Below are 288,358 nucleotides of genomic sequence, written 5' to 3' on the forward strand. Positions count from 1 at the left end.
TGAAGTTTCCAATATAGGGTCACTTGTGGGGGTTTCTGCTAATTTAGCACCTTGGGGGCTCTGCTAATGGCATCCATAATCTATTCATATGGAATATGCGTTCTAAAAGCCACGTAGCGCTCCTTCCCATGCAATCCCTGCCATGTGCTCAATTAGTAGTGTACAACCACATATGGGGTAACACTACATTCAGTAAAAATTGCATAAAAAATTATGGGCTACATTTTCTCATATTACCCTTTTTGGAAATTATAAATGGTGTGCTAAAACAGTATTTTAGTTTAAAAAGATGCATTTTTTTGCTTTCACATCTAAATACTATATAGTTTTGTGAATGACATGTAGGTTAAAAATGCTCAGTATACCCCTAAATGAATTCCTTGAGGGGACTAGTTTCCAAAATGGTGTCACTTTTGTTTTGTTTTTTTGCTGTTTTGGAATGTCAGGATTTAATAAATGTGACATGGCATTCACAATCTATTTCAGACAAATTTTTGCTAAAAAAAATCAAATAGTGTTCTTGCCTTTCTGAGCCCTGCCATGTGCCCAAACAGCAGTTTTTGACTATGTATAGGTATCATCACATTAAGGAGAAATTGCGCAACAAATTATGAGGTTTGTTCTTCTCATATTATCCATTTAAAAAATTACAAATTTGGGGCTAAAACAACATTTTAGTGGAAAAAACGTAATTTTCGTTTTCTCAACTACATTTTAAAAAGGTGTGTGGCGCATCTAAGTTTAAGATAAGTCTTGTTTCCAAAATGGGGTCATTTGTAAGAGTTTCTGCTATTTTTGTACCTCATGGACTCTGCAATTGAGATTTGGTGTCTGCAATCTATTCCAGACAAATTAACATTTCAAATACCAAATGTCGCTTCTTCTCTTCCGAGCCCTGCATTGTGTCCAAACAGTACTTTTAACGACATGTATTGTCACCCTCAGAAGAAAGTGGGTAAAAAACTGTTGGGTCCACTTTTTGTGTTTCCTCTTGCAAAAGTGAAAAATTTGGGGATAAAGCAACATTTTCGTGAAAAAAAGAATATTTTCAATATGACGACCAAATGTCATCAAATTCTGTGTAGTACTTGTGAGTTCAAAATGCTCACTGTACCCCAGGATAAAATCCTTGAGGAGTATAGTTTCCAAAATGGGATCACTCAGGATTAGTGTTGAGCCACCCCCGTAGTGTTCGGGTTCGGTTCGGTTCGTCGAACACCGGGATGTTCGAGGAACTGTTCGTCGAACTGTTCGTCGAACACCTTAGAACACCGTCGAACACCGTTAAAACCAATGGCAGGCAAACAAAAACACATAGAAACACATAGAAAACACCTGCAAAGGTGTCCAAAAGCTGACAAACTGCTCAGAAGACACTCTCTTTAAAAAAGCCGGCCGGCAAATTCAGCAGCGGCATACACCGGTACCCGACAATTTAGACAAGAAGGATTAGAGCATCACACATAGATTAGATAGATAGAAACATGTCAGTCACACATATAAGAAGCACAGTGACAGTGTTGGTTACTGCACTTGTCATTTAGTGTAAAGGATTTATTAAAAAAAATATTAGTGTTTTCATGCACCGTCTCTTTAAAAAAGCCGGCCGGCAATTCAGCATCTGTACCCGACAATTTAGAACAGAAAGAATAGAGCTTCACACATAGATTAGATAGATAGAAACATGTCAGTCACATATATAATAAGTACAGTGATAGTGTTGCTTACTGTACTTGTCATTTAGTGTAAAGGATTTATTTAAAAAAATAATAGTGTTTTCATGCACTGTCTCTTTAAAAAAGCCGGCCGGCAATTCAGCAGCGGTACCCGACAATTTAGAACAGAAAGATAGAGCATCACACATAGATTAGATAGATAGAAACATGTCAGTCACATATATATGAAGTACAGTGATAGTGTTGGTTACTGTACTTGTCATTTAGTATTAAAATAAAGGATTTATTATTAAAAAAATTGGCGTGGGGTTCCCCTTAATTTTAGGCTCTAGCGGAGGTTAAGCAGACGGCTGGGGCAGATGTTTGAAGCCTGGGAAGGGGGTAATACCCACGGAGCTTCCCAGGCTACTAATATCAGCCCCCAGCTGAATACATAGCTTTTACTAGCTATTAAAATGGGGGACCCCCCAAAAAAAATGACGTGGGGTCCCCCCTAATTTAATAGCTAGCAAAGGCTAGGCAGACAGCTGGGGGCTGATATTAATAGCCCAGGAAGGGAGCCATGAATATTGGCCCCCTCCCAGGCTAGAAACACCAGCCGTCAGCCGCCCCAGAAATGGCGCATTCATAGGATGCGCCAATTCTGGCACTTAGCCTCGCTCTTCCACGCTGCCCTGGTGCGGTGGCAGGGGGTAATAGGGTTGGGGTTGATGTCAGCTTATAATGCCAGCTGACATCAAGCCCAGGTTAGTAATGGAGAGGCGTCTATAAGACACCCCCATTACTAACCCCATAGTCAAAGTTAAAAAAAACACAAACACCCAGAATAAAGTCCTTTAATTGAAATAAAGACACAATCCTTTATTGTTCTAAATTAAACCATACTTACCATCACGCCCATTCCAGCTGAAGCCAACGATCTAATGCAATAAAAGAAAAATAATAAAGCAACCTCATCCTTACCTTTCCATGGTTCCCACGACAGCTTCAGCTCTGCTACATCGAGATGACAGGCTGGACCGCAGCAGAACGCTGCCATCCAGCCTGTCATCCCGCAGACACTGAGAAGCGCAGGCTTGCTTGCGCTGCTCAGCGTCTCTCTGTGACGACATCCAGATGAGCCGAGTTCATGTCCAATGAACTCAGCTCACCTCCTGCACGTCACATGAGCTCACCTCATGCACATCACTGACAGCGTGGGAGAATTCTCCTGCACTCAGCACTTCAGCGTGAGAATTTTCCCACGCTGTCAGTGACGTGCATGAGGTGAGCCGAGTTCATTGGACATGACCTCGGCTCATCTGGATGCTGTCACAGCGAGACAGTGAGGAGCGCAAGCATGCCTGCGCTTCTCAGTGTCTGCGGGATGACAGACTGGATGGCAGCGTTCTGCTGCGGTCCAGCCAGTCATCTCGATGTAGCAGAGCTGAAGCTGTCGTGGGAACCATGGAAAGGTAAGGATGAGGTTGGTTTATTATTTTTCTTTTATTGCAGGAGATCGTTGGCTTCAGCTGGAATGGGTGTGATGGTAAGTATGGTTTAATTTAGAACAATAAAGAATTGTGTCTTTATTTCAATTAAAGGACTTTATTCTGGGTGTTGTGTTTTTTTTTAAATACTTTACTAGAAATTCATGGCGGTCATGTCTAATACTGGCGTGACCCCATGAATTTTGGGCTTAGGGCCAGCTGATAATATCAAGCTGGCCCTAACCCCTTTATTACCCAGTGAGCCACCGCACCAGGGCCCTGGATGAGTTGGGTACAGCGCCAGAAGATGGCGCTTCTATGAACGCGCCATTTTCCGGGGTGGCTGCGGACTGCAATTTGTAGCGGGGGGGGCCCCAGAAAGCTTGGGCCTCCCTGCGCTGCAGATTCCAGCCCCCAGCTGCCTAGTTGTACCTGGCTGGACACAAAAATAGGGCGAAGCCCCACGTACTTTTTTTTTAATTATTTCATGAAATTCATGAAATAATTAACAAAAAAAAGGGCTTCCCTATATTGTTGTGTCCGGCCAGGTACAAATAGGCAGCTGGTGGATGGGGGCAGCCCGTTCCTGCCTGCTGTACCTGGCTGGACACAAATATAGTGCGAAGCCCCACTTCAATTTTTTAAAATTATTTCAGGAAATTCATGAAATAATTTAAAAAAAATTGACGTGGGGCTTCGCACTATATTTGTGTCCAGCCAGGTACAGCAGGCAGGAACGGGCTGCCCCCAACCACCAGCTGCCTATTTGTACCTGGCCGGACACAACAATATAGGGAAGCCCTTTTTTTCTTAATTATTTCATGAAATAATTTAAAGAAAATTGACGTGGGGCTTCGCCCTGTTTTTTTGTCCAGCCAGGTACAACTAGGCAGCTGGGGGCTGGAATCCGCAGCGCAGGGAGGCCCAAGCTTTCTGGGCCACCCCCGCTGCAAATTGCAGTCCGCAGCCACCCCGGAAAATGGCGCGTTCATAGAAGCGCCATCTTCTGGCGCTGTACCCAACTCATCCAGGGCCCTGATGCGGTGGCTCACTGGGTAATAAAGGGGTTAGGGCCAGCTTGGCATTATCAGCTGGCCCTAAGCCCGAAATTCATGGGGTCACGCCAATATTAGACATGACCACCATAAATTTCTAGTAAAGTATTTAAAAAAAACACAACACCCAGAAAAAAGTCCTTTAATTGAAATAAACACACAATTCTTTATTGTTCTAAATTAAGCCATACTTACCATCACGCCCATTCCAGCTGAAGCCAACGATCTCCTGAAGTAAAAGAAAAATAATAAAGCAACATCATCCTTACCTTTCCATGGTTCCCATGACAGCTTCAGCTCTGCTACATCGAGATGACAGGCTGGACCGCAGCAGAACGCTGCCATCCAGCCTGTCATCCCGCAGACACTGAGAAGCGCAGGCTTGCTTGCGCTCCACAGTGTCTCTCTGTGAGGGCATCCAGATGAGCCGAGTTAATGTCCAATGATCTCGGCTCACCTCATGCACGTCACTGACAGCGTGGGAAAATTCTCCTGCACTCAGCGCTTCAGCGTGGGAGAATTCTCACACTGAAGCGCTGAGTGCAGGAGAATTCTCCCACGCTGTCAGTGACGTGCAGGAGGTGAGCTGAGTTCATTGGACATGAGCTCACCTTATGCACGTCACTGACAGCGTGGGAAAATTCTCCTGCACTCAGCGCTTCAGCGTGGGAGAATTCTCACGCTGAAGCGCTGAGTGCAGGAGAATTCTCCCACGCTGTCAGTGACGTGCAGGAGGTGAGCTGAGTTCATTGGACATGAGCTCACCTTATGCACGTCACTGACAGCGTGGGAGAATTCTCCTGCACTCACCGCTTCAGCGTGAGAATTTTCCCACGCTGTCAGTGACGTGCATGAGGTGAGCCGAGTTCATTGGACATGAACTCGGCTCATCTGGATGTCGTCACAGAGAGACGCTGAGCAGCGCAAGCAAGCCTGCGCTTCTCAGTGTCTGCGGGATGACAGGCTGGATGGCAGCGTTCTGCTGCGGTCCAGCCTGTCATCTCGATGTAGCAGAGCTGAAGCTGTCGTGGGAACCATGGAAAGGTAAGGATGAGGTTGCTTTATTATTTTTCTTTTATTGCAGGAGATCGTTGGCTTCAGCTGGAATGGGCGTGACGGTAAGTATGGTTTAATTTAGAACAATAAAGGATTGTGTCTTTATTTCAATTAAAGGACTTTATTCTGGGTGTTTGTGTTTTTTTTAACTTTGACTATGGGGTTAGTAATGGGGGTGTCTTATAGACGCCTCTCCATTACTAACCTGGGCTTGATGTCAGCTGGCATTATAAGCTGACATCAACCCCAACCCTATTACCCCCTGCCACCGCACCAGGGCAGCGTGGAAGAGCGAGGCTAAGTGCCAGAATTGGCGCATCCTATGAATGCGCCATTTCTGGGGCGGCTGACGGCTGGTGTTTCTAGCCTGGGAGGGGGCCAATATTCATGGCTCCCTTCCTGGGCTATTAATATCAGCCCCCAGCTGTCTGCCTAGCCTTTGCTAGCTATTAAATTAGGGGGGACCCCACGTCATTTTTTTTGGGGGGTCCCCCATTTTAATAGCTAGTAAAGGCTATGTATTCAGCTGGGGGCTGATATTAGTAGCCTGGGAAGCTCCGTGGGTATTACCCCCTTCCCAGGCTTCAAACATCTGCCCCAGCCGTCTGCTTAACCTCCGCTAGAGCCTAAAATTAAGGGGAACCCCACGCCAATTTTTTTAATAATAAATCCTTTATTTTAATACTAAATGACAAGTACAGTAACCAACACTATCACTGTACTTCATATATATGTGACTGACATGTTTCTATCTATCTAATCTATGTGTGAAGCTCTATTCTGTCTGTTATAAATTGTCGGGTACCGCTGCTGAATTGCCGGCCGGCTTTTTTAAAGAGACGGTGCATGAAAACACTATTATTTTTTTTGATAAATCCTTTACGCTAAATGACAAGTACAGTAAGCAGCACTTTCACTGTACTTCGTATATATGTGGCTGACATGTTTATATCTATCTAATCTATGTGTGAAGCTCTATTCTTTCGGTTCTAAATTGTCGGGTACAGGTGTATGCCGCTGCTGAATTGCCGGCTTTTCATGTTTCACTGTTGGCACTGTTCCCATCGATTTGGGCAATCACTGTAATGCCACAACCACCATGGCTGTGGCATTACAGTGAGTGGCAGACAATCCCTGCATGATTGGTGCTCTAAATAGCGCCAGACATGCAGGACACGCTTTTGGTGCACGAACAGTTATCGAACATAACCTCGAACAGCCGAATTTTTTGCAAATCGTTCGGGTTCGTCGAACAACTCGAACACCGCCCAAAACAGCTCGAATTTGAGATTGGCGAACAGTTCTAGTCGAACACCGCTCATCTCTACTCAGGATTGGTTGGGGTTTTCTGTAGTTTATGCATCTTAGGGACCCTACAAATGCGAAATGGCCTCCGCAATCTATTTCAGCCAAATTTGTGTTCCAAATTTCAAATGGTGCTCCTTCCCTTCCGAACACTGCCATTTGTTCATATAGAGGTTTCTGACCACATCTGGGGTTTCATCGCGCTCAGTAGAAACTGGGTAACAAATTATGGTGTCCATTTTCTTGTGCTATTCCTTAAAAAAGTGAAAAAATTGGGGCTAAAATAGCATTTAAAGGAAAAATTAATTTTTTTTTTCATTCCACTTTGCATTCATTCTTATGTAGCACCTGAAGGGTTAAAATATTTCCTGACAACAGTTTCAAGTATTTGAGAGGTGTGGTTTTAATATGGTAAGTTTCCAATATATAAGCCCCTTAAAGTCCATTTAAATCTCAATAGGTCCCTAAAGAAACAGGTTTTAGAAATGTCTTGAAAAAATGAGAAATTGCTGTTTAACTTTCAACCATTTTAATATCCTAACGAAATAAAATTACATATGAAAAATGATGCAGATGTAAAGTAGACATATTGGAAATTTTATTCATTAATTAATTTGTACAGCATGAGTAACTTGTTTAAGGATCTAAAAACTGAAAATTTGAAAATTGCTAATTTTTTCTACATTTTTGACAAAATTCCAATATTTTCACAAATAAATGCAAATCATATCGACCTAAATTTACCTCTAACATAAAGGACAATGCATCACGAAAAACAATCTCAGAATCACTGAGATATGTTGAAGCGTTTGAGAGTTATTACCACATGAGTTGACACTGGTCAGATCCTGGTCATGAAGGTCAAAATTGGCTTTGTTACTAAGGGGTTAAACGTGCTGCAGATTTCAGACTATTACTGGTTAAGAATCCATTCGTGATCATTATTGCACCTGCACCAGACAAATTTCCCCAATCTTTTTCTCCTTCTTCCAATTCCGCTGCAAAAATGCTTAAAAACGCTTGGTAGAAGGTCTGCCACATTCCCCAATGATAATCCGCATGTGCTGTGCACATGCTGCGGAAATTTCCGCTGCGGATTATCATTGCGGAAAAATCCGCAGCACTACCAATTATTTTGCGGAAGCGCGGCGTTTTCGCCGCCATTGACTTGCATTGGAACACATGGAATCCGCATCACGGCATCTGTACATGCAGAATCCATGCGTTTCAATGTGCAGATGGTACCCGGGTTTGGAGAAGAGGAGACTCTCCTCCGGACCCAGGTACCATAGAACCTGTAAAAAAAGAATAAAATAAAAAAAAAATTATACTTACCTTCTGATGGCCCCCGATGTCTTTATCAGATGCGTCCTTGCTTGCCGGCAGCTCGCGAAGGTCTGAAAAGGACCTGCCGTGACATCATTTAGTCATGTGATGGGTCACGCGACCGCTGACATCGGCAGGCCATCAGAAGGTAATTATATATTTATTTTTTACCATTCTTTTACGGTCACACTATATAAATCCATGCCAGTTGCATGGATTTATATAGTGTGACCAAGTTGTCAAGCACTTTCCAAGTGATGCTAAAATCACTTGGAAAGCGCTTGTCAACCCGCATGCAGAAATGCATGTGAAGAACGCTTCACATCCGCAAGTCCTTGGCAGGAAAAACACATGTACAATCCGCATGTACAATCCGCATGTACAATCTGCATGCGTTTTTTCTGCCAGGGAGATGCAGAAACGCTCAAAAAAAATCCGGAGCATTTCTGCATCATGGGCACATAGCCTTGCAATAAATGTATGACTCAATATTGAGCACACGTAGCCATCGATACACAGCAGGAGGCCACACGTAGCCATCTATACACAGCAGGAGGCCGCACGTAGCCATCTATGCACAGCGGGAGGCCGCACGTAGCCATCTATACTCAGCGGGAGGCCGCACGGTGCCATCTGTACACAGCGGGAGGCCGCACGATGCCATCTATACACAGCGGGAGGCCGCACGGTGCCATCTATACACAGCAGGAGGCCACACGGCTCCATCTATACACAGCAGGAGACGGCACAGTGCCACCTATACACAGCGGGAGGCCGCACGGCGCCATCTATACACAGCGGGAGGCCACACGGCGCCATCTATACACAGCAGGGGGCCGCACGGCGCCATCTATACACAGCGGGTGGCCGCACGGCACCATCTATACACAGCGGGAGGCCGCACAATGCCATCTATACACAGCAGGGGGCCGCACGATGCCATCTATACACAGCGGGAGGCCGCACGGCGCCATCTCTACACCGCAGGGGGCCACACGGCGCCATCTATACACAGCGGGAGGCCGCACGGCGCCATCTATACACAGCGGGAGGCCGCACGATGCCATTTATACACCGCAGGGGGCCGCACGGCGCCATCTATACACTGCAGGGGGCCGCACGATGCCATCTATACACAGTGGGAGGACGGACGATGCCATCTATACACAGCAGGGGGCCGCACGGCACCATCTATACTCAGCGGGAGGCCGCATGGCGCAATCTATACACAGCGGGAGGTCGCATGGCGCCCCCCCAAGAAACAGCTGGAGGTCGCACGGCGCCATCTATACACAGCGGGAGGCCGCACGGTGCCATCTATTCACAGCAGGAGGCCGCACGGCTCCATCTATGCACAGCAGGAGACTGCACGGTGCCACCTATACACAGCGGGAGGCCACACGGCGCCATCTAAACACAGCGGGAGGCCACACGGCGCCATCTATACACAGCAGGGGGCCGCACGGTGCCATCTATACACAGCGGGTGGCCGCACGGCACCATCTATACACAGCGGGAGGCCGCACGATGCCATCTATACACAGCAGGGGGCCGCACAATGCCATCTATACACAGTGGGAGGCCGCACGGCGCCATCTCATACAGGCATGTGGAGGCCACATATAATACTGAGCCTCATTTTGACTTGTTTTAAGGACATTACATCAAAGTTGGATCAGCCTGTAGTGTGTTTTTCCACTTTAATTATGGGAGTGACTCCAAATCAAGGCCTCCATTGGTTAATAAATTAGATTTCCATTGATGATTTTTGAGTGATTTTGTTGTCAGCACATTCAACTTTGTACAGAACAAAGTATTCAATGAGAATATTTCATTCATTCAGATCTAGGATGTGTTATTTGAGTGTTCCCTTTATTTTTTTTTAGCAATGCATATATAGTAGCCCATTTATAGTCTTCCTCACTTACATGTTAAGCTTGTTAATAAGGCCTGTGAGACCTCTTTGGATCTTCTTTTAAAATATCTGAAGTTCAATAAGCTTTGATATAACATAAAAGGGACATTTTCAGTATGGGTGGACACCCAACAATCAGAAATATAATGGCATATTCTCGTGGTATACTGTCATTTTATGAGAAGGAAATATATCTTTTAGCATACTACTGAGCTCTACCACATGGAAGATCCACTTCTTTGTAAGTGCTGCTATGCTCTAGATTACTTTTGAAAGATACCTGCAGAATGTTTTTGTTTTTGTCTCCTAATGATAGTTTTAGTATAAAAGTAGTAGGAACATCCAGCAGTGTTCTGGTTACTGAGCCATCTGTGCTGTTACTCCAGTCTCTGGGTGGAGTAAGATTTCTGGTGAGGGGCACAGTGTTTTGCGTAATTTGTAAAATGCGCATGACACACTAAGTGACATGTTCTTGTTACTTTGCCATGCCACTTCATTAAGACTAGCATGTATAACGACAGTCTTAATGAATAGGGCCCTTAGTCTTTTTACATCAGTTATATAGTTATATGTTTTCTGCCTTTTTACACATTAATCTTCATTTCTGTAGCAGTTCCAGATTGATGATAATGATGACAAGTTTACTTATGCAGTGCTAGCAAAAACCTACCTGGGGATCACACAGACGATAGACTACTTAACATATTCATGCCTTGCATGTAAAGAAGCTGTAGAATCAGTTGAGATGCATTGGAGTAGAAAAGATAAACCCATATAAAAATGTACTACCCCGCTAAAGCACAATGCTTAAATGTAATGAAGCTGGAGTCTTGGGGGATTGTGGTTCTTTCATTGCAATGTCTTCCCTAATGAACTGATTTAGATTAGAAAATGGATTTAATATTTTATTGAAATTAACCTAGGCCAGAAAAGAGGATTACAATGTCTTTCCATAAATATGGTCATATTACAGTGTGGTAACATGGTACATGAATATAAAGCATTGTTACTATGCCAAGGAGAGCAAGCTCATACTTTCATTTAGCATCACTGTTTTTTGTGTACTTAAATACCAACATGGCGTAGATAAAACTACAGATTCTGAATGTACAAAGTTAAATTATTTCTTAGTATTTATTATCATTACTTCTAGTGGAAACATTGGGGCAGATTCTGGAGAATTCTGGAGTAAAATATCTTATGATGTCACAATATGTTGTGCTACTCAGCAGCTGCGCAAAAATATTACGAGATTTGGCTTTTCCACGCCAGTCCCGGCCAGCTAAGCAATACAAGCATAGCATGGGTGGGATGGGTGAAACTAACTCAAGAAATGTACTCCAGTCTCTGACTGGAGCATATTTCTGGTGGAGGAACATGCCAGTTCAGAGAAGCACCTAATTCATTAAGTAGAGTGTAACTCTTAATGAAGTAGACACATTGTACTCCAGCGAACCCATTCATTAAGACTGGCATGCACAACATGTCTTAATCAATCCACTGCATTATTTTCTATGATAGCAAAGCAACTTTTTAGCATTTAAGTGTTGTAAAATGGTGTTACATTTTCTGTTATACTTCTTAACTCTTGTTTGTTAAGGTGGGCACGGTAAGTGATACAGTTAGGTCCATATATATTGGACAGAGACAACATTTTTCTAATTTTGGTTCTAAACTCCTGGAATCTTTAGTATTATGTCAGAATAGAAAGTGTGAGCAGCCTTTTCTTACATAATTTTATAAGAAAATTTCTGTAAGGCTCCCAGGGTCCATCAAGAGAAATGATTAGAGACAAGCGGATCTGGCAAAATTCAAATTCGCCTGTTTGAATTTGACAGAGATGGGAGAAAATAGAGACATTTTAACTGTGGCTGAAAATTGGAAATAGTGACTTCTAAAGGGAAAGTACTTGGCAATAAGAACCGGAGGGAGAATAAGTGTCACATGAATGACTAATATAATCTGTTCACTAATATAAGGAAGTTACTTAAAATGAGTGTAACATGCACAGAGGTCTGCTAATTAGAGATGAGTGGATCAGGCAAAAATCAAATTTACGTGTTTGCACAGAATTTACTGGGAAATTCCATTTGTAGAGAAGTTATTCTCTGTTAATTGAGTGTCCCTTATTCTACTCTGGGGACTCTCCAGACCCAATAGCATAAGACATGCAAAATGTAAACAATAAGACTTTCATGTCTCACGGCCACATCAGGCAGATCTGGCTTTGAGCTACTTAAAACCACTTTACAGCCTGCTACATATTAGTACGCACCAGGCTGTCACCCCCTGTTCAGCGCGGGCTCCGGCGGTGAGCCCACACTGAACTGGACACATGTCAGCTGATTCTTACAGCTGACATATGCCCGCAAAAGCCGCGGGTGGAATCGCGATCCACCTGCGGCTGTTAACTAGTTAAATGCCGCTGTGAATCTCTGACAGCGGCATTTAACATTGCCTCGCCGGAAGCGCGTAACTTACCCCGCTCATCGGTGACCCCGTCACATGATCGCGGGTCACTGATGGGTGGGCATGACAACCCTGGGTCTGCAGCAGACCCCAGTGGTTGCTATGTGCTGATTGCTATGAGCGCCACTTAGTGGTCGGCGCTCATAGCACAGGAGCATTTCTGCTACATAGAGGTGATCTGCTCATCACCTCTATGTAGCAGAGGCGATCAGACAAGTGCTGCTTCTAGTCTCCTATGGATACTATAGAAGCATGCAAAAAGTGAAATAAAAATGTTTTTAAAAATATTAAAAAAAATTAAAAAAATATAAGTTTAAATCACCCCCTTTCGCCCCATTCAAAATAAAATAATAATAATAAAAAACCATATACACATATTTGGTATCGCCGCATTCAAAATTGCCCGATCTATCAATATAAAAAAAGAATTAATCAGATCGGTAAATGGCGTAATGAGAAAAAAATAGAATTACGTTTTTTGGTCGCCGCAACATTGCAATAAAATGCAATAACGGGCGATAAAAACATCGGATCTACCCCAAAATAGTATCAATAAAAACTTCAGCTCACGTGCAAAAAATAGGCCCTCACCTGGCCCCAGATCCCAAAAAATGGAGACACTACAGGTCTTTGAAAATGGCGCTTTTTTTTTTTAACAAACTTTGGAATTATTTCACCACTTAAATAAAAATGAACCGGTACATGTTTGGTATCTACGAACTCATAATGACCTGGAGAATTAGAATGGCAGGTTTCAGCATTCAGTGAATGTGGTAAAAAAAAAAAAAAAAAAACATCTGTTGTGTGATATTGCACCTTTTTTGCAATTTCACCGCACTTGGAATTTTTTTCCTGTTTTCCCGAACACGATATGGTAAAACCAGTAATGTCTTTCAAAAATACAACTCATCCCGCAAAAAATAAGCCCTCACATGGCCATATTGACAAAAAAATAAAAACGCTATGGCTCTGGGAATATGGGGAGCAAAAAACAAAAATGCAAAAACGGAAAATCCCAGGGTCCTTAAGGAGTTAAAAGAGAAGGAAAGAGATCTATTCTGACCATTGCACCAGCAATCATCTATTTACTTTAGATGATTTCACAAAACAACTTGAAAGGTGGCATGATAAAACCATTACCATTGCTATTTTAAAAACAAATTTTATACCTGTATGCTGAAAGAAGAGAAATTATCTAGTTATTTATGATTGGATTGATAAAAATATGAAACTGCATAAAAACAATTAAAAGGAACAATCTTTAAAATTTTTAAAAGACCCAATATCATCAAAATGTTAAGATCCGCCCCCTTACTTGTGAGATCTGTAAGAGGTTTTACGATCGGAGAAAAAACCCTAATAAATTTTCTATAGTAGTTGGTGAATCATAGAAAACATTGCAATGCTTTAAGGACACGAGGTTGAACCCAGTCAATTATGGCTTGCACCTTCCTAGGTTCCATCTTAAAACCTTCAGCCGATACAATGAACCCTAAGAAAGAAATTTCTTGAACAGAAAAAGTAAACATCTCCAATTTAGCAAACAAAGAGTTCTCTCTCAGCTTTTGTAATACGAAATGAATATGTTCCTGGCGAGAATCCAAATCGTGTGAAAAAAATTAGAATATCATCAAGGTTCACAACAATAAACCTTCCAATAAAATCCGAAAAGATATCATTCATAAAATTTTGAAAAACTGCTGGTGCACTAGTTAACCCGAAAGGAATGACAAGATTTTTAAATAGACCCTCAGACATTAAAAATGCCGTTTTCCACTCATCAACATTCCAAATGCATATCAAATTATAAGCCCCTTTAAAATCATGTTTAGAAAACCATTTAGTACCCATAATCTGATTATATAGGTCGGTAATGAGTGGGGATGTATTTTTAACCATGATTTTGTTTAGTTCACGGAAACTGAGACAAGGACAGAGACCACAAACTTTCTTTTTATCAAAGAAGAACCCAGCCGCTACTGGAAAGGAAGAGGAATCGAAAAGGAAAGGAATGGCCTTTCTGTAAACTTTTGTTCACATAATCCTTCATGGCGGTACATTTAGGCCCAGACAATTTCAATTTATACAGGTGAGTCTTAGGTAATTTAGCATTAGGTAAGATACAGTTGAAACAAGAAGTTTACATACACTAAATAAAAAGACACATATGCATGTTTTTCTCAATATCTGACATGAAATCAGAATAAACCTTTTAGGTCACTTAGGATTACCATAATTTTTAATATTTGCCAAATGCCAGAATAATGAGAAAGAGAGAATGTTTTAAGGCATTTTTATTACTTACTGCAAAGTCAAAAGTTTACATTAGTGATGAACGAATGTGCTCGCCACTACTCGGTACTCGCCCGAGCATCACAGTGCTCGGCGAGTATTTCCGGGTTGCTCGGGCAGGAGCTCAGGTGCCCGCTCAGCATGTTTGGTGCTCTTTAGAGAGCCAATGAACATGCCGGGATTGCTTTCCACGCGCTTTAATGCTGTAGTTATGTTGGTTGTGGCATTACAGTGATTGGAAGGCCGCACAGCATCATCAGGTGTATTTATCACCCGGTGACGCTAGGCTTGTCACAGTCTACCCCGGAAACAGGTAGAGTAGGGAGAGCTGCTGCTTAGTCAGAGTGAGATTTGCTTGTTTATAGTTAGTAAAAGTATTCCACATCATATCTACAACCCCTGGCAAAAATTATGGAATCACCAGGCTTGGAGGATGTTCATTCAGTTGTTTAATGTTGTTGAAAAAAAGCAGATCACAGACATGGCACAAAACTAAAGTAATTTCAAAGGGCAAATTTAGGACTTTAAGAAACACTAAAAGAAATCAAGATTAAAAATGTGGTACTCAGTAAGGGCAATTTTTTTCAGACCAAGAAGAGGGAAAAAATTATGGAATCACTCAATTCTGAGGAAAAAAATATGGAATCACCCTGTAAATTTTCATTTCCAAAACTAACACCTGCATCAAATTAGATCTGCTCGTAAGTCTGCATCTAAAAAGCAGTGATCACACCTTGGAGAGCTGTTGCACCACGTGGACTGACATGAATCGTGACTCCAACATGAGAGATGTCAATTGAAACAAAGGAGAGGATTATCAAACTCTTAAAAGAAGGTAAATCATCACGCAATGTTGCAAAAGATGTTGGTTGTTCACAGTCAGCTGTTTCTAAAATCTGGACCAAATACAAACAACATGGAAAGGTTGTTAAAGGCAAACATACTGGTAGACCAAGGAAGACATCAAAGCGTCAAGACCGGAAACTTAAAGCAACATGTCTCCAAAACAGGAAATTCACAACAAAACAAATGAGGAACGAATGGGAGGAAACTGGAGTCAATGTCTGTGACCGAACTGTAAGAAACCGCCTAAAGAAAATGGGATTTACATACAGAAAAGCTAAACATAAGCCATCATTAACACCTAAACAGAAAAAAAACAAGGTTACAATGGGCTAAGGAAAAGCATTCGTGGACTGTGGATGACTGGATGAAAGTCATATTCAGTGATGAATCGCGAATCTGCATTGGGCAAGGTGATGATGCTGGAACTTTTGTTTGGTGCCGTTCCAATGAGAATTATAAAGATGACTGCATGAAGAGAACATGAAAATTTCCACAGTCATGATGAAATGGGGCTGCATGGCAGGTAAAGGCACTGGGGAGATAGCTGTCATTACATCTTCAATAAATGCCCAAGTTTACATTGATATTTTGAATAGTTTTCTTATCCCATCAATTGAAAGGATGTTTGGGGATGATGACATAATTTTACAAGATGATAATTCATCCTGCCATAGAGCAAAAACTGTTAAAACATTCCTTGAAAGAAGACACATAAGGTCAATGTCATGGCCTGCAAATAGTCCGGATCTCAATCCAGTTGAAAATCTTTGGTGGAAGTTGAAGAAAATGGCCCATGACAAGGCTTCAACCTGCAAAGCTGATCTGGCATCAGCAATCAGAGAAAGTTGGAGCCAGATTGATGAAGAGTACTGTTTGTCACTCATTAAGTCCATGCCTCAGAGATTGCAAGCTGTTATTAAAGCCAGAGGTGGTGCAACAAAATACTAGTGATTAGTGATTAGCGAGCATGCTCGCCACTGCTCAGTACTCGAGATGCTCGGAGCTCGCCGAGTACTTGCGCAATGCTCTGCATGTTTGGCGCTATTTAGAGCACCAATCATGCAGGGATTCTCTGCCTCTCACTGTAATGTCACAGCCATGGTGGTTGTGGCATTACAGTGATTGCCCAAATTGATGGGAACAGTGCTCACAGTGAAACATGAAAAGCCAGCAATTCATCAGCGGCATACATCAGTACCCGACAATTTAGAACAGAAAGAATAGATCATCACACATAGATTAGATAGATAGAAACATGTCAGTCACATATATAATAAGTACAGTGACAGTGTTGGTTACTGTACTTGTTATTTAGTGTTAAAATAAGGGATTTATTAAAAAAAGAAAATAGTGTTTTCATGCACACGTCTCTTTAAAAAAGCAGGCTGGCAATTCAGCAGCGGCAGACATCAGTACCCGACAATTTAGAACAAAAATAATAGAGCATCACACATAGATTAGATAGATAGAAACATGTCAGTCACATATATAATAAGTACAGTGATAGTATTGGTTACTGTACTTGTCATTTAGGATGCGCCAATTCTGACAATTAGCCTCTCTCTTCCCACTGCCCTGTAGCGGTGGCAGTGGGGTAATAGGGCTTGGGTTGATGTCAGCTTATAATGCCAGCTGACATCAAACCCAGGTTAGTAATGGAGAGGCGTCTAAGAGACGCCCGCATTACTAACCCCATAGTGAAAGTTAAAAAAGACACAAACACCCAGAATAAAGTCCTTTAATTGAAATAACGACACAATTATTTAATGTTCTAAATTAAACTCTACTTACCGTCACGCCCATTCCAGCTGAAGCCAACGATCTCCTGCAATAAAAGTAAAATAATAAACCAACCTCATCCTTACCTTTCCATGGTTCCCATGTCAATGTAGCAGAGCTGAAGCAGTCCTGAGAACCATGGAAAGGTAAGGATGAGGTTTATTGCAGGAAACCGTTGGCTTCAGCTGGAATGGGCGTGATGGTAAGTAAAGTTTAATTTAGAACATTAAATAATTGTTTTTTTATTTCAATTAAAGGACTTTATTCTGTGTGTTTGTGTTTTTTTTAACTTGCACTATGGGGTTAGTAATTGGGGCGTCTTATAGACGCCTCTCCCTTACTAACCTGGGCTTGATGTCAGCTGGCATTAAGCTGACATCAACCCCAGCCCTATTACCCCACTGCCACCACTACAGGGCAGTGGGAAGAGCGAGGCTAAGTGCCAGAATTGGCACATCCTATGGATGCGCCATTTCTGGGGCAGCTGACGGCTGGAGTTTATAGCCTGGGAGGGGGCCAATATTCATGGCACTCTTTCTGGGCTATTAATATCAGCCCCCAATTGTCTGCCTAGCCTTTGCTAGTTATTAAAATAGGGAGGACCCAACGTCATTTTTTTTTTGGGTGCCCCATTTTAATAGCTAGTAAAGGCTAGGTATTCAGCTGGGGGCTGATATTAATAGCCTGGGAAGCTCCGTGGGTATTACCCCCTTCCCAGGCTTCAAACATCTGCCTCAGCCATCTGCTTAACCTCCGCTAGAGACTAAAATTACGGGGAACCCCACGCCAATTTTTTTTTAATAAATCCTTACTTTAACACTAAATGACAAGAACAGTAACTAACACTATGACTGTACTTATTATACATGTGACTGACATGTTTCTATCTATCTAATCTATGTGTGATGCTCTATTCTTTCTGTTCTAAATTGTCAGGTACCGATGTATGCCGCTGATGAATAGCCGGCAGGCTTTTTTAAAGAGATGGGTGCATGAAAACACTATTATTTTTTTTTTAATAAATCCTTTATTTTAACACTAAATGACAAGTACAGTAACCAACACTGTCACTGTACTTATTATATATGTGACTGACATATTTCTATCTATCTAATCTATGTGTGATGCTCTATTCTTTCTGTTCTAAATTGTCGGGTACCGGTGTATGCCGCTGATGAATTGCCGGCCGGCTTTATTAAAGAGACGAGTGCATGAAAATCGAAGGGCACTAGTGTGTTCCAAGTGCCCTGCTATGTCTTTCATGCACCCTCCTATATACCCTGCCTGCCTGTCTGCCTATATATTCTATTACATAGAATGCTGATTAGAGTAATGGACAAAATTCACACTAGTGGTCACCACTGATTCAAATAGCTAATGTAAATTGGAAAGGGTATAAGAAAAGGAAAGATGTGTGAATAAAATTTAGCTTTTATTAGTATAACTAAAAACTCTTGTTTTATAAAAATTATTTGTAAATGAATTATCATACATGTAAAGATGTATATAGGGGTACTGCTATATATTGAGCAGTTATAGCCCAAAAGTTCCTATTTTAAATGTGAGGACTCAGAGATAAATTATCCACAGCCAATGTCCCTATAATTGTTGGCTGGGTATTATAAGTTATATATCCCAAGTATCCCAACCCTCTCTGTCAGATAATTTTGTTATTATTGATTCCATATATGGAATACCGTTGAAATGTGAGGGGTGATCATTTGTTCTCCACTAGTGAGCCTCTTGTGGCTTCTTATATTCTCTAAGCTGTTAGTGAATTAGTAAGAGTATTGCATAGGGAGATATAAATGTTATGCTTGTGCGATCTCACTGCTGCAGGTGACATTAAAGCAACAGCTATTATGGCTGAGCTTACATCTAAGAGCCAAGCATTAATCTCATATGGGTAATGTATGCGGTTAATACCGCTGGTCTACTAAATCATGCCCCTAGAGATAAAAGTGCTCTGTCTCTCCCACAGCGTATACTTTCTGACTGTGTGCGAATGGTCTGCTTACAATCACTGTTGTTAATAGTGTTGAGCCACCCCCGTAGTGTTCGAGTTCGGTTCGTCGAACACCCGTGTGTTCGCCGAACTGTTCGTCGAACTGTTCGTCGAACACCTTCGAACACCGTTAAAACCAATGGCAGGCAAACAAAAACACATAGAAACACATAGAAAACACCTTCAAAGGTGTCCAAAAGCTGACAAACTGCTCAGAAGACACAACTAACACATGGAAAAGTGACAAGTACATATAGTCATGCGAAAAGAAAAGAGGTGGAGGAGTAAAAGGAGGGGGAGACACAGATATAGGCATGTCATGCCCTTCTAAAATCCAAAAAGTGAGAAGCAAACACGTTCAGTCCGCTCCTGCCCGTGCCACCTCCGTGTCGCCGGGTTTGTGCCAGAGCCGCGGTGAACCCTGACGGCCAGCCCCCCTCTCCCAATACTGGTACCTGTCCGCTGGTGGGTCGAGCGAGCCCCCCTGTGGTGGAGGCAGCTCTAAGCTTTTTAATTTAAATTGTCTCTCTAATTTGAATGAATACACTTTAAATCCATTTACAAGGATCTATTGGAGGGCAAGTCTCATGCCAGCAGCCACGTAATTCCAGCTCCAGTAGCGTCCACTAAAGCTGCTGCAGTTAAAAAGCTTTTACAAGGATTGAGCTCGGCTGTCCACCGCAAGGCATCCTACTGCCAGTCCCAGCCCCTATGCCTTGGGGTGCCTCCTGATGCTCTTCACTGAGTATCCCGTGGTCCCGAAGCATTTCCTTTGAAAAAATTAAGTGTCCAAACTACAGGTGGTGTAGCTTGCTTAACAGCCGGGATAATCCGCTGACTAGCAGACACTGCTACTAGGCACAAAGTATTTCCTGGGCTAGATGCAGTTAAAAATTTGTAATTAGATACTCTCGTTGGATGCTGAGAAAGCATTCCATAGAGTCTCCTGGCACGCCATATATGATTCTCTTAAAAAGCTTGGGATAGGGGTCTAGGGGACCCTTTTATAGCCAAAATCACGGCGCTGTATCACAATACGTCACCTAGGCTGAAGATAAATGGAACTGTAGCACCCTGAGGGCTCGGTTGCTACAGAGGCATTGCACCTCACCCAGAGGTGTGATATCTCACTCTCAGGTAAGGATGAAGTGTGGATCAGGACCCGACACCTGCATGCATTACACCACATTGCCGTGGGGCAGGGTGACCAATATGCCTCTGAGATGGGCACAACAGTCCCTGTCCCTGGCTGGAGTGGGGGGAGGGAACACTGAGGAAGGGGAACCCTGTAGTGCAGGAGCAGGGAGGAAGCAGTTCCTGGGTGCATTGAGAAGGGAGTATAAAAGGTGGGCACCATCTTAGTTCAGTGCAGAGAAGTCTGAGCAGAAGTGGCAGGGAGAAGGGGCTCTGCATGAGCTCTGCTCCGGAGGCGGGCCTAGTAACAGAGGCCCAGGCCTGGAAGAGGGAGAAGGAAGGAAGAGGAGCGGAGAAGGCTCCAGGAACGAGGAATGAAGGGATCCCAGGGGTGCGGACGGGCGAGTCGCCACCGCACGCCCGAATCCACCTGCGTGGAGGGGTCAGGCCAAAGGGGGAGACCGGTCCTCGAAACTAGTGGAGGCAGGAAACGACCCTCAGCTAGAAACCGGAGGCTGTGACATTTTATGTGGCGCAGCCCCTCGCTACACCCGCTAGGAAGGCACCACATAGGGTCAGGGAAACTGGCGCCAAGTTTACCAAGAGGAGGCCCGAGGCAGCCGGACAGAAGGGTTGGTAAGAAAGGCCAGACAAAGGACACACAAAGGGGGTCCTGTGAAGCGCTCCAAAGTTATCTGGGAGTTGTCTGAGGCCCTCACCTGGTGAGCACAGTACGACGTGGGCAGCCGTTACCTGCAGACGTGGTCTGGATAATAAGAACTGTGAGTAAAGGCCCTGGACTGCATCACTGACTCCGTGTTGTTACTGCTGCTGCCCTGCACCATCACCCCCATCCTCCGCATACACTGCCCTGAGGCTATACTCCTCCCGTGGGGAGTTATGCTACGCTCTGCTGCACCCACAACACCAGCCTCAGCGGTCTGCCCTGGAGCGGCGGTTCACTCTGACCGCAATCCACGGGTGGCGTAGTCGGACATTTAAACATCAAAACCACATAAATAGTTCCGCCACTGGTTTGACCACCCTGAGCCACGGAACCGGATCGCCGCCACGAAGACTACAACCACCAGCATCCACCAAAAAGGGTCCGGCTCCGGGTGTCCCAAGGCCCAGGGGGTGCATCAGAACATTTTCATCACCTTTCACAATCACCAATGGGACAAGGCAGGGATGTCCTCTGTTCCCTCTCTTATACATCCTAGTGACGGAGCACCTGCTCTCATCAATTCGCCATAACCCCAATATTAGGTGGATTGAGGTGGGAGGCACCGAGTACAAGTGCTCTCTATTTTCTGATGATGTCCTAGTATATATCACTCAATCACATATATCCATCCATGCTGTTATGGCTGAAATAGATCACTTTGTTACATGGTCAAATTTTAAAATCAATGCAGCGAAGTCTGAGGCCCTCGATGTCTCCCTCCCCAAATCCATATAGGATTCCATCCAGTCCAACTTTCCCTTTGCCTGGCCCTCACAGGGTATCAAATACTTAGGAATTCCTATTCATAGAGACCTCTCCCATCTATGTTATCTTAATTTTGGGCCCTTTATTGAACAACTCCATACAGACCACGGTTGGCAAGTTAGAACTGTAAGATTCACTACGTGAACCACTGGTGTTTTGTGGAAAAGCACATGTACACTGTGTTCCAAATTATTATGCAAAAAGTGTTTAGGAGTGATAAGGGAAGAATTTGTTTGTCAGTTAAACTCATTGATGGTGATGTGTGTCAGGGCTCTTTATATCACTGTAAGCAATAGCAGACACCTGTGCTAATTAGTTTGGCAGGTGTGTCCAATGAAAGGCAAGACTACTTAAGAAGGCTGTCTCACATTATTAAGCAGCCTACATTTTCTGCCAAAATGGGAAAGAAAAAGGATGTGTCGGCTGCTGAGAAGCAACAAATTGTGGAGTGTTTAGGGCAAGGAATGACTACAATCAGCATTGTGCAATGATCAGGATGAAGTGTCTTGGCAATCAAGAAGTATGTAGCTGATTCACAGTATACACGTGTGCGTGCTGATAAGGGCAAATTGAGGACTCTTTCCTACAGGCAATTACGTCAGGTTAAAAGAGCAGCGGCAAAAAAGCCTTGTCATAGCAGCAGACAAGTTTTTGAAGCTGCTGGTGCCTCCAACGTCCCCCGAACAACAAGATGCAGGGTCCTTCAGAGGTTTGCAGCTGTGCATACGCCATCCTGTCAACCTCCTCTATCCACTTCACACAAGCAGAAATGGCTCCAGTGGGCCAAACATTACATGAAGACTGATTTCAAAACTGTTTTGTTCACGGATGAGTGCCGTGCAGCGCTCGATGGTCCAGATGGATGGAGTGGAGGATGGCTGGTTGATGGACACCCCACGCAAACACGGCTACAGCGCCAACAAGGAGGAGGTGGAGTAATGTTTTGGGCTGGAATCATGAGGAGAGAGATTGTCGGCCCCTTTAGGATCCCTGAAGGCGCTAAAGATGAACTCCATAATGTATGTGGATTTTCTCAAACAGCACTTCCTGCCATGGTTCAAGAAGAAGAACCGTGTATTTCACAGCAAGATCATTTTTTTGCATGATAATGCACCATCTCATGCTGCACATAAAACATCTGCATCTCTGGCTGATATGGGCATAAAAGGGGACAAACTTATGGTGTGACCCCCATGCTCCCCTGACCTCTACCCCATTCAGAACCTCTGGAGCATCATCAAAAGGAGTGTCTATGATGGCGGGAGGCAGTTCACATCTAAGCAACAGCTCTGGGAGGGTATTCTGTCCTCATGCAAAACAATTGAAGCAGAAACCATCCAAAACCTGACAAATTCAATGGACGAGAGAGTTCAGAAGCTCCTTTCGAACAAGGGGTCCTATGTGAAAATGTAACATCACCTAGAATAAAGTTTTGAGTTGAAAACTGTTTGATTTCAGTTTCTAATAACCTGCTAATGCTTATAATTTCAAAAATGACCATTTTTTTGGTCTTTATTAAAATGAAAAGGTTGATTGAAAAGTTTGGGGGATCTAAGAGTGTGGCAACCCAGTAGTCATGATTACTTTGAATTCTGACAATATGAGGGTCATGTTGCAGGTAGTGCAGCAAGAAGGCACTTATGTGTCTTGCGCATCTCGGAGCCCCAAAATTATTTTCCGGGCTAGATGCAGCTAAAAATTATTATTAATTTTAAATCTGGTGGAGCTTAGTATAGATGGCCTAATAGGATCAGTGCTGCACACTGCTACAAAGCCCAAATTATTTTCCAGTCAAGATACAGATAAACATGATTAGTAATTTTAAATCTGGTGGAGCTTATTATAGATGGCCTAATAGAATCAGTGCTGCACACTGCTACAAAGCCCAAATATTTTCCAGCCAAGATACAGATAAACATGATTAGTAATTTGAAAGCTTAAAACGGTTGGTAGGGTGATTTTAACCAATCATCAAGCTTTTACTCTCCCCAGGATGACACAGGGGTACAAAAGTCGTTTCGGATCCATGATTTGTTCATCTTTATGAACGTGAGTCTGTCTACATTATCAGTGGAGAGCCGCGTGCGCTTATCTGTCAGCACACCACCAGCAGCGCTGAACACACGTTCAGACAGAACGCTGGCTGCGGGGCATGACAAGATCTCCAAGGCGTAAGTGGCTAGCTCCGGCCATTTATCCAGATTGGAAGCCCAAAAAGAGCAAGGGTCCAGTGACACAGTCATGGCTTCAATGTTTACTTGGAGATACTCCTGTACCATCGTCTCTAGGCGTTGACTATGTGTCAGACTTCTTGTCTCCTGTGGCCTTGCAAAGGATGGGCTAAAAAAGTGGTGAATTGATTCCGCAAAATTGATGTTACCAGCAGATACTGTGGTTCTGTTTGACTGCTGAACACTTGACGGTCCAACGGTTGGCAAGTTGGAACTGTGAGATTCACTACGTGCACCACTGGTGTTTTGTGGAAAAGCACATGTAAGATTCTGCAACAGTCTCTGCTGATACTCCTGCATGCGTGCATCCCTTTCTATGGCAGGAATAATTTCTGCAAATTTACTTTTGTACCGGGGATCTAACAGTGTGGCAACCCAGTAGTCAGGATTATTTCTAATTCTCACAATTCGAGGGTCATGTTGCAGGTAGTGCAGCAAGAAGGCACTCATGTGTGTTGCGCATTCAGGAGCACCAAGTCCCTGTTGTGTTGGTGGCGAGGTAACAATCATGCTTCCTTACTCTGTTCTCTCCCCCCAACCTCGCACAACAGAAATGTGATCAAGGTCTCCCTCATCTGATGAGTCTTCCATCAGTTCGTCCTCCACTTCTTCCTGGGCTCCTGCACCTTCCTCACTAGTTTGGCTGCTACCATGCGCCCTGGTAAAACCATCTCCCCCACCCTCACATGCCTGCCGCCTTGGTGCTGCCGACCGTCTGGACCTTGCAGATGTTAGCCCTTACGCATACAACTCCTCCTCCTCTACTTCCTCCACCTCCTCTTGTGCCACCACCTGACTCCGAATTCTGTTTAACATGTGCTCCAGCATGTAAATCACCGGAATAGTCATGCTGATAATGGCATCGTCAGCACTAAACATCTTCGTCGCCATTTCAAAACTGTGCAGAAGGGTGCATAGATCCCTGATCTGAGACCACTCCTCCAGCATGATTTGCCCCACCTCTGGATCTCGTTGGCCCAGGCTATACGTCAGAACGTATTGCACCAGGGCTTGTCGGTGCTGCCACAGTCGCTGCAACATGTGCAGAGTTGAATTCCACCGGGTAGGCACATCGCATTTTAGCCGGTGAAGTGGCAGGCCCAACGACTTCTGTAGAGATGTAAGTCGCTGAGCTGCGGGATGCGAACGACGGAAGTGAGCACACAGCGACCGTGCCCTCTGCAGAAGGCCATCTAGTCTGTGATAGTGGGCTAAAAATTGCTGGACAACCAGGTTCAACACGTGAGCCATACAAGGCACGTGTGTGACATTGCCCCGGCGAAGGGCCGCACCCAGGTTTTCAGCATTGTCGCACACGGCCTTCCCTGGTTTCAGGTCCAGTGGAGACAACCATTCATGAAATTGGTTTTCCAGAGCTGACCACAAATCCTCAGCTGTGTGACTCACATTTCCCAGACATTTCAAAGTAAAAACCGCCTGATGACGTTGAGCCCTACTGCCAGCATAGTAAGGAGGTGTGCAGGATCCCTTCTGCGCAGTTAGAAATCTTGTGGCATGACCAGACAGGCTTTGGGTGCAGGTGGAAGACCGAGAGGAGGTTGAGGAGGCAGAAGCAGTGGAGGAACTTTGACATAAAGAGGATTGACGCACAGTTCGTGGGGACGGCAAGACTTGGACAGCAGCCCCTTGTCCTGCTGTCACCATAGTTACCCAGTGCCCAGTCAGCGACATGTAACGCCCCTGTCCATGCCTACTCGTCCAAGTGTCTGTGGTGAAATGCACCCTGTCACACACAGAGTTTCTCAAAGAAGCGGTGATGTTGTGTGCGACATGCTGGTGGAGCACAGGCACACCTTTCTTTGAGAAGTAGTGCCGACTGGGCATCTGGTACTGGGGCACTGCGACGGACATAAGGTCTCGAAAATCCTCTGTGTCCACCAGGCGGAAAGGCAGCATTTCTGTAGCCAAGAGCTTGCAGATGGTGAAATTCAACCTCTTAGCTTTCTCATGGCTAGGAGGAAATGGTCTTTTACTTGTCCACATCTGAGGGACCGAGGACCGGCTATTGTGCTTAGACGGGGTTGATAAGGGTGTCCCCGGCAAACTGCCGGTCTGTGAGGAAGATGCAGGCGGACATGTTAGGTTGCCTTGATCCAAAGGTGGTGCTATTGATGTAGGACAGCGCTCAACACCAGCTGGTGTTACCACCACCAAAGAAAATGATGACCTGCCAATCACGCTGGCTGTTGCGGGTAAAGAGGTGGCAGGTCTGCGCCCCAAAACAGGTGTGACTGCTGTCCCCCCAGTCACAGAGGATGAAGAGGCCGCGGATTCACAAGATATGGCAGACGGCGGTTGGCCCGGCCGGCTAGGCCGCATTGTAGCACACTGAGCTTCCCACTGCAACTTTTGCTTCATGTCCATGTGCCGGTTCATGCATGAAGTACTTAAACTATGTATTTTTTGGCCTCTACTTAGCTTTTGCTGACAAATGTTACAGATAACACGAGCTGGGTCATCTTTATCGATCTGAAAAAATGCCCAGGCTATGCAAGGCTTAGCACCCATGCGACATGAAGAGCCACCACAACTTGTGGTGAGAGGCAGAGTTGTGTTTGAGGATGCAGTTGTTGACGTGCTTCCAGTACTACGTCTCTGTCCAGGAAGGCGCAACCTGACCTCGTCGTCACTAGCATCTTCCTCCACCTCCTCTGCTGACCTCATCTCTTGGCTGACTGTGGGTTGACAGTAAGTGGGATCTCAAACCTCATCATCATCACCCTGTGCGTTATCACACCCGTCGTCCTCAGAGCCAACCTGTTCCTGCCCTGACAAAAAACTAAAGTTGTCGCTCCAATCAGGTATTTGAGTCTCATCATCGTCTTCCTCATTGTCTCCACCAACAGGAGTTACAGTTTGGGAATGAGGGTCTACATTATGGTCTGAACCTTCTGCGTCTGGTCCTGGATCCGACTCATAAAGATTCTGGGCATCAGTGCAGATCATTTCCTCGTCTGGATTCACAGAAGCGCTGGAGTCGACCTCTGATTCCCAGGCTATAGTATGAGTAAACAGCTCTGCAGACTCAACCATCTGTTCTACCTCATACTCAGACGGGCAGCTGGAGATTTGGGAGCTGTGAGGAAGCAAGTGCGATTGGGGTGACACCTTTGAGGACTGGAGTATTTGTGATGTTGAAGTTGATGTGGAGGAGAGCCCACTTAAAGGAGCACTTGATATCCGTTGAAGCACCTGCTGTTTTTGTGCCTCATCTGGAATTTGTAGCGATTGGCGTGGCCGTAAGAAAGGGATCTTATCACATTGTCCGCTAAAAGAAGTAGACATTTTAGTTTGGCTGGAAGATGGTCTTTCTTCTGCAGATGTTACTGTTGCTTTAACATCTAACCCACGGACACAACCTTTTTTTCCCTTCCCAACACGCCTATTCCCCTTTCCACCAGCAGCAGGCCTTTTTCCACTCATTTTGGTGGTTAACTAATTCACAACTCTGGAGTTGTTTGCACAAAAAAACAATGGATGGGAACCGAGCAGAGCTAAGTGGCCAAACTGTTGTATTAGGCCAAAACTATTGGCTGGGTTAGATGCAGAAAAAAATTATATTCAATTTGCAACCTGATGGAGGTCAGTATAGATGTACTAATAGAACAAGTCCCACACACAGCTAGAAGCCCAAATATTTTTTCAGAGGTAGATGCAGAAAAAAATTGTATTCAGTTTGCAACCTGATGGAGGTCAGTATAGATGGACTAATAGAACAAGTCCTACACACAGCTAGAAGCCCAAATATTTTTTCAGAGGTAGATGCAGAAAAAAAATATATTCAGTTTGCAACCTGATGGAGGTCAGTATAGATGGACTAATAGAGAAAGTCCCACACACTGCTAGAAGGCCAAATATTTTTTCAGAGCTAGATGCAGACAAAAAATTATTTTTAATTTGCAACCTGATGGAGGTCAGTATAGATGGACTAATAGAGAAAGTCCCACACACTGCTAGAAGGCCAAATATTTTTTCAGAGCTAGATGCAGAAAAAAATTATGTTCAGTTTGCAACCTGATGGAGGTCAGTATAGATGAACTAATAGAACAAGTCCCACACACAGCTAGAAGCCCAAATATTTTTTGAGAGGTAGATGCAGAAAAAAATTATATTCAGTTTGCAACCTGATGGAGGTCTGTATAGATGGATTAATAGAACAAGTCCCACACACAGCTAGAAGCCCAAATATTTTTTCAGAGGTAGATGCAGAAAAAAATTATATTCAGTTTGCAACCTGATGGAGGTCTGTATAGATGGATTAATAGAACAAGTCCCACACACAGCTAGAAGCCCAATATTTTTTCAGAGGTAGATGCAGAAAAAAAATATATTCAGTTTGCAACCTGATGAAGGTCAGTATAGATGGACTAATAGAGAAAGTCCCACACACTGCTAGAAGGCCAAATATTTTTTCAGAGCTAGATGCAGACAAAAAATTATTTTTAATTTGCAACCTGATGGAGGTCAGTATAGATGGACTAATAGAGAAAGTCCCACACACTGCTAGAAGGCCAAATATTTTTTCAGAGCTAGATGCAGAAAAAAATTATATTCAGTTTGCAACCTGATGGAGGTCAGTATAGATGGACTAATAGAACAAGTCCAACACACAGCTAGAAGCCCAAATATTTTTTCAGAGGTAGATGCAGAAAAAAATTATATTCAGTTTGCAACCTGATGGAGGTCTGTATAGATGGATTAATAGAACAAGTCCCACACACTGCTACAAGCCCAATATTTTTTCAGAGGTAGATGCAGAAAAAAAATATATTCAGTTTGCAACCTGATGGAGGTCAGTATAGATGGACTAATAGAGAAAGTCCCACACACTGCTAGAAGGCCAAATATTTTTTCAGAGCTAGATGCAGACAAAAAATTATTTTTAATTTGCAACCTGATGGAGGTCAGTATAGATGGACTAATAGAGAAAGTCCCACACACTGCTAGAAGGCCAAATATTTTTTCAGAGCTAGATGCAGATATAAATTATTTTTAATTGCAACCTGATGAAGGTCAGTATAGATGGACTAATAGAGAAAGTCCCACACACTGCTAGAAGGCCAAATATTTTTTCAGAGCTAGATGCAGAAAAAAATTATATTCAGTTTGCAACCTGATGGAGGTCAGTATAGATGGACTAATAGAACAAGTCCCACACACAGCTAGAAGGCCAAATATTTTTCAGAGGTTGATGCAGATAAAAATTATTTTTAATTTGCAGCCTGATGGAGGTCAGTATAGATGGACTAATAGAGAAAGTCCCACACACTGCTAGAAGGCCAAATATTTTTTCATAGCTAGATGCAGACAAAAAATTATTTAGAATTTGGAACCTGATGGAGGTCATTATAGATGGACTAATAGAGAAAGTCCCACACACTGCTAGAAGGCCAAATATTTTTTCAGAGCTAGATGCAGAAAAAAATTATATTCAGTTTGCAACCTGATGGAGGTCAGTATAGATGGACTAATAGAACAAGTCCCACACACAGCTAGAAGCCCAAATATTTTTTCAGAGGTAGATGCAGATAAAAATTATTTTGAATTTGCAACCTGATGGAGGTCAGTATAGATGGACTAATAGAGAAAGTCCCACACACTGCTAGAAGGCCAAATATTTTTTCAGAGCTAGATGCAGACAAAAAATTATTTTGAATTTGCAGCGTGATGGAGGTCAGTATAGATGGACTAATAGAACAAGTCCCACACACTGCTAGAAGGCCAAATATTTTTTCAGAGCTAGATGCAGAAAAAAATTATATTCAATTTGCAACCTGATGGAGGTCAGTATAGATAGACTAATAGAATGATGCTATGCCCAGAAGATTTTACTTCACTAGGTGCAGTAAAAAAATTGGTATTCTATACACAGGTGGTATATCTTGCAACACAGGCTACTCCACTGACTAACACACTCTGCAATAAGCCAAAAAGGATTAGCTTTGCTAGATTCAGCCAAATGCTGTGAGAAAAACTTGCACAGCACTGGCACAGACCTGCCTGGCAAAAACTGATAGGAACTGATGTAACCTAGTCCTGAAAAGAACTGCAATTACAATTAGTCTTTACTCCCACAATCTATCTATTTAAGAGCACAGACCTGCCTGATAAAAGTCGTAGGGAATGCTGTAACCTAGTCCTTAAAAGGACTGCAATCACAACTATTCCCTACTCCCAAGCTATCTGTAGATTTGTGCGAAAATTGGCTTGAAATTAACAAGGTATAGCGCACACAGCAACAGCGGTGCCGTCTAACACGCAGCTGCAGCAGTGAGAAAATGGTGGCGACGGGGAAAATGGCTTGGTCTTATATGGCAAGGACATGTGACATACACTGCCAATGACACATGCCCTTGCTTGTGTGAAAAAAAGCACTTCGCTCCGTGTGTGCGCTGCTGATAGGCTGACAGATTGCACCTCCCCACTGTAAATGCGGGAAAGAGAAAAAAAAATGGAGATCTTCATTATTCCTGCAGAGATCCATCCCCTGCCCCTCCCCCCACCCCGCTGTACACTCAAACTGCGTATTAACATTAATTTTCATCATTACTGAGAAAAAAATCCAGTTATGATTTTGGTGCACGAACAGTTATCGAACATAACCTCGAACAGCCAAATTTTTCTCAAATCGTTCGTGTTCGCCGAACGGCTCGAACACCGCCCAAAACAGCTCGAATTTGAGATTGGCGAACAGTTCGAGTCGAACAACGCTCATCTCTAGTTGTTATTTACAGAGATTAAGCATGCAGTTAACCGCCAGTTTGTATCATTAGCTTAAGCATATGGAGGTCAGAGCTCCCTATCTCACCCACAGCGTTCTCACTCAGGTCGCGTGCAGGTTATCTGCACGCGGTCAATGCCGCTTTATATATTAAGCCGGCAGAGTGGAAATTGGAGTGAGATAGCGACGGCACACAGCATGACAGAGAGTGGTATATGGGTATTGGAATATGTCACCACATTAAGAATATAGGATAAACGTCCCTGACGCGCGTTTCGCCGGGGTTACCGGCTTTTTCTAAGGGCCTTTATCCTATATTCTTAAGGTGGTGATGAGCACCCTAGCATTTTAGGGCTCGCTCATCACTACTAGTGATGTATTGGAGTGTTCTTTTGTGTATTTGTTTTTCATGAATTTTTTCCTCAGAATTGAGTGATTCCATAATTTTTTCCCTCTGCTGGGTCTAAAAAAAATTACCCTTACTGAGTACCACATTTTTAATCTTGATTTCTTTTAGTGTCTCTAAAGCCCTAAAGTTGCCATTTGAAATAACTTTAGTTTTGTGCCATGTCTGTGATCTGCTTTTTTTCAACAACATTAAAAAACTGAATGAACATCCTCCGAGCCTGGTGGTTCCATAATTTTTGCAAGGGGTTGTACCTCCATCAGCCGGCGCCTGCAGTCACTGTTAACAGCGAGCGCAGACGCTGCAATTAGTATGCGGCAGTTGTGTCTCATCACCCGATGCCTGTTCTGAAAGTAAAAAAAAATTTTCAATTAATAAATAAATATTAAAATAAAAATAAAAAATACAATATACTCACCTACACCTAATCCCCGATGCCCTTGTCACCTATAAAAAATAAAAAAACACCATATACTCACCTAAACGCCGAATCACCAATGCCCATGTTACCTGTAATAAAGAAAAAATAATAAACCACCATAGTGTCCCACGCAGATCTCATTAATAAAACGGCCACATCAGGAAATGTGACTGCTCTATTCAGCAGCCGGCAATACATCGACAGGAGCATAGCGCTGAGCTGTCGTGGAAGAGTTCACTGGAGTTCAATCAACTGATGAGCTCCAGTGACCTCACTTATGACACCATCGCTGCGTGAAAAAATTATGTGGTGCCATAAGTGAGGTCACCGGAGTTGATCAGCTGATTGAACTCCGGTGAACTCTCTCACGGCAGCTTAGCGCTTTACACTGACACAGGAGCGATTACACTCCTGTGTCCGTGTGTAGCCAGCTGTCTTGTAGAGCAGTCACCTGAAGTGACTGTCCTACAGATGATTCGATCACCGTGGGACACTGTGGATTAAGTCATTAAGTCGGACAGGTGAGGGATATGGTTGTTTTTTATTTTTTTTACAGGTGACAATGACTTCAAGTGGATTGGGTGTTAAGTGTGTATAAGGTTGCATTTTTATTTTCAGTTTTTTACAGGGGACACTGGCTTCAGGGGATTAGGTGTTAGGTGAGAATACTGTGCTTTTTATGTTTAAATAAATATATAAAAAATGGTGTGGGCATTTATTTAAGAAAAAAGATTTTATTCTTGTCGTGTCTTTATTTCCAAACTTTTACTATGAAGTTAGTAATGGGGGGCATCTTATGGACGACTCTCCATTACTAACCTGGGCATCATGTCAGCTGTCAATACAAGGCTGACATGAACACCAACCCTATTACCCCACTTACCACTGCACCAGAGCAAGTGGGAAGAGCGAGGCTAAGTGCCATCTTATTGATGCGCCATATCTGGTTTGGCTTAGGGCTGATGTTATTAGCCTGGGAGGGGGCAAGTATCCATGGCCCCTTCCCTGGCTATTAATATCACCCCACAGCTGTTTGGTTAGCCTTTGCAGGTTAGATTTTATAGGGACACCCCACGTCGATTTTTTTTCTGGGGTCCCCCTGTAATCTAGCCAGTAAACGCTAATCGAACAGCTGTGAGCTGTTATTAATAGCCAGGGAACAATTGGGCCTAATGGCCCCTTTCTAGGCTATTAATATCAGCCCACAGCTGTCTGTTTAGTTTTTGATGGTTAGAATTTATAGATGGACCCTACGTCAATTTTTTTTCTGGGGTCCCCCTGTAAACTATCTATTATCTATCTATGTATTAATCTATTATCTATCCACTTAATAATCTATTATCTATCTAACTAACAGTCAATCTATCTATTTGTCTATCTATCGCTCCTGCGTGAGTGTATAGCGCTAAGCTGCCGTGAGAGAGTTCACCAGAGTTCAATCAGCTGATGAGCTCTGGTGACACCACATAATTTTTTCACGCAGCAGTGGTGAGATAAATAAGGTCACTGGAGTTCATCAGCTGATTGAACTCCAGTGAACTCTCTCGCGGCAGCTCAGCGCTATGCACTGCAGGAGCGATTATGCTTTTGTCAGTGTATCGTCGGCTGCAGAATAGAACAGTCACATCTCCCAATGTGGCTGTTTTATTAATGAGATCTGCATGGGACACTATGGTGGTTTATTATTTTTTCTTTATTACAGGTGACATGGGCATCGGTGATTAGGGGTTTAGGTGAGTATATGGTGTTTTTTTATTTTTTATAGGTGACAAGGGCATTGGGGATTAGGTGTAGGTGAGTATAGGTGAGGTGTAGTGAGTCCCAAGGCAATTGTATCATTTGTAGGACCGTCACATCAGCAGTCACTGATGTGACTACTCTACAAGACAGCTGGCTACACACGATAGTGGTGAGCTGCCATGGGAGAGTTCACCAGTTCAATCAGCTGATGAGCTCCGGCAATCTCTCTGACAGCAGCTCGGCGCTATATACTGCAGGAGCGATTATACTCCTTTCAGTGTATCGCCGGCTGTCGAATAGAGCAGTCACATCTCTTGATGTGGCTGTTCTATTAATGAGATCTGCATGGGACACTCTGTATTACTGGGATTATGGTGGATAGGTGAGGAATATGGTGGTTTATTATTTTTCCTTTATTACAGGTGACATGGACATTGGGGATTAGCCATTAAGCTGAGTAGAGTATATGTTTTTTTTATTTTTTACAGGGGACTAGGGCATCGGGGATTACGTGTAGGTGAGTATAATGCGTTTTTTATTTTTATTTTAATATTTATTTATTAATTTTAACGTTTTTTTTTTTTTTTTTACTTTGGGCACAGGTCCCGGCTGATGAGAGACTATTGCTCTCAAAAGTGGCATCTGCTCTTTCTATTAACAGTGATAGCAGGCATTGGCTGATGGGGGTAGAAATCTCATTTGCCAATGCCTGTGACCCGCTGTAAGCTTTTTACCGTGGGTCACAGTCACAGCTGCAGGATCACGCTGACATCTGGCAGCGTGATCTTGCGGTAACGATGTTACCGCCGATCAGAGACCCTGTTTCCCACACTGTCACACAGATGACAGCGCAGGATACACCCGAACCCGAACAGTAACACAGACTTCCTGAGGAAGTCCATGTACGGGGTCCATGCCCAAACAGTATGTGTTCAGTACGGACCCCGAACTTTACTGTTTGGGTTTGCCCATCTCTACTAGAGAACAAGGCACACATACCACCGAGCTAAAGCAATAGTCTAACCATTGTCAGCGAGCTAAAAAGCCAGGCCATCACCCTGAAAGCGTGACACCTGGAGAAAACCCAGCTGGTCCAGACTGGTTGAGCTGCTGGGCAATTCAATTAATAATACTGACAGCCCAGCATGCCCTTGCATACTATAGGATGGCTGAGCTGTCACTCCTAATACTGACAGCCTGGCATGCCCCCCTATCCATAGGGCGGCTGAGTTGTCACTCACTATGTCCTTAGGACACAGTAAGTGGCGGGATCATAACAAAAGCAACATACTACCCTCTCTTTATAAGAGGTGAAGACACACATCTAAAGAATATTTGATGGTGGTACTATTAAAGGCAAATATGCAAGGAGTGTTGAAACATGAAAAAAAGAGGTTGGGCAGAGAGTAATTCCACAACAGTACACTATATTTCATGATAAAAATGTTATACATTTTGTTCATTTTTAATCTTTCATTCACAAAAATACATCAAAATGCTAACTTGCTGACCACCATTACATTTTCTTATTTTAAGGACAGGGAAAGGGGTTACAAAAAAATATACCTTATAAACTCACTTTTCATAGGACCACCTGTCACATTTTCTTACACTGCCACAGAATCCTTCTTTCTGGTCTTCAGATAGTCAAGTGTTTTCTTCTTTTTCTGAGGCCTGTGATTAGTCTTATACAGTCATGTGAGGGTGATTACGCGCATCACTTCCCCCCATTTGCCCGAATGGGGTGATGTACATCATTGATGGCAATCACAGTCTTTATCCAGTCTATACTTAGTTTTAATTATTCAAAGTGTCATCTTGTCTCCTTATTCTCAAGATTTATCTTACTGGGTTAAGTGTACTCAAAAAATTAATTCCATTTTTACAAAAAAGGGATAAAAAGAACTCCAAAATATAAAAGTGTCATTTTATTCTATTGATTTCTATATTTTATCTTTTCAAGGGAAATCATTCTATGTTCACTGTTTAATTAAACAGCTTCTACCCTGTAGTGATAGATTATAGCTGTATGGTACAAGTCTTGGTGCATAATGTCTGTGCTCTTGTGAAATGTGAAGAACAAGGACATTAGTAATCTCTCATTAGCTTCCGCTTTTGTTGACAAATGTAAATTTTGCCAACAAATTCTCAAGGTGCTGAGAGATAACAAATCTCCTCGTTATTCATGGCTCAGATTATTAGAAACATTATGCAAATAGTTTCCATTCAACATAATGTCACTGACTTGATATTACATTCTTGTTGGCAATGATATGATTTAGAAAAAGAATTTAGTGTAAGGTATCTAATCAATCCCAAGTATCTTGTATCTTATTGCTATGTCATACTTTTGCATTGTTAGCACTGGATAATATATATTTTTGCATGTCATTTTAAACATTTTTTTTCTCTTTAGAATTTTGTCAGCTGGGCAATAGTTTTGGTCTCTGTACAACCTGTGCTGTTCATATAGATATGTGACTACAGCAGTCAATCATTGATTGCAGTAGTGAAGCCATGGTCACTACTGTGACCGCTAATTGGCTCCAGTAGTCACATAGCCATCCTAGTCAAAGGAAATAGACTGATGAGGAACCAGAATACCACAACCAAGGATTGGCAGATGAGTATTAATTTTTTTTTATTTTTAAACCAAGCTGGATAATTTATTTATATGAAAATTAAGGTCTAAGGGGTAACGTTTCTCCTTATGGAAAGTGACATACCAGCTCCAGCACGTCAAGGTAAGGAGGCTTATTCGCCATGCAATGCTCCTCTGGGAAATTTAATATGCAAATTGCCTCTTCAGAGAAAAAGAGGACTTGTACTCTATAGCGCCACCTATTGGAAGCAGCAATCCTACAAGTCACAATCAACCCTTTAACGAGTCATGCAATATTTAGGATTGCTGCTTCCAATATGTTCTAGATATGTGTTGAGCACCTTGAATCCCAAGTGCTTCGCAGAACTTTATAACATTGAGCTGTGAAAATAAAAATTTCACATTTTTCCCACAAAAATGTTTTTTAGCCCCAAATTTTGCATTTTCACAAGGGTAACAGGAGAAATTGCACCATAACATGTTGTGTAATTTCTCATGAGTACGCCCATTCCCAATATGAGAAGGAAAACTACTGTTTGGGTGCACAGCAAGGCTTGAAAGGGAAGCAATTTGAATTTTTTAATGCAAAATTTATTGGAATAATTAGTGGACACCATGTCACTATTAGAGAGCCCCTGATGTGCCTAAACAGTGGAAACCTACCACAAATGACATCATTTTGGAAACTAGACCCCTCAGGGAACTTATCTAGATGTGTGTTGAGCACCTTGAACCCCCAAGTGCTTCACAAAAGTTTATAAAGTAGAGCGTTTTCCAATTGGCTTTTTCCAATTGTCTGAAGGACACTTATTTAAAGGTTTGATAAGTACTATGAATTACAAAGCCTGTGCTGTCTGTTAGTAACAAAATTCTCAGTTAGTCTTAAGATTCATTTAGATGAGTAGATAACCATTTAAGTGATTAATGATACAATGATAATAAATGATCTATATTCAATGGCAGACAATCATCTACATTTACCATTACTTGTGTAAAAAAAATCGATCATGTTCAATTGTTTCATCGCTCCATCAAACTTCGTTCACTGTATTCTGGCAGGGAGATAATTGTTAAAAAATCCCATGATTTCCATTTGCATTGCTCAATCAATGTATAAGTGAGCAACAATATTTTTTTGCCTACATAAATAACTCAATACACGTTGAAGGAGTGTTTTTGACCATATAGTTCAGTCGCATAACCCATTTACATTATGCAGTTATTGTGCATTATGAGTCCTAAGCAATCTAATCTAGATGATGACTGGTTTTCTAAATGGGCCTTTAGGTTGCCCGTACACCTAATTTTTATGTGACCACCACAAATTACAATTTCATTTAAAATTTAATTTTATTCCTTCATTCATTTTTAGACCCCAAATATGTGGTTTGAAACATAATTCAAGGTCCAGATTTTTCTCTTGTGGCGAGGTTTTCCAGTAATATAGTTCTGTATGTATCCTGAGTACCGCTGTCTTTATTAGCTGATATATCAGCCCAGCTTCTCTCCTCTACCTATTTACTTTTCATATAATTTCCTTCTTTTCTACAGTCATGGCTAAAAGTATTGAGAATGAGACATAGTAATTTTTCCAAAGTTTACTGCTTCATCTTTTTTAATGGCAATTTGCATATACTCCTGAATGTCAAAGAGTGATCAGCTTAACAGCAATTACTGTACTTGCAAAGTTAATATTTGCCCAGAAAATGAACTTTAACCCCCAAAACACATTTCAACATCATTGCAGTCCTGCCTTAAAAGGAGCAGCTAACATCGTTTTAGTGATTGATCCATTAACACAGGTGTGGATGTTGATGAGGACAGGGCTGGCGATCAATCAGTCATGATTAAGTAAGAATGACATCACTGGACACTTTAAAAGGAGGCTGGTTCTTGGTATCATTGTTTCTCTTCAGTTAACCATGGTTATCTCTAAAGAAACACGTGCAGCCATCATTGCACTGCACAAAAATGGCCTAACAGGGAAGAGTATCGCAGCTACAAAGATTGCACCTCAGTCCACAATCTATCGCATCATCAAGAACTTCAAGGAGAGAGCTTCCATTGTTGTCAAAAAGGCTCCAGGGCGCCCAAGAAAGACCAGCAAGCGCCAGGACCGTATCTTAAAACTGTTTCAGCTGCGGGATCGGACTACCAGCAGTGCCAAGCTTGCTCAGGAATGGCAGCAGGCTGGTGTGAGTGCTTCTGCACGCACTGTGAGGCGGAGACTCTTTGAGCAAGGGCTGGTTTCAAGGAGAGCAGCAAAGAAGCCACTTCTCTCCAGAAAAAACATCAGGGACCGACTGATATTCTGCAAAAGGTACAGGGAGTGGACTGCTGAGGACTGGGGAAAAGTCATTTTCTCTGATGAATCCCCTTTTCGATAGTTTGGGACATCTGGAAAACAGCTTATTCGGAGAAGAAGAGGTGAGCGCTACCTCCAGTCTTGTCTCATGCCAACTGTAAAGCATCCTGAAACCATTCATGTGTGGGGTTGCTTCTCAGCCAAGGGAATCGGCTCACTCACAGTCTTGCCTAAAAACACAGCCATGAATAAAGAATGGTACCAGAATGTCCTCCAAGAGCAACTTCTCCCAACCGTCCAAGAGCAGTTTGGTGCCCAACAATGCCTTTTCCAGCATGATGGAGCACCTTGCTATAAAGCAAAGGTGATAACTAAATGGCTCATGGAACAAAACATAGAGATTTTGGGTCCATGGCCTGGAAACTCCCCAGATCTTAATCCCATTGAGAACTTGTGGTCAATCATCAAGAGACGGGTGGGCAAACAAAAACCAACAAATTCTGGCAAAATGCAAGCATTGATTATGCAAGAATGGACTGCTATCAGTCAGGATTTGGTCCAAAAGTTGATTGAGAGCATGCCAGGGAGAATTACAGAGGTCTTGAAGAAGAAGGGGCAACACTGCAAATATTGACTTGCTGCATTAACTCATTCTAACTGTCAATATAACCTATTGGTACTCATAATATGATTGCAATTATATTTCTGTATGTGATATAAACATCAGACAGACACTAATAAAAACCAGAGGCCAGCAGATCATGTGAAAATATAATTTTGGTGTTATTCTCAAAACTTTTGGCCATGACTGTATAGACTGTTTTCCCTGCACGCCCTGCTTTCTGCTTTCTACTCTTTCCACTGGTTATCTGTGTACAACCTGCTCCCTGCTCACAAAAAGCAGAGGCAGAGCAGAGAGACCCAACAAAGCCAAAAAAGAGGAGCTTTGATGGCTTTGTAAAATTTTTCAAAAGCACTAAAATACAGTAGATAATGTGGATTTAAAAAAACTCTATAGTGTAAAACTGTAAAAAAGTTTTATCAAAACTATTTAAAAGTTATTGAACCTTGCAATTAGAAAAACAAATAAATAACAATAAATAAAAAGAATGGTCCAGAGTCTTTGAAGAGTAACCATTGTATTAATTTTGATTTAAGAAATCAATGGTACATGTGAAAATATGTAACTTTGTATTATATCTTATCAAAGAAATCTACTTCTGTGTCCACGTCAATATTTTTGGTAGTTTGTGGTAGGTACTGGGTATCATTAATCATGAACATTTGGACTGGGTATTTAGGGTTGACGAATAGATCAACTATAAATCATGTGTAGTTCTACAGATGCCCATCTATATCAGCATTAATATTCATTTTTACCACCCCATAGTAAAAAAATGATATTGAGGTGAAAATCTATGCTGCTATCAAAGTCTTTTGTGTTAACTAGATTAAAACTATCATTCTGTATTATGGATCATTTAGCACAGCAGGACTGGCAACCAATAATAAAGAGTTAATATGGTTTATTAATAAACTTCATGACATTTGTAAATCTAAATAAACAATAAATATCCAGCCCGGCATTGTATTCAGGTACTGTAATTGATTTCCTCCTGGAGTCTTAGCAAGCATAAAAGCCAAACAGTAAATTTTTCATTTGTTCATCTCTGTGGAGCAACTGTTTAGAGTAGATATGTTTGATTAATGGATTTAATTTGTCCTTTTATCCTTCAGACAGTTTTAGTAATATATTGGTTATCACAGGATGGGAAGTAGCCATTTGGTGGGACTACTTATTGTAGTGTATTTCATCAGTGTCAAACATGTATTCCAACTTTCACTTTGCATCTTTAACCTTTGTGGTCTACAAGGATCTTTAATCAATCAGTGTTAAAAATTTCCTTAAAAAGAAAATGGAAAGTCGCAGTCAGCATTTACAAAATCGCGATGTTACTGCACAATTAGACAGAACTTTTTTTAATATACGAAAGACAAGTGCAAATTCACAATTTTAATCTTATTGTATGCATAGGTTTTATTTTTTCTTAATTAACATAAAGACAACATGAAATGAGAAACATGAAGGTAACCAGAATTCGAAATTCTAATTTCTGGACCATAATGCAGAATAAATAAAAGGCTCAAGCCAAATGCAATTTATAGCACTGGTCTTCTTGTTTAGTGGTGACATTGAACTCCCCCAAAGTATTGGTTCCAAGTACTGTATGAACACACGTGAGTGATACAATTACATATACACATGTCTCCATCCAAACTAGATGAATTGGCACTGAAATAAACTTCTCCTAGGCAAAACATTTTTTTGTCCCCACTAGTCATGATTCATCCACGTACAGAATACACATGCACATGGATATTTACATGCATATTCACATTAGGCATACATACACATACAGTACATATTTAAAATATGCATATGCTAACAGACATTGACACATTACACACCCATATACATATTACATACATGGTCCCAAACATATATAAAATATGCACATAACACAAACATATACACATGGATTTTTTTTTTGCTTTCACCTTCCCATGGACCTAGCTATATCCAGATCACTTATATCAATTCCCTAACACTTATACTTATTGGCCACTGTCTTCTGTTCTTGGTGCCGCTCTGGTCCTCTTCTGCTGTTTGTGACCTGCCCGATCGCTCTAGTGTTTGTTTGGTGAGCAGGAAGGTCACTTCTCAATGTAAGTGTATGAGAGTCAAGATGAGGCCAGAACGAGGATCTCATAGACTTACATTGAGAGCTTGTGACTGTTACCTTTGAATTCAGGTCAGTCAGCAGTTGCGGCCACAAGATGACGAAGAAGGACTAGAGCGGTTCCGGGAAGAGTTGAAAATGGCGGCTGATAAGTATAATGCTAGGGGCAGGGAACTTACATTACTGGTACAGCTCTAGCAGCTTTATGAAAAAAACTTTGGAGTGGTGCTTTAAGTACATTAGACGATTTAAAAGGCACATACAGATGGAAGAGAGCTTCTCCCCCCAAATCATTCATAACTCAATTATAATATTAAAAATGAATCTATTAGTGGCAGAAGGTGGAAGCATATCTCAAATTTCCATAATATGTTATGATTTTATCCATAGATCCATATATAAAAAGATGTGAAAAAAAGTTTCAAACGTGAAATAAGGGAGGCTTAGTGGATTTCACAACATATCCAAAAATACAAGTAAACTATTCTTGATAATGTTCGTCATATAAATGGTGAGAACCTTAAAAAGCTAAGTCAAAAGTACAAATATAAAAGACAATTGCAAAGTTTGGAAATGGAAAAGTAATGATTAATAATGAATATTCTTTAGAAATAATGCTGCCTTATAGTTACTAGCTGTAAGGCCATGTGCACATTTTGAGTATTTGGTCAGTGTTTCCCATCAGTATTTGGTCAGTATTTTACATGTGTATTTGTAAGCCAAAGTCAAAAGTGGAACAGTCAGAGGAAAAGTATAAATGTCACCACTTCTGCATTTATCATCCACTCCTGGTTTTGGCTTACAAATACTGAGGAAAAATACTGACCAAATACTGAATGTGTGAGAACATGACCAAAACAGTTTTTTTTTGATGCTTGGAGTCCATCTTGAGACATGAAGGAAACACATAAATTAGAGATGAACAAATTGATTGAGGCAAATCAAATTTTTCTCAATTTTTTTTTAAAAATTCAGATTTTTCTGAATTTGAATATTTTTGTAATTTGCTGATTTATAAAGGGCCGGTAAAAGGGTGGAAAAATTAATACTAACTTTGCCGCTCAATGAACCTGTCATTGCAGCCGTCTATCCAGTTATCTGTACAGCTTCCTCTGGGAACTTCTCTACTGTTCCATTTCTTGACTCTGCGACAGGGTTTCTGGTGCCAATTAGTTCTTTCACATGATAACACGCATTGCCTGAAAATTGCACAACTGGATGTCACGTGTGCTGAAGCACTAAAGAGGGAGCTGCATGGAGGACCAGATGGAGGTTCTGATGGCAGGACAGGTGAGCATCGAGGTATTTTTTTTTCAGCCTACAATTCTCTGGTGGAGTACCAGGTTAAGGGTCATGGTAAACTTACTGACCCTTCTACTGTTTAAATGTGGAGATATTTTGTAACTTCTTACAGGGGTTGACCACTATTGAAAACCCTTCATAACTGACCCAGACAAAATAAAAAAAAATCCACAAGCTCAACTGGTCCAGTGACATTCCAGCTATTTTCGCGCTGTGTCTCCCTGTGTTCACATCACATTGTTACATCATGTGACTGCTTTCAGTATTCCAGAGAGGATGCCCACTCTCATAGAAAGGTACATGCGGCAGCCATTTATTGACCATTGAATGGACACAGCAGTCACATGACATAATGTCACATGACCGCCGGGAGACACAGCACGCTACATGTGTTCTTTAATTTCATCCATGGCTCTCTCGCAGTTAGGAAATAGGTGCCCAGTAGGAAAAAACCCTTTAAAGTGTGGAAAAAGAAGCCAGTACACAGGTAGCAAACCCATACAAACTCCATATAATTGATATATTTGTTTTGATTCGAAACCAAGGCAAATGGATCATATCCAGGTATATAATAAAGAAAAAGAGCAATACAGAAACATCTCTGTAAATGACCACCTCTGTGAAAAGACCAATCCATTATCCAGACCACATGCCCTTGTCCTGTGGTACATTTTCAGTTCCACCATATTTTATTTATACTGAAATACTTGTTTGAGAAAGCCACAACCTAGAAGAACATTTTCAATAGAAATTTAGGTAATCATACCAAAAAGGCTTTATTGTATTTTTGACATATTCTCTTCAGGTAAAAACATTAGATGATATGTTATCCAGGATGAACTGGTAACTTGGTAATAGATTATAGAGAAGGTTTGTATAACTCATTGAAAGACCCCTGTCCTCAATAAAAATGGTACAGAATGCAGTGGACCTAAGTATTGTTATTAGGTGGAAGGACACCTAAGGATAATGCATGAAAATCCTTATTGAGTCTTATTTGCAACTTTGTGTTATGCGACCACAGCAAATAACAATACTAGTGTAGAAATATATATATTCCCTGTCTATCCATCATTCCCACTTATTCTTATTTTCTTTGTAGGTTGCAGATACAAGGCTCCAGCTGTGTTTTGTGACAACCTTTCTGTAAAGCAAATGAGGTTTGAAGATCACAGTTTCTTGCAATCTGTGTTTAAATTGCAATGTACTATTCATTGTGCTGTAGCCCGGTATAAGCAAGGACAGTCCTTGGAGCTCAGTGTTTTTCTGTCATTGTGCCTTTGCTTGCTTATTCTCTCAACATTTAAAGTACATTTAAATTTACATATTTTTGGCCTGTAAGTTTACATTTACATTAAATCTAAATTCCGACTATGATTTGATTGGTGGTTACTAGTGATGAGCAAATTTGCAAATATTTGAATTCAGCATTTTGCTCTTGCCAAGAAATTTTATGTCTTATTCTGGTGCTAAAATAATACTCATATCCAAATTCTTTGTTATCCACTTTGTGCGAATTCAGCAAAATGGCAGCAAGCTGACTGACATTTTGCTGATTTGTGGGTAGCCAGGAAAGGGGTGAAAAAAAAATGCTCACCTTGATATTCACTTGCCCCTCTGCCTTAGCCAACCATATAGTCCTCCACACATCTCCCTTTGGACTCTCTTTCCTTTTCTACAATCTCCACATTTCACTCTGTGCCAATATCTGGAGACAATTAAGCCTCTGACATCATGACATATGCTATGACATCATGACACTTGTCATGACATCACCACAACACAACATGCATCTGCTGAGGCATAGTCAGCTGACTAGGCATTGGGTTCCACATGTTGTGACTTAAGAGGCATCAGCACAAAGTAAAGATGGAAAGAAAGGACATTGTACATAATGAAGACAAAGTGGTTGCAGGAAGCTGCAAAGGGCACGGTGGCAGGAGAAGCAAGTAAAAAGGTTTATTTTTCATCCCTTTCCTCCTGGCCCTCTACAAATTAGCAAATGGTGGCTAGTGGCTGTTTTGTTGACATTCCACAACTGGAATCAAAGAAGAATTTGATTTTTTTTCCCAAATTCGAGACAAATTTAATTACATTCAAACTAATCCATTTATCTCTAGTAGTTATCACATGGGGAGTTGATTGTATAGCAAAAAGCATTAATCTCTTCAGCTCAGAGTGAAGTCTGATCTGAGCATTCGTACTCAAATTGCTGTCACTCACTGGGACAAAGACCTGCCCCCACCAATGACGTACCCTGCTTTGTTTGTCCGATGCCCCAAGATCGGTAGTAGCAGAAACAGAATCATAACAGAAGGATATATGAGCCACAGAGAGATGAATTTGTCAGGGCAGGTAATAAAAGTATATTAGAAAAGTATTAGCTAAGCAGAGTAAGGACTAAGAAAGGTGGTAAAGTTAGTGAAAAATCTCTTTAATAATGGCCTCTAATACCCCACATGTACAGCTCCCCCATACAAAGTATGATGGGCCCACATTTCCCAATAACACAGTATAATGCCCCACAGCTCCCATGCACATAGTTTGATGGACCCACAGCTACCCTATACATAGTATTATGGGCCCACAGCTACCCTATACATAAGTCCACCAAGCAGACCAACGAGTAGCAACCTGAAGGGGCAGAGGGTAAGGTAGACCCAGACTCTGCACTCAGAGGGGCCTTCCGGAGGTATGCTACACTTAATTGCATACAGTTTAGCTCTGTGGTAGAGCAGGGAGAGACGATCTCCCTGCACTACCACTCTCAGCAAAGGCAGAATAATGCAATGGCCAAGGCGCTGGCACACTCACAGAACGTTAGAATCCTGATATGGCGCGATGACATCACCGTGCCGAGACTCAGACCTTTCTGTGCGTGCCCTGGCACCTCGGCCATTGCATCATCCTGCCGTGGCTGAAAGTGGTAGTGGAGGGAGATCGTCTCTCCCTGCTCTACCACAGAGCTAAACTGTATGCAATTAAGTATAGCATACCTCCGGAAAGGCCCCTCTGAGTGCGGAGCCCGGGACGACCATACCCTCTGCCCCCTTCAGGTTGCTACGCTACTGAGCTACGCTACTGAACATGTATGCTACATTCTCAAAGTAATTATAGGTATGGAACGGCAAATGGTAATTCAATATGCTTTGTATTCTATCAGCCAATAACTATTTTAACTCTAGAGCTACATTCACACATCTGTGTGACACTAAATTTAATATTTGGCCAATACTGGCTCAGTGAGGGTGCTACAGTAGTAGTGGAAATCTACCCAAATGTTGAAGAACATAACCTCAAAACTCCATGAGATGCAATCAGAAAATCATATTTGGCTTTAGTGCAGTGCTAGCATATAGCTCCAATATTTATAATGCCAATGTTTCGGTCATCTGTGGACCTTAGTCACGGCCTTAAAACAGCAAAATAAACAGAATTTTGACTATGATATATACAGATTAAAATAAGTAAGATATCAGCGCATAATATATACAGGTTATAGATTAATGATACAATATACACATCATTAAACATGGAGGGTAAATCCTATGTAAAAGCAGAAACAAACATTATATACACATGATATGCATATAATGTGATCTAAGAAATATGATATTAAAAAGGAAAACATGTCCAGAATGTCTTGGATGATGGAGATGATGACATGTCCGAGTGCTGTCTGATTTTTTTCTTGAGCAGAATGAGGACCCATAAAGTAGAATTGATGTATTCACGTACACATCCGTAAGAATCACAGATCTAAGTGAGAGTGAGATCCATGAGACTCCAGTGAGATCCAGAGCATGTTTCATTCTGATCCAATTTGCAGATCAGATGCGACCATTCAAGTCTATGTTGATCTATGAGACACAAATTCAAATTAGAAGGTGAGAAACTTAAGTAAAAATGTGATCTTCCAGGGTTTTTTTATCACCTGGAAGCAAGCAAAGATCTTCAGCGAAAAAAACAAGAGAGAAAAAAACAGAAGCAACAAAGGGACACCTGAGAAATAAATCGGTCCGTTGCTCTAGGATGCTAATACTCACACGGATGTGTGGATCTAGTCTAAGTCTACATAGCGGATTTGAATATCTGTATCAGAAAAAAAGGTTTGAGTACTAAATGATATTATCTTACAGTACAATGTAAAAGAAATAACTAAACTTGGCATACGTAAAATGTACCGGTATGTCATGTGCCGTCTACCTGACTTTGATACGGGCTCGCAATCTGAGCCCACATCTTTCCCAGCCCATAACGGCTGTTTTAATCACCCATCATGTGCCTTTAACAGACGCTGGTGTCAATTTCTGACACTTGTATTTAAGACACGCCAGCAGGGGAGGGCATCTTTCCACCCCCAATTGGCACACCTGTGACAGGATCAAGGGGTTCCGATGGGTTGCTATGACAGCTGGGGGTCTGCTGAAGACCCCCATGCCTGTTATTACAATTGTCCCATGAAAGCCAGCCCATGGCCTTGGTGACTTTCTCTATACATAACAGAGCTAATGCACTGCTATACATATAAAGTGATCAAATGATCGAAGCTTCAAGTATTTAACCCCTTTACCCCACAGGGTGGTTTGCACGTTAACGACCAGGGCAATTTTTAAAATTCTGACCACTGTCAATTTATGAGGTAATTACTCTGAAACGCTTAAACGGATCCCACTGATTCTGAGACTCTTTTGGTGACATATTGTACTTCATGATAGTGGTAAAATTTCTTCGATATCACTTGTGTTTATTTCTGAAAAAATTGGAACTTTGGCGAAAATTTAGAAAATGTAACAACTTTCAAAATTTTTATTTCTATGCCCTTAAATCATAGAGATACGGTATGTTACACAAAATAGTTAATAAATAACATTTCCCACATGTCTACTTTACATCAGCACAATTATGGAACCAAATTTTTTTTATTAGTGCGCTATAAGGGTTAAAAGTTGATCAGCAATTTCTCATTTTTCCAACAAAATTTCCAAAACCATTTTTTTAGGGACTATATCACATTTGAAGTGACTTTGAGGGGCCTTTATGACAGAAAATACCCAAAAGTGACACCATTCTAAAAACTGCACCCCTCAAGGTGCTCAAAACCACATTCAAAAAGTTTATTAACCCTTCACGTGCTTCACAGGAATTTTTGGAATGGGGAAGAAAAAATGAACATTTAACTTTTTTCACAAAAATGTTACTTTAGACCCCAATTTTTTTATTTTTGCAGGGGTAACAGGAAAAAATGGACCTCAAAATTTGTTGTGCAATTTCCCTTGAGCACGCAGATACCCAATACGTGGGGAAAAAACACTGGGCGCACGGCAGGACTCAGAAAGAAAGGAGCGCCATTTGACTTTTTGAATGTAAAATTTGCTTGAATAATTAGTGGAAGCCATGTTGCGTTCAGAGAGCCCCTGATGTGCCTAAAGAGTGGAAACCCACCACAAGTGACAACATTTTGGAAGCTAGACCCATCAGGGAACTTATCTAGATGTATGGTGAGCACCTTGAACCCCCAGGTGCTTCACAGAAGTTTATAACATGGAGCCGTGAAAATAAAATTTTCACATTTTTCCCACAAAAATGTTTTTCAGCCCCAAGTTTTGCATTTTCATAAGGGTAACAGGAGAATTTGCACCATGCAACTTGTTGTGCAATATCTCCTGAGTAAGCCAATACCCTATATGTGGGGGAAAACTACTGCTTAAGTGCACGGCAGGGTTCGGTAGGGAAGGAGCACCATTTGACTATTTGAATGTAAAGTTTGCTTGAATAATTAGCGGATGTGCCCCTGATGTGCATAAACAGTAGAGTTGAGCCACCCCCCGTAGTGTTCGAGTTCGGTTCGTCGAACACCCGTATGTTCGCCGAACTGTTTGTCGAACACCTTCGAACACCGTTAAAACCAACGGCAGGCAAACAAAAACACATAGGAACACATAGAAAACACATAGAAAACACTTCAAAGGTGTCCAAAAGCTGATAAAATGCTCAGAAGACACAACTACCAGATGGAAAAGTGACAAGTACATATAGTCATGCGAAAAGAAAAGAGGTGGAGGAGTAAAAGGAGGGGGAGGCACAGATATAGGCATGTCATGCCCTTCTAAAATCGAAAAAGTGAGAAGCCGACACGGCCAATCCGTTCCTGCCTGTGTGACCTCCGTGTCGCCGGGTTTGTGCCAGAGCTGCGGTGGACCCTGACGGCCAGCCCCCCTCTCCCAATACTGGTGCCTGTCCGCTGGTGGGCCGAGCGAGCCCCACTGCGGTGGAGGCAGGTCTAAGCTTTTTAATTTAAATTGTCTCTCTAATTTGAATGAGTACACTTTAAATCCTTTTACAAGGATCTATTGGAGGGCAAGTCTGATGCCAGCAGCCATGGGAATTCCAGCTCCAGTAGCGTCCACTAAAGCTGCTGCAGTTAAAAAGATTTTATAAGGATCGAGCTTGGCGGTCCACTGCAGGGCGTCCTACTGCCAGTCACAGCCCCTGTGTCTTGGGGTGCCTCCCGATGCTCTTCACTCAGTGTCCCGGGGGCCCGAAGCATTTCCTTTTGAAAAAATTAAGTGTCCAAACTACAGGTGGTGTAGCTTGCTTAACAGCTGGGATAATCCGCTGACTAGCAGACACTGCTACTAGGCACATAGTATTTCCTGGGCTAGATGCAGTTAAAAATTTGTAATTAGATACTCTCCTTGGATGCTGAGAAAGCATTCCATAGATTCTCCTGGCACGCCATATATTATTCTCTTAAAAAGCTTGGGGTAGGGGTCTAGGGGACCCTTTTATAGCCAAAATCACGGCCCTGTATCGCAATACGTCACCTAGGCTGAAGATAAATGGAACATTTTCATCACCTTTCATAATCGCCAATGGGACAAGGCAGGGATGTCCTCTGTCCCCTCTCTTATACATCCTAGTGACGGAGCACCTGCTCTCATCAATTCGCCATAACCCCAATATTAGGTGGATTGAGGTGGGAGGCACCGAGTACAAGTGATCTGCATTTGCTGATGATGTCCTAGTATAAATCACTCAATCACATATATCCATCCCTGCTGTTATGGTTGAAATAGATCACTTTGTTACATGGTCAAATTTTAAAATCAATGCAGTGAAGTCTGAGGCCCTCGATGTCTCCCTCCCCAAATCCATACAGGATTCCATCCAGTCCAACTTTCCCTTTGCCTGGCCGCCCTCACAGGATATCAAATACTTAGGATTTCGTATTCATAGAGACCTCTCCCGTCTATGTTATCTTAATTTTGGGCCCTTTATTGAACAACTCCATACAGACCACGGTTGGCAAGTTAGAACTGTAAGATTCACTACGTGAACCACTGGTGTTTTGTGGAAAAGCACATGTACACTGTGTTCCAAAGTATTATGCAAAAAGTGTTTAGGAGTGATAAGGTAAGAATTTTTTTGTTTGTCAGTTAAACTCATTGATGGTGATGTGTGTCAGGGCTCTTTATATCACTGTAAGCAATTGCAGACACCTGTGCTAATTAGTTTGGCAGGTGTGTCCAATGAAAGGTAAGACTACTTAAGAAGGCTGTCCCACATTATTAAGCAGCCTACATTTTCTGCCAAAATGGGAAATAAAAAGGATGTGTCGGCTGCTGAGAAGCAGCAAATTGTGGAGTGTTTAGGTCAAGGCATGACTACAATCAACATTGCCAAGACACTTCATCCTGATCATCGCACAATCAAGAAGGATGTAGCTGATTCACAGGACACACGTGTGCGTGCTGATAAGGGAAAATTGAGGACTCTTTCCTACAGGCAATTACGTCAGGTTAAAAGAGCAGCGGCAAAAAAGCCTTGTCATAGCAGCAGACAAGTTTTTGAAGCTGCTGGTGCCTCCAACGCCCCCCGAACAGCAAGATGCAGGGTCCTTCAGAGGTTTGCAGCTGTGCGTAAGCCATCCTGTCGACCTCCTCTATCCACTGTACACAAGCAGAAACGGCTCTAGTGGGCCAAACAATACATGAAGACTGACTTCAAAACTGTTTTGTTCACCGATGAGTGCCGTGCAAAGCTCGATGGTCCAGATGGATGGAGTGGAGGATGGCTGGTTGATGGACACCCCATGCAAACACTGCTACGGCGCCAACAAGGAGGAGGTGGAGTAATGTTTTGGGCTGGAATCATGGGGAGAGGGATTGTCGGCCCCTTTAGGATCCCTGAAGGGGTAAAGATGAACTCCATAATGTATGTGGAGTTTCTCAAACAGCACTTCCTGCCATGGTTCAAGAAGAAGAACCGTGTATTCCACAGCAAGATCATTTTCATGCATGATAATGCACCGTCTCATGCTGCACACAACACATCTGCATCTCTGGCTGATATGGGCATAAAAGGGGACAAACTTATGGTGTGACCCCCATGCTCCCCTAACCTCAACCCCATTGAGAATCTCTGGAGCATCATCAGAAGGAGTGTCTATGATGGCGGGAGGCAGTTCACATCTAAGCAACAGCTCTGGGAGGGTATTCTGTCCTCATGCAAAACAATTGAAGCAGAAACCATCCAAAACCTGACAAATTCAATGGACGAGAGAGTTCAGAAGCTCCTTCGAACAAGGGGTCCTATGTGCAAATGTAACATCACCTAGAATAAAGTTTTGAGCTGAAAACTGTTTGATTTCAGTTTCTAATAACCTGCTAATGATTATAATTTCAAAAATGACCATTTTTTTGTTCTTTATTAAAATGAAAAGGTTGATCGAAGAGTGTGGGGGATCTAAGAGTGTGGCAACCCAGTAGTCATGATTATTTCGAATTCTGACAATCTGAGGGTCATGTTGCAGGTAGTGCAGCAAGAAGGCACTCATGTGTCTTGCGCATCTAGGAGCCCCAAAATTATATTCCGGGCTAGAAGCAGCTAAAAATTATTATTAATTTGAAAGCTGGTGGAGATTAGTATAGATGGCCTAATAGAATCAGTACTGCAAACTGCTACAAGGCCAAAATTATTTTACAGGCAAGATACAGATAAACATGATTTTTATTAATAACACTGGTGTGCAAAAAAAAAAAATTTCTGGCATGGACTTTAAGAACAGTTTCAGACTAATTTGAGGGTGCTGAATTCAAATCTGATCTTATAATTTCTCTATCACATCACGTTTTTGCGCTATAGGTATATAGCCCATTTTCAATAATTCCAAGAAAAATATAAGTAGTGTATGAAAAGTGCCAGTTTATACGGTTCACTAAGGTAAATTTAGTTTTCATTTAGTCTCCCAATAAATGTGAGACTATCTTTGTTTTCTTTGAACATGCATAATTCCCATTTGTTATGATAAAAAGTAAAAAAACTGTTTTCAAACACCCTTGTTTTCTGTGCTACTGGGACAGTAGAGCTACAGCAGAGCATTGGGTGAAAACTGAATGGCCTCAGCGACAGAGTTTGGCATCTGGCGATAAAAATGTCATCCATGATCCTCTAGTGGATAGGAAGAACATTGTCTTTCCTCCCTTGCACATAAAACTTGGATTGATGAAGCAGTTCGTCAAAGCTCTCAATCACAGTGGAGAATGCTTTAACTATATATGTTCAACTTTTCCTGGTCTTAGTGAAGAGAAGAAAAAGGCTGTAATATTTGATGTACCTCAAATAAGAACACTTATGAGAGACCCAAACTTTATCACATCAATGAAAGAGACAGAAGAAAGAGCTTGGAATGCATTTTGTAACGTGGTGCAGAATTTTCTAGGGAATAAGAAAGCAGACAACTTTGAAGAGATTGTGGAAGAGCTACTAATGAGTCTGCAAAATCTTGGATGTAGAATGAGTATCAAGATTCACTATTTACACAGCCATTTGGACTTATTTCCAGAGAACCTTATGGAAGTGAGTGAGGAGCAAGGGGAACGTTTTCATCAGAACATTAAAACAATGGAAGAATGGTTTCAAGGCCGGTGGGACTCACATATGATGGCTGACTATTGCTGGAGCTTGATGAGAGACAATCCAGAAGCTGTACATCACAGATCAGCCAAGAAAAGAAAGTTCAAATAACGGCCATTTGCCATTCATCTGTGTGCCATATATATGTGTTTTTATATTTTGTAGTTTAATTTTGTAAGTATATTTGATTTGCTGTACACAGATTTGGAATTTTTGTTATTCCTTGATTAAAAATATACAAAATGTAGTAACGAAAATCATGAGGTTTTTATCAAAAAACTTTCAATAGGAGTAATTTCCATCAAAAATATCTCGAAATCCTGATGTGATAGCCAAAAACGGAGTTCGTATTAGTAATCAGCAGCCAAAATTGACTTAAAATATGATTTAAAACCTTTTGACAGAAAAATTGCGTTGACCAGTGTAATTTTAAATCTGGTGGAGCTTAGTATAGATGGCCTAATAGAATCAGCACTGCAAACTGCTACAAGGCCCAAATTATTTTCCAGCCAAGATACAGATAAACATGATTAGTAATTTTAAATCTGGTGGAGTTTAGTATAGATGGCCTAATAGAATCAGTACTGCAAAATGCTACAAGCTACCACAGTCGCTGCAACATGTGCAGAGTTGTATTCCACCGGGTAGGCACATCGCATTTTAGCCGGGGAAGTGGCAGGCCCAACGACTTCTGTAGAGATGTAAGTCGCTGAGCTGCGGGATGCGAACGGCAGAAGTGAGCACACAGCGACCATGCCCTCTGCAGAAGGCCATCTAGTCCGGGATAATGGCCTAAAAATTGCTGGACAACCAGGTTCAACATGTGAGCCATACAAGGCACGTGTGTGACATTGCCCCGGCGAAGGGCCGCACTGAGGTATGCAGCATTGTCGCACACGGCCTTCCCTGGCTTCAGGTCCAGTGCAGACAACCATTCATGAAACTGGTTCTCCAGAGCTGACCACAACTCCTCAGCTGTGTGACTCACAATTCCCAGACATTTAAAAGTAAAAACCGCCTGATGACGTTGAGCCCTGCTGCCAGCATAGTAAGGAGGTGTGCAGGATCCCTTCTGCGCAGTTAGAAAGCTTGTGGCATGACCAGACAGGCTTTGGGTGCAGGTGGAGGACCGAGAGGAGGTTGAGGAGGCAGAAGCAGTGGAGGAACTTTGAGATAAAGAGGATTGACGCCCAACTCGTGGGGATGGCAAGACTTGGACAGAAGCCCCTTGTCCTGCTGTAACCATAGTTACCCAGTGCCCAGTCAGCGACATGTAACGCCCCTGTCCATGCCTACTTGTCCAAGTGTCTGTGGTGAAATGCACCCTGTCATACATACAGTTTCTCAAAGAAGTGATGATGTTGTGTGCGTCATGCTTGTGGAGTGCAGGCACACCTTTTTTTGAGAAGTAGTGCCGACTGGGCATCTGGTACTGGGGCACTGCAATGGACATAAGGTCTCGAAAATCCTCTGTGTCCACCAGGCGGAAAAGCAGCATTTCTGTAGCCAAGAGCTAGCAGATGGTGAAATTCAACCTCTTAGCTTTCTCATGGCTAGGAGGAAATGGTCTTTTACTTGTCCACATCTGAGGGACCGAGGGCTGGCTGTTGTGCTTAGATGGGGTTGAGAAGGGTGTCCCCGGCAAACTGCCGGTCTGTGAGGAAGATGCAGGCGGACATGTTAGGTTGCCTTGATCCAAAGGTGGTGCTATCGATGTCGGACAGCGCTCAACACCAGCTGGTGTTTCCACCTCCAAAGAAAATGATGACCTGCCAATCACGCTGGCTGTTGCGGGTAAAGAGGTGGCAGGTCTGCATCCCAAAACAGGTGTGACTGCTGTCCCCCCAGTCACAGAGGATGAAGAGGCCGCGGATGCACAAGATATGGCAGACGGTGGTTGTAGCACAGTGAGCTTCCCACTGCAACTTATGCTTCATATCCATGTGCCAGTTCATGCATGAAGTACTCAAACTATGTATTTTTTTGCCTCTACGTAGCTTTTGCTGACAAATGTTATAGATAACACGAGTTGGGGCATCCTTATCGATCTGAAAAAATGCCCAGGCTATGCAAGGCTTAGCACCCATGCGACCTGAAGAGCCACCACGACTTGTGGTCAGAGGCAGAGTTGTGTTTGAGGATGCAGTTGTTGACGTGCTTCCAGTACTACGTCTCTGTCCAGGAAGGCGCAACCTGACCTCATCGTCAATAGCATCCTCTTCCACCTCCTCTGCTGACCTCATCAACTGGCTGACTGTGGGTTGACAGTAAGTGGGATCTCCAACCTCGTCATCATCACCCTGTGTGTTATCACACCCGTCGTCCTCAGAGCCAACCTCTTCCTGCCCTGACAAAAAACTCAAGTTGTCGCTCCAATCAGGTATTTGAGTCTCATCATCATCTTGCTCATTGTCTCCCCCAGCAGGAGTTACAGTTTGGGAACGAGGGCCTACATTATGGTCAGAACCTTCTGCGTCTGTTCTTGGATCCGACTCATAAAGATTCTGGTCATCAGTGCAGCTCATTTCCTCGTCTTGATTCACAGAAGCTCTGGAGCCGACCTCTGATTCCCAGGCTATAGTATGAGTAAACAGCTCTGCAGACTCAATCATCTGTTCTACCCCATACTCAGACGGGCAGCTGGAGACTTGGGAGCTGTGAGGAAGCAAGTGCGATTGGGGTGACACATCTGAGGACAGGAGTATTTGTAATGTTGAAGTTGAGGTGGAGGAGAGCCCACTTAAAGGAGCACTTGATATCCGTTGAAGCACCTGCTGTTTTTGTGCCTCATCTGGAATTTGTAGCGATTGGCGTTGCAGTAAGAAAGGGATCTTATCACATTGTCCGATAAAAGAAGTAGACATCTTTATTTGGCTGGAAGATGGTTTTTCTTCTGCAGATGTTAGTGTTGCTTTAACACCTACCCCACGGACACAACCTTTTTTTTCCCTTCCCAACACGCCTATTCCCCTCTCCACCATCAGCAGGCCTTTTTCCACTCATTTTGGTGGTTAACTAATTGACAACTCTGGAGTTGTTTGCACAAAAAACAATGGATGGGAACCGAGCAGAGCTGAGTGGCCAAACTGTGGTATTAGCCCAAAAGTATTGGCTGGGTTAGATGCAGTAAAACAATTTTATTACATACACAGGTGGTGGAGGTTAGTATAGATGGACTAATAGAACAAGTCCCACACACTGCTACCAGCCCAAATTTTTTTTCAGAGCAAGATGCAGATAAAACTTATTTTTAATTTGCAACCAGGTGGAGGTTAGTATAGATGGACTAATAGAATAAGTCCCACACACTGCTCCAAGCCCAAATATTTTTTCAGTGCTAGATACATATAAAAATTATTTTGAATTTGCAACCTGGTGGAGGTTAGTATAGATGGACTAATAGAACAAGTCCCCACACTGCTACAAGCCCAAATATTTTTTCAGAGCTACATGCAGATGAAAATTATTTTTAATTTGCAACCTGGTGGAGATTAGTACCGATGGACTAATAGAACAAGTCCCACACACTGCTACAAGCCCAAATTGTTTTTCAGAGCTGGATGCAGATAAAAATTATTTTTAATTTGCAACCTGGTGGATGTTAGTATAGATGGACTAATAGAACAAGTCCCACACACTGTTACAAGCCCTAATATTTTTTCAGAGCTAGATGCAGATAAAAATTATTTTGAATTTGCAACCTGGTGGAGGTTAGTATAGATGGACTAATAGAACAAGTCTCACACACTGCTACAAGCCCATATATTTTTTCAGAGCTAGATGCATATTAAAAATTATTTTTAATTTGCAACCTGTTGGAGGTTAGTATAGATGGACTAATAGAACAAGTCTCACACACTGCTACAAGCCCATATATTTTTTCAGAGCTAGATGCATATTAAAAATTATTTTTAATTTGCAACCTGTTGGAGGTTAGTATAGATGGACTAATAGAACAAGTCCCACACACTGCTACAAGCCGAAATATTTTTTAAGCGCTAGATGCAGATAAAATGTATTTTTAATTTGCAACCTGGTGGAGGTTAGAATAGGTGGACTAATAGAACAAGTCCCACACACTGCTACAAGCCCAAATATTTTTTCAGAGCTAGATGCAGATAAAAATTATTTTTAATTTGCAACCTGGTGGAGGTTAGTATAGATGGACTAATGGAGCAAGTCCCACACACTGCTATAAGCCCAAATTGTTTTTCAGAGCTAGATGCAGGTAAAAATTATTTTTAATTTGCAACTTGGTGGAGGTTAGTATAGATGGACTAATAGAACAAGTCCCACACACTGCTACAAGCCCAAATATTTTTTCAGAGCTAGATGCAGATAAAAATTATTTTTAATTTGCAACCTGGTGGAGGATAATATAGATGGACTAAAAGAACAAGTCCCACACACTGCTATAAGCCCAAATATTTTTTCAGAGCTAGATGCAGATAAAAATTATTTTTAATTTGCAACCTGGTGGAGGTTACTATAGATGGACTAATAGAACAAGTCCTACAAACTGCTACAAGCCCAAATATTTTTTCAGAGCTAGATGCAGATAAAAATTATTTTTAATTTGCAACCTGGTGGAGGTTAGTATAGATGGACTAATAGAACAAGTCCCACACACTGCTACAAGCCCAATTTTATTTTCAGAGCTAGATGCAGATAAAAATTATTTTTAATTTGCAACCTGGTGGAGGTTAGTATAACTGGACTAATAGAACAAGTCCCACACACTGCTACAAGCCCAAATATTTTTTCAGAGCTAGATGCAGATAAAATTATTTTTAATTTGCAACCTGGTGGAGGTTAGTAAAGATGGACTAATAGAATGATGCTATGTCCAAAAGGTTTTACTTGGCTAGGTGCAGTAAAAATATTTGTATTCTATGCCACAGCTTGCAACACAGATAGGCTGCTCCACTGACTAACACACACTGCAAGAGACCAAAAAGTATTTGCTTAGCTAGATTTAGCCAAATGCTGTGAAAAAAACTTGCACAGCACTGGCACAGACCTGCCTGGCAAAAAGTGATAGGAACTGATGTAACCTAGCCCTCCAAAGGACTGCAATTACAATTAGTCCCTACTCCCAACCTATCTATTTAAGAGCACAGACCTGCCTGAAAAAAGTTGTAGGAAATTATGTAACCTAGTCCTCAAAAGGACTGCAATCACAACTATTCCCTACTCCCAATCTATCTGTATATTTCAGAGAAAATTGGCTTGAAATGAACACTCAAAGTGTAGCACACACAGCAACAGCGGTGCCGTCTAACACGCAGCAGCAGCAGTGAGAAAATGGTGGCGACGTGGAAAATGACTGGGTCTTATAGGGCTAGGAAATGTGACATACACTGCCAATGACACATGCCCTTGCTTGTGTGAAAAAAAGCAGTTCGCTCCGTGTGTGCACTGCTGATAGGCTGACAGATTGCACCTCCCCAATGTAAATGCGGGAACGAGAAAAAAAAATGGAGATCTTCATTATTTATGCAGAGATCCCTCCCCTGCCCCTCCCCCCGCCCCGCTGTACACTCAAACTGCGTATTAACATTAATTTTCAGCATTACTGAGAAAAAATCCAGTTATGATTTCGGTGCACGAACAGTTATCAAACATAACCTCGAACAGCCGAATTTTTTTCATGTTCGCCGAACGGCTCGAACACCGCCCAAAACTGCTTGAATTTGAGATTGGCGAACAGTTCGAGTCGAACACCGCTCATCTCTAATAAACAGTGGAAAACCCCCACAAGTAACACCATTTTGGAAACTACGACCCCTCAGGGAACTCATCTAGATGTGTGGTGAGCACCCTTAACCCCCAGGTACTTCACAGAAGTTTAAAACATGAAGCCGTGAAAATAAAAAAATCTTATTTTTTCCACAAAATTATCTTTTAGCCCCAAATTTTTTAGTTTCACAAGGATAAGAGGAGAAAACAGAACCTAAAAACTGTTGTGCAATTTCTCCTGAGTATGTCAATACCCCATATGTGGGGAAAATACACTGTTTGGGCGCACGTCAGGGTTCAGAAGGGAAGGAGCACTGTGTGACTTTTTGAATGCAAAATTGGCTGGAATCAAGAGCGGACACCATGTCAAATTTTGGGAGCCCCTGATGTGCCTAAATAGTGGAAACCCCCCACAATTGACTCAATTTTGGAAACTAGATCCCTCAAGGATTTTATCAAGGGGTATAGTGTTAATTTTGAACCCAGAGGTACGACAGAATTTGATAACATTAGGTCATCATATTGAATAAGTTGTCATTAGTCTTGAGCGCAAGTGCTCGCTACTTGAGTTTGCATTGCATACTCGGGTATGCACCATGTATCACGGGTGCTCGAGTGACATTCTCGAGTCCCTGCCCAGCATGTTTCATGTTTGTTAGACAACCAAAAAAAATCATGTGCGGATCGCTCGTGAGAGACAGGCGATCCCAGCAACGTATTTTTAGCCTCGAAGCATATGATGCAGAGACTAGGGCATGTCACTCGAACACCCACTATACTCAGTGCATACACAAACACCCGATGCAAACTCAAGTAGCGAGCACTTGTGCTCAACACTGGTTGCCATATCGTCATCATTTTTTTTCTTTACTTTTGAAAAAATCCCAACCCTGACCCCAACCCTAATACAACCCTAACCCTAACCCTAACCCCAACCCCAACCATAGCCCAACCCTAACCCTAGCCCAACCCTAACCTTAACCCTAACCCCAACTCTAACCCTAGCCTAACCCTAACTCCAACCCTAACCCTAACCCAAACCCTAACCCTAGTCCAACTCTAACCCTACCCCAACCCTAACCCCAACCCTAACCCCAACCCTAACCCCAACCCTAACCCCAACACTAATCCTAACCCCAGCCCCAACCGCAACCCTAACCCCAACCTTAACCCTAGCCCAACCCTAACCCTAGCCCAACCTAAACACCATCCCTAACCCCAACCATAAGCCTAAACCCAACACTAACCCTAACCCCAACCCTAACCCAAGCCCAACCCTAACCCTATCACATATCTAACCCTAAAGTTTATTTTTTAACATCGTTCCTGGTGTGGTATAAGTGATTAGATGACTTTATTCTTCGGGTCGGTACAATTACAGTGATACCAAATTCACAGTTTTTGCATCGCCGTATTTTGAGAGCTATAACTTTCCATATTTTGGCAGACAGAGTCATGTGATGGCTTGTTTATGCGGGACAAGTTGACTTTGTATTGGTACCATTTTCAGGCATGTGACATTTTTTGATCGCTTTCTATTCCGATTTTTGGGAGGCAGAATAAACAAAAACCAGCAATTCCGGAATTGTTTTTATGGTTTTTTTTTTATGCCATTCCGCGTGTGGTAAAATTGATAAGGCAGCTTTATTCTTCAGGTCAGTACGTTTACAGCGGTACTGGATTTATATCGTTTTTTTATGTTTTGGTGCTTTTACACAATAAAAGCTATTTTCTAGGAAAAATAATTTTTTTGTATCGCTTTATTCTGAGAGCTATAACTTTTTTATTCTTCAGATGATGGAGCTGTATGGCAGCTTGTTTTTTGGGGGACAAGATGTCGTTTTCAGCGGTACCATTTTTATTTACATTTGTCTTTTTGATCGCGTGTTATTTCATTTTTTATTTGGCGGTATGATGATAAAGCATTGTTTTTTGCTTTGTTTTTTATTTTATGTTTTTACCGTGTTCACTAAAGGGGTTAACTAGTTAACTAGCAGGACAGTTTTATAGGTCAGGTCGTTCCGGACGCGGCAATACCAAACATGTGTACTTTTATTGGTTTATTTATTTTTTCATAATAAATAAATATTATGGGTTCAATACATTTTTATTTTTCGGGGATTATTTTTTTCATATTTTTTTTTTTATTTTTACAATTTTTTTTTATTTATTTTTTTCACTTTTCTACTTTTTTACTCTTACACTTTGTCCCACTATAGGACTTTCACTTTTTGCAAGCCTGATCGGCTGCATGGCATAGAGAGCAGCAGCTCCCTATGCCATGCAGCCTGTCAGCGCTACACACAGGTGAGACATTACTTTGGTCATGCACTGCGCATGACCAAAGTAACGTCCTGCCTCCTGGTGACCCGGATGTTGTCATGACCCATTTGTGTCAAATTCTGTGCATGCTATCAGCCCAAAATCACCAGGGTATGTGAACTTTTGATCAGGGTCATTTGGATGTTTTTGGTTGTCATTAGGATTTAAAAAGAGAAAACACAGTAGTTTGACAATAAATGGCTTCACCCAACCCATAACCAAAAGTGTAGAAAAAGGTTTTCTGTTATCATTCATATTCTCTGAAACAAGGCCAAGGAAGGAAAAATTCTGCTGGGGTATGTAAACTTTTGGGCACAACTGTAACATACAGCTCTGGCAAAAATTAAGAGACCACTGAACAGTTTTCTGTTGTAAAGCATAGAAAGACTTGTGGAAAGCATGCCAAAACGCATGAAAGCTGTGATTAAAAATCATGGTTAGTCCACCAAATATTGATTTCTGAACTGTTCCTGAGTTAAAACATGAGTAATTTGAGGTCTGAAAGCACTATTTCTTTTTTAGTATTTTGACGCTTTATCATTTGCTGCAAATAAATACAAAATTTTTAGCTTTGAATTTCGGAGACATGTTGTCAGTAGTTTATAGACTAAAACAACAATGTACATTTTACTCAAAAATATACCTATAAAGAGAAAAAGCAGAGAAACTGAAAATTTTGTAGTGGTCTCTTAATTTTTGCCAGAGCTGTATAAAGATTGACATCCACATCTTTAGGATCGCTAAAACATTTTACATTGGAAATGTGGATGTAAAACCTCACACACAAAATAAATATGAGCTAGATGTAATGTAGGATATAATTAGGAGGAAAACCAGCAGTAATTGTCCCATAAGTTATGGTTTAAAGAAGCACTAACATCAATGTTTTTCTACTCTGTCACCAGCAAAACCTCTATTAACCTGCAGATATGGGCTTAATCTGCAGGTTAATAACGTTAATAACCTGCCTGGCGCCGGCACATAGCCGAATGCTGCGGGCAGAAAATTTACTTTTTTTCTCCCCAGAAGAATTTGATTTCAGTTACGGGGGTGGCACCGGCGCTGTTTCAGTCAATGCTCTGAGTATATAGAGCGATGGCTGTAACCGCACCCCGGCCCTGACTGACACTGGCTCTGCATTAGGGCAGGCTGGCAGTCAGTGCGGTTACAGCCGCCGCACTGTATTCTCAGGGTGGTGACTGAACCCGTGCAGGTACTGCCCCCATGACTAAAACCAAATGCTGCTGGGGAGAATAAAATTTATTTTTTCCCCACAGAGTTCGGCTATGTGCATGCATCGGACAGGTTAGTAACGTTATTAACCTGCTGATTAAGCCCATATCTGCAGGTTAATAGCTTTTGCTGGTGACAGGTTTACTTTAAGAGTATGAAAATGTTGATGTTAGTGCTTCTTCAAACCATATCATAGGGGACAATTACTGCTGGTTTTCCTCTTAATTATATATTATTCCTTTTAATATATTGCAATCAACATATTATATAGCACTGTGTATTTACAATTGCTCATTTTGCCATTCTACCAAGATAATTTTTCTCTTTTCTCTGCTCTATGTAGAAACAGGAAGTCTCTTGTCCCTGCATTTATCATTCCCCTCTTCAACTCCTGACCCAGCTGTTCCCTCCTCCCCCTGCTGGGGACTTTTGCAGTGACTTGTGAATCATGCAGAGAAAATTAACCTCCTGTTTCTACATAGAGCTTAGAAGGATTCAGCTAATCAGTTCTTAATCATGTGATGTCATAGACCTAATGGAAAAGAGGAGAATTAGCTGGGTAGGAAGACAAAATGAGCAATTATAAGTACACAGTGCTATATAATTAGATGATTGGAATATATTAAAAGGATCCAAACTTTCATGGGAGGGCTTCTTTTAATGGGAGTGCCTCCAGCAACACGCTTTGTTTCAATAGTTCAGCATGCTAGCTGTTGACAGAACAATCATTAATATATTTATCCCCAGGTAGAGTTTTCTCTGCCGATTCCTAGAATTCTTATTCATGCTGGTAAATGGTGATTGGAAAAGAAATGTAAAGGCATATATTGCTTTTTTAAGAAAAACAAATGAGTAAATTACACCTCAATGACTTTTTAGAAAACCACATACTATGATTACCCATTGTCCAAGCCTTGAATGGATTAAGGGATATGGCCATGGAAAATCTGTAACTTAAAATCGTTATACAGTCTCTTTTAATAAGCAAGGTTGTCAAAGATACGCAATGATGATCAATGCTAGGCAGAACACCTACGTAACATCTAAGTACTGTACCTAATACGGTAAGTATTTTTACATGTAAACTAATTTGTTTCTAAAATATTAGATTCAATTACAAAAATGACAATAGCTTGATGTGTAAATGTTACTAAAATTAATTTGTTAAATACATGTTTGCTTTTTCTCAGATATGATCTTAAATTCCTATGTTATGTATACTAACAGATTTCTCTGAACGCATTCACGACAGATGTCCATAGATTTGGATTTTGTTAGGTTAGTTATATCAAAGGGACACTACTTAATATGCAAAATGCAGAACTAAAACCAATCTTGTAACTCGGCATGACGTCTTCTGTTGCTGAAAATTTAAAGTATCTTACTTTTTTCTCAATTAAGTTAATCTGTGTGGTTGTTTCCCTTAACATATGCTGCCACAGCTATTATATTTCAAATGTGAGAATGCCCATACGTTCTTAGACATGTTGAATAAATGAATTTAATGTACATAAATTACTGCATGTTAAACCATCTTAAATCAGTAATCACCATGGATTTTTGATACTGAATCCACTGAAATTAAATGACCTGGCTTCTATTTTAAAAAGAGATTGTCTTCATGTGAATTTAAGAAAAATATACTTTCTTTAACGATGATAATTATCATTTAACTTTGCCTTACTTGGGATATTGGATTATTTTTTTTTATTAATAATGGCGTTTATGATACTAATGAAGACCTTCATTGTTGACTTCATTGTTGATTTGCTCATAGCTATTCTCCTATTTATTTCTGGTGTCATTGCTGCATCTTGAGTGATCATTGATCTGAGTAAGTTGAAGTCCTTCACAACTTCTAGTTCATCGCTGTCCATCTCAGATGTTTCCCTGTTGTACCTGGCAGTCGTCAATATCTTTGTCTTCCTTGTATTAAGTAGCAGTCCCATGCTCAAACTTTCCATCTTGACACTCCGTAATAAGTCCTTCATTCCATCTAGACTTGTTGATATCAGTGTTGTATCATCTGCATATTTAAGATTGTTGAAAATTCATCCAGCAAATTTGAGTCCGTCTTCTTTTTCGGCAAGTCCAGCTTCCTGAAAATAGGTTTTGCATATAAATTGAAGAGAAATGGAGGCAGGATGTAGGCTTGTCTGACGCCTCACTCTACTTTGAACCAGACATGGCACATTCATGATCTATTTTTTTCTATAGTAACATATGGATGCGAAACTTGTACTTTAAAGAAACAAGAAGAAAAATCAACGTCTTCAAAATGTGGTGCTGGAGAATGATGCTATCAATTTCATGGATGACAAGAAGAAAAACAAATCAATTTTGGAGAAAATCAAGCCAAACATGTCACTCGAAGCAAGAATCACCACGCTACGACTTGCCTACTTTGGACACATCATACGAAGTGAGTAATCACTGGAGAAGGCAACAAGGAGAAATGGAGGACACCACCAGATAAATGGGATCAGCCTGTAGCATGTCAAAACACAACTGAGTAATTTGAAGAAAAGAAACATGCCATAACACAAGGATCATCATAAAAAATAAAAATGCTTAATTGGTACAAAAAAAGCCACACAAAATACCTTAAAACAATTAACGGTCAAAAACACAACACAACAACCCACAACAGAGCTGAGACTTGCCTGTCACTGACCCACACAATATAAAGATAGAGTATAGTACACCTTGTCTTGCCTTATCTCTCCTACCACTATAGGTTTTTAGGACTGCCTTATTCACTTGCATTTTTTTTGTATTGGAAAGATTTGTCATTTTCTGACCATGATTCTGATCCATAATGTGGCTTTCTTGCATATATCTTAATTAGCTATCCAGGTGGTGTTTCAGATACTGTGTTTGATATATTATATGTACTTTTATTCATGTTAGTGATCTGTGAATTTGCTTCCATTAATTGCGTTTCCTAATATGGACTGTATGTGGATATGGATATTTTCAGATATATATTACTACACTATATTAGTCCACTCACTGTCATGGGAGTATTCTAAGTACATATAAGTGACACGAGTGATATATATACAGTACAGACCAAAAGTTTGGACACACCTTCTCATTTAAAATTTTGTCTGTATTTTCATGACTATGAAAATTGTACATTCACACTGAAGGCATCAAAACTATGAATTAACACATGTGGAATTATATACTTAACAAACAAGTGTGAAACAACTGAAAATATGTCTTATATTCTAGGTTCTTCAAAGTAGCCACCTTTTGCTTTGATGACTGCTTTGCGCACTCTTGGCATTCTCTTGATTAGCTTCAAGGGGTAGTCACTGGAAATAGTCTTCCAACAATCTTGAAGGAGTTCCCAGAGATGCTTAGCATTTGTTGGCCCATTTGCCTTCACTCTGCGGTCCAGCTCACCCCAAAGCATCTCGATTGGGTTCATGTCTGGTGACTGTGGAGGCCAGGTCATCTGGTGTAGCACCCCATCACTCTCCTTCTTGGTCAAATAGCCCTTACACAGCCTGGAGGTGTGTTTTGGGGGTCATTGTCCTGTTGAAAAATAAATGATGGTCCAACTAAACGCAAACTGGATGGAATAGTATGCCGCTGCAAGATGCTGTGGAAGCTATGCTGGTTAAGCGGTGTTCGACTCGAACTGTTCGCCAATCTCAAATTCGAGCTGTTTTGGGCAGTGTTCGAGCTGTTCGACGAACCCGAACGATTTGCAAAAAATCCGGCTGTTCGAGGTTAAGTTCGATAACTGTTCGTGCACCAAAATCGTAACTGGATTTTTTCACAGTAATACTGTTAATCAATGTTAATAGACAGTTTCAGTGTAGAGTGGGCGGGGGGAGGGGCAAGGGATGTATCTCTGCAGAAATAATGCCGATCTCCATTTTTTTTTCTTTCCAGCATTTACAGTGGGGAGGTGCAGTCTGTCAGCCTATCAGCAGCGCACACATGCAGCGAAGTGCTTTTTTTTTCACACAAGCAAGGGCATGTGTCATTGGCTGCGTATGTCACATGTCCTTGCCCTATAAGACCCAGCCATTTTCCCCGTCGCCACCATTTTCTCACTGCTACAGCTGAGTGTTAGACGGCACCGCTGCTGCTGTGGGCGCTATACTTTGTAACTGTGTGAATTGCAAGCGAATTTGCTCTTAAATAGACAGATAGGTTTAGGGAGTAGGGACTACTTGGAATTGCAGCCCTTTTGAGGGCTGGGTTACAGCAGTTCCTAGCACTTTTTCCCAGGCAGGTGTTATGAACTGCTACAAGCACTAAGGAAAGAATTGGAAAACTGTCCCTACAATAGGACTAAGCTGATTCCCTACGATGCAGCGGGGGACCTGTTCCTTGTGAACAGACCCGCCTAAGTCCCCGGCTAGTCTGAAAGCAGACCTATAGATAAAAGGGAGGGGTCCCTACAAGAACTAAGGACTGGGATATAGATGGACACCTCCTAGCAGAAATTGTAGCAGAGCAAAGACAAACAAACAAAAAGTACTAGTGGTCCAAAGACCAAGCAAACTACAGAGATAGGTACAAGGCACCTGGCTAGCTTAAGAGTAAAAGAAACACTGAAGTCCAGCAAGGCCAGGAGGGCGGAGCTGGATTAAATAGGCAGAAAGTCATGTGACCAGCAAAATAGAAAAAGAAATAACAGAAGGGTTCTAACAGTACCCCCTCTTCTATGAGGATCCTCCGGATCCTCCAGGCCCAGGTCTATCAGGAAACCTCCGGTGAAACGCTCCGACAAGTCTAGGAGCAGAGACATCATCCACCTTTACCAAAGAGTTATCCTCGGGACCGAAACCTTTCCAAGCGACGAGATACTGCAATCTCCCTTTATGCCATCTAGAATTAAGAATGCGAAAAATTTCATATTCACTGTCTTCCACCACCGGAGGAACAGAGACAGTGGTGTCCCTATCCGAAACATCAGCTTTTTTCAATAAGGAAACATGAAACACCGGATTAATCTTCCAGGAGGTGGGATCCTACCTAACAGCAGATTGGTTAACTACCTGAAGTACCTTAAATGGCCCTACAAATTTCGGGCCCAATTTCTTAGAAGGAATCCTCAACCGCAGATTCTTAGAGGACAACCAAACCATGTTATCAACCGTAAACAAAAACTCTTGACGTTTCCTGTCAAAGTACCTCTTAGATTTTTTGTTAGCCTCTTGAAGATTACAACGTACATCAGTCCAAACTCTCTCCAAATCACCGGAAAAATTCTCCTCCTCCGGCATAGCCGATACCAATTTGGAGAATGACCCAAATTCAACAAAAAAAAGGAGAACACCTAGCAGAAGAGGATGTATGGTTGTTAAGAGCAAATTCAGCAAGTGGCAGAAACTGAGACCACCCCTCTTGATTGTCAGCCACAAAACAACGCAAAAACTGTTCAACATCCTGGTTCTTTCTTTCTGTCTGTCCATTAGACTCACGATGATATTCAGATGAAAATGACAAATGAACTCCCAACCTGTCACAAAAGGCACGCCAAAAACGAGCCACGAACTGAGGTCCCCTATCGGAAACAATGTCGGTAGGAACGCCATGGAGTCTGACAATTTCCTTAACAAAAGCCTTAGCGAGTGTCTTAGCGCAGGGCAGTTTGATGAAAGGAACCAAGTGACACATCTTGCTAAAACGGTCCCTGACCACCCAGATGACAGTGAAACCCTCAGAGGCAGGAAGGTCAGTAATAAAATCCATAGCAAGATGCGTCCAAGGTGCACTAGGAACCTCCAGAGGGCAAAGCAACCCTGCAGCAGGAGCATGTGAAGATTTAGATCTAGCACACACAGTACATTGATGCACTCACTTAATGACTTCCTTCTGCCACCCAGGCCACCAAAAACTGCGACCTACAAGTCTCTTAGTCTCAGAAATTCCTGGATGACCTGCCAACCGGGACTCATGACACTCCACAAACAAATCTCTCCTAAAGTTCCTAGGCACAAACAACCTCCCATGGGGAGTGTTAGACGGGGCATCCTCCTGGGCTTTCAGAATCCCATCTTTCAAAATGGAGTCCAATGCTGCTATCACAACACCTTCCTGTAAAATGCTCTCCTTCTCCTCGGTACCAACCATGGGAGAAAAGCTGCGAGATAAAGCATCAACTTTTACATTCTTGGTACCCGGGATGTAAGTAACAGAAAAATTAAACCGCGAAAAAAAAAGTGCCCACCTAGCCTGATGGGCATTCAAGCGATTGGCAGCATCAAGATAGATCAGATTCTTATGATCAGTGAAAACCTGAATGGGAAATTTAGCACCTTCCAAGAGTTGACGCCAATGTTCAAATGCGAGTTTAATAGCCAGCAATTCCCGATTACCAACATCGTAATTAAGTTCGGTCTCAGAAAAATTTTTTGAAAAAAAAGCACAGGGATGTACTCCATCCTTATTTTCCTGAGACAAAACAGCCCCGACCCCACCAAAGAAGCATCAACCTCGACCAAAAAAGGCTTGGTCTCATCAGGCTGCATAAGGATGGGGGCAGAACTGAACCTCTCCTTGAGATACACAAAAGCTTCAATGGCCTCCGTAGTCCACTGAACTGTATTCGCACCTTTCCTGGTGAGATCGGTCAATGGCTTAACAATTATTGAAAAATTCTTAATGAATTTTGTGTAATAATTGGCGAAACCCAAAAATCTCTGTATCGATTTCAAACCAATAGGCCTAGGCCATTACTGCACCGCCTGAACCTTTACCGGGTCCATCTCAAAGCCCTCGCTGGAGATAATGTAGCCCAAAAAACGAATTCTCTGCACAGCGAACTCACATTTCTCCAGCTTAGCAAAAAGCGAATTGTCACTTACCAACTGCAATACCCCATGTATGCTCTGCCAATGAGACTCCAGATCCGGCGAATAAATCAAAATGTCATCCAAATACACCACCACATTCTTACCGATCAACGGTCTTAGGATGTCATTAATAAGGTTCTGAAAAAACGCTGGTGCATTGGTAAGACCAAAAGGCATAACCAGATTCTCAAAATGACCTGCCGGAGGGTTAAAAGCAGTTTTCCATTCATCACCTTCCTTCATTCGTAACAAATTGTATGCCCCCCGGAGATCAATTTTAGAGAACCACTTGGCCCCCACTAACTGGTTGAACAAGTCAGGAATTAATGGCAGTGGGTAGGAAATGCATACGGTAATTTTATTAATTTCGTGAAAGTCCAGACATGGACGTAAACCGCCGTCCTTTTTTTTTTACAAAAAAAAATCCAACAGCCACAGGAGACTTAGAAGGTCTAATGTGACCGGCGGTCAAGCTTGTCTGTATGTATTCCTCCAAGGCCTTTCTCTCAGGGATAGTCAGATTAAATAAGCGACTCTTGGGAAGAGTAGCTCCAGGGACAAACTCAATAGTGCAATCATAGTCCCTATGAGGAGGCAAAACTTGCGACTCCTCCTCAGAAAAAACCTTCGAAAAATCCTGAATAGGTACAGGTAATTCCCCTCTTTCCACAGCAGCTTTGCGACCGTTACAACATTTGTCATGACACTTAGGACTCCAAGACTTAATTTCATGGGTAGACCAGTCCAGTACAGGATTGTGCAATTTTAACCAAGGTAACCCCAAAACCACTGGAGAAGGCAAGTTATTTAATACCGCCAAATCCAAATTCTCTTGGTGAATACCATTAATGGTGAGGGGAAATTCAAAAACCTTGTGAGTAATACATTTCAAAGGAGAGCCATCAACAGCAACCACAGAAATAGGATATGACAAAAGTTTGGATTCTAATTTAAATTTTTCCAAAAATCCCTTATCAATCACATTGAGTGTAGAACCACAATCCACAAATACCCGAAATTCAATCAACTCCTCCTGAAATGAGGTGCTCCCAGAAAGAAATACTCCCTTTGAGTTTAAACAAGCTATACGGGTGTAACAGACCTTTTTTTTTTCTTTGTTCAAACGAAGCACACAGTTCTTAGTAAAGTGGTCAGATTTACCACAATAAAAACATAATCACTTAGCAAACCTGCGGTCTTTTTCCTGAGAATGGGGTGACATCGCCCCAATCTTCATCGGTTCTCCACCTTCCGAGCAGACCCTCTGAAAACTAGGAGCTGCCATAGCAGTAGATTTCTCTTCATTAATCCTAGCACGCAGTCTCCTGTCCACAGGTATAGCTAATTGCATTGCCTCCTGCAAGGTTCCAGGTGTTGGGAAGGCAATCAGCAGATCCTTAACCCTTTCACCTAGACCAGCAAGAAACAGACATTTTAATGCCGAGTCATCCCATTCCACTTCGGCCGACCATCTTCTGAAGTATGTACAATAATTTTCCACATCACCAGATCCCTGCTTCAAACGTCTTAATTCAGTTTCAGCAGATGAGACTCAATCAGGATGGTCATACAACAACCCCATAGCAGAAAAAAAATCTTCCACTGATCTAAAACACAGATCATTAGGTTGGAGAGAAAAGGCGCATCCCTGTGGTTCTTTGCGCAAAAGTGACATTATAAACCCAATGCGCTGTGATTCATTCCCAGAGGAGCTGGGTCTTAAACGAAAATCTAATAAACAAGCGTTTTTAAAGGAAAAAAAATCTTGATGTTTACCATAAAAATAAATCTGGCAGTCCTACCTTCGGTTCCACAAAATGAGCTCCAGGACAGCTACTCACGTGTTGCTGGAGCTCGGCCACCTCCAAAGACAGTCCCTGTAGGCGATGAGCCAACTCCTGAACCGACACCATGCTCATATCTGGATTTCTTTCCTTAGAGTGTATAATATTTGTTTTGGGCTGGACTTACTGTTATGAACTGCTACAAGCACTAAGGAAAGAATAGGAAAACTGTCCCTACAATAGGACTAAGCTGATTCCCTACGATGCAGCGGGGGACCTGTTCATTGTGAACAGACCCGCCTAAGTCCTCGGCTAGTCTGAACGCAGACCTATAGATAAAAGGGAGGGGTCCCTACAAGAACTAAGGACTGGGATATAGATGGACACCTCCTAGCAGAAATTGTAGCAGAGCAAAGACAAACAAACAAAAACTACTAGTGGTCCAAAGACCAAGCAAACTACAGAGTTAGGTACAAGGCACCTGGCTAGCTTAAGAGTAAAAGAAACACTGAAGTCCAGCAAGGCCAGAAGGGCGGAGCTGGATTAAATAGGCAGAAAGTCATGTGACCAACAAAATAGAAAAAAAAAACAACAGGAGGGTTCTAACAGCAGGTTTGTGCCAGTGCTGTGCAAGTGTTTTTCATAGCATTTGGCTAAATCTAGCTAGGCCAATCCTTTTGAGCCTCTAGCAGTGTGTGTTAGTCAGTGGAGTAGCCTCTCTGTGTTGCAAGCTACACCACCTGTGTATCTAATACCAATTTTTTACTGCACCTAGCCCAGTAAATACTTTTGGGACTGTAGCAGTGTCTGTTACTCATTGAAGTAGCACATCTGTACCAAGCTACACCACCTTTGTATTTAATAACAATTTTTTACTGCATCTAGCCAAGTAAATCCTTTTGGGCCGATAGCAGTGTCTGTTACGAATTGTAGTAGCCCATCTGTACCAAGCTACACCACCTTTGTATTTAATATTTTTTTTACTGCATCAAGCAAAGAAAAACCTTTTGGGCATAGTAGCAGTGTCTGGTAGAAAGTGGAGTAGCCCATCTGTACCAAGCTGCAACACCTTTGTATTAAATAACAATTTTTTACTGCATCTAGCCAAGTAAATACTTTTGGGCCTGTAGCAGTGTCTGTTACTCATTGTAGTAGCCCATCTGTACCAAGCTACACCACCTTTGTATTTAATAACAATTTTTTACTGCATCTAGCCCAGAAAATCCTTTTGGGCCTGTAGCAGTGTTTGTTACTCAATGTAGTAGCCCATCAGTACCAAGCTACACCACCTTTGTATTTAATAACAATTTTTTACTGCATCTAGCCCAGTAAGTACTTTTGGGCCTGTAGCAGTGTCTGTTACTCATTGTAGTAGCCCATCTGTACCAATCTACACCACCTTTGTATTTAATAACAATTTTTTACTGCATCTAGCCAAGTAAAACCTTTTGGGCATAGTAGCAGTGTCTGTTACTCATTGTAGTACCCCATCTGTACCAAGCTACACCACCTTTGCATTTAATAACAATTTTTTACTGTATCTAGCCCAGTAAATCCTTTTGGGCCTTTAGCAGTGTCTGTTACGCATTGTAGTAGCCCATCTGTACCAAGCAACACCACCTTTTTATTTAATAACAATTTTTTACTGCATCTAGCCCAGTAAATACTTTTGGGCCTGTAGCAGTGTCTGTTACTCATTGTAGTAGCCCATCAGTACCAAGCTACACCACCTTGTATTTAATATCAATTTTTTTCTGAACCTTGCCCAGTAAATACTTTTGGGCCTATAGCAGTGTCTTTTACTCATTGTAGTAGCACATCTGTACCAAGCTACACCACCTTTGTATTTAATAACAATTTTTTACTGCATCTAGCCCAGGAAAGTCTTTTGGGCCTGTAGCAGTGTCTGTTACGCATTGTAGTAGCCCATCTGTACCAAGCTACACCACCTTTGTATTTAATCACAATTTCATACTGCATCTAGCCCAGTAAATACTTTTGGGCATAGAAGCAGTGTCTGGTAGACAGGGCAGTAGCCCATCTGTACCAAGCTACACCACCTTTGTATTTAGTTTCAATTTTTTACTGCATCTGGCCCAGTAAATACTTTTGAGCCTGTAGCAGTGTCTGTTACTCATTGTAGTAGCCCATCTGTGCCAAGCTGCACCACCTTTGTATTTAATAACAATTTTTTAATGCATCTAGCCCAGTAAATACTTTTGGGCCTGTAGCAGTGTCTGTTACTCATTGTAGTAGCCCATCTGTACCAAGCTACACCACCTTTATATTTAATCACAATTTCTTGCTGCATCTAGCCCAGTAAATACTTTTGGGCCTGTAGCAGTGTCTGTTACTCATTGTAGTAGCCCATCTGTACCAAGCTACACCACCTTTGTATTTAAAAACAATTTTTTACTGCATCTACCCAAGTAAAATATTTTGGGAATAGTAGCAGTGTTTGGTCGTCAGCGGAGTAGCCCATCTGTACCAAGCTACACCACCTTTTGTATTTAATAACAATTTTTTACTGCATCTAGCCCAGTAAATACTTTTGGGCCTGTAGCAGTGTCTGTTAATCATTGTAGTAGCCCATCTGTACCAAGCTACACCACCTTTGTATTTAATAACAATTTTTTACTGCATCTAGCCAAGTAAAACCTTTTGGGCATAATAGCAGTGTCTGGTAGTCAGTGGAGAAGCCCATCTGTACCAAGCTACACCACCTTTGTATTTAATAACAATTTTTTACTCCATCTAGCCAAGTAAAAGGAGGAGCATATCAGGGGCATCAGCGCAGCGGTGTCTGACTGGAGTAGCATTTAACTGCCAACTACTGAATTGGGGAGATGTGACAAAGAGATTCATCATCAGACAATCCATAAAAGGGTGGAAAAGGGGTCAGCCAAGTCAGGAGTGTAGACGTCCCGTTCCGTGTCACTAAAATTGATTTCTCACATCATATCTCTAACACCTTTAACATGACACTCACAATTTGAAGCAACACTACTGTCTACTGCATTTGCGATCGCCTTCTTCGGGGCGCTATGCCTAACCAAATTAGTCCCTCAATCCAAAATTATCACCAGTGGAGGCTTATTACACCAGGACGTAGTCATAGCCAATAATGCAATACGTCTACGCATACGCAAATCGAAAACGGTTCCAGCGGGCAGGGGCACTTGGGTACTTCTACAACCCACAAACGGTACACTGAGTCTTGTAACAATAGTAAAAATGTATATAACCATCAGATCACAAAGTAATTTCTTCCTATCACACATTGATGGAACGCCATTATCAAGATACCAGTTCCAAGCTGTATTTAATAAATGCCTAACATCGTCAGGGAACCACCCCAAAGATTACAGGACACACTCATTCTGCATAGGCGCGGCCATGGAAGCAGCAAGAGCAGGACTGTCAGAAACGGAAGTTCAGAGAATAGGGAGATGGCGATCCACGTGTTTGGCGAGATACATAAGACCGGACTTGTTATCCTAACGTGGTTTGTTTCTTCTACAGGTGACGCTAAGCCAACAGTGTGGGTGATAGGCCACTCGTATAAATATTGGGCAGAAAAAAGGGCGAAAGTCTGCCCAGGCGGGAGGAAATTAGAGTTTCATAACACATATTTCAACTGGAGAGGTATTAGAGCCCTGCAATGGCCACAGGTACTAATGGAGGTAATCAAGGTAGGGAGAGAGGCAAGAGGTCCGGTCATCTTAGTTATACAGGCCGGGGGAAACGACCTAGGTCATCACAAGAGTGCATAACTAATGGCAATAATGAAACTAGACACTGAGCGCTTCAGAGAACTTTTCACAAAACTAACTATAGTATGGTCAGAGATTGTGCCGATAGCGATATGGCAAGGTGCGCAAGACATCATGGCCATCGAACGGACAAGGCGGGTAATAAATATTCGGATGGCAAAATATAGAAGAGACAGAGGCGGTGTAGTGATACGACACCGACAACTGGAAGGAGAAAAAGCAGGCCTCATACGGCCAACGGTGTTCACTTAATGGATATTGGACTGGACATATTCCTGTCTTGACTCCAGGACGGAGTGGAACAAGCGTTAAGAGTGATGGATGTGGGTCAGAGTCCTGCATACGAGTACGCAGGATCCTCCGTGGCCTGCAAATAGAAAGTACATGTTGAAGAGTTACACTTCTTGGCCAACTTGCCGGTGTGGAGACACAGGGCACAGGGCATGCTGCAACAAGCTGAATTTTTTTAGAAATAAAATGCCTTTCTAATGGAATGAGTATAAAGAGTTAATAAAGCTGTGACCGATCCTCACCTATCCAGTTGTAAGAGTTACATTATTGTATTGTCAAGGAAAGGGGAGCGGTAGGGGGGCTGAGCGTCTGGGTTTGGTTGGGCGTCCCTACAGTCTGCCTAGGCTAGATGCAGTTAAAATTTCTTATTAGATACACAGGCGGTGTAGCTTCCTTCAGAGCTGGGCTACTATGCTGACTAGCAGACATTGAAGCTTTGGAACAGACCTCTGAGTAAACAGCTCTTCAGACTCAACCATCTGTGTTACCCCAAGCCATAGTGTATGTAGTTTCTTACAGTTAAAAGGTGGGGGGGAGCGACCCAACCCACCTGGAATTGACAATGCCAACGTCACGTAAAACACAGCAAGGGGACTCCAAAAAGAGTCTCCATTTTTTCCAAAAATTGTGGCACAGACACCACTTAAGTGGCATCGATTGCCCCAGAGTTGCTTAAAACGGTTGGTGAGGTGATTTTACCCAATCCTCAAGTTTTTATTCTCCCCAGGATGACACAGGGGTAGAAAAGTCCTTGCGGATCCATGATTTGTTCATCTTTATGAAGGTAAGTCTGTCTACATTCTCAGTGGACAGCCGCGTGCGATTACCCCTCAGCACACCACCAGCAGCGCTGAACACACGTTCAGAGAGAATGCTGGCTGCAGGGCATGACCAGATCTCCAAGGTGTGAGTGGCGAGCTCCAGACATTTTTCCAGATTAGAAGCCCAAAATGAGCAAGGGTCCAGTGACACAGTCATGGCTTCGATGTTCACTTGGAGATACTCCTGCACCATCCTCTCTAGGCATTGACTATGTGACAGACTTCTTGTCTCCTGTGGCCTTGCAAAGGATGGTCTAAAAAAGTGGTGAAACAATTCCACAAAATTGCTGTTACCATCAGATACTGTGTTACTGTTACGGTTTGAGAGATGAAGACTCGACAGTCCCACGGTTGGCAAGTTAGAACTGTGAGATTCACTACGTGCACCACTGGTGTTTTGTGGAAAAGCACATGTAAGATTCTGTAACAGCCTGTGCTGAAACTCCTGCATGCGTGAATCCCTTTCTATGGCAGGAATTATTTCGGCAAATTTACTTTTTTACCGGGGATCTAAGAGTGTGGCAACCCAGTAGTCGGGATTACTTCGAATTCTGACAATCCGAGGGTCATGTTGCAGGTAGTGCAGCAAGAAGGCACTCATGTGTCTTGCGCATCCAGGAGGACCAAGTCCTTGTTGTGTTGGTAGCGAGGTAAGAATCATGCTTCCTTCCTCTGCCCTCTCCCCCCAACCTTGCACAGCAGAAATGTGATCAAGGTCTCCCTCATCTGATGAGTCTTCCATGCCCATCGCCAGTTCGTCCTCCACTTCTTCCTCAGCTCCTGCACCTTCCTCAACAGTTTGGCTGCTTCCATGCGCCCTGGATAATCCTTCTCCCCCACCCTCCCATGCCTGCCGCCTTGGTGCTGCCGACCGTCTGGACCTTGGAGATGTTATCCCTTCCGCATAGGACTCCTCCTCTACTTCCTCCACCTCCTCTTTTCCCACCACCTGACTCCGAATTCTGTTTAACATGTGCTCCAGCATGTAAATCACCGGAATAGTCATGCTGATAATGGCATCGTCAGCACTAAACATCTTCGTCGCCATTTCAAAACTGTGCAGAAGGGTGCATAGGTCCCTGATCTGAGACCACTCCTGCAGCGTGATTTGCCCCACCTCTGGATCTCGTTGGCCCAGGCTATACGTCAGAACGTATTGCACCAGGGCTTGTCGGTGCTGCCACAGTCGCTGCAACATGTGCACAGTTGAATTCCACCATGTCAGCACATCGCATTTCAGCCGGTGAAGTGGCAGGCCCAATGACTTCTGTAGAGATGTAAGTCGTTGAGCTGTGGGATGCGAACGGCGGAAGTGAGCACACAGTGACCGTGCCCTCTGCAGAAAGCCATCTAGTCCGGAAGAGTGGGCTAAAAATTGGTTCAACACGCGAGCCATACAAGGCACGTGTGGGACATTGCCCCGGTGAAGGGCCGCACCCAGGTTTGCAGCATTGTCGCACACGGCCTTCCCTGGTTCCAGGTCCAGTGGAGACAACCATTCATGAAACTGGGTCTCCAGAGCTGACCACAACTCCTCAGCTGTGTGACTCACATTTCCCAGACATTTCAAAGTAAACACCGCCTTATGACGTTGAGCCCTGCTGCCAGCATAGTAAGGAGGTGTTCAGGATTCCTTCTGTGCAGTTAAAAAGTGGGTGGCATTACCAGACAGGCTTTGGGTGCAGGTGGAAGACCGAGAGGAGGTTGAGGAGGCAGAAGCAGTGGAGGAACTTCTAGATAAAGAGGATTGATGCACAACTCGTGGGGACGGCAAGACTTGGACAGCAGCCCCTTGTCCTGCTGTCACCATAGTTACCCAGTGCCCAGTCAGTGACTACTCGTCCAAGTGTCTGTGGTGAAATGCACCCTGTAACACACAGAGTTTCTCAAAGAAGCGGTGATGTTGTGTGCGACATGCTGGTGTAGCGCAGGCACACCTTTCTTTGAGAAGTAGTGCCGACTGGGCATCTGGTACTGGGGCACTGCGACGGACATAAGATCTCGAAAATCCTCTGGGTCCACCAGGCGGAAAGGCAGCATTCCTGTAGCCAACATCTAGCAGATGGTAAAATTCAACCTCTTAGCTTTGTCATGGCTAGGAGGAAATGGTCTTTTACTTGTCTACATCTGAGGGACCGAGGGCTGGCTGTTGTGCTTAGACGGGGTTGAGTAGGGTGTCCCCGGCAAACTGCCGGTCTGTGAGGAAGATGCAGGTGGAAAAGTTCAGTTGCCTTGATCCAAAGGTGGTGCTCTCGATGTCGGAGAGCGCTCAACACCAGCTGGTGTTTCCACTTACCAAATGAAATGATGACCTGCCAATCACACTGCCTGTTGCGGGTAAAGAGGTGGCAGGCCTGCGTCCAAAAACATGTGTGACTGCTGTGCCCCCAGTCACAGAGGATGAAGAGGCCGCAGATGCACAAGATGGGGCAGTCGGTGGTTGGCCCGGCCCGCTAGGCCGCATTGTAGCACGGTGAGCTTCCCACTGCAACTTATGCTTCACATCCATGTGACGGTTCATGCATGAAGTACTCAAACTATGGATTTTTTGGCCTCTACTTAGCTTTTGATGACAAATATTACAGATAACACGAGTTGTGTCATCCTTATCGATCTTAAAAAATGCCCAGGCTATGCAAGGCTTAAAGCCCATGCGACCTGAAGAGCCACGACGACTTGTGGTCAGAGACAGAGTTGTGGTTGAGGATGCAGTTGTTGACGTGCTTCCAGTACTATGTCTCTGTCCAGGAAGGTGCAACCTAACCTCGTCGTCAATAGCATCCTCCTCCACCTCCTCTGCTGACCTCATCGACTGGCTGACTGTGGGTTGACAGTAAGTGGGACCTCCAACCTCGTCATCATCACCCTGTGTGTTCTCACACCCGTCGTCCTCAGAGCCAACCTCTTCCTGCCCTGACCGAAAACTCAAGTTGTCGCTCCAATCAGGTATTTGAGTCTCATCATCATCTTCATCATTGTCTCCACCCACAGGAGTTACAGTTTGGGAACGAGGGTCTACATTATGCTCAGAACCTTCTTCATCTGGTCCTGGATCCGACTCATACACTGTGTTCCAAACTATTATGTAAATATGCTCCAGAGCTTCACAATGGGGTTGAGGTCAGGGGAGCATGGGTGCCACACCATAAGTTTGTCCCCTTTTATGCCCATAGCAGCCAGAGATGCAGATGTGTTATGTGCAGCATGAGACGGGGCATTATCATGCATGAAATGATCTCGATGGTCCAGATGGATGGAGTGGAGGATGGCTGGTTTATGGACACCCCATGCAAACACGGCTACGGCGCTAACAAGGAGGAGGTGGAGTAATGTTTTGGGCTGGAATCATGAGGAGAGAGATTGTCGGCCCTTTTAGGATCCCTGAAGGGGTAAAGATGAACTCCATAATGTATGTTGAGTTTCTCAAACAGCACTTCCTTCCATGGTTCAAGAAGAAGAACCGTGCATTCCGCAGCAAGATCATTTTCATGCATGATAATGCCCCGTCTCATGCTGCACATAACACATCTGCATCTCTGGCTGCTATGGGCATAAAAGGGGACAAACTTATGGTGTGGCACCCATGCTCCCCTGACCTCAACCCCATTGTGAACCTCTGGAGCATCATCAAAAGGAGTGTCTATGATGGCGGTAGGCAGTTCACATCTAAGCAACAGCTCTGGGAGGGTATTCTGTCCTCATGCAAAACAATTAAATCAGAAACCGTCCAAAACCTGACAAATTCAATGGACGAGAGAGTTCAGAAGCTCCTTTCGAACAAGCGGTCCTATGTGCAAATGTAACATCACCTAGAATAAAGTTTTCAGTTGAAAACTGTTTGATTTCAGTTTGTAATAACCTGCTAATGCTTATAATTTCAAAAATAACCATTTTTTTGTTCTTTATTAAAATGAAAAGGTTGAAAACTATGCTGTGCATAATAATTTGGAACATGCATTTTGAGTGCAGTTTGAGTTTTATATTTTTTTTAAAATATACTGTTATCATAGGCAGTTTGTAGAAAAACCTTTCAATTGTACTCTAATAGTTATTTGACTGGAAAATTACAATGACTGCAATTCATATAGGTAATTTGGGAAAATCTGAGAAAATATTATTTGCATAATAATTTGGAACACAGTGTAAAGATTCTGGGCATCAGTGCAGATCATTTCCTCGTCTGGATTAACAGAAGCTCTGGAGCAGACCTCCGTTTCCCAGGCTATAGTATGAGTAAACAGCTGTGCAGACTCAACCATCTATGTTACCCCATACTCAGACGGGCAGCTGGAGACTTGGGAGCTGTGAGGGAGCAAGTGCGAATGAGGTGACACCTCTGAAGACTGGAGTTTTTTTGATGTATAAATTGAGGTGGAGGAGAGCCCACTTGAAAGAGCACTTGATACCCGTTGAAGCACCTGCTGTTTGTGCCTCATCTGGAATTTGTAGCGATGGGCGTGTCCGTAAGAAAGGGATCATATCACATTGTCCACAAAAAGAAGTAGACATCTTAGTTTGGCTGGAAGATGGTCTTTCTTCTGCAGATGTTACTCCCCCCCCACCGCGGGGGGGCTCGACCCACCAGCGGACAGGCACCAGTATTGGGAGAGGGGGGCTGGCCGTCAGGGTCCACCGCGGCTCTTGCACAAACCCGGCGACACGGAGGTCGCACGGGCAGGAACAGACTGGCCGTGTCGGCTTTGCACTCCAGCGTAGTCCCTCTGCCCGCTCGCGCCCGTAACCTCAAAGGGATGAGCAAGCGGCTTTTCTTTCCAGGGCTGTTCCCCGTCCAGCAGGAATGTGGGGGAGATCAGGTCAGCCTTCCACTGTACTCCCTTACCTCCCTCGCCCTCTTTCCTACTTCCGTTCTCCATCTAACCCCTCGGCCCTGTGGTGTCCGCTCTCCCTCCAGCTCTCTCCTTCTCACAGGTGGACAACCGCGTGTATTCACACTGTGGCAAATCTTTTGGGCCCAGGCATAAGAAGTTGTCGAGGTAATGGATAATATGTGCCCCCTTAGAAACGTACATTACAACCCATTCGAGGAAGCAACTAAATGCCTCAAATAGTGACCAGGATCTGGACCACCCCATGGGCAAACAGCGATCTATATAGTATGCTCCTTCCCAGAAGCAGCCCAATAGGTGGACACTATTCGGAGGCACAGGTAGTAAGTAACCGGAACGCCGCATCAATGTCTGCTTTGGCCATTAGGGTGACCCTTCCCAACTTCTTGATCCGCCTGATTGCCTTGTCAAAGGATGTACAGTATATACTACTGTACTTGGTTCCGCGTCGATGTTGTCATTTACTGACCTGCTCCTTGGACATGACAAATGGTGGATTAGTCCGAATGTATTGGTTTCCGTTTTTGGCACAACTCACAACGGGGATACCACTACTTCTTGTAAGGAAAGTGTTCTGAATGGAACCGCCATTCTACATAAAGATATTTCATCTTTTAATTTTCTTGTCACGACGTCTGGGTGTTAGTAGGCTGATTTTAGATTTTTACTCCAGTCTTTCTTGATTTTAGAAGGGCATGACATGCCTATATCTGTGTCTCCCCCTCCTTTTACTCCTCCACCTCTTTTCTTTTCGCATGACTATATGTACTTGTAACTTTTCCCTGTGTTAGTTTCATCTTCTGAGCAGTTTGTCAGCTTTTGGACACCTTTGAAGGTATTTTCTATGTGTTTTTGTTTGCCTGCCATTGGTTTTAATGGTGTTCGACGGTGTTCGACGAACAGTTCGACAAACATGCCGGTGTTCGACGAACCGAACCGAACCCGAACACTATGGGAGTGGCTCAACTCTATTCTTTAGCCCAAACAAGTCTCTTCTGCTTGTTGTCTGTCCTTAGCAGTGGTTTCCTAGCAGCTATTTTACCATGAAGGCCTGCTGCACAAAGTCTCCTCTTAACAGTTGTTGAAGAGATGTGTCTGCTGCTATAACTCTGTGTGGCATTGACCTGTTTTTTTAATCTGAGCTGCTGTTAACCTGTGATTTCTGAGGCTGGTGACTCAAAAAACTTATCCTCAGATGCAGAAGTGACTCTTGGTCTTCCTGTCCTGGGGCGGTCATCATGTGAGCCAGTTTCTTTGTAGCGCTTGATGGTTTTTGCAACTGCACTTGGGGACACTTTCAAAGTTTTCCCAATTTTTCTTAAAGTAATGATGGCCACTCGTTTTTCTTTACTTAGCTGCTTTTTTCTTGCCATAATACAAATTCTAACAGTCTATTCTGTAGGACTATCAGCTGTGTATCCACCTGATTTCTGCACAACACAACTGATGGTCCCAACCCCATTTATAAGGCAGGAAATCCCAATTATTAAACCTGACAGGGCACACCTGTGAAGTGAAAACCATTTCCGGTGACTACCTCTTAAAGCTCATCAAGAGAATGCCAAGAGTGTGCAAAGCAGTCATCAAAGCAAAAGGTGGCTACTTTGAAGAACCTAGAATATGAGACATATTTTTAGTTGTTTCACACTTTTTTTTATATAATTACACATGTGTTAATTCATAGCTTTGATGCCTTCAGTGTGAATGTACAATTTTCATAGTCATGAAAATACAGAAAAATCTTTAAATGAGAAGGTGTGTCCAAATTTTTGGTCTGTACTGTGTATATACTGCTCAAAAAATAAAGGGAACATTCAAATCACACATACTAGATCTGAATGAATGAAATATTCTCATTGAATACTTTGTTCTGTACAAAGTTGAATGTGCTGTCAACAAAATAACACAAAAATCATCAATGGAAATCAAATGTATTAACCAATGGAGGCCTGGATTTGGAGTCACCCCCAAAATTAAAGTGGAAAAACACACTACAGGCTGATCCAACTTTGATGTAATGTCCTTAAAACAAGTCAAAATGAGGCTCAGTATTGTGTGTGGCTTGCCTCCACGTGCCTGTATGACCTCCCTACAATGCCTGGGCATGCTCCTGATCAGGTTGCGGATGGTCTCCTGTGGGATCTCCTCCTAGACTTGGACTAAAGCATTCACCAACTCCTGGACAGTCTGTGGTGCAATGTGACGTTGGTGGATGGAGCGAGACATGATGTCCCAGATGTGCTCAATCAGATTCAGGTCTGGGGAATGGGCGGGCCAGTCCATAGCTTCAATGCCTTCATCTTGCAGGAACTACTGACACACTCCAACCACATGTGTTCTGGCATTGTCCTGCATTAGGAGGAACCAAGGGACAACCGCACCAGCATATGGTCTCACAAGGGGTCTGAGGATCTCATCTCGGTACCTAATGGCAGTCAGGCTACCTCTGGCGAGCACACGGAGGGCTGTGCGGCCCTCGAAAGAAATGCTACCCCACACCATTACAGACCCACTGCCAAAGCTGTCATGCTGAAGAATGTTTCAGGCAGCAGATCGCTCTCCACGACGTCTCCAGATTCTGTCACGTCTGTCACATGTGCTCAGTGTGAACCTGCTTTCATCTATGAAGCGCACAGGGCGCCAGTGGCGACTTTGCCAATCCTGGTTTTCCGTTGCAAATACCAAGCGTCCTGCATGGTGTTGGGCTGTGAGCACAACCCCCATCTGTGGACGTCGGGCCCACATGCCACCCTCATGGAGTCGGTTTCTAACCATTTGTGTAGACACATGCACATTTGTGGTCTGCTGGAGGTCATTTTGCAGGGCTCTGGCAGTGCTCCTCCTGTTCCTCCTTGCACAAAGGCGGAGGTAACGGTCCTGCTGCTGGGTTGTTTCCCTCCTACTGCCCCCTCCATGTCTCCTGGTGTACTGGCCTGTCTCCTGGTAGCGCCTCCAGCCTCTGGACACTATGCTGACAGACACAGCAAACCTTCTTGCCACAGCTCGCATTGATGTGCCATCCTGGATGAGCTACACTACCTGAGATACTTGTGTGGGTTTTAGAGTCCGTCTGATGCTACCCCGAGTGTGAAAGCACAACCAACATTCAAAAATGACCAAAACATCAGCCAGAAAGCATTGGTACTGAGATGTGGTCTGTGGTCCCCACCTGCAGAACCACTCCTTTATTGAGGGTGTCTTAATAATTGCCAATAATTTCCATCTATTATCTATTCCATTTGCACAACAGCATGTGAAATTGATTGTCAATCAGTGTTGCTTCCTAAGTGGACAGTTTGATTTCACAGAAGTTTGATTTACTTGGAGTTATATTCTGTTGTTTAAGTGTTTCCTTTATTTTTTTGAGCAGTGTATATATGTATATGTATATATAGGTTTCATTCTGATGATACATACACCAGGTGCTGATGGGTAGTACATCCCTGAAATTGGTTCTATTTTTCCTGTGGTAATATGTTGTACTATATTCTACCTTTTATATAGAGTAGGTCAGTGATAGGCAAGTCTCAGCTCTATTGTGGGTTGTTGTGTCATGTGTTTTGACTTTTAATTGTTTTTAGATATTTTGTGGAGCTCTTTTGTACTGTATTATAGTGATCATTGTGTTATGGCATGTTTCTTTTCTTCTAATTGCTCAATCTCTGGGGAAGGACATCATGGTCGGAAGAAAGGAGCAAGGTGAAGAGGAATACTAGCAACCCGATGGCTTGATACAATCAAGATAATGGTGGAATAGACCCTGGTGGACCTATCTATGTTTGAACAAGATCGATTTTCCTACAGACCATTCATCTATCAAGTCGCCATTGCTCAAGATTGAGCTGAAGGCTGTTAATAATAGTAGTAATAATAATAATAATGACACAAATGAAATTGGTAGCAAAAAGTTTTGCCAAATTTGGTAAAAACTAAGGTTCTGATTCATCAAGACCGGCGATTTTTACACCAGTCGAGAAGAGGAGGCAATCTTGAGTCAGATGCTCCTGATTCTTTAAGGTATGCATGCCTGACAGGTGGTGTGTACCTCAGTGTGCGCCTTGCCACAAATCTTACTCAGGTCCTGGAGTAAGATTTATGGAGTGATGAATTTGATGAACAGGTGGTGCCATGCCCCCATCCAGCACCAGCTTTAGCTTTTCCCACTTTGTTAGAGCTGGGAGAAAATGGCATAAGAATGCCACAAATCTCCAAATATTAATACAGACTCATGTTGTAACAAAATTTAGCAACTCTTTTAAGACTTTTTTTCCCTAGAAATCTGCCATCAAAGCTTTGATGAATCGGTCTCTATGCATTTTAAGAAACCGGATACTCATGAAATTGTCTGGCTGCCTAGATTTCTTTTTACTACCTGACATTTTCTTGCTTGCTTTCTTTTTTTGGAATGACGATACAAATGGGTCTTTAATATGTCAGTCTTTAAACTGTGCAATATTAGGCTAAAATAAGGTAAAAAATAATAAATGTGGCCCTTTTAATATTGGGAAAAAAAGCACAGACTTTAAGAAGCCCACCCATCAAACTTTTCATTCTCTTAATATATTGCAATCATCATGTTATAAGGCGTTGTGCACTTACAATTCCTCATTTTGCCCTTCTGCCCAGTTAATTCTTCTGTTTTTCATTAGGTCTATGACATCACAGGATTAAAAACAGGAGGTCAATTTTCTCTGCATGATTCCCAAGTCACTGCTTAAGTCCCTAAAAGGGGGAAGAGCAGAGCAGCTGGGTCAGGAGTTGAAGAGGGGAATGATAAATGCAGGGACAAGAGACTTCCAGTTTTTACATAGAGCAGAGAAAAAAAAGAATTGACTGGGTAGAAAGGCAAAATGAGCAATTGTAAGTACACAGTGCTATATAATATGATGACTGTAATATATTAACAGTATAAAAACTTTGATGGGAGTGCTTTTTTAATTAACAAAAAAAAATATGTTTGCACATATTTATTAATTTTGGAATATTATTATTCTTTTTGTTCTTGGGCATAAATAAAAAGGTAAAAATAAAACATGAAAGAAAATAAATAAATGCATTCAATACTGGTCTCTCAGGAATGTGTCATGTTAATAAGAACCATGCACTTTAGTAATGGGGAAAATACTGGAAAATGTAAAAAGTTTATTAATTACATTACACTTTATGGCTTGCTTTCTAGAGTGATGTCAAGTAGTCATTGTTAGGAATAAGTATCATATTATGTTTTTCCAAGTTTCTCTGCTTTATAGTCTGTGTATGTTCAGGTCCACAGAGTCTCTGCAGGATTGCAGCACAGATGCTCTCTTGACGCTTTATCTCTTGCTCTGTTCACTTAATACATCTACTGCAGATTTCTAGCTGTAGAATACGCACAGCTAATTAGTGACAACACAGCAAGACATTGTTTCAGAGGACTGTGAAGAGTGACAAGCTATTGAGGCTGAATGAGAGAGATGAGGAAATAGACTACAACTTAGTAGTACACCGTTGGAATATTTATTACGAGACTACAATATTAAACTTTTAATGAAGTTTTACATTAAAATAAGTTATACAAAATGGATTTAAATACTATGACTAAAATAATGTGGCCTATTTACACTCACCAATTGGGCCTTAATTAAAATTATGCGATCTATGCTGTCACATAGAGGCAAAGCTTCTAAAGGGGATGATGACCTCGCTCAGATGGACTTGCACCTAAGGCTTGAGACCACAACAAATATTAAATTGATTCTTCTGGGCTACAATATAGGTACCTAGGTTGATATCAGATTGATGGGGGTCCAAGAAACTACACTTCTACCAGTCAACTGATACCTTCAGCTACATTGAAACAGAAACCAAAGATTTATATCATGTAGTTGCATGTTCTTGCATTCTGGAATTTAGATCACATTCACTTTAATAGGTGGTAAGCAACAATACCTGAGAAGGATTACTACTCAGTGTATGGAAATGTGGTGTTCTGGGTCCATTCACCACGAGCTTTTAGCAACCATTATACATACAGTATATATTTTATTTATTGTATGCAGATGTATTATTATGCTTTATTAATTCATCTTCATAGTTGGGCATTCTCAAATGTAATCTGTCCTTGCAAAATGCTGTAATAATGCTGAAATAATTTGCTAGGAAACAAGGCTAATTCTAACTTTCCTGCTGCCTGAAGTGAAAATGAAATAGTGCAGTTTACACAGTAAAATGTAAATCTGCAGAGTAATAATATAATTCCACCATTGCTGTTTTTATTTCTTTATGGCATTATTTGTATTCTATAAGGGACCAGACAGCATGATTCTCCAGGGTATTACGATTACGATAATGCCAAACTTTTTTTTAGAGGTGAAAAAAATTTCAGATATTTGTAAACAAAAAATTGTTTTCAATTGTTTTCAAGACTTGTAATATTTTACTATTTTGATCATGGAGCTGTGTGAGGGCTTATTTTTTGCATGGCGTAATAAGGTAAATAAGATGTTTTGATTGATTTTTATTGCATTTTTAGGGAGGTAAGATGACAAAAACCACCGCAATTATGACATTTAGATTATATTTTTTTATGGCATGGAATTTACCGTATGGGTTAATGAATTTTATGTTTTCATAGACCAGACTTTTATGGATATGGCGATTATAAAGAAATCTTTTTTTAAAAGCATTTTTTACATGCACTTAGGAGACTTGTACTTGAGATCATCTGATCACTTGTTCTATGTAATGCGATCCCAAATTATTGCAGTAAATAGGACAAATCATTGTCTCCAATGAATCTCAACCTGTGACTCAGCTTCACAGAAGAGCAACAATGACAGTAATGGGGGCATTCGGCAGAACTCAACTGCAATGGTTATCCATTATCACCTTGTGATCGCTCCATTTAAAAGTCATTGTTAGAGATTGACAGCAGCATCTAAATGGTTAACTGCAGCAATCAAGCTCAGTTCTGGACGCTGCTGTTAGTGACAGAAGCAGGCTATGTAATATAGATGCATCTACTGCATGTAGAGAGATCTCCACTTCTGAGCCCACTTCACACGGTCAAGGGCTAAATCACAAATTTCCCCTTAGGGGTAAGAATACTGTTCAAACCCATGAGTAGTGGTCCATCCTTACCTAGTTTATGTCTGCTTTCTAAATAAAGCTAACATAGGTAATTGGGAATAATATGGACCGAGACATATATGGTTTTAAAATAATAAATAGAGGCATACTCCCCTTCCTGCACTCCTATGCATCATGTACAAGCTTTTGTAGAGGACTATGTAGCCCAAGAAGTGCTGTCTCCTCCCTTCAGAAGTCAACAGAAATGTTAACTGGTGACTAAAATCACATGGTTCTCTAATTACATACTCTTTTAGACACCTGAGTAATTCAGACATTCACAGGGTACAGCGGTACTCTTGACTTCTGAATGGAATTGATATCACTTCTTCAACTAGCACAGTCCTCCAGAGTGGCTTGCGCTTGAGTCACTACGGTGAAGAAAGGTGAATATGCCTCTAAAATATTTTCATCTTTGGAATTGATGGTTTGAAATAAATAATAAACAGTGTCTGACAACCATATTAACTTGGCAAAAGACAGCAGTCAAGGAACAATAAAAGAGGCAGCGGGTCCGTATGAAGGAGGGAAACAAAGAAACAACATTACTTAGCAGTAAAGGAGACACTCAGTGGAAGAGCTCCTAGAGGTGGAGAATGCAGAGGGGCAAAATGGGTGGCAAGGGATAAAAATGGGGATTAGAAGAAGATAGTGGGTGGCAGGGGTTCTTGGTGGTAATTAGCAAGACACAGTGGATGGCAGGGGCTCTCAGGGTGGCATAGTCAGAGGGAGACAGTGTTTGACATGAGCTCTTGGGAGGGTAAGAGTCAGAAAGTGTGTGGCATGGGTTCATGGGGTGCGTGGATGAGAGGGAGATAGTGGGTGACATGGTCTTTTTAAAGGTGAGTCCACTGAAAATCTGATTTCACTGAAGTTGTTTGTTTTTAGAGATGAGCGTTGTTCTACTCGAACTGTTCGCCAATCTCAAATTCGAGCTGTTTTGGGCGGTGTTCGAGCCGTTCGGCGAACACGAACAATTTGAGAAAAATTCGGCTGTTCGAGGTTATGTTCGATAACTGTTCGTGCACCAAAATCATAACTGGATTTTTTCTCAGTAATGATGAAAATTAATGTTAATACGCAGTTTGAGTGTACAGCGGGGTGGGGGGAGGGGCAGGGGATGGATCTCTGCAGGAACAATGAAGATCTCCATTTTTTTTTCTCTTTCCCGCATTTACAGTGGGGAGGTGCAATCTGTCAGCCTATCAGCAGCGCACACACGGAGCGAAGTGCTTTTTTTCACACAAGCAAGGGCATGTGTCATTGGCAGTGTATGTCACATGTCCTTGCCCTATAAGACCAAGCCATTTTCCCCGTCGCCACCATTTTCTCACTGCTGCAGCTGCGTGTTAGACGGCACCGCTGTTGCTGTGTGCGCTATACCTTGTTAATTTCAAGCCAATTTTCGCACAAATATACAGATAGCTTGGGAGTAGGGAATAGTTGTGATTGCAGTCCTTTTAAGGACTAGGTTACAGCATTTCCTACGACTTTTATCAGGGAGGTCTGTGCTCTTAAATAGATCGGTTGTGGGAGTAAAGACTGATTGTAATTGCAGTCCTTTTCAGGACTAGGTTACATGAGTTCCTATCAGTTGTTGCCAGGCAGGTCTGTGCCAGTGCTGTGCAAGTTTTTTTCACAGCATTTGGCTGAATCTAGCAAAGCTAATCCTTTTTGGCCTATTGCAGAGTGTGTTAGTCAGTGGAGTAGCCTATCTGTGTTGCAAGATATACCACCTGTGTATAGAATACCAATTTTTTTACTGCACCTAGTGAAGTAAAATCTTTTGGGCATAGCATCATTCTATTAGTCCATCTATACTGACCTCCATCAGGTTGCAAATTAAAACTAATTTTTATCTGCATCTACAGTAAAAATGAAAAAATATTTGGGCTTCTAGCAGTGTGTGGGACTTGTTCTATTAGTCCATCTATACTGACCTCCATCAGGTTGCAAACTGAATATATTTTTTTCTGCATCTACCTCTGAAAAAATATTGGGCTTCTAGCTGTGTGTGGGTCTTGTTCTATTAATCCATCTATACTGACCTCCATCAGGTTGCTAACTGAATATATTTTTTTCTGCATCTACCTCTGAAAAAATATTTGGCCTTCTAGTAGTGTGTCGGACTTTCTCTATTAGTCCATCTATACTGACCTCCATCAGGTTGCAAATTAAAACTAATTTTTATCTGCATCTACAGTACCTCTGAAAAAATATTTGGGCTTCTAGCAGTGTGTGGGACTTGTTCTATTATTCCATCTATACTGACCTCCATCAGGTTGCAAACTGAATATATTTTTTTCTGCATCTACCTCTGAAAAAATATTGGGCTTCTAGCTGTGTGTGGGTCTTGTTCTATTAATCCATCTATACTGACCTCCATCAGGTTGCAAACTGAATATATTTTTTTCTGCATCTACCTCTGAAAAAATATTTGGCCTTCTAGTAGTGTGTCGGACTTTCTCTATTAGTCCATCTATACTGACCTCCATCAGGTTGCAAATTAAAACTAATTTTTATCTGCATCTACAGTACCTCTGAAAAAATATTTGGGCTTCTAGCAGTGTGTGGGACTTGTTCTATTATTCCATCTATACTGACCTCCATCAGGTTGCAAACTGAATATATTTTTTTCTGCATCTACCTCTGAAAAAATATTGGGCTTCTAGCTGTGTGTGGGTCTTGTTCTATTAATCCATCTATACTGACCTCCATCAGGTTGCAAACTGAATATATTTTTTTCCGCATCTACCTCTGAAAAAATATTTGGCCTTCTAGTAGTGTGTCGGACTTTCTCTATTAGTCCATCTATACTGACCTCCATCAGGTTGCAAATTAAAACTAATTTTTATTTGCATCTACAGTACCTCTGAAAAAATATTTGGGCTTCTAACAGTGTGTGGGACTTGTTCTATTAGTCCATCTATACTGACCTCCATCAGGTTGCAAACTGAATATAGTTTTTTCTGCATAAACCTCTGAAAAAATATTGGGCTTCTAGCTGTGTGTGGGTCTTGTTCTATTAATCCATCTATACTGACCTCCATCAGGTTGCAAACTGAATATATTTTTTTCTGCATCTACCTCTGAAAAAATATTTGGCCTTCTAGTAGTGTGTCGGACTTTCTCTATTAGTCCATCTATACTGACCTCCATCAGGTTGCAAACTGAATATAATTTTTTTCTGCATCTAGCTCTGAAAAAATATTTGGCCTTCTAGTAGTGTGTCGGACTTTCTCTATTAGTCCATCTATACTGAACTCCATCAGGTTGCAAATTAAAACTAATTTTTATCTGCATCTACAGTACCTCTGAAAAAATATTTGGGCTTCTAGCAGTGTGTGGGACTTGTTCTATTAGTCCATCTATACTGACCTCCATCAGGTTGCAAACTGAATATATTTTTTTCTGCATCTACCTCTGAAAAAATATTGGGCTTCTAGCTGTGTGTGGGTCTTGTTCTATTAATCCATCTATACTGACCTCCATCAGGTTGCAAACTGAATATAATCTTTTTCTGCATCTAGCTCTGAAAAAAATTTGGCCTTCTAGTAGTGTGTCGGACTTTCTCTATTAGTCCATCTATACTGACCTCCATCAGGTTGCAAATTAAAACTAATTTTTATCTGCATCTACAGTACCTCTGAAAAAATATTTGGGCTTCTAGTTGTGTGTGGGACTTGTTGTATTAGTCCATCTATACTGACCTCCATCAGGTTGCAAACTGAATATATTTTTTTCTGCATCTACCTCTGAAAAAATATTTGGCCTTCTAGTAGTGTGTCGGACTTTCTCTATTAGTCCATCTATACTGACCTCCATCAGGTTGCAAATTAAAAATAATTTTTATCTGCATCTACAGTACCTCTGAAAAAATATTTGGGCTTCTAGCTGTGTGCGGGACTTGTTGTATTAGTCCATCTATACTGACCTCCATCAGGTTGCAAACTGAATATATTTTTTTCTGCATCTACCTCTGAAAAAATATTTGGCCTTCTAGTAGTGTGTCGGACTTTCTCTATTAGTCCATCTATACTGACCTCCATCAGGTTGCAAATTAAAACTAATTTTTATCTGCTTCTACAGTACCTCTGAAAAAATATTTGGGCTTCTAGCAGTGTGTGGGACTTGTTCTATTAGTCCATCTATACTGACCTCCATCAGGTTGCAAACTGAATATATTTTTTTCTGCATCTACCTCTGAAAAAATATTGGGCTTCTAGCTGTGTGTGGGTCTTGTTCTATTAATCCATCTATACTGACCTCCATCAGGTTGCAAACTGAATATATTTTTTTCTGCATCTACCTCTGAAAAAATATTTGGCCTTCTAGTAGTGTGTCGGACTTTCTCTATTAGTCCATCTATACTGACCTCCATCAGGTTGCAAATTAAAACTAATTTTTATCTGCATCTACAGTACCTCTGAAAAAATATTTGGGCTTCTAGCAGTGTGTGGGACTTGTTCTATTAGTCCATCTATACTGACCTCCATCAGGTTGCAAACTGAATATAGTTTTTTCTGCATCTACCTCTGAAAAAATATTGGGCTTCTAGCTGTGTGTGGGTCTTGTTCTATTAATCCATCTATACTGACCTCCATCAGGTTGCAAACTGAATATATTTTTTTCTGCATCTACCTCTGAAAAAATATTTGGCCTTCTAGTAGTGTGTCGGACTTTCTCTATTAGTCCATCTATACTGACCTCCATCAGGTTGCAAACTGAATATAATTTTTTTCTGCATCTAGCTCTGAAAAAATATTTGGCCTTCTAGTAGTGTGTCAGACTTTCTCTATTAGTCCATCTATACTGACCTCCATCAGGTTGCAAATTAAAACTAATTTTTATCTGCATCTACAGTACCTCTGAAAAAATATTTGGGCTTCTAGCTGTGTGCGGGACTTGTTGTATTAGTCCATCTATACTGACCTCCATCAGGTTGCAAACTGAATATATTTTTTTCTGCATCTACCTCTGAAAAAATATTTGGCCTTCTAGTAGTGTGTCGGACTTTCTCTATTAGTCCATCTATACTGACCTCCATCAGGTTGCAAATTAAAACTAATTTTTATCTGCTTCTACAGTACCTCTGAAAAAATATTTGGGCTTCTAGCAGTGTGTGGGACTTGTTCTATTAGTCCATCTATACTGACCTCCATCAGGTTGCAAACTGAATATATTTTTTTCTGCATCTACCTCTGAAAAAATATTGGGCTTCTAGCTGTGTGTGGGTCTTGTTCTATTAATCCATCTATACTGACCTCCATCAGGTTGCAAACTGAATATATTTTTTTCTGCATCTACCTCTGAAAAAATATTTGGCCTTCTAGTAGTGTGTCGGACTTTCTCTATTAGTCCATCTATACTGACCTCCATCAGGTTGCAAATTAAAACTAATTTTTATCTGCATCTACAGTACCTCTGAAAAAATATTTGGGCTTCTAGCAGTGTGTGGGACTTGTTCTATTAGTCCATCTATACTGACCTCCATCAGGTTGCAAACTGAATATAGTTTTTTCTGCATCTACCTCTGAAAAAATATTGGGCTTCTAGCTGTGTGTGGGTCTTGTTCTATTAATCCATCTATACTGACCTCCATCAGGTTGCAAACTGAATATATTTTTTTCTGCATCTACCTCTGAAAAAATATTTGGCCTTCTAGTAGTGTGTCGGACTTTCTCTATTAGTCCATCTATACTGACCTCCATCAGGTTGCAAACTGAATATAATTTTTTTCTGCATCTAGCTCTGAAAAAATATTTGGCCTTCTAGTAGTGTGTCAGACTTTCTCTATTAGTCCATCTATACTGACCTCCATCAGGTTGCAAATTAAAACTAATTTTTATCTGCATCTACAGTACCTCTGAAAAAATATTTGGGCTTCTAGCAGTGTGTGGGACTTGTTCTATTAGTCCATCTATACTGACCTCCATCAGGTTGCAAACTGAATATATTTTTTTCTGCATCTACCTCTGAAAAAATATTGAGCTTCTAGCTGTGTGTGGGTCTTGTTCTATTAATCCATCTATACTGACCTCCATCAGGTTGCAAACTGAATATAATTTTTTTCTGCATCTAGCTCTGAAAAAATATTTGGCCTTCTAGTAGTGTGTCGGACTTTCTCTATTAGTCCATCTATACTGACCTCCATCAGGTTGCAAATTCAAAATATTTTTTTTCTGCATCTAACCCAGCCAATAGTTTTGGCCTAATACCACAGTTTGGCCACTCAGCTCTGCTCGGTTACCATCCATTTTTTTTTTGTGCAAACAACTCCAGAGTTGTGAATTAGTTAACCACCAAAATGAGTGGAAAAAGGCCTGCTGCTGGTGGAAAGGGGAATAGGCGTGTTGGGGAGGGGAAAAAAGGTTGTGTCCGTGGGGTAGGTGTTAAAGCAACAGTAACATCTGCAGAAGAAAGACCATCTTCCAGCCAAACTAAAATGTCTACTTCTTTTAGCGGACAATGTGATAAGATCCCTTTCTTACGGCCACGCCAATCGCTACAAATTCCAGATGAGGCACAAAAACAGCAGGTGCTTCAACGGATATCAAGTGCTCCTTTAAGTGGGCTCTCCTCCACATCAACTTCAACATCACAAATACTCCAGTCCTCAAAGGTGTCACCCAAATCGCACTTGCTTCCTCACAGCTCCCAAATCTCCAGCTGCCCGTCTGAGTATGAGGTAGAACAGATGGTTGAGTCTGCAGAGCTGTTTACTCATACTATAGCCTGGGAATCAGAGGTCGACTCCAGCGCTTCTGTGAATCCAGACGAGGAAATGATCTGCACTGATGCCCAGAATCTTTATGAGTCGGATCCAGGACCAGACGCAGAAGGTTCTGACCATAATGTAGACCCTCATTCCCAAACTGTAACTCCTGTTGGTGGAGACAATGAGGAAGACGATGATAAGACTCAAATACCTGATTGGAGCGACAACTTTAGTTTTTTGTCAGGGCAGGAACAGGTTGGCTCTGAGGACGACGGGTGTGATAACGCACAGGGTGATGATGATGAGGTCGGAGATCCCACTTACTGTCAACCCACAGTCAGCCAAGAGATGAGGTCAGCAGAGGAGGTGGAGGAAGATGCTAGTGACGACGAGGTCAGGTTGCGCCTTCCTGGACAGAGACGTAGTACTGGAAGCACGTCAACAACTGCATCCTCAAACACAACTCTGCCTCTCACCACAAGTCGTGGTGGCTCTTCAGGTCGCATGGGTGCTAAGCCTTGCATAGCCTGGGCATTTTTTCAGATCGATAAAGATGACCCAACTCGTGTTATCTGTAACATTTGTCAGCAAAAGCTAAGTAGAGGCCAAAAAATACATAGTTTGAGTACTTCATGCATGAACCGGCACATGGACATGAAGCATAAGTTGCAGTGGGAAGCTCAGTGTGCTACAATGCGGCCTAGCCGGCCGGGCCAACCACCGTCTGCCATATCTTGTGCATCCGCGGCCTCTTCATCCTCTGTGACTGGGGGGACAGCAGTCACACCTGTTTTGGGGCGCAGACCTGCCACCTCTTTACCCGCAACAGCCAGCGTGATTGGCAGGTCATCATTTTCTTTGGAGGTGGTAACTAGTGTTGAGCCACCCCCGTAGTGTTCGAGTTCGGTTCGGTTCGTCGAACACCCGTGTGTTCGTCGAACTGTTCGTCGAACACCTTCGAACACCGTTAAAACCAATGGCAGGCAAACAAAAACACATAGAAACACATAGAAAACACCTTCAAAGGTGTCCAAAAGCTGACAAACTGCTCAGAAGACACAACTAACACATGGAAAAGTGACAAGTACATATAGTCATGCGAAAAGAAAAGAGGTGGAGGAGTAAAAGGAGGGGGAGACACAGATATAGGCATGTCATGCCCTTCTAAAATCCAAAAAGTGAGAAGCCGAGACGGCCAGTCCGCTCCTGCCCGTGCCACCTCCGTGTCGCCGGGTTTGTGCCAGAGCCGCGGTGAACCCTGACGGCCAGCCCCCCTCTCCCAATACTGGTGCCTGTCCGCTGGTGGGTCGAGAGAGCCCCCCTGTGGTGGAGGCAGCTCTAAGCTTTTTAATTTAAATTGTCCCTCTAATTTGAATGAATACACTTTAAATCCATTTACAAGGATCTATTGGAGGGCAAGTCTCATGCCAGCAGCCGCGTAATTCCAGCTCCAGTATCGTCCACTAAAGCTGCTGCAGTTAAAAAGCTTTTATAAGGATCGAGCTCGGCTGTCCACCGCAAGGCATCCTAGTGCCAGTCCCAGCCCCTATGCCTTGGGGTGCCTCCTGATGCTCTTCACTGAGTATCCCGTGGTCCCGAAGCATTTCCTTTGAAAAAATTAAGTGTCCAAACTACAGGTGGTGTAGCTTGCTTAACAGCCGGGATAATCCGCTGACTAGCAGACACTGCTACTCGGCACAAAGTATTTCCTGGGCTACATGCAGTTAAAAATTTGTAAGTAGATACTCTCGTTGGATGCTGAGAAAGCATTCCATAGAGTCTCCTGGCACGCCATATATGATTCTCTTAAAAAGCTTGGGGTAGGGGTCTAGGGGACCCTTTTATAGCCAAAATCACGGCCCTGTATCACAATACGTCACCTAGGCTGAAGATAAATGGAACTGTAGCACCGAGGGCTCGGTTGCTACAGACGTATTGCACCTCACCCAGAGGTGTGATATCTCACTCTCAGATAAGGATGGAGTGTGGATCAGGACCCGACACCTGCATGCATTACACCACATTGCCGTGGGGCAGGGCGACCAATATGCCCCTGAGATGGGCACGACAGTCCCTGTCCCTGGCTGGAGTGGGGGGAGGGAACACTGAGGAAGGGGAACCCTGCAGTGCAGGAGCAGGGAGGAAGCAGTTCCTGGGTGCATTGAGAAGGGAGTATAAAAGGTGGGCACCATCTTAGTTCAGTGCAGAGAAGTCTGAGCAGAAGTGGCAGGGAGCAGGGGCTCTGCATGAGCTCTGCTCCGGAGGCGGGCCTAGTAACAGAGGCCCAGGCCTGCAAGAGGGAGAAGGAAGGAAGAGGAGCGGAGAAGGCTCCAGGAATGAGGAATGAAGGGATCCCAGGGGTGCGGACGGGCGAGTCGCCACCGCACGCCCGAATCCACCTGCGTGGAGGGGTCAGGCCAAAGGGGGAGACCGGTCCCCGAACTAGTGGAGGCAGGAAACGACCCTCAGCTAGAAACCGGAGGCTCTGACATTTTATGTGGTGCAGCCCCTTGCTCCACCCGCTAGGAAGGCACCACATAGGGTCAGGGAAACTGGCGCCAAGTTTACCAAGAGGAGGCCCGAGGCAGCCGGACAGAAGTGTTGGTAAGAAAGGCCAGACAAAGGACACACAAAGGGGGTCCTGTGAAGCGCTCCAAAGTTGTCTGGGAGTTGTCTGAGCCCCTCACCTGGTGAGCACAGTACGACGTGGGCAGCCGTTACCTGCAGACGTGGTCTGGATAATAAGAACTGTGAGTAAAGGCCCTGAACTGCATCACTGACTCCGTGTCGTTACTGCTGCTGCCCTGCACCATCACCCCCATCCTCCGCATACACTGCCCTGAGGCTATACTCCTCCCGTGGGGAGTTATGCTACGCTCTGCTGCACCCACAACACCAGCCTTAGCGGTCTGCCCTGTAGCGGCGGTTCACTCTGACCGCAATCCACGGGTGGCGTAGTCGGACATTTAAACATCAAAACCACATAAATAGTTCCGCCACTGGTTTGACCGCCCTGAGCCACGGAACCGGATCGCCGCCACGAAGACTACAACCACCAGCATCCACCAAAAAGGGTCCGGCTCCGGGTGTCCCAAGGCCCAGGGGGTGCGTCAAAACATTTTCATCACCTTTCACAATCACCAATGGGACAAGGCAGGGATGTCCTCTGTCCCCTCTCTTATACATCCTAGTGACGGAGCACCTGCTCTCATCAATTCGCCATAACCCCAATATTAGGTGGATTGAGGTGGGAGGCACCGAGTACAAGTGCTCTCTATTTGCTGATGATGTCCTAGTATATATCACTCAATCACATATATCCATCCCTGCTGTTATGGCTGAAATAGATCACTTTGTTACATGGTAAAATTTTAAAATCAATGCAGCGAAGTCTGAGGCCCTCGATGTCTCCCTCCCTAAATCCATATAGGATTCCATCCAGTCCAACTTTCCCTTTGCCTGGCCCTCACAGGGTATCAAATACTTAGGAATTCCTATTCATAGAGACCTCTCCCATCTATGTTATCTTAATTTTGGGCCCTTTATTGAACAATTCCATACAGACCACGGTTGGCAAGTTAGAACTGTAAGATTCACTTCGTGAACCACTGGTGTTTTGTGGAAAAGCACATGTACACCGCGTTCCAAATTATTATGCAAAAAGTGTTTAGGAGTGATAAGGGAAGAATTTGTTTGTTTGTCAGTTAAACTCATTGATGGTGATGTGTGTCAGGGCTCTTTATATCACTGTAAGCAATTGCAGACACCTGTGCTAATTAGTTTGGCAGGTGTGTCCAATGAAAGGCAAGACTACTTAAGAAGGCTCTCTCACATTATTAAGCAGCCTACATTTTCTGCCAAAATGGGAAAGAAAAAGGATGTGTCGGCTGCTGAGAAGCAACAAATTGTGGAGTGTTTAGGTCAAGGCATGACTACAATCAACATTGTGCGATGATCAGGATGAAGTGTCTTGGCAATCAAGAAGTATGTAGCTGATTCACAGTACACACGTGTGCGTGCTGATAAGGGCAAATTGAGGACTCTTTCCTACAGGCAATTACGTCAGGTTGAAAGAGCAGCGGCAAAAAAGCCTTGTCATAGCAGCAGACAAGTTTTTGAAGCTGCTTGTGCCTCCAACGTCCCCCGAACAACAAGATGCAGGGTCCTTCAGAGGTTTGCAGCTGTGCATACGCCATCCTGTCGACCTCCTCTATCCACTTCACACAAGCAGAAACGGCTCCAGTGGGCCAAACATTACATGAAGACTGATTTCAAAACTGTTTTGTTCACGGATGAGTGCCGTGCAGCGCTCGATGGTCCAGATGAATGGAGTGGAGGATGGCTGGTTGATGGACACCCCACGCAAACACGGCTACAGCGCCAACAAGGAGGAGGTGGAGTAATGTTTTGGGCTGGAATCATGGGGAGAGAGATTGTCGGCCCCTTTAGGATCCCTGAAGGCGCTAAAGATGAACTCCATAATGTATGTGGATTTTCTCAAACAGCACTTCCTGCCATGGTTCAAGAAGAAGAACCGTGTATTTCACAGCAAGATCATTTTTCTGCATGATAATGCACCATCTCATGCTGCACATAAAACATCTGCATCTCTGGCTGATATGGGCATAAAAGGGGACAAACTTATGGTGTGAACCCCATGCTCCCCTGACCTCTACCCCATTCAGAACCTTTGGAGCATCATTAAAAGGAGTGTCTATGATGGCGGGAGGCAGTTCACATCTAAGCAACAGCTCTGGGAGGGTATTCTGTCCTCATGCAAAACAATTGAAGCAGAAACCATCCAAAACCTGACAAATTCAATGGACGAGAGAGTTCAGAAGCTCCTTTCGAACAAGGGGTCCTATGTGAAAATGTAACATCACCTAGAATAAAGTTTTGAGTTGAAAACTGTTTGATTTCAGTTTCTAACAACCTACTAATGCTTATAATTTCAAAAATGACCATTTTTTTGGTCTTTATTAAAATGAAAAGGTTGATTGAAAAGTTTGGGGGATCTAAGAGTGTGGCAACCCAGTAGTCATGATTACTTCGAATTCTGACAATATGAGGGTCATGCTGCAGGTAGTGCAGCAAGAAGGCACTTATGTGTCTTGCGCATCTCGGAGCCCCAAAATTATTTTCCGGGCTAGATGCAGCTAAAAATTATTTTTAATTTTAAATCTGGCGAAGCTTATTATAGATGGCCTAATAGGATCAGTGCTGCACACTGCTACAAAGCCCAAATTATTTTCCAGTCAAGATACAGATAAACATGATTAGTAATTTGAAAGCTTAAAATGGTTGGTAGGGTGATTTTAACCAATCATCAAGCTTTTACTCTCCCCAGGATGACACAGGGGTAGAAAAGTCGTTTCGGATCCATGATTTGTTCATCTTTATGAACGTGAGTCTGTCTACATTATCAGTGGAGAGCCGCGTGCGCTTATCTGTCAGCACACCACCAGCAGCGCTGAACACACGTTCAGACAGAACGCTGGCTGCGGGGCATGACAAGATCTCCAAGGCGTAAGTGGCTAGCTCCGGCCATTTATCCAGATTGGAAGCCCAAAAAGAGCAAGGGTCCAGTGACACAGTCGTGGCTTCAATGTTTACTTGGAGATACTCCTGTACCATCGTCTCTAGGCGTTGACTATGTGTCAGACTTCTTGTCTCCTGTGGCCTTGCAAAGGATGGGCTAAAAAAGTGGTGAAATGATTCCGCAAAATTGATGTTACCAGCAGATACTGTGGTTCTGTTACGGTTTGAGTGCTGAACACTTGACGGTCCCACGGTTGGCAAGTTGGAACTGTGAGATTCACTACGTGCACCACTGGTATTTTGTGGAAAAGCACATGTAAGATTCTGCAACAGTCTCTGCTGATACTCCTGCATGCGTGCATCCCTTTCTATGGCAGGAATAATTTCTGCAAATTTACTTTTGTACCGGGGATCTAACAGTGTGGCAACCCAGTAGTCAGGATTATTTCTAATTCTCACAATTCGAGGGTCATGTTGCAGGTAGTGCAGCAAGAAGGCACTCATGTGTGTTGCGCATCCAGGAGCACCAAGTCCCTGTTGTGTTGGTGGCGAGGTAACAATCATGCTTCCTTCCTCTGTCCTCTCCCCCCAACCTCGCACAACAGAAATGTGATCAATGTCTCCCTCATCTGATGAGTCTTCCATCAGTTCGTCCTCCACTTCTTCCTGGGCTCCTGCACCTTCCTCACTAGTTTGGCTGCTACCATGCGCCCTGGTAAAACCATCTCCCCCACCTTCACATGCCTGCCGCCTTGGTGCTGCCGACCGTCTGGACCTTGCAGATGTTAGCCCTTCCGCATACAACTCCTCCTCCTCTATTTCCTCCACCTCCTCTTGTGCCACCACCTGACTCCGAATTCTGTTTAACATGTGCTCCAGCATGTAAATCACCGGAATAGTCATGCTGATAATGGCATCGTCAGCACTAAACATCTTCGTCGCCATTTCAAAACTGTGCAGAAGGGTGCATAGGTCCCTGATCTGAGACCACTCCTCCAGCGTGATTTGCCCCACCTCTGAATCTCGTTGGCCCAGGCTATACGTCAGAACGTATTGCACCAGGGCTTGTCGGTGCTGCCACAGTCGCTGCAACATGTGCAGAGTTGAATTCCACCGGGTAGGCACATCGCATTTTAGCCGGTGAAGTGGCAGGCCCAACGACTTCTGTAGAGATGTAAGTCACTGAGCTGCGGGATGCGAACGGCGGAAGTGAGCACACAGCGACCGTGCCCTCTGCAGAAGGCCATCTAGTCTGGGATAGTGGGCTAAAAATTGCTGGACAACCAGGTTCAACACGTGAGCCATACAAGGCACGTGTGTGACATTGCCCCGGCGAAGGACCGCACCCAGGTTTGCAGCATAGTCGCACACGGCCTTCCCTGGTTTCAGGTCCAGTGGAGACAACCATTCATGAAATTGGTTCTCCAGAGCTGACCACAACTCCTCAGCTGTGTGACTCACATTTCCCAGACATTTCAATGTAAAAACCGCCTGATGACGTTGAGCCCTACTGCCAGCATAGTAAGGAGGTGTGCAGGATCCCTTCTGCGCAGTTAGAAAGCTTGTGGCATGACCAGACAGGCTTTGGGTGCAGGTGGAAGACCGAGAGGAGGTTGAGGAGGCAGAAGCAGTGGAGGAACTTTGACATAAAGAGGATTGACGCACAACTCGTGGGGACGGCAAGACTTGGACAGCAGCCACTTGTCCTGCTGTCACCATAGTTACCCAGTGCCCAGTCAGCGACATGTAACGCCCCTATCCATGCCTACTCGTCCAAGTGTCTGTGGTGAAATGCACCCTGTCACACACAGAGTTTCTCAAAGAAGCGGTGATGTTGTGTGCGACATGCTGGTGGAGCGCAGGCACACCTTTCTTTGAGAAGTAGTGCCGACTGGGCATCTGGTACTGGGGCACTGCGACGGACATAAGGTCTCGAAAATCCTCTGTGTCCACCAGGCGGAAAGGCAGCATTTCTGTAGCCAAGAGCTTGCAGATGGTGAAATTCAACCTCTTAGCTTTCTCATGGCTAGGAGGAAATGGTCTTTTACTTGTCCACATCTGAGGGACTGAGGGCTGGCTATTGTGCTTAGACGGGGTTGATAAGGGTGTCCCCGGCAAACTGCCGGTCTGTGAGGAAGATGCAGGCGGACATGTTAGGTTGCCTTGATCCAAAGGTGGTGCTATCGATGTCGGAGAGCGCTCAACACCAGCTGGTGTTACCACCTCCATAGAAAATGATGACCTGCCAATCACGCTGGCTGTTGCGGGTAAAGAGGTGGCAGGTCTGCGCCCCAAAACAGGTGTGACTGCTGTCCCCCCAGTCACAGAGGATGAAGAGGCCGCGGATGCACAAGATATGGCAGACGGTGGTTGGCCCGGCCGGCTAGGCCGCATTGTAGCACACTGAGCTTCCCACTGCAACTTATGCTTCATGTCCATGTGCCAGTTCATGCATGAAGTACTCAAACTATGTATTTTTTGGCCTCTACTTAGCTTTTGCTGACAAATGTTACAGATAACACGAGTTGGGTCATCTTTATCGATCTGAAAAAATGCCCAGGCTATGCAAGGCTTAGCACCCATGCGACCTGAAGAGCCACCACGACTTGTGGTGAGAGGCAGAGTTGTGTTTGAGGATGCAGTTGTTGACGTGCTTCCAGTACTACGTCTCTGTCCAGGAAGGCGCAACCTGACCTCGTCGTCACTAGCATCTTCCTCCACCTCCTCTGCTGACCTCATCTCTTGGCTGACTATGGGTTGACAGTAAGTGGGATCTCCGACCTCATCATCATCACCCTGTGCGTTATCACACCCGTCGTCCTCAGAGCCAACCTGTTCCTGCCCTGACAAAAAACTAAAGTTGTCGCTCCAATCAGGTATTTGAGTCTTATCATCGTCTTCCTCATTGTCTCCACCAACAGGAGTTACAGTTTGGGAATGAGGGTCTACATTATGGTCAGAACCTTCTGCGTCTGGTCCTGGATCCGACTCATAAAGATTCTGGGCATCAGTGCAGATCATTTCCTCGTCTGGATTCATAGAAGCGCTGGAGTCGACCTCTGATTCCCAGGCTATAGTATGAGTAAACAGCTCTGCAGACTCAACCATCTGTTCTACCTCATACTCAGACGAGCAGCTGGAGATTTGGGAGCTGTGAGGAAGCAAGTGCGATTTGGGTGACACCTTTGAGGACTGGAGTATTTGTGATGTTGAAGTTGATGTGGAGGAGAGCCCACTTAAAGGAGCACTTGATATCCGTTGAAGCACCTGCTGTTTTTGTGCCTCATCTGGAATTTGTAGCGATTGGCGTGGCCGTAAGAAAGGGATCTTATCACATTGTCCGCTAAAAGAAGTAGACATTTTAGTTTGGCTGGAAGATGGTCTTTCTTCTGCACCTACCCCACGGACACAACCTTTTTTCCCCTTCCCAACACGCCTATTCCCCTTTCCACCAGCAGCAGGCCTTTTTCCACTCATTTTGGTGGTTAACTAATTCACAACTCTGGAGTTGTTTGCACAAAAAAACAATGGATGGTAACCGAGCAGAGCTGAGTGGCCAAACTGTGGTATTAGGCCAAAACTATTGGCTGGGTTAGATGCAGAAAAAAATTATTTTTAATTTGCAACCTGATGGAGGTCAGTATAGATGGACTAATAGACCAAGTCCCACACACCGCTAGAAGCCCAAATATTTTTTCAGAGCTAGATGCAGAAAATTTTTTTATTCAATTTGCAACCTGATGGAGGTCAGTATAGATGGACTAATAGACCAAGTCCCACACACTGCTAGAAGCCCAAATATTTTTTCAGAGATAGATGCAGAAAAAAATTATTTTTAATTTGCAACCTGATGGAGGTCAGTATAGATGGACTAATAGACCAAGTCCCACACACCGCTAGAAGCCCAAATATTTTTTCAGAGCTAGATGCAGAAAAAAATTATATTCAATTTGCAACCTGCTGGAGGTCAGTATAGAAGGACTAATAGAACAAGTCCCACACACTGCTAGAAGCCCAAATATTTTTTCAGAGCTAAATGAAGAAAAAATTTATTTTTAATTTGCAACCTGATGGAGGTCAGTATAGATGGACTAATAGACCAAGTCCCACACACTGCTAGAAGCCCAAATATTTTTTCAGAGCTAGATGCAGAAAAAAATTATTTTTAATTTGCAACCTGATGGAGGTCAGTATAGATGGACTAATAGACCAAGTCCCACACACCGCTAGAAGCCCAAATATTTTTTCAGAGCTAGATGCAGAAAAAAATTATATTCAATTTGCAACCTGCTGGAGGTCAGTATAGAAGGACTAATAGAACAAGTCCCACACACTGCTAGAAGCCCAAATATTTTTTCAGAGCTAAATGAAGAAAAAAATTATTTTTAATTTGCAACCTGATGGAGGTCAGTATAGATGGACTAATAGACCAAGTCCCACACACTGCTAGAAGCCCAAATATTTTTTCAGAGCTAGATGCAGAAAAAAATTATTTTTAATTTGCAACCTGATGGAGGTCAGTATAGATGGACTAATAGACCAAGTCCCACACACCGCTAGAAGCCCAAATATTTTTTCAGAGCTAGATGCAGAAATTTTTTTTATTCAATTTGCAACCTGATGGAGGTCAGTATAGATGGACTAATAGACCAAGTCCCACACACTGCTAGAAGCCCAAATATTTTTTCAGAGCTAGATGCAGAAAAAAATTATTTTTAATTTGCAACCTGATGGAGGTCAGTATAGATGGACTAATAGACCAAGTCCCACACACTGCTAGAAGCCCAAATATTTTTTCAGAGCTAGATGCAGAAAAAAATTATTTTTAATTTGCAACCTGATGGAGGTCAGTATAGATGGACTAATAGAACAAGTCCCACACGCTGCTAGAAGCCCAAATATTTTTTCAGAGATAAATGAAGAAAAAAATTATTTTTAATTTGCAACCTGATGGAGGTCAGTATAGATGGACTAATAGACCAAGTCCCACACACTGCTAGAAGCCCAAATATTTTTTCAGAGCTAGATGCAGAAAAAAATTATTTTTAATTTGCAACCTGATGGAGGTCAGTATAGATGGACTAATAGAATGATGCTATGCCCAAAAGATTTTACTTCACTAGATGCAGTAAAAAAATTGGTATTCTATACACAGGTGGTATATCTTGCAACACAGATAGGCTACTCCACTGACTAACAAACTCTGCAATAGGCCAAAAAGGATTAGCTTTGCTAGATTCAGCCAAATGCTGTGAAAAAAACTTGCACAGTACTGGCACAGACCTGCCTGGCAAAAACTGATAGGAACTGATGTAACCTAGTCCTGAAAAGGACTCCAATTACAATTAGTCTTTACTCCCACAATCTATCTATTTAAGAGCACAGACCTGCTTGATAAAAGTCGTAGGAAATGCTGTAACCTAGTCCTTAAAAGGACTGCAATCACAACTATTCCCTACTCCCAAGCTATCTGTATATTTGTGCGAAAATTGGCTTGAAATTAACAAGGTATAGCGCACACAGCAACAGCGGTGCCGTCTAACACGCAGCTGCAGCAGTGAGAAAATGGTGGCGACGGGGAAAATGGCTTGGTCTTATAGGGCAAGGACATGTGACATACACTGCCAATCACACATGCCCTTGCTTGTGTGAAAAAAAGCACTTCGCTCGGTGTGTGCGCTGCTGATAGGCTGACAGATTGCACCTCCCCACTGCAAATGCGGGAAAGAGAAAAAAAAATGGAGATCTTCATTGTTCCTGCAGAGATCCATCCCCTGCCCCTCCCCCCGCCCCGCTGTACACTCAAACTGCGTATTAACATTAATTTTCATCATTACTGAGAAAAAATCCAGTTATGATTTTGGTGCACGAACAGTTATCGAACATAACCTCGAACAGCCGAATTTTTCTCAAATTGTTCGTGTTCGCCTACCGGCTCGAACACCGCCCAAAACAGCTCGAATTTGAGATTGGCGAACAGTTCGACATCGATAGCACCACCTTTGGATGAAGGCAACCTAACATGTTCGCCTGCATCTTCCTCACAGACCGGCAGTTTGCCGGGGACACCCTTATCAACCCCGTCTAAGCACAATAGCCAGCCCTCGGTCCCTCAGATGTGGACAAGTAAAAGACCATTTCCTCCTAGCCATGAGAAAGCTAAGAGGTTGAATTTCACCATCTGCAAGCTATTGGCTACAGAAATGCTGCCTTTCCGCCTGGTGGACACAGAGGATTTTCGAGACATTATGTCCGTCGCAGTGCCCCAGTACCAGATGCCCAGTCGGCACTACTTCTCAAAGAAAGGTGTGCCTGCGCTCCACCAGCATGTCGCACACAACATCACCGCTTCTTTGAGAAACTCTGTGTGTGACAGGGTGCATTTCACCACAGACACTTGGACGAGTAGGCATGGACAGGGGCGTTACATGTCGCTGACTGGGCACTGGGTAACTATGGTGACAGCAGGACAAGGGGCTGCTGTCCAAGTCTTGCCGTCCCCACGAGTTGTGCGTCAATCCTCTTTATGTCAAAGTTCCTCCACTGCTTCTGCCTCCTCAACCTCCTCTCGGTCTTCCACCTGCACCCAAAGCCTGTCTGGTCATGCCACAAGCTTTCTAACTGCGCAGAAGGGATCCTGCACACCTCCTTACTATGCTGGCAGTAGGGCTCAACGTCATCAGGCGGTTTTTACATTGAAATGTCTGGGAAATGTGAGTCACACAGCTGAGGAGTTGTGGTCAGCTCTGGAGAACCAATTTCATGAATGGTTGTCTCCACTGGACCTGAAACCAGGGAAGGCCGTGTGCGACAATGCTGCAAACCTGGGTGCGGCCCTTCGCCGGGGCAATGTCACACACGTGCCTTGTATGGCTCACGTGTTGAACCTGGTTGTCCAGCAATTTTTAGCCCACTATCCCAGACTAGATGGCCTTCTGCAGAGGGCACGGTCGCTGTGTGCTCACTTCCGCCGTTCGCATCCCGCAGCTCAGCGACTTACATCTCTACAGAAGTCGTTGGGCCTGCCACTTCACCGGCTAAAATGCGATGTGCCTACCCGGTGGAATTCAACTCTGCACATGTTGCAGCGACTGTGGCAGCACCGACAAGCCCTGGTGCAATACGTTCTGACGTATAGCCTGGGCCAATGAGATTCAGAGGTGGGGCAAATCACGCTGGAGGAGTGGTCTCAGATCAGGGACCTATGCACCCTTCTGCACAGTTTTGAAATGGCGACGAAGATGTTTAGTGCTGACGATGCCATTATCAGCATGACTATTCCGGTGATTTACATGCTGGAGCACATGTTAAACAGAATTCGGAGTCAGGTGGTGGCACAAGAGGAGGTGGAGGAAGTAGAGGAGGAGGAGTTGTATGCGGAAGGGCTAACATCTGCAAGGTCCAGAAGGTCGGCAGCACCAAGGCGGCAGGCATGTGAGGGTGGGGGAGATGGTTTTACCAGGGCGCATGGTAGCAGCCAAACTAGTGAGGAAGGTGCAGGAGCCCAGGAAGAAGTGGAGGACGAACTGATGGAAGACTCATCAGATGAGGGAGACCTTGATCACATTTCTGTTGTGCGAGGTTGGGGGGAGAGGACAGAGGAAGGAAGCATGATTGTTACCTCGCCACCAACACAACAGGGACTTGGTGCTCCTGGATGCGCAACACACATGAGTGCCTTCTTGCTGCACTACCTGCAACATGACCCTCGAATTGTGAGAATTAGAAATAATCCTGACTACTGGGTTGCCACACTGTTAGATCCCCGGTACAAAAGTAAATTTGCAGAAATTATTCCTGCCATAGAAAGGGATGCACGCATGCAGGAGTATCAGCAGAGACTGTTGCAGAATCTTACATGTGCTTTTCCACAAAATACCAGTGGTGCACGTAGTGAATCTCACAGTTCCAACTTGCCAACCGTGGGACCGTCAAGTGTTCAGCACTCAAACCGTAACAGAACCACAGTATCTGCTGGTAACATCAATTTTGCGGAATCATTTCACCACTTTTTTAGCCCATCCTTTGCAAGGCCACAGGAGACAAGAAGTCTGACACATAGTCAACGCCTAGAGACGATGGTACAGGAGTATCTCCAAGTAAACATTGAAGCCACGACTGTGTCACTGGACCCTTGCTGTTTTTGGGCTTCCAATCTGGATAAATGGCCGGAGCTAGCCACTTACGCCTTGGAGATCTTGTCATGCCTCGCAGCCAGCGTTCTGTCTGAACGTGTGTTCAGCGCTGCTGGTGGTGTGCTGACAGATAAGCGCACGCGGCTCTCCACTGATAATGTAGACAGACTCACGTTCATAAAGATGAACAAATCATGGATCCGAAACGACTTTTCTACCCCTGTGTCATCCTGGGGAGAGTAAAAGCTTGATGATTGGTTAAAATCACCCTACCAAACGTTTTAAGCTTTCAAATTACTAATCATGTTTATCTGTATCTTGACTGGAAAATAATTCGGGCTTTGTAGCAGTGTGCAGCACTGATCCTATTAGGCCATCTATAATAAGCTCCACCAGATTTAAAATTAAAAATAATTTTTAGCTGCATCTAGCCCGGAAAATAATTTTGGGGCTCCGAGATGCGCAAGACACATAAGTGCCTTCTTGCTGCACTACCTGCAGCATGACCCTCATATTGTCAGAATTCGAAGTAATCATGACTACTGGGTTGCCACACTCTTAGATCCCCCAAACTTTTCGATCAACCTTTTCATTTTAATAAAGACCAAAAAAATGGTCATTTTTGAAATTATAAGCATTAGCAGGTTGTTAGAAACTGAAATCAAAGAGTTTTCAACTCAAAACTTTATTCTAGGTGATGTTACATTTTCACATAGGACCCCTTGTTCGAAAGGAGCTTCTGTACTCTCTCGTCCATTGAATTTGTCAGGTTTTGGATGGTTTCTGCTTCAATTGTTTTGCATGAGGACAGAATACCCTCCCAGAGCTGTTGCTTAGATGTGAACTGCCTCCCGCCATCATAGACACTCGTTTTAATGATGCTCCAAAGGTTCTGAATGGGGTAGAGGTCAGGGGAGCATGGGGGTCACACCATAAGTTTGTCCCCTTTTATGCCCATATCAGCCAGAGATGCAGATGTTTTATGTGCAGCATGAGATGGTGCATTATCATGCAGAAAAATGATCTTGCTGTGAAATACACGGTTCTTCTTCTTGAACCATGGCAGGAAGTGCTGTTTGAGAAAATCCACATACATTATGGAGTTCATCTTTAGCGCCTTCAGGGATCCTAAAGGGGCCGACAATCTCTCTCCCCATGATTCCAGCCCAAAACATTACTCCACCTCCTCCTTGTTGGCGCTGTAGCCGTGTTTGCGTGGGGTGTCCATCAACCAGCCATCCTCCACTCCATCCATCTGGACCATCGAGCGCTGCACGGCACTCATCCGTGAACAAAACAGTTTTGAAATCAGTCTTCATGTAATGTTTGGCCCACTGGAGCCGTTTCTGCTTGTGTGAAGTGGATAGAGGAGGTCGACAGGATGGCGTATGCACAGCTGCAAACCTCTGAAGGACCCTGCATCTTGTTGTTCGGGGGACGTTGGAGGCACAAGCAGCTTCAAAAACTTGTCTGCTGCTATGACAAGGCTTTTTTGCCGCTGCTCTTTCAACCTGACGTAATTGCCTGTAGGAAAGAGTCCTCAATTTGCCCTTATCAGCACACACACGTGTGTACTGTGAATCAGCTACATACTTCTTGATTGCCAAGACACTTCATCCTGATCATCGCACAATGTTGATTGTAGTCATGCCTTGACCTAAACACTTTACAATTTGTTGCTTCTCAGCAGCCGACACATCCTTTTTCTTTCCCATTTTGGCAGAAAATGTAGGCTGCTTAATAATGTGAGAGAGCCTTCTTAAGTAGTCTTGCCTTTCATTGGACACACCTGCCAAACTAATTAGCACAGGTGTCTGCAATTGCTTACAGTGATATAAAGAGCCCTGACACACATCACCATCAATGAGTTTAACTGACAAACAAACAAATTCTTCCCTTATCACTCCTAAACACTTTTTGCACAATAATTTGGAACGCGGTGTACATGTGCTTTTCCACAAAACACCAGCGGTTCACGTAGTGAATCTTACAGTTCTAACTTGCCAACCGTGGTCTGTATGGAATTGTTCAATAAAGGGCCCAAAATTAAGATAACATAGATGGGAGAGGTCTCTATGAATAGGAATTCCTAAGTATTTGATACCCTGTGAGGGCCAGGCAAAGGGAAAGTTGGACTGGATGGAATCCTATATGGATTTGGGGAGGGAGACATCGAGGGCCTCAGACTTCGCTGCATTGATTTTAAAATTTTACCATGTAACAAAGTGATCTATTTCAGCCATAACAGCATGGATGGATATATGTGATTGAGTGATATATACTAGGACATCATCAGCAAATAGAGAGCACTTGTACTCGGTGCCTCCCACCTCAATCCACCTAATATTGGGGTTATGGCGAATTGATGAGAGCAGGTGCTCCGTCACTAGGATGTATAAGAGAGGGGACAGAGGACATCCCTGCCTTGTCCCATTGGTGATTGTGAAAGGTGATGAAAATGTTCTGACGCACCCCGTGGGCCTTGGGACACCCGGAGCCGGACCCTTTTTGGTGGATGCTGGTGGTTGTAGTCTTCGTGGCGGCGACCCGGTTCTGTGGCTCAGGGCGGTCAAACCAGTGGCGGAACTATTTATGTGGTTTTGATATTTAAATGTCCGACTACGCCACCCGTGGATTGCGGTCAGAGTGAACCGCCGCTACAGGGCAGACCGCTGAGGCTGGTGTTGTGGGTGCAGCAGAGCGTAGCATAACTCCCCACGGGAGGAGTATAGCCTCAGGGCAGTGTATGCGGAGGATGGGGGTGATGGTGCAGGGCAGCAGCAGTAACGACACGGAGTCAGTGATGCAGTCCAGGGCCTTTACTCACAGTTCTTATTATCCAGACCACGTCTGCAGGTAACGGCTGCCCACGTCGTACTGTGCTCACCAGGTGAGGGGCTCAGACAACTCCCAGATAACTTTGGAGCACTTCACAGGACCCCCTTTGTGTGTCCTTTGTCTGGCCTTTCTTACCAACACTTCTGTCCGGCTGCCTCGGGCCTCCTCTTGGTAAACTTGGCGCCAGTTTCTCTGACCCTATGTGGTGCCTTCCTAGCGGGTGTAGCGAGGGGCTGCGCCACATAAAATGTCAGAGCCTCCGGTTTCTAGCTGAGGGTCGTTTCCTGCCTCCACTAGTTCGGGGACCGGTCTCCCCCTTTGGCCTGACCCCTCCACGCAGGTGGATTCGGGCGTGCGGTGGCGACTCGCCCGTCCGCACCCCTGGGATCCCTTCATTCCTCGTTCCTGGAGCCTTCTCCGCTCCTCTTCCTTCCTTCTCCCTCTTCCAGGCCTGGGCCTCTGTTACTAGGCCCGCCTCCGGAGCAGAGCTCATGCAGAGCCCCTCCTCCCTGCCACTTCTGCTCAGACTTCTCTGCACTGAACTAAGATGGTGCCCACCTTTTATACTCCCTTCTCAATGCACCCAGGAACTGCTTCCTCCCTGCTCCTGCACTACAGGGTTCCCCTTCCTCAGTGTTCCCTCCCCCCACTCCAGCCAGGGACAGGGACTGTCGTGCCCATCTCAGGGGCATATTGGTCGCCCTGCCCCACGGCAATGTGGTGTAATGCATGCAGGTGTCGGGTCCTGATCCACACTCCATCCTTACCTGAGAGTGAGATATCACACCTCTGGGTGAGGTGCAATACGTCTGTAGCAACCGAGCCCTCAGGGTGCTACAGTTCCATTTATCTTCAGCCTAGGTGACGTATTGCGATACAGGGCCGTGATTTTGGCTATAAAAGGGTCCCCTAGACCCCTACCCCAAGCTTTTTAAGAGAATCATATATGGCGTGCCAGGAGACTCTATGGAATGCTTTCTCAGCATCCAACGAGAGTATCTAATTACAAATTTTTAACTGCATCTAGCCCAGGAAATACTTTGTGCCTAGCAGCAGTGTCTGCTAGTCAGCGGATTATCCCGGCTGTTAAGCAAGCTACACCACCTGTAGTTTAGACACTTAATTTTTTCAAAGGAAATGCTTCGGGACCATGGGATACTCAGTGAAGAGCATCAGGAGGCACCCCAAGGCATAGGGGCTGGGACTGGCAGTAGGATGCCTTGCGGTGGACAGCCGAGCTCGATCCTTATAAAAGCTTTTTAACTGCAGCAGCTTTAGTGGACGCTACTGGAGCTGGAATTACGCGGCTGCTGGCATGAGACATGCCCTCCAATAGATCCTTGTAAATGGATTTAAAGTGTATTCATTCAAATTAGAGAGACAATTTAAATTAAAAAGCTTAGAGCTGCCTCCACCACAGGGGGGCTCGCTCGACCCACCAGCGGACAGGCACCAGTATTGGGAGAGGGGGGCTGGCCATCAGGGTTCACCGCGGCTCTGGCACAAACCCGGCGACACGGAGGTGGCACGGGCAGGAGCGGACTGGCCGTGTCGGCTTCTCACTTTTTGGATTTTAGAAGGGCATGACATGCCTATATCTGTGTCTCCCCCTCCTTTTACTCCTCCACCTCTTTTATTTTCGCATGACTATATGTACTTGTCACTTTTCCATGTGTTAGTTGTGTCTTCTGAGCAGTTTGTCAGCTTTTGGACACCTTTGAAGGTGTTTTCTATGTGTTTCTATGTGTTTTTGTTTGCCTGCCATTGGTTTTAACGGTGTTCGAAGGTGTTCGACGAACAGTTCGACGAACAGTTCGGCGAACACACGGGTGTTCGACGAACCGAACCGAACTCGAACACTACGGGGGTGGCTCAACACTATTTGTTTTACTGATCTGTCACGGGTGTGTCATGTGTTACAGACAGTCATCCTGGATCCAGCCATAGAAGATCATTGCACTTGGCTCTGGTGGCACCCTCTTAATTTTTTCATCTCTGTAGTGTAGTGATATCCTTCTCCCTCTAGAGCCTAGCAGTGACCTCCACCTTCTGCTCCTAATTGACAAACCCTTGCTGAATGTTTAAATACCTTCAGTCTCTCCAGAGAGTCACTGGTGATAGCTCTATTTTCCTCTGTCCAGGCCTGAAGTTTTAGTAGTTGGTTCGTGTCTCCTTGGAGTTCCCCGGGAGGATAGTTGGCATGATCTCTCTTCCCAAGCTAAGTGTATTCCCTTGTGTGTTTACCTTTTTGTCTTTAGTTACAGAGGGGGCTGACTAGTGCTTACTCCGTCCCCTCCCTATCTAGGGCCTATCTCTAGGAGCAGGGAGGGATTAGGTTTCCTGCTTGGCGATAGGTGCGAAACATATTTAGGGACGTTAGGGGAGTCAGGGTGTTGTGAGATCTGCCTAGGAGTCTCCACTCCTCATTTCCCTAGTTTGAGCTTCCTCCCCTTCTTCCTGTCGTTGTGTACTTAGTCTTTCCCTCACCTTGCATGACATGATCATAAGGAGGGAGCATCTTCATGAGCTCCATTACTTTCCTGTAAAGTTCCTAAGCAAGCAAGGCAACTGACCTTTTTAGTTTCTCCCTGGGGAGTGGATCAGAACAGACTAATCATACTGCCAGCTCCAGCTTCTGTTTTATAACACCAGCAGGAGGCATTATAGTGATGCTGTCATCTACTGGACAAAATTATCTCTTCTGCAAAACAGAGGGAACTTACTGTAGCTTTTAGAAGCAGCCTATGCCCCCGCTCCTCTTCTCTCACTGCACTCTCCCTTCCCTTGTATATCTGCACCCCACCTGCTAGGAACCAGCGGGTCACAGAGACAGCAGCAAAGTTCCTCTGTTTCAGCCTTTAGTTGCTTCCTGCTTTTAAGAGCAGCATAGCCAAAAAATCATGGGCAATCCACCAGACTGCCCATAAAATTCTACTGTGAGACCGGTACAAGGGGCACTTGTCCACTGCCCCCAGCCCAGCCTGTCCCTACATAATGTTACCCAGGCTGAGTTTTTAGGTTAAGATCTCAGGGAGCAGCATATTACCATCCACTGAGAGATACCTCAGCATGCTACCTGAAATGAGATCTCAATTTGTCTCAAGGCAGAAATGGCCCTGCTAGGAGACATTTTTTGTGACACCTATACAATAGCATTTAGTGATAATTATATTGCCAAAAAAGAGATGCAAGATTTATATCTTTTGAAACGCTTACAATATCTCACCAGAAATCCATTTTTGTATTTGAAGCACTTGAATATCACATATAGCTAGATTCACTAGACAACCTGCAGGATATATTTAATAAAAGGCACATGTTTCAGATGTAGAACACACTTCTGACAGGGAAATTTAGTCTGACATAGTCTTCTAAGTTTTTGTATTTATATTTTTATAACAGAAACTCTGGTAGTTGTAGTATTGTAGACTGTTATTACAAAGCAGTATTCATGTGTATCAAAGAAGGTCTCCTGCTGGGTGACTTTCATAAACAAAATCAAAAGAAGCTAGGACATACTAGTAGAACACCGTGTATTATAATGTCAGTACTTGTCAAGCATTGGCGTATGTCAACAAAACAATATTTTTCTATCTTAATGCAATATGCCAAATTCAGTAATTGAATAATCATCTCACATTCCTCTATGCATTACATAATTATATCAGGTCTACTCAATAATGTTTTCTCTATCCAACTTGCTTCCGTTAACTGTTCAAAAGTACACCTCTTGGAAAAGACAAGGCCACCTAAACATGCAGATGGAGTTTCCTGTGATTGCGTGTAATATTCTATAGTTATCATGCATACTGGTCATTTTCTTTGAGAAGACCATACTTTTAGAAGACCACTTGTTAATGCAATTTTGAATGGCTGTCTCACAGAAATTTCATTGTATATGAAGGTTTCTTAATGACCACAGTAGTGCTAAAGCCTAAGATTATAATACTTTATAACTCAATAAAGGTAGCTAGAGGATTAGTACCACACCATGTAATATTATTAAATAATCCATATTGTATAATTACAGGGGAATTTACATTGAAAATTTTTACTTTATTGAAATCATTTTTATTGTAACTCTTCAGGGTTTTTTTTCTGTGAATATTGATATCATAAATATTCAATTTTTCAAATTTTTTCACACTGACATTTCCTATTTCCAGTTGTTCATTATTCAGCTTTGATGTGACGACTGGGACAGAGTCAGAAGAGGGTGTTAAATTTATAACAGCACTTTTGTACTGTTGGAAAGCAACATTATACACCAGACATATAAGGCTATATTATTATTATTTATTTATATAGCGCCATTGATTCCATGGTGCTGTACATAAGAAGGGGTTACATACCAAATACAGATATCACTTACAGTAAACAAACTAACAATGATAGACTGGTAGAGAGGTGGAAGAGGACTCGGCAGGGTCCTCTATAACCTCTATATGCAACTTTTCCCTAGACTCTGGGGTAGGAGATTTGAACCCCATCTCTTCCTAAAGACTGTGTTAGTTTATTGCCAATCTTTGACTATGCAAATTAACTTTCTTATAAAAGGGTGATTCACTCACTACTTTACCAGGAAAAATTGCTGTAACTTCTAAAAGAGACGATCTATCATTCTTTTGGACTGTACATACCTTGGTTCATGAGAAACTGATGTTTTAAAGCAGGTGTTAAAAATGTTTACTGTTTGCATCCAAGTACGCCTGCACTCAAAGTTCCATTATTGTTGAATGTATTCGCAGGACGTCTGGGGTCATAGCCTGAATTTCTCTGTGTGTTCTCTGAGTGGCTGTAATGTTCACAGCTTGTTACTGTACACCCAAACTTTCAAATGGCCCCAAATTAAAAAATGCAGCGGTGTTAAATTAGGCAATCTTGGTGACCACAATCCTTTGGAGATTACTCTGTCATCAAAGAAGGCTTCAATAAACGGTATGGATGGTGGATTTTGACCTCCAAACATCTTTAGAAACTTACCTTGGCACCTCTTTAAGGACTCCATTTTCCAATAGGTTTTTACAATGAAAATAAGCTCCTCCAAACTGTATCTGTATGTTGTTATCACATGAAGAAGGAATTTGGCAGGAGTGAAATGCAAGCACCACACATAAACTACCAATGCTCAGAAAGGAGTGCAACAAGTCTATCTCATAATGGAGATGACCGGCAGGGCGACAAGTTGGCGAGACCACTCGACGTCAGGATGTTTCTCATCGCTGTCACTGAGGTTCATTGCACTCTCACTTCTCATTAGTCAAAGTATGTACAGTCCAAATTTCACTATGGTACCGTTTCTTTTAGAAGCTACAGCAATTTTTTCGGGTAAAGTAGCGAGTGAATCACCCAGTATATGAAAGTTTCACAATAACCGCAGTAGTGCTAAAACCTAAGATTATAATACTTTATGTCTCAAAAAAGATTGATAGAGGATTAGTAATAATCAAACTACATAATATTATTAAGTAATCCATATAATATAATTAAAAGGGAATTTACAATGAAAAATGTTACTATATTGAAATCATGTTTTTTAGTTTAAAACATTTCAGTTTTTTTTTCTGTGAATATTGATATAATAAATATTCTATTTTTCCAACTTTTTCAAACTCCATATGCTGCATCTTCCTAGATTCTGGGGTAGATTTGAACCCCATCTTTTTTAGAGACTGTATGAGTTAATTATTACCATATCTTTAGCTATGCAAATGAACTAAACAAAAAAACTAGTATCACCAAGTAGAGGTGTATGTCCAACCATTTAACAATGACTTACTGTATAGGGGCGCTACCTCCCTTTATGGCACTTCAGAATTTTCTTTAATTCTACAAGATAGCTATTTTGCATACTTATTTCCCATGGAATTTTGCTAAGACAAACTTTTCAGCTGTTCTTCTTAAAGAGAACCAGTATTGCAAAGCTATTTTAAATAACACTATTAAATTGCCATTGCCACAGCTTACCGCAATACTGACTATATAAACAATGGAGGAAGAATGAAGCCACCTCTGGGGGAATTGTTCAAACAAGTAAAAAATAAACCTTTTAAAAAAAGAATATCATTTTCACTTTTTATAAAATTATTTTCAATCAACTCCTTATTGCTATATGTTGTGCATAGCCTTCATGAGAACATATAAATTTTTTGCACCATGACGGGTATGTATATCAGGCTGAGTGCATGGGGAAACATTCTGTACCAGTGTGATCAGCTGCAGGAGCCCAAATGATTTACAAAGCTCCGCTCTTGCTATGATCCATAGGATTAGTTATTTTATGTATCCTATCAGTTTAATCCCTAATATGCCACTGTTAGTAATCACAACAGCACATGAGAAACAATATTAATCTTTTTACTTGGCACCCTGGATTATGCCTTCCCGTGTTCAGTAGTGAGGAATCTTTCTCAAAACACATAGAGTGCATTAGCCACATGATAGAATAGTCCCAATATATTCTTTTGTGTCTTGATTTAGAATAACTGTATGAACAACATTTGGGGTACTGAAAGGTTTCAAGTATTCTGTTTAACTTTTGTATATTTACTACAGATTGGTGAACACTGACTTTCATGTGATTAGAAACTAAACTAAAGTACAACATGGAGTGCTTTGGTTTAATGTGATAGCAGCATGTGTGAAGTTTGACAGAGGGAGAGCTCTCCCTCAGTCAGTTCATCAACATAACACCTTTACTGTTTAGTCATTGTGTGTCCCTGGTTTGTGCTATGGCAACTGGAGGTATGAAAATAGCCTCAGGGTCTGTTATAAATTACACCCTATGAGATCTCGCGAGAGGCAAGGACTGATAGGCTACTTGTTAGGCAAACATGGACAGGCTAGGTAATCTACTGCAGTCAATAAGTAGTGCAATGTATTAGCTAAGCAATCATAAAATCATATGTTTATATCCCCTTGGGGAACTAATAAATGTTATAGAAACAAATGTTAAAAAATATATATTTTAAGTGTTAAAAAAAGTAAAAGCACCTCCTCACTTCCTCAAAATACCAGTTTTCCCATTTAAAAAATTGTCTAGTCTAGAAAAAATTAGCAATATTTGGTATGCTCTATAACATTATATCATTATTAGTGTTGAGCGAACATGCTCGACACTGCTCGGTACTCGCCCGAGCATCACGCTACTCGGGATGTTCGGCGAGCACCGAGCATTTCCGGGTTACTCGGGCGGGAGCTCGTGTCTCCGCCCTGCATGTTTGGCGCTCTTTACAGAGCCAATGAACATGCAGGGATTGCCAGCCAGTCACTGTAGTGCTGCAGCCATGTTGGTTGTGGGCATTACAGTGATTGGCTGGCCGCACAGCGTCACCTCGAATATTTAAAACCGGGCGCCGCCATCTTGGACACAGTCACTCCGGATTAGACAGTGTGGGGACAGCGCTGCTGATTTAGGGAGAGATATAAACTGCGAAATAGTTAGTGTAGGGTCTGTAAAGGCTGCCAGAACAAACAAACAGTCCTTTTCAGGACTAATATCCATCCCAGATACCAGGCAGGCAGCCTGTATAGGAGACACAGTGGTTATACCAGCAAACACTGCATTACAGTCCTGTGTGCTCCTGTTGGTGAAATTGCTGGACTTAGCACCAGGTGTCGGGGGCCAGGAAAAATCCTTTTTTTTTCATCTAAAACCTCCTTTTTTTTCCTCCTTCACACTGTACAAATACCCGTCTTATTAACCTCTTGGTGTCCCCCCCCCCCCCCAAAAAAAAGCGTGTCTCTGATTTTTCAGACACAAATATAACTGTTGAAAATAGTCTGGTGTAGGCTAGAGAAACAGAAGTGTTGTTTTGCACTTCCACGGTTCAAACCTCTGTATTATCCATTTTGGGCCATTTGTATCTAAAAATAAAAACAGTTTGAGTGTGTCGCTCACTGTTCAGCCGCAAATATCTCTATTTAAAAAAGTCTGGTATACCCCAGTAAACAATAACTGTGGTTTTGCCATCCCACGGTAAAAAATCTCTATTATTCAGCTTTTGGTAGTTTTTTCCGTAAAGAAAAACAGTAGTGTCTCCTGACTGTTGTGACACAAAAATATATCTGTTGAAAATAGTCTTGTGTAGGCCCGACATCCCAGTGTGGTTTCGCAGTTCCACGGGTCAAATCGCTGTACTATCCAGTTTTGGGCCTTTGGTATCTAAAAAAAAAGCAGTTTGAGTGAGTCGCTCACTGTTCAGCCGCAAATATCTCTATTTAAAAAGTGTGGTATACCCCAGTAAACAATAACTGTGGTTTTGCCATCCCACGGTAAAAAATCTCTATTATTCAGCTTTTGGTTGTTTTTTCCGTAAAGAAAAACAGTAGTGTCTCCTGACTGTTGTGACACAAAAATATATCTGTTGAAAATAGTCTTGTGTAGGCCCGACATCCCAGTGTGGTTTCGCAGTTCCACAGGTCAAATCGCTGTACTATCCAGTTTTGGGCCTTTGGTATCTAAAAAAAAAGCAGTTTGAGTGTGTCGCTCACTGTTCAGCCGCAAATATCTCTATTTAAAAAAGTGTGGTATACCCCAGTAAACAATAACTGTGGTTTTGCCATCCCACGGTAAAAAATCTCTATTATTCAGCTTTTGGTAGTTTTTTCCGTAAAGAAAATCAGTAGTGTCTCCTGACTGTTGTGACACAAAAATATATCTGTTGAAAATAGTCTTGTGTAGGCCCGACATCCCAGTGTGGTTTCGCAGTTCCATGGGTCAAATCGCTGTACTATCCAGTTTTGGGCCTTTGGTATCTAAAAAAAAAGCAGTTTGAGTGTGTCGCTCACTGTTCAGCCGCAAATATCTCTATTTAAAAAAGTGTGGTATACCCCAGTAAACAATAACTGTGGTTTTGCCATCCCACGGTAAAAAATCTCTATTATTCAGGTTTTGGTATATTTTCCGTAAAGAAAAACAGTAGTGTCTCCTGACTGTTGTGACACAAAAATATATCTGTTGAAAATAGTCTTGTGTAGGCCCGACATCCCAGTGTGGTTTCGCAGTTCCATGGGTCAAATCGCTGTACTATCCAGTTTTGGGCCCTTGGTATCTAAAAAAAAAGCAGTTTGAGTGTGTCGCTCACTGTTCAGCTGCAAATATCTCTATTTAAAAAAGTGTGGTATACCCCAGTAAATAATAACTGTGGTTTTGCCATCCCACGGTAAAAAATCTCTATTATTCAGCTTTTGGTAGTTTTTTCCGTAAAGAAAAACAGTAGTGTCTCCTGACTGTTGTGACACAAAAATATATCTGTTGAAAATAGTCTTGTGTAGGCCCGACATCCCAGTGTGGTTTCGCAGTTCCATGGGTCAAATCGCTGTACTATCCAGTTTTGGGCCTTTGGTATCTAAAAAAAATGCAGTTTGAGTGTGTCGCTCACTGTTCAGCCGCAAATATCTCTATTTAAAAAAGTGTGGTATACCCCAGTAAACAATAACTGTGGTTTTGCCATCCCACGGTAAAAAATCTCTATTATTCAGCTTTTGGTAGTTTTTTCCATAAAGAAAAACAGTAGTGTCTCCTGACTGTTGTGACGCAAAAATATATCTGTTGAAAATAGTCTTGTGTAGGCCCGACATCCCAGTGTGGTTTCGCTGTTCCATGGGTCAAATCGCTGTACTATCCAGTTTTGGGCCTTTGGTATCTAAAAAAAAAGCAGTTTGAGTGTGTCGCTCACTGTTCAGCCGCAAATATCTCTATTTAAAAAAGTGTGGCATACCCCAGTAAACAATAACTGTGGTTTTCCTCTTCCACGGTTCTAATCTACTCTTTATTACCCTTTTTCCATTGATAGTTCAAGTGTAAGCTATTTTACTTCATTTACAATGGGCAAGGCGCGTGGCAAGGGACGTGAAAGTGGACGTTCTGGTGATGGTTCGTGCAGAGGACGGGGCCGTGGCCAAGGTGAAAATGTGCCACAACCAACAGCCACATCATCTCGCTCCCACTTCTTGACCGAATTACTAGGGAAGCAGAGAACAACACCAGTATTGAGAACTGATCAGTGTGAACAGGTTATTAATTGGATAGCAGATAATAATTCCAGTTACCTGGGCACCACCACCTCCGGTCTGTCTTCCACACGGTCAACTCTTAGTAGCCGTGAGTCTCGACCGCATACTCCTCCTCACCCTGATGCTCCTTCCTCCCACCATGCCGAGTGTCGTCAGACAGCAAGTGATCCCACAGTTGGACACTCTGAAGAGCTGTTCACTGGTCCATTTCCATATTTGGGCCCCTCGCCTGATACGCTTGAAGTGGTGGAAGAGGAGATCCCATGTTGCGATGCCCAAATATTTGAACAGCCACGGCCAGAGGAAGTCGACGTTGGCAATCTGTCACAAGAGGTGGACGATGACGAGACACAATTGCCAGGATGTGAGGAAGAGGATCGTGGTGTGCAAGTGGAAGAGGAGGAGGTGGTGGATGCTCTAGTAACTGACCCAACGTGGAAGGAGGACATGCAGAGTGAGGCCAGCAGCACACAGGGGGAGGGAGGCAGAGTACTCCAACAGGCAGGAAGAAGCAATGTGGTGGCCGCAGACAGAGGGCAGGCAACCGTTCCCCTTAACACCAAGACGAGCGACGTTGCCAGTACAACCGGTAGGTCTACCAGAGTCTGGAATTTTTTTAAAGATTCTGCTGATAACCCCAAAAAGGCCATATGTTCCACCTGCCATGCCAGCATCAGTAGGGGTGACAAAACTACCAGCCTGACCACCACCAGCATGATCAGGCACATGGCAGCAAAGCACCCGACTTTGTGGGGCGAAACCCAGGGTCCACGACCAGTGTCAGCGGGTGTCACCACTGCTTCTTCCACTGTTGTTCGTGCAATAGAACCCACTGTTGTGTGTGCAAGGCAATCCCATGTCCATTCTGCATGTAAAGATTCCCCCTCCTCTCAGTCTTCACTTGTTATGGCAGTTTCTCAAGAAACAGCATCAACGTCCACGTCCACATCCCACCGCAGCATTCAATTGTCCATATCCCAGACCTTTGAATGAAAGCGGAAATTCGCAGCTAACGCCCCACAGGCCACAGTCCTAAATTCGCACATTTCACGACTGCTTGCGTTGGAAATGCTGCCTTTTAGGCTGGTGGAGATGGAATCCTTCCGCAATCTTATGGCGGTGGCCGTCCCTCGGTACTCGGTCCCCAGCCGACACTATTTTGCCCCGTGTGCCATCCCCGCACTACACAAGCACGTGTCCCAAAGCATCTGCCGTGCCCTCAACAACGCAGTTACTGGGAGAGTCCACCTGACAATGGACACGTGGACAAGTGCTTGTGGCCAGGGACGGTACATCTCTCTGACTGCACACTGGGTAAGCATAGTGGAAGCCGGGACCCAGTCGGACCTTGGGATGGAACACATCCTCCCCACACCGAGTATTGCGGGCCCTATGTCAGTCAGAGTTGCCCCCACAGTGTACAGCTCCTGCGCATCCTACTCCTCCTCCTCATGTTCAGCCTCCATCTCAGATATCACCACATCAGTTACAAGCTGGAAGAATTGCAGTACTGCCTCCGCCAAGTGGCAACAGGCTGTGCTGAAACTCATAAGCTTAGGTGATAAACCTCACACTGCTTGTGAGTTGTGGACAGCTGTGAAAGAGCAGGCAGATCTGTGGCTGAGACCGTTGAACCTACATCCCGGCATGGTCGTGTGTGACAATGGCCGTAACCTGGTGGCGGCTCTGAGGCGAGGTGAGATCACACACATACCATGCCTGGCTCATGTGCTTAACCTCGTGGTTCAGCGGTTTCTTAAATCGTACCCAGAGTTTCCAGATCTGCTCGTGAAAGTACGCCGCCTGTCAGCTCATTTTCGCAAGTCGGCTACAGCTTCTGCCGCCCTTGCTGTGTTGCAGCAGCGTTTGCAGCTTCCGGCACACCGACTGGTGTGTGATGTCCCCACATGTTGGAACTCTACCCTCCACATGTTGCAAAGGATTTGTGAGCAGAACAGAGCAATTGTGGAGTACCAGCTGCCACAAGGCTGTTGATATTCAGGTCAGACTCCACACATAAGACCTCAGGAGTGGACCTGGATGTCTGACATATGTACCATCCTGACAAACTTTGAGGAGGCCACCAAGATGGTGAGTGGCGATGACGCCATCATTAGTGTCAGCATCCCACTTGTCTGTCTTTTGCAGCGCTCTCTGCAGAGAATTAAAGAGGAGGCATTGCAGCCAGAGTATGATGAGATGGATCAAGAAGCCGTAGCGGGCGATTACACACAGCCCAGCCTCATCTCACCCCAACGTGCATTGGGGGACAATGAGGGAGAGGAGGAGGAGGAGGAGGAGGAAGAACAGGAGCTGCTATCATGCGTTGTAGACGGTAGTACCTGTACAAGTGTCATACCGTCGGTTCAGCGTGGGTGGCCTGAGGACAGGGGGGAGGAGGAAGAGGAGGAGGAGGAGGAGAGCATGGTCAGTCGTCATCTTGGTGAGGACACGGAAATCTTGCCCGTTACCAGTCTGGCACGCATGGCTGACTTTATGTTACGCTGCCTTAACCGTGACCCTCGCATTGTCAAAATGTTGGGTGACAGTCATTACTGGTTGGTGACACTTGTAGACCCCCGCTACAAGGAGAACTTTCACTCTCTTATTCCTGAGGTGGAGAGGTCTACAAAAATGGGGCAGTACCAGAAGGCCCTTGCTGCAGAACTCTTATAAAAATTCCCATCTGAACACGCTAGCGGCAGAGGTCACAGTTCGTTGCCCAACCAAGGCGTACAGGCGAGAGAGATGCAACTGCAATCCAGCAGAGGCTGGGGAACACTGTCAACGTTCTGGGACAGTTTTCTGACACCTGCCCAGCTTACAGGCCCTGAGGCGTGGGGTACTCTCACAAGGAGTGGAAAGTTTCAAAAGATGGTGAGGGAGTACCTTGTCGACCGTAACAGTGTCCTCTGTGATTCCTCTGTGCCTTTTAATTATTGGGTATCCAAGCTGGACACTTGGAATGAACTCACTCTGTACGCCTTGGAGGTCCTGGCCTGCCCTGCCGCTAGCGTGTTATCGGAGCGTGTTTTTAGTGCCGCTGGGGGAATTACAACTGATAAGTGCACTCGCCTGTCAACTGACAATGCTGACAAGCTGACCCTTATCAAAATGAACAAGGGCTGGATTGGGCCAGACTTCTCATCACCACCAAATGACAGCAGAGTAACATAAAGTCAAATCCACTGTGTTATTTCGGGAGGTGTATTCACATGCACCGCTTCACACCCACACATGGGTATACGCTTCCTCATTTCGGCTGTTTTTTCTTCTTCACCTTATCCTCAGCCTCCACCACCACTATACCACCAGGGTGCCAGCATTGCAAGTTCCTCCGTCCTTATTTTTGGCAGCTTTTGCTTGGAAAGCATAAGCAAATACTATGGGAGACCCACTCCCCAATAATGGGACTTATGTTTGTAATATGCTGTACTGCATGGCTCTTGTAAGGGGCATTGCAAGTTGCTCCATCCTAATTTTTGGCAGCTTTTGCTTGCAAGGCATAAGCAAATACTATGGGACACCCACTCCCCAATAATGGGACTTATGTTTGTAATATGCTGTACTGCATGGCTCTTGTAAGGGGCATTGCAAATTGCTCCGTCCTGATTTTAGGCAGCTTTTGCTTGGAAAGCATAAGCAAATACTATGGGAGACCCACTCCCCAATAATGGGACTTATATTTGTAATATGCTGTACTGCATGGCTCTTGTAAGGGGCATTGCAAGTTGCACCGTCCGAATTTTTGGCAGCTTTTGCTTGCAAGGCATAAGCAAATACTATGGGAGACCCACTCCCCAATAATGGGACTTATGTTTGTAATATGCTGTACTGCATGGCTCTTGTAAGGGGCATTGCAAGTTGCTCCGTCCTAATTTTTGGCAGCTTTTGCTTGCAAGGCATAAGCAAATACTATGGGAGACCCACTCCCCAATAATGGGACTTATGTTTGTAATATGCTGTACTGCATGGCTCTTGTAAGGGGCATTGCAAGTTGCTCCGTCCTAATTTTTGGCAGCTTTTGCTTGCAAGGCATAAGCAAATACTATGGGAGACCCACTCCCCAATAATGGGACTTATGTTTGTAATATGCTGTACTGCATGGCTCTTGTAAGGGGCATTGCAAGTTGCTCCGTCCTAATTTTTGGCAGCTTTTGCTTGGAAAGCATAAGCAAATACTCTGGGAGACCCACTCCCAATAATGGGACTTATGTTTGTAATATGCTGTACTGCATGGCTCTTGTAAGGGGCATTGCAAGTTGCTCCGTCCTAATTTTTGGCAGCTTTTGCTTGCAAGGCATAAGCAAATACTATGGGAGACCCACTCCCCAATAATGGGACTTATGTTTCTAATATGCTGTACTGCATGGCTCTTGTAAGGGGCATTGCAAGTTGCTCCGTCCTAATTTTTGGCAGCTGTAGCTTGCAAGGCATAAGCAAATACTATGGGAGACCCACTCCCCAATAATGGGACTTATGGTTATAATATGCTGTACTGCATGACTCTTGTAAGGGGCATTGCAAGTTGCTCCTTCCTAATTTTTGGCAGCTTTTGCTTGCAAGGCATAAGCAAATACTATGGGACACCCACTCCCCAAGAATGGGACTTATGTTTGTAATATGCTGTACTGCATGGCTCTTGTAAGGGGCATTGCAAGTTGCTCCGTCCTAATTTTTGGCAGCTTTTGCTTGGAAAGCATAAGCAAATACTATGGGAGACCCACTCCCCAATAATGGGACTTATGTTTGTAATATGCTGTACTGCATGGCTCTTGTAAGGGGCATTGCCAGTTGCTCCATCCTAATTTTTGGCAGCTTTTGCTTGCAAGGCATAAGCAAATACTATGGGAGACCCACTCCCCAATAATGGGACTTATGTTTGTAATATGCTGTACTGCATGTGAAGCGCCCCCTGGGCCGTGTGTACACGTGTGTGGGATACCCGGTGTTGGGTCTCTGGGGTCTGTAGTCTCCGTGGCGGTGACCCGGTCCCGTGGCTCAGGCTGGTCAAACCAGTGGCAGTCTTTCTTAGGTTTTGAGGTTAATTGTCCGACTGCGCCACCCGTGGATTGCGGTCAGGGAGTACCACCGCTGCGAGGCAGATCGCTGAGGCTGGTGTTGTGTGCGCAGCAGAGAATGGGATAACTCCCCACGGGAGGAGTATAGCCTCAGGGCAGTGAGTGTTGATGATGGGGGTGATGGTGCACGAGTGGAGCAGGAACGACTCAGAGTCTTTGCTGTGCAGTTCAGGGTCTTTACTGATGATTATAAGGTAGACCATCCCAGGAGTACTGGCTAGCATAAGAAGCCTGGTCAGTCTGTGAGCAAGCAGGAGTTCCCCTGGCCAGGTGGAGTTGTAGGCCTCCCCTTCTGTCTGCACTCTTCCTGGCTACCTTGCTGTAAGCGGGTAGAAGTAGCCCACGTCCCTGAGTGTACCTTGTAGTGCTCACCCGTATGGCTGGTGACTTGGGGCCTTTTGTTAGCCTCCGCTCCACGACGGCGGTGCTGGTCCCTTGCTTGTGACTGAGCCTCCGGGCTTCTATGGCCAGAGGACCTGAAATCCCCTGCCGGCTGGTTTTTGCTGCTGGATATATAAGTCCTCACAGCCTCGGACTCCTGTGTCCGGTTCCTATTGTCTTCTGCCAGGGCGAGCTCTGCTCAGCTTCCAGCCCCTGGTCTTTAGCTCCTAGCTCCTACAGAGCTCCTTGCTGTTACTTTCCCTTGCTCTCACTCTGACTCTGACTGTTCTCTGTTCTCTGACTCACTCAACCCCGCCACAGATCCAGTTTATAAGGGCAGAATTCTCCCCTCCCAGGACTGGGGCAGGAGGATGTTGCATGTTTAAGGGATCCTGACCAGGAAACCTCCCACTTGCTCTCCGACGTAATATCTCTATTACTGTGGTGACCAGACCCCTGGGGTGCCACACATGGCTCTTGTAACGGGCACTGCAGTTCCTCATAATTTTTGGAAAGCCTTCCATTCACTGCTTAGGCCAACAGTGCACAGGAGACCCAGTTGCTATAAATGGAAAAAAAGGTTTAGTTAACGCCCTCTGACCTCCATGTCATTTCCAAGGGGCATTGGAGTGCCTCGAAATTTTTGGTAGGCATTGCACTCACTGTATGCCCAATAACTGTGTAGCCGAACCGCTCCTTTTGTTACAGAAACATATCCTACAAGACATATCTGGTTGACTGGACTGATATTGATGTGAATGGTCCCTGCTCCTCCTGCTCTTTCACCTTTGCCACTACCTCATCCATCATTTATCACCTGAAGCTTTGTTTTAGCGGGAGTCATAGAACTTGGATAGTAGCAGGAAAACATCCAGCAATCCTCAGAGGAGGTAGGATATGCGCCAAAATGCTGACCACCTCAGGCCTAGCCGCTACTACATACATGCGCTTGCATTACAACAAAACAAAGCAGATGCTAACTTCTATCATCCTCATCATGCTCCTCACCTTGGCACTTTCAACTCCCCTGATGGAGAAGCCAGGGCCCACCGGAGGAGTCTGATAGTCCGGTGGGCTCGGCCAATGCTGCCCTAAAGCAGGCCAGGCTAAGAAAAGTGTGGGAAAGGTTACCGGGACAAATAAGGGTGGCTGGGGACTGAGTGTGGACACCTGGCCACCCCCTGGAGGCTGGGGAGCAAGCAGGGACACCCGGCCACCAGGCGGTTGGGGACTGAGTATGGATACCAGGCCGCCGACACAGCCATGGCGTGGTGGCCAGATTCCGCCTCCACATGCCTTAAAGGCCCAATTTAAAGTGCAAGCAAGCAAGCAGTATGGTATTGCAGCCTGGGGGTGGGTGGGTGGCAGGCTGCAACCTTGCGCTTGCATTGCAAGGAATGGGAGAGGTACAATTGAACACTGCCCTGGGACAAGGACTTGAATGGGGATAGTTGCAAGTCTGCAACGACAGGTGCAAGGTGGGAGGCATCTTCGCATGTACCATGAACAGGGGTTTGGCATGCACACACTACAGCGGAATAGGCTCTCCTTCCCACTAAATGCACTGGGGAGGGCACAGGTAATGTTTTGGTATACGCGCTTAATCTTATGTATAAGGCACACCAGGACAAATAGGGGCGGCTGGGGACTGAGTATGGATACCTCGCTGCCGAAGCAGCCATGAAGTAGTGGCCAGCTTCGGCCTCCTCCAAACTAAAAGGCCCCATTTCAAGTGCAAGCTAGTAGTATGGAATTGCAGTCTGGGGGTGGGTGGGTGGCAGGCTGCACACTTACAATTGCATTAAAATGCAAACATAGCAGATGCTAACTTCTGTCATCATCATCATGCTCCTCACCTTGGCACTCTCAACTCCACCGATGGAGAAGTCAAGGCCCACCGGAGGAGTCTGGTTCTGTGGTGGGCTCGTCCAATGCTGCCTAAAGCAGGCCGGGCTAAGGAAAGTGTGTGGGGGGATGTTCCAAGGAGAAATAGGGGCGGCTGGCGACCGTTTATGGACACCCGGCTGCCCCCAGGCGGCTGGGGACCGTGTGAGGACACCCGGCCACCGGGCGGCTGGGGACTGAGTATGGATTCCAGGCCGCCAACACAGCCATGACGTGGTGGCCAGATTCCGCCTCCACATGCCAAAAAGGCCCAATTTCAAGTTCAAGCAAGCAAGCAGTATGGTATTGCAGCCTGGGGGTGGGTGGGTGGCAGCCTGCATACTTGCGCTTGTATTGCAAGGAATGGGGGAGGTACACTTGAACACTGCCCTGGGGCTAGAACTTGCATGGGGATAGTTGCAAGTCTGCATTTTCTGATGCGGCAAGGATAACTTATGATGGGCACACATTAGACAGTGACCTAGGAGTCAGAGATGCTTCCAGGGGTCTTCCCCATGCTGTACCCATGTCTTTTCAGCACTTTATGCATGTGTCACACAGCACATGGCCAGATAAGGTTGTAAAATATTAAAATGACTTTTACCGGTGAATGCATTTGTCATAGTTGAAAGCAATACAAAAGTGCAAAAACGCATAAAAAATGCTACTTGTGAACATAGCCGAAGGTGTGGAGGAGTATTTTTGTTTTTGGTCATTTATTTTAACTTATACACAAGTCTTTTCCCTGGAAAGGATGTTCCTTAATATATTTCACAGGAAAAAAGTTTCACTTTCGTTTTTGAACGTTTTATTGTGAGCCCGTAAAAGTGGCTTAATACCTCTGACCACGTTGTTGACAGCAGTGACCTGGGGGTTAGAAATGCTTCCTGGGGCGATCCCCATGCTGTCCCCATGTCATTTGAGCACTGTCACTATCGTTTTGGGCACTTGTTAGGCTTTTAAAAAACTGCCGGGTTTGCCACCGCAAAAATGCTCGAGTCTCCCATAGACTAACATTGGGCTCGTTGCTCGGGTCGAGCACCCGAGTATCACGGCGAGCTCGGCCCGAGCTTCGAGCACCCGAGCATTTTAGTGCTCGCTCAACACTAGTTCTGACATATAGCCTGGGCCAAAGAGATCCAGAGGTGGGGCAAATCACGCGGCAGGAGTGGTCTCAGATCAGGGACCTATGCACCCTTCTGCACAGTTTTGAAACGGCGACGAAGATGTTTAGTGCTGACGATGCCATTTTCAGCATGACTATTCCGGTGATTTACATGCTGGAGCACATGTTAAACAGAACTCAGAGTCAGGTGGTGGGACAAGAGGAGGTGGAGGAAGTATAGGAGGAGTCATATGCGGAAGGGATAACATCTCCAAGGTCCAGACGGTTGGCAGCACCAAGGCGGCAGGCATGGGAGGGTGTGGGAGAGGGATTAACCAGGGTGCATGGTAGCAGCCAAACTGTTTAGGAAGGTGCAGGAGCCGAGGAAGAAGTGGAGGACGAACAGGCGATGGGCATGGAAGACTCATCAGATGAGGGAGACCTTGATCACATTTCTGTTGTGTGAGGTTGGGGGGAGAGGGCAGAGAAAGGAAGCATGATTCTTACCTCGCTACCAACACAACAAGGACTTGGTCCTCCTAGATGCGCAAGACACATGAGTGCCTTCTTGCTGCACTACCTGCAACATGACCCTCGGACTGTCAGAATTCAAAGTAATCCCGACTACTGGGTTGCCACACTCTTAGATCCCCGGTACAAAAGTAAATTTGCCGAAATAATTCCTGCCATAGAAAGGGATTCACGCATGCAGGAGTAACAGCAGAGGCTGTTTCAGAATCTTACATGTGCTTTTCCACAAAACACTAGTGGTGCACGTAGTGAATCTCACTTTTTTAGACCATCCTTTGCAAGGCCACAGGAGACAAGAAGTCTGACACATAGTCAACGCCTAGAGAGAATGGTACAGGAGTATCTCCAAGTGAACATCGAAGCCATGACTGTGTCACTGGAACCTTGCTCATTTTGGGCTTCTAATCTGGAAAACTGTCCGGAGCTCGCCACTCACGTCTTGGAGATCTTGTCATGTCCTGCAGCCAGCGTTCTCTCTGAATGTGTGTTCAGCGCTGCTGGTGGTGTGCTGACAGATAAGCGCACGCGGCTGTCCACTGAGAATGTAGACAGACTCACGTTCCTAAAGATGATCAAATCATGGATCCGCAAGGACTTTTCTACCCCTGTGTCATCCTGGGGAGACTAAAAGCTTGAGGATTTGGTAAAATCACCTCACCAACCGTTTTAAGCAACTCTGGGGCAATTGATGCCACTTAAGTGGTGTCTGTGCCACAATTTTTGGAAAAAATGGAGACTCTTTTTGGAGTCCCCTTGCTGTGTTTTACGTGACGTTGGCATCATCAATTCCAGGTGGGTTGGGTCGCTCCCCCCCTTTTAACCGTAAGAAACAATATACACTATGGCTTGGGGTAACACAGATGGTTGAGTCTGAAGAGCAGTTTACTCAGAGGTCTGCTCCAAAGCTTCAGTGTCTGCTAGTCAGCGTAGTAGTCCAACTCTGAACAAGGTACACCGCCTGTGTATCTAATAAGAATTTTTAACTGCATCTAGCCTAGGCAGACTGTTGGGACCCCCAACCAAACCCAGACGCTCAGCCCCCCTACCGCCCCCCTTTCCTTGACAATACAATAATGTAACTCTTACAACTGGATGGGTGAGGATCGGTCACAGCTTTCTTAACTCTTTATACTCATTCCATTAGAAAGGCATTTTATTTCTAAAATAATCCAGCTTGTTACAGCATGCCCTGTGTCTCCACACCAGCAAGTTGGCCAACAAGTGTAACTCTCCAACATGTCCTTTCTATTTCCAGGCAACGGAGGATCCTGCATACTCGTATGCAGGACTCTGACCCCCACCCATCACTCTTATTACCTGTTCCACTCCGTCCTGGAGTCCTGACAGGAATATGTCCAGTCCAATATCCATTAAGTGAACACCGTCGGGCCGTATGAGGCCTGCTTTATCTCCTTCCAGTTGTCGGTGTCGTATCACTATACCACCCTGTCTCTTCTAAATTTTGCCATCCGAATATTTATTACCCGCCTTGTCCGTTCGATGGCCGTGATGTCTCTCGCACCTTGCCATACCGCTATCGGCACAATCTCTGACCATACTATAGTTAGTTTTGTGAAAAATTCTCTGAAGCGCTCAGTGTCTAGTTTCATTATTGCCATTAATTATGCGCTCTTGTGATGACCTAGGTCGTTTCCCCCGGCCTGTATAACTAAGATGACCGGACATCTTGCCTCTCTCCCTACCTTGATTACCTCCATTAGTACCTGTGGCCATTGCAGGCCACTAATACCTCTCCAGTTGAAATATGTGTTATGAAACTCTAATTTACTCCCGCCTGGACGGACTTTCGTCCTTTTTTCTGCCCAATATATATACGAGTGGAATATCACCCACACTGTTGGCTTAGCGTCACCTGTAAAAGAAACAAACCACGTTAGGATAACAAGTCCGGTCTTATGTATCTCGCCAAACATGTGGATCGCCATCTCCCTATCCTCTGAACTTCCGTTTCTGACAGTCCTGCTCTTGCTGCTTCCGTGGCCGCGCCTATGCCTAATGAGTGTGTCCCTTAATCTTTGGGGTGGTTCCCTGCCGATGTTAGGCATTTATTAATTATAGCTTGGAACTGGTATCTTGATAATGGCGTTCCATCAATGTGTAATAGTAAGAAATTACTTTGTGATCTGATGGTTATATATGTTTTTACTATTGTTACCCAACTCAGTGTACCGTTTGTGGGTTGTAGAAGTACCCAAGTGCCCCTGCCCGCTGGAACCGTTTTCGATTTGCGCATGCGTAGAACTATTGCATTATTGGCTATGACTACGTCCTGGTGTAATAAGCCTCCACTGGTGGTAATTTTGGATTGAGGGACTAATTCGCTTATGCATAGCGCCCCGAAGAAGGCAATCGCAAATGCAGTAGACAGTAGTGTTGCTTCAAATTGTGAGTGTCATGTTAATGTTGTTAGGGATATGATGTGACAAATCAGTTATAGTGACACGGGACGGGACGTCTACACTCCTGACTTGGCTGACCCCTTTTCCACCTTTTTATGGATTGTCTGATGATGAATCTCTTTGTCACACCTCCCCAATTCAGTAGTTGGAAGTGAAATGCTACTCCGGTCAGACACCGCTGCGCTGACGCCCCTGATATGCCCCTCATCATTAGCTGGTGGAGAAATTCTATGGTGTCTTGTAATCTGGCTTGTTCACATTGGTCAACCCGTCTGCCTGCCACTAGTCGTGTCCACTCTTCCCATGCCTTACCGTATGCTTGCCACATCGACAGGGCAACTGACGCTGTGAATAATGGCATCAACTATTCACCACAAGATCCCATAGGGAGGGTGGGCAACTGTTGCCTGATGGTTGGGCGTTGGGGAGGAGCTCTGTGAAAATCTGCCAATTGAATTGTGATAAAGCGTTAGCAGCAGCGTTAGACCCCTCAGCATTGTGGCAAGCGCGGACCCATACATTGTGTTTTAGGCACAGGAATGCTAGCCGGCGTAGTAGGCCTAGCACTGGGAGAGACGATGATGCCATCTTATTAATTCAGTGCGCTAGGCTGGTGTTTTTTGTTATGAAGCGTATATTTTTGTTAGCCAGGCGCCCACCCCATATTTCTATTGCTACCACTATTGGGAAGAAAAATTATTTTCCGGGCTAGATGCAGCTAAAAATTATTATTAATTTCAAAGCTGGTGGAGCTTGGTATAGATGGCCTAATACAATGAGTACCACACAATGCTACTATGCCCAAAATTATTTTCCGGCCTAGATGCAGCTAAAAAATTATTATTAATTTCAAAACTGGTGGAGCTTGGTATAGATGGCCTAATACAATGAGCACACACACTGCTACTATGCCCAAAATTATTTTCCGGGCTAGATGCAGCTAAAAATTATTATTAATTTCAAAGCTGGTGGAGCTTGGTATAGATGGCCTAATACAATGAGTACCACACACTGCTACTATGCCCAAAATTATTTTCCGGGCTAGATGCAGCTAAAAATTATTATTAATTTCAAAGCTGGTGGAGCTTGGTATAGATGGCCTAATACAATGAGCACACACACTGCTACTATGCCCAAAATTATTTTCCGGGCTAGATGCAGCTAAAAATTATTATTAATTTCAAAGCTGGTGGAGCTTGGTATAGATGGCCTAATACAATGAGTACCACACACTGCTACTATGCCCAAAATTATTTTCCGGGCTAGATGCAGCTAAAAATTATTATTAATTTCAAAACTGGTGGAGCTTGGTATAGATGGCCTAATACAATGAGCACACACACTGCTACTATGCCCAAAATTATTTTCCGGGCTAGATGCAGCTAAAAATTATTATTAATTTCAAAGCTGGTGGAGCTTGGTATAGATGGCCTAATACAATGAGTACCACACACTGCTACTATGCCCAAAATTATTTTCCGGGCTAGATGCAGCTAAAAATTATTATTAATTTCAAAGCTGGTGGAGCTTGGTATAGATGGCCTAATACACTGAGTATCACACACTGCTACTATGCCCAAAATTATTTTCCTGGCAAGATGCAGCTAAAATTATTATTAATTTCAAAGCTACTGGAGCTTAGTAAAGATGGCCTAATAGAATGAGTACCGCGCACTGCTACTATGCCCAAAATAATTTTCCGGGCTAGATGCAGCTAAAAATTATTATTAATTTTAAAGCTGGTGGAGCTTAGTATAGATGGCCTAATAGAATGAGTACCACACACTGCTAATATGCCCAAAAGGTTTTACTTGGCTAGGTGCAGTAAAAAATTTGTATTACATACATAGGTGGTGTAGCTTGCAACACAGATAGGCTACTCCACTGACTAACACACACTGCAAGAGGCCCAAAAGGATTTGCTTAGCTAGATTTAGCCAAATGCTGTGAAAAACACTTGCACAGCACTAAACAGACCTGCCTGACAAAAAGTGATAGGAACTGATGTAACCTAGCCCTCAAAAGGGCTGCAATTACTAGTCACTACTCCCAACCTATCTGTCTATTTAAGAGCACAGACCTGCCTGCTAAAAGTCGTAGGAAATGCTGTAACCTAGCCCTCAAAAGGGCTGCTATTACAACTAGTCCCTACTCCCAAGCTATCTGTCTATTTCAGATAAAATTCGCTTGCAATTCACACAGTTATAATGTATAGCGCGCACACAGCAGCAGCGGTGCCGTCTAACACTCAGCTGCAGCAGTGAGAAAATGGTGGCGACGGGGAAAATGGCTGGGTCTTATAGGGCAAGGACATGTGACATACACAGCCAATGACACATGCCCTTGCTTGTGTGAAAAAAAGCACTTCGCTCCGTGTGTGCGCTGCTGATAGGCTGACAGACTGCACCTCCCCACTGTAAATGCGGGAAAGAGAAAAAAAAATGGAGATCTTCATTATTTCTGCAGAGATCCATTCCATGCCCCTCCCCCCACCCCGCTGTACACTCAAACTGTGTATTAACATTGATTATCAGCATTACTGTGAAAAAATCCAGTTACGATTTTGGTTCACGAACAGTTATCGAACATAACCTCGAACAGCTGGATTTTTTTCAAATCGTTCGGGTCCGTCGAATGGCTCGAACATCGCCCAAAACAGCTCGAATTTGAGATTGGTGAACAGTTCAATTCGAACACCGCTCATCTCTAATTGCGACGGTGGAGGAGCAGACACACACAGTAGCCGCTGCTGCAGCTACCACGTGTGCCCACTGCTGAAGAGTCCCCCCCCTTTACGCCCCCTCCTCTTCAGGCCATCGAGGAAGTTCTGGAGGAGTATCGGAGCGTGAATGTTCTCCATAGGCTCCCAGGACCTCTCTTCGGGACCAAATCCCTTCAACAATGAAGAAATCTTGCCTCTCACCTTCTTCATAGTCAAGAAGTTCTCCACCTCAAAAACATCATCCAAGGCGGTTAGCGTGGGCGTGGTACTAGGATCCTTAAAGAAGGGGCTCAAGATGACCGGCTTCAGCAGAGATACATGGAAAGAATTCGGAATCCGTAATGAAGGAGGCAACTTCAGTTTATAGGAGACCTTGTTGATCCGCTTCAGTACTTTGAAAGGACCTATAAAATTAGGCGCCAACTTGTAAAAGGGAACCTTCAGCTGGATGTACCTGGCCGAGAGCCAGACCTTGTAGCAAGGGCGGAAGCACGGAGGGTCCAGGCACCTCTTGTCCCCTCATACAAGGGGAGGACGCATCTAGAATGGCTTTGGTGTCCTCCCACAACTTTAAAAAATCCTTGGAGAGGACATCTGCTGCAGGATCATGAGAAGGAACCGTCATCGGAAGGGGAACCTCAGGTTGCCGACTGAAAACAATGTAGAAAGGAGACTCTCCTGAGGCTTCACCAACGTGAATATTGTACGAGAACTCAGCCCAGGGAAGTAATTTCACCCAATCATTGTGGTGGGCATTATTATTATTTATTATTATAGCGCCTGTGGTAGGACAACTCGCTTGGCGACTTCCGGAAGTAGACTCAGGATCCCGGGTTTTCTTTGCAGGCTTTATTAACCGAATAAAGCTCTGAACTCCAGCAAAATAAATACAGCCTTATTTGGCTAAACAACAAAACAAAAGATAAAATATAGCACAGTCCATATATGTGTGTGCGGTTCGCCCACACAGGTTATGTCCAGCCTTCAGCTCCCTCCTGAGCTATGGCTGTCCAGTCTGGAGACGTTACCTCTCCAAACACAACTCAAAGAAAACAAAACAGGACTGAACATTTAAATGATCCTCAGCCACACCCTGAGGTGGAGATATGGGGAATGATGTCTCTCTCATCACTATGTCATTCCCCTAAAACCACGCCCTTTAAGTGAGTTAACCCACCAGCATATAACATGCTGGCAGAAAGTCCACTGGTTTCAGTTTACACAAGCTAGCAAACTGTGAAACACATACCTCCCCTCATATACCATACCAGTGACTCTGTCACATGCCATTTATTCCATGGCGCTTTACATGTGAAAGGGATATACATAGCACAAACAATGACAATAAATTTTGAACAATACAAGTCGGCAACAGGACAGGAGGAGCAAGGACCCTGCCTGTGAGGGCTCATAATCTACAAGGGATGGGTGAGGATACAGTAGGTGATGGTAGAGCTGCTCGTGCAGCAGTATAGTAGAGTGAGGGTTACTGCAGTTTGTAGGCTTGTTGGAAGAGGCTGGTCTTCAGGTTGCTTTTGAAGTGTCACAGGTAGTTGCCCAGGACCAGGTTAACATGCTCCACTTGCCCATTGGACTAAGGGTTGTAAGCCGAGGAGAAATCCAAGACGATATCCAGATGCTTACAGAGAGCTCGCCAGAATCTGGAAGTGAACAGCGAAACACGATCAGACACAATGTGACGAGGAAATCCGTGCAGACAGAAAATATTTTTGATAAAGCTGTCAACCAGATTGGGAGCAGACAGAAGAGCAGACAATGGGGTAAAATGCACCATTTTGGAGAAGTGATCTACGACTACCCAGATAACGGTGCAGCCCTCGGATACTGGCAAATCCATAATGAAGTCCATCGCTATGTGCTGCCATGGACCAGACGGCATGGGTTCCGGTAGGAAGTCGTCTGGGGACTTTATTGCGAGCACAAATCAGACAGTCAGAATCATAGGAATGGATCTCGCTCCTCATGGATGGCCACCAGTAGTGGCGAGAAATCAATTGTAGCATTTTCCCTTGTCCCGCATGACCAGCCACCTTGGATGAGCCTTCTCCAAAGGCGAGTAACTCCCGGTCACCGATGGAGTAGTTACGCTCTGGAGCAGAGAAGACCTTAGAGAAGAAACCGCATGACACTCGGTGACCCGACGAAGACTTTTGAGTGAATACAGTCCCAGCCCCTAACGAGGATGCGTCCACCTCTAGGAAGAACTGCTTGTTCAAATCCAGACGATGAAGAATGAGAGCGGTGGAGAAGGAGTGTTTCAGGGAGCGGAAGACCTCCTCAGCCTTAGAGGACTAGTGTTATGTTCTGCTACCAAAGCTAAGGAAAGAGAGGAGATCTGTCCCTACTATAGGACTCAGCTGAATCCCTACGATGTAACAGGGAACCTGATCCTGCGATCAGACCTGCTAAAGTCCTAATCTAGTCTGTACGGAGACCTATAGATGTGGGGAGGGAATCCCTACAAGTACTAAGGACTGGGAGGAATATGGGACACCTCCTAACAGAAATAGTAGCAGACAGACGAACAAACAAAATAGATAGAACATAGAGGTCCGTAGACCAAGCAAACTAACAGAGTTAGATACAGAGCACAGGCTAGCTAGAAAGTAGATATACAATGGAGTCCAGCAAAGCCAGAAGGGCGGAGCAGGATTAAATAGGCCAACAAGGTCATGTGACCAGCAAAGGAAAAAAAACCTAACAGCAAGGTTCTAACAGTACCCCCCCTTCTAAGAGGATCCTCCGGATCCCCTAGGACCAGGCTTATCAGGAAATCTCCTGTGAAACGCTCTGATAAGTCTGGACGCGGAAACATCATCTGACCTCACCCAAGAGTTATCCTCGGGTCCGAAACCTTTCCAGGCCACAAGATACTGCAAACTACCCCTATACCGTCTAGAGTCAAGGATGCGAGAAATTTCATATTCCCCGTCCTCCACCACCGGAGGAACAGAGGCAGAGGCGTCACCATCCGACACAACAGCTTTTTTTAACAGAGAGACATGAAAGACTGGATTAATTCTCCAGGAGGTAGGAACCTCCAACCTAACAGCAGATTGGTTGACAACCTGAAGCACCTTAAAGGGCCCTACAAACTTGGGACCCAATTTCTTAGAAGGAATCCTCAACCGCAGATTCCTAGAGGACAACCAAACCATGTCACCAACAGCGAACAAAACCTCCTGTCGTTTCCTATCAAAGTAGTCTTTAGATTTTCTGTTGGCCTCCTGAAGATTACCACGCACATCCGTCCAAACTCTTTCCAAATCACCGGAAAAATTCTCCTCCTCAGGCACGGCAGATCCCAACTTGGAGAACGACCCAAACGACGGATGTCTCCCAGAACAACAAAAAAAAGGCGAACAACCAGCAGAAGAAGATGTATGATTGTTCAGAGCAAATTCGGCAAGTGGCAGAAACTCCGACCACCCCTCTTGATTGTCTGCCACAAAACAACGCAAGAACTGCTCAACATCCTGGTTTTTCCTTTCTGTCTGGCCATTAGATTCAGGATGATATCCGGACGAAAACGACAAATGAATTCCCAACCTGTCACAAAAGGCACGCCAAAAACGAGCCACGAACTGAGGACCCCTATCAGAAACAATGTCAGTAGGAACGCCATGAAGTCTGACAATTTCCTTGACAAAGGCCTTAGCGAGAGTTTTAGCGCAGGGCAGTTTGACGAAGGGAACCAAGTGACACATCTTGCTAAAACGGTCCACGACCACCCAGATGACAGTAAAACCCTCAGAGGGGGGAAGGTCAGTTATAAAGTCCATAGCCAAATGTGTCCAAGGAGCACTGGGGACCTCCAAAGGACAAAGCAACCCCGCAGCAGGAGTATGTGAGGACTTAGATCTAGCACATATAGTACATTGGCGCACCCACTTAATGACTTCCTTCTGCCATCCAGGCCACCAAAAACTGCGACCCACCAGTCTCTTGGTCTCAGAGATTCCGGGATGACCTGCCAACCGAGATTCGTGACACTCAACAAACAAATCTCTCCTAAAGGTCCCAGACACAAACAACCTCCCATGAGGAGTGTTAGATGGGGCATTCTCCTGAGCTTTAAGAATCTCATCTTCCAAAACGGAGTCTAAAGCAGCTATCACAACACCTTCTTGTAAAATGTTTTCCTCTTTCTCAGCACCGACTATGGGAGAAAAACTGCGAGACAAGGCATCAGCCTTAACATTCTTAGTACCAGGGATGTAAGTAACGGAGAAATTAAACCGCGAGAAAAACAGTGCCCACCTAGCCTGACGGGCATTCAGGCGCTTGGCAGCATCAAGATATATCAGATTTTTATGATCCGTAAGAACCTGAACGGGAAATTCCGCACCTTCCAAGAAGTGGCGCCAGTGTTCAAATGCGAGTTTAATAGCCAATAATTCCCGATTACCAATATCGTAATTCAATTCAGTCTCCGAAAAATTTTTTGAAAAAAAGGCACAGGGATGTAATCCATCCCCGTTATCCTGAGACAATACTGCGCCAACCCCCACAGAGGAAGCATCAACCTCAACCAAAAACGGCCTAGTAACATCAGGCTGCATAAGGATGGGAGCAGAGGTGAACCTCTCCTTGAGATACACAAAAGCTTCAATGGCCTCAGAAGACCACTGAACGGCATCAGCACCTTTCCTGGTGAGATCAGTCAGAGGTTTGACAATACTAGAAAATTTTTTTATGAATTTTCTATAGTAATTGGCGAAACCCAAAAACCTCTGTATCGATTTCAAACCAATAGGCCTAGGCCATTCCTGCACAGCCTGAACCTTAACCGGATCCATCTCAAAACCTTTGCTGGAGATAATGTAGCCCAAAAAACTAATTCTCTGTACAGCGAACTCACATTTCTCCAGCTTAGCAAAAAGCGAATTGTCCATTAATAACTGTAATACCTCACGCACGCTCCGCCAATGAGACTCCAGATCTGGCGAATAAATCAAAATGTCATCCAAATACACAACCACATTTTTACCAATCAAAGGTCTAAGGATGTCATTAATCAGATTCTGAAAAAATGCAGGAGCATTAGTAAGACCAAAAGGCATAACCAGATTCTCAAAATGACCCACAGGAGTGTTAAAAGCAGTCTTCCATTCATCACCCTCCTTCATGCGCAACAGATTGTATGCCCCCTTAAGGTCAATTTTAGAGAACCACTTGGCCCCCAATAACTGGTTAAACAGATCAGGAATCAATGGCAGTGGGTAAGGATTGCGTACCGTAATTTTGTTAATCTCACGAAAATCCAGACAAGGACGTAAACCGCCGTCCTTTTTTTTTACAAAAAAAAATCCAACCGCCACAGGAGACTTAGAGGGCCTAATGTGACCGGCGGCCAAACTTGTCTGTATGTATTCCTCCAAAGCCTTCCTCTCAGGAATAGTAAGGTTAAATAAACGACTTTTAGGAAGAGTCGCTCCAGGGACAAATTCAATAGAACAATCATAGTCTCTATGGGGAGGCAAAACCTGCGATTCCTTCTCAGAAAAAACTCTCCAAAAATCCTGAATAGGAACAGGCAATTCTCCCCTATCCAAAGCTGCAATACGCCCGTTACAACACTTGTCATAACATTTATGGCTCCAGGATTTAATTTCACTGGTAGACCAATCCAGTACAGGATTGTGAAATTTTAACCAGGGCAAACCCAATATTACTGGAGAAGGCAAGTTATTCAACACTACCAAATCCAATTTCTCATGGTGAACACCATTAATAGTGAGAGGAAATTCACTGACCTTGAGAGTAATATTCTTCAAAGGGGAGCCATCCACAGAAACCACAGCAATGGGGGATGATAAAGGTTCAGGTTTTAAATTGAGTTTTTCCACGAATCCCCCATCAATTACATTCAGTGTAGACCCGCAATCAACAAACACCCGAAATTCCATTAATTTTTCCTGAGCAATCGTGGAAGCAGCTAAAAATATACCCTTGGAATTTAAACAGGCAATACGGGCGTGACTGACCATTTTTTTTTCTTTCTTCATACGAAGCTCACAGCCTTTAATCAAATGACCAGATTTTCCGCAATAGAAACACAAGCCTTCCGAAAAACGACGGTCTTTTTCTTGAGAGCGAGGTGCCACCGATCCAATCTCCATCGGTTCACCCCTGTTAGTACACACATTATCATAACCAGAAACTGACATAGCAGAGGATTTGCTCTCATTAACCCTAGCACGCAGTCTTCTATCCACCCGTATAGCTAATTGCATAGCCTGTTGCAAATCCTCAGGTGTAGGATAAGCAATTAGCAGGTCTTTAACCCTTTCACTGAGCCCAGCAAGAAATAGACTTTTCAGAGCAGAATCGTTCCACCCTGTTTGAGTGGACCAACGACGAAAATGAGTACAATATTTTTCTACATTACCTGATCCTTGTTTTAAACATCTCAACTCAGTCTCAGCTGATGCCACACGGTCAGGATCATCATATAATAATCCTAAAGCAGAAAAAAAAACTATCCACTGATCTGAAGCATGTATCACTAGGTTGCAAAGAAAAGGCCCACTCCTGAGGCTCTTTGCGCAAAAGTGACATTATGAACCCTACGCGCTGGGATTCATCCCCAGAGGACTTGGGTCTTAAACGAAAATACAATAAGCAAGCATTTTTAAATGAAAAAAATTCTCGATGTTCACCAAAAAATAAATCCGGCAAACATACCTTAGGCTCCAAGAAATATGCTCCAGGACAGTTACTCACATGCTGACGGAGCTCGGCCACTTCCAGAGAGAGTCCCTGCAGGTGTTTAGCCAAATCCTGAACCGACACCATGATGGAGCAAAAAAAATCTTTCCTTAGAGAATTTGCAGGCTGGACTTACTGTTATGTTCTGCTACCAAAGCTAAGGAAAGAGAGGAGATCTGTCCCTACTATAGGACTCAGCTGAATCCCTACGATGTAACAGGGAACCTGATCCTGCGATCAGACCTGCTAAAGTCCTAATCTAGTCTGTACGGAGACCTATAGATGTGGGGAGGGAATCCCTACAAGTACTAAGGACTGGGAGGAATATGGGACACCTCCTAACAGAAATAGTAGCAGACAGACGAACAAACAAAATAGATAGAACATAGAGGTCCGTAGACCAAGCAAACTAACAGAGTTAGATACAGAGCACAGGCTAGCTAGAAAGTAGATATACAATGGAGTCCAGCAAAGCCAGAAGGGCGGAGCAGGATTAAATAGGCCAACAAGGTCATGTGACCAGCAAAGGAAAAAAAACCTAACAGCAAGGTTCTAACAACTAGTTCTTTGGATCGGCTCCTTTTCAGGTTATGGCAGAGATGGGAGCAGTAAGAGTGGAGAAGTGAGGAATGAATTTTCGATAATAGTTAGCAAAGCCAAGGAATCTCTGAATTGCTTTGACTCCAACGGGCATGGCCATTTAAGAATGGAAGAGACTTTCTCAGGATCCATCCTGAGTCCGGTATCTGAGATCATGTAACCCAAGAAGGGAAGGATGGGCTGTTCAAAAACGCATTTCTCATACTTAGCATAGAGTCGATTCTCCCTAAGACACTGAAGAACTTGCCAAACTGCTCTTCTGTGGGAGGCCAGATCTGGGGAAAATACCAAAATATCGTCCAAATACACAACAACGCAGGAATAAAGCAGGTCTTGAAAGATGTCATTGATGAACTCTTAAAAAACTTCCGGTGCATTACTGAGGCAGAAGGGCATCACTTGGTATTCATAATGCCCGTCCCTGGTGTTGAAGGCCATCTTCCACTCGTCTCCTCGGCACATGCGGATTAGATTGTAGGCGACTCTTAAATCTAATTTAGTGAAGATCCTGGCACCCCTTAATCGATCAAACAACTCAGGGATTAGTGGGATAGGATATTTATTCTTCTCCGTGATCTGGTTGGGACCCCAATAGTCCATACAGGGTTGGAGCGATCCGTCTTTCTTCTTGAAGAAGAAAAACACGGCCCCGGCGGGAGAGGAGGGCTTCTGAATGAACCCCCTGGCCAAATTCTCCTGAATGTATTCTGACATAGTTTGAGTCTCAGCTGGGGACAAAGGGTAAATTTGGCCTTTAGGGGGTGTAGATCCAGGGATCAAGTCGATAGGGCAATCATATGGCCTGTGAGGGGGCAAAGTCTCTGCTTCCTTTTTGTCTAATACATCGGCAAAGGACCAATAGGCGGATGGCAAACCGGGCAGTGACGCTGGAGAAGACAGGGCCTTAGCCTGACATATGGGGGCCAGACAATTCTCATGACAAGAATGTCCCCAGCGGAGCACCTCTCCAGTCCTCCAGTTTAACACAGGTTCGTGCTGTCGTAGCCATGTTAGGCCTAAGAGAAAGGCATGAGACATGTGGGAAAGAACATAGAAGACTATCTTCTCAGTATGAAGCATACCAATATGTACCTCAAGCGGCTCAGTAGCCAGACGAACCATCTCTCAAAGAGTTCTTCCATAGACAGATGTTATTGCCAGAGGGTTTTGGAGCAAACAAACTGGGAATTGGAAGCAATGGAGGATAAACTTTCCTTCTGCCCCGGAATCCAAATATACTTTCTCAATATACTGAGATTCACCGGTTGTCACAGCCACAGTAAGGGTCAGGGGTAGAGAGGTGTCTTTTTCATCTATGGAGGCTTCCCCTACTGACCCTAGACGCTGGAGTTCTCCGGCTTCACTGGACAGGCATGAATGAAGTGACCTATGCCTCCACAGTACAGGCATTGGCCATTAGCGCAGCGATCCCTCTGTAGCTGTTTAGCGAGGGCAAAGCTGTCAACCTGTATGAGTTCAGAAGAAGCCTTGGCAAGGGTCAGCAGAGGAACAAGCGGCCTTTGGAAGGATGGAGCCAGGTGCCGCGATCTTCTCTCACTTACTACCTACCTGGAACGCTCCTAGAAATGAAGGTCTATACGGATGGAGAGGGTGATCAAGTCCTCGATCGTAGTTGGTAGGTCTCGACTGGCTCACTCATCCTTAATATTTCCAGAAAGCCCCTCCCAGAATGTTGCCACCAGCGCCTCATTATTCCAGCCGAGTCCGGATGCCAGAGTGCGAAAGCATACCACGTATTGTCCCACCCATGAGCTGGACTGATGTAAATGGAGAAGAGCGTAAACCGAAGTAGTAGTTCACCCAGGTTCATCGAATACTTTATTAAAAGCCTCCAAGAATGCCGGCAAATTGGAGATGATCGGATCTTCTCTCTCCCAAAATGGATTTAACCATGCCAGGGCCTCGCCTCCAAGGTGCAACATCCGGAATGCCACCTTTGTTCGGTCTTTAAAGAGAGGAGAGAACAAGGCGCAATGGGTGACTCAGTATTGCAATTTGTAGAGGGGTGTGGGGATGGCTACTAACCTTATGAAGTTGTGCACCTCTGCACAACCCCAGTGTAAAGCTCCACAAGCTCCGCTCTGTTGGTGGCTGTCATCTATTTCCAGCGACGTTCACAGATCCTGATCTCTTGGTGGTATATCACGTGGTCAGGTTAGTAGCATGTTATGCCGAGATAGACGCCCAGCTTCACCAACACCCCCGGCAGCGTTCCGGAGGGGTTAAGGCAGCGCAGCTTGGAAAACCAGGGTAGTAATTTTAATTAAATTGCTCCCACAGGTGAAAAAACAATAGATTAAAGGCAGCTCTACCGCACCCCAACAGGGGGAAAAGGACAATCAGTGAATATGAATAGCGGTACCAGAGCGCCAATAACAGGGCAAAAATATTAAAAGGACTGATTTATTAATACACACACAACGCGTTTCGGTGGACACAGCCACCTTCATCAGGTCTGACAGAAAGAAGTTCGAGAAGTTCAAAATGTAACCGGCACTGATTAATGAACCCCTGGCACAGCTTTGGATTGCCGTCACAGTGTGGTGGGGCAGCGAGTCGAGGTCCTGAACCTTGGACAAAGCAAACAGACAGAGAAGGTCCAGAAGATGACATGGCTGCTTGCACATAGGTCAGGGACTGTAACTGCATCGTCAACTTCTCCTGCACGCCTTTCTGTCGACAAAGCTCTTGGTACATGGTCTGATCAGACGAGAACCGGGACCCAGCGGATTCCATGGCCTGAGCAAACTGTCACGGATGTGGTTTGTGAAACCACTGTGCCATGGACCGCGGAGAGTCTGGAAGGGCATGACTAAGCGAGCACCAGACTGTTCGCTAGAGCCTCTGATGGTGAGGTTAGACTTGGCTCCAGATGAACGCCAGGTGCCACTCTAAGACAGACCAACGGATGCGCAGCAGCTTGACCCAGTAGGACAGACTGGATGGTGGAGCAGACTGAGTTCACACCGGAGTGCAGCAGGCAAAGTTTGCACCAGAGTGAAGCAGGCAGAGTTTGCACCAGAGTGCATCAAGCAGAGTTGGCACCAGAGTGCATTAAGCAGAGTTTGTACCAGAGTGCAGCAAGCTGGGTTTGCAGCAAGAACTGGTATGCAACCTTAACAACATAGACTGCAGAGCCAGAAGGTTGCTCAGGCACCTCCCCAGTGGGGAGGAAACAATATATATGTTAATTCCTGTTACGCTCACCCCGGACTGACTGGCGTGAGCGTGATTAGTAATCCCACTGTACCATGAACCGAGGAGTGCCTGGAGGGGCGTATCTAAGTATCAACCCGATCCGACCAAGGTCACACGGCGGCTTAGTCGACTCCGTGGACCAAGGAGGAACCGAGCATAGGAACCAGGTGCGACTCAAGGTCAGACCCCGGTCACAGTTGTTGACCCACATCGCGGAATGCAGGAACAGGCAGGTTAGACTGGCATACAGGCAGGTGGGTATTGGCAAGTACGGCTGGTATGCAGACAGGTGGGTACTGGCAAGTACGGCTGGTATGCAGACATGTGGGTACTGACAAGCATGGCTGGTATGCAGACAGGTGGGCACTGGCAAGCACGGCTGGTATGCAGACAGGGGGGCACTGGCAAGCACGGCTGGTATGCAGACAGGTGGACACTGGCAAGCACGGCTGGTATGCAGACAGGGAGATACTGGCAAGCACAGCTGGAGTGCAGACAGGGAGGTACTAGCAGGTTGGAGCGCAGGCTGGATAGGGTCCAGTACAGACTGGGAGAGAGGTACAGAGCCGCAGATGCGGTAGACAAGCAGATTAAAGTGAAACCACCAGAGCGGAGGACAAGGCAGAGCAGAGAGGAACTGCTGGTGCGGTGAGCAAGCAGAGCGGAGCGAAAACCGCAGGTGCAGTGGGCAAGGCAGAGCAGAGCGGAGCTGCCGGAGTGGTGGACAAGGCAGAGCAGAGAGAAACCACAGGTGCAGTGGACAAGGCAAAGCAGAGCGGAACCACCGGAGCGGTGGGCAAGGCAGAGCAGAGAGAAGCCGCCGGAGTGGTGGGCAAGGCAGAGCAGAGAGAAACTGCCGGAGCGGTGGGCAAGTCAGAGCAGAGAGAAACCGCTGGTGCAGTGAGCAAGGCTGAGCAGAGAGAAACGGCCGGAGCGGTGGGCAAGGCAGAGCAGAGAGAAGTCGCAGGAGCGGTGGGCAAGTCAGAGCAGAGAGAAGCCGCCGAAATGGTGGGTAAGGCAGAGCAGAGGGAAACCGCCGGAGCGGTAGGCAAGTCAGAGCAAAGAGAAACCACCGGAGCGGTGGGCAAGACAGAGCAGAGAGAAACCGCTGGTGCGGTGAGCAAGGCTGAGCAGAGAGAAACGACCGGAGCGGTGGGCAAGGCAGAGCAGAGAGAAGCCGCAGGAGTGGTGGGCAAGTCAGAGCAGAGAGAAGCCGCTGAAGTGGTGGGTAAGGCAGAGCAGAGGGAAGCCGCCGGAGCGGTAGGCAAGTCAGAGCAAAGAGAAACCACCGGAGCGGTGGGCAAGACAGAGCGGAGAGAAACCGCAGGTGCGGTGGACAAGGCAGAGAGGACAAGGCTCTGTTCACATGGAACAGACTGGAAAATACAGGAAGATGGCTAGAACACAGGAGGAAGATATATGGAGGAAGGGAAAAGGGACAAGCAGAACCAGATACACACAAGGTACTTACTATGAAGTAGCGAGTGGACACAAAACTCACAAACAGAAGTACAGAGACAACGAGCTGGAGTAGGTACAGGTTCAGATACTGCAGGAAAAGGGAAGGTACGGACATAGAGACAAACAGGTAACAGGCTAGGATACAGTTCAGACAGGAACTGCTGCTGCAATGAGATACAAGAGCGAGCCTGGGTATACAGTTCCCAGAGTGGCGGAACAGACTAGAAGTCAGAGATAACAGGCCTGGGTATACAGCCCCCAGAGATGGCGGAAACGGACAAGAAGTCACAGATAACAGGTCTGGGTATGCAGCCCCCAGAGATGGCAGAAACAGACTAGAAACAGGACAGGACCTGGCAATTCAGTAGCAAAGACTAACTGAGCGAAGGTGTTGCTCAGGCACCTCCTACTGGTTGGAGGGGGTTTAAATATCCAGTGACTCACAGCGATAGGATGGAGACGCATTAGGGGTGCGCCCACAGCAGCTATAAGAATCAGGAAGTAACCAGGCCGCCGCCCTAAACAGTCAGTCAAGAGACAAGCACATAGCATGAACTGGAGCAAGGTTTGTAGGCTGGACTGACAGGTAAGATTGCGGTCTTGCATAGTGGGAGGTGGTGCACTATGCAAGCACGCCGCCAGGGATCTTACAATTCCCACTGCCATTGGCTGGGGACGTAATAGCAAGTGCACGTGCTGGCCCTTTAAGAGGTGCGCGTGCCCTAAGTACACGGCTGGAAGCCCTGCTGGAAGCAAGCAGAGCTCAGGGGAGGGAAGCACCGACCGCAGGTGAGTGAAGTGACACGCCAGAGACCCTGCCTGTCATAGCAGGGATCCGGCATGGTGCTAACATAAGGCAATTATCCCTGTCTGGATATATGTAATACGGTATCCATACTGCAATAACTCACCCGTACACGCATTTCAGATAAAAGCTAATATTGTAGAATATGGAATCGATTTGAATTGGCCTTCCCATTATTTAGGAGTGGGTCTCCTATACTGTTATTGCATATGCGGTAAGTGCAAGGGCTAACAAACATTAGGACTCACTCCAATACCAATTTGAAGAGACATAGTGTAGGGCCTCAGAAAAATTGTATTAAAAATTATTAAAGAGTGGGTCTCCTAGACTGTTATTGCATATACAGCAAGTTCAAGGGCTGCCAAAAATTAGGACGCACTTCAATACCAATTTGAAGAGGCATAGTGGAGGGACTCAGTAGAAAATTTATTTTCCATTATTAAGGACTGGGTCTCCTACACTGGTAATGCCCAAGCATGGGCTGAAAAACATTTAGGCTATGTGCCCACGATGCAAAAATGCTCCGGATTTTTCCTCAGCGTTTCTGCATCTCCCTGGCAGAAAAAACGCATGCGGATTGGATTTTACATGCATTTTTCCTGCCAGGGAATGTGCTTCATAACTTGGTCACACTATATAAATCCATGCAAACGGCATGGATTTATATAGTGTGACTGTAAAAGAATGGTAAAAAATAAAAAATAAATATTATAATTACCTTTTGATGGCCCCCGGTGTCCTTATCCGATCCGTCCTGGCTTGCCGGCAGCTCGCGGTGGTCTAAAATGACCTGCCATGACGTCATTTGGTCATGTGACGGGTCACGCGACCGCCAACGTCACATGACTAAATGACGTCATGGCAGGTTCTTTTAGACCATCGCGAGCTGCCGGCAAGCCAGGACGGATCGGATAAGGACACCGGGGGCCATCAGAAGGTGAGTATAATGTATATTTTTTATTTTATTCTTTTTTTTACAGGTACTATGGTACCCGCGTCTGGAGGAGAGTCTCCTCTTCTCCAAACCCGGGTACCATTTGCACATTGAACCACATGATATCCGCATGTGCACATGTAGTGATGCAGATATCATGTGGTCTAATGCAAGTCAATGGTGGCGAAAACGCCGCGATTCCGCAAAACAATTGGTAGGGCTGCGGATTCTTCCGCAATGATAACCGCAGCGGAAATTTCCGCAGCATGTGCACAGCACATGCGGATTATCATTGGGGAACATGGCAGACCATCTACCAAGCATTTTTTAAGCATTTCTGCAGCGGAATTACCGCTGCGGAAACGCTTAAAAAACACATAGTGGGCACACAGCCTTACTGATGGGGGATATACATATATATTATATAGAATGTTAGAGTGGATAAGTGTGGATAGTGTGGATATGTTTTGAACACACAACTTAAAGACTTTAAATGGAGTATAATATTTTACAGCTTGCAAAAAATGTCACGGTTATTACCGCAGTAATATTTGATCACAGGTGATGACCAATTTTATTAGGCAGTGGCGGTGTAGCGATGCTATTTGTCAGTGACCAAGTGTGGATATGTTTTGGACACACAACTTGCAGACTTTAAATGGAGTATAATATTTTGCAGCTTGCAAAAAATTTCAGGATTAATACCGCAGTAATATTTGATCATATCTGATGACCAATTTTTGTAGGCAGTGCAGGTATAGCAGTGCTATTTGTCAGCGACCAAGTGTAGATACATTTTGAACACACAACTGGAAGACTTTAAAAGGAGTATAATATTTTGCAGCTTGCAAAAAATGTCACAGTTATTACCGCAGTAATATTTCATCACGTCTGATGAGCAATCTTTTTAAGCAGTGCCGGTAAAGCGATGCTGTTGGTCAGCGACCAAGTGTGGATAAATTTTGAACACACAACTGGCAGACTTTAAAAGGAGTATAATATTTTGCAGCCTGCAAAAAATGTCACGGTTATTACCGCCGTAATATTTGATCACGTCTGATGACCAATTTTTTTAAGGCAGCGCAGATATAGCAATGCTATTGATCAGCGAACAAGTGTGGATATGTTTAGAACACACAACTCGCAGACTTTAAATGGAGTATAATATTTTGCAGCTTACAAAAAATGTCAGGATTAATGCCGCAGTAATATTTGATCACATCTAATGACCAATTTTATTATGCAGTGCCGGTATAGCGATGCTATTGTTCAGCGATTAAGTGTGGTTATGTTTTGAACACACAATTGCCACACTTTAAAAGGAGTATAATATTTGTCAGCTTCCAAAAAAATTCAGGATTAATACTGCAGTAATATTTGACTACCTGAGTGATGGACAAGTTTCTCTGCTTGCACAATACAGCAATGCTATTCAAATCAACCAAATCTGGCTGTATGCTACTAACAAGCAAATGGAGCAGTAAAAATGGTGTATTATTTTGTTTTTCACCAAAATTAGCAGGATTAAGACCGAAAGTATATTATTAGCTCTGATATCTAGGACTATCGATAGGAGTTCCAGCAGCAGACAGAACGTGCAATGGACCCTATTCTGTACTATACTAGCTCTCTACAAACTCTGTCTAACTAGTGCTATCAGCAGGATTAATGTTCATCAGAATGAGCCCTTACAAGGACTTTTAGTGTAGATTAATAATAGCGGTGTCGAATCTCTGTTTAAAATAACCGCCAAGTGTCTTCCTCGCTCAGCTGCAACTCTCCCTACTCTGCCTGTTTGACCGGTAGACTGTGATGAGCAATGGGTCCCAGGTCTTATATAGATCTGATGACACTATGCAGCCCGCCAATCAGGTAATGCCACAAGCAACATGGTTATGACTTTACAGTGACTGTCAGGCGACCCTCGCATGGTAATTGGCTGCCTAATATGCGGAAAAAATGCGGGCGGGGACTCGAGATCCCGCCCAAACATTCAAATATACTCACTGAGCATTGTGATGCTTGCATGAGTAGTGGCACGCATACTCGCTCATCACTAATCATTATCCATTTCTAAAATACAGCCTCTTTTCAACTTCAGCTTTTTTACACATGGATGGTGTTATGTTTTGCATCAAGAATTTGTTGAAATTTCATTGAATCCATTCTCCCCTCTATTCGTGAAATATTTCAAGTGCCATTGGCTACAACACAACCCCAAAGCATGATTGATCCATCCCCATGCTTAGTGATTGGTGAGATGTTCTTTTCCTGAAATTCTGTGCCCTTTTTTCTCCACATATACCTTTGATCATTGTGGCCAAAGAGTTCTATTTCAACCTCATCGGTCCACAGGACGTGTTTATAAAATGCATCAGGCTTGTTTAGATTTTCTTTTGCATACATCTTACTCTGACATTTATGGTGAGGATGTGGAAGACATTTTCTTCTGATGACTCTTCCATGAAGGCCATATTTGTGCAGGTGTCTCTGAACAGTAGAATAATGTACCACAACTCCAGAGTCTGCTAAATCTTTCTGGTTCTGTTTTGGCTTTCTAGCAATCCTATGAGAAGCTGTCACTGAAATTTTGCTTTGTCTTCCAGACCTTATATTGTCCTCCACTGTTCGCGTAAACTGCCATTTCTTAATATGTTGAACTGATGAGAGAGCAACTTGAAAACTCTTTGCTATCTTCTTATTGTCTTCTCCTGCTTTGTGGGCCTCCATCATTTTCATCTTCAGAGTGCTAGGTAGCTGTTTAGAAGAACCCATGGCGGTTGGTTTTTGGCACAAGATTAAAGGAGGCAGGATTTTTATAAAGCTGGGAAATTTGCATCAGCTGGCCTTTCCTAGTGATGATAGTGAACAAACCATAACCCTAACAGACTAATTAAGATCTGAAACCTTAGTCAAAGTTATCTGAGCTCACAAATCTCAAAGGTTGCCCAAACTTTTGCATCGGCCCCTTTTCCTTTTTGTAATTTTAAAATATAAAAAAAATGACAATATACATATATTTTTGGCATTAAATATAAAGGAAATGTGTCATCTCTAGCTTTAGGCCTTTTAGAAATCATTTAATCTTTAACTTGCTTAACTGTTCGCAATAACAGTAATTTTGACCAGGGGTGCTCAAACTTTTACATGCCACTGTATAAATTGTGTATCATTGTAATTGTATCTATCTATACTTTAAAATTACTGTGCACCATTATTAATCCTGCATGTGAATGTTGTAAGAAAGAAATATGGAACATAAATGCTAAAATTGCTTTTCTTTTTGCTCATCCAACCCAAAAAAAATTATAAAAAGAGATCAAAAAATTGTATGTACCAAAAATGAAACCTGTAAAAAAAAATAGATTTTTTTTTCAAAAATAAGCCCTTATTCTAGTCTGGCTATGGAAAATTAATAATGTTATGGATCTTGGAATATGATCAACTCCTGGAAAAAAAAAAAAATTTTGGTGAGCAAATTACTACATTGAGTATCGCCATCATTGTATTGACTTGCAGAGTAAAATATACATGTTAGTTAAACTGAATAAAGAACAGTGCTTATACAATTAAATCCAGAATTACTGTTTCTTTTGTACATTCAACTTCCCAAAAATTGTAATAAAAAGTAATTAAAAAATCCTATGTACCAGAAAAAGGTACCACTGAGACCTAATCTTGTAAAAAAAATTAGCCCTTGGACATTAAATTATAAAACATTTGGCTCTCAGAATATGGTGACACAAAAACAAATGACTTTTTTTAAACAGAGTATTTATTGTACAAAAGTCTTAAAAATAAATAAAACTACATAAATTTGGCATCACCATAAATAATTCTTTGGCACCAAAGCCTGTTTTCACCTCTGTGACTAGGCTAATTTTTTTTAATTCTGACCAATGTCACTTTATGAGGTAATAACTTCAAAAGGCTTCAGCGGATGCCACTGATTCTGAAACAGTTTTTTTATGTCATATTGTACTTCAGGATAGCAGTAAAATTTGTTTGATATAACTTGTGTTTATTTCTGACAATATTGGGAATTTGGCCAAAAATTTTGAAAATTTTGCAATTTTCAAACTTTAAATTTTTATGCCCTTAAACCAGAGAGTTATGTCACACAAAATAGTTAATAAATAACATTTCCCACATGTCTACTTTACACCAGCACAATTTAGAAGTTGATCAGTAATTTCTCATTTTTCCAACAAAATTTACAAAACAATTGTTTTTAGGGACCTCATCACATTTGAAGTGACTTTGAGGGTCCTATATGACAGAAAATACCCAAAATTGACACTATTCTAAAAATTGGACTGCTCAAGGTGCTTAAAACCATATTCAAGATGTTTATTAACCCTTCAGGTCTTTCACACTAATTAATGGAATATGGAAGGAAAAAAATGAAAGTTTTACCATTTCCCACAATGTTACTTTGGCCCCAAATTTTTGATTTTCACAAGAGTAACAGGAGAAAATGCACCATAATATACCGTACAGACCAAAAGTTTGGACACACGTTCTCATTTAAAGATTTTTCTGTATTTTCATGACTTTGAAAATTGTACATTCACACTGAAGGCATCAAAACTATGAATTAACACATGTGGAATTATATGCTTAACAAAAAAGTGTGAAACAACTGAAAATATGTCTTATATTCTAGGTTCTTCAAAGTAGCCACCTTTTGCTTTGATGACTGCTTTGCACACTCTTGGCATTCTCTTGATGAGCTTCAAGAGACAGTCACCTGAAATGGACTTCACTTCACAGGTGTGCCCTGTCAGGTTTAATAAGTGGGATTTCTTGCCTTATAAATGGGGTTGGGACCATCAGTTGTGTTCTGCAGAAGTCTGGTGGATACACAGCTGATAGTCCTACTGAATAGACTGTTAGAATTTGTATTATGGCAAGAAAAAAGCAGCTAAGTAAAGAAAAACGAGTGGCCATCAATACTTTAAGAAATGAAGGTCAGTCAGTCCGAAAAATTGGGCAAACTTTGAAAGTGTCCCCAAGTGGAGTTGCAAAAACCATCAAGTGCTACAAAGAAACTGGCTCACATGAGGACCGCCCCAGGAAAGGAAGACCAAGAGTCACCTCTGCTTCTGAGGATAAGTTTATTCGAGTCACCAGCCTCAGAAATCGCAGGTTAACAGCAGCTCAGATTAGAGACCAGGTCAATGCCACACAGAGTTCTAGCAGCAGACACATCTCTACAACAACTGTTAAGAGGAGACTTTGTGCAGCAGGCCTTCATGGTAAAATAGCTGCAAGGAAACCACTGCTATGGATAAGCAGAAGAGACTTGTTTGGGCTAAAGAACACAAGGAATGGACATTAGACCAGTGGAAATCTGTGCTTTGGTCTGATGAGTCCAAATTTAAGATCTTTGGTTACAATCACCATGTCTTTGTGCAACGCAAAAAAAGGTGAACGGATGGACTCTACAGTCATGGCCAAAAGTTTTGAGAATGATACCAAAATTATATTTTCACATGATCTGCTGGCATCTGGTTTTTATTAGTGTTTGTCTGATGTTTGTATCACATACAGAAATATAATTGTAATCATATTATGAGTACCAAGAGGTTATATTGACAGTTAGAATGAGTTAATGCAGCAAGTCAATATTTGCAGTGTTGCCCCTTCTTCTTCAAGACCTCTGTAATTCTACCTGGCATGCTCTCAATCAACTTTTGGACCAAATCCTGACTGATAGCAGTCCATTCTTGCATAATCAATGCTTGCATTTTGCCAGAATTTGTTGGTTTTTGTTTGTCCACCCGTCTCTTGATGATTGACCACAAGTTCTCAATGGGATTAAGATCTGGGGAATTTCCAGGCCATGGACCCAAAATCTCTGTTTTGTTTCATGAGCCATTTAGTTATCACCTTTGCTTTATGGCAAGGTGCTCCATCATGCTGGAAAAGGCATTGCTGGGCGCCAAACTGCTCTTGGACGCTTGGGAGAAGTTGCTCTTGGAGGACATTCTGGTATCATTCTTTATTCATGGCTGTGTTTTTAGGCAAGAGTGTGAGTGAGCCGATTCCCTTGGCTGAGAAGCAACCCCACACATGAATGGTTTCAGGATGCTTTACAGTTGGCATGAGACAAGACAGGTGGTAGCACTCACCTCTTCTTCTCCGAATAAGCTGTTTTCCAGATGTCCCAAACTATCGAAAAGGGGATTCATCAGAGAAAATGACTTTGCCCCAGTCCTCAGCAGTCCACTCCCTGTACCTTTTGCAGAATATCAGTCTGTCCCTGATGTTTTTTCTGGAGAGAAGTGGCTTCTTTGCTGCCCTTCTTGAAACCAGCCCTTGCTCAAAGAGTCTCCGCCTCACAGTGCGTGCAGAAGCACTCACACCAGCCTGCTGCCATTCCTGAGCAAGCTTGGCACTGCTGGTATTCCGATCCCGCAGCTGAAACAGTTTTAAGATACGGTCCTGGCGCTTGCTGGTCTTTCTTGGGCGCCCTGGAGCCTTTTTGACAACAATGGAAGCTCTCTCCTTGAAGTTCTTGATAATGCGATAGATTGTTGACTGAGGTGCAATCTTTGTAGCTGCGATACTCTTCCCTGTTAGGCCATTTTTGTGCAGTGCAATGATGGGTGCACGTGTTTCTTTAGAGATAACCATGGTTAACTGAAGAGAAACAATGATACCAAGAACCAGCCTCCTTTTAAAGTGTCCAGTGATGTCATTCTTACTTAATCATAACTGATTGATCGCCAGCCCTGTCCTCATCAACACCCACACCTGTGTTAATGGATCAATCACTAAAACGATGTTAGCTGCTCCTTTTAAGGCAGGACTGCAATGATGTTGAAATGTGTTTTGGGGGTTAAAGTTCATTTTCTGGGCAAATATTGACTTTGCAAGTACAGTAATTGCTGTTAATCTGATCACTCTTTGACATTCAGGAGTATATGCAAATTGCCATTACAAAAAATGAAGCATTAAACTTTGGAAAAATTACTATTTGTCTCATTCTCAATACTTTTGGCCATGACTGTACATGCCTGGTTCCCACCGTGAAGCATGGAGGAGGAGGTGTGATGGTGTGGGCATGCTTTGCTTGTGACACTGTTGGGGATTTATTCAAAATTCAAGGCATACTGAACCAGCATGGCTACCACAGCATCTTGCAGCGTCATGCTATTCCATACGGTTTGCATTTAGTTGGACCATCATTTATTTTTCAAGAGGACAATGACCCCAAAACACCTCCAGGATGTGTAAGGGCTATTTGACCAAGAAGGGGAGTGATGGGGTGCTACACCAGATCACCTGGCCTCCACAGTCACCAGACCTGAACCCAATCGAGATGGTTTGGGGTGAGCTGGACCGCAGAGTGAAGGCAAAAAGGCCAACAAGTGCTAAGCATCTCTGGGAACTCCTTCAAGATTGTTGGAAGACCATTTCCGGTGACTACCTCTTGAAGCTCATCAAGAGAATGTCAAGAGTGTGCAAAGCAGTCATCAAAGCAAAAGGTGGCTACTTTGAAGAACCTAGAATATAAGACATATTTTCAGTTGTTTCACACTTTTTTGTTAAGTATATAATTCCACATGTGTTAATTCATAGTTTTGATGCCTTCAGTGTGAATGTACAATTTTCATAGTCATGAAAATACAGAAAAATCTTTAAATGAGAAGGGGTGTCCAAACTTTTGGTCTGGACTGTATGTTATGCGATTTCTCCTGAGTGAAGGAGCAACATTTGACCTCTCGATTGCAAAATTGTCTGGAATCGATAGCGGACACCATGTCACGTTTGCAGGGCCCCTGATGTGCCTAAACAGTGGAAACCCCTCACAAGTGACCCTATTTTGAAAACTGGACCCCTCAAGGAATTTATCTAGATGTATGGTGATCACCTTGAACTTTCAAGGGCTTAACAGAATTTTTTAATGTTGAGCAGTGAAAATAAAAAATCAAATTTTTCCCACAAAAATGTTGTTTTAGCAAAACAATTTTTATTTTCACAAGGGTAACAGGAGAAAATGGAAGCCAAATTGTTTGTGCAATTTCTCCTGAGTATTCTGATATCCCATATGTGGTAGAAAACTACTGGTTGGGTGCACTACAGAGCTCGGAAGGGAAGGAGCACTATTTTCACTGGAATAGGTTGGGGACACCATGTCATATTTGAAGGGCCCCTGACATGTCAAAAGAAAAGAAACCCCCACAAGTGACCCCATTTTGTGAGCTATACCTCTCAAGAAATTCATCTCGGGGAGTAGTCAGTATTTTTAACCCTCAGGCAATTCACAAACTTGTTTAACATTGGACTGAGTAAATTAAATATTACTATTTTTTCCACTAAAATATTACATTCACCTCAAGTTTGAAATTTCCAGAAGGGGTAATAGGAGAAAATGAACAGTACAATTTGTTACACAATTTCTCCTGAGTACACTGATACCCCATAAGTGGTCGAAAACTACTTTTGAGGCAAAGTGCACAACTCACAAGGGAAGGAGAGCCATATTACAGTGCAAATTTTGCTGATATGGTTTGCGGGTGCCATGTCACATTGACAGAGCACCTGAGGTCCCAAAAGAGCAGAAACCCTCCATAATTGACCCCATTTTGCAAACTATACCTCTTAATGAATTTATATTGGGGTGCAGTGATAATATTGACACCACATGTGACTCACAGAATTTTATACCATTGGGCAGTGAAGAAAAAATAATTTCATTTTTACCACAAAAAAATTGTTTAAGTCCTAGATTTTACATTTTCATGCTGGGCAATGGGTAAAAATTGTGCCAAAATGTGTCAGACAATTTATGATGAATGTGGCGATACCCCATATGTGGCTGTACAGTCCTTCTTAGCCACACGGAGAGGCTCGTGAGGGAAGGAGAACTATTTGACTCTTGGGAGAACAAATTATTGTAGAAAAGTTTGTGATCTCCATATATAGAGCCCCTAAGTGCTAGAAGAGCAGAATCCCACCTCAAGTGACCCCATCTTGGAAATTATACCCCTTTTTGGAACTTATCTACAGGTGTAGTGATGATTTTGACTCCATGGGTGTTTTCCAGAAACAAGCAGTAGTGGATGATGCGGAGTGAAAATTGCAAACTGCCGTTGTAGTGACAAGTATGTTGTAGTGACCAGTAAGTTGCAGTGACTAGTGATGAGCAAGCACTAAAATGCTTGGGTACTCGTTGTTCGAGCCGAGCAAATTGGAATGCTCGAGTGCTCGGTCCGAGTAACGAGCCTAATGTAAGTCTATGGGAAACTCGAGCATTTTTCTGGAGCCCCCCGGCGGTCTGCAGAAAGCCTAAAAATTGCCCAAATCGATGGGAACAGTGCTCAAATGGCATGGGAACAGCATGGGGGAGACCCCTAATTTCTGACTCCCTGGTGTCACTGCTGTCAACAATGTTGTCAGAGGTATTACGCCACTTTTACGGACTCACAATAAAACATACAAAAACAAAATCAAAATGGATTTTCCTGGGAAATATGCTAAGGAACATCCTTTCCAGGGTAATAACTTGCATATAAGGCAAAATAAATATACAAAAACAAAAATACTCCTCCACATCTTGGGCTATGTTCACATGTAGCGTTTTTGATGCGTTTTTGCACTTTTGCATTGCTTTCAACCAAGACAAATGCATTCACTGGGAAATGTAATTTTAACATTTTATAACCTTATCTGGCAATGTGGTGTGTGACATGGGAACAGCAAGGGGAAGACCCCTAAGGCTGGAAGCATCTCTGACTCCCAGGGCACTGCCTAAAACTGTGGTCATCTCATCAGACATGATCCTATATTACTGCGGTAATAATACAGACATTTTTGGCAACGTGACAAATCTTAAACTCCATTTAAAAATGGGCAAGGTGTGTGTCAAGGGACTGGGAAGTGGACTTTATGGTGATGGTGTTAGTGCACGCAGAGGCAATGGGCAAGATGAAACTGTGCCTGCTGAGGGAGCACAACAAACACCCACGTCATGTCGAACTATCTTCATGTCCCATTTTATAGGGGGCCACGGAACACCACTATTGAAGCCAGAGTAGTGTGAAAAGGTTGTTTGTTGGATAGCAGATAAAGTTTCCAGTCAGTTTTCCACCACCACCACCCTGTGTTCCACATGATCCAATCTCAGTAGAGGTGAGTCTGGATCACATTATTATTATTACTTTATCGCCATTTATTTCATGTCACTTTACATGTGAAAAAGGGGTATACATCGCAAAAACAATTACAATAATCTTGAACAGAAATGTGACAGCGACTGGTACAGGAGAGGAGAGGACCCTGCCCATGAGGGTCTACAAGGGATGGGTGAGGATACAATAGGTGAGGATAGAGCTGGTCTTGCAGCTGTATGGTGGAGCGAGGTTTACTGCAGGTTGTATGCATGTCGCAAGAGGTGGGTCTTCAGCTTCCTTTTAAAGGTTTTAACAGTAGGCGAGAGTCTGAAATGGTCGGGCAGAGAGTTCTAGAGAAGGGGGGATGCACGGAAGAACTCTTGTATGCGATTGTGGGAAGAGGAGATAAGAGGGGAGTAGAGAAGGAGATCTTGTGAGGATTGGAGGTTGCGTGCAGGTAAGTACCGGGAGACTAGGTCACAGATGTATGGAGGAGACAGGATGTGGATAGCTTTGAGTTCTAAGGTTAGGGTTTTGAACTGGAGTCTCTGGGTAATGGGGAGCCAGTGGAGGGATTGACAGAGAGGACAGGCCAGGGAATTGCGAGGGGACAGGTGGATTAGTCGGGCAACAGAGTTTAGGATGGATTGGAGGAATGCGAGAGTGTTAGAAGGGAGGCCACAGAGCAGGAAGTTGCAGTCGTCGAGAAGGGAGATGATGAGTGCATGCACTGGTGTTTTTGTAGATTCGTGGTTGAGGAATGTGCGGATCTGGGAGATTTTTTTTACTTGGAGTCGGTATCTTCCTCACCCTGATCCTCCTTCCTCCCACCATTCCGAGTGCCCTGAGATAACTGATCCCACTTGGACACTTCATAGAGCCGTTTTGTTCATCTTTCCATTTATAGATTCTGGCCTTTCACTCGGTCCGCTCGGAAGTGGAAAGAGCTTGGATATGTGGTTTGAAGGAGAGCTTAGAGTCCAGGGTTACCCCAAGAGTTGTTCACATTTTCATCGATAAATTTGAGCCTCTCAACCGGAGCCATGGTCACCCGAAGGTGATCGTGGGAAAGTGCAAATACTGTCGCAAGAGGTGGATAATGATGAGACACAATGGACAGAAAGTCAGGAGGAGGACCAGGGTGCGGAAGTAGAAAACGAAGTGGTGGACGATGAAGTTACTAACCCAACCTGGCAAGGGGACATGTAGAGTGAGGACAGCAGCACACAGGGGAAGGGAGGCATAGCACCACAACAGGCAAGAACAATCAGTATGGTGGCCACAGAAACAAGGCAGGCAACTGCTCCCCGGAACACCAACACGACAGAAGTTGCCAGGACAACTGTTAGGTCTTCCCGAGTCTGCTTCTTTTTTAAAGACTGTTTAGATAAGCCCAAAAAGGCAATTTGCAACATCTGCCAGGCCAGCATCATCATGAGGGCCAAAGCTACCAGCCTCACCACCACATGACAGCAAAGCACCTGATTAGCTGGGCCGAACACCAAGGTTCAGAAAAAGTGTCTGCAGGTTACACCAATGCCACTTCCGCTGCTGTGCATTCACGCCAATCCCCTGTCCATGGGTCATGTGAAGATGCCTCCCGCCCTGCACCTGTCGTTGCTTACTTGTAACTATCACCGTCCACATCCTTGTCCCTTTGCAGCGTCCAGTTGTCCCTACCACAGTCCTTGGAATGCAAGAGCAAGTATGCAGCCTGCCACCCACACACCCACAGGCCGCAATGCAAAACTGCCACATTTGTGGACTGCTTGCACTTGAAATGTTGCCTTTTAGGCTCGTGGAGGCGAAAGCTTTCCACAACCTCATGGCGACTGCCGGGTGTCCATACTCGGTTCCCAGCCGCCACTATTTCTCCTGGTATCGTCTCCGCCTTCCACAAGCGTGGGTCCCAGGATATTACCATGCCCTCCCCAGTGCACTTACTGGGAAGGACCGCCTAACCACAAACAAGTGAACAAGTGAATGTGGCCATGGATGGTTCATGTCACTCATGCATTCCACTGGGTTAATATTGTGGAAGTCGGGACCCAGTGGGACCATGTCCTCCCGACGCAGAGGATTGTGGGCCCTGGGTCAATCAGGGTTACCCCTACATTGCACATATCCTGCACCACCTCCTCCCCCTCTTCTTCAGTCTCCATCTCCATCACTTGATTCATTTTTCAGGACATATTCCAGATTATTTACTTAAACTTTGTGTGTGGCAATAACAATAAGCAGGACTGTATGCTTAGGTGACAAACCGCACATCGTTGCAGAGTTGTTGAAAGCTGTATCAGAGAACCTGGTGTCAGCTTTGAAGCTAGGCAAGCCTGGCCCATGTGCTTAACTTAGTGGTTCTGCAGTTTCTCAAAATCTACATAGATCTGCCAGTGCTGTTTGTGAAAGTATGTCACATGTGTGCCCATTTCAGGAAGCCAGCTACAGCTTCTGCCGCCATGGCAGGGCTTCAGCAGCATTTGCAGCTTCCTGCTCACCGACTGGTGTGTGATGTGACTATGTGTTGTGTTATCAACGTTGCAGATGTTTGGAATGATTTTGAGCAGCAGAGAGCAATTTTTGAGTACCAGCTTCAACACGTCCGTCAGCATTCAGATCAGCCTCCGCACATAAGCGCTGATGAGTGGGCATGGAGGTCTGACATCTGTGCCCTCCTTCAAAACTTTGAGGACTCCACCAAGATGGTGAGCAGCGATGATGCCATCATTAGCGTCACCATCCCGCTTCTCTGTCTACTGAAAAGCTTGCTGCTCACAATTAAAGAGGAGGCATTGCAGGCGGAGCAAGGAACTGTACAGGGTGATGCTACCGAGCCCAGCCTCATCTCAGCGCAGATTGGGTGATAATGAGGAGGAGGAGGAAGAGAACATAGACAGTAATACTCTTTGTATGAACAGGGAAGTCTTGTCTGTTGGCAGTCTGCCACACAAGGCCGACTTTATGTTTCCCTGCCTTTACCGTGACCATCGCATTGTGCGCATTTTGGGCATTACAGAAAACTGTCACGGCACGAGAGAATTCTTGGAGACGAAGGTGTGAGGTTATGATTAAGGAGGATGTCTGTCTTAGATCAGTTGCAGAACAGAGGGCACAGGAGGGGTTATACACAGACCAGTGCAGAACTGTGGACAGCTTGGTGGGTGAGAGAGATGAGTTTGTATTGTATTCTGTAGTGATTGTTTAACCTAAACTGTGCAATGACTGGCACAGGGTAGAGGCGTTGGTGAAGCGGCTTGATAGAAATATGACCCTGGCTGCTGCATTGAGAAGGGATTGGAGAGGAGACAGTTTATTTAGAGGGAGACCGATTAGAAGAGAGTTGCACTAGTGAATAAGAGTGACAGTAAGTGTTTTTGCAGTATCAAAGGTGAGAAAAGGTCGACTTCTGGAGAAGTTTTTAAGGTGCAGGTGATATGAGTAAGTGAGTGATTTTCCAAGTTGAATAAAGGAAAGTTGTGTGTCAAATATGACTCCAAGATAGCAGGCGTGCTGAGAGGGAGTTATGGTGGCTGCGCCAAAAGGAAATTTCAAAGTCAGGTATAGGTAGGTTAGTAGAGGGAGGAAACTGAAGGGTTCATTTTTGGAGATATTAAGTTCAGGCTCTTGTTGAAGAATTACAACAAAAAAAATTCCCATCTGACAACACTGGTAGCAGAGGTCACAGTCAGACAGTTCACTGGACAACCAAGGAGTACAAGCGAGGAAGACACAAATCAGATGCGTCCGAGGCAGGAGAACGCTGTAAAAGGTCTGGGACAGTTTTCTCAGACCTTCCCAGCACCCAGGCCCTGATACACGGGGTATTCTGGCAAGGAGGGAAAAGTTTTGGAAGATGCAAGCTGGACATGTGGCAAGAACTGTCTTTCTACGCCTTGGAGGTCCTGGCCGCTAGTGTTTAATCAGAGATAGTTTTTAGTGCCGCCGAGGGCATTATAACTGATACAACTGACAGGCGCATCCGCCTGTCAACTGAAAATTCTGACAGGCTGACTCTTATAAAAATGAACAAGGGCTGAATAGGGCCAGACTTTTCAACACCACCAGATGATAGCATCAAACATAAACTCAAATCCAGTGGTTATTTTTTGGGGGGTCTATTCCCATGCACCCCTTCACACCCAGACATGGGTATACCCTTCAGGAATCGTTCTATTTTATGTCGCCCTCCTCCTTCTCCTCATCCTCCACCACCATATCACCAGGGAGACCGTGATGCAACACCCACATAATTTTTTTAAGGATGTTTCTGATTAGAGACGAGCAAATATTTCAATATTTATTTTGGATTACTATCGCCGTTTTTGCAATATTCGCCAATGTAATTGTCGAATATTCGCCGAACATTGCCAAACGCCATTGGATTCAATGGGTTCCAAAACCAAACGTATACACAACACCTTGAAACGGGACCAAAAGCTGCCAAAACACATCAATTTAAGGGCAGTCACCAGGAAAGTGCCATCAATTGACCCAGAGTACAAGTAGTATAATTATTATTATTCATTATTATAGTACCACTTATTCCATTGCGCTTTACATGTGAAAAGAAGTCACTGACTGGTACAAGAGGAGAAAAAACCCTGCCCATGAGGGCGCACAAACAGACTATAAGTGATAGGTGAGGATACAGTAGGTGAGGGCACAGCTGGTCGTGCAGCGGTATGGTGGAGCGAGGGTTACTGCGGGTTGTAGGCTTGTTGGAAGAGGTGTGTCTTCAGCTTCCTTTTAAAGGTTTCAACAGTAGGCAAGAGTCTGAAATGGTGGTGTACACAGTTCAAGAGTAGAAGGGATGCACAGGAAAAATCTTGTATGTGATTGTGGGAAGAGAAGAGAAGACGGGAGTAGAGAAGGAGATCTTGTGAGGATCGGAGGTTGAGTGCTGGTATGTACCGGGAGACTAGGTCACAGTTATATGGAGCAGACAGGTTGTGGATGGCTTTGCATGTCATGGTTATGGTTTTGAACTGGAGTCTCTGGGTAATGGGGAGCCAGTGAAGGGATCATAGATTGCAATCTTTTAGATTGCTGGAGTCAGTCCACAGTGAAAAAGCAGCCATAGAGTGTCCAGGATCCTTCCCACACACTTTTCTTAGCCAGGGCTGCTAGGGTTTTACGGGCCCACCAGAGAATCCTCCGTTGAGCCCTGGCTTCTCCATCAGGAGAGTTCATGATAGCGCAAACTTTGCAGGTGCTATGGCGCTCTTGAGTGGGGGAAAAGGGTGGACCCTCAAAATCAAATGCTCTGGTGGGCCCAATGTTTTTCATTGACACTGTTTTTCAGTGAGAGTTGTATTTCACCACAGCCATATTCTTTAGCTCAGTGAAAGGACTGACATAGAGGGAAACCGTATCTACTGCGGCTGTCATTTCTCTGCCACCAGGTTCCACCCATTGTCACACGTGACTAGAGATGAGCGGTGTTCGACTAGAACTGTTCGCCAATCTCAAATTCGAGCTGTTTTGGGCGGTGTTCGAGTTGTTCCACGAACCCGAACGATTTGCAAAAAATTCGGCTGTTCGAGGTTATGTTCGATAACTGTTCGTGCACCAAAAGCGTGTCCTGCATGTCTGGCGCTATTTAGAGCACCAATCATGCAGGGATTGTCTGCCACTCACTGTAATGCCACAGCCATGGTGGTTGTGGCATTACAGTGATTGCCCAAATCGATGGGAACAGTGCCAACAGTGAAACATGAAAAGCCGGCAATTCAGCAGCGGCATACACCTGTACCCGACAATTTAGAACCGAAAGAATAGAGCTTCACACATAGATTAGATAGATAGAAACATGTCAGTCACATATATATGAAGTACAGTGACAGTGTTGATTACTGTACTTGTCATTTAGTGTAAAGGATTTATCAAAAAAAATAATAGTGTTTTCATGCACCGTCTCTTTAAGAAAGCCGGCCGGCAATTCAGCAGTGGTACCCGACAATTTATAACAGACAGAATAGAGCTTCACACATAGATTAGATAGATAGAAACATGTCAGTCACATATATATGAAGTACAGTGATAGTGTTGGTTACTGTACTTGTCATTTGTTATGCACACGCCCGGGCTGAGCGGCGTGTGCGTGTGATTGTAGTGATTCCACTGGACCATGAACCGGAGAGTGCCTGGAGGGGCGTGACTAAGTATCTGGCCGATCCGACCAAGATGGCACGACGGCATACGACGCCAGTGCACCAGGGAGAAACCGGGCAGAGGGACCAGGTGCTACTCCAGGTCAAACTCCGGACACGGGGGTTGACCCACACAGGGATTACTGGATCAGGCTGGTTAGGCTGGCGCACAGACTGGAGGGTATAGGCAGGCACGACTGGTATGCAGGCAGGCGGGTAAAGGCAAGCGCAGCTAGAGTGCAGACAGGGAGGCACTAGCAGGTAGGAACACAGGCGGGATAGGACCCAGTACACACTGGGACTCAGGAACAATACAGGTAGAGGGGTACAGGCAAGCACAGCTAGAGTGCAGACAGGGAGGCACTAGCAGGTAGGAACACAGGCGGGATAGGACCCAGTACACACTGGGACTCAGGAACAGGCAGGTTAGGCTGGCACAGACTGGTGGATATAAGCAAACACGGCAGGTATGCAGATGGGTGGATACAGGCGAGTATGCAGGCAGGGAGGTACTGGCCGAAAGGACGGGCTGGAGCACAGAAAGGTTAAGACCCAGTACAGACTGGGTCACAGAACCGCAGATGTGGTAGACAACCACAGCAGAGAGGGAACGCCCGAAGCGGTGGGCAAGAACAGAGCAGGACGGGGCTGCAGGAGCAGCGAGCACAAGCAGGGCAGGACAGGACTGCCGGAGCAGCGGGCAGAAGCAGGGCAGGACAGGACTGCCAGAGCAGCGGGCAGAAGCAGGGCAGGACAGGACTGCCGGAGCAGCGGGCAGAAGCAGGGCAGGACAGGACTGCCGGAGCAGCGGGCAGAAGCAGGGCAGGACAGGACTGCCGGAGCAGCGGGCAGAAGCAGGGCAGGACAGGACTGCCGGAGCAGCGGGCAGAAGCAGGGCAGGACAGGACTGCCGGAGCAGCGGGCAGAAGCAGGGCAGGACAGGACTGCCGGAGCAGCGGGCAGAAGCAGGGCAGGACAGGACTGCCGGAGCAGCGGGCAGAAGCAGGGCAGGACAGGACTGCCGGAGCAGCGGGCAGAAGCAGGGCAGGACAGGACTGCCGGAGCAGCGGGCAGAAGCAGGGCAGGACAGGACTGCCGGAGCAGCGGGCAGAAGCAGGGCAGGACAGGACTGCCGGAGCAGTGGGCAGAAGCAGGGCAGGCTAGAACTGCCGGAGCGGTAAGCAAAGGAGTCAGAGCAGGCTAGGCTGAGTAGGGGGGACAGGGCTCTGTTCACACGGAACAGACAGGAAGGGAAAGGCAGAGCCAGACACCCACAGGGTACTAGCAGAGAAGTAGCGAGTGGACCACAAACTCACAAACGGGAGTACAGAGACAACAAGCAGGAGTTAGGTACGAGTTCAGACTCTGCAGAAAAAGGAAGGGAACGGACATAGAGGCAAAACAGGTAAAGGATAGGAGAGAGTTCAGACTGGAACTGAGTGTACGGAGGAGACCGACACTGCAGCGGAATACAGGAGCGGGTCTGGGAATACGGCCCCCAGAGAGGCAGGACGAACAGGCAAGGTGCGTGTTCAGACAGGACAGACAAGATACAGGAGCAGGTCTAGGTAATCGGCCCCTAGAAGGCAGGAGGAACAGGCTAGGAGCGTGTTCAGACAGGTCAGACAAGATACAGGAACGGGTCTAGGTAATCGGCCCCTAGAAGGCAGGAGGAACAGGCTAGGAGCGTGTTCAGACAGGCCTGGAAATACAGCCTCCAGGATAGGCAGACAAGAGAACACAGAACGGGACCTGGCACCTTCAGAGTGCAAGCACACACTGAATGAAACACTATGCTCAGGCAGGAATAGATGGGAGCAGCTGAGCTATATACCAGGTGACAGACAGCAATAGGCTGAGGACGCACAAGGGGTGTGACCCACAGCAGGTACAAAAAGCAGGAAGTGATCGGGCGCCGCCCTTAAGCAGCAGAAACAGACACAAACAGACAGCATGGAGGGAAGCCAGAGAGACATTCTGGACAGGAGATCAAGTGCGCGCTCTTGCACAGTGGGAGATGGACCACTATGCAAGGACGCCACCAGGTATGTTACAGTACCCCCCCCCTTACGCCCCCTCTTCTTCAGGCCTGCCAGAATCTTCCGCAGGGAATTCGAGGGCCAATTCTTCACTTCGAAGAGATCACTTCCCCTGTCCACCGGAAAAACTGGTCTCCTCTGGGTAGCTAGGATGCTACCTCCCATCCAGCCACCCTTAGCAACAGACGAAACGGGTGGAGTACCAGGAACAGCACACAAGGAAGTCTCTCTCCACATATTTTCAGGTGGCACCCCAGAGGGTACAGGAGACAACTGGAAGTCCTCCACCGGGTTGGAGGGGGACAGAGACTTGGGGGTAATCTCTGCTTCGAGGTACATCTTGTCAAGCTCACAGGAAGAAATAGACGGGTTATCAGGTACATAATGAGGAAAAGTCACTGTCTCTTTGTTTTCTGGTGGTACCCCGGAGGATTCAGGAAACAACTGGAGGTCCTCCGCCGGGTCAGAAGAGTGCAGAGGCTCAGAGAAAACATCTACTTCAGAGTACACTAGGTCGGACTCACTGGACGAAGCAGGCGAGGTATCGGGTACCGAGTATAGGAAAGTCTCTGTCCATTCTCCACCAGGTGGCACCCCGAAGGGTTCTGGAGACAACTGGCGGTCCTCCGCCTGGTCAGAGGGGTGTAGAGACTCACGGGTAACCTCTGCTTCAGAGTACACTAGGTCGGACTCACTGGACGAAGCAAGCGAGGTATCAGATCCAGGATATAGGAAAGTCTCTGTCCATTTACCACCAGGTGGCACCCCGAAGGGTTCTGGAGACAACTGGAGGTCCTCCGCCTGGTCAGAGGAGTGTAGAGACTCGGGGGTAACTACCACTTTGGGGTACCCATTGTCAGGCTCACAGGACGAAGCGGACAAAGTATCGAGTACCGGGTGTAGAGAATTCTCTCTCCATTTGTCATCGAGTGGTATCCCGGAGGATTCAGGAGGCAACAGGGGGTCCTCCGCCAGGTAGTAGAGGTGCACAGACTCTGAGGTAACCACAGCTTTGGAGCATCCTTGGACATGCACACCGGTTAAAGTGGGTGAAGCATCTGATGCCGGGTGCAGGAAGTTCTCCTGTGTGGAGTCTGGATGGGCAGAAGTCTCTTCGGGCAGGAGAACTGGTGCACTACCCACGCACATTACCCGTTGGGGCTTCTCCGGGATACAGGGAGATGAAGCTTCAGTAGGGACTTCAAGGTTGGGGTCAGGAGGTCTCAGGGAGGACAGACCCTGGCGTGACGGCTTGCCTCTACGTCTAGCACGTCTGGACTGCCTCTTGAGGTTGGGAGAAGTATTCCGTAAAGCGTAGTCACCCTGTGAGGATTCTGGGTGGGCAGTAGTCTCATTGGGCTGGAGGACTATTGCGCTACCCACACACATTACCCATTGGGGCTGCTCCGGGATATTGGGAAGTGAAGCTTCAGCAGGAGCCTCCGGGTTAGGATCATCGAAGACCATTAGAAAGGCCACCAGGAAGGCCATCAGGTCCAGGAGGATCGGATCCTGTGTTTCATATAGGGGGTTGATCCATTCCAAGGCATCACCCGCCAGGTAAGACATAATGAATGCCACCTTAACCCGATCGGTGGGAAAACATAGAGGGTAGAACTTGAAGTGTAGCATGCATTGCTCCACAAATGCACGACTTTGTCTAGGATCCCCATAATAACGTAGCGGATCCGCGGGAACGAGAGCAGATAGATCCATCTGGACGGGTGCGTAATTCGCCTGGAACTCAGCTAAAGGAAAAAAAAAAAATTTATTTATTTATTTTAATGCATGTATTCGCTGGAAAACTTCTCAGAGAGCGAAGGCCGTGGGGCTCAACGGGAACCATGGCCTGAGCATGCTGTTATGCACACGCCCGGGCTGAGCGGCGTGTGCGTGTGATTGTAGTGATTCCACTGGACCATGAACCGGAGAGTGCCTGGAGGGGCGTGACTAAGTATCTGGCCGATCCGACCAAGATGGCACGACGGCATACGACGCCAGTGCACCAGGGAGAAACCGGGCAGAGGGACCATGTGCTACTCCAGGTCAAACTCCGGACACGGGGGTTGACCCACACAGGGATTACTGGATCAGGCTGGTTAGGCTGGCGCACAGACTGGAGGGTATAGGCAGGCACGACTGGTATGCAGGCAGGCGGGTAAAGGCAAGCGCAGCTAGAGTGCAGACAGGGAGGCACTAGCAGGTAGGAACACAGGCGGGATAGGACCCAGTACACACTGGGACTCAGGAACAATACAGGTAGAGGGGTACAGGCAAGCACAGCTAGAGTGCAGACAGGGAGGCACTAGCAGGTAGGAACACAGGCGGGATAGGACCCAGTACACACTGGGACTCAGGAACAGGCAGGTTAGGCTGGCACAGACTGGTGGATATAAGCAAACACGGCAGGTATGCAGATGGGTGGATACAGGCGAGTATGCAGGCAGGGAGGTACTGGCCGAAAGGACGGGCTGGAGCACAGAAAGGTTAAGACCCAGTACAGACTGGGTCACAGAACCGCAGATGCGGTAGACAACCACAGCAGAGAGGGAACGCCCGAAGCGGTGGGCAAGAACAGAGCAGGACGGGGCTGCAGGAGCAGCGAGCACAAGCAGGGCAGGACAGGACTGCCGGAGCAGCGGGCAGAAGCAGGGCAGGACAGGACTGCCAGAGCAGCGGGCAGAAGCAGGGCAGGACAGGACTGCCGGAGCAGCGGGCAGAAGCAGGGCAGGACAGGACTGCCGGAGCAGCGGGCAGAAGCAGGGCAGGACAGGACTGCCGGAGCAGCGGGCAGAAGCAGGGCAGGACAGGACTGCCGGAGCAGCGGGCAGAAGCAGGGCAGGACAGGACTGCCGGAGCAGCGGGCAGAAGCAGGGCAGGACAGGACTGCCGGAGCAGCGGGCAGAAGCAGGGCAGGACAGGACTGCCGGAGCAGTGGGCAGAAGCAGGGCAGGCTAGAACCGCCGGAGCGGTAAGCAAAGGAGTCAGAGCAGGCTAGGCTGAGTAGGGGGGACAGGGCTCTGTTCACACGGAACAGACAGGAAGGGAAAGGCAGAGCCAGACACCCACAGGGTACTAGCAGAGAAGTAGCGAGTGGACCACAAACTCACAAACGGGAGTACAGAGACAACAAGCAGGAGTTAGGTACGAGTTCAGACTCTGCAGAAAAAGGAAGGGAACGGACATAGAGGCAAAACAGGTAAAGGATAGGAGAGAGTTCAGACTGGAACTGAGTGTACGGAGGAGACCGACACTGCAGCGGAATACAGGAGCGGGTCTGGGAATACGGCCCCCAGAGAGGCAGGACGAACAGGCAAGGTGCGTGTTCAGACAGGACAGACAAGATACAGGAGCAGGTCTAGGTAATCGGCCCCTAGAAGGCAGGAGGAACAGGCTAGGAGCGTGTTCAGACAGGTCAGACAAGATACAGGAACGGGTCTAGGTAATCGGCCCCTAGAAGGCAGGAGGAACAGGCTAGGAGCGTGTTCAGACAGGCCTGGAAATACAGCCTCCAGGATAGGCAGACAAGAGAACACAGAACGGGACCTGGCACCTTCAGAGTGCAAGCACACACTGAATGAAACACTATGCTCAGGCAGGAATAGATGGGAGCAGCTGAGCTATATACCAGGTGACAGACAGCAATAGGCTGAGGACGCACAAGGGGTGTGACCCACAGCAGGTACAAAAAGCAGGAAGTGATCGGGCGCCGCCCTTAAGCAGCAGAAACAGACACAAACAGACAGCATGGAGGGAAGCCAGAGAGACATTCTGGACAGGAGATCAAGTGCGCGCTCTTGCACAGTGGGAGATGGACCACTATGCAAGGACGCCGCCAGGTATGTTACATCATTTAGTATTAAAATAAAGGATTTATTATTAAAAAAATTGGCGTGGGGTTCCCCTTAATTTTAGGCTCTAGCGGAGGTTAAGCAGACGGCTGGGGCAGATGTTTGAAGCCTGGGAAGGGGGTAATACCCACGGAGCTTCCCAGGCTACTAATATCAGCCCCCAGCTGAATACATAGCCTTTACTAGCTATTAAAATGGGGGACCCCCCAAAAAAAATGACGTGGGGTCCCCCCTAATTTAATAGCTAGCAAAGGCTAGGCAGACAGCTGGGGGCTGATATTAATAGCCCAGGAAGGGAGCCATGAATATTGGCCCCCTCCCAGGCTAGAAACACCAGCCGTCAGCCGCCCCAGAAATGGCGCATTCATAGGATGCGCCAATTCTGGCACTTAGCCTCGCTCTTCCACGCTGCCCTGGTGCGGTGGCAGGGGGTAATAGGGTTGGGGTTGATGTCAGCTTATAATGCCAGCTGACATCAAGCCCAGGTTAGAAATGGAGAGGCGTCTATAAGACACCCCCATTACTAACCCCATAGTCAAAGTTAAAAAAAGCACAAACACCCAGAATAAAGTCCTTTAATTGAAATAAAGACACAATCCTTTATTGTTCTAAATTAAACCATACTTACCGTCACGCCCATTCCAGCTGAAGCCAACGATCTCCTGCAATAAAAGAAAAATAATAAAGCAACCTCATCCTTACCTTTCCATGGTTCCCACGACAGCTTCAGCTCTGCTACATCGAGATGACAGGCTGGACCGCAGCAGAACGCTGCCATCCAGCCTCTCATCCCGCAGACACTGAGAAGCGCAGGCTTGCTTGCGCTGCTCAGCGTCTCTCTGTGACGACATCCAGATGAGCCGAGTTCATGTCCAATGAACTCGGCTCACCTCATGCACGTCACTGACAGCGTGGGAAAATTCTCAAGCTGAAGCGGTGAGTGCAGGAGAATTCTCCCACGCTGTCAGTGACGTGCATAAGGTGAGCTCATGTCCAATGAACTCAGCTCACCTCCTGCACGTCACTGACAGCGTGGGAGAATTCTCCTGCACTCAGCGCTTCAGCGTGAGAATTCTCCCGCTGAAGCGCTGAGTGCAGGAGAATGTTCCCACGCTGTCAGTGACGTGCATAAGGTGAACTCATGTCCAATGAACTCAGCTCACCTCCTGCACGTCACTGACAGCGTGGGAGAATTCTCCTGCACTCAGCGCTTCAGTGTGAGAATTCTCCCACGCTGAAGCGCTGAGTGCAGGAGAATTTTCCCACGCTGTCAGTGACGTGCATGAGGTGAGCCGAGTTCATTGGACATTAACTCGGCTCATCTGGATGCCCTCACAGAGAGACACTGTGGAGCGCAAGCAAGCCTGCGCTTCTCAGTGTCTGCGGGATGACAGGCTGGATGGCAGCGTTCTGCAGCGGTCCAGCCTGTCATCTCGATGTAGCAGAGCTGAAGCTGTCATGGGAACCATGGAAAGGTAAGGATGATGTTGCTTTATTATTTTTCTTTTATTTCAGGAGATCGTTGGCTTCAGCTGGAATGGGCCTGATGGTAAGTATGGTTTAATTTAGAACAATAAAGAATTGTGTGTTTATTTCAATTAAAGGACTTTTTTCTGGGTGTTGTGTTTTTTTTAAATACTTTACTAGAAATTCATGGTGGTCATGTCTAATATTGGCGTGACCCCATGAATTTCGGGCTTAGGGCCAGCTGATAATGCCAAGCTGGCCCTAACCCCTTTATTACCCAGTGAGCCACCGCATCAGGGCCCTGGATGAGTTGGGTACAGCGCCAGAAGATGGCGCTTCTATGAACGCGCCATTTTCCGGGGTGGCTGCGGACTGCAATTTGCAGCGGGGGTGGCCCAGAAAGCTTGGGCCTCCCTGCGCTGCGGATTCCAGCCCCCAGCTGCCTAGTTGTACCTGGCTGGACACAAAAACAGGGCGAAGCCCCACGTCAATTTTCTTTAAATTATTTCATGAAATAATTAAGAAAAAAAGGGCTTCCCTATATTGTTGTGTCCGGCCAGGTACAAATAGGCAGCTGGTGGTTGGGGGCAGCCCGTTCCTGCCTGCTGCACCTGACTGGACACAAATATAGTGCGAAGCCCCACGTCAATTTTTTTTAAATTATTTCATGAATTTCCTGAAATAATTTAAAAAAATTGAAGTGGGGCTTCGCACTATATTTGTGTCCAGCCAGGTACAGCAGGCAGGAACGGGCTGCCCCCATCCACCAACTGCCTATTTGTACCTGGCCGGACACAACAATATAGGGAAGCCCTTTTTTTCTTAATTATTTCATGAATTTCATGAAATAATTAAAAAAAATTGAAGTGGGGCTTCGCACTATATTTGTGTCCAGCCAGGTACAGCAGGCAGGAACGGGCTGCCCCCATCCACCAGCTGCCTATTTATACCTGGCCGGACACAACAATATAGGGAAGCCCTTTTTTTCTTAATTATTTCATGAATTTCATGAAATAATTAAAAAAAATTGAAGTGGGGCTTCGCACTATATTTGTGTCCAGCCAGGTACAGCAGGCAGGAACGGGCTGCCCCCAACCACCAGCTGCCTATTTGTACCTGGCCGGACACAACAATATAGGGAAGGCCTTTTTTTCTTAATTATTTCATGAATTTCATGAAATAATTAAAAAAAAAGTACGTGGGGCTTCGCCCTATTTTTGTGTCCAGCCAGGTACAACTAGGCAGCTGGGGGCTGGAATCTGCAGCGCAGGGAGGCCCAAGCTTTCTGGGCCCCCCCCTCGCTACAAATTGCAGTCCGCAGCCACCCCGGAAAATGGCGCGTTCATAGAAGCGCCATCTTCTGGCGCTGTACCCAACTCATCCAGGGCCCTGGTGCGGTGGCTCACTGGGTAATAAAGGGGTTAGGGCCAGCTTGGTATTATCAGCTGGCCCCAAGCCCAAAATTCATGGGATCACGCCAGTATTAGACATGACCGCCATGAATTTCTAGTAAAGTATTTAAAAAAAACACAACACCCAGAATAAAGTCCTTTAATTGAAATAAAGACACAATTCTTTATTGTTCTAAATTAAACCATACTTACCATCACACCCATTCCAGCTGAAGCCAACGATCTCCTGCAATAAAAGAAAAATAATAAACCAACCTCATCCTTACCTTTCCATGGTTCCCACGACAGCTTCAGCTCTGCTACATCGAGATGACTGGCTGGACCGCAGCAGAACGCTGCCATCCAGTCTGTCATCCCGCAGACACTGAGAAGCGCAGGCATGCTTGCGCTCCTCACTGTCTCGCTGTGACGGCATCCAGATGAGCCGAGGTCATGTCCAATGAACTCGGCTCACCTCATGCACGTCACTGACAGCGTGGGAAAATTCTCACGCTGAAGTGCTGAGTGCAGGAGAATTCTCCCACGCTGTCAGTGATGTGCATGAGGTGAGCTCATGTCCAATGAACTCGGCTCACCTCATGCACGTCACTGACAGCGTGGGAAAATTCTCCTGCAATCAGCGCTTCAGCGTGAGAATTTTCCCACGCTGTCAGTGACGTGCATGAGGTGAGCCGAGTTCATTGGACATGAACTCGGCTCATCTGGATGTCGTCACAGAGAGACGCTGAGCAGCGCAAGCAAGCCTGCGCTTCTCAGTGTCTGCGGCATGACAGGCTGGATGGCAGCGTTCTGCTGCGGTCCAGCCTGTCATCTCGATGTAGCAGAGCTGAAGCTGTCGTGGGAACCATGGAAAGGTAAGGATGAGGTTGCTTTATTATTTTTCTTTTATTGCAGGAGATCGTTGGCTTCAGCTGGAATGGGCGTGATGGTAAGTATGGTTTAATTTAGAACAATAAAGGATTGTGTCTTTATTTCAATTAAAGGACTTTATTCTGGGTGTTTGTGTTTTTTTTAACTTTGACTATGGGATTAGTAATGGGGGTGTCTTATAGACGCCTCTCCATTACTAACCTGGGCTTGATGTCAGCTGGCATTATAAGCTGACATCAACCCCAACCCTATCACCCCCTGCCACCGCACCAGGGCTGCGTGGAAGAGCGAGGCTAAGTGCCAGAATTGGCGCATCCTATGAATGCGCCATTTCTGGGGCGGCTGACGGCTGGTGTTTCTAGCCTGGGAGGGGGCCAATATTCATGGCTCCCTTCCTGGGCTATTAATATCAGCCCCCAGCTGTCTGCCTAGCCTTTGCTAGCTATTAAATTAGGGGGGACCCCACGTCATTTTTTTTGGGGGGTCCCCCATTTTAATAGCTAGTAAAGGCTATGTATTCAGCTGGGGGCTGATATTAGTAGCCTGGGAAGCTCCGTGGGTATTACCCCCTTCCCAGGCTTCAAACATCTGCCCCAGCCGTCTGCTTAACCTCCGCTAGAGCCTAAAATTAAGGGGAACCCCACGCCAATTTTTTTAATAATAAATCTTTTATTTTAATACTAAATGACAAGTACAGTAACCAACACTATCACTGTACTTCATATATATGTGACTGACATGTTTCTATCTATCTAATCTATGTGTGATGCTCTATCTTTCTGTTCTAAATTGTCGGGTACCGCTGCTGAATTGCCGGCCGGCTTTTTTAAAGAGACAGTGCATGAAAACACTATTATTTTTTTAAATAAATCCTTTACACTAAATGACAAGTACAGTAAGCAACACTATCACTGTACTTATTATATATGTGACTGACATGTTTCTATCTATCTAATCTATGTGTGAAGCTCTATTCTTTCTGTTCTAAATTGTCGGGTACAGATGCTGAATTGCCGGCCGGCTTTTTTAAAGAGACGGTGCATGAAAACACTAATATTTTTTTTAATAAATCCTTTACACTAAATGACAAGTGCAGTAACCAACACTGTCACTGTGCTTCTTATATGTGTGACTGACATGTTTCTATCTATCTAATCTATGTGTGATGCTCTATTCCTTCTTGTCTAAATTGTCGGGTACCGGTGTATGCCGCTTCTGAATTTGCCGGCCGGCTTTTTTAAAGAGAGTGTCTTCTGAGCAGTTTGTCAGCTTTTGGACACCTTTGCAGGTGTTTTCTATGTGTTTCTATGTGTTTTTGTTTGCCTGCCATTGGTTTTAACGGTGTTCGACGGTGTTCTAAGGTGTTCGACGAACAGTTCGACGAACAGTTCCTCGAACATCCCGGTGTTCGACGAACCGAACCGAACCCGAACACTACGGGGGTGGCTCAACACTACACGTGACCATGCCTGGGTGTATGTTCAGCGATGAGAGCCGCAGATCAGGCTGCTGTGTTACAGCTTTCAACACCTCTGCAGCGGTGGGCGGTTTGTCTCCTAATCATTAAGCATATTATCTTCAGCACAGCCTGTTGCCGCTTGGCCAAGGCAGTGCTGCAGTGCTTCAGGCTGGTGACTTATGTGGTCATTTTGAAGATGGAGGCCGACCAGGAGGAGGAGGTGCAGGAGCTGAACAATGTGATTACATTGAGGTTACATTAGCGAGTCTGGTTTTTATACTAAAGAAAGATTCTACTGTGTTTATATTTATTTATTTATTTTTTTATGTCTCTTCAAATGTGTATTGGAGTGCGTCCTAATTTTTGGCAGCCCTTGAAATTGTTGCATATGCAATAACAGTATAGGAAACACACTTCTTAATAATGGGAAGGACAATTCAAATAGATTCTATGTTCTAGAATATTACCTGTCTTATCTGAAATTCTTTTATGCGTGAGGTATCGCAGTATGCATAGCGTATTACTCCGATCCAGCGAGATATTATTGCCTTATACTGCATGCTGCCCAAAAAAAATTTAAATCTATTCTATTCCCTATCGATAACGCTGTCAGATGCATTTACAATATGAGCAGGTACTGCTGCTAGGTGGTATTATCACCAGCTACACATGAGTATTCATTTTGGTCGCATAAATGTCTTCCACAGTCCATAACTTTATTTTTTTTTTATCTGTTTGGCCTTATATACTAGTCATTACCTTGGAAAGAATGTTTCTTAACATTTTTTCCATTTTAGCTTGTTTTATGTATGTTTTTTTTGTCAGTCCGCAAAGGTGGTGTAATACTCTGACAACATTGTTCTCAGATATGCTATTTGTCAGCCGCCAACTGAGAATAGGTTTGAACCCTCAACTGCAATACTTTAAATGGAGTGTAATATTTGACACGCTCACAATAATTGCTGGATTATTAGGGCAGTCATATGGGATAATGTCTGATGGCCATGGTTTTAGGCAGTTGCCTAATAGTATGGTATTTGTCAGCGACCAAGTGTCAATTGGTTCAACAAAACACAGGTGGCTGACTTTAAAAGGAGTGGAATATTTGGTACGCTCCACAAAATTTCTGCATTATTACTGCTGTCATATGGATCACATGCGTCTGATCAATGAAAAAAGTTCCTCTGCTTCCACAATACAGTAATATGAATAAAACGAAAAAAATCTGGCTGTATTCTGCGAACAAGAACTGACACACTGCTACAATCTATAAATGGAGGGCAATATTTTCCACGTTCACTACAAATGGCTGGATTTGAACCGCAGTGATATGTGATACGTCTGACAGAGAACCAAGGTTTTAAATACCAGGCCTGTAATTTACTAATATTATTCTACACAGAGACCTAGTGTGAATAACTTGACCGATACACTGCAACGAAATGAAAATGGAAAAAATGGCTGACTTTGAAACACTCTTATAGGTGATATGTCTGACAGAGAAACACGGTTTTAAATAGCAGGCCTGTAATTTACTAATATTATTCTACACAGAAACCTAGTGTGAATAGCTTGACCGACACACTGCAACAGAATGAAAATAGAAGAAATGTCTGATTTTGGAACAGTCTTATAGGTGATATACTAAAAGTACAGCCTTAAATTGTGGAGGAGATCCCCTCCAATCTAAGCATTACCAATCATGAGCAAAAGGAGGGAGCAATAGATCAATATATTTTAAATATATCACAAGTTTATTTTATCAAAATTATTAAAATAGAAAAAGTTATACATATACATAGGGGTAGGACATAACTTAATACAATGGAGTAAGAGACCAGTGAGCTGGACTACAATGTTGTTTAACCCTTAGGTCTAAGGTATGTAATGATGGACAATAGAATAAATGTAAGAGGCTACCTTATAGTTAGTGTAGTAAATCTCATTGGAATCAGAAGTAATAAAGATGTATATATAATATATACTATAGGTGTCTCAGATATAAAGTTTAAAGAGGTAGATTACCTGTAGACATTGGGTGTAGTCCCGGATGGTAGATTCTCTGGCTCAAGTGTTACTTCGACGCGCGTTTCACCGCGGCTTGCAGTTTCGTCAGGAGGTGACATGATGATATGGTGATAGGTGATATGATAGGTGATATGTCTGACAGAGAACAACGGTTTTAAATAGCAGGCCTGTAATTTACTAATCTTATTCTTCCAAGAAGCCTATTGTGAATAGCTTGACCGACATACCTCAACAGAATGGAAATGGAAGCAATGTCTGATTTTGGAACAGTCTTATAGGTGATTTGTCTGACAGAGAAGCACGGTTTTAAATAGCAGGCCTGTAACTTACTAATACTATTCTTCACAGACACCTAGTGTGAATAGCTTGACCGACACACTGCAGAGGAATGAAAATGGAAGCAATGTCTGATTTTGGAAAAGTCTTATAGGTGATATGTCTGACAGAGAACCATGGTTTTAAATAGCAGGCTTGTAATTTACTAATACTATTCTTCACAGACACCCAGTGTGAATAGCTTGACCGACACACTGTAACAGAATGGAAAGGGAGGCCAATATTTTCCACGTTCAGTTCAAATTTCTGGATTTTTATCACTGAAATATGGAACAGATCTGGCTTTATTCTGCAGTGAGAACAAGCAAATGAGGCAGAAAAATGGTGCACTCTGAATTGCTTTTTAAGCAAATAACCAGGTTTAAGCTAAAAAAATAAATTGCCTTGGCCCCTGATATCTTGGGCTATGTCTACAAATATCTGTAATTATTACAGTAGCAGATAGGACGTTCAATGGAGCCTCTTGTGCTGTATCATATTCTGCAGTCTTCCACATACAATGCCTGCCTGCCTAGTACTCATTATATGCAGCTGGATTAGTCCTCAGAAGGACTGTTAGTTCAGATGGATATATATATATGTTGTGTAATACCTATACTAACAGGAAGTTCAATGGACCCTCTTGTGCTGTATCATGCACTGCAGTTTGCCACATACACTGCCTGCCTGCCTAACTCCTGCTATCACCACTGAATAAAGTGGGTACGGAAAGTATTCAGACCCCTTTAAATTTTTCAAAATAGCAGGGAAGAGGGAGAGTGAAAAAATATCAGCTCACCCGTTAGTAGACAGCTAGAGGCTCTGTGTTAGAGGTGATCCGACAGCGGAATAGCCTTGGTTCCAGGCAATCACTTGGAATATAGAGCAAGGAAAAGGAGAGCAGCAGGTATCCAGCGGATCTTCATTAAAATATAGCTTTAATTGAAAACATATAAAAGCAGCCATGTCACAACGACAACACACGGAGTACTAATCCACAGAGCATGGTCGTTCCAACGCGTTTCAGCACACACGGAGTACTAATCCACAGAGCATGGTCGTTCCAACGCGTTTCAGCTAGATGTTAGCCTTAATCATGGGATGATCCCATGATTAAGGCTAACATCTAGCTGAAACGCGTTGGGACGACCATGCTCTGTGGATTAGTACTCCGTGTGTTGTCGTTGTGACATGGCTGCTTTTATATGTTTTCAATAAAAGCTATATCTTAATGAAGATCCGCTGGATATCTGCTGCTCTCCTTTTCCTTGCTTTAAATTTTTCACTCTTTCTTTCATTGCAGCCATTTGGTAAATTCTAAAAAGTTCATTTTTTCTCATTAAAGTACACTCTGCATCCCATCTTGACTGAAAAAAAACAGAAATGTAAAAATGTTTGCATATTTATTAAAAAAGAAAAACTTAAATATCACATGGTCATAAGTATTCAGACCCTTTGCTCAGACACTCATATTTAAGTCACATGCTGTCCATTTCCTTGTGATCCTCCTTGAGATGGTTCTACTCCTTCATTGGAGTCCAGCTGTATTTAATTAAACTGATAGGACTTGATTTCCAAAGGCACATACCTGTCTATATAAGACCTCACAGCTCACAGTGCATGTCAGACCAATTGAGAATCATGAGCTCAAAGGAGCTGCCCAATGAGCTCAGAGACAGAATTGTGGCAAGGCACAGATCTGGCCAAGGTTATAAAAGAATTTCTGCATTACTCAAGGTTCCTAAGAGCACAGTGGCCTCCATAATCCTTAAATGGAAGAAGTTTGGGACCACCAGAAATCTTCCTAGACCTAGCCGTCCAGCCAAACTGAGCAATCGTGGGAGAAGAGCCTTGGTGAGAGAGGTATAGAAGAACCCCAAGATCACTGTGGCTGAGCTCCTGAGATGCAGTAGGGAGATGGTAGAATGTTCCACAAAGTTAACTATGATTGCAGCCCTCCAACAGTCGGGCCTTTATGGCAGAGTGGCCCGACAGAAGCCTCTCCTCAGTGCAAGACATATGAAAGCCCTCATAGAGTTTGCTCAAAAACACATGAAGGACTCCCAGAATATGAGAAATAAGATTCTCTGGTCTGATTAGACAAACATAGAACTTGTTGGTGATAATTCTAAGTGGTATGTGTGGATAAAACCAGGCACTGCTCATCACCTGCCTAATACAATCCCAACAGTGAAACATGGTGGTGGCAGCATCATGCTATGGGGATGATTTTCAGCTGCAGGGAAAGGGCGACTGGTTGCAATTGAAGGAAACATGAATGCGGCCAAGTAAAGAGATATCCTGGATGAAAACCTCTTCCACAGTGCTCTGGACCTCAGACTTGGCCGAAGGTTCACCTTCCAGCAAGACCCTAAGCACACAGCTAAAATAACAAAGGAGTGGCTTCAGAACAACTCTGTGACCATTCTTGACTGGCCCAGCCAGAGCCCTGACCTAAACCCAAAATGAGCATCTCTCAAGAGACCTGAAATTGGCTGTCCACCAATGTTCACAATCCAACCTGACGGAACTGGAGAGGCTCTGCAATGAAGAATGGCAGAGAATCCTCAAATCCAGGTGTGAAAAATTTGTTGCATCAATCCCAAGAAGACTCATGGCTGCACTAGCTCAAAAGGGTGCTTCTACTCAATACTGAGCAAAGGGTCTGGATACTTATGGCCATTAGTGTTGATGGAGCACTAAAATGCTCGGGTGCTCGAAGCTCGGGCCGAGCACATCGTGATGCTCGGGTGCTTGACCTGAGCAATGAGCCCAATGTAAGTCTATGGGAAACTCGAGCATTTTTCTGGCGGTCGCCCCCCCCCACCCTGCGGTCTCTGCGGCATGGCAAGCTGGATGGCAGCGTTCTGCTACGATCCAGCCTGCCATCTCAATGTAGCAGAGCTGGAGCCATCGTGGGAACCATGGAAAGGTAAAGATGAAGTTTGTTAATTATTTTACTTTTATTGCAGGAGACATGGGATTCAGCTGGAATGGGCGTAATGGTAAGTAGAGTTTAATTTAGAATATTAAAGTATTGTGTGTTTATTTCAAATAAAAGATTTTATTCTGGGTGTTGGTGTTTTTTTTCACTTTCACTACGGGGTCAGTAAAGGGGGCGTCTTATAGACGCCTCCCCATTAGTAACCTGGGCTTGATGTCAGCTAGCATTATAAGCTGACATCAACCCCAGCCCTATTACCCCACTGCCACAGCTACAGCGCAGTGGGAAGGGCGAGGCTAAGTGCCAGAATTGGCACATCCTATGGATGCGCCATTTCTGGGGCGGCTAAAGGCTGGTGTTTCTAGCCTGGGAGGGGGCCAATATTCATGGCACCCTTCTTGGCCTTTTAATATCAGCCCCCAGCTGTCTGCCTAGCCTTTGCTAGCTGTTAAATAGGGGGACCCTACATAATTTTTTTTGAGTCCCCCATTTTAATAGCTAGTAAAGGCTAGGTATTCAGCTGGGGGCTGATATTAGTAGCCTGGGAAGCTCCGTGGGTATTGCACCCTTCCCATGCTTCAAACATCTTCCCCAGCCGTCTGCTTAACCTCCGCTAGAGACTAAAATTACTGGGAACCCCACACCAATGTTTTTTTTAATGAATCTTTTATTTTAACACTAAATGACAAGTACAGTAACCAACATTGTCACTGTACTCAATATATATGTGACTGACATGTTTCTATCTAATCTATGTGTGATGCTCTATTCTTTCTGTTCTAAATTGTCGGGTACCGATGTTATAACTGTATGCCGCTGATGAATTGCCGGCTTTTCATGTTTCACTGAGCACTGTTCCCATCGATTTGGGCAATCGCTGTAATGCCACAACCAACATGGCTGCTGCATTACAGTGAGGGGCAGTCAATCCCTGCATGTTGATTGGCGCTCTAAATAGTGCCAAACATGCAGGACGGGGACCCGAGCTCCCGCCCCAGCATCGTGCAAGTACTCAACGAGTTCCGAACATCTTGAATACTGAGATGCTCGGGCGAGTACCGAGCAGTGGCGAGCATGCTTGCTCATCACTAATGACCATGTGATATTTCAGGGGTTTTTTTTAGTAAATTTGCAAAAATTTCTACATTTCTGGTTATTTTTTTCAGTCAAGATGGGGTGCAGAGTGAGAAAAAAATGAACTTTTTAGAATTTATCAAATGGCTGCAATGAAACAAAGAGTGAAAAATTTAAAGGGGTCTGAATACTTTCCGTACCCACTGTATATACAGCTCGATTAGTCCTCTTATCTAATCCTCTAATCTGTTAATTCAGTTAGATATATAAATATATGTTGTGGAATACCTATGCTAACTATAAACAAGCAAATCTCTCCCTCACACAGCAGCACCTCTCCCTACTCTGCCTGATTCCGGGGTACACTGTGACGAGCTTAGTGGCGCCAGGTCTTATGCACACCTGATGATGCTGTGCGGCCAGCCAATCACTGTAATGCCCACAGCCAACATGGCTTCGGCATTGCAATGCATGGCAGGCTATCCCTGCATGTTCATTGGATCTCTAAAGAGCACCAAACATGCAGAGAGGGGACCCGAGTTTCCGCCCGAGCAACCCGGAAATACTCGCTGAGCGCCAAGCGCACCTGTAAATTAGGCGGGCTCTCATCATTACAGAAATGCCAAACATGTGGACGCTAAATGTGGTTCAGGTACACTGGAGCTCAGAAGGGAAAGGGACATTTGGATTAGCCATAGGACCTTTCCAGAGCCTTTGTGCTACCAGTAACGTGGAAGCCCCTATATTTCCATTGACAGATGATGGACCTGAGTGGGGACCTTTTTTGTGGATTGAGTTGAAACTTTTGTTATGAACATTTTACATAACATTTTGGATCACATTTATCCGCCGCTCTACGCTGTGCATTTACATCGGGGTTTCCATTTAAATTTCTGAGTGACATGATTCAGATGAAACCCCCAAGGGATCCATTCACTATAATGAGGCAGCAGAGTTACTCTGGACTCCATCTGGCCTCTGTTCACAGTCGTTCTTTTCAGAAGTGCACAAAACTGAGGCGGACAGCACTTTTATGCATGCCTAAAAACACAGACACCACCGGATCACAGGTCAGATGGCATACACAGTGCCTCCATCTGCCTCATTACAAGGAATCTTCCGTCAGGGGTTCCATTTGAATAAGGTATTTCAGAGATTTATACGGAAATTCCAGTGTAAGCGCTGAGCACAGAGTGCAGGATAGATGTGGGCTGAAACTTACTGTGATCTTTGGGAGGCAGAATGAACAAATAAACAGCAGGTGAAGAATTGGTTTTATTTATTCTTTATGCCATTCCTCGTGCGGTATAAGTGATTAGATGACTTTATTCTCCGGGTAGGTGCGATTACAGCGATACCAGATTTATATCAGATTTTTTTTTTTTGGCTGCTCACACACTAAAAGACGCTTTTTTTTTTTTTTACAAAAACAAGTTTTTGCATCGCCATATTTAGACAGCTATAATTTTTCCATTTCTCTGGCAACAGAGTCATGTGAGGGCTTGTTTTTTGCGGGACGAGTTGACGTTTTTATTGGTACCATTTTAGGACTCAGGACTTTGATTTTAATTTTTCTCATCATCATCATGGGGGTGTTGGAGAGGTGATGTGATGACCCTTCTCCCCCTCATTATCTTCTAAATGCCATGATTGCAGCATCTAGAAGATAGCAAAGGGTTAACATTAGTGTTGAGCGAGGATGTTTTGTTAACCCTTTCACCGAGTATGCTCGGGCCGAGCACCGAGTAGTTACAGCTGCTCGGTGTTGTGTTTAAATCGCTCCCCCCGTGTGCATGATTTGTGACTGTTTGACAGCTTTATTACATGTGAGGAATGATTGTTTCTTTTGCATTCCTCACATGTAATAAAGCTGTCAAACAGTCGCAAATCATGCGCACGGGAGTGATTTAAACATAACACCGAGCAGCTGTAACTTCTCGGTGCTCGGACCGAGCATACCCGGCGAAAGGGTTAACAGAACATACTCGCTCAACACTAGTTAACATCATTGGGACCTGATCTAATCAGGTCCTGATGATGTCACTTGTCAGAGATGTTGTTCTGCACCGGAATCGCATTGCTTGCAAGACCCTGAGGGTCCAGAGTGCTGTGAGACTGCCACTCATAGACAAATGTTGGCACTGCACATAGCCCTGAAAATGCTGACGTTTATTTACAGTGGGTGGTCAGGAAGCGGTTAAGGTGATCTACAGAATAAATTTAAGATGCCAAAAAACAAAAGCAGAATTGCTGTTTTTTTTCTATTTCTTCCCATAAAGTGTTAATACATGTTTAGTAATAATTATATGTACTCCAAAATGTTGCCTCTGACAAATTTAATTTCACCACACAAAAAAAATTGTCAAACAGTTAAGTCAATGAATAAAAAACAAATATTATGGCTCGTATAATGCCACAATAAAAAAGAAAAGCTTGCTTTGTTTTAAAGGTTTAAAATGTTTGGGTCCTTAAAAGTTTAATGAGTTGTACATGAAAAAATGAGACATTACTTTTAACAAATGATGTGTCTGTATCCAATTTCTGTAAACCTTCGAAACGTCTTTCAACACGTCTGCTAAAAAAGAACATAACTATTGTTAAATAAGGTGGTGAAGTCTAAGAAGAAAACAAAATAGGGAAAGAAAACAGACTTTAGCTTCCTCCATACTCCTTCAAATGTCTTAAGAGCTCTTGAGCCGAGTTTTGAGGAGCTTTTCTGAACTGATGCCTAAGGAACATCTGTTATCAGTGCCTCAATCAAAGCCTCACAGCTAGTTCAGAATTCTTGTAAGTTTTGAAAATATATATATAAAAAATGTTACTAATATTTGTATTTTATTTTCATTATTGTCACTTTAAATAATTCTGTATATTTTGCATTCTGTGATGTTCAGAATGCATTGATTACGATCCTTTCAACCACCACATATCAAACGCAGCTTGGACTTATGATAACTCCGCCATTGATGAAGGTTTGTAGAATGTTTTGTTTAGTACGTTGCCAGTCTCATTTAATTGTTAAACACTTTTTAGCAATACAGCTATTCTTTTCTTTGGTTTTGATACTAGAATTTTTTTTTCTCAGCCTTCATCACAGAAGCAATGATCCTCTCTGACCTGGATAGTGTAATTTCCCCTTAGGCAAGCTTTGCTACAGATATCCTGTATCTCTTTTTTATCTGATCTTGCCACTGATTCTTGCAACAAAGACTTTTATTAATATTTATGGCAAGTCCTGGGGGATGACTTGTTTTTGGGAGGATTGTTGTACTGAATAATTATTAGCCATCTGTGCAATAATTCAGATCCCACATCCCTGAATTTCAACAGAGAAATCCATAGTTGAGAATCAGATGCGAAGATATGTGAGGACAGCCTAAGGGAGTTTGTTAGCTTTAAAGAAAGAGTTGCCTTTGTATAATCTAAAGGATATATAGGGGTTTTGTCTAATACTGTGTGAAAATCTTGTAGTATATAGTTATTAAGAAGATTTCTGGTACAAAAACATTGATTCTGTAAACCTGTTGTCTGTACATCAATGTTCTTTTCAAATAAAACCTGTGATTTTCTTGATACTAAATATCAAAGCATTTTAAACTAGAAACTCCCATATCAGGTCTTAGTTGTCCGTGTGGGAAACTTTAAGTGGACATGTGATTATTAACTTCATCTGCTGTGCCCTTAAAAATGCAATGTTAAAACAATGTGACTTTGGGGTCATCACTATATGGTTTGGCAGCTGGATGTGGCTCTCAGTCCTATTTCATTTTGCTTCTGGTTACATACTTTATGTCAAATAAGTCATGGATTCCTGGCACTTTTTTATAATGCATAACATCTACGATCATTTCTGGCCAATTTGTCTTCTTTGTAGCTGATTTATGACTGCAGAGATTGTCACGAAAAGATAGAATCCAACTGTCTGATGTCAGTAAAGAAGAGCAATGTACGAAGTAGATACATATGTAGCATTTCTTAATATTATACACAATGCACTGTGGGGGTTTTCTCTTCTTCTTACTTCAGCTGCGTACTGTTGACTTGCCTTCTAGCTTTTTCCTTTCCAAGAGAGGAGGTGTGCTCTTGAAAATTGACAGTTCGGACCGGTGGCCACTTGCACTATAGAATCGAACTGTGCTCTCTTCATTGCTGCAAGCAGAGGCAGCTGTGCCTCTGACGCTTCAAAGGACCACAAGGGCACTGAAGTTGGGCTGATTCAGTGATCAGGCCAACTGTAGAGCAGTGCTTGCAAGCTCCATAACATGTTCTCCTTGTCTAGAAAAAAGGACACCTATGATAAACTGCAGAGAAAAAAAATCCATTCATTCATGAGAACCGAGAGGATTTGTAATAAGAGGTAAATTGCATAGTTGCTTGTTTTAACAAGCACTTTACAATTTAACACATTTAACAACCCCATTAGTTATGCTATGTCACAAACAAATATCCCAATGCAGTAAGCTGTAACTGGACAATTTACACCTCTTGAACTTGTCAAATTAGATGCTGAGTTAGAGTTTACTGAATCCACATACAGTTAGGTCCTGAAATTTTTGGACAGTAACCGAATCTTCGTGATCTGGGCTCTGCAAGCCACAATTTTTTTTTTAAATGAAACAAGATGCAATGGAAGTATTGACTTTCAGGCTCAATTAAAGGGGTTGAACAAAAATATCCTGTGAAACTCTTAGGAATTACAACCATTTTTCTACAAAGCCTCCTCATTTCAGGGACTAAAAGAAATTGGACAAATTAACTTTGCCATAAATAAAATGTTCATTTTTAATATTTTGCAGAGAATCATTTGCAGACAGTGACTACCTGAAATCTGGAAGCCATGGACATCACCAAACGTGGGGTTTCATCCTTTGTGATTCTTTGCAAGGACTTTACTGCAACTGACTTCAGTTGTTGCTTGTTTGTGGGTCTTGCTGCCTTAAGTTTTGTCTTAAGCATGTGAAATGCTGCTCAATGGGGTTGAAATTTCTTGATTGACTCAGCCATTGCGGCCATTGCAGAATATTTCACTTATTTGCTTTAAAAAAAACTCCTGGGTTGCTTTTGCAGTATGTTTTGGGTCCTTGCCCCTATGTACTGTGGAGCACCGTCCAATCAACTGATGGAGAAACCTATATACAACCTTGCTGCATTTGGTTGAATCTGGGCAGAACCAATCGCCCTGTACACTTCAGAATTCATCCAGCAGCTTCTGTCTTCTGTCATATCATCAATAAACACTAGTGACTTCCAACTACTGCCTCCACCATGTGTTACAGAGGATGTAGTGGGCTTAGGATCATAAGCCATTCCAAGCCTTCCCCATATTTTATTCTTTCCATTATTTTTTTACAGGTTGAGCTTAGTTTCATCTGTCCAAAGAATGCTTTTTCAGAAACAGGCTGGCTTCTTTAGATGTTTTTTTGCCAAAATCTAATCTGATCTTTCTATTTTTATGGATAATTTATGGTTTGCACTGTGCGGTGAACCCTCTGTATTTGTTTTCATAAAGTCTTCTCTTTATGGTAGACTTAGGTACTGAAACACTTTCTGGAGACTGTTCTTTACTCGGGTGGATGTTATAAAGGGTTTTTTCTTATGTATGTTGTATGAGCGTTATTGACAGTGGCTCATGTACAGTACAGACCAAAAGTTTGGGCACACCTTCTCATTTAAAGATTTTTCTGCATTTTCATGACTATGAAAATTGTACATTCACACTGAGGGCATAAAAACTATGAATTAACACATGTGGAATTATATACTTAACAAAAAAGTGTGAAACAATTGAAAATAAGTCTTATACTCTAGGTTCTTCAAAGTAGCCACCTTTTGCTTTGATGACTGCTTTGCACACACTTGGCATTCTCTTGATGAGCTTCAAGAGGTAGTCACCGCAAATGGTCTTCCAACAATCTTGAAGGAGTTCCCAGAGATGCTTAGCACTTGTTGGCCCTTTTGCCTTCACTCTGCGGTCCAGCTCACCACAAACCATCTTGATTGGGTTCAGGTCTGGTGACTGTGGAGGCCAGGTCATCTGGCGTAGCACCCCATCACTCTCCTTCTTTGTCAAATAGCCCTTACACAGCCTGGAGGTGTTTTGGGGTCATTGCCCTGTTGAAAAATAAATGATGGTCCAACTAAACGCAAACCGGATGGAATAGCATGCCACTGCAAGATGCTGTGGTAGTCATGCTGGTTCAGTATGCCTTCAATTTTGAATAAATCCCCAACAGTGTCACCAGCAAAGCACCCCCACACATCACACCTCCTCCTCCATGCTTCACGGTGGGAACCAGGCATGTAGAGTCCATCCGTCCACCTTTTCTGCGTCGCACAAAGACACGGTGATTGGAACCAAAGATCTCAAATTCGGACAAATCAGACCAAAGCACAGATTTCCACTGGTCTAATGTCCATTCCTTGTGTTCTTTAACCCAAACAAGTCTCTTCTGCTTGTTGCCTGTCCTTAGCAGTGGTTTCCTAGCAGCTATTTTACCATGAAGGCCTGCTGCACAAAGTCTCCTCTTAACAGTTGTTGAAGAGATGTGACTCGCCCCCCTGGGCCGAGGGGCACCCGGAACCGGGCTTCTGGGGGTTGTAGTGTCCGTGGCGGTGACCCGGTCCCGTGGCTCAGGGTGGTCAGGCCGATGGCAGTCTTTTAGGGGTTTTAAGTTAATTGTCCGACTATGCCACCCGTGGATTGCGGTCAGGGTGTACCGCTGCTGCGAGGCAGTCCGCTGAGGCTGGTGTGGTGTGCACAGCAAAATATGGGTTAACTCCCCACGGGAGGAGTATGGCCTCAGGGCAGGGAATGTGGATGATGGGAGTGATGGTGCGCGGGCGTCATAGCACTAGAAGTGCTGGTGCGGCGATGAGCAGGAACGACTCAGAGTCTTTGCAGTGCAGTTCAGGGTCTTTACTGGTGATATTAAAGCAGACCCTCCCGGGAGTACTGGCTAGCATAAGGGGCCTGGTCAGTCTGCGAGCAAACAGGAGTTCCCGTGGCCAGGTGGAGTTGAAGGCACTCTTTCTGGCTACCTTGCTGTAAGCGGGTAGAAGTAGCCCACATCCCTGAGTATACCGTGTGGTGCTCACCCGTATGGCTGGTGACTTGGGGCCTTCTGTTAGCCTCCGCTCCTGGATGGCGGTGCTGGTCCCTTCCTTGTGACTGAGCCTCCGGGCTTCTATGGCCAGTGGACCTGGAATTCCCTTCCAGCTGGTTTCTGCTGCTGGGTGGATATCAGTCCCCACAGCATCAGACTCCGGTGTCCGGTTATCAGATTCTTCTGCCAGGGCGAGCTATATCTCTGCTTAGCTTCCAGCCCCTGATCTTCTGCTCCTAGCTCCTACAGAGCTCCTGCTGTAACTTTCCCTCTCCAGGCTCTGACTCCCAGACTCTGACTGACTTAATCCCGCCCCAGATCCAGTTTATAAGGGCAGATTCCAGGTCTGGGGGGGAGGTGTTGCATGCTTAGGGCTCCTGACCAGAGAAACCTCCCACTTGCTCTCAGACATAACATTTCTATTACTGTGGCAACCAGACCCCTGGGGTGCCAAATTCCCCCCTAGTGAATTTTAGTACTCCGGGACTAAACACATTTTTAAGAAAACACAAATACAGGATATAAACAATAATACAACAACATATATACAAGAAGCTTTAGTCTTTAGAGGTCATTCGTGTTCGTAACCGGGTGTCCATATCACCCAACAAGGTGAAGTCTTGGCACAGAGTAGGGGACCTGTCCAAAGCAAACCCCAAGCGTTGGCCCTGGGCGTGGCTGCAAGGCTGAGGCTAGCTACTTTGGGCCACAAGGAGGCCACGCCAGACAGGTTTTCTCTTCTGCGGCCATCTTTGCAACAGGCACCAAGGTGCAACTATCTACAAAGTAGTTCCGGTTATTCAGCGTCCATAACCTGTCAGTCCAAATAAACCTGAAGGGTAACTAGAGAAACATAATTAGTAACCAGGCAAAAACTTAAACCATTTTCAACATTTGCAGTTTACAGGTATCACAGTTTAGATTCTCCAGCGAGCTGGCATCTGTCCTCTGGTGCTCCTGGTGGACCTACGTAACCCACTATCTGGTTCTGCGCTGCAGGGTGTAGGAGGTGTTGCGGGTAGGTCTGCGTACTCTTTGGCTTACTAGGGGCACGGCAGGCTCACTACTAGCAGAGGGTTGATTCTCCTGGGCTGCTGGTATGGGTTCTTCTGCCTCCTGGGCCGGCTGCTCTTCTGACACTACCTGTTCTTCTCTAGGCTCTTCTGGGGCTGGCTGGAGAAAGGTGAGGACGGGTACCACGACTGCGTTGTTAATCTGAGTCCAGGACCAGGGAAAGTCTCCGAGTACGGTACTGATCATTTCTTCCCTTTCCTCTGTGGGTTGAGGGTTTTCTTGATCTTCAGGACTTTGCAGCTGCTCGGGACACTTCTTCAGGTGGTCTATGGAGACAATGGCTGTCTCTCCTCCGTCCTTACTGATCATACATACTTTTGGGTTCTCATGACTTGAGGGCAGTACGGTGTACGGGTCCTTCTCCCACTGGTCGTCCAACTTGTGGAGCCGCCTCTTTCTCTTCAAGACCTGCTCTCCAGGCACCAGGGGAAAAGCGGGAGCATACTGGTTATAAGCCTTCTCTTGCCTTTCTCTTGCTTGAGACAGACTCCGCTCGACGCTCTCCTGTACTTTCTGATACTGCTGCTGCCGTTCTGTATCCCAGTCTGCCTCTGGCGAGGTGTCCTCAGGTGTCAGGACTCCCATATCCAGGTCAATAGGCAGCTTACCAGGTCTTGCTCTCATTTGGTAAGCCGGGGTACAGTTTGTGGAGCCTACGGGGATGTGATTGTACAAGTCCACCAAATCAGGCAGTTTTTCAGGGCACAGACTGCGTTCTTCCAGGGGCAATGTTTTTAGCAAGTCTATCACCACCTGGTTCATTTTCTCACATAGTCCGTTGGTCTGAGGGTGATAGGGCATTGTTCTTATCTTCTCGCAGCCATACAGGTTGCAGAACTCCTGGAAGACCTCCGCTTCGAAGGCTGGTCCTTGGTCCGTCAACACTTGCTCCGGATACCAGTGTGGATGGCAGAAGTGCTGCTGGAAGGCTCTAGCTGCTGTTTGAGCCGTTAAGTCCTTGACAGGGACCACCACCAGGAACCGGGAGTAGTGATCTACGATGGTGAGGGCGTAGACGTACCCAGATCTGCTTGGAGCCACTTTCACATGGTCCAGGGCTACCAGTTCCAGTGGCTGCCTGGTGATGATGGACTGCAGGGGAGTCTTCTGGCTGGCACGATCCTCCCTTCTTAGGTTGCACGGGCCACAGTCTCTGCACCACCTCTCGATGGCTCCTCTCATGCCTATCCAGTAGAACCGTTCACGCAACAAGAACTCCAGCTTTTTCCATCCGAAGTGTCCTGCTCCGTTGTGGTATGCCTCCAGAACCATAGCCGTGTCTCGTCTTGGGACCACTACCTGCCAGTTCAGCTCATGTGTTCGGGAGTTGACCATTCTCTGGCACAGCTTCTCTCTGTAGAGAAACAGCTTACTTTTCTCCTTCCACAGTTGCTTGGTCTCCTCCGGAGCGTCTGGGTCAAGACGGGCATCAGCCTGTGTCAGCATTTCCTTCACCAGACGGACTGCGGGATCACTGTCTTGTGTCTCCGCCCAGCTGTAGTGGGGTAAGGGATTGAACGTAGCAGAGCGCCTGTCCTTCACACGGTTGGAATACAGGATAATCCCATGACGGTGGAACGCAGGGAGTTCGACTTCTTCCAGATCTTCTGGATCTTCCCCTACGTCCGGTAAGTTTGGCACTCTGGACAGGGCATCCGCGTTGGCATTTGAGCGTCCCGCCCGGTATTTGATGGTGAATTCGTAGTTGGACAGGCGGGCCATCCATCTCTGCTCCAGGGCACCAAGTCTTGCAGTGTCCAGGTGTGTCAATGGGTTGTTATCCGTGTACACGGTGAACTTAGAAGGGGCAAGGCAATGCTTGAAACGTTCGGTCACTGCCCATACCACTGCCCGGAACTCTAGCTTGAATGAGCTATAATTCTCAGGGTTTCTCTCTGTGGGCTGTAGTTTTCGTCTGGCGTAAGCGATTACCCGTTCTTTCCCCTGCTGGATCTGGGACAGTACAGCTCCTAGCCCGATGTTGCTCGCGTCCGTGTGGAGGATAAAGGGCTGGCTGTAGTCAGGGTATGCCAGGATTTCATCCCCCGTGAGGGCCATCTTCAGCTGGCAGAAGGACTCCTCTTCCAGCTTTTCCCACCTGAAGGGCGGCTTCTGGTTTTTGGCCTTCCTGGATTGACCTAGCAGGAGGTCCTGCATAGGGGCTACCATTTTGGTGAAACCGGGAATGAATCTTCGGTAGTAGCCTACCAACCCGAGGAACTGCCGCACTTCCTTTATGCTGGAGGGTCTTGACCAGTCCTTAATCACGGTGATCGTATCGGGGTCGGGAGCCACTCCATCAGCACTCACCACGTGTCCCAGGTACTGCACCTTTGGTTTCAGCAGGTGACACTTGGAGGGTTTCACCTTCAGGCCGTAGCTTGCCAGGGCATCAAACACTTCTGCCAGGTGTTTCAGATGGTCCTTGTAGGTTTTGGAATAGATGATGACATCGTCCAGGTATAACAGGACCGTCTCAAAATTCCGGTGTCCCAGACAGCATTCCATCAACCGTTGGAAGGTTCCTGGTGAGTTGCAGAGCCCGAACGGCATACAGTTGAATTCGGTGAGGCCCATCGGGGTGGTAAATGCAGTCTTCTCCTTGTCTGCCTCTGCTACAGGAACCTGCCAGTACCCGCTAGTGAGATCCAAAGTGGATAAGAAGTTAGCAGATTTTAATGCAGCTAAAGATTCTTCTATCCTAGGTAACGGGTGCGCATCTTTGTTTGTGATACGGTTGACCTTTCTGTAGTCTACACACATTCTCATGGTGTTGTCCTTATTTTTCACTAGAACTAGTGGAGCTGCCCAGGGGCTACAGCTGTCCCTAATTACCCCAGCCTCCTTCATGTCCCGCAACATCCCTTTTGCATGCTGATAGTGTGCAGGGGGTACAGGTCGGTATCTTTCCTTTATGGGCGGATGGTCTCCTGTGGGGATGTGATATTCTACCCCCTTTACTCGCCCGAAGTCTAGCGGGTGTTTACTAAAGACTCTTTCGTACTTCTGAACCACCTGGTAGACTCCCTGTTTTTGGTGTGAGGGAGTGGAGTCAGTACCTAAATGCAGTTGCTGACACCAGTCCTCCATTTGTTTCTTAGAGCCGTTACCTTCCTCTGGTTGAGATGGAGGCAAGGGTTCCACGGCCCTTACAGAATTTTGGTTTATGGTGAACAATTTGGCTAGCGTGGCATACCGGGGAAGGTACTCTTCTCTCTCCCCGATATTTATGATGCGGACAGGCACCCTCCCATGGCGTACATCGACCACCCCCCGTGCTGTTAAAATGGTGGGCCTACTGTCTGAGTAGACGGGTTCTACCATTGCTTGGTAGTCTCTACCTCTTAGACTAATAGCTGCCCGGCACCAGATCATCATCTCACTTTTCGGGGGCATGGCAATAGGGAACGGGTCACACATTCTCACGCTACCTATCTCACCACCAGATACTTCAACTTGTTGCTGCTTCATCAGTGCCCGGATCTCTTTTTGGAGCACACGCTGCTGGCTGGAACTGGCGTTCTTGGCAACCTGCTGTAAAATGAGAATCACCTCTGCAAGACAATTTTCAATCACGTTAGTTCCCAAGGTTATTCTAGGGTGACTCTCATGACGGTCTATGTCCACAATAATCAGTCCTTGTGCCGCTAGTTCGAGTTTACCGACCTTAATGGTCACCTCTTTGAATCCCACCTGCGGCACGGGCTGACCATTGCTGGCGATGATACTCAGGTTGTCATCTGGGTAGCGGGTTATGTCCGAGTCATTCCAGTACCGCTTAAAGAGCACGTACGGGATGGTAATCACTTGTGACCCAGTGTCCAGTAGGGCACTCATAGGAATGCCATCCAATACCACAGGCAAGACCGGACGTCACCCTACGTATTTATCATGCCAGTTCGATGGGCCTGATGATCTTATGCCTGGGGGCTGGCCCTCTACCCCAGGTTGTGCCCGTTTAAATGACAGTACCTTGCCTTGTGTCCGGGTTGATTGCAGCGGCGGCAGATGGGTTGTCCGTCCTCGTTGTATCTGTCGCTGGGTCTTCCTCTGGATGATGGGATCCTCCTCTGTCGGCGCCACGGGACGTCCTCCGGTCCGGATGCCAGCTGGATCTTCCCTGGAGGAGAGACCTGTAAAGAATGCACAGTTCTGGTTAGCGCGGCTACACTTTTGGTTAGCTCTTGGACCTGATGGTGCAGGTCCGTAGCCGGGTTGTTGTCCAAAGCCTGCGCACCAGTTCCTATAGGTTCTGCAGACAAGGGCGCCACCTCCTGGTGATATGTAATAGCAGGGCGCCGGTGGGTTACAGCACTACCTGGTGACGGTTCTCGGAGCACCCGGATGGCCCTGTCTTTGAACTTTGCAAAGTCCAAACCAGGGTTCTGCAAGGCCATTGCACGTAACTGGGTTCGGTGGGCATTGGACAGCAGACCCTCAATGAATTGCTCAGTTAACAGTTCATCTGCATTCCGCACACTGTCAGGGTCTGCCTGTTTAATGGCTCCCAGGGCCTCTTGCAAGTTCAAAGCATAGTCTCTTATACTGTCTTGGGCCCGCTGCTTGCACCCAAAGAATTTCATTTTGATCTCTGTTGAGGTACGGGTATCAAAAGTGTCCCTCAGATGGGTTAAGATTTCTTTTACAGTCTCCTTGTCCCGGACTGACCAGGACTTTACTTCACGTTGGGCTGCCCCGGTTAGCTGGCCTTCCAATATGCTCACTTTTTGTCCTTCTGTCAGGGGGTACACCTTAAACAGGCTGTACAGTCTCTCTTTAAAGTCGCTTAGGGTATGCGACTCCCCTGAGTACTGGGGCAGCCAGGCCGCTCCGGGGATATAGGGCATTGTAAATGGCATTACTGCGGCAGCGGCCGCGCTGGTGGTAGAGGGTCCCTCCGTATCCGTCATCTTCCTCCCCTCTAGTTAAGTGTGGCCTACCTTCTGTTGCTTCTTCTCCGCAGGCCGTGGCTCCGCAGACGATCGTCAGGGTGGAGGACCTTGCGTCGCGCTCTGGTGACGTCAGCGTCGCTCTCTCTCCCTTCCAGGACCTTGCGCAGAGTCGATGTAACGGATACTGGAAGCCTGTGCTAGCCTTTCTTCTGCGGTGTTGCTATCAGTATGTCAAGAGTGGGAGAAGAGGATTGCATTGACAATCCAACACAATGGGCAGCACTTTGAACACATTTTATAAGTGGCCATAAACTTGTAAAAACTCATGACAGAATAAAGTTACGTTAAAACCAAGCACACCATTGTTTTTCTAATGAAATTCTCAATAAGTTTGATGTGCCACACTCTTCCCATTGAAAAAAATAAAGTTGGATCCAAAATGGCCGACTTCAAAATGGTTGCCATGGTCGCCACCCATCTGGAAAAGTTTCCCCCCTCCTATTTACTAATGTTCCACAAACAGGAAGCTGATATCACCAACCATTCCCATTTAATTTAGGTGTATCCATATAAATCGCCCACCATGTAGAATGGGGATTCCCAGTCTTGCCTGGTAAAGTGGCCACTTGTAACTGCATCCAGGCAGGATGTAAATGGAGAGTTAAACTTGAATTTCTAGATTCACTTTGACGGAAGTAGTGGAAACAGCCACAGTTTAACTCAATCCTGACTACTATTCTACATCCCATATGCTTCTGCTAAATTACAGGAGTTTTCTGGCTTTTACCATAGATTAATAATGGTGCAAGTTTAAAAGCTAAGAACACAAAGCTTCATTTTACAGAACGTGGTCACCAACGGTTTAGCAAGCTGAAAACTCAAAATTAACAACAGAAACACTTTAAATATTAAGAATTTTTATGCTCCATATTCAATAAATCTGCAAAAAAGATTCATTGAAAGAGATTCTGCTCCTCTCCATCAGAGATTCCCATGAGAACCTACCACTCACAACTCAACAACTGGTGAGGACGTTCCAATTTTTTTTTTAAGTTATCTAATTTACCATTGGGGTGATTTGCAGTGTGTACCTATGACCTAACAGTCATTTCACACAGTACAATAGATATACATGTGGGGGACGTCTATTATGCATTGACTACCTACCAGTATAATGCACACTTTGTTTCATAGTTGTGATGCACACTGATTGTTAATGGCATCACCACGTTTGTTCTATTCATTGTCCGGATTGGTTTGACAGGTTCCTAATTTTGTCCCTGTCTTGGACAGGTCTATAAATTTGCAATATTGACTCCACATTTATAACTGTGTGGAGCTTTATACCTATCCTGCTTGCATTCAACAGTGCAATAGCACATCCTCATGTGGCACCATACACTTTACTTGGATGTTGTTGTACTGCTATATTGACCACCACAGGTCTTTTTTGCTTTTATCAAGTCTTGTCTCTTTTATGATATTATAAAATTAAAAGTTATATTTTAAGATACCCTTACTGCTCTTTCTGACATATTACAGGGGTTTGAGATTTTCGGGTGTATACCACACTTGCCTCTTGGAAAGAAAGAGTATACATATATTTAATTGTTACATTTATGTGTAGAAGATTAGGTAAGTTGATCTCAAATATTAACTTTTCTTTCTTAGCATCTTCATGAAGTCATTGTACTTTTTTGCACAATGAAAAGTTGTACTGAATATTTAAAGCAATAGGTTTTACCAATTTATTTGCAGGGACTCCAGAAGACTAGGTAATTTACCGTTGCTCCATCAGGAATATATAGTGTATTGATTTCCATAATTGTCCTGGAGAAAAGAAAGTTGATTGTAGTTAAATGTACAAGACCACTGTGGTTTTCCGCTCAGCTGATTATCTGTTCATTGGTTGTACAAGAGTTTGAGACGGGACCAAAGCTGCCTCAAAAGACACTAATTTTCTCATTCAATATTCATTTCTAGTTTTATTCCCCATAAGAACCATATTTTGAAATCTTTTGCAATTATTTGCTGCAAAAAGATAGTTTTTAGTAAGTTGGATTTTAAAGTATCTGCTTGTTAGATACAGTAGATGAAATAAAAACATAGTAAAGTACTCTAAAAGCCATAGCTTACAGTTTGATAGCCCCCCCAGGACTCATAATTGTAGAGATCAGCATTTCATTTTTCTGAGAAAGTATGCTTAGAAGAAGAATGCTGTTTTTGCACCAAGTATTGATTTGACTAAGGTTTCTGTTTTGTTAATTCACTTTGTATTGTGTTAATTGATAGAAAGAAAACAATATAAACAGTACGGTACAAAAGTTGTAGTCAAGTGTGGAAAAAATGCTGAAAAGCAAGAATGCTTTAAAAAAGAGAAGTATAAAATGTTTTATTTTTATTATATAATTTAATATATGTATATTATATTATAAACACATACTCTATTATGGGGTCAGCAGATTATTACATAGCTGTTTAGTTATCTATAAAGGTGAAAATACACAGTTACAGAGAAAAGATTATCACTAGATGCCATGGATGAATGACTTTACAATCAAATATTGTGAAAAAGAATTGTTTTAGTACACTTATTCCTTAAGAAGTATTTGCATGGATATATTTTAATACTCATGGAATCATATTTACTATTTTTTTTAAGGGAATATGGCATCAGAAAAATGACCTATTGTTCAAGTCACATGTTAAATGTTAAGGATAATTATTATTTTTTACATTTGCATTTTTTTTATTTTCAGATCACTATATATATATAAAATATCCTAAAATCTTGAAATTCTCACACTGATCACTAAGCCAAGCCATTTCATTATAATTACAGGCATTATAACAATGACAGGAAATAGCTGTATATCCAGTAGATAATTCTTCGCTCACATGACCCTTGCCCAGATTACAGCAAGCCTAAAAAAAATCTGCACTTTAACTGTTAATAAGTCAAAGTCTTTGTATTGCTTTCATTTCTTAAACTGCTCTTCTAAAATTAAAGCTGACCTCTGTTTGATTGCTTTGGGCAATAAATATAAATTTTCTTTTAGATATTTTTTTATAAGTCTGCCCTTATGTTTCACTAATTGGTTTACATTAATTAAACAATATTAATTAATACAAATACATTCTCTTTAACAGGGTTGTCCACTACTAGGACAACCCTTTCTCGATCTGAATGTTTACCCTCGTGAAAAAAAACACTTATACTCACCTCCCATGCCAGCGTCATTTTTGCAGTGTCGGCATTCTCATTCCTGGGGCTCTCATGTGGTTGTTATGACGTGTGGGCCCAGCGCCCAATCAGCACCGGCATCATTGTCCCTGACTCGGACATATACGTAATTATCTAGACGTGAGAGTTGAGCTGCGGCTGGCTGCTCACATCCGCTTGATTACTAATACATCCGAAGGTGGGGACACTAACGCCAGAGAAAAATAGGGTCCGGATCACCCGCATACACTGTTTGTAAGTCTGGAGCAGAGGAGGCATCTGTGCCTTGAACATAGGTAATTGCAAGAAAAGAGTTATCTTTCTCCACGGAAATTATAAAAACTCTTCTTTAATGGAAAACATGGTTAAGGGTTTCACTACCTGAAACACATTGTTTTATGCATTACCATGGCATTTTAAACTTACTGACTGAATTATTTTTCTATTCACACCAATAAAGAAGAGTTTTTGTAATTTCAGTGGAGCTGGATCACTCTTTTCTTACACTGATGCCAGCGCTGATTGGGCACAGGGCTCACATGTCACAACAGCCGCATGTGAGCTCGTGGAATGCAAGTGTGTGCCATCATGGGAGGTGACTATAAGGAGAATCAAAGTAGACCTCAACTGTAGTGAAGATCTAAAAAGTTTTGAGGATAGCAACCATGCCAAGTTTGACACAGTCTGTAACCCTAATCCTTGCAGAATTTTGGAGGTATGGGCACAATGGGCCCACCAGAGTTGATATGCAAGTCCAAATTAGAGGTGTTGTGATGAACGAGCTTCGAGAATCACTTGGTGTCAAGCATAAGATTCCACGTTAATGAAATTCGGGTGGGGTTTATATGCACTTCCGGGAGAAAGAGCTTTATGCAAACAAGCAAGCAACTGTTTTGTGGGATTCAGAGATAGTTGTGTCTATGATTTTGTGTGTAAAAGAACTACATGATGATAGATTTAGAGCATAAAATGGGGACTGAGAAGACAAAATGAATCCTGATTTCTCACAATTCCTTCCTTTTTTGATTCTTGAAGACAGAAAATGTTCATGTGTCCATACTTCAGGGGCTAATCCATCCTGCCAGATTTATTAACTCTTCACCAGGTTCCAGACATCAGATAATTTTGGGCTTCTTTGAACTCACAAAACTCTCTCTTCACTCAGGAGTCTTCTCGAGAATGCAACCTTTAATTTACAAAAGAAAATACATTTAGAACTATCATGAGAATAAAACATATAAACAACAATACTAATGATTGGAAAATATAATTGACTATCTGATTTCCTGAAGGACTAAATCCCATAAAATTATCATACCATACCAGTGATGTCCAGTAAAGTGACCAATAGATGAAAACAAATGCACTAGCTTACCTTTAGCAAAGGGAAATTTTTGCCTAGCAGAATTAGATCAAAGTATGAATATTGGCATGTGCGGTGCATGTCTTTTTCAACAGTTATAGCTCATAGAATACTGTCCACTCTTTTTTTGTTTTGCTTGGGCCAGCACTCCTCCCATTTGACCCAGGTATTTTTAAATTAGCAGGAGACTGCAAGAGGGGTTCTTCCTATTTTTGCTCTCAGTTCACATTCTGAGAGCTTGTGGAAGATGAGCCTATTACATCTATTCACTTTGTGTTGGTGCTGTGTGGTGGCCATTGTTGCTGTGGTTTTGTGCCTGCGAGGTGGCGCGGCTTGGAGTCATGGGGATTCTGCCACGCAATATGGGTGCTGAAATGTAAAAGGTCATCTGCCCTGCTGGTGCATTGTCGTTGTGACGGTGGGTTGCACAAAGCGCCGCACCTTTCACTCTAGGGACCCACTGAGAGGTTCACCGTGATGTGGTAGTAGGCTTTGTACAGTCTAATCCGAATTTTAAACTTAGAACCTCTTGTTCAGTTTGCAAATTTTTGCCTAGCAGCATTAGATCAAAGTATGAATATTGGGATGTGCGGTCCATGTCTTTTTCTACAGTTATAGCTTTTACCTTTAACAAAAACTACATCTTCATAGCTTCTTGTAAAGTGAGATTATGATCCTTTATATTAAAATTGTAATCAAGTGCTTTCTACTAGCATTATTTTATAAAAATCTACTTCAATGCTTCCAACACAATTTGGCCTGGGGTTCACACATACATCTTTAACAAAAGTATACATAAAAGCATATATATTCTTATTTTTAAGGGATGTATCTGACGCGCCCCCTGGGCCGTGGGGTACCCGGTGCCGAGCCGGTGGATGCTGGGGGAATGTCACAGTGGCGGTGACCCGGTCCGTGACCCAGGGCGGTCATTAAAAGGGGTTATATATAGGGGATTTATAGAGTTTTTATAGAGTTCGTGACGCCACCTGTGGAATGCGGCTAAAGGGAGACGCCGCTGCGGAGCAGTCCTCTGAAGCTGATGTTACTTCAGCAGGGATGGTGTAGCTCTCCACAGGAAGAGCTAGCTCCAGGGCAGTGTAGATGATGTTGCTGGTTGTGCTGGGCATTGTAGTGCAGGGGTTGATGGTCCAGCAAGAAACACAGAGACAAGGAAGTGCAGTCCCAGGATCTTTACTGGTGCTGATTAAACAAGCCGGGACTAGAGTACTGGCTAGAAGTGGAAGTCCGGGCAGCCAGGAAGCAAGTAAAGAATCCTCCTTGCCAGGTGAAGTTGGAGGCCTTCCCTTTCCACTAAACTCTTTGGCCCTGCTGCTTGTAGCAGTGCGGTGACCCTCGTCCCTGAGTGCAACGTTTCTGTGCTCACCCGTATGGCAGGCAGCTCGGGCTTTGCTGGCGCGTTGCTCCTACGTGGCGGTGCTGGACCCTGCGGTGCTGCTGAGCCTCTGGGTGTCTGATGGGGCCAGGAGACCTGCAATCTCCAGCCCTCAGGTTTCTACTGCTGGGCCTTCAGTGCCCCACAGCCTCGGACTCCGGTGTCCGGTTCTTCTGTGCGGTACTTCTGGGGTGAGCTGCCGCACAGCTCCAGTCCCCAGCTCCTCGACGTCCTCGCTTCAACTCCTCACACCAAGACTAACTAACCCCGCCCCCAGATCCCAGTTGTTAAGTGGAGGAACTCCCCTTCCTGGTCTGGAGCCAGGAAAGTGTTGCATGCTAGTATACCTGACTAGGGGATCCCTGCTTGCTTCCAGGCATGGCATTACTTCTTTTGAGGGAGGCAGTGTCACTGTGGCAACCGGACCCCTGGGGTGCCACATTCCCCCCTAGTTAATTTAAGTACTCCCGGACTGAGGATACCTTTTAAAATTAACAATAACAGTTCACATTATAAGATTATGAATTTAACATTTCCTGAACGTTACTGGTTATCAAAACATTATAAAACACTGTTAATAACTTTCTTCTTTAGTCAGGTGCAATTTTGAGCAACATGAGGGACCCATCTGAAAACCCTCAACGTAGGACCTGGGCGTGGCTGCAGGGCATAGATGATCCAGGTGTTGGACCACATCTTCGTCCACACCAAACGGGTTTTTGTTCTGAGGTCATTTGTTGTAACCATAAAACCAATAAGGGGGGCACTCTAATAAGTGCAACTATTTACAATGGAAAGTTCTTTGGTTATTCACCTTCCATAACCTACAAGTCTTTATACCCTTATCGGGTAACTAAATGCACACATGACCAACTTTTGCAATTCACTTTGAAAACACAACTTTCCTGCTTTACCTTTACAGGCAACTATGTACAGCATACATTTTAGTTCTCTTATACTTTAATTCTTTAGTTTCTCCAATGGGCAGGGAGCAGACCTTTTGTACTCCTGGTCGATCTACATAGTACATTGGTAGTTACTGCTCTACCCTGGTCCCTTGTTTCTACCCCTGGTGTGGTGGGTTCAGTGTGAACTACTCTACGGGTAGTCGGAGGTAACACTGGTAGGCTGGGTAACCTCCTACGAATTCTTTGGCTCACCATGGGTGCGACAGGTTCACTGCTAGCAGAGGGTTGATTCTCCTGGTCTGCTGATGATGAAACCTCTGTCTCTGTGGCCGACTGGTCTTCCAGCTGTTCTTGGACTTCTGCAGCTTCCGGTGAGTCCGCTTGGAGAAAGGTAAGGACCAGTACTACAATTGCATTGTTCACCTGCATCCAAGACCGGGGAAATTCTCCGAGTACTGTTTGGACCACTTCCTCCACTCCTTCTGTGGGCTGAGAGTTGTCTTAATCTTCTTCTGTGTGTTTCAACTGTTCAGGACTTATCTTCAAGTGATCCCTTGAGACTGCTGCTGAAGTTTCCCCTCCATCTTTGCTGATGAGGCACACTTTGGTGTTGTCGTAATTCGAGGGTAGGACGGTGTATGGCTCTACCTCCCACTGTTCATCTAATATGTGGAGTCGTCTTTTTCTCTTAAGTACCTGTTCTCCAGGTGATAAGGGAATGGCAGGTGCATGCTGATTGTAAGTCTTCTCTTGCTTCTGTCTTGCCTGGGACAAACTTCTTTCAACACACTCTTGCACTTTGCAGTATTGTTGCTGCCGCTCGGTATCCCAATCCGCATCTGGTGAGGTCGTCTCTGGTGATAGGGTAACCGTGCGGGTGACAAAAGTGCTGTTGGAATGCTTTGACTGCCGTCTGAGCCGTCTGGTCTTTTACTGGCACTACTACCAGGAACCGGGAGTAGTGGTCTACTATGGTTAGAGCGTAGACTTAGCCTGACCTGCTTGGGGCTAGCTTCACGTGGTCCAAAGCTACCAGTTCTAGTGTCTGTTTGGTGATGATGGGCTGCAGGGGAGCCCTCTGGCTGTCACGGTCTTTTCGTCTCAGGTTGCATGGACCACATTCTCGACACCATTTCTCGATTGCTTTCCTCATGCCAGCCCAGTAGAATCGCTCACATAGCAGGACTTCCAACTTCTTGCACCCGAAGTGTCCTGCTCCATCGTGGTATGCTTCTAAGACCATTGACGCATCCCGCCTCGGGACTACCACCTGCCAGACCAGTTCATGTGTCCGGGAGTTGATGCTTCTTCGACACAGCTTTCCTTCATAGATGAACAGTCTACCCTTCTCCTTCCACAACTGGTGCTCCGGTGGAGCATCTGGATCAGGGTGCGAGTCAGCTTGCGTCAGCAACTCCTTGACTAGGCGGACAGCCGCGTCGCTATCCTGCGTTTCTGCCCATCCATGATGGGGCAATGGGTTGAACGTAGCCTTTCTGTTGGCAGAGAGCTTGTCCCTTACACAGTGGGAGTACTGGGTCGCCCCGTGACGATGGAAAGCGGGTATTTCTATCTCCTCCAGCTCTTCCGGGTCTTCTCCCCCATCTGGCAAGTTGGGCATCCTGGACAGCGTATCAGCATTTGCATTTTTATGCCCCGCCCGATACTTGATGGTGAACTCATAGTTAGACAGTCCGGCCATCCCGCGTTGTTCTAAGGCACCAAGATTTGCAGTCTCCAGGTGCGTCAGTGGGTTGTTATCTGTGAAGACTGTACATTTGGAGGAGGCGAGATAGTGCTTGAAGCGCTCTGTTACAGCCCAGACAATGGCGAGAAACTCCAACTTGAAGGAACTGTAGTTGTCGGGGTTCCTTTCCGTGGGCCGGAGCTTCCTGCTGGCGTAGTCAATCATTCTCTCTCTGTCTTGCTGTACCTGGGACAGCACCGCTCCCAATCCCACATTGCTGGCATCTGTATGGAGTATAAAGGGTTGGCCATAGTCGGGGTAGGCCAGGACTTCGTCTCCGGTCAGAGCCATCTTCAGTCGGGTGAAGGATTCGTCTTCTGGTTTACCCCATTTGAACGGAGGTTTCGGGTTCTTGGCCTTCTTGGACTGGCCTACCAGGAGGTCCTGGATGGGTGCTGCTATCTTGGTGAAACCCTTGATAAATCTTCTGTAGTAGCCTACCAGCCCGAGGTACTGCCGCACTTCCTTGATAGTGGAGGGTCTTGGCCAGTCCTTGATCACGGTGACTTTTTCAGGGTCTGGCGCTACACCTTCGGCGCTTCCCACATAACCTAGCTACTGCACCTTGGGCTTCAACAGGTGGCATGTGGACGGCTTTACATTCAGGCCAAAACCGGATAGGGCTTCGAACACCTCGGCCAGGTGCTCCAGGTGGTCTTCATATGTCTTTGAGTAGACAATTACGTCGTCTAGGTACAGCAGGACAGTTTCAAAGTTCTTGTGTCCTAGGCAGCACTCCATTAACCACTGGAAGTTTCCTGGGGCGTTGCAGAGCCCGAATGGCATGCAGTTGAACTCGCTGAGGCCCATTGGTGTTGTAAACGCTGTCTTTTCTTTCTCCACCTCTGCCACAGGAACCTGACAGTACCCACTGGTGAGATCCAAAGTGGAGAAATAATTAGCAGATCTTAATGCAGCTAGTTACTCCTCAATCCTGGGTAATGGGTAGGCATCCTTATGTGTAATGCGGTTAATCTGCCTGTAGTCAACACACATCCTCATTGTACCATCCTTCTTTCTAACGAGAACTAATGGAGCTGCCCAAGGGCTACAACTATCTCTGATCACCCCAGGCTCCTTCATCTCCCGTAACATTCCTTTGGCACATTGATAGTGAGCTGGGAGTACAGGCCGGTACCTCTCTTTAATGGGCAGATGCTCTCCCATGGGGATATGATGTTGGACCCCTTTTACCTGCCCAAAGTCTAATGGGTGTTTACTGAAGACCCGCTCATACTCTTGGACCACCCGGTATACTCCATGCTTTTGGTGCAAAGGGGTGGAGTCAGTGCCCACTTGTAGCTTCTGACACCAATCCTCCATCAGCCCCTTGGAGCCATTATCCTTCACCGGTTTGGATGGAGGCAAGGGTTCCACTGTCTTTATTGAGTTGTTACTGACAGTGAACTTAGCAAGGGTAGCATACTGGGGTAAATGGACCTCTTTCTCCCCACAATTCAGGATGCGGATCGGCACTCTCCCCTTGCGGACATCAACCACCACGCTGGCTGTCAAGATGGTGGGCCTACTATCTGAGTATACGGGTTCTACCAGGGCCTGGTAATCTTGACCCCTAAGACCAATTGCTGCTAGACACCATATCAACATTTTGCTCCTTGGGGGCATTGCAAAGGGGAATGGATCACTCATAGTGACACTGCCAATTTCTCCTCCAGACAGCTCTACCTGTTGTCTTTTCATCAGGGCTCTGACCTCCTTCTGCAGAACTCACTGCTGACTGGAACTGGCAGTCTCTGCGACCTGTTGTAACAAAACAATAATTTCTCCAAGACAATTTTCTATCACATGCCTAAGGTCATCATGGGATGACTTTCTCGACTATCAATATCAACAATAATCATTCCTTGTGATGGCTATTCTACTTTGCCAACTTTTATGGTCACCTCTTTATACCCCACCTGAGGCAAGGGCTGACCATTGCTGGCATAGATGTTAAGATGTTCATCTGGACTGTGGGTAATGTCTGAATCAGTCCAATATTGTTTATAAAGGATATATGGCATCGTGGTCACCTGGGACCCAGTGTCCAGCAACGCATTCATTGGAATGCCATCAAGCACGACAGGTAGGACCAGTCGCCCTCCCACGTACTTGTCTCTCCAGCTTTGTGGGCCTGGGGGTTGGCCCTCTGCCCCAGGTGTTGCTCGTTTAAATTGCAGAATCTTGCATAGTGTCCCGCCTTTCTACAGCGGTGGCAGATGGGTTGTCCATCCTGGTCGTAGCGATCGCTGTTCCTCCCTCTGATCGGTGGAATTCTTCTCTGTCGTCGCCACGGGACGTCATCTGGACTGGAAGCCAGCTGGATCTTTTCCTTGGGGGACACTTGAATGGCCTGCACGGTTTTTGTTAACGCAGCCACACTTTTGGTCAGCTCCTGGACCTGAAGGCGCAGGTCTGCAGACGGGTCATTGTCCAGAGTCTGCGCGTCAGCCTTCACAGGTTCTGGGAAAAGGATGCCACCTCCTGGCAGTATGTGATAGCTGGGCGCCGGTGGGCTGCAGCGCCGCCTGGTGTTGATTCTCGCAGCACCCGGATGGCTCTGTCTTTAAATTGCGCAAAGTCCAGATCAGGGTTTTGCAGAGCCATAATGCGCAGCTGTGTCCTGTGAGCGCTGGACAGGAGCCCCTCAATAAACTGCTCAGTCAGCAATCTGTTCTCATCATGCACACTGTCAGGGTCTACCTGTTTGATGGCCCACAGTGCCTCCTGCAGGTTTAGAGCATAGTCCTGTACACTGTCCTGCACCCTTTGTTTGCACCCGTAAAACTTCATTTTAATTTCTGCTGCGGTGCGGGTGTCAAAGGTCTCCTTCAACCTGGCCAGTATTTCTTTTACAGTGCCTTTGTCTCTGCCTGGCCAGGACTTCACTTCTCTCTGGGCTGCACCGATTAGCTGTCCTATGAGGATGCTGACTTTTTGCTCCTCAGACATGGGGTGCACTTTAAACAAACTGCGCAATCTTTCCTCAAAGTCATTCAGGGTGTGCGACTCCCCTGAGTACTGGGGCAACCACGCCGCCCCCGGTATATATGGCATTGATAATGGCATTACAGTGGCAGCGGCCGCACCTGCGGCTGAACCCTCTTCCATGTTGGGCATCTTCCTCCCCCCTAGTGAACCTCAGCCAGGTCCTGGGGGTCTCCTCACGCACCAGTATGCTGCTCTGCAGGTGGAAGGATCTCTTACCCGGGGATTCCGGATCGGGGCTACTTTCTTCCCCGCGGCGGGCGGCAAACCACGTGATCACACCGTTCAATAAAGTCTATGGCACACAGGACCCGGCTATACCGGGCTTCGTGAATCCTGTTCGTGACGACAAGTTGACGCGCCCCCTGGGCCGTGGGGTACCCGGTGCCGAGCTGGTGGATGCTGGGGGGATGTCACAGTGGCGGTGACCCGGTCCGTGACCCAGGGCGGTCAATAAAAGGGGTTATATATAGGGCATTTATAGAGTTTTTATAGAGTTCGTGACGCCACCTGTGGAATGCGGCTAAAGGGAGCCGCCGCTGTGGAGCAGTCCTCTGAAGCTGATGTTACTGCAGCAGGGATGGTGTGGCTCTCCACAGGAAGAGCTAGCTCCAGGGCAGTGTAGATGATATTGCAGGATGTGCTGGGCATTGTAGTGCAGGGATTGATAGCGCAGCAAGAAACACAGAGACAAGGAAGTGCAGTCCCAGGGTCTTTACTGGTGCAGATTAAACAAGCCGGGACTAGAGTACTGGCTAGAAGTGGAAGTCCGGGCAGGTTGGAAGCAAGTAAAGAATCCTCCTTGCCAGGTGAAGTTGGAGGCCTTCCCTTTCCACTAAACTCTTTGGCCCTGCTGCTTGTAGCGGTGCGGTGACCCTCGTCCCTGAGTGCAACGTTTCAGTGCTTACCCATATGGCAGGCAGCTCGGGCCTTGCTGCCGCGTCGCTCCTATGTGGCGGTGCTGGACCCTGCAGTGCTGCTGAACCTCCGGGTGTCTGATGGGGCCAGGAGACCTGCAATCTCCAGCCCTCAGGTTTCTACTGCTGGGCCTTCAGTGCCCCACAGCCTTGGACTCTGGTGTCTGGTTCTTCTGTGCGGTACTTCTGGGGTGAGCTGCCGCACAGCTCCATTCCCCAGCTCCTCTCTCCTCAACGTCCTCGCTTCAACTCCTCACACCAAGACTAACTAACCCCGCCCCCAGATCCCAGTTCCTAAGGGGAGGAGCTCCCCTTGCTGGTCTGGAGCCAGGAAAGTGTTGCATGCTAGTATACCTGACAAGGGGATCCCTGCTTGCTTCCAGGCATGGCATTACCTCTTTTGAGGGAGGCAGTGTCACTGTGGCAACTGGACCCCTGGGGTGCCACATATCTTTTACAGTAACTGGTGTGAATCCAATTGGCTTTTCTTTATAACTTCACAAAAGTGGAGGTGATTAGCAGGGTTTAGTATGGACCGTTGTATCTGGTTTCCTGGGATTTCCTGACGTGTCTTTTAACCGTAAATAGATCTCCAGGCTTTACACCATGAGTCCCTTTTATACTGTTTGGGTCTGGAATGGAAGAAAAGACCTGCTTGTGCAGAGGTGTTAGCTTATGGTGTAAACTTTGCACACAACAGAAAAAATCACCATACTTCAAAGTAAGAACCTGAGGTCAATCCTGTATTCCCTGTCCTCCTGAGGAGTATCTCAAAGGGTGTCAATCCGGTCTTTTTATTCGAGGTGTGTCTTACAGAAAACAAGGCAAGTGGTAGGTGTTGAAATACATGCAACAAGCTGCAGACTTATTATATGTTGGAGGAGTTACCTTGCAGTGTCAACAGATGGCGCTGTTGTATCTGTTTATGTTGTTTCTCTTGTTTAACCCCTTAACGACCCTGGATTTTTCTGTTTTTGCATTTCCATTTATTGCTCCCCTTCTTCATAGAGCCATAGCGTTTTTATTTTTTGATCAATATGGCCATGTGAGGTCTTATTTTTTGCGGGACAAGTTTAAATTTTGAACGACATCACTGGTTTTACCATATCGTGTGCTGGAAAACACAAAAAAAATTCCAAGTGCGGTGAAATTGCAAAAAAATGCAATTCCACAGTTGTTTTTTGGGTCCTTTTTTACCACATTCACTGATTGCTAAAACTGACCAGCCATTATTATTCTCCAGGTCATTCCAAATTCGTAGATACCAAACATGTATAGGTTTTTTTTTATTTAAGTGGTGAAAAAAAACCCAAAGTTTGCTAAAAAAATATAAAAAAAAGGCGCCATTTTCCGAGACCCGTAGTGTTTCCATTTTTCGGGATCTGGGGCCAGGTGAGGGCTTATTTTTTGCATGCCAAGCTGACAGTTTTATTGATACTATTTTGGGGTAGATCCGTTGTTTTGATCACCCATTATTGCATTTTATTGCAATGTTGCGGCGACCAAAGAAACGTAATTCTGGCGTTTAAAATTTTTTTCTCGTTACACCGTTTACCGGATTAATTCTTTTCTTATATTGATAGATCGGGTGATCCTGAACGCGGCGATACCAAATATGTGTGTGTGTTTTTTCTTTTTAATTATTTTATTTTGTATGGGGTAAAAGGGGGGTGATTTAAACTTTTATATTTTTTTTATATTTTTAAAAACTTTTTTTTACACTTACTGCATTCTTCAATAGTCTCCATAGGAGACTAGAAGCAGCAACTGTCCAATCGCCTCTGCTACATAGAGGTGATGAACAGATCACCTCTATGTAGCAGAAATGCTCCTGTGCTATGAGCGCCGACCACTAGGTGGCGTTCATAGCTAGCGAGACATGATAACCGCAGGGGTCTGCTGCAGACCCTGGGTTGTCATTGCAATCCATCGGTGACCCGCGATCACGTGACAGGGTCACCGATGGGTGGGGCCTTGGACGCGCTTCACGGAAGCATGAGTTAAATGCTGCTGTCAGAGATTGACAGCGGCATTTAACTAGTAAACAGCTGCGGGTGGATCGCGATTCCACTCGCGGCTGTTGCGGGCACATGTCAGCTGTAAGAATCAGCTGACATGTGCCCGGTTCAGTGTGGGCTCAGCGCCAGAGCCCCCACTGAACTGACCTTTCCGACCTGGTGCGTACTATTACTGACCAGGTCGGAAAGGGGTTAAACTGTCACTCTCTAGTATAGTAGCCATTTATGATAAGTCTTGCCTTTTTCCTCTCCGTTGATGATTTGTACAGTTCCTGTATGTCTGAAGTAAACTATGGTTTCTCCCACAAATGTCTGATTGCTGTTACTTCTGCTGAAGTCGAACAAGTCTACAACAGTAAGTACTCTGTCCAGGGTTTCCCTGTCTCTGTCATTGCTTTCTGTATCTTCAGTTTCAATGTTCCATTCAGCCATTCCACTTTACCACTGCTCTTTGGGTGGTTATAGGTGTGGAAGGCTTGCTCTACCTCTCTTTACTGGTAGCAGCAAGTTGTCTGTATTTATTCACCGGGGCTCCTTATATACATTGTTGATCCATCCATGTTGTGTATATTAAACACATTTTTGATACAAATATTTTTGTGTATATTGATATCCTAATTGTAATAATTACCACCGCTCTACACAATCCTTTTGGGGATCATTTCCTTCCTGTTTTTTCTACTTATGTTATTATTTGTCATGACCTCCTTATAGAATTACAATGTATTAATTGTTTTTAAGTGTATTAACCCTCTGTCATGCACAGCAGATCTGACAGGCACAGTTCAATTAGTTTTGTTTCTCTCTCCTCTCCAAATTATCAGAAAATCTCCTCCCAGTTATTTCCTGTCTTTACATGCTCTTTGAAACATCACAATGTTACATCAGACCTTCTGGAGAGTAGATCTGACCTTTGTGGCTTCTCAGGCTCAATGCGACTGAATTTGTCTCACATTTGAGGTTTAGTATTTTCTCTTTTTACTTATCACAATTGTTTATTTAGCTTGTTTTAGGAATGAATAATGTAAAGTTTGTGGAAATAAGTAGGGTTTTCTTAGAAAAAAGAGGGTATCTTCTAAGACACAACATTTAGTAATAGTTATGTCATGAAAACTGGAGGCTATTTGGCGGTAGTTGAGAAATTTGGTACTTTTTGCTTTGATATGTTTATGGTTATTAAATGTTTTTTTTGCATATGATTTTGTGTACTCTCTTTTAATACATCCCTATGATGGTCACTGATTACTTTTATAGCCCTGAAATTGAGATAATTAGATATTATAGGTGGTTTTATAACCTGTGCCTGTCAGACGCACTGTGCCTGAACTCGGGAGTGCTGGAGTTGCGCCTGATGGAGGGTTAATAAAGTATTCTAATTTTTAATGAATTTTCATTGTTATTCTTTTGCGTGTCTTTATTTTACTCCATTCCTTTCCTGCTTGTTCCATGATTACATAGGAGTACATCACCATTAATACTGTTTTGATACATTGTGGGGGAACACGATACCAATGAGATATGTTCCCAGCCCAACATAATATATATGTTTGCTCTGTCTTTTTCTTGTTAGCCCTAAGGAGGTCAGTATCTCTTGTAGGACCTATGCAGTGAAGTTGGTAGCCCTATCACTCTCTATCACCTCAGGAATCCCATACCTGCAGATGACCTCAGCTAAGAGATTCTTAGCAGTATGTTTCACAGTAGCCTCTGCCCATCCTGAAAACGGGTCAATGCAAACCAGCACAAATTCATAAGCAACTACTTTAGGAAACTGTATATAGGCTATTTGTAGTCTTTGGAAAGGGTACTGACTAGTGTTGAGCGATACCTTCCGATATCGGGAAATATCGGATCGGATTGGATCGGACCGATACCCAAAAAGTATCGGATATCGCCGATTCCGATACCGGAAACCAATGCAAGTCAATGGGACAGAAATATCGGAATGAAAAGAAACCCTTTCTTTCCTTGTAGGTTAATTCTACATAAAGGAAAACAACTAAGAATAATGTAGAATGTATTGGGGGAGGTGGGGGAGACAATAAAGGCATAGAGGTTTAGCCCAATCAAATGGAATAGCAGGAATTAATATTTTTTTTAAGACGTTCTGAGTTACGGAAATATTGACTATGTTAAGTATTTTTATATTTTGTAAGATATTTATGTTTCACTACTTCCATGCTCTTCACCTTCTTTTTTACTTCTCCCACACTTTCTCCTTCATCATCCTCAGCATCAGCATCTTTTTCATCAACTTCTTCTTCACCTTCTTCATCTTCTTCTTCTTCACCTTCTTCGTATTATTCTTTTTTTTCACATTCTTCATATTCTTCTTATTCAACTATTATTCTTCTTCATATTCTACTTCTTCATCTACTTCATATTATTCTTCTTCATCATATTCTTATTTGTGACAGGCATTCCTGTAGTTGTTATCTATAAAAGTTTGAACATTACACCTTTTGTTCTGCCCGTCACAAAAGATTTACAACAGGATTTGTCCGCGTTCAGTTTGGCCTGCAGCAGCAGGTCTTTTCCAGGTGCACCACGAGGAGGAACGGACTCACCCCCATACACTGCTTAGTCATCTTCTGCTTATAATTTAGATATTATCTTTTTCTCTGATTTTTAGTCTTATGCTTAATGTTCTTCCGCTTTTTGTTCTGCAGCTTCTTGTACTTCTGCTTCTTGGTTTTCTGTCTCTTGTTCTTCTGTATCTTGGTGGTTGTCTTCTCTTCTTTGCCCTCTTGGTCAACTTCTTCAGGGTCATCTTCTTGGCCTTCTTCGGGGTGGTCTTCAGGGTCTTCGTCTTCGGGGTCCTCGTCTTCAGGGTCGTCATCTTCGGGGCCCTCGTCTTCTTCGGGGTGGTCTTCAGGGTCCTCGTGTTCAGGGGTCGTCATCTTCAGGGTCCTCGTCTTCTTCGGGGTGGTCTTCAGGGTCCTCGTCTTCAGGGTTGTCGTCTTCGGGGTCCTCGTCTTCTTCGGGTTGGTTTTCAGGGTCCTCGTCTTCAGGGTCCTCGTCTTCGGGGTCCTCGTCTTCTCCGGGTTGGTTTTCAGGGTCCTTGTCTTCAGGGTCCTCGTCTTCGGGGTCCTCATCTTCTTTGGGTTGGTCTTCAGGGTCCTCGTCTTCAGGGTCCTCGTCTTCGGGGTCCTCGTCTTCTTCGGGGTGGTCTTCAGGGTCCTCGTCTTCAGGGTCCTCGTCAGGGAGATCCAGAGTGATTACCAAGAACCATTTCAAAAAGCTTGAACTTGGAAATGTAGCAGATGGTGCAAGAAGGCTGAGGAACTACCGAGGACCAGCTGACGGTACTGGAACCCGGATAGGTAGCAGAAGGTACAAGAGCCAATGGAACTACCGCGGACCAGCTGACGGTACTGGAACTCGGTTACTAAGCAGGAGGTACCTGTGCCAGAAAGCACTACCAAGGACCAGCAGACGTTGGTGGAACTTGGATACCGAGAAGGAGGCACCTAAACCAAAGGCACTGCCGAGAACCAGCTGACGGTACTGGAACCCGGATGTGTAGCAGAAGGTGCCCATGTAAAAAAAAGTTTCAAGGCCGCGAGCCGGCCGCAGTTACCAAAACCCACAGTACTAAAGGGGGTGCTTGTCCTATTGGCACTATGGAACCAGCCTTCATTGCCAGATCCCGCAGCCCACATAGGAGTCACCTAAACTGCAGGCACCATAGAGTCGGCTAACCCGACCGCAACACGACAGGACAACGCATTGGAGGCAAAGTGATGTTGACACTACCCGGAAACAGCTGGCGTGCTGGAACCAGGCTGGGCAGGAGGGAGTACCCGTGCCAAAGACACTGCTGGGAAACAGCTGGCGGTGCTGGAACCCAGGGTAAATACTAAAAACAGAGTGGAGCCAGAGGCGTAATTGGAGCAACTTTAAAATCTGTAGTAGTGTGAATGTGAACAGAGCAGGAGAAATTGCCGGACACACAGCTGGGGAACAGCTGACGTTACTGAACCCCAATAACACTGGAGCAAGCGCTGACTGTGCAGACGGCACTTCTGAGCAGCAACTAGCGGTATTGGAGCCCAGGGTAAATACTAAAAACAGAGGAGCCAGAGGTGTAATTGGAGCAAGTTTTAAATCAGTAGTACAGTGGATGTGGACAAAGCAGGAGAATCTGCCGGACACATAGCTGGAGATCAGCTGACGTTACTGAACCCCAATAACACTGGAGCAAGAATTGACTCTGCAGACGGCACTTCTGAGCAGCAACTAGCGGTATTGGAGCCCAGGGTAAATACTAAAAACAGAGGAGCCAGAGGTGTAATTGGAGCAAGTTTTAAATCAGTATTACAGTGGATGTGGACAAAGCAGGAGAATTTGCCGGACACACAGCTGGGGATCAGCTGACGTCACTGAACCTCAATAACACTGGAGCAAGCGTTGACTGTGCAGACGGCACTTCTGAGCAGCAACTAGCGGTAATTGGAGCCCAGGGTAAATACTAAAAACAGAGGAGCCAGAGGTGTAATTGGAGCAAGTTTTAAATCAGTAGTACAGTGGATGTGGACAAATCAGGAGAATTTGCCGGACACACAGCTGGGGATCAGCTGACATTACTGAACCCCAATAACACTGGAGCAAGCGTTGACTGTGCAGATGGCACTTCTGAGCAGCAACTAGCGGTATTGGAGCCCAGGGTAAATGCTAAAAACAGAGGAGCCAGAGGTGTAATTGGAGCAAGTTTTAAATCAGTAGTACAGTGGATGTGGACAAAGCAGGAGAATTTGCAGGACACACAGCTGGGGATCAGCTGACGTTACTGAACCCCAATAACACTGGAGCTAGCGTTGACTGTGCAGACCGCACTTCTGAGCGCCAACTGGCGGTGTTGGAGCTCAGGGATAATACTGAAAACAGAGGAGCCAGAGGTGTAATTGGAGCAACTTTAAAATCTGTAGTAGTGTGAATGAGGACAGAGCAGGAGAAATTGCCATCCGCACAGCAGGGGAACAGCTGACGTTACTGAGCCCCAATAACACGGCAGCAAGTGTTGACTGTGCAGACGGCACTTCCGAGCGCCAACTGGTGGTGTGGAGCGCAGGGATAATACTGAAAACAGAGGAGCCAGAGGTGTAATTGGAGCAACTTTAAAATCTGTAGTAGTGAGAATGTGGACAGAGCAGGAGAAATTGCCGTCCGCACAGCAGGGGAACAGCTGACGTTACTGAACTCCAATAACACGGCAGCAAGTGTTGACTGTGCAGACGGCACTTCCTAGCGCCAACTGGCGGTGTTGGAGCTCAGGGATTACAGTTCAGGTGGTAGAAACATGAACACAACAGGAGACCTGGATACTGTTGCCAACCAATTATTTATTATGGAAGAGGACTGGCAAATTCATGAGAGATCCAGGCCTTGTTCATTTTGAGAAAAGTAAGCCAGTCAATGTTATCGGAGGATAGTCGCATGCGACGGTCTGTTAGTACACCACCTGCGGCACTAAAGACGCGTTCCGATAATACACTAGCAGCAGGGCAAGCTAGCACCTCCAATGCATACTGACTAAGCTCTGGCCATGTATCCAGCTTACAGACACAAAACTTGAAGGGAGAAGAGCCATCTGGGAGAACACTAAGAGGGCAAGACATGTAGTCTGTCACCATCTGACGGAAACGTTGCCTCCTGCTGACTGGAGCCGTCTGTGATGGTGTAGACATTTGTGGCGGCGGGGACACAAAACTTTGCCACATTTCGGCCATACTGGTCTTGCCTTGTGCTGAGGCGCTGCTTCTGCTCCCTCTTTGTGCAGAGCTTCCTCCACTGCCTCGACGCACTGAGCTGCTTTGTAAATCACTAGCAGCACTGTTCTTGGTTGGAATGGAGAACATGATGGAATGCACCAGTGCGTTTTGGTACTCCCGCATTTTACGCTTCCGGTTCAATGGTGTTATGAGGCTTTGTAAGTTGTCCCGGTAGCGAGGATCTAGGAGAGTGAACATCAAATAATCAGCCGTGTTGAGAATGTGGGCGATGCGGCGGTCGTTTCTCAGGCACTGCAGCATGAAATCAACCATGTGCTGCAGACTGCCAACTAGCCAAGAAACGCTGTCCCCTGCTTGAGCCGTGATCTCTGCCTGCTCTGCATCACCCCACCCTCGCTCTAGATACTGACTACTAGAGCATTGTGTACCTCCCTCCTCTGGACAGATGTCTTCCTCATCCATTGACTCCTCCTCATCCTCCTCACAAAGTGTCCTCTGCCTAGGCCTTTGTGAGGAACCACGTTGCGCAGACTGTACAGAAGCAGATGGCATTTGTGACTCCTCATCCTTCACCTCTTCCAAAACATCGTCCCTTAGTGCTTGCAGTGTTTTTTCAAGCAGGCAGATAAGGGGGATAGTCATGCTGACTAGTGCATCATCTGCACTCACCATCTGCGTGGAATAATCGAAGGCACGCAAAACGTGGCAAATGTCCTTCATAGAGGCCCACTCAGTGGTGGTGAAGTGTGAACGGCGCGCACTGCGACTTGTTTGCGCCTGCTGCAGCTGGTACTCCATTACTGCTGCCTGCTGCTCACACAACCTCTCCAACATATGTAACGTTGAATTCCACCTGGTGGGTAGATCACATATGATGCGATGTTCCGGAAGACGTAATCGGCGCTGCAGAGCTGCAATGCGTGATCTTGCGTTGCTGGAACGCCGCAAGTGAGCGCACTCTATGCGGACCTTGTGAAGCAGTACATCAAGATCCTGATATTCCCTCAAAAAACTCTGCACGACCAAGTTGAGCACATGTGCCAGACATGGGATGTGAGTGAGGTTGCCTAGGCCCAGAGCTGCCACCAGATTTCGGCCATTGTCACACACTACCATGCCTGCCTGGAGATTCGCTGGCACAAACCACACGTCGCTCTGCTGCTTGATGGCATTCCAGAGCTCCTGCGCTGTGTGGCTTCGATTCCCCAAAGAAATTAATTTTAATACGGCCTGTTGACGTTTGGCCACGGCTGTGCTCATATCAGTCATCATAACAGGTAACCAACCGTTCACGGGTCGATGTGGAGGTAGACTGTGACGGCTGCTGCAGCGCTGATTCAGAGGAACTGGAGTATGAGGAGGAGTCAATGTGTACAGACTGGATTCCTGCAATCCTTGGAGTTGTCAGAACACGTACAGCGCCAATCTCAAGATCTGTACCCGGCTCCACAATATTTACCCAATGGGCAGTGAGAGAAAGGTATTGTCCCTGTCCATGCTTACTGGTCCAATCATCGGTGGTCACGTGGACCTTGCTACTGATGGCGTTTTGTAGCGCATGTTTAATTTTTCCCTCCACATGATGTTGCAGGGCAGGGACGGCTTGCCTGCTGAAATAAAAGCGGCTGGGCACGTTGTATTGTGGGACTGCCAATGCCATAAAGTTAAGGAAGGTGTCAGTCTCCACCAGCCTGAATGATAGCATTTCAAGGGCCAGTAGTTTGGCAATGCCAGCATACAGAGCCTGTGCTCGGGGGTGGTTTGCCGAGTATGGGCGCCTTTTCTCCCATGCCTGTGCTAACGATGGCTGTAGACTGGCCAGGGAGTGTGAGGATGACTGGGAAAATGGTGCTGTGGGTGGAATTACACTGTGTCTCTGTACATCAGTGCCAGAGATTCTTCCATGGCGATCCTGTGAGGAAGCCGAACCAGCTGTGTGTGAGCTGGAGGAAGAGGCTACAACACGAGCTGAAGAGGAGGTAGGTGGCGCTGTAGGTTGGCCTAGGTCTTCAGTGTGTTTTTGTAACTCCACCACGTGCTTTGTCCGCACATGTTTCCACATATTTGTTTTTATTGAGGTTGCTGACACATTTCCCTGTTTTCACCTTCTGATTACACAGCTTGCATTTGACAAAGCAAATGTCATCTGCAACTGTGTCAAAAAAGGACCAGGCACTGCAAGTCTTGGGAGCGCCCGCTTTGGATTTTGGAAGAGCCATGCTCCTAATGGGTGCCGAAGTGGAGGCTACAGACAACCAAGTCTGCTCCCTCCCTCTCCCTCCTTTTTGGGCTGTTCGGGGAATCTCTTCCTCAGAACTGCTCCCACCACCTTCCTGTCCCTCACGCCATGATGGGTCAAGGACCTCATCATCTACACCACCCTCTTCAAACAACTGCTTCTCCTGGGTAGTCTCGACAGCACAGTACGCACCAGAAAGTGGCACCAGAGTCTCATCATCAGATGCGTACTGAGGTGTGCTGCTGACCATAGGCACTGGCCCACCCGCCTCTTCAGATTCAGAGAGACAAAACGGTTGCGCATTACTGCATACTACCTCTTCTTCAAATTCTCGAATTCTGCTTGGTTGGCCCCCTCTTTCCAAGCCAAGAGATTCAGAGAACAGAAGTAGAGATGGCTCCTGTCCAGGGCTCTCTGACTGCCTGTGCAATTTGGCAGGTGGTGAAGAGACAGATGGGTGCTCTTCAGTGCTCAGGACCTGATAGGATCTGGAACTAATTGAAGTCGATGAGTTAGCTGCCATCCATCCGACAACGGCTTCCATTTGGTCCTCCAGCAGCAGTGGGGTACGGCTAGCTCCTACAAAGCTGCGCATAAAGGACTATTCCCTGGTAAAACTGGGGGATGCGGAGTCACTGGTGCCCGCAGCAGGCACAGAATCCCCACGTCCTCTCCCTGCAGGCAAAGAATCCTCACATCCTCTCCCTGCAGAAACTCCACGCCCACGACCACGACCACATGCCTTACTCCCTGCCTTCTTCATCTTGGTAGACTGATAAAGATAGGCAGAAAAGTACTAAGGGCTTAGTGTGCTAATCCTGAACAGCTGCTAACAGGTATAAGAAACACTAATTTTATAAAGTGTGGACTAGACTTTAATATGAGCTAATGTGGCCTACACAACTGTAAAGTGGAGTGTTTGGTGAACTTTATTTAGGTTTTTTGTCACAAAAAGACACTGGATGCGCCCAAAGATGTAATACCGATAGTATCACAAACTTTTTGCAGCTATTACAATGTAGGAAGGTAACCTACAATGCAATAGATGAGGCAACAAAAAATAGGCTAATACTAATCTGGCTGGGGCTGCAGGGCACAATGCTGCAGAAAGGCTCCTCTAACTACTCCTATATAGTGTGTTTGGAACCAATGTAGCTGAATACGGATGGAACCACCACACTAATAGGAGAAATCAGGAAAAATTATGAATTGGCAAAAAAGGACAATGTATGAGGCAGTGACACACACTGAGTGCACTACAACCAGACGTGGCTCAAGCACACACTACAGGGTAAGCTGCACTCACACACACAGACCTTGCAGACAGCGGTGAACAGCACAGAGAACTGTGCACTAGCGCTACAAGGCACAGCAATTTATAAAGTAGCTTGGGTATAACAGAATAGACCAAATATTTAGCTAAAACTGTCCCTCAGAACAGCAGCGTCCTATCCCTAACTGAATTCACAGCAGAGTGAGCTTAAAATGCTGGCGGCGGCTTTTATAGTGCATCATGACATCATTTCAGCAGCCAATCACAGCTATGCCATTAGTTAAGATGCCTACATGCCTAACAGGATGTGCCCACACTTCTTAGGATCCTCATTGGCTGAATAAAATGAAACTGGCTCATTGCATTATGGGAACTTCCGATTCCGGTATACGATATTGCAAAAGTATCGGAATTAAGTATCGGAATTCCGATACCGCGAATATCGGCCGATACCCGATATTTCAGTATCGGAATGCTCAACACTAGTACTGACTTCTTGGTGTCTCTTCTTAGGTGCTCTAACTACTAAGCCTACATTGTGCTGACCACACACCAGGCATGACTGGACATATTTTGCTGCCAAGATGCCAAATCTGGGGGCTACCCAGGTTGTCTTTACCAGATCTAACATAGCTGTTTTGGAAACTTGGGTTAGGCCATGCATCAGCGCAGCCATCTGGAGATATAACATCTTAGGGAGGCATGCTCTTTCTCCTTTTGCCATAGCCCATCTTCCCTGTACTCTGCTCTCAGGTCTGACTATTTTTCCTCCCCTCCCCCTCAGATTGTGAATGAAGCTTGAGAAGAAGCCTAAGATTTTTGGCCCTGTTGACTCTGGTTGAGCTGGTTGGGTGGCCTGGGCTGTTAAGGCCTCGAGATCTTGGGGTCCTTCAGACTTGCCTCTTTAGCTCCCTGATCTTCTGCTAGTGCATTACCCTTGGCCTGTGATGTTTTGGCAGATGTATGGGCCTTCACTTTGATTATGGCCACCTTGCTAGGTTTCATCAGTGCTTCCATCAGTTCCATAACTGTCTGTATGTTTTTAATGGGTTTTCCCATTGCTGTGAGGAAAGATGTAGGCTTCCATATGGGCCCATAGTCATGTGCTATGCTGAATTCGTATCTGTTATCTGTATGAATGTTAGCAGTGTGATCAGTAGCTAACATACAAACTTCAGCAAGGGCCTTCAACTCTGCTTCCTGTGCTGACATGTGCACTGATTGTGGCCTTGTTTGTATTACTGCGTTTTCTGTAGTGATTGCATAACCGGTATGGAAGGTCCCATCTATGGCATATCTGGGACCATCCACAAAAAAATCGAATTCTGTATTTTGCAAAAGGATTTCTGTCACGTTTGCCAATCCAGCTGTCTCTTGTCTCATTAACCAGAGACATTCAGGGTCCACTTCCTCCTCCACTTCCATTCCCTCATCAACCACCTTTGGGAGAAGAGTGGCTGGACTGACAGTAGTACACTTTTTGAAAGAAAGTGAAGGGGGGAGAACCAATGCACACTGAAGTCTGAGATGTCTGGCCATGGATAAGTGTTTGGGCTGGACTTGGGACAGAACCCCCTGTATGTCACCTGGTGTATGAATGACATTTGGAAAGTCAAGAACAATGGAGGACGCCTTGTGAACTATTATGTTAACAGCAGCAATAACTCTGATGCATGAAGGAGCTCCTATTGCTACTGGGTCCAGGTGTGCCGAATAGTACGCAATAGGGTGTTGATGGCAACCATGGGTTTGGGTTTAAACTACTGATGCAAAGCTTTGAGATTCAGAAAATTAAAGGTTAAAAGGAGTTTCATAATTGGGTATACCCAGTTCTGGTGCAGACATGTTGGCATGCTTAAGGACATAAAAGCTATCAAGAGCGTCTTTGGACAAATGAAAGGGTAACTTAATTGAATCATAGAGAGGCTGCATATGTGTAGCAGCATTAGGGATCCATTCTCTATAATAGGAGACTAGGCCCAGAAAGGTACGGAGCTGATTGACAGATGTGGGGACAGAAATGGATTGTATGGCCTGAATGCGATCATGAGTGATGTGCCTGGTAGGTCCATGCAGGCAGTGACAAAAAAACGCAACCTTTGGTTTACAAAATTGAATTATCCTTGGAGGCCTTTCATCCATTTTGTGCTAGAAGCTGCAGGAGACTAATGGAAGTAGTCCTACAGCTCTCAGCATCTAATGCACAAATCAGCAAATCATCCTCATACTGTAGCAGCACAACTGAGGACTGTGTGGGAATCCACTGACTGCAGTGCTGTTGAATATTGTGTCGATGAATTATGTGCACCTTGTGGTAACACTGTCCAAGCATATTGTTTCCCCTGAAAGGTAAAAGCAAAAATGTATTGACAATCTTGATGCAATGGTAAAAAGTTATAGCAAGATCAATGACAGTGTACACTTGAGTGTCTGCTAGGATTCGTGCCAAAAGGGTATGGGGGGTCGGTACGATGAGAGTGATTGACTCCATAGCTTTATTCACTTCTCTCAAATCATGGACCATCCAATAAGCGGAAGGCTGGCCTGGGGTGACCTTTTTCTTGACTGCATAAAGAGGCGTGTTACAGGGAGACATCACAGTGATCAGAGCTCCAGCCTGAAGTTACTTAGTGATATAGACCCGTATGTCATCCTCCTGCTCTGGGGAGAGAGGATACTGAGGGAGGCGTGGTGGTTTGACTCCATCCTTCAATTCTGCTCTAGTGGCGGCAACTAGAAGCCTGCCAATGTCTGCTTTTCTCTTAAACCATAGACTGTCTGGTCCTCTTCATTATATGGTATGAAATCTATGTCAGGGAATGAAATCATAGCTTATACCACATGACTAGGCTCTGAATCTTGGAATACTTCTATCCCTAATGACCCATCAAGTCTGAAATAAAGGGAGGCTTTCAATGCCACCAGGAATTTCACGGCGCCATACTGGCAAAATTTTCCAGCCCCCTTGAGACTCTGCCCCAGCTCTGCCTCCACCCCTTGAAACCTTCCGCAGTCCCACTGCCAATTCTTGGAAAATCTCCACTTCTGCACTACATCCTCACCAATCACACATTAACAGTTCCCATCGAACACCATATCACATACATAGCCATAAGATTTTGTTTTGGCCAAAAGATTTTTTAAGCCGCCACCACGATAAAGTAGACTCTTGTGGCTGGGCCTTACTCTTCTCTAACCTATTAAACATTTCTTAAAATACCCAAGTCTATTGACTTTTGTCTCATCTCTCCAAATCACCCACTTCCAATCTTCTACTGAACACTTTTAGGCAAACTCGAGCCAATGCTTCTTATGACGATATTGAAGTCGAGACTTCTTCACCTTTTTTCCGGCCACCATTCCAGACTTGTGCGACATGCATTGCAAGGTGCTTGCCTGGACATCTGTGATCTTACTATTATGAAGCATACGAGCCACTTCCACTGCCATGTTTGTCACACCAGAGCTGATATACCTTGTGATGAGCCGACTTGTTGACTCCCGATATTATGCCTGGACGTCCACCTCTTGGCTTTTGAATAAATGGACAGACTCCATTTTATAGTCTTCCAACTGTCATGGCACTCACATGATGCAGTTTGGAAATTTACTTAACCGAGAGACCACTATTAGAGATGAGTGGTGTTCGACTCGAACTGTTCTCCAATCTCAAATTCGAGCTGTTTTGGGCGGTGTTCGAGCCGTTCGGCGAACACGAACAATTTGAAAAAAATTTGGTTGTTCGAGGTTATGTTCGATAACTGTTAGTGCACTAAAATCATAACTGGATTTTTTCTCAGTAATGCTGAAAATTAATGTTAATACGCAGTTTGAGTGTACTGCGGGGTGGGGGGAGGGGCAGGGGATGGATCTCTGCAGAAATAATGAAGATCTCCATTTTTTTTTCTCTTTCCCGCATTTACAGTGGGGAGGTGCAATCTGTCAGCCTATCAGCAGAGCACACACGGAGCGAACTGCTTTTTTTCACACAAGCAAGGGCATGTGTCATTGGCAGTGTATGTCACATGTCCTTGCCCTATAAGACCCAGCCATTTTCCCCGTCGCCACCATTTTCTCACTGCTGCAGCTGCGTGTTAGACGGCACCGCTGTTGCTGTGTGCGCTATACTTTGTTAATTTCAAGCCAATTTTCGCACAAATCTACAGATAGCTAGGGAGTAGGGAATAGTTGTGATTGCAGTCCTTTTGAGGACTAGGTTACATCATTTCCTACGACTTTTATCAGGCAGGTCTGTGTCTTAAATAGATAGTTTTGGAGTAAAGACTAATTGTAATTGCAGTCCTTTTGAGGGCTAGGTTACATCAGTTCCTATCACTTTTTGCCAGGAAGGTCTGTGTCAGTGCTGTGCAAGTTTTTTTCACAGCATTTGGCTAAATCTAGCAAAGCAAATCCTTTTTGGCCTCTTGCAGTATGTGTTAGTCAGTGGAGTAGCCTATCTGTGTTGCAAGCTACACCACCTGTGTTGTATAGAATACAAATTTTTTTACTGCGCCTAGTGAAGTAAAACCTTTTGGGCATAGCATCATTCTATTAGTCCATCTATACTAACCTTCACCAGGTTGGAAATTCAAAATAATTTTTATCTGCATCTAGCTCTGAAAAATTATTTCGGCTTGTAGCAGTGTGTGGGACTTGTTCTATTAGTCCATCTATGCTAACCTCCACCAGGTTGCAAATTCAATATAATTTTTTTCTGCATCTAGATCTGAAAAAATATTTTGGCTTGTAGCAGTGTGTGGGACTTGTTCTATTAGTCCATCTATACTAACCTCCTCCAGGTTGCAAACTCAATATAAATTTTTTCTGCATCTCGCTCTGAAAAAATATTTCAGCTTGTAGCAGTGTGCGGGACTTGTTCTATTAGTTCATCTATACAAACCTCCACCAGGATGCAAATTCAATATAATTTTTTTCTGCATCTTACTCTGAAAAAATATTTCGGCTTGTAGCAGTGTGTGGGACTTGTTCTATTAGTCCATCTATACTAACCTCCACCAGGTTGCAAATTCAATATCATTTTTTTCTGCATCTAGCTCTGAAAAAATATTTCGGCTTGTAGCAGTGTGTGGGACTTGTTCTATTAGTCCATCTATACTAACCTCCACCAGGTTGCAAATTCAATATAATTTTTTTCTGCATCTATCTCTGAAAAAATATTTTGGCTTGTAGCAGTGATGGGACTTGTTCTATTAGTCCATCTATACTAACCTCCACCAGATTGCAAATTCAATATAATTTTTTTCTACATCTAGCTCTGAAAAAATATTTTGGCTTGTAGCAGTGTGTGGGACTTGTTCTATTAGTCTATCTATACTAACCTTCACAAGGTTGCAAATACAATATAATTTTTTTCTGCATCTAGCTCTGAAAAAATATTTCGGCTCGTAGCAGTGTGTGGAACTTGTTCTATTAGTCCATCTATACTAACCTCCACCAGGTTGCAAATTCAATATAATTTTTTTCTGCATCTAGCTCTGAAAAAATATTTTGGCTTGTAGCAGTGTGTGGGACTTGTTCTATTAGTCCATCTATACTAACCTCCAACCGGTTGCAAATTCAATATAATTTTTTTCTGCATCTGGCTCTGAAAAAATATTTCGGCTTGTAGCAGTGTGTGGGACTTGTTCTATTAGTCCATCTATACTAACCTCCACCAGGTAGCAAATTCAATATAATTTTTTTCTGCATCTAGCTCTGAAAAAATATTTTGGCTTGCAGCAGTGTGTGGGACTTGTTCTATTAGTCCATCTCTACTAAACTCCACCAGGTTGCAAATTCAAAATAATTTTTATCTGCATCTAACCCAGCCAATATTTTTGGGCCAATACCACACTTTGGCCACTCAGCTCTGCTCGGTTCCCATCCATTGTTTTTTCTGCAAACCACTCCAGAGTTGTGAATTAGTTAACCACCAAAATGAGTTGAAAAAGACCTGCTGCTGGTGGAAAGGGGAATAGGCATGTTGGGAAGGGAAAAAAAGGTTGTGTTCGTGGGGTAGGTGTTAAAGCAACAGTAACATCTGCAGAAGAAAGACCATCTTCCAGCCAAACTAAGATGTTTACTTCTTTTAGCGGACAATGTGATAAGATGCCTTTCTTACGGCCACGCCAATCGCTACAAATTCCAGATGAGGCACAAAAACAGCAGGTGCTTCAACGGATATCAAGTGCTCCTTTAAGTGGGCTCTCCTCCACCTCAACTTCAACATCACAAATACTCCAGTCCTCAGAGGTGTCACCCCAATCGCACTTGCTTCCTCACAGCTCCCAAGGCTCCAGCTGCCCGTCTGAGCATGGGGTAGAACAGATGGTTGAGTCTGCAGAGCTGTTTACTCATACTATAGCCTGGGAATCAGAGGTCGGCTCCAGAGCTTCTGTGAATCCAGATGAGGAAATGATCTGCACTGATGCCCAGAATCTTTATGAGTCGGATCCAGGAATAGACGCTGAAGGTTCTGACCATAATGTAGACCCTCATTCCCAAACTGTAACTCCTGTGAGGACAATGAGGAAGACGATGATGAGACTCTAATACTTGATTGGAGAGACAACTTTAGTTTTTTGTCAGGGCAGGAAGAGGTTGGCTCTGAGGACGACGGGTGTGATAACACACAGGGTGATGATGATGAGGTTGGAGATCCCACTTACTGTCAACCCACAGTCAGCCAGTCGATGAGGTCAGCAGAGGAGGTGGAGGAGGATGCTAGTGACGACGAGGTCAGGTTGCGCCTTCCTGGACAGAGAGGTAGTGCTTGAAGCACGTCAGCAACTGCATCCTCAAACACAACTCTGCCTCTCACGGGAAGTCGTGGTGGCTCTTCAGGTCGCATGAGTGCTAAGCCTTGCATAGCCTGGGCATTTTTCAGATCGATAAAGATGACCCAACTTGTGTTATCTGTAACATTTGTCAGCAAAAGCTAAGTAGAGGCCAAAAAATACATAGTTTGAGTACTTCATGCATGAACCGGCACATGGATATGAAGCATAAGTTGCAGTGGGAAGCTCACTGTGCTACAATGCGGCCTAGCCGGCCGGGCCAACCGCCGTCTGCCCCATCTTGTGCATCCGTGGCCTCTTCATCCTCTGTGACTGGGGGAACAGCAGTCACACCTGTTTTGGGACGCAGACCTGCCACCTCTTTACCCGCAACAGCCAGCGTGATTGGTAGGTCATCATTTTCTTTGGAGGTGGAAACACCAGCTGGTGTTCAGCGCTGTCCGACATCAATAGTACCACCTTTCGATCAAGGCAACCTAACATGTCCGCCTGCATCTTCCTCACAGACCGGCAGTTTGCCAGGGACAACCTTCTCAACCCCGTCTAAACACAACAGCCAGCCCTCGGTCCCTCAGATGTGGACAAGTAAAAGACCATTTCCTCCTAGCCATGAGACAGCTAAGAGGTTGAATTTCACCATCTGCAAGCTCTTGGCTAGAGATGAGCGTTGTTCTACTCGAACTGTTCGCCAATCTCAAATTCGAGCTGTTTTGGGCGGTGTTCGAGCCGGTCGGCGAACACAAACAATTTGAGAAAAATTCGGCTGTTCGAGGTTATGTTCGATAACTGTTCGTGCACCAAAATCATAACTGGATTTTTTCTCAGTAATGATGAAAATTAATGTTAATACGCAGTTTGAGTGTACAGCGGGCCGGGGGGAGGGGCAGGGGATGGATCTCTGCAGGAACAATGAAGATCTCCATTTTTTTTTCTCTTTCCCGCATTTGCAGTGGGGAGGTGCAATCTGTCAGCCTATCAGCAGCGCACACACGGAGCGAAGTGCTTTTTTTCACACAAGCAAGGGCATGTGTGATTGGCAGTGTATGTCACATGTCCTTGCCCTATAAGACCAAGCCATTTTCCCCGTCGCCACCATTTTCTCACTGCTGCAGCTGCGTGTTAGACGGCACCGCTGTTGCTGTGTGGGCTATACCTTGTTAATTTCAAGCCAATTTTCGCACAAATATACAGATAGCTAGGGAGTAGGGAATAGTTGTGATTGCAGTCCTTTTAAGGACTAGGTTACAGCATTTCCTACGACTTTTATCAGGCAGGTCTGTGCTCTTAAATAGATAGATTGTGGGAGTAAAGACTAATTGTAATTGGAGTCCTTTTCAGGACTAGGTTACATCAGTTCCTATCAGTTTTTCCCAGGCAGGTCTGTGCCATTGCTGTGCAAGTTTTTTTCACAGCATTTGGCTGAATCTAGCAAAGCTAATCCTTTTTGGCCTATTGCAGAGTGTGTTAGTCAGTGGAGTAGCCTATCTGTGTTGCAAGATATACCACCTGTGTATAGAATACCAATTTTTTTACTGCACCTAGTGAAGTAAAATCTTTTGGGCATAGCATCATTCTATTAGTCCATCTATACTGACCTCCATCAGGTTGCAAACTGAATATAATTTTTTTCTGCATCTAGCTCTGAAAAAATATTTGGGCTTCTAGCGGTGTGTGGGACTTGGTCTATTAGTCCATCTATACTGACCTCCATCAGGTTGCAAATTAAAAATAATTTTTTTCTGCATCTAGCTCTGAAAAAATATTTGGGCTTCTAGCAGTGTGTGGGACTTGGTCTATTAGTCCATCTATACTGACCTCCATCAGGTTGCAAATTAAAAATAATTTTTTTCTGCATCTAGCTCTGAAAAAATATTTGGGCTTCTAGCAGTGTGTGGGACTTGGTCTATTAGTCCATCTATACTGACCTCCATCAGGTTGCAAATTAAAAATAATTTTTTTCTTCATTTATCTCTGAAAAAATATTTGGGCTTCTAGCAGCGTGTGGGACTTGTTCTATTAGTCCATCTATACTGACCTCCATCAGGTTGCAAATTAAAAATAATTTTTTTCTGCATCTAGCTCTGAAAAAATATTTGGGCTTCTAGCAGTGTGTGGGACTTGGTCTATTAGTCCATCTATACTGACCTCCATCAGGTTGCAAATTAAAAATAATTTTTTTCTGCATCTAGCTCTGAAAAAATATTTGGGCTTCTAGCAGTGTGTGGGACTTGGTCTATTAGTCCATCTATACTGACCTCCATCAGGTTGCAAATTAAAAATAATTTTTTTCTTCATTTATCTCTGAAAAAATATTTGGGCTTCTAGCAGCGTGTGGGACTTGTTCTATTAGTCCATCTATACTGACCTCCATCAGGTTGCAAATTAAAAATAATTTTTTTCTGCATGTAGCTCTGAAAAAATATTTGGGCTTCTAGCAGTGTGTGGGACTTGGTCTATTAGTCCATCTATACTGACCTCCATCAGGTTGCAAATTAAAAATAATTTTTTTCTGCATCTAGCTCTGAAAAAATATTTGGGCTTCTAGCAGTGTGTGGGACTTGGTCTATTAGTCCATCTATACTGACCTCCATCAGGTTGCAAACTAAATAAAAACATTTTCTGCATCTAGCTCTGAAAAAATATTTGGGCTTCTAGCAGTGTGTGGGACTTGGTCTATTAGTCCATCTATACTGACCTCCATCAGGTTGCAAATTAAAAATAATTTTTTTCTTCATTTATCTCTGAAAAAATATTTGGGCTTCTAGCAGCGTGTGGGACTTGTTCTATTAGTCCATCTATACTGACCTCCATCAGGTTGCAAATTAAAAATAATTTTTTTCTGCATCTAGCTCTGAAAAAATATTTGGGCTTCTAGCAGTGTGTGGGACTTGGTCTATTAGTCCATCTATACTGACCTCCATCAGGTTGCAAATTAAAAATATTTTTTTTCTGCATCTAGCTCTGAAAAAATATTTGGGCTTCTAGCGGTGTGTGGGACTTGGTCTATTAGTCCATCTATACTGACCTCCATCAGGTTGCAAATTAAAAATAATTTTTTTCTGCATCTAGCTCTGAAAAAATATTTGGGCTTCTAGCAGTGTGTGGGACTTGGTCTATTAGTCCATCTATACTGACCTCCATCAGGTTGCAAATTAAAAATAATTTTTTTCTGCATCTAGCTCTGAAAAAATATTTGGGCTTCTAGCAGTGTGTGGGACTTGGTCTATTAGTCCATCTATACTGACCTCCATCAGGTTGCAAATTAAAAATAATTTTTTTCTTCATTTATCTCTGAAAAAATATTTGGGCTTCTAGCAGCGTGTGGGACTTGTTCTATTAGTCCATCTATACTGACCTCCATCAGGTTGCAAATTAAAAATAATTTTTTTCTGCATCTAGCCCAGCCAATAGTTTTGGCCTAATACCACAGTTTGGCCACTCAGCTCTGCTCGGTTACCATCCATTGTTTTTTTGTGCAAACAACTCCAGAGTTGTGAATTAGTTAACCACCAAAATGAGTGGAAAAAGGCCTGCTGCTGGTGGAAAGGGGAATAGGCGTGTTGGGAAGGGGAAAAAAGGTTGTGTCCTTGGGGTAGGTGCAGAAGAAAGACCATCTTCCAGCCAAACTAAAATGTCTACTTCTTTTAGCGGACAATGTGATAAGATCCCTTTCTTACGGCCACGCCAATCGCTACAAATTCCAGATGAGGCACAAAAACAGCAGGTGCTTCAACGGATATCAAGTGCTCCTTTAAGTGGGCTCTCCTCCACATCAACTTCAACATCACAAATACTCCAGTCCTCAAAGGTGTCACCCAAATCGCACTTGCTTCCTCACAGCTCCCAAATCTCCAGCTGCCCGTCTGAGTATGAGGTAGAACAGATGGTTGAGTCTGCAGAGCTGTTTACTCATACTATAGCCTGGGAATCAGAGGTCGACTCCAGCGCTTCTGTGAATCCAGACGAGGAAATGATCTGCACTGATGCCCAGAATCTTTATGAGTCGGATCCAGGACCAGAGGCAGAAGGTTCTGACCATAATGTAGACCCTCATTCCCAAACTGTAACTCCTGTTGGTGGAGACAATGAGGAAGACGATGATAAGACTCAAATACCTGATTGGAGCGACAACTTTAGTTTTTTGTCAGGGCAGGAACAGGTTGGCTCTGAGGACGACGGGTGTGATAACGCACAGGGTGATGATGATGAGGTCGGAGATCCCACTTACTGTCAACCCACAGTCAGCCAAGAGATGAGGTCAGCAGAGGAGGTGGAGGAAGATGCTAGTGACGACGAGGTCAGGTTGCGCCTTCCTGGACAGAGACGTAGTACTGGAAGCACGTCAACAACTGCATCCTCAAACACAACTCTGCCTCTCACCACAAGTCGTGGTGGCTCTTCAGGTCGCATGGGTGCTAAGCCTTGCATAGCCTGGGCATTTTTTCAGATCGATAAAGATGACCCAACTCGTGTTATCTGTAACATTTGTCAGCAAAAGCTAAGTAGAGGCCAAAAAATACATAGTTTGAGTACTTCATGCATGAACCGGCACATGGACATGAAGCATAAGTTGCAGTGGGAAGCTCAGTGTGCTACAATGCGGTCTAGCCGGCCGGGCCAATCACCGTCTGCCATATCTTGTGCATCCGCGGCCTCTTCATCCTCTGTGACTGGGGGGACAGCAGTCACACCTGTTTTGGGGCGCAGACCTGCCACCTCTTTACCCGCAACAGCCAGCGTGATTGGCAGGTCATCATTTTCTTTGGAGGTGGTAACACCAGCTGGTGTTGAGCGCTGTCCGACATCGAAAGCACCACCTTTGGATCAAGGCAACCTAACATGTCCGCCTGCATCTTCCTCACAGACCGGCAGTTTGCCGGGGACACCCTTATCAACCCCGTCTAAGCACAATAGCCAGCCCTCGGTCCCTCAGATGTGGACAAGTAAAAGACCATTTCCTCCTAGCCATGAGAAAGCTAAGAGGTTGAATTTCACCATCTGCAAGCTCTTGGCTACAGAAATGCTGCCTTTCCGCCTGGTGGACACAGAGGATTTTCGAGACCTTATGTCCGTCGCAGTGCCCCAGTACCAGATGCCCAGTCGGCACTACTTCTCAAAGAAAGGTGTGCCTGCGCTCCACCAGCATGTCGCACACAACATCACCGCTTCTTTGAGAAACTCTGTGTGTGACAGGGTGCATTTCACCACAGACACTTGGACGAGTAGGCATGGACAGGGGCGTTACATGTCGCTGACTGGGCACTGGGTAACTATGGTGACAGCAGGACAAGGGGCTGCTGTCCAAGTCTTGCCGTCCCCACGAGTTGTGCGTCAATCCTCTTTATGTCAAAGTTCCTCCACTGCTTCTGCCTCCTCAACCTCCTCTCGGTCTTCCACCTGCACCCAAAGCCTGTCTGGTCATGCCACAAGCTTTCTAACTGCGCAGAAGGGATCCTGCACACCTCCTTACTATGCTGGCAGTAGGGCTCAACGTCATCAGGCGGTTTTTACATTGAAATGTCTGGGAAATGTGAGTCACACAGCTGAGGAGTTGTGGTCAGCTCTGGAGAACCAATTTCATGAATGGTTGTCTCCACTGGACCTGAAACCAGGGAAGGCCGTGTGCGACAATGCTGCAAACCTGGGTGCGGCCCTTCGCCGGGGCAATGTCACACACGTGCCTTGTATGGCTCACGTGTTGAACCTGGTTGTCCAGCAATTTTTAGCCCACTATCCCAGACTAGATGGCCTTCTGCAGAGGGCACGGTCGCTGTGTGCTCACTTCCGCCGTTCGCATCCCGCAGCTCAGCGACTTACATCTCTACAGAAGTCGTTGGGCCTGCCACTTCACCGGCTAAAATGCGATGTGCCTACCCGGTGGAATTCAACTCTGCACATGTTGCAGCGACTGTGGCAGCACCGACAAGCCCTGGTGCAATACGTTCTGACGTATAGCCTGGGCCAACGAGATTCAGAGGTGTGGCAAATCACGCTGGAGGAGTGGTCTCAGATCAGGAACCTATGCACCCTTCTGCACAGTTTTGAAATGGCGACGAAGATGTTTAGTGCTGACGATGCCATTATCAGCATGACTATTCCGGTGATTTACATGCTGGAGCACATGTTAAACAGAATTCGGAGTCAGGTGGTGGCACAAGAGGAGGTGGAGGAAGTAGAGGAGGAGGAGTTGTATGCGGAAGGGCTAACATCTGCAAGGTCCAGACGGTCGGCAGCACCAAGGCGGCAGGCATGTGAGGGTGGGGGAGATGGTTTTACCAGGGCGCATGGTAGCAGCCAAACTAGTGAGGAAGGTGCAGGAGCCCAGGAAGAAGTGGAGGACGAACTGATGGAAGACTCATCAGATGAGGGAGACCTTGATCACATTTCTGTTGTGCGAGGTTGGGGGGAGAGGACAGAGGAAGGAAGCATGATTGTTACCTCGCCACCAACACAACAGGGACTTGGTGCTCCTGGATGCGCAACACACATGAGTGCCTTCTTGCTGCACTACCTGCAACATGACCCTCGAATTGTGAGAATTAGAAATAATCCTGACTACTGGGTTGCCACACTGTTAGATCCCCGGTACAAAAGTAAATTTGCAGAAATTATTCCTGCCATAGAAAGGGATGCACGCATGCAGGAGTATCAGCAGAGACTGTTGCAGAATCTTACATGTGCTTTTCCACAAAATACCAGTGGTGCACGTAGTGAATCTCACAGTTCCAACTTGCCAACCGTGGGACCGTCAAGTGTTCAGCACTCAAACCGTAACAGAACCACAGTATCTGCTGGTAACATCAATTTTGCGGAATCATTTCACCACTTTTTTAGCCCATCCTTTGCAAGGCCACAGGAGACAAGAAGTCTGACACATAGTCAACGCCTAGAGACGATGGTACAGGAGTATCTCCAAGTAAACATTGAAGCCACGACTGTGTCACTGGACCCTTGCTCTTTTTGGGCTTCCAATCTGGATAAATGGCCGGAGCTAGCCACTTACGCCTTGGAGATCTTGTCATGCCCCGCAGCCAGCGTTCTGTCTGAACGTGTGTTCAGCGCTGCTGGTGGTGTGCTGACAGATAAGCGCACGCGGCTCTCCACTGATAATGTAGACAGACTCACGTTCATAAAGATGAACAAATCATGGATCCGAAACGACTTTTCTACCCCTGTGTCATCCTGGGGAGAGTAAAAGCTTGATGATTGGTTAAAATCACCCTACCAACCGTTTTAAGCTTTCAAATTACTAATCATGTTTATCTGTATCTTGACTGGAAAATAATTTGGGCTTTGTAGCAGTGTGCAGCACTGATCCTATTAGGCCATCTATAATAAGCTTCACCAGATTTAAAATTAAAAATAATTTTTAGCTGCATCTAGCCCGGAAAATAATTTTGGGGCTCCGAGATGCGCAAGACACATAAGTGCCTTCTTGCTGCACTACCTGCAGCATGACCCTCATATTGTCAGAATTCGAAGTAATCATGACTACTGGGTTGCCACACTCTTAGATCCCCCAAACTTTTCGATCAACCTTTTCATTTTAATAAAGACCAAAAAAATGGTCATTTTTGAAATTATAAGCATTAGCAGGTTGTTAGAAACTGAAATCAAACAGTTTTCAACTCAAAACTTTATTCTAGGTGATGTTACATTTTCACATAGGACCCCTTGTTCGAAAGGAGCTTCTGAACTCTCTCGTCCATTGAATTTGTCAGGTTTTGGATGGTTTCTGCTTCAATTGTTTTGCATGAGGACAGAATACCCTCCCAGAGCTGTTGCTTAGATGTGAACTGCCTCCCGCCATCATAGACACTCCTTTTAATGATGCTCCAAAGGTTCTGAATGGGGTAGAGGTCAGGGGAGCATGGGGGTCACACCATAAGTTTGTCCCCTTTTATGCCCATATCAGCCAGAGATGCAGATGTTTTATGTGCAGCATGAGATGGTGCATTATCATGCAGAAAAATGATCTTGCTGTGAAATACACGGTTCTTCTTCTTGAACCATGGCAGGAAGTGCTGTTTGAGAAAATCCACATACATTATGGAGTTCATCTTTAGCGCCTTCAGGGATCCTAAAGGGGCCGACAATCTCTCTCCCCATGATTCCAGCCCAAAACATTACTCCACCTCCTCCTTGTTGGCGCTGTAGCCGTGTTTGCGTGGGGTGTCCATCAACCAGCCATCCTCCACTCCATTCATCTGGACCATCGAGCGCTGCACGGCACTCATCCGTGAACAAAACAGTTTTGAAATCAGTCTTCATGTAATGGTTGGCCCACTGGAGCCGTTTCTGCTTGTGTGAAGTGGATAGAGGAGGTCGACAGGATGGCATATGCACAGCTGCAAACCTCTGAAGGACCCTGCATCTTGTTGTTCGGGGGACGTTGGAGGCACAAGCAGCTTCAAAAACTTGTCTGCTGCTATGACAAGGCTTTTTTGCCGCTGCTGTTTCAACCTGACGTAATTGCCTGTAGGAAAGAGTCCTCAATTTGCCCTTATCAGCACGCACACGTGTGTACTGTGAATCAGCTACATACTTCTTGATTGCCAAGACACTTCATCCTGATCATCGCACAATGTTGATTGTAGTCATGCCTTGACCTAAACACTCCACAATTTGTTGCTTCCCAGCAGCCGACACATCCTTTTTCTTTCCCATTTTGGCAGAAAATGTAGGCTGCTTAATAATGTGAGAGAGCCTTCTTAAGTAGTCTTGCCTTTCATTGGACACACCTGCCAAACTAATTAGCACAGGTGTCTGCAATTGCTTACAGTGATATAAAGAGCCCTGACACACATCACCATCAATGAGTTTAACTGACAAACAAAAAAATTCTTACCTTATCACTCCTAAACACTTTGTGCATAATAATTTGGCACGCTTTGTACATGTGCTTTTCCACAAAATACCAGTGGTTCACGTAGTGAATCTTACAGTTCTAACTTGCCAACCGTGGTCTGTATGGAGTTGTTCAATAAAGGACCCAAAATTAAGATAACATAGACGGGAGAGGTCTCTATGAATACGAATTCCTAAGAATTTGATACCCTGTGAGGGCCAGGCAAAGGGAAAGTTGGACTGGATGGAATCCTGTATGGATTTGGGGAGGGAGACATCGAGGGCCTCAGTCTTCACTGCATTGATTTTAAAATTTGACCATGTAACAAAGTGATCTATTTCAGCCATAACAGCAGGGATGGATATATGTGATTGAGTGATATATACTAGGACATCATCAGCAAATGCAGAGCACTTGTACTCGGTGCCTCCCACCTCAATCCACCTAATTATGGCGAATTGATGAGAGCAGGTGCTCCGTCACTAGGATGTATAAGAGAGGGGACAGAGGACATCCCTGCCTTGTCCCATTGGTGATTATGAAAGGTGATGAAAATGTTCCATTTATTTTCAGCCTAGGTGACTTATTGCGATACAGGGTCGTGATTTTGCCTATAAAAGGGTCCCCTAGACCCCTACCCCAAGCTTTTTAAGAGAATAATATATGGCGTGCCAGGAGACTCTATGGAATGCTTTCTCAGCATCCAACGAGAGTATCTAATTACAAATTTTTAACTGCATCTAGCCCAGGAAATACTTTGTGCCTAGCAGCAGTGTCTGCTAGTCAGCGGATTATCCCAGCTGTTAAGCAAGCTACACCACCTGTAGTTTGGACACTTAATTTTTTCAAAGGAAATGGTTCGGGCCCCCGGGACACTCAGTGAAGAGCATCGGGGAGGCATCCAAAGGCACAGGGGCTGGGACTGGCGGTAGGACGCCTTGCGATGGACCCCCAAGCTCGATCCTTATAAAAGCTTTTTAACTGCAGCAGCTTTAGTGGACGCTACTGGAGCTGGAATTACCGCGGCTGCTGGCATGAGACTTGCCCTTCAATAGATCCTTGTAAAAGGATTTAAAGTGTACTCATTCAAATTAGAGAGACAATTTAAATTAAAAAGATTAGACCTGCCTCCACCGCAGGGGGGCTCGCTCGACCCACCAGCAGACAGGCACCAGTATTGGGAGAGGGGGGCTGGCCATCAGGGTCCACCGCGGCTCTCGCACAAACCCAGCGACATGGAGGTCGCATGGGCAGGAACGGACTGGCCGTTTCGGCTTCGCACTTTTTTGGTTTTAGAAGGGCATGACATGCCTATATCTGTGTCTCCCCCTCCTTTTACTCCTCCACCTCTTTTCTTTTCACATGACTATATGTACTTGTCACTTTTCCATGTGTTAGTTGTGTTTTCTGAGCAGTTTGTCAGCTTTTGACACCTTTTAAGGTGTTTTCTATGTGTTTCTATGTGTTTTTTTTTGCCTGCCAATGGTTTTAACGGTGTTCGACGGTGTTCGACGAACAGTTCGGCGAACATACGGGTGTTCGACGAACCAAACTGAACTCGAACACTACGGGGGTGGCTCAACACTAACCACTATCGATGAGTTGGATGATGCTGTTTCTCTTTTCTTGTGAAATGTTCTTCATGGCTACTCTTTGATTCAAACTAGTAACCTTTTGCATGGGAATCAAACAAGTAACACGCTGAGCTATTAAGGAATGTGAGAACAGGTTATAATTTGCAGTATACAGGAAGAAAACGATTTTACCAGCTCCAGGAACAAAACTGTAACAATGCAGTGACATGACAAGAATCTGCATAACTCGTATGTTAAATAGTTTCAAGTCAAATTTGAGTAGGACCGCGTAGAGCCTGGAGGGGCGTGAGCGTGAGCCCCGGACTGTTCGCTAGAGCCTCTGATGGTGAGGTTAGGCTTGGTTTCCGATGAACGCCAGGTACCACTCCAGGATAGACCATTGGACGCGCAGCAGCTGGACCCAGTAGAACAGGCAGGATGGTGTCCAAGAGCAGCAAGCAGGATAGCACTGGAGTGCGGCAGGCTGAGTTTCACAGGAGTGCAGTAGACTGGGTTGCATTGGAATGCAGCAGGCTGGGTTGCACTGGCGTGCTGCAGGTTGGGTTGCACCGGAGTGTGGCAGGCTGGATTGCACCAGAGTGCAGTAGATTGAGTTGCACCAGAGAGCAGCAGTCTGGGTTGCACCGGAGTGCGGCAGGCTGGGCTGCACAGGAGTGCAGCAGGCTAAGTTGCACCAGAGTGTGGCAGGTTGGGTTGCACTGAAGTGCGGTAGACTGGGTGGCACCGGTGTGCAGCAGGCTGGGTTGCACCGGAGGTAGTCAGGCATAGTAGCATAGACTAGTACGCAACCTTTACAACATAGACTGCAGAACAGGAAGGTTGATCAGGTACCTCCCAAATAGGGAGGAAGCAATATATATGAAATGTCCCACAGCCATTGCCTGGGGACGCAATAGAAAGTGCGCGCTGGCACTTTAAGAGGACGGGAACGTGTGCGCGTGTCCCCTAAGGACACGGCCGGAAGCCCTCCTGGAAGCAGGCAGAGCACGGGAGGGAAAAGCACCAGCCACAGCGCGGATGAGTGTACTGACACTCTGGAGAACCTGCCTGTCAGAGCAGGGATCCAGTGTAGCACTAACATTACTCTTTTGCTCGTCAGTGTATGCCATACACTCAGACCGCTGTATACATATAAAAAGACACATATGCATGTTTTTCTCAATATGTGACATGAAATCAGAATAAACCTTTCCCGTTTTATGTCAACTATGATTACCATAATGGTTAATATTTGCCAAATGCCTGAATAATGAGAGAGAGAATGTTGTAAGGCATCTTTATACTTACTGCAAAATCAAAAGTTTACATGCACTAAGATTATTATGCCTTTAAACAATTCTGTACTGCCCATATGATGATCATGGCATGTGTTTGGAAGCTTCTGATAGCTTTTTTGGCAACATCTGAGTTAATTAGAGACACAACTGTGGATGTATTTTAATGCACACCTGAAGCCCACTGCCTCTTTTTGTAGCATCATTGGAAAGTCTAAAGAAATCAGCCAAGATATCAGGAAGAAAATTATGGGCTTGCACAAGTCTGGCTCATCCTTGGGTACAATTTCAAGATACCTGAAAGTGCCTCGTTCATCTGTACAAACAATTATACACAAGTACAAACAAGATATGAATGTCCAGCCATCATACCACTCAGGAAGGAGATGGGTTCTGTGTCCCAGAGATGAACATGCTTTGGTCTGACATGTGCATATCAACCCACGGACAAAAGCAAAAGACCTTGTGAAGATGATGGCAGAAGCTGGTAAGATTGTGTCAATATCCACAGTGAAATGAGTATATCAACATGGGCTGAAAAGCCACTCTGCCGAGAAGAAGCCATTACTTCAAAAGAAGCATAAAAAAGCCAGATTAATGTTTGAAAATGCACACAGGAACAAAGACCTTAATTTTTGGAGACATGTCCTGTGGTCTGATGAAACTAAAATAGATTTTTTTGGGCATAATGACCATCATTACTTTTGGAAGAAAAAGGGAGAAGCTTGGAAGCCTAAAAACACCATCCCAACTGTGAAACACAGGGATGGCAGCATCATGTTGTGGGGTTGTTTTGCTGCAGGAGGGAAAAAAAAAGATTATGTGACAATACTGAAGCAACATCTCAAGACATCAGCCAGGAAGTTAAAGCTTGGGCAGAAATGGGTCTTCCAAATTACAATGACCCGAAGCATACTGCCAAAATGGTAACAAAGTGGCTTAAGAATAACTAAGTCCATGTTTTGGAGTGGCCATCACAAAGCCCTGATCTCAATCCTATTGAAAATGTATGGGCAAAACAGAAAAGGCAGGTGCAAGCAAGGCGACCTACAAACATGATTCAGTTACATCAGTTTTGTCAGGAGGAATGGGCCCAAATTCTGACCAACTATTGTGAGGAGCTCCTGGAAGGATATCCCAAATGTTTGACCCAAGTCATTCAATTTAAGGGCAATGGTACCAAATACTAATGAAATGTATGTAAACTTTTGACTTTGCAGTAAGTAATAAAAATGCCTTAAAACATTCTCTCTCTCATTATTCTGGCATTTGGCAAATAATAAAAATGATGGTAATCCTAATTGACCTAAAATGGGAAAGATTTATTCTGATTTCATGTCAGATATTGAGAAAAACAGGCATATGTGTCTTTTTATATAGTGTATGTAAACTTCTGGTTTCAACTGTACATCATATAGGAGACACTGAGACTATTGTATACATCACATAGGATACTCTGAGACTCCTGCATACCTCACATATAAGACACAGAGGCTGCAGTATATGCATCACATACAGTGATGAGCAAACGTGCTCGCCACTGCTTGGTACTCGCCAGAGCATCATGGTGCTCGGCAAGTATTTCCGGGTTGCTCGGATGGGAACTCGGGTCCCCTCCCTGCATGTTTAAACTAGCCAACACTGTTCAGCCAGAGACAGCATAGGGGCAATTTAACTCATTAACATATTGCCTGTTGGCAAATAGAACCCCCAACTAAAACTCTATAAAGCTTAACTTTTAATAATTAAATCCTTATTATAGTAGTAATTTATATTAAAATTCCAATATAGGCGCAGGTAGTGAGGACAATCAGGATTATTCAATTGGCATAACTGTGTATCCAATAGCCATCCTATCTATTTCCATTATCATATGCTTGTGGCCGCGGACCACTTATTGCACTATTCCCTACCAGTCCTATTGTAAACTAAAATTTTAGAGAGCCAGTGAACATGCACGGATTGCCTGCCACGCACTGTAATGCGCCGCTATGTCCGTCACAGTCTACCCCGGAAACAGGCAGAGTAGGGAAAGGTGCTGTTGAGTCAGGGAGAGATTTGCTTGTGTATAGTTAGTATAGGTATTCCACAACATATATACAGTATATATCTATCTGAATTAACAGTCCTTCTGAGAACTAATCCAGGTAAATATTTTCAGTGGTGAAGGTGATAGTAGGAGTTAGGCATGCAGGCAGTGTATGTGGCAGACTGCAGTGCATATAGTGCAAGAGGGTACATTGAACATCCTGTTAGTATAGGTATTTCACTATATATATATATATATATATATATATATATATATTTATATATATACATATATATACAGTATATATATATATCCATCTGAACTAACAGTCCTTCTGAGGACTAATCCAGCTGCATATAATCAGTGCTAGGCAGTAGTTAGGCAGGCAGGCAGTGCATGTGGCAGGCTGCAGTGCATAAAGTGCAAGAGGGTCCACTGAACATCCTGTCTGCTGGTGCTGTAATAATTACAGATATGTGTAGACATAGCCCCAGATATCAGGGGCCAGGGCAAATTTTTGTTTATCTTAATCCTGGTTATTTGCTTAAAAAGCAATCCAGAGTACACCATTTTTCTGCTCCATTTGTTTGTTAGCACTGCAGAATACAGCCAGATCTGTTCCATATTTCAACAATAAAAATCAAGAAATTTGAACTGAACGTGGAAAATATTGGCCTCCTTTTCCATTCTCTGCTGCAGAGTGTCGGTCAGCCTATTCACACTAGGTCTCTGTGTAGAATAATATTAGTAAATTACAGGCCTGTTATTTAAAACAGTGGTTCTCTGTCAGGCATATCACCTATAACAGTGTTCCAAAATCAGCCATTTCTTCCATTTTCATTTTGTTGCAGTGTGTCGGTCAAGCTATTCACACTAGTTCTCTGTGTAGAACAATATTAGTAAATTACAGGCCTGCTATTTAAAACCGTGGTTGTCTGTCAGACATATCACCTATAACAGTGTTCCAAAATCAGCCATTTCTGCCTTCCATCTCATTGCAGTGTGTCAGTAAAGCTGTTCAGACTAGGTCTCTGTGTAGAATAATATTAGTCAATTACAGGCCTGCTATTTAAAACCGCGGTTCTCTGTCAGACGTATCACATATAAGTGCGTTCCAAAATCAGCTATTTCTTGTGAACATGGAAAATATTGTCCTCCATTTAAAATGGACAAGGTGCGTGGCAATGGACAGGGAAGTGGACGTGATGGTGGTGGTGCATGCAGAGGCCGAGGCCGAATACATGGCCATGAGGAAGCAGAAATTGTACAACAACAAACACCCACATCTTGTAACTTCCTGTCCCAATTACTAGGGGACCGCAGTACACCACTATTGAACCCAGAGCAGTGTCAAAAGGTTGTTGGTTGGATAGCAGATAATGCTTCCAGTCACTTTGCCACCACCACCATCCTGTCTTCTGCACGGTCAAGTCTCAGTAGCCATGAGTCTGGAAAGCATATTTCTCACCCTGATCCTCCTTCCTTCCACCATGCCGAGTGCCCGGAGACAACTGATCCCACACTTGGACAATTAGAAGAGCTGTTCACTTTTTCATTAGTAGATTCGGGTCTCTCGCATGGCCAGCTTCAAGCAAGTCAAAAGGAGAATGCGTATAGCGATACCCAAATATTGGAGCAGCCTCGGTCACACAAAGACGATGGTGGTAAAGTGCAATTACTGTCGCAAGAGGTGGATGATGATGATGAGACACAATTGCCAGAAAGTCAGGAGGAGGACCAGGGTGCAGAAGTGGAAGACGAGGTGGTGAATGATATAGTAACTGACCCAACCTTGCAGGGGAACATAAAGAGTGAGGGGAGGGAGGCGTAGCACCACAACAGGCAGGAAGAAGCAGTGTGATGGCCGCAGACACAAGGTGGGAAAGTATTTCTCATAACGCCAACACGACGGAAGTTTCCAGTACAACTGTTGGGTCTTCCTGAGTCTGGTTGCTTTTTAAAGACTCTGCAGATAAGCCCAAAACGGCCATTTGCACCACCTTCCAGGCCAGCATCAGTAGGGGTTCCAAAACTAGAAGCCTGACCACCACCAGCATGATCAGGCACATGGCAGCAAAGCACCCGACTAAGCGGGCCAAACCCCAGGGTCCAGAAACAGTGTCTGCAAGTGACACCACTCCTTCTTCCACTGTTGTGCGTGCACGCCAATCCCCTGTGAAGATGCCTCCCATCCTGCACGTGTCGGTGCGCATTCTCAACTAGCACCATCAGCAAGCACGTCCACTTCCTTGTCCCAGTGCAGCATTCAGTTGTCCCTACCCCAGTCCGTGAAATGCAAGCGTAAATACGCAGCCAACGCCCCACAGGCCACACTACTAAATTCACACATTTTGCGACTGCTTGCGCTCAAAATGTTGCTTTTTTGGCTCATGGAGACAGAAGCTTTCCACAATCGTATGGCCGCGGCCGTCCCTCGGTACTCGGTCACCAGCCGCCACTATTTCTCCTGGTGTGCCGTCCCCGCATTACACGAGCACGTGTCCCACAACATTGGACATGCCCTCAACAATGCAGTTATTGGGAAAGTCCACATAACCACAGACACGTGGACAAGTGCTTGTGGGCAGAAACGGTACATCTCGCTGACTGCATACTGGGTTAATATAGTGGAAGCGAGGACCCAGTCGGACCTTGGGCCGGAACATGTCCTCCTGACGCTGAGGATTGCGGGCCCTTGTCAGTTAGGGTTGCCTCCACATTTTACTAAGCTCCTCCACCTCCTCCTCCGCCTCTTCAGCCACCATCTCAAAAATGATCACATCAGTCGCAAGCTAGAAGCACTGCAGCACTGCCTCGGCCAAGCGGCAACAGGCTGTGAGAAGCTAATATGCTTAGGTGACAAACCACACAATGCTGAAGAGATGTGGACAGCTCTGAAAGAGCAGGCAGATCTGTACCTGACTTCGCTGACCCTACAGTCAGGCATGGTCATGTGTGACAATGGCCCTAACCTGGTGGCGGCTCTGAGGCAAGGCGAGCTCACACACGTACCATGCCTGGCCCATGAGCTTAACCTCGTGGTTCAGCGGTTTCTCAAAACCTACCAGGATCTGCCAGATCTGCTGGTCAAAGTACGCCTCTTGAGTGCCCATTTTAGAAAGTCAGCTACAGCTTCCGCCACCCTTGCCATGATTCAGCAGCGTTTGTAGCTTCAGGCTCACTGAATGATCTGCGATGTCCCCATGCGTTGGAGATCTATATTGCAGATGTTGGGAAGGATTTGTGAGCAGAAGAGGGCAGTTGTTGACTACCAGTATCAAAAAGGCCGTCGGTATTTAGGTCAGACTCCATAGATAAGACCTCAGTAGTGGACATGGATGTCAGACATATGTACCATCCTCCAAAACTTTGAGGACTCCACCAAGATGGTGAGCGGCGATGATGCCATAATTAGCATCACCATCCTACTTCTCTGTCTTCTGAAACTCTCTCTGCTCACAATGAAAGAGAATGCATTGCAGGCAGAGCACGAGATGGAGCAAGGAATCATACAGGGTGATTACACACAACTCAGCCTCATCTCATCCCAACGTAGATTGGGTGACAATGAGGAAGAGGAAGAGGAGGAGGAAGAACAGGAGCTAGTTTCCTGCACTATAGACTGTACTACCTGCACAACTGTGATACCGTCTGTTCAGCGTGGATGGCCTGAGGACAGAGAGGAGGAGGATGATGATGAGGAGGAGAGCACTGTCAGTCATCCTCTTGGTGAGGACACGGAAGTCTTGCCTGTTAGCTGTCTGGCACACATGGCTGAGTTTATGTTATGCTGCTTTTCCTGTGACAGTCATTACTGGTTGAGGGCACTTCTAAACCCACACTACAAGGAGAACTTTCTGTCTCTTATTCCCTTGCAGGACAGGCCTAATAAAATGGTGCAATACAAGATGGCCCTTGTTGTGTAATTATTTTAAAAAATCCCATCTGAAAACGCTGGCGGCAGAGGTCACAATTCGTTGGACAAGTATGGAGTACAGGTGAGAGAGACACAAATTCAATCCAGCAGAGGCAGGTGAACACTGTCAAAGTTCTGGAACAGTTTTCTCAGACCCTCCCATCGTAGAGGCTCTGAGGCATGGGGTACTCTCCCAAGGAGGGAAAAGTTTAGGAAGATGGTGAGGGAGTACCTTGCCTACCGTACCAACATCCTCCGTGATTACTCTGTGCCTTATAATTATTGGGTATCCAAGCTGGTCACATGGCATGAACTGGCTCTCTATGCCTTGGAGGTCTTGGCCTTCCCTGCTGCTAGCGTTTTGTCACAGTGGGTTTTTAGTGCCGCCGGTGGAATTATAGCCGATAGGTGCATCAGCCTGCCAACTGAAAATGTTGACAGGCTGACTCTTATAAAAATGAACAAGGGCTGGATTGGGCCAGACTTCTCAACACCACCGAATGATAGCAGCGTAACATAAACTAAAATACAGTGTTTTTTTGGGAGGTCTAACTCTATTCCCATGCATCTCTGTCTACACACCCAGACATAGTTATACGCTTCCTGATTTTGTCTATTTACTCTTGTCCTCTTTCTCCTCATCCTCATTCTCCACATCCTCCTGGGGGGGCCACCGGAAAAATGCTCCAAAGTTTCCCATAGACTTACATTGGACTCGTTACTCGGACTGAGCACTAAAGCATTCGAATTTGCTCGACCCGAGCAACGAGTACCCGAGCATTTTAGTGCTCGCTCATCACTAATCACATAGCATGCACTAAAACTGCTTTATACATCACATATTATTGATATCACATGAACCCATCTTGGTAATTCACCAAGAGCCTGGAGATATAAAATTGCAGTAAGAGCTGATTCAAATAATGCAGGGCAGGAGAGCACAGGACGCTACCTCCACCCACAAAGAACATACTCCTGATACTGACACTTTGTCCAGCTATGTGTATTCTGCTCCAGCATACTGAATGTTGGTTGTATTTAAGCACACAGTGACTGTGAAGAAAATTGAAAGCGTCTATAGCGCACTATGTAATTGCGCACTGCAGCCCAGTGAGAATCTGCCATTCCGGGCCTCATGGGCATTACCATATTTTTTGGACCATAAGACGCACTTTTTTTCCTCCAAATTGGGGAGGAAAATGAGGGGTGCATCTTATGGTCCGAACCTAGAGCTTACCTGATAGTTGCGATGGTGGTGGTGCGGGATCGCAGGGCCCTCCGTTCCCTCCCTCCTCCAGAAACCCGGTGGCGGCAGTAGCAGAAGAAGTGAGATGCTGTGGGCCGGTGTCTGGCTGGGGGCCGGTGAGCGGTGTGGCAGATCGGCGTGTGCGGCTTTCCGGTGTGTATGGCCATTTTCCTGAAGCTGTAATCTACAGGAAAATGGCCACACAAGCCGGCGCATGCACAGACCTGTAGCTTGAGCGGCCATTTTTCTGCAGATCACAGCTTCAGGATGATGGCTGCACACACCGGAAAGCTGCACACGCTGCTCTGCCACGCCGCTCACCGGCCCCCAGCCAGACACCGACCCCAGCCCCCATCCAGACACTTGCCCCAGGCACCAGCCCCCAGCCAGACACCGGCTCCCAGCCAGGCACCGGGTCTCAGCCAGACACCGGGCTTCAGCCAGACACTAGGCCTCAGCCATGTCACCTCTTCTACTGCAGCCACCAGGTTCCTGAGGGAGGAAACGGAGGGCCCTGCTCCACCACCACCGCAACTCCCCGCTGCTGTAGCACCGGCTTCCTGAAGGACACTGCCTCCTGTGACCCTCGCTCCACCGTCCCCCAGGTAAGATACCTATTCAGACTATAAGACAGACCCCAATTTTATAAAAAAAAAATCTTTCCTATATTCCACCACAAATTTTGGGGTGCGTCTTATGGTCATGTGTTTCTTCTAGTCCGAAAAACATGGTATGTTATAATGCAGGTTGATCTGAACATTTAGGTCTGAAGGAAAAGTTTCAGTATAACTTTAAATTAAATTTGTTCATCCAAATGATTGCTCATTCTATGCTTAGGAGTCCAATGGGAGGTCCTAATCACTGAATGAAAGCATTCTATTTATGACTATGTATACAGAGATAGCTGTCAATAATTAATTAGGACCACATAATGGACTGATGTATAGAATGGGCAGTGTGAGGAGCTGTCCAGTTACTAAAGACTATGAGACTTTTCCAGCACGGAGTTCCATTTCCGTCTATATTATTATTGTGGTTTATTTATTTGCTTGCTGTCTTTTCTTAATGTTCTGCTTGCTTGTCAGTTTATGTACACTAATTTTATTTGCAAAGTGTCAGCATTCCAGTACTCTCATCTCAGGAGCCTTAAGCCATTGTTCAAACAGCATTTAGGCCCATTGTGTGAGTGTTGAAAGTAGATCTGGAGGCGCCGTCACCACAGGGAGTCTCACATGCAGACCCAGGTGATAGGTTCAACCTGAGAAAAATACCTCCACTAATGCACACTTAGCACTGGGGGGTAGGGTGAGAGCAGTTCTGCCCATTCAGGGGGTTGATCCTAGTGAAGGAGAAAAGAAGCCACATGTTTAGTGGGGAGTTGGTGGAATGTAGAAGGGAGAGGATCTAATCTGAAGACCTGGACCATGGATGGATCGATGCCATATGGAGATCAGTACTGACTGGGCTGGATAAACGTGATACAGTTGTGGGATATGTCATTGGGATTTAAACTTTCTTAAAGGACTGTTGCTTCTGGATACCTGTCCATTTATTGCTTTATCTGTCATATGGATGATTGTGGACATTGACTACAGACTATACTGGCTGGAGATATGAAATCTGTGGGCCAACCATAAATTGGGGGACAGTGAGTATCGCTTGGCACAAAGGCAGTGGAACTACCGCCCAGGGGAGGGGATCTTGTGGACTGAGACAATTGTATTTTGGACATTTACCTGGAATTGCTGTATTACCAAGTATGTAAGGAATAAAATATTGTTGCATCCTTAACCTTCCTAGGTGATTATTAAAATCCACAATCTCAGATCTTCACAGTTAGAGAGATAAATTAATAAATCTTAAGTTATAGAGTATATTTGCCTGCAAAATTATTCATATATCAGTCTGCTTATTCTGCTTTATAACCTGTGTCCCACAGATCATACTGCATGAACAAAGGTTTCATTTTACTTATAAAACATAAATAGCAGCCTGTCAAATTGCAACAATTTAGAAAATTACTGCTGTGGATTGGCCCCATTGTAATTTAATGGAGTAATTCAGACCTTTGCCGTGCAGAATCTTTGGCCACCATGATCACGCAATTGATTTTAAATGGACAGGTTGCTCATTATTCTGCACCAATCTTTTCTGGAAAGACCTCATTCATTGTATTAATGGTTGAATGCAGTGGCATAACTATAGTCTGATGGGCCCCTTGTAACATTTGGACCTGGGCCCCCCTATCCTGAATAAATTATATATACATGCGTCCTCCATCCTTATATATATATATGTCCCTCATTCTGGCCCCATTCTGGTATATATATATATCGCCCATCCTGGTACATGTTCCTAATCCTGAGCCCCATCCTGACATATATCCCCATGTTCGTATAGAAGAAAATAAACCATTATACTCATCAGGGGCGTACATAGAAATCATAGGGCTCCATAGAATAAGTATAATACACCCCCCATAGTCCTCTATATAGTATAATGCATCCCATTGTCCTCCATATAATATACTGCACAGGCCATAGTCATCCATAAGGTATAATTCATAGCTCATAGTCCTCCTTAAAGTATAATGCACAGCCCATAGTCATCTATAAACTATAATGCATCCAATAGACATCCATGGTAATGTAATGCAGGGCTCCCCAACTCCAGTCCTCAAGGTTCACCAATAGGCCATGTTTTTAGGATTTCCTTAGTATTGCATCACCTGCACAGGTAATAATAATTCCCTCACCTGTGTAATAGTAAGGAAATCCTGAAAACATGACCTGTTGGTGGGCTTCGAGGACTGGATTTGGGGAACACTGGTGTAATGCACCCCATTGACATCCATAGTACTATAATGCAAACCCGTGTGCCACAATACACTTTGACTGTATATGAGTTCGAGGACGCACATCCAGCTGAAGCTTTTGGTGGTGTTGGCTCTGTCGGGCCACGGCCCTCACCTGCCTCACAGCGGTGACCGCGGTCATTATGCCACTGGTTGAATGCTGAACATATTCTGTTCTATTTAGTCTGTAAATCTTTGTCTATATCCTGACAGACTATTGGAAATTTGATCATAGTTTAGGCCAATGATAACAAATGCCTTATAGCTCTTGGTCAAATACAGGAGTCACTAATATTTAACTGCAAAAAAACAAACAAACATGCAAGAGATACATTTAGATGAAATGCAATATTTGAATCCACTGTATTATATAGCCATCTATCATTCATGTTTTCAATGGTATAGTGGTACTGTGCATCTAAGTAACTATATTTAAAATGTGTGATTATATTTAAAACACAAGGAAAAAAAGATGCTCTCAGCCCTCAGAAGCAATTTTGAACTTAATTTTTGCTGAGTATGATGTTTCTGACGATTTAGACCAAAATAGGCATGCTGATTTCAAAACTGCAGTTAACATTCTCATATCACGTCAGATTTTTTCTCTACAACTTATCTTAATGTGAATAGTCTAGGCTGGAGAGATAGTAGCATTAGTGCTCTCCTTTTGGCAGAGAGCAAATCGTTCTCGAGTGAGGAGGGGTGGAGGAAGACCTTGGTGACCTACAACGGGTTGATATTTATCTAGGCTATTCAGTTACATGTGAGACAGTGTAGAAAGACATTGTGTACCATTCTATATATGATGAGTAGTGTTGAGCATTCCGATACTGAAATATCGGGTTTCGGCCGATATTCGCGGTATCGGGATTCCGATACTTAGTTCCAATACTTTTAGAATATCGGATACCGGAATCGGAAGTTCCCCATAATGCAATGAGCCAGTTTCATTTTATTCAGCCAATGAGGATCCTAAGAAGTGTGGGCACATCCTGTTAGGCATGTAGGCATCTTAACTAATGGCATGGCTGTGATTGGCTGCTGAAATGATGTCATGATGCACTATAAAAGCCGCCGCCGCCATTTTGAGCTCACTCTTCTGTGAATTCAGTTAGGGATAGGACGCTGTTGTTCTGAGGGACAGTTTTAGCTACCTATTTGCTCTATTCTGCTTTACCTAAGCTAATTTATAAACTGCTGTGCCTTGCAGCGCTAGTGCACAGTTCTCTGTGCTGTTCACCGCTGTCTGCAAGGTCTCTGTGTGTGAGTGCAGCTCACCCTGTAGTGTGTGCTTCTGCCACGTCTGGTTATAGTGCGCTCAGCGTGCGTCACTGCCTCATACATTGTCCTTTTTTGCTAATTGATCATTTTTCCTGATTTCTCCTATTAGTGTGGTGGTTCCATCCGTATCCAGCTACATTGGTTCCAAACACACTATATAGGAGTAGATAGAGAAGTTTTATTTTGTCTTGCAGCACTAGTGCACAGTGCTCTTCATCTGCACTGTTCATGGCTGTCTGCAAGGTCTCTGTGTGTGAGTGCAGCTCACGCTGTAGTGTGTGCTTCAGCCACATCTGGTTGTAGTGCGCTCAGCGTGCGTCACTGCCTCATACATTGTCCTTTTTTGCTAATTGATCATTTTTCCTGATTTCTCCTATTAGTGTGGTGGTTCCATCCATATTCAGCTATATTGGTTCCAAACACACTATATGGGAGTAGATAGAGGAGCCTTTCTGCAGCCTTGTGCCCTGCAGCCCCAGCCAGATTAGTATTAACCTATTTTTTGTTGCCTCATCTATTGCATTGTAGGTTACCTTCCTGCATTGTAATAGCTACAAAAAGTTTGTGATACTATCGGTATTACATCTTTGGGCACATCCAGTGTCTTTTTGTGACAAAAAAAAACTAAATAAAGTTCACCAAACACTCCACTTTACAGTTGTGTAGGCCACATTAGCTCATATTAAAGTCTAGTCCACACTTTATAAAATTAGTGTTTCTTATACCTGTTAGCAGCTGTTCAGGAATAAGCACACGAAGCCCTTAGTACTTTTCTGCCTATCTTTATCAGTCTACCAAGATGAAGAAGACAGGGAGTAAGGCATGTGGTCGTGGGCGTGGAGTTTCTGCAGGGAAAGGACGTGAGGATTCTGTGCCTGCAGGGAGAGGACATGGGGATTCTGTGCCTGCTCGAATCTGAAGAGGCGGGTGGGCCAGTGCCTATGGTCAGCAGCACACCTCAGTACGCATCTGATGATGAGATTCAGGTGCCATTTTTCTGGTGCGTATTGTGCTGTCGAGACTACCTAGGAGAAGCAGTTGTTTGAAGAGGGTGGTGTAGATGATGAGGTCCTTGACCCATCATGGCGTGAGGGACAGGAAGGTGGTGGGAGCAGCTCTGAGGAAGAGATTCCCTGAACGGCCCAAAAAGGAGGGAGAGGGAGGGGGCAGACTTGGTTGTCTGTAGCCTCCACTTCGGCACCCATTAGGAGCATGGCTCTTCCAAAACCCAAAGCGGGCACTCCCAAGACTTGCAGTGCCTGGTCCTTTTTTGACACAGTTGCAGATGATATTTGCTTTGTCAAATGCAAGCAGTGTAATCAGAAGGTGAAAAGAGGGAAAAGTGTCAGCAACCTCAATACCACAAATATGTGGAAACATGTGCGGACCAAGCACGTGGTGGATTTACAAAGACACACTGAAGACCTAGGCCAACCTACAACGCCACCTACCACCTCTTCAGCTCGTCTTGTAGCCTCTTCCTCCAGCTCACACACAGCTGGTTCGGCTTCCTCACAGGATCGCCATGGAAGAACCTCTGGCACTGTTGTACAGAGACACAGTGTCATTCCACCCACAGCACCACGTTCCCTGTCATCCTCACACTCCCAGGCCAGTCTACAGCCATTGTTAGCACAGGCATGGGAGAAAAGGCTCCCATACTCGGCAAACCACACCCGAGCACAGGCTCTGAATGCTGGCATTGCAAAACTACTGGCCCTTGAAATGCTATCATTCAGGCTGGTGGAGATTGACACCTTCTGCAATTTTATGGCATTGGCAGTCCCACAATACAACGTGCCCAGCCGCTTTTATTTCAGCAGGAAAGCCGTCCCTGTCCTGCAACAGCATGTGGAGGGAAAAATTAAACATGCACTACAAAACGCCGTCAGTAGCAAGGTCCACCTGACCACCGATGCGTGGACCAGTAGGCATGGACAGGGACGATACCTTTCCCTCACTGCCCATTGGGTAAATGTTGTGGAGCCGGGTACTGATCTTGAGAGTGGCGCTGTATGTGTTCTGCCAACTCCAAGGATTGCAGGAATCCAGTCTGTACACATTGACTCCTCCTCATACTCCAGTTCCTCTGAATCAGCGCTGCAGGAGCCGTCACGGTCTACCTCCACATCGACCCGTGAACGGTTACCTGTTATGATGACCGATATGAGCACAGCCGTGGCCAAACGTCAACAGGCCGTATTAAAATTAATTTCTTTGGGGAATCGAAGCCACAGAGTGCGGGAGCTCTGGAATGCCATCAAGCAGCAGAGCGACGTGTGGTTTGTGCCAGTGAATCTCCTGCCAGGCATGGTAGTGTGTGACAATGGCCGAAATCTGGTGGCAGCTCTGGGCCTAGGCAACTTCACTCACATCCCATGTCTGGCACATGTGCTCAACTTGGTCGTGCAGAGTTTTTTGAGGGACTATCCGGATCTTGATGCACTGCTGCACAAGGTCCGCATAGAGTGCGCTCAGTTGCGGCGTTCCAGCAACGCAAGATTGCGCATTGCAGCTCTGCAGCGCCGATTACGTCTTCCGGAACATCGCATCATATGTGACCTACCCACCAGGTGGAATTCAACGTTACATATGTTGGAGAGGTTGTGTGAGCAGCAGGCAGCAGTAATGGAGTACCAGCTGCAGCAGCCGCAAAAAAGTCGCAGTGCGCGCCGTTCACACTTCACCACCACTGAGTGGGCCTCTATGAAGGACATTTTCCACGTTTTGCGTGCCTTCGATTATTCCACGCGGATGGCGAGTGCAGATGATGCACTAGTCAGCATGACTATCCCCCTTATCTGCCTGCTTGAAAGAACACTGCAAGCACTAAGGGACGATGTTTTGGAAGAGGTGGAGGATGAGGAGTCACAAATGCCATCTGCTTCTCTACATTCTGCGCAACGTGGTTCCTCACAAAGGCTTAGGCAGGGGAGACTTTGTGAGGAGGATGAGGAGGAGTCAATGGATGATTAAGACATCTGTCCAGAGGAGGGAGGTACACAATGCTCTAGTAGTCAGTATCTAGAGCGAGGGTGGGGTGATGCAGAGCAGGCAGAGATCACGCCTCAAGCAGGGGACAGCGTTTCTTGGCCAGTTGGCAGTCTGCAGCACATGGTTGATTTCATGCTGCAGTGCCTGAGAAACGACCGCCGCATCGCCCACATTCTCAACACGGCTGATTATTGGGTGTCCACCCTCCTAGATCCTCGCTACCGGTACAACTTACAAAGCCTCATAACACCGTTGAACCGGGAGCGTAAAATGCGGCAGTACCAAGACGCACTGGTGCATTCCACCATGTTCTCCATTCCACCCGAGAGCAGTGCTGCTAGTGCTTTACAAAGCATCTCAGTGCGTCGAGGCAGTGGAGGAAGCTCTGCACAAAGAGGGAGCAGAAGCATGGCCTCAGCACAAGGCAAGACCAGTATGGCCCAAATGAGGCAAAGTTTTGTGTCCCTGCCACAAATGTCTACACCATCACAGACGGCTCCAGTCAGCAGGAGGCAACGTTTCCGTCAGATGGTGACAGATTACATGTCTTGCCCTTTCAGTGTACTCCCAGACGGCTCTTCCCCTTTCAAGTTTTGGGTCTCTAAGCTGGATACATGGCCAGAGCTTAGCCAGTATGCATAGGGGGGGGTTGGCTTGCCCTGCTGCTAGTGTATTATCGGAACGCGTCTTTAGTGCGGCAGATGGTGTACTAACAGACCGTCGCATGCGCCTATCCTCCGATAACATTGACCGGCTTACTTTTCTGAAAATGAACAAGGCCTGGATCTCGTATGAATTTGCCAGTCCTCTTCCTGAATAAATAATTGGTTGGCAACAGTATCCAGGTCTCCTGTTGTGTTCATGTTTCTACCACCTGAACTGTAATCCCTGAGCTCCAACACCACCAGTTGCTGCTCAGAAGTGCCGTCTGCATAGTCAACGCTTGCTGCCGTGTTATTGGGGTTCAGTAACGTCAGCTGATCCCCTGCTGTGTGTCCGGCAAATTCTTCTGCTCTGTCCACATCCACTCTACTACTAATTTAAAACTTGCTCCAATTACACCTCTGGCTCCTCTGTTTTCAGTATTTACCCTGGGCTCCAACACCGCTAGTTGCTGCTCAGAAGTGCCGTCTGCACCGTCAATGCTTGCTGCCGTGTTATTGGGGTTCAGTAACGTCAGCTGTTCCCCTGCTGTGTGTACGGCAATTTCTCCTGCTCTGTCCACATTCACACTACTACCGATTTTAAAGTTGCTCCAATTAGGCCTCAGGCTCCTCTGTTTTCAGGTGGAGAGCATAAGTATAAAAGGGCACTCCATCTATTGTTAATAGAAATCGAATCAAAAGCAAAAGACAATCATACCCATGCTTGCGAAAGTCTGCGCCAGGTACCCAGCCCAGCCTCAGACCCAAACGCACGCTATCGCCGTCTGGCTTCCTCAGGGGGTAAGACGGATCTGTTCCTCAGACGTGCGTTTTGAAACACAGTCTGATGACATGCGGGAGAGATTTAGAGCCCGTGGCTATAGCAATAGATGCCTTAAAAATAGTTATATTAAAGCTAAAAGGAGGGGGAGGGACACATTATTATATCCCCCCCAAAAAAACAGGATGCTAAAGAAGTAGTTTGGTTCATCTCAACCTACAACGGGGAGTGGGATACCATGAGGGAGTGTTTGGGGAAGCACTGGAATATTTTAAAAACTGAGCCTGCTTTGTCGCAATTCATTCCAGACGATCCACTTATGACGCCAAGAAGATCCCCTAACCTAAAAGATCTATTGACACAAAGCCACTATGTTCCCATGAAATTAAATCCGTTCGGAACCCATGGACCCCCTGCTGGATGCTTCCCTTGTGGCGATTGCATTGCACGCAAAAATATATCGAGATCAACGAGCTTTGCTACGGCCGATGGGAAGAAGACATATACAATTAAGCAGCATATCACATGCTCCACCTCACAGGTAATTTATTATGCTGTATGCAGCTGTCCCAAAATTTACGTTGGGTTAACCTCAAGACAATTGAGGATACGCACGCGTGAACATGTGCGGGATATTTGTGCGGCTGCAACCGCTATAGACCCCTCTCAACTAGAATCAATACCCCGCCACTATAGAAAAGTTCATAATTGTAATCCCAAATGTTTTATGGTGCATGGTATTGAACATGTACAATGTGGCATTAGAGGGGGTAACATTAAACGCCTTTTGGCACAAAAGGAATGCCGTTGGATCACACTTCTGGGAACTATGGTACCGCAAGGACTTAATGAGGCATTGGGCTTTGCCTCGTATTTATGATTTATGTGTGTCTCTGCCTCCTCCCTCCCTTTGTAGCCACGGTTTTTATCATGTTTATCTTGTGCTGTTTTTATTTGGTTTTAATAGTATTTATTGCATTTGGTCAATTCTGACATTTAATTTACTTTCTTAAGATAATGTCTACAGTCTGCAGGGATTAAGGTCGTACATGACCCCCTCTTCTTTTCTCTGTCCTTTCGCCACGATGCACTTCTGATTATGTGTTTGGAGGACTTCACCCTTTGGGACTAGCTTCGACCCTTGCAAATTCAGCTTTTATGAAGTTTAAAATCAAGGATGAAGCGGACATGGAGTTTGAGCAATACTTATCATGCATGCTGCTCAGATGAACTGCATATTTTGTGTGAAGTGTCCATACTGAACTTTATACCCTCACTGCCGAAGCATACTGCACATCTGCACTTTAGATCTGGATTTGCTACTTTGCATATATGCACTCTGGCTGGCAGTCACTTTCAGGCACAACTGCACAAAATTTTTTTATTTTTTTTTTGCTGCAGTGCAGGTGCAATCATGGGGTTACTACCTGCATGCTTTGGTGACTGCTGGCAGATGCAGTATGCTGCTTGGGAGACTGACGGGGGGCGGGGCGTTCACAGACATGGCAGCTTGAGGGCTCATGCGCCACCCACTCCAACGCGATTGGCTCATTTTGGACATGTGGACGGAAGGTCCTTGCAGCTATATAACACAAGATGGATATGTGTCTGACCATGCCCCCTGAGGAAGCCAAACGGCGAAAGCGTGCGTTTGGGGCTGAGGCTGGGCTGGGTACCTGGCGCAGACTTTCGCAAGCATGGGTATGATTGTCTTTTGCTTTTGATTTGATTTCTATTAACAATAGATGGAGTCCCCTTTTATACTTATGCTGATAGCTAGAATTAATATGACTACTATATGGGCTCTCCACCTATAGTTGTTTGTCTATTTACTTTCTACATCTGTATGAAGCATTGCTGCAGGAAGTACTTCTGTAATCACTATTTTTTTGGTGTATTATGCTGGGTATACTAGTACCTACCTAGTTTACTATCATGTTTAATTCATGCAGCTTACTTAAATAACCTATGCATGCGTACTGTGTATGGGTGTTTTAGCCTTGCACTGGATTACTTATCTCCACATCTTGATATTAAATGACCTTAAATATTTATGCAATTTTTTTTAATTAAATGAATTAATAAAATTATATGTTTTCAGCTCATACTCAATGTTCTCCTCTTTTTTCCTAAAATTAAAGATGACACATTTCCTTTGTATTTTAGGCAAAAAATATATATTTTCATCTTTTATATTTTAAAAATTACAAAAAATAAAAATGGGCCGATGCAGAAGTTTGACACAAAGTATCACAGCCAAGAGTCTTTCAAATCTTGTTTGAGGGATTTTCATCCATTTTTCCTTGGAACATTCATCCAGTTCAGTGAGATTCCTGGGTTGTCTTGCATGCACTGCTATTTTGAGGTCTAGCCACAGATTTTCATTGATGTCAGATCAGGGGACTGTGAGGGCCATTTCTCATGCTAGTGCTGATGTCAGTGGGGTGAACTGAGTTAATCAGCTATGAACTCCGCTCACCTTATTCACGCCACTGTGAGGCACTATCATGCCCAGGTCAGTGTCTCTTCTGGATGCCAGGCTGAATCGTCACATCCTTCCACCATTCAGCAAGGCATTTAGATGTAGCAGAGCTAGACTCACCGTGGGACAAATGGATTATGTTTTCATAGGACAGGTGAGGAATAAGGGTGTTTTTTATTTTTTATTTTTCAATAATAAATAGGTAAAAGAGGGGAGGAAGTGTTTCTTTCAAAGGACTTTGGGGTTAGTAATAAGGACGTCTTATAGACGCCTCTCCATTGCTACCTAGTGGGCTTGATGTCAGCTGACAATACAAAGTTGACATCAACCCCAATACTATTACCCCACTTGCCACCACACCAGGGCAAGTGGGAAGAGTGGAGGCTAAGTGCCAGAATTGGCACATCTTATGGATGTGCCATTTCTGGGGTGGCTGAGAGCTGATGTTCTTAGTCTGGGAGGGGGCCAATATCCATGGTGCTTTCCTAGCCTATTAATATCATCCCACAGCTCTCTGCCTAGCCTTTGCTGGTTATTAATTATTGGGGGGACCCCACATAATTTTTTTGGGGGTCCCCCATTTTAATAACCAGTAAAGGCTAACTACACAGTTGTGAGCTGATATTAATAGTCTGAGAAGCTCAATGTTTATTACCCCCATCCAAGGCTATAAACATCAGCCCCAGCTGTCAGTTTTCCTTCAGCTGGTTATTAAAAATTTTTTTCTTTAATTTATTGAATTATTAGCTAAATACATGAACATTAAACTACACACTCCACTCACTGAACTAATTATATATATCACTGACCTCTTTCTATCTATCTATCTATCTATCTATCTATCTATCTATCCATTTTATGTATCTATTCTATCTCTTCTATTCTGATGGGTCACACTGTGAATTTACTGTACTCGGCTGATGAGTTGTCGAGTTTTTCTAGGAGATAGGTGTGTAAAAATTGGATGGCACGCGCATGGTCCGTGTGGTGTGCGATTTATTTATTTTATTTTTTTTTATTATTTTTTTTTTTTTCTCCCACCCATTGCAAATCTCGTCCAATATGCGGCCACTTGCAGCATGCTATGATTTTTTTTCTCAATCCAATCTGACCTGAGAAAAAAATCACAGATGAGCAGGAAATCATTGAATAACATTAGTCAGAGCGCAATCTGATTTTTTTATTGGATTGCACCAGTTCAATTTTTAGTCGAGTATGAGCCCTAACTCATAATATTAGAAAGTGGCGCATTTATGAGTCATGAAAAATAGGCAGCAGGAAAGAGTCTTTAGGCCTGATTCATTATTGCATTTGCACCATTTTATGTCTATTGTTTGCTGGTTTTTGCCTGCTTTTGATTTGCGCCAAATCGTTCTTTTAATTTGGTTATTTTTTAAGTATATTCTCTGTGTTTTCTTGTTTGTTTTTTTTTTATATTGATCAATGTGGTTGTGTTTTTTTTTCCAGATGTTTGCAAAAGTCACTAATTTTTTTGTGCAAATGATCTCCAGAGTGATCGTATGTATGTCTGAAATATTTGTGCACATTTTATGATATGTGACGGTATTCTCAACTGCTCTCTTTCACCTCATGACTTTTATGGTCCATCCTGGTGTATAACTTTGCTTGTTAATCTTTTCATATTATTGCCTCCTCCAGTCTTGTTTGTGTAACAAGTTAAATGATCCAGGGGAAGGCACTTTTACAAGAAGGCATGAGTGCAGAATTTGTCTAAAGGTTCCTTCGGAGGAGCACATTAGGTAGGCCTGTGCTGTTAGAGTAAAAATCGGAAAGCAAATTGCCTAATATGATTCTAGGGCTCTTAATATGACAGTTTCTTGCAGTATGCATTATTCTCTTCTGTGTATCAGATTAGAATTGTCCATTCAAGTATATGGGTGCACAAAAAAATCCGATGCCATACGGAACATCCATTACCATTATCCTAGGAAAGTGTATTTTATCATGTACATTTTAAACATGGTCATCACACAGATGTACACATGGCATATGGATGGCATAACAATAACAATACGGATGAAAGTCATCCAACTGTTCTTCTTAAAAATAGGAAGCCTCTATAGACTTCGCATGCACGACGTGCAGTCTGGCTCCAGACAGAAGTACGCATGGAGCCGTTACAGGTAAGAGGAGTGTATGGCGCCAGATATCGCGGTATGCGTAGACACTAGAGATGAGCGTTGTTCTACTCGAACTGTTCGCCAATCTCAAATTCGAGCTGTTTTGGGCGGTGTTCGAGCCGGTCGGCGAACACGAACTATTTGAGAAAAATTCGGCTGTTCGAGGTTATGTTCGATAACTGTTCGTGCACCAAAATCATAACTGGATTTTTTCTCAGTAATGATGAAAATTAATGTTAATACGCAGTTTGAGTGTACAGCGGGGCGGGGGGAGGGGCAGGGGATGGATCTCTGCAGGAACAATGAAGATCTTCATTTTTTTTTTCTCTTTCCCGCATTTGCAGTGGGGAGGTGCAATCTGTCAGCCTATCAGCAGCGCACACACGGAGCGAAGTGCTTTTTTTCACACAAGCAAGGGCATGTGTGATTGGCAGTGTATGTCACATGTCCTTGCCCTATAAGACCAAGCCATTTTCCCCGTCGCCACCATTTTCTCACTGCTGCAGCTGCGTGTTAGACGGCACCGCTGTTGCTGTGTGCGCTATACCTTGTTAATTTCAAGCCAATTTTCGCACAAATATACAGATAGCTTGGGAGTAGGGAATAGTTGTGATTGCAGTCCTTTTAAGGACTAGGTTACAGCATTTCCTACGACTTTTATCAGGCAGGTCTGTGCTCTTAAATAGATAGATTGTGGGAGTAAAGACTAATTGTAATTGGAGTCCTTTTCAGGACTAGGTTACATCAGTTCCTATCAGTTTTTGCCAGGCAGGTCTGTGCCAGTGCTGTGCAAGTTTTTTTCACAGCATTTGGCTGAATCTAGCAAAGCTAATCCTTTTTGGCCTATTGCAGAGTGTGTTAGTCAGTGGAGTAGCCTATCTGTGTTGCAAGATATACCACCTGTGTATAGAATACCAATTTTTTTACTGCACCTAGTGAAGTAAAATCTTTTGGGCATAGCATCATTCTATTAGTCCATCTATACTGACCTCCATCAGGTTGCAAATTAAAAATAATTTTTTTCTGCATCTAGCTCTGAAAAAATATTTGGGCTTCTAGCAGTGTGTGGGACTTGGTCTATTAGTCCATCTATACTGACCTCCATCAGGTTGCAAATTAAAAATAATTTTTTTCTTCATTTAGCTCTGAAAAAATATTTGGGCTTCTAGCAGTGTGTGGGACTTGTTCTATTAGTCCTTCTATACTGACGTCCAGCAGGTTGCAAATTGAATATAATTTTTTTCTGCATCTAGCTCTGAAAAAATATTTGGGCTTCTAGCGGTGTGTGGGACTTGGTCTATTAGTCCATCTATACTGACCTCCATCAGGTTGCAAATTAAAAATAATTTTTTTCTGCATCTAACCCAGCCAATAGTTTTGGCCTAATACCACAGTTTGGCCACTCAGCTCTGCTCGGTTACCATCCATTGTTTTTTTGTGCAAACAACTCCAGAGTTGTGATTTAGTTAACCACCAAAATGAGTGGAAAAAGGCCTGCTGCTGGTGGAAAGGGGAATAGGCGTGTTGGGAAGGGGAAAAAAGGTTGTGTCCGTGGGGTAGGTGCAGAAGAAAGACCATCTTCCAGCCAAACTAAAATGTCTACTTCTTTTAGCGGACAATGTGATAAGATCCCTTTCTTACGGCCACGCCAATCGCTACAAATTCCAGATGAGGCACAAAAACAGCAGGTACTTCAACGGATATCAAGTGCTCCTTTAAGTGGGCTCTCCTCCACATCAACTTCAACATCACAAATACTCCAGTCCTCAAAGGTGTCACCCAAATCGCACTTGCTTCCTCACAGCTCCCAAATCTCCAGCTGCCCGTCTGAGTATGAGGTAGAACAGATGGTTGAGTCTGCAGAGCTGTTTACTCATACTATAGCCTGGGAATCAGAGGTCGACTCCAGCGCTTCTGTGAATCCAGACGAGGAAATGATCTGCACTGATGCCCAGAATCTTTATGAGTCGGATCCAGGACCAGACGCAGAAGGTTCTGACCATAATGTAGACCCTCATTCCCAAACTGTAACTCCTGTTGGTGGAGACAATGAGGAAGACGATGATAAGACTCAAATACCTGATTGGAGCGACAACTTTAGTTTTTTGTCAGGGCAGGAACAGGTTGGCTCTGAGGACGACGGGTGTGATAACGCACAGGGTGATGATGATGAGGTCGGAGATCCCACTTACTGTCAACCCACAGTCAGCCAAGAGATGAGGTCAGCAGAGGAGGTGGAGGAAGATGCTAGTGACGACGAGGTCAGGTTGCGCCTTCCTGGACAGAGACGTAGTACTGGAAGCACGTCAACAACTGCATCCTCAAACACAACTCTGCCTCTCACCACAAGTCGTGGTGGCTCTTCAGGTCGCATGGGTGCTAAGCCTTGCATAGCCTGGGCATTTTTTCAGATCGATAAAGATGACCCAACTCGTGTTATCTGTAACATTTGTCAGCAAAAGCTAAGTAGAGGCCAAAAAATACATAGTTTGAGTACTTCATGCATGAACCGGCACATGGACATGAAGCATAAGTTGCAGTGGGAAGCTCAGTGTGCTACAATGCGGTCTAGCCGGCCGGGCCAACCACAGTCTGCCATATCTTGTGCATCCGTGGCCTCTTCATCCTCTGTGACTGGGGGGACAGCAGTCACACCTGTTTTGGGGCGCAGACCTGCCACCTCTTTACCCGCAACAGCCAGCGTGATTGGCAGGTCATCATTTTCTTTGGAGGTGGTAACACCAGCTGTTGTTGAGCGCTGTCCGACATCGATAGCACCACCTTTCGATCAAGGCAACCTAACATGTCCGCCTGCATCTTCCTCACAGACCGGCAGTTTGCCGGGGACACCCTTATCAACCCCGTCTAAGCACAATAGCCAGCCCTCGGTCCCTCAGATGTGGACAAGTAAAAGACCATTTCCTCCTAGCCATGAGAAAGCTAAGAGGTTGAATTTCACCATCTGCAAGCTCTTGGCTACAGAAATGCTGCCTTTCCGCCTGGTGGACACAGAGGATTTTCGAGACCTTATGTCCGTCGCAGTGCCCCAGTACCAGATGCCCAGTCGGCACTACTTCTCAAAGAAAGGTGTGCCTGCGCTCCACCAGCATGTCGCACATAACATCACCGCTTCTTTGAGAAACTCTGTGTGTGACAGGGTGCATTTCACCACAGACACTTGGACGAGTAGGCATGGACAGGGGCGTTACATGTCGCTGACTGGGCACTGGGTAACTATGGTGACAGCAGGACAAGGGGCTGCTGTCCAAGTCTTGCCGTCCCCACGAGTTGTGCGTCAATCCTCTTTATGTCAAAGTTCCTCCACTGCTTGTGCCTCCTCAACCTCCTCTCGGTCTTCCACCTGCACCCAAAGCCTGTCTGGTCATGCCACAAGCTTTCTAACTGCGCAGAAGGGATCCTGCACACCTCCTTACTATGCTGGCAGTAGGGCTCAACGTCATCAGGCGGTTTTTACATTGAAATGTCTGGGAAATGTGAGTCACACAGCTGAGGAGTTGTGGTCAGCTCTGGAGAACCAATTTCATGAATGGTTGTCTCCACTGGACCTGAAACCAGGGAAGGCCGTGTGCGACAATGCTGCAAACCTGGGTGCGGCCCTTCGCCGGGGCAATGTCACACACGTGCCTTGTATGGCTCACGTGTTGAACCTGGTTGTCCAGCAATTTTTAGCCCACTATCCCAGACTAGATGGCCTTCTGCAGAGGGCACGGTCGCTGTGTGCTCACTTCCGCCGTTCGCATCCCGCAGCTCAGCGACTTACATCTCTACAGAAGTCGTTGGGCCTGCCACTTCACCGGCTAAAATGCGATGTGCCTGCCCGGTGGAATTCAACTCTGCACATGTTGCAGCGACTGTGGCAGCACCGACAAGCCCTGGTGCAATACGTTCTGACGTATAGCCTGGGCCAACGAGATTCAGAGGTGGGGCAAATCACGCTGGAGGAGTGGTCTCAGATCAGGGACCTATGCACCCTTCTGCACAGTTTTGAAATGGCGACGAAGATGTTTAGTGCTGACGATGCCATTATCAGCATGACTATTCCGGTGATTTACATGCTGGAGCACATGTTAAACAGAATTCGGAGTCAGGTGGTGGCACAAGAGGAGGTGGAGGAAGTAGAGGAGGAGGAGTTGTATGCGGAAGGGCTAACATCTGCAAGGTCCAGACGGTCGGCAGCACCAAGGCGGCAGGCATGTGAGGGTGGGGGAGATGGTTTTACCAGGGTGCATGGTAGCAGCCAAACTAGTGAGGAAGGTGCAGGAGCCCAGGAAGAAGTGGAGGACGAACTGATGGAAGACTCATCAGATGAGGGAGACCTTGATCACATTTCTGTTGTGCGAGGTTGGGGGGAGAGGACAGAGGAAGGAAGCATGATTGTTACCTCGCCACCAACACAACAGGGACTTGGTGCTCCTGGATGCGCAACACACATGAGTGCCTTCTTGCTGCACTACCTGCAACATGACCCTCGAATTGTGAGAATTAGAAATAATCCTGACTACTGGGTTGCCACACTGTTAGATCCCCGGTACAAAAGTAAATTTGCAGAAATTATTCCTGCCATAGAAAGGGATGCACGCATGCAGGAGTATCAGCAGAGACTGTTGCAGAATCTTACATGTGCTTTTCCACAAAATACCAGTGGTGCACGTAGTGAATCTCACAGTTCCAACTTGCCAACCGTGGGACCGTCAAGTGTTCAGCACTCAAACCGTAACAGAACCACAGTATCTGCTGGTAACATCAATTTTGCGGAATCATTTCACCACTTTTTTAGCCCATCCTTTGCAAGGCCACAGGAGACAAGAAGTCTGACACATAGTCAACGCCTAGAGACGATGGTACAGGAGTATCTCCAAGTAAACATTGAAGCCACGACTGTGTCACTGGACCCTTGCTCTTTTTGGGCTTCCAATCTGGATAAATGGCCGGAGCTAGCCACTTACGCCTTGGAGATCTTGTCATGCCCCGCAGCCAGCGTTCTGTCTGAACGTGTGTTCAGCGCTGCTGGTGGTGTGCTGACAGATAAGCGCACGCGGCTCTCCACTGATAATGTAGACAGACTCACGTTCATAAAGATGAACAAATCATGGATCCGAAACGACTTTTCTACCCCTGTGTCATCCTGGGGAGAGTAAAAGCTTGATGATTGGTTAAAATCACCCTACCAACCGTTTTAAGCTTTCAAATTACTAATCATGTTTATCTGTATCTTGACTGGAAAATAATTTGGGCTTTGTAGCAGTGTGCAGCACTGATCCTATTAGGCCATCTATAATAAGCTTCACCAGATTTAAAATTAAAAATAATTTTTAGCTGCATCTAGCCCGGAAAATAATTTTGGGGCTCCGAGATGCGCAAGACACATAAGTGCCTTCTTGCTGCACTACCTGCAGCATGACCCTCATATTGTCAGAATTCGAAGTAATCATGACTACTGGGTTGCCACACTCTTAGATCCCCCAAACTTTTCGATCAACCTTTTCATTTTAATAAAGACCAAAAAAATGGTCATTTTTGAAATTATAAGCATTAGCAGGTTGTTAGAAACTGAATTCAAACAGTTTTCAACTCAAAACTTTATTCTAGGTGATGTTACATTTTCACATAGGACCCCTTGTTCGAAAGGAGCTTCTGAACTCTCTCGTCCATTGAATTTGTCAGGTTTTGGATGGTTTCTGCTTCAATTGTTTTGCATGAGGACAGAATACCCTCCCAGAGCTGTTGCTTAGATGTGAACTGCCTCCCGCCATCATAGACACTCCTTTTAATGATGCTCCAAAGGTTCTGAATGGGGTAGAGGTCAGGGGAGCATGGGGGTCACACCATAAGTTTGTCCCCTTTTATGCCCATATCAGCCAGAGATGCAGATGTTTTATGTGCAGCATGAGATGGTGCATTATCATGCAGAAAAATGATCTTGCTGTGAAATACACGGTTCTTCTTCTTGAACCATGGCAGGAAGTGCTGTTTGAGAAAATCCACATACATTATGGAGTTCATCTTTAGCGCCTTCAGGGATCCTAAAGGGGCCGACAATCTCTCTCCCCATGATTCCAGCCCAAAACATTACTCCACCTCCTCCTTGTTGGCGCTGTAGCCGTGTTTGCGTGGGGTGTCCATCAACCAGCCATCCTCCACTCCATTCATCTGGACCATCGAGCGCTGCACGGCACTCATCCGTGAACAAAACAGTTTTGAAATCAGTCTTCATGTAATGTTTGGCCCACTGGAGCCGTTTCTGCTTGTGTGAAGTGGATAGAGGAGGTCGACAGGATGGCATATGCACAGCTGCAAACCTCTGAAGGACCCTGCATCTTGTTGTTCGGGGGACGTTGGAGGCACAAGCAGCTTCAAAAACTTGTCTGCTGCTATGACAAGGCTTTTTTGCCGCTGCTCTTTCAACCTGACGTAATTGCCTGTAGGAAAGAGTCCTCAATTTGCCCTTATCAGCACGCACACGTGTGTACTGTGAATCAGCTACATACTTCTTGATTGCCAAGACACTTCATCCTGATCATCGCACAATGTTGATTGTAGTCATGCCTTGACCTAAACACTCCACAATTTGTTGCTTCTCAGCAGCCGACACATCCTTTTTCTTTCCCATTTTGGCAGAAAATGTAGGCTGCTTAATAATGTGAGAGAGCCTTCTTAAGTAGTCTTGCCTTTCATTGGACACACCTGCCAAACTAATTAGCACAGGTGTCTGCAATTGCTTACAGTGATATAAAGAGCCCGGACACACATCACCATCAATGAGTTTAACTGACAAACAAACAAATTCTTCCCTTATCACTCCTAAACACTTTTTGCATAATAATTTGGAACGCGGTGTACATGTGCTTTTCCACAAAACACCAGTGGTTCACGTAGTGAATCTTACAGTTCTAACTTGCCAACCGTGGTCTGATTGGAATTGTTCAATAAAGGGCCCAAAATTAAGATAACATAGATGGGAGAGGTCTCTATGAATAGGAATTCCTAAGTATTTGATACCCTGTGAGGGCCAGGCAAAGGGAAAGTTGGACTGGATGGAATCCTATATGGATTTAGGGAGGGAGACATCGAGGGCCTCAGACTTCGCTGCATTGATTTTAAAATTTTACCATGTAACAAAGTGATCTATTTCAGCCATAACAGCAGGGATGGATATATGTGATTGAGTGATATATACTAGGACATCATCAGCAAATAGAGAGCACTTGTACTCGGTGCCTCCCACCTCAATCCACCTAATATTGGGGTTATGGCGAATTGATGAGAGCAGGTGCTCCGTCACTAGGATGTATAAGAGAGGGGACAGAGGACATCCCTGCCTTGTCCCATTGGTGATTGTGAAAGGTGATGAAAATGTTCTGACGCACCCCCTGGGCCTTGGGACACCCGGAGCCGGACCCTTTTTGGTGGATGCTGGTGGTTGTAGTCTTCGTGGCGGCGACCCGGTTCCGTGGCTCAGGGCGGTCAAACCAGTGGCGGAACTATTTATGTGGTTTTGATGTTTAAATGTCCGATTACGCCACCCGTGGATTGCGGTCAGAGTGAACCGCCGCTACAGGGCAGACCGCTAAGGCTGGTGTTGTGGGTGCAGCAGAGCGTAGCATAACTCCCCACGGGAGGAGTATAGCCTCAGGGCAGTGTATGCGGAGGATGGGGGTGATGGTGCAGGGCAGCAGCAGTAACGACACGGAGTCAGTGATGCAGTTCAGGGCCTTTACTCACAGTTCTTATTATCCAGACCACGTCTGCAGGTAACGGCTGCCCACGTCGTACTGTGCTCACCAGGTGAGGGGCTCAGACAACTCCCAGATAACTTTGGAGCGCTTCACAGGACCCCCTTTGTGTGTCCTTTGTCTGGCCTTTCTTACCAACACTTCTGTCTGGCTGCCTCGGGCCTCCTCTTGGTAAACTTGGCGCCAGTTTCCCTGACCCTATGTGGTGCCTTCCTAGCGGGTGGAGCAAGGGGCTGCGCCACATAAAATGACAGAGCCTCCGGTTTCTAGCTGAGGGTCGTTTCCTGCCTCCACTAGTTCGGGGACCGGTCTCCCCCTTTGGCCTGACCCCTCCACGCAGGTGGATTCGGGCGTGCGGTGGCGACTCGCCCGTCCGCACCCCTGGGATCCCTTCATTCCTCGTTCCTGGAGCCTTCTCCGCTCCTCTTCCTTCCTTCTCCCTCTTGCAGGCCTGGGCCTCTGTTACTAGGCCCGCCTCCGGAGCAGAGCTCATGCAGAGCCCCTGCTCCCTGCCACTTCTGCTCAGACTTCTCTGCACTGAACTAAGATGGTGCCCACCTTTTATACTCCCTTCTCAATGCACCCAGGAACTGCTTCCTCCCTGCTCCTGCACTGCAGGGTTCCCCTTCCTCAGTGTTCCCTCCCCCCACTCCAGCCAGGGACAGGGACTGTCGTGCCCATCTCAGGGGCATATTGGTCGCCCTGCCCCACGGCAATGTGGTGTAATGCATGCAGGTGTCGGGTCCTGATCCACACTCCATCCTTATCTGAGAGTGAGATATCACACCTCTGGGTGAGGTGCAATACGTCTGTAGCAACCGAGCCCTCGGTGCTACAGTTCCATTTATCTTCAGCCTAGGTGACGTATTGTGATACAGGGCCGTGATTTTGGCTATAAAAGGGTCCCCTAGACCCCTACCCCAAGCTTTTTAAGAGAATCATATATGGCGTGCCAGGAGACTCTATGGAATGCTTTCTCAGCATCCAACGAGAGTATCTACTTACAAATTTTTAACTGCATCTAGCCCAGGAAATACTTTGTGCCTAGTAGCAGTGTCTGCTAGTCAGCGGATTATCCCGGCTGTTAAGCAAGCTACACCACCTGTAGTTTGGACACTTAATTTTTTCAAAGGAAATGCTTCGGGACCACGGGATACTTAGTGAAGAGCATCAGGAGGCACCCCAAGGCATAGGGGCTGGGACTGGCACTAGGATGCCTTGCGGTGGACAGCCGAGCTCGATCCTTATAAAAGCTTTTTAACTGCAGCAGCTTTAGTGGACGCTACTGGAGCTGGAATTACGCGGCTGCTGGCATGAGACTTGCCCTCCAATAGATCCTTGTAAATGGATTTAAAGTGTATTCATTCAAATTAGAGGGACAATTTAAATTAAAAAGCTTAGAGCTGCCTCCACCACAGGGGGGCTCTCTCGACCCACCAGCGGACAGGCACCAGTATTGGGAGAGGGGGGCTGGCCGTCAGGGTTCACCGCGGCTCTGGCACAAACCCGGCGACACGGAGGTGGCACGGGCAGGAGCGGACTGGCCGTCTCGGCTTCTCACTTTTTGGATTTTAGAAGGGCATGACATGCCTATATCTGTGTCTCCCCCTCCTTTTACTCCTCCACCTCTTTTCTTTTCGCATGACTATATGTACTTGTCACTTTTCCATGTGTTAGTTGTGTCTTCTGAGCAGTTTGTCAGCTTTTGGACACCTTTGAAGGTGTTTTCTATGTGTTTTTGTTTGCCTGCCATTGGTTTTAACGGTGTTCGAAGGTGTTCGACGAACAGTTCGGCGAACACACGGGTGTTCGACGAACCGAACCGAACTCGAACACTACGGGGGTGGCTCAACACTAGTAGACACTGAACGCATACCGCGATCTCCGGCGCCATACTTACCTGACCGGGAGGAGCGTTGCCGCCGTGCCTCTCTTCTAGCCGGAGACTGGGGCAGGAGTGAAGGCGCATGGGCATAGCGCCATTTTACTGAAGACACATTTGCAGTGCGTCTTCAGAAAAATGGTGCCGTTCCGGACAGCGCAGTATGGGCACGAGAATACTCCGGCGCCACACTCCTCCGGCAGTACAGGACACCGCAGCGCTGGAGCACAGGGAAGAAAGGTGAGTATAAGTGGTTTTTTTTTGTATGTGTGCACTGTGAAATCGATGAGGGGTGACATACATACCAGGATTGGGGGGTGAGGGGGCCACACGTACAAGGATGAGGGGGCCACACATACCAGGATTGGGGGATGAGGGGGCCACACACACCAGGATTGGGGGATGAGGGGGCCACACACACCAGGATTGGGGGATGAGGGGGCCACACACACCAGGATTGGGGGATGAGGGGGCCACACACACCAGGATTGGGGGATGAGGGGGCCACACATACCAGGATTGGGGGATGAGGGGTACCATGCTTACCAGGATTGAGGAGTCAGGGGACAATGCATACCAGGATTGAGGGGTGAGGGGACCATGCATACCAGGATTGGGGGGTGAGGGGACCATGCATACCAGGATTGAAGGGTGAGGGGACCATGCATAACAGGATAGGAATGCGGGGTACCATGCATACCAGGATGATGGATGAGGGGGCCATACTTACCAGGATTGGGGATGAGGGAGCCATGCATACCAGGATGAGGGGGTGGGTGCTATGCATATCAGGATTGGGGGATGAGGAGGCCATACATACCAGGAATGGAGGATGAGGGGTGCCATACATACCAGAATTGGGATGAGGGGTGCCATACATACCAGAATTGGGATGAGGGGTGCCATGTATACCAGGATGAGGTATGAGGGGTAACATGCATACCAGGATAGAGGGATGAAGAGGCCATATATACCAGAATTGGGTTGAGGGGTACCATACGTACAAGGATATTGATGCGGGGTACCATGCATACCAGGATTGGGGATGAGGAAGCCATGCATACCAGGATGAGGGATTGGGTACCATACATACCAGGATTGGGATGAGGGGTGCCATGTATATCAAATTTAGGATGAGGGGGCCATGCAGACCAGGATGGGGGATGAGGGGGCCATGCAGACCAGGATTGGGGATGAGGGGTGTCATGCATACCAGGATTTGGGATGAGGGGCCATGCATACCAGGATAGAGATCTGGGGGGCCATGCATACCAGGATTCAGAAGAGGGGCCATGCATACCAGGATAGGGATGAGGGGTACCATGTATATCAGGATGAGGGATGGGGTGCCATGCATACCAGGATAGGGATGTGGGGCAACATGCATACCAGGATTGAGGGATGAGGAGGCCATATATACCAGAATTTGGTTGAGGGCTGCCATGTATACCAGGATGAGGGGTACCATACGTACAAGGATATTGATGTGGAATACCATGCATACCAGGATGAGGGATGGGGTGCCATGCATACCAGGATGAGGGGTACCATACATATCAGGATAGGGATGAGGAGTGCCATGCATGCCAGGATTGGGGATGAGGGGTGCCATGCATACCACGATTGGGGATGAGGAGTGCCATGCATTCCAGGATTGGGGATGAGGGGTGCCGTGTATACTAGGAAAGGGGTGAGGCGGCCATACATGCCAGGATTGGGGATGAGGGAGCCATGCATACCAGGATGAGGAGGTGGGTGCCATGCATATCAGGATTGGGGGATGAGGAGGCCATGTATACCAGAATTGGAGGATGAGGGGTGCCATACATACCAGAATTGGGCAGAGGGGTACCATACATGCCAGAATAGGAATATGTGGTGCCATGTGTTAAGGGAGGGCAATAACCCTTCACGGTTGACCAAGTGAGTGTCAAATTATTAAATTATTATGTTGATTGCAATCCACAGAAAACCAAACGGAAACAATGTTCTGTATTGGGAGGATTCAAAGAATCTCTGATCCCGTTTATTTTGCTTAGCATTTTACATTGTTTTGAGTATATCAAATAGCCAATCAACTCTACAGCCATACTACAATATTATAGGCTAACTGATGTTAGTACAATTATTACGGAAACACATATATGGTCATATTATCATTGTTAGTTTGAAGCACTATGGAAATTTTACAAGGTCAAACTTGGCCTAAACAAGTTAGATAACAGAGTGTTCGACAAAATGTTCTCTTGAGAAAAGGTTAGTGTGAGATACATTCTTTCTCTTCCCATAGAACTTATGTTATGCAAGGAGTGATAACAACATGATTTTAAAGCGAGTAGACAAAATGGAGTTGCTCTAGCATGAGTATCAGTATGTCCTCTACATTCCCCCCTAAAAATTGTTATTATCAACAATAGAGGTGCTCTCCCAGGGTCATGCTTTGAGCCTGTTGGACATTGGTCTTCACTCAATTAGTGCCCTTGTTACCAACTGAGGCTGTCGCGGCATGTCCATCCCCCCTTGTTAGTTGATATAATCATAAGCTCAGATCTGAGGTTGGTCGGGGCAAGCGGGTACAGGTCATCATTCCCTTGTCGTCCAGGTCCTCAATGCTGGTTACATCTGGGAGGTCCGTGTACAATAGCACTGAATGTTGGTTAACAGCGTCCTCCTTGCTCTCTGATGACTGTCAGGCTTTCCTCATGCAAAATGGGATACAATAAAAGACTAGTTTTAGTAAAACATATATTAACAAGCAAGCAACAATATGCAACACTCTTTGGTCAATTCGTTATGTTTGTTATACTCTTCCCTGAGTTTCCTAATGTCTTCCATTTTAGTCTTTAACTGTATGGTAGAGTTGGGGTCAATAGGCTGGGCCTATAACCTGACACCTGTCACTTCTTGAGCTACTGTCAAATAGTCCAGCACTAAGGTATGTTGATTAGCCACTATAATGAGTTGATTCTGCACTGCAACAGTAGTATTAATTACTTCCAAAATATTCTAAATCGGGTAATCTAAGTAGTCAGTGACTTCCACTAACTTGTCCCACATTTATGTAACCATAGGGTAGAGGAAGACAGTACTAACTATCTTATCGGGTATACTCATTTGAACTAAATGAGGTCTTCCTGATGGGCGTGCGGTGTTGTCCTTGGCACGTTTATAAATTGTATGAAGAGGGATGGTTCTCATATCTACTTTACTATGGGGAATAAGATAAGTGGCTGAAGTTAGCCGGGCCAACGTACAAGTCCCCCCTACTCTGACTGGGAGCCATTTGTACGCATTATTCCCACAGACCCAATATGTGGCTGATGGTAAATCCCATAAAGTAGAGTGCTGTAATACTAATTTATGTGCCAAATCAATAAAAACGGTGTTATTTGATAACATACATCATGAAGGCATTTGTCCCAGGGGGCTACAATATCCAACATTTGGATTCCAACATGTTGGATCACTAGGTTTATATTCAGAAAATTCATTACAAGGGATGTTACCAGATATTTTATAACGTGTCATTGCTGCCTTTTATAAACAGATTTGCATGTACCCATGAGTGATTATGAATGTATCTTTCCAATAATGACGGTCTGGGATGGACAGCCAGAAAGGGCATACTAGCGGCTGAAACTGGTGAGTGAGTACATATCCAACAGTCACTGATCTGGTTGTTTTCTAATTGTCTCAATTCTTGTACCAAAATCTGATGGTGAGTAATGAACTTATTATTAAAGGGGTCAGTGCTCTGTTGTAGGCTATTCCATGTATTGACTAGTTTAACCATACATATTATCATAAAACATCTCAGCTGTTGGGATTGTCAGGAGCACTTGGTATGGTCCGTCATACAATGGCTTTAGTCCGTGTTTCCGAACATGCCTCTTCACATATACATAATCTCCAGGCCTGAGGGTATGACAACCTTCTGCATCAGCTGAATCTGGAATAGAAGATGATACTAACGCATGGGTGTTAGTTAAGGCTTTGGTAAGCTGAATCACATATTGCACAACATGATCTGCTTCTTCTGATAATTGTTGTGGGGTAAATCTAGCTATGGCTGGTTGTGACCCAAACAGTATCTCATAGGGTGACAGTTTGTGTTTCCCTATGGGTGTGGTGCGTATGTGATATAGTGCAATGGGAAGGAGCTCAGGCCACTGGGCTGTAGTCTCCTGCATCATTTTGGTTCATTGCCCTTTTAGTGTGCCATTCAATCTCTCCACCTTGCCACTTGACTGTGGATGGTAAGGAGTATGAAACGTCACTGTTGACCCGATCATGGTAAATATTTCTTGATATATGCATGAGGGAAAGGCTGGTCCTTGATCACTTTTGATAATTTCTGGGACTCAATACCGGCAAACCACTTCAGAGACCAGCTTCTTGGCGGTGGTCTTAGCAGTCATGTTCTGGCCAACTGGAAAACATATCCACTACAACTAAGCAGTCCATGGGCCCAGGCCGCAACGGCTGGATACAGGAGTCGAGGCAAACAGTACAGTTGTTTCTTCTTCCATAGCCCATCTATCAACTTAGCACTAGTGTTGAGCCACCCCCGTAGTGTTCGAGTTCGGTTCGGTTCGTCGAACACCCGTGTGTTCGCCGAACTGTTCGTCGAACTGTTCGTCGAACACCTTCGAACACCGTTAAAACCAATGGCAGGCAAACAAAAACACATAGAAACACATAGAAAACACCTTCAAAGGTGTCCAAAAGCTGACAAACTGCTCAGAAGACATAACTAACACATGGAAAAGTGACAAGTACATATAGTCATGCGAAAAGAAAAGAGGTGGAGGAGTAAAAGGAGGGGGAGACACAGATATAGGCATGTCATGCCCTTCTAAAATCCAAAAAGTGAGAAGCCGACACGGCCAGTCCGCTCCTGCCCGTGCCACCTCCGTGTCGCCGGGTTTGTGCCAGAGCCGCGGTGAACCCTGACGGCCAGCCCCCCTCTCCCAATACTGGTGCCTGTCCGCTGGTGGGTCGAGCGAGCCCCCCTGTGGTGGAGGCAGCTCTAAGCTTTTTAATTTAAATTGTCTCTCTAATTTGAATGAATACACTTTAAATCCATTTACAAGGATCTATTGGAGGGCAAGTCTCATGCCAGCAGCCGCGGTAATTCCAGCTCCAGTAGCGTCCACTAAAGCTGCTGCAGTTAAAAAGCTTTTATAAGGATCGAGCTCGGCTGTCCACCGCAAGGCATCCTACTGCCAGTCCCAGCCCCTATGCCTTGGGGTGCCTCCTGATGCTCTTCACTAAGTATCCCATGGTCCCGAAGCATTTCCTTTGAAAAAATTAAGTGTCTAAACTACAGGTGGTGTAGCTTGCTTAACAGCCGGGATAATCCGCTGACTAGCAGACACTGCTACTAGGCACAAAGTATTTCCTGGGCTAGATGCAGTTAAAAATTTGTAATTAGATACTCTCGTTGGATGCTGAGAAAGCATTCCATAGAGTCTCCTGGCACGCCATATATGATTCTCTTAAAAAGCTTGGGGTAGGGGTCTAGGGGACCCTTTTATAGCCAAAATCACGGCCCTGTATCGCAATACGTCACCTAGGCTGAAGATAAATGGAACTGTAGCACCCTGAGGGCTCGGTTGCTACAGAGGTATTGCACCTCACCCAGAGGTGTGATATCTCACTCTCAGGTAAGGATGGAGTGTGGATCAGGACCCGACACCTGCATGCATTACACCACATTGCCGTGGGGCAGGGCGACCAATATGCCCCTGAGATGGGCACGACAGTCCCTGTCCCTGGCTGGAGTGGGGGGAGGGAACACTGAGGAAGGGGAACCCTGTAGTGCAGGAGCAGGGAGGAAGCAGTTCCTGGGTGCATTGAGAAGGGAGTATAAAAGGTGGGCACCATCTTAGTTCAGTGCAGAGAAGTCTGAGCAGAAGTGGCAGGGAGCAGGGGCTCTGCAGGAGCTCTGCTCCGGAGGCGGGCCTAGTAACAGAGGCCCAGGCCTGGAAGAGGGAGAAGGAAGGAAGAGGAGCGGAGAAGGCTCCAGGAACGAGGAATGAAGGGATCCCAGGGGTGCGGACGGGCGAGTCGCCACCGCACGCCCGAATCCAACTGCGTGGAGGGGTCAGGCCAAAGGGGGAGACAGGTCCCCAAACTAGTGGAGGCAGGAAACGACCCTCAGCTGGAAACCGGAGGCTCTGACATTTTATGTGGCGCAGCCCCTCGCTACACCCGCTAGGAAGGCACCACATAGGGTCAGGGAAACTGGCGCCAAGTTTACCAAGAGGAGGCCCGAGGCAGCCGGACAGAAGTGTTGGTAAGAAAGGCCAGACAAAGGACACACAAAGGGGGTCCTGTGAAGCACTCCAAAGTTATCTGGGAGTTGTCTGAGCCCCTCACCTGGTGAGCACAGTACGACGTGGGCAGCCGTTACCTGCAGACGTGGTCTGGATAATAAGAACTGTGAGTAAAGGCCCTGGACTGCATCACTGACTCCGTGTCGTTACTGCTGCTGCCCTGCACCATCACCCCCATCCTCCGCATACACTGCCCTGAGGCTATACTCCTCCCGTGGGGAGTTATGCTACGCTCTGCTGCACCCACAACACCAGCCTCAGCGGTCTGCCCTGTAGCGGTGGTTCACTCTGACCGCAATCCACGGGTGGCGTAGTCGGACATTTAAACATCAAAACCACATAAATAGTTCCGCCACTGGTTTGACCGCCCTGAGCCACGGAACCGGGTCGCCGCCACGAAGACTACAACCACCAGCATCCACCAAAAAGGGTACGGCTCCGGGTGTCCCAAGGCCCAGGGGGTGCGTCAGAACATTTTCATCACCTTTCACAATCACCAATGGGACAAGGCAGGGATGTCCTCTATCCCCTCTCCTATACATCCTAGTGACGGAGCACCTGCTCTCATCAATTCGCCATAACCCCAATATTAGGTGGATTGAGGTGGGAGGCACCGAGTACAAGTGCTCTCTATTTGCTGATGATGTCCTAGTATATATCACTCAATCACATATATCCATCCCTGCTGTTATGGCTGAAATAGATCACTTTGTTACATGGTAAAATTTTGACATCAATGCAGCGAAGTCTGAGGCCCTCAATGTCTCCCTCCCCAAATCCATATAGGATTCCATCCAGTCCAACTTTCCCTTTGCCTGGCCCTCACAGGGTATCAAATACTTAGGAATTCCTATTCATAGAGACCTCTCCCATCTATGTTATCTTAATTTTGGGCCCTTTATTGAACAATTCCATACAGACCACGGTTGGCAAGTTAGAACTGTAAGATTCAATACGTGAACCACTGGTGTTTTGTGGAAAAGCACATGTACACTGCGTTCCAAATTATTAGGCAAAAATTGTTTAGGAGTGATAAGGGAAGAATTTGTTTGTTTGTCAGTTAAACTCATTGATGGTGATGTGTGTCAGGGCTCTTTATATCACTGTAAGCAATTGCAGACACCTGTGCTAATTAGTTTGGCAGGTGTGTCCAATGAAAGGCAAGACTACTTAAGAAGGCTCTCTCACATTATTAAGCAGCCTACATTTTCTGCCAAAATGGGAAAGAAAAAGGATGTGTCGGCTGCTGAGAAGCAACAAATTGTGGAGTGTTTAGGTCAAGGCATGACTACAATCAACATTGTGCGATGATCAGGATGAAGTGTCTTGGCAATCAAGAAGTATGTAGCTGATTCACAGTACACACGTGTGCGTGCTGATAAGGGCAAATTGAGGACTCTTTCCTACAGGCAATTACGTCAGGTTAAAAGAGCAGCGGCAAGAAAGCCTTGTCATAGCAGCAGACAAGTTTTTGAAGCTGCTGGTGCCTCCAACGTCCCCCGAACAACAAGATGCAGGGTCCTTCAGAGGTTTGCAGCTGTGCATACGCCATCCTGTCGACCTCCTCTATCCACTTCACACAAGCAGAAACGGCTCCAGTGGGCCAAACATTACATGAAGACTGATTTCAAAACTGTTTTGTTCACGGATGAGTGCCGTGCAGCGCTCGATGGTCCAGATGGATGGAGTGGAGGATGGCTGGTTGATGGACACCCCACGCAAACACGGCTACAGCGCCAACAAGGAGGAGGTGGAGTAATGTTTTGGGCTGGAATCATGGGGAGAGAGATTGTCGGCCCCTTTAGGATCCCTGAAGGCGCTAAAGATGAACTCCATAATGTATGTGGATTTTCTCAAACAGCACTTCCTGCCATGGTTCAAGAAGAAGAACCGTGTATTTCACAGCAAGATCATTTTTCTGCATGATAATGCACCATCTCATGCTGCACATAAAACATCTGCATCTCTGGCTGATATGGGCCTAAAAGGGGACAAACTTATGGTGTGACCCCCATGCTCCCCTGACCTCTACCCCATTCAGAACCTTTGGAGCATCATTAAAAGGAGTGTCTATGATGGCGGGAGGCAGTTCACATCTAAGCAACAGCTCTGGGAGGGTATTCTGTCCTCATGCAAAACAATTGAAGCAGAAACCATCCAAAACCTGACAAATTCAATGGACGAGAGAGTTCAGAAGCTCCTTTCGAACAAGGGGTCCTATGTGAAAATGTAACATCACCTAGAATAAAGTTTTGAGTTGAAAACTGTTTGAATTCAGTTTCTAACAACCTGCTAATGCTTATAATTTCAAAAATGACCATTTTTTTGGTCTTTATTAAAATGAAAAGGTTGATCGAAAAGTTTGGGGGATCTAAGAGTGTGGCAACCCAGTAGTCATGATTACTTCGAATTCTGACAATATGAGGGTCATGCTGCAGGTAGTGCAGCAAGAAGGCACTTATGTGTCTTGCGCATCTCGGAGCCCCAAAATTATTTTCCGGGCTAGATGCAGCTAAAAATTATTTTTAATTTTAAATCTGGTGGAGCTTATTATAGATGGCCTAATAGGATCAGTGCTGCACACTGCTACAAAGCCCAAATTATTTTCCAGTCAAGATACAGATAAACATGATTAGTAATTTGAAAGCTTAAAACGGTTGGTAGGGTGATTTTAACCAATCATCAAGCTTTTACTCTCCCCAGGATGACACAGGGGTAGAAAAGTCGTTTCGGATCCATGATTTGTTCATCTTTATGAACGTGAGTCTGTCTACATTATCAGTGGAGAGCCGCGTGCGCTTATCTGTCAGCACACCACCAGCAGCGCTGAACACACGTTCAGACAGAACGCTGGCTGCGGGGCATGACAAGATCTCCAAGGCGTAAGTGGCTAGCTCCGGCCATTTATCCAGATTGGAAGCCCAAAAAGAGCAAGGGTCCAGTGACACAGTCGTGGCTTCAATGTTTACTTGGAGATACTCCTGTACCATCGTCTCTAGGCGTTGACTATGTGTCAGACTTCTTGTCTCCTGTGGCCTTGCAAAGGATGGGCTAAAAAAGTGGTGAGATGATTCCGCAAAATTGATGTTACCAGCAGATACTGTGGTTCTGTTACGGTTTGAGTGCTGAACACTTGACGGTCCCACGGTTGGCAAGTTGGAACTGTGAGATTCACTACGTGCACCACTGGTATTTTGTGGAAAAGCACATGTAAGATTCTGCAACAGTCTCTGCTGATACTCCTGCATGCGTGCATCCCTTTCTATGGCAGGAATAATTTCTGCAAATTTACTTTTGTACCGGGGATCTAACAGTGTGGCAACCCAGTAGTCAGGATTATTTCTAATTCTCACAATTCGAGGGTCATGTTGCAGGTAGTGCAGCAAGAAGGCACTCATGTGTGTTGCGCATCCAGGAGCACCAAGTCCCTGTTGTGTTGGTGGCGAGGTAACAATCATGCTTCCTTCCTCTGTCCTCTCCCCCCAACCTCGCACAACAGAAATGTGATCAAGGTCTCCCTCATCTGATGAGTCTTCCATCAGTTCGTCCTCCACTTCTTCCTGGGCTCCTGCACCTTCCTCACTAGTTTGGCTGCTACCATGCGCCCTGGTAAAACCATCTCCCCCACCCTCACATGCCTGCCGCCTTGGTGCTGCCGACCGTCTGGACCTTGCAGATGTTAGCCCTTCCGCATACAACTCCTCCTCCTCTACTTCCTCCACCTCCTCTTGTGCCACCACCTGACTCCGAATTCTGTTTAACATGTGCTCCAGCATGTAAATCACCGGAATAGTCATGCTGATAATGGCATCGTCAGCACTAAACATCTTCGTCGCCATTTCAAAACTGTGCAGAAGGGTGCATAGGTCCCTGATCTGAGAACACTCCTCCAGCGTGATTTGCCCCACCTCTGAATCTCGTTGGCCCAGGCTATACGTCAGAACGTATTGCACCAGGGCTTGTCGGTGCTGCCACAGTCGCTGCAACATGTGCAGAGTTGAATTCCACCGGGTAGGCACATCGCATTTTAGCCGGTGAAGTGGCAGGCCCAACAACTTCTGTAGAGATGTAAGTCGCTGAGCTGCGGGATGCGAACGGCGGAAGTGAGCACACAGCGACCGTGCCCTCTGCAGAAGGCCATCTAGTCTGGGATAGTGGGCTAAAAATTGCTGGACAACCAGGTTAAACACGTGAGCCATACAAGGCACGTGTGTGACATTGCCCCGGCGAAGGGCCGCACCCAGGTTTGCAGCATTGTCGCACACGGCCTTCCCTGGTTTCAGGTCCAGTGGAGACAACCATTCATGAAATTGGTTCTCCAGAGCTGACCACAACTCCTCAGCTGTGTGACTCACATTTCCCAGACATTTCAAAGTTAAAACCGCCTGATGACGTTGAGCCCTACTGCCAGCATAGTCAGGAGGTGTGCAGGATCCCTTCTGCGCAGTTAGAAAGCTTGTGGCATGACCAGACAGGCTTTGGGTGCAGGTGGAAGACCGAGAGGAGGTTGAGGAGGCAGAAGCAGTGGAGGAACTTTGACATAAAGAGGATTGACGCACAACTCGTGGGGACGGCAAGACTTGGACAGCAGCCCCTTGTCCTGCTGTCACCATAGTTACCCAGTGCCCAGTCAGCGACATGTAACGCCCCTGTCCATGCCTACTCGTCCAAGTGTCTGTGGTGAAATGCACCCTGTCACACACAGAGTTTCTCAAAGAAGCGGTGATGTTGTGTGCGACATGCTGGTGGAGCGCAGGCACACCTTTCTTTGAGAAGTAGTGCCGACTGGGCATCTGGTACTGGGGCACTGCGACGGACATAAGGTCTCGAAAATCCTCTGTGTCCACCAGGCGGAAAGGCAGCATTTCTGTAGCCAAGAGCTTGCAGATGGTGAAATTCAACCTCTTAGCTTTCTCATGGCTAGGAGGAAATGGTCTTTTACTTGTCCACATCTGAGGGACCGAGGGCTGGCTATTGTGCTTAGACGGGGTTGATAAGGGTGTCCCCGGCAAACTGCCGGTCTGTGAGGAAGATGCAGGCGGACATGTTAGGTTGCCTTGATCCAAAGGTGGTGCTATCTATGTCGGACAGCGCTCAACACCAGCTGGTGTTACCACCTCCAAAGAAAATGATGACCTGCCAATCACGCTGGCTGTTGCGGGTAAAGAGGTGGCAGGTCTGCGCCCCAAAACAGGTGTGACTGCTGTCCCCCCAGTCACAGAGGATGAAGAGGCCGCGGATGCACAAGATATGGCAGACGGTGGTTGGCCCGGCCGGCTAGACCGCATTGTAGCACACTGAGCTTCCCACTGCAACTTATGCTTCATGTCCATGTGCCGGTTCATGCATGAAGTACTCAAACTATGTATTTTTTGGCCTCTACTTAGCTTTTGCTGACAAATGTTACAGATAACACGAGTTGGGTCATCTTTATCGATCTGAAAAAATGCCCAGGCTATGCAAGGCTTAGCACCCATGCGACCTGAAGAGCCACCACGACTTGTGGTGAGAGGCAGAGTTGTGTTTGAGGATGCAGTTGTTGACGTGCTTCCAGTACTACGTCTCTGTCCAGGAAGGCGCAACCTGACCTCGTCGTCACTAGCATCTTCCTCCACCTCTTCTGCTGACCTCATCTCTTGGCTGACTGTGGGTTGACAGTAAGTGGGATCTCCGACCTCATCATCATCACCCTGTGCGTTATCACACCCGTCGTCCTCAGAGCCAACCTGTTCCTGCCCTGACAAAAAACTAAAGTTGTCGCTCCAATCAGGTATTTGAGTCTTATCATCGTCTTCCTCATTGTCTCCACCAACAGGAGTTACAGTTTGGGAATGAGGGTCTACATTATGGTCAGAACCTTCTGCGTCTGGTCCTGGATCCGACTCATAAAGATTCTGGGCATCAGTGCAGATCATTTCCTCGTCTGGATTCACAGAAGCGCTGGAGTCGACCTCTGATTCCCAGGCTATAGTATGAGTAAACAGCTCTGCAGACTCAACCATCTGTTCTACCTCATACTCAGACGGGCAGCTGGAGATTTGGGAGCTGTGAGGAAGCAAGTGCGATTTGGGTGACACCTTTGAGGACTGGAGTATTTGTGATGTTGAAGTTGATGTGGAGGAGAGCCCACTTAAAGGAGCACTTGATATCCGTTGAAGCACCTGCTGTTTTTGTGCCTCATCTGGAATTTGTAGCGATTGGCGTGGCCGTAAGAAAGGGATCTTATCACATTGTCCGCTAAAAGAAGTAGACATTTTAGTTTGGCTGGAAGATGGTCTTTCTTCTGCAGATGTTACTGTTGCTTTAACACCTACCCCACGGACACAACCTTTTTTCCCCTTCCCAACACGCCTATTCCCCTTTCCACCAGCAGCAGGCCTTTTTCCACTCATTTTGGTGGTTAACTAATTCACAACTCTGGAGTTGTTTGCACAAAAAAACAATGGATGGTAACCGAGCAGAGCTGAGTGGCCAAACTGTGGTATTAGGCCAAAACTATTGGCTGGGTTAGATGCAGAAAAAAATTATTTTGAATTTGCAACCTGATGGAGGTCAGTATAGATGGACTAATAGAGAAAGTCCGACACACTGCTAGAAGGCCAAATATTTTTTCAGAGCTAGATGCAGAAAAAAATTATATTCAGTTTGCAACCTGATGGAGGTCTGTATAGATGGATTAATAGAACAAGACCCACACACAGCTAGAAGCCCAATATTTTTTCAGAGGTAGATGCAGAAAAAAATATATTCAGTTTGCAACCTGATGGAGGTCAGTATAGATGGACTAATACAACAAGTCCCACACACAGCTAGAAGCCCAATATTTTTTCAGAGGTAGAAGCAGAAAAAAATATATTCAGTTTGCAACCTGATGGAGGTCAGTATAGATGGACTAATACAACAAGTCCCACACACAGCTAGAAGCCCAATATTTTTTCAGAGGTAGATGCAGAAAAAAATATATTCAGTTTGCAACCTGATGGAGGTCAGTATAGATGGACTAATACAACAAGTCCCACACACAGCTAGAAGCCCAATATTTTTTCAGAGGTAGATGCAGAAAAAAATATATTCAGTTTGCAACTTGATGGAGGTCAGTATAGATGGACTAATAGAATGATGCTATGCCCAAAAGATTTTACTTCACTAGGTGCAGTAAAAAAATTGGTATTCTATACACAGGTGGTATATCTTGCAACACAGATAGGCTACTCCACTGACTAACACACTCTGCAATAGGCCAAAAAGGATTAGCTTTGCTAGATTCAGCCAAATGCTGTGAAAAAAACTTGCACAGCACTGGCACAGACCTGCCTGGCAAAAACTGATAGGAACTGATGTAACCTAATCCTGAAAAGGACTCCAATTACAATTAGTCTTTACTCCCACAATCTATCTATTTAAGAGCACAGACCTGCCTGATAAAAGTCGTAGGAAATGCTGTAACCTAGTCCTTAAAAGGACTGCAATCACAACTATTCCCTACTCCCAAGCTATCTGTATATTTGTGCGAAAATTGGCTTGAAATTAACAAGGTATAGCGCACACAGCAACAGCGGTGCCGTCTAACACGCAGCTGCAGCAGTGAGAAAATGGTGGCGACGGGGAAAATGGCTTGGTCTTATAGGGCAAGGACATGTGACATACACTGCCAATGACACATGCCCTTGCTTGTGTGAAAAAAAGCACTTCGCTCCGTGTGTGCGCTGCTGATAGGCTGACAGATTGCACCTCCCCACTGTAAATGCGGGAAAGAGAAAAAAAAATGGAGATATTCATTGTTCCTGCAGAGATCCATCCCCTGCCCCTCCCCCCACCCCGCTGTACACTCAAACTGCGTATTAACATTAATTTTCATCATTACTGAGAAAAAATCCAGTTCTGATTTTGGTGCACGAACAGTTATCGAACATAACCTCGAACAGCCGAATTTTTCTCAAATTGTTCGTGTTCGCCGAACGGCTCGAACACCGCCCAAAACAGCTCGAATTTGAGATTGGCGAACAGTTCGAGTAGAACAACGCTCATCTCTACTTAGCACCCGCCTCCTTCCACGACTGGTGTTCTTCTTTAGAGCATGTGGAGCGACAGCCAACTGTCTTGGTAGTTGCACCGCTTCCATCAATTGTCTGACGCTTTCAGCATTTTTCACAGGAGAACCTGCAGTCAGAGCTTTGAGCTCTGCTTCCTGTGCTGACATACTGGGAGGAAAGTCTGCAACCTCTTCCAATGTATCTTCAGTTGTGACAGCATATCCGGTATTAAACCTGCCAGAGGTGTCAGCATATCTGGATCCATCCGTATATAACGTAAGTTCTGTATCATCCAAGGGTACTTCCCCCCCCACTAGAACAAGTGGAGTTGACTCCGCAGTAATTTGTTCCAGACAATTTGTTCCAGACAATCATGCGGTGGAGCCTCTTTCCCCTCTCCTTCAGGTGCTGGTAGCAGGGTGGCTGGGTTGATGGTGGTGCACCACCGGTGTAACTTCACATTTTCTGGCAAAATCAACGAAAAGTGCAGCCGCAGGTGTCTCTGTGTAGACAGATGTTTAGGTTGCTGTGTGGCGTGAACCGCTCGTAGACAGCTGGGGGAGCGATGCGCTGGGTAATAACCTACTGGGCGCTGCTTTGTACAGTGTCTCTGTGCGAGTACTCCGGCTGCATGTCCTGTCTCAGAGACATACAAATGGAAAGGTTGAGCATAGTCCGGATTCCCAAGGGCAGGGGCTGTCATTATCCTTGACTTTAGTTGCTCAAAGGCTTGTTGCAGCTGTTATTGGTGGTCCTTGTTGTTTACATCAGCCAGAGTGTCTTCTCTTAATGCATCATACAGGGGCTGCATCAGACGTGAGGCGTCTGGAATCCATTGTCTGCAATATGTACATAGTCCGAGGAACCGTGGCACCGTTGAAGCTCCATGGGATCTTTTGGGAATGGTAGTGCATAGATGACCATCTTCCTTTCTTCTGTGAGATGTCTGGCACCCTGAGTAAGGCAATGGCCTGAGAAGACCACTTGACCAAGGCAAAGCTGAAGCTTCGAGGCTGAGACTCGACAATTCAGTTTTGCTAGATGCTTGAGGAGGCCAACACTGGCCCTGATGGACATTCGCTCCATGTAAATTTAATATGTAATGTAATATGTAAATGAAAACAGAAACTGACAGTCTTTGTGTAGTGGAATGCTAATAAAAAGACCAAAAATGTTTGCTTAATCAATTACTGTAAACCAGTCAACGTGTATGTGCATCTATTAGAAGCTTAAGGATATATGACCATCTAGAAAATTAATTTACATAAACACATATAATGCTCTGTCACACACTGATCATGATGATCTTCCTCATACACATTCTGGGATTCTGGGTGTAGTGTGTATTGCTGCCTGTATTTCGGGTGTGCCAAGATGGCTACCAGCAGAAGGAAGCATACTACAGGAAGGGTGCACCAAGATGGCCACCACCAAAGGGACATGTGGTCAAAGGCTGGAGGTGATGCAATGGGTGTAGCAAATGGCCGCTACAGGAAGGGTTGGAACTTTGGGCGGACATAGGTATAACAGATGAGGATAGGAGTGGCTTGGGTAGAGGCAAGGGGTGGGTCTCCTGGACGGGGCACGTGACATGCAACACAATAATCTGCTGACAATGGATTCCGCTGGCCACAATTAGAACATTTCCAACAATTCATTACTCCGCCATTATCGGAGAGCAGTATCTTTGTAATACACATAACATAGCGTCTTTCCCTTATTGTCTGTATTTTCTAACTCCATTCACCTTTTTTCCCTCTCTGCTCACTATCAAGCCAAGGCCATTCTGCTATGCTAGCAGCTGTAACTGGGCGCTTATCTGGCAGCGCGCATATTTCAGTTAACCATTTAAGTTCCTCCACATATCTGCATACTTTTTCCTTCGGTCAACAAACTCAGCGCAACCTTCAGCGCAACTTTTCCCTCACATGTATTCACCACTTTTCAACATTTCAACATTCCATTGGTATCTGGTATGTTAATCATAACCGTGGGTAGTGCCCGTAAGATGCAGACCTCCTCTGTGTGCATCAGAGTTTGGATCCTTTAAAGTAAGGATCATCTGACCATTGTCTTGGAATTGAATTCTGGATTGGAATTTAGACAAGAGGTCCGCTCCTAAAAGATTTACCTGGCAGGTCGGGGATATGACAAATTGTGCAATCACTACTTCTGGAAATGGGCCAATTGGAATAGGTTTGGTGAGAGTGTGTTTGTTAGGTCTGCCATCTACACCGATTAATATTATATTGTCACTAGAAAATTGGACTGGGTCAGTTCAGTGGATTGATTTTAAAATGGAGTTGGCCGCCCCAGTGTCTACTATGAACTTTACCGGGTGGATTCCCTCCCACTGGGAGAACTACAGATGAACAGAGCCCGGGGGTGATTACGGGCATCACGATGGCAGACTCTGGTTGGCCTTCCTTTCAGAACGGGCGGTCCTGGGGAACATTTTCTCATGACAAGTCCCGTGGGCCGGGTGTCCTATTTCTGAATACGGGGACTTGTGTGGTGCACTGACCAGCAGGGGTGTGACAGTCCCTTTGAAATTGTCCTGCTCGGCCACACCTCCAACACTGAAGACGGGAATTCACTACTGGTCTTCTCTCGGGATACATTACTTGCTGATCAGGTACCACCATGGGGTAATATTGGGGCTGTAAGGGAGGAGGAGGATACCGGGGGAGCAAGGGGGGATACTGTGCTATGGGTACTGCGGGTGCAGCAACTACCATTGTACTGATTGTGGGGAGATCTTGGAGGTAGGGGAATACTGGAGGAGACCAGACATCGGGTTTGATTGTGGGTTTGATTAATTGAGCAGCATAATCAACAAGATCCCTGTCAATGGCCAAGAGTCTTATCTCTCTCAATTTAGTTGGATGCATGGCAATACACTGCTTTATAGCCCCGACTATTATTTTGGCTGCAACCTCTTTTGGGTATCCAAAGATACCACTGGAAATGAATGGCAGGGCTAGGGTTGGGGCCGCATGAAGCTGTGATGCGTATGCCAGGGTGTTTGGACTGTTACTTTAAGCAGGTGTTGTGACCTGGGTAAATCCAGGGGATCATATTTTGGTCCATCTGCATGTATAACAAAATGACATGTTAGCTGTCCGGCTCTTGTAGCCATCACCTCTCCTTCTCTTAATGGTCCATGGTCATGGATGTAATCATTAGATGCACCTTGTATTGTAGGTCCCCCAATACTACATATCTCTGCAGCTAGCCCCCACCCATGCTGCAGTTTTGCATTTGCTGCATTTACAATGATCCCAACCTGCTGTTGTGGTATACTCCCCATGCCTATTCTCAGTATAGTGGAGAAATTTGAAGGACTATTCAGTAAAACAGACGCCACTTCCTGATACTCGTGTCCATGTTCTATTTCCCTAGTTTGGGAGAGGGTGAATAGGGAAGAGTTCAGAGGACCCTGGGTCTCTCTGAATGGAGTATGGACCATGGCAGGGGCAGGTGGGGGTGGTGGTTTGTAATACCCCCGTCTACGTTAAGTAATGGGCAGGTTGGTGCTACAACACCGGGTTTACGTGCTCCACAATTATAGCACGTCTTGCGCCATCCTGAATTAGTGACCCAACACACATTACAGAGCCAACCGTCTGGGTTATATGATGGTGGCTGACTCTCAGTGGGAAGTGCAGGGTATTTAATCTCATAAAGTATAAATTGCTCAGTTTCCGGATTCAGGGGCTGGGGTACTGCTACATTTGTGGGAGATGATTCTTTAGGGGCTTTAGATTTGGATTGTGGACACATATTTTTGTAAGGGGGACCACCTACTTCCTTCTGTACTTTTTCAACATATCCTTCATCACAAATCTCATGTGCCATTTTCCTAAAGTTTTTAACATCTTCCAACAATCTACAATCAACTAATTTTCCTCTATTGTGGTGAATTCCTTCTTCCCACAATAGAGGAAAATTAGTTGATTGTGGATTGTTGGAAGATGTTAAAAACTTTACATACATACCAGGATGAGGGGGTGGGTGCCATGCATATCAGGATTGGGGGATGAGGAGGCCATACATACCAGAATTGGAGGATGAGGGGTGCCATACATACCAGAATTGGGCTGAGGGGTGCCATGTATATCAGGATGAGGGGTACCATACATGTCAGAATAGGAATATGTGGTGCCATGCATACCAGGATGAGGGATGGGGTGCCATGCATACCAGGATAGGGATGAGGGGTGCCATACATACCAGAATAGGGATGTGGGGTACCATGCATACTAGGATGAGGGATGGGGTGCCATGCATACCAGGATGAGGTATGAGGGATAACATGCATACCAGGATAGGAATGCATGGTACCATGCATACCAGGATTGAGGGATGAGGAGGCCATATATACCAGAATTAGGTTGAGGGGTGCCATGTATACCAGGATGAGGGGTACCATGCGTACAAGGATATTGATGCGGAATACCATGCATACCTGGATGAGGGATGGGGTGCCATGCATACCAGGATGAGAGGTACCATACATATCAGGATAGGGATGAGGAGTGCCATGCATACCAGGATTGGGGATGAGGGTTGCCATGCATACCAGGATTGGGGATGAGGGGTACCATGCATACCAGGATTGGGGATGAGGAAGCCATGCATACCAGGATGAGGGATTGGGTACCATACATACGAGGATTGGGATGAGGGGTGCCATGTATATCACATTTAGGATGAGGGATGCCATGCATACCAAGATTTGGGATGAGGGGTGTCATGCATACCAGGATAGGGATGAGGGGTACCATGCATACCAGGATGAGGGGTACCATACTTACCAGGATAGGGATGAGGTACCATGCATACCAGGATTGGGTATGAGTGAGCCATGCATACTGGGATGACGGGCACCATGCATGCCATGATTGGGGATGAGGGGTGCCATGCATACCAGGATAGGGGTGAGGGGGCCATACATACCAGGATTGGGGATGAGGGAGCCATGCGTACCAGGATGAGGGGGTGGGTGCCATGCATATCAGAATTGGGCTGAGGGGTGCCATGTATACCAAGATGAGGGGTACCATACATACCAGAATAGGAATATGTGGTGCCATGCATACCAGGATGAGGGATGGGGTGCCATGCATGCCAGGATAAGGGGTACCATACAGGCCATGATAGGGATGCAGGGTACCATGAATACCAGGATGAGGGATGGGGTGCCATGCATACCAGGATGAGGGGTACCATACATATCAGGATATGGATGAGGAGTGCCATGCATATCAGGATTGGGGGTGAGGGGTACCACGCATGCCAGGATTGGGGATGAGGAAGCCATGCATACTAGGATAAGGGATTGCGTACCATACATACCAGGATTGGGGGATGAGGTGCCATACATGCCAGGAATGGGATGAGGGGTGCCATGCCTCCCAGGATTGGGGGTGAGGGGTGCCATGCCTCCCAGGATTGGAGGTGAGGGGTGCCATGCCTGCCAGGATTGGGGGTGAGGAGTGCCATGCCTGCCAGGATTGGGAGTGAGGGGTGCCATGCCTGCCAGGATTGGGGGTGAGGGGTGCCATGCCTGCCAGGATTGGGGGTGAGGGGTGCCATGCCTGCCAGGATTGGGAGTGAGTGGTGCCATGCCTGCCAGGATTGGGAGTGAGGGGTGCCATGCATACCAGGATTGGGGGTGAGGGGTGCCATGCCTACCAGGATTGGGGGTGAGGGGTGCCATGCCTGCCAGGATTGGGGGTGAGGGGTGCCATGCCTGCCAGGATTGGGGGTGAGGGATGCCATGCCTGCCAGGATTGGGAGTGAGGGGTACCATGCATACCAGGATTGGGGGTGAGGTGTGCCATGCATGCCAGGATTGGGGATGAGGGGTGCCATGCATGCCAGGATTGGGAGTGAGGGGTGCCATGCATGCCAGGATAGGGATGAGGGCAGCACATAACAGGATGGAGGAACAGGATTGGGGAGCAAAAATTCCAGGATGGGGGCAGCAGCAAAACCAGGATGGGGGCAGCACATACCAGCATGGGAGACCATATACCAATAAAAATGCTCGCCACCCGGGTGTAGAACGGGCTCAATAGCTAGTTTCCATATGTTTGTCTGATCCTGTTCTTATGACTGTCATAATTGTCCAAGTACCTAAAAGTTAAAGAAGCACCTAAAAGAATTAGCTAGGTGGAAGGGCAAAATGATCGCCAGCACACATTGCTACTGCATACAGTTATATGAAAAAGTTTGGGCACCCCTATTAATCTTAATGTTTTATAAAAATTGGTGTTTTTGCAACAGTTTTTTCAGTTTGATATATGTAATAACTGTTGGACACAGTAATGTTTCTGCCTTGAAATGAGGTTTATTGTACTAACAGAAAATGTGCAATCTACATTCAAACAAAATTTGACAGGTGCATAAGTATGGGCACCCTTATTTTCTTGTTTTAAATACTCCTACCTACTTTTTACTGACTTACTAAAGCCCTTTTTTTGGTTTTGTAACCTCATTGAGCTTTGAACTTCATAACCAGGTGTATGCAATCATGAGAAAAGCTACTTAAAGTGGCCACTTGCAAGTTGTTCTCCTGTTTGAATCTCCTCTGAAGAGTGGCATCATGGGCTCCTCAAAACAACTGTCAAATGATCTGAAAACAAAGATTATTCAACATAGTTGTTCAGGGGAAGGATACTAAAAGCTGTCTCAGAGATTTAACCTGTCAGTTTCCACTGTGAGGAACATAGTAAGGAAATGTAAGAACACCGGGGCAGTTCTTGTTAAGGCCAGA

Source organism: Phyllobates terribilis, unplaced genomic scaffold (genome assembly GCF_046119375.1).
Source record: "Phyllobates terribilis strain yellow unplaced genomic scaffold, ASM4611937v1 Scaffold_2__4_contigs__length_985480577, whole genome shotgun sequence".
Lineage (NCBI taxonomy): Eukaryota > Metazoa > Chordata > Amphibia > Anura > Dendrobatidae > Phyllobates > Phyllobates terribilis.